This window comes from Dermacentor variabilis, chromosome 3, assembly GCF_050947875.1.
Source record: "Dermacentor variabilis isolate Ectoservices chromosome 3, ASM5094787v1, whole genome shotgun sequence".
NCBI classification, from domain to species: domain Eukaryota; kingdom Metazoa; phylum Arthropoda; class Arachnida; order Ixodida; family Ixodidae; genus Dermacentor; species Dermacentor variabilis.
Genome location: NC_134570.1, coordinates 35,379,669 through 35,623,461, shown reverse-complemented (window position 1 = coordinate 35,623,461; position 243,793 = coordinate 35,379,669). Strand labels below are relative to the sequence as shown.

The 243,793-nt window shown below is 45.1% G+C and overlaps 6 protein-coding genes, 2 long non-coding RNA genes and 1 pseudogene across 10 annotated transcripts in view; 2 read left to right on the top strand and 7 right to left on the bottom strand.

The window, feature by feature from the left end:
- Window positions 1–9,932: 9,932 nt before the first annotated feature.
- Window positions 9,933–65,796, bottom strand: Usp5 (ubiquitin specific protease 5). Of its 2 annotated transcripts, XM_075684769.1 has the most exons (21): window positions 65,613–65,796; window positions 65,095–65,220; window positions 64,964–65,021; window positions 64,180–64,301; window positions 63,999–64,105; window positions 61,107–61,342; window positions 55,787–55,881; window positions 52,290–52,483; window positions 46,165–46,236; window positions 42,045–42,123; window positions 37,524–37,679; window positions 36,268–36,390; window positions 32,722–32,875; window positions 28,683–28,740; window positions 28,462–28,581; window positions 23,847–23,935; window positions 23,604–23,720; window positions 21,279–21,422; window positions 18,384–18,499; window positions 14,829–14,952; window positions 9,933–11,030 (listed from the first exon to the last, which is right to left on the bottom strand). In XM_075684769.1, the coding sequence occupies exons 1-21, from the start codon at window positions 65,718–65,720 to the stop codon at window positions 10,849–10,851; spliced, it is 2,580 nt and encodes an 859-aa protein (XP_075540884.1). In that variant the 5' UTR covers window positions 65,721–65,796; the 3' UTR covers window positions 9,933–10,848. The 2 variants fall into 2 exon arrangements, with proteins under 2 accessions (XP_075540884.1, XP_075540885.1); XM_075684770.1 differs by lacking the exon at window positions 37,524–37,679 and having other exon boundaries at window positions 65,613–65,794.
- Window positions 65,797–67,673: 1,877 nt separating this feature from the next.
- Window positions 67,674–68,360, top strand: LOC142574474 (eukaryotic translation initiation factor 3 subunit G pseudogene; annotated as a pseudogene).
- Window positions 68,361–68,368: 8 nt separating this feature from the next.
- On the top strand, window positions 68,369–75,066 carry LOC142575411 (uncharacterized). Its single transcript, XR_012826639.1, has 2 exons — window positions 68,369–68,598; window positions 70,915–75,066. It is a non-coding gene; the product is annotated as an uncharacterized LOC142575411 (long non-coding RNA).
- A 1,613-nt stretch (window positions 75,067–76,679) lies between these two features.
- LOC142575410 (ubiquitin carboxyl-terminal hydrolase 5-like) lies at window positions 76,680–115,200 on the bottom strand. 2 transcript variants are annotated; one of them, XM_075684768.1, is made up of 17 exons: window positions 115,052–115,200; window positions 112,401–112,472; window positions 110,805–110,924; window positions 110,435–110,541; window positions 108,687–108,922; window positions 107,069–107,163; window positions 106,698–106,891; window positions 102,263–102,334; window positions 100,339–100,420; window positions 99,406–99,528; window positions 98,144–98,297; window positions 94,162–94,219; window positions 93,903–94,025; window positions 89,825–89,913; window positions 88,412–88,525; window positions 80,118–80,198; window positions 76,680–79,387 (listed from the first exon to the last, which is right to left on the bottom strand). In XM_075684768.1, the coding sequence occupies exons 1-17, from the start codon at window positions 115,157–115,159 to the stop codon at window positions 79,149–79,151; spliced, it is 2,067 nt and encodes a 688-aa protein (XP_075540883.1). In that variant the 5' UTR covers window positions 115,160–115,200; the 3' UTR covers window positions 76,680–79,148. The 2 variants fall into 2 exon arrangements, with proteins under 2 accessions (XP_075540883.1, XP_075540882.1); XM_075684767.1 differs by having other exon boundaries at window positions 76,681–79,387; window positions 112,401–112,526.
- A 4,158-nt stretch (window positions 115,201–119,358) lies between these two features.
- Marf (Mitochondrial assembly regulatory factor) lies at window positions 119,359–148,116 on the bottom strand. The gene is made up of 16 exons (XM_075684766.1): window positions 147,976–148,116; window positions 147,427–147,732; window positions 146,303–146,429; window positions 146,019–146,181; window positions 145,731–145,852; window positions 144,813–144,921; window positions 144,128–144,235; window positions 143,818–143,971; window positions 136,826–136,896; window positions 136,604–136,725; window positions 134,971–135,305; window positions 132,282–132,505; window positions 130,080–130,235; window positions 126,555–126,751; window positions 124,224–124,358; window positions 119,359–120,043 (listed from the first exon to the last, which is right to left on the bottom strand). Exons 2-16 carry the CDS (start codon window positions 147,656–147,658, stop codon window positions 119,974–119,976), a joined length of 2,325 nt encoding a protein of 774 aa, XP_075540881.1. The 5' UTR covers window positions 147,659–147,732; window positions 147,976–148,116; the 3' UTR covers window positions 119,359–119,973.
- Window positions 148,117–197,208: 49,092 nt separating this feature from the next.
- Window positions 197,209–202,201, bottom strand: LOC142575408 (transcription factor HES-2-like). The gene is made up of 2 exons (XM_075684765.1): window positions 200,241–202,201; window positions 197,209–199,289 (listed from the first exon to the last, which is right to left on the bottom strand). Exons 1-2 carry the CDS (start codon window positions 200,431–200,433, stop codon window positions 198,826–198,828), a joined length of 657 nt encoding a protein of 218 aa, XP_075540880.1. The 5' UTR covers window positions 200,434–202,201; the 3' UTR covers window positions 197,209–198,825.
- A 7,613-nt stretch (window positions 202,202–209,814) lies between these two features.
- Window positions 209,815–210,603, bottom strand: LOC142575407 (uncharacterized). The gene is made up of 2 exons (XR_012826638.1): window positions 210,543–210,603; window positions 209,815–210,036 (listed from the first exon to the last, which is right to left on the bottom strand). It is a non-coding gene; the product is annotated as an uncharacterized LOC142575407 (long non-coding RNA).
- Window positions 210,604–212,086: 1,483 nt separating this feature from the next.
- LOC142574472 (alpha-amylase 1-like) lies at window positions 212,087–222,010 on the bottom strand. The gene is made up of 7 exons (XM_075683538.1): window positions 220,704–222,010; window positions 219,972–220,141; window positions 218,199–218,388; window positions 216,549–217,212; window positions 215,316–215,694; window positions 212,768–213,089; window positions 212,087–212,212 (listed from the first exon to the last, which is right to left on the bottom strand). Exons 1-7 carry the CDS (start codon window positions 220,941–220,943, stop codon window positions 212,087–212,089), a joined length of 2,091 nt encoding a protein of 696 aa, XP_075539653.1. The 5' UTR covers window positions 220,944–222,010.
- A 6,840-nt stretch (window positions 222,011–228,850) lies between these two features.
- Window positions 228,851–243,793, bottom strand: part of LOC142575400 (neprilysin-1-like) — an 81,572-nt gene continuing 66,629 nt past the window's right edge. The window contains exons 12-22 of the mRNA XM_075684756.1: window positions 242,383–242,605; window positions 241,513–241,611; window positions 241,100–241,174; window positions 240,616–240,719; window positions 240,238–240,296; window positions 240,106–240,157; window positions 237,716–237,783; window positions 237,293–237,423; window positions 234,665–234,730; window positions 233,466–233,638; window positions 228,851–232,946 (exon numbers count right to left, since the gene is read on the bottom strand). Of these exons, the coding sequence (XP_075540871.1) occupies window positions 232,847–232,946; window positions 233,466–233,638; window positions 234,665–234,730; window positions 237,293–237,423; window positions 237,716–237,783; window positions 240,106–240,157; window positions 240,238–240,296; window positions 240,616–240,719; window positions 241,100–241,174; window positions 241,513–241,611; window positions 242,383–242,605 (1,150 nt within the window). The 3' untranslated portion in view covers window positions 228,851–232,846. The remainder of the gene's footprint in view (window positions 232,947–233,465; window positions 233,639–234,664; window positions 234,731–237,292; window positions 237,424–237,715; window positions 237,784–240,105; window positions 240,158–240,237; window positions 240,297–240,615; window positions 240,720–241,099; window positions 241,175–241,512; window positions 241,612–242,382; window positions 242,606–243,793) is intronic.

The following is a 243,793-nucleotide window of genomic DNA, read 5'->3' as shown; positions in this document are numbered from 1 at the left end:
AACGCCTTCTATGTCTAGCACTGCACCTTTCCGTCCCGGAGGTCCTCAAGGGCTCGCGCGTGGTCACGCTGCTCCCAGCCTCCGTGGTTGAAATCGCAGTCGATACCAGACACGACAGGACAAGTCCGCACGTCAGGCGATCCATCAAAGTTATTGCTCCTAGAAAGAATGTCGTTGTCTTGAGGTTGCATGGAACCGAAGAAGGTTGAGGTGCTCCCATTTTTCACTTTCCTAAGGGATGATATTCCGTGTGACAATATGCATGGCGGCTAAATCCAGTGATCCGATGAACATCTGGAAGAGATTGTTGCGTAGCTGTTCGGAGGGACGACGCACGACCTCTGGCCAAGTGGCACTTGTAATCACTGACTGTCCAGCATGATGCCCAACATGACCTTCCTCGTCTGCACGTCAGAGCCCACGTCCTGCATGTGGTCCGCTTCATCCATAACAAGAAAAGTGGTGCATCCGAGGTTGATGACCTTGTTCATGGCTAGGTCGTTGAGCCGGCCAGGAGTTACGACGTCATCTACGCACTTTGTCGGACTCCATCGGTCTGCCCTCGCCGACTGCTTATATAAATGCGTACGGACCCTCGGCAGTTCTTTGCTTCTCGCTCGATTTGCTGGGCAAGTTCGCGTATCGGGGCGAGGGTGAGACAAGTAAGGCCCTTGTTCTGCTCAATTGGAAGAGCCTGGCTGTCGACGTGGACCAAGGCTGCAGGTAAGAGGAATGCCAGAGTCTTGCCTGTACCCTTTTGTGCAATAGAAATCATGTCGTGACATCGATGCAGGATTGGCCAGGTGTTGCTAAAACACCGAGACTGTTTCTTGAAATCGTCTAAGAGTGCTAGGTACTTTGCAAATGCCTCCTCGAATGATGTCAACGGGTCGGACGCTACGCTCGGGGGTGGACGTTCCTGCGCTCCCGGATACTTGGAAACTACATCGTTGTTGGCTGGCCTGAATTCACCTACCTCCTGAGCCGTCACGTATGCAAGCTCGGGATCCTCGGCGTAGAAATTCTTCCCGACTGGTAAAAAATCTGCCCTGGGCATTCTTTTCTCTTTGTCGCTTTTGGCAGGCAGCTTGGCCCATTCAAGCGTAGTCCGTGGCTCCTCCTTGGCAGGATCTTCTTTGGTGACAGAGGACCGTGTGGGCGCCGTACTTGCGTCCACGGTGCTTGCGTCTCTCTCTCTTTGCATGAACAGTCGTGTCAGCGAAGGCATAAACCAGATCTTCTTGCGGAAGTCCTCTTGCGTAGCGGTGGCTGCAGGTCGCCTGTCACTGAAGAGAATCGTATTCTTGCTCTTCGTAACCTTGGTGTTGCCGGCAGCCGTGTTACACGGGCAGATGGTACTGATCGTTGACGTGGACGAACTACGACGTGGGCCTGGCTGGCAATGTTCCGGCCGGCACGTTCGAAAGCAGCACGTGCCCCGACAAGCTCGCGCTGCAGGTCGAGGAAGACGAGAAGGCGAAAAAAATAATTTGGCTCTGAGAACGTTGTTCACAATTCCTTTTAAAAAGACGCAGTGTCGAGTAAAACGTCGGTATTTGGTGTTTATTTTGAAATAACACAAAATGAATAACAAGCTGGTGCGTGTGCTTACAGCTAGCGCCACTCATCCTTTTTTGTGCGCACTGTGACCATAAAGCTTCCTACGAAAACCCCTAAAATTGCCAGCAGGAAATGTGCCGCTTTCTTCGACTACCTATATCGAATTCTCTGGGGCAACGTCAATGCAAATTAATATTCGCAGCCTTTCCGTTTTGGACATCCAGATGTGTTAGTTATGCTAGTTGGTCGCTAGCGCCACGGTTACAGCGTTAAAAGCTAGGCAGTGAACACGATTATAGTAGAAGAAGAAAAGGACGCGGAGGTGCCCGCGGTGTTCGCAAGCGGCCGTGTGTGTAGGTGAAGTCCTAATAAATATTTTATCGCGATAACAATTATACGGACGCTCGAAGCACATTCGCTCCGTTGGCGCCGTGGTAATGGTGCCCCGCTTTCGACGGTTCATGCGTGGCTGGCGCGCGGAGCTTGCAAAACGATGAAACGAAGCGGACGCGTGGTCAACGCTTCTCTCATTTGGCTCGGGGTCACCGTTTTGACTTCCGCTTCTGGCATTAGCGATGCACATTAGCGTTCCTTTCGAGATTCTGTGTGTATGCACTAGTGAACGGACAGTAAACTTCAAGATAACGTTGTCTAATATATCTGTAAATGCTGATTAACACCGACGGCTCTTTCGCCGATGTCATCTTGTGCACGATGCAGGTACGACGCCTCCAACGCCGCTGGCAGCGCTCCTAATCACACCAGCTTTGTGAGCCGTCTGACAGCTGCCAGAGCGCTGTTCCTTTTGCCAAGCAGCAGTTTTTTTTTTTTTTTGCCAAGTTGCAACCGCGTATAGTTATAACACCATCCGACGAGTTCGAGCGCAGCGGTAAACCTTGCTATCGCTACCAGCTAGTTCACTGCTCTACGGACGAAACTGCCATGATAGTTTGGTATTTCCTCCCGTGCGAGAAACTCGTATAAATCGTATGTCTGCATTGATGAATAAAGTGTAAAAGTAGGAAACAAACAAACAAATTCGTGCCGTCGCAGTTACGACACGCAACTGCAACGGGATATTCAACAAAGGAAACTTTGTCCCTTATTTTTTTTTCGAATAGTAATCAATTTTTCTGCGCCAAATAAACAATTTTTTTCCTAAAGAAAGCCAGTCCAAACTGAATTAGTATCGCTGTTCAGACTCTCTCTTAAAGCAGAATGTAGAGCTTAACTAGTTGGTACGCGCACCACACACACAAGCGCCCGAAATCGACTACACTCTTAAAGCAGTTGCACCCTTTGGTTTGTATATTTACCTCACGACGGTAATCGTCATCTGCCCTGCTTGCGTTTCCTTTCTTGAAAACGCTGCGCTCCATACTTTCCTGTCGAGAATGCTGTGTCACGCTGATAACGAGCACGCCGTTCGTGACTTGGAAGTACCGGGCTCGCAGCGTTAAAGAAAGGAAATGCGGGCGACACAGATGGCGACTATCGTTGTGAGGCAAATGTACGCCCCAAAGGGTGCAACTGTTTTAAGAGTGTAATACGCATGGAAGTGCACCCGTGTTGCGAGCCGAGGTTCAGTAACGAGCTCGCAAAGGCGTGTGCGGCGCCGTTGCCGACGTTGCCCGCAGGCCCGGGCAGCGGGCCTCATTGAGTCTCGTCGAGCCTTGCGAGTCTCATTGAGGCATGTATCGCGTATGCGAATGCTATAAGCGCTTTAATAGGACGCCGTTCAGATTCCAGACACTTCCACAGTCCAAGAAAGTCCAGTAGCTGACGTCGCACGTCATGTCACGTGTTTAAGGCGTTCCTCAAAACAGCCTGTGAGGTTGTAAAGTGACTAAAAGTATACAGTAATTTGTCTAAGACTTCGCGACAACGTCACATGCGATATACAATGGCGGGCTGGGAAAACAAATTTGAAAGAAATTGTGCCTAGTGCGAACGGCATTCGGGCGGATGCGTGAAGGCCCGTTCGATCACCGCGCGGCGTACGAATGTTAGGCGCAGTCGTTTCGGCGACTAGTTGTGCTCAATCTACATCGAGTTTGATCTACACAGACTGACTCGAGAACGCTCAACAACGCCCGCCTGATGGGCGCCATGCGTTCAGCACGAATTTAAGCAGATGTGCCGCAGTGCGCATAATAAGAGGTACTGCTTTATGATGAAGCAATTTTCACGTGCAACTGCGGAGACGTTAGCAGTAATTAAGGTATTGAGTTTGATACCTATAATCTTTCTACTGAAATATTCACTTCCTATACTATTGAGTCTTGGAAAATCCCGCCGACAGATCAAACTACTTGTGAACTCTGCTAAACTTCTAGGTTTGTTTTACCTTTTGTGCACTTGTTACTGAAAAACACGAAAATGGAAGTCGTTTTCTGCGACAGCGTGCTTTTGTTTTCACGATAGCTTCCTGGTGAATGCATCATTTCTTTCTTTCTTTTTTTTAGCTTCGCCAACGCGTATTAAGTGACTTGGAGTAAACCGCATACTAGTACATGAGCTGAATATATTATACGAGTAGCGTCAAGGATGTTTCTAACAGCCTGGCAAGAATATTTCCTTCTTCTACAAATACACTTATGCTAACACAAACTTGTCAATGCTCCTAAATTTTGTTTATCGATGCCTGCGCCTGTAAGATCATACCTCTTTAAATTATAGCACAAACAGGCCTTTACATGACAAATCATTGTGATAAATATAGTATTTCTACAGCGGGATAAAATATTTATAAATTTGTCACCAAGCAATAGTGAATTAAAAGAATTGACGGATCCCACGCACTATGAGAATCGATGTAAGCGAAGCTTTATATGCTGTTTGCTTGGAGTGACGATAACTAGCGGTGACGTTGGCCGCGAATGTGTAACTTCCTCAGCGTTTAGTCCAATACAAGAGTGCCGAGTTTATGTTAAACGTTACCTTACGTGCACCACTGCTGTTTGTTTGCATAGTTCACAGAACACACGGGAAGACGCATTTGCTTGAGGCGTTGTTGTACGTCATTGTTCATAATCGCTGAGAAGGTTGAGCATTATCACTTCCTCACATGGCACATCGCATCGTGGCAGAATTATTCAACTGTAATTGGATTGCGTGGCTGTAGGTGATACAATTAATAATTATGATTGTATGTACGCATTGTATACTAACATTCGCGGTCTGCACCATGTTTCACTGCGTAGCGAAGACGCTCCAATTCCACGGAGTTGACAATAAATAACCAAACGCGCTTTGATTGAGTGTCATAGTTTATAAAAATTGAATTTTTTTGTCAGGAGGAAGTTGCAAGCATCGATTTAATAACGAACGCTTTGAGCAAATGGCGAACTTAATATTCCGCAGAGCACGAACAGCGCAAGCAAAACTGCCACAGAAGCGTTTTCTTGAGGAAAACGTTCTGATTTAGCACTCAGTTCCAAGTGATCCCTTGAAGAATCTGCTAAATTAATGATGATGAATTCAGGGGAGACTGACGCTATACGTTTCATTTTCTTACCGCATGCCGCTGCGCTCAAGCTCTAGAAGTAGCTTCACCACACAAACATTGTGTTTGCCACTGTGCACCCTTTACAGGGAGAGCGAACGTTGTAGTGGGAATGGGTCGTCGTTGGACTGGTCGGTGGGCTACAAGTTCGGGAGGGAGGGGGGATAAGAAACACGTTCGTCAGAGCACTCAGAAGTGAGAAGGTTGCAAACTAAGAAATTCAAATGTACTTGTACTTTGTCGCCTGCCTCGACTGAATGAGGGTGATGGTGTGAACGTCTTTAGGAACAAAAGAAAAACTACGCAGATTTCGCGCAATGTGGGGGGATGAATATCACGCGACGCATTTTTCAGGCTGCCCGCTGTGTAGCCTCGTTAGAGATTTCACAGTATTCTACCAGATGCAGTGGCGAGGACAACCGAGAGCGTTTAGGAAAAAATATTTAGGAAAAATAGGTAGAATAGCAGTTTGTAGAAGCAGCCTCCACCTTTTTAGCAGGTGGTCAAATGAAAGAGAGGTTAAAACACAAATCTGCTGTCTCAATTACAAACATTTATAATTGCCGCAGATGGGTAACGTAACAAGCAGTCGGAAAACAAAGACTTGATTGCTGACTGAAATGGATATGCCGGCTGAATAACAAATAATGATAGAACTGTACTAAAGGCTATAGTTAGCCGCAAGCAGCCATACGCTAAACGGAACAAAGGACACTAAAACTCTACCACATTCACAGTACTATTCAAAACGTGGCTCTCCTGCGTCAGCAGATAACTTATAATTGCTACACTAGCACAGAAAACACACAAAAAGAGTTAAGTATTAGCATACTTTGCCATCATGTCATGGCTGCTACAAATTGTCTTTCAAATGGGAAGCTGAATACTACAATATGCAGTTCTCTGAATGAAAACAGACTACTATGTACAATTACTTATTCAGCAATTGGGGCTGTATACAGGGCCATGCCTGTTTTAGAGGCAGTCAAGAAGTCAGGATACTAATAAAAGAAATACAGTATAAACCCGTTGATACACTCTTTAGCGAGACCACAAGAAAAGAATGCATTATCAGGGAAAACATACATACGATTAGACTTACGGCAGCCATACTGATGAGACAATCAGCTACTCACACAAAACCTTCTCTGAAGCTGAATAGGAAGCAAACGTAATATTATCACTGCCTGATTATATCAAAGCTGGTTATCAGTGGCTGGTTGTAGATTGAACATTGCACTTTCTCGGAGCAATAGTAGCCGCGAACCACGCGAAATGAGGTTTGCAAAGCCCATATGGAGCTTGGGTTGAATCTTCGATTACCTTTTTATTGCGATGAAAATTATATGAAGGCTCCAGGCAAATTTCCACTGTCGTCGTGGGCGTCGCCGTGATGTTCAGTATAAATTCCAAATGCGATAATATCGCGGCCGCGCGCCGTATGCTGTATGTGCGAGGGAAACATGCGAGGGTGAACCGAGGATGGTGGCTTAGTGCAGCGGCGTCTTCTGCAGCGCGCAAGGAAGGAAGGAAGGTGGGGACGGTGCGCGCCGACATATCGAGCACGCTAGCTGGAGCGGGACGTGGGCGCGCTAAGTGAGGCGGAAGGAACAGGGGCAGGGTAGCGCGCGTCTCCGCGTCCATTCCGACCGTGGCGCTGCTGAGTGCGGCCGCGCGCGTCCAGTCTTGGAGGCACCCAATCCGCGATGGGTTCGAAAGTTAACCGGCCCGAGATAACTGATGGCTTAGTGCGCGTTGCGTTCTCGCGCGCCTAGTTCGCGTTGCAGTGAGAGGCTGCAAGAAGAGGAATTCGCTTGCCGCTGCTGCTGCTCTTCATCCTGCCAGCGTTCCGACAGCGAGCGTTCGCGGTCATCAAGCGAGATGTGCCCATATTTGCCTGCGCTTGTTAATTTAATTAGTAAGCTAATGTTTACAGCAGTTTTACAGCTTATAAAACTACTAGCCTTACTGCGTATAGCTGTCTAATGATTTGCTGTCGCAATCAACGCTTCGCCTTTCGGCCGAAACTGCGACTTTTTTCTAACACTCATATCAGTTTCCACTCGCCTTGTATATCGAAACAACCGCGCAAGGTATCGGATGTAATGACAGCGTTCGAGAACACGGGTGTGGTGCGACCCATAGTACCTTCGTCCATCTCCTCTTGGCTTGGCTTTCGACTTCGTGAGCCGTGTTCAGATCGGCGACAGGCGACGAGCTGAACACTGCTATGGCGATACCTCTGCGCCGGGCGGCGGGTTCTGCGACGTGGCCGCATTCGGCGGTGATGCGCCGTCGCAGTTTTTGGACGTAACAGGAAAAAGAAATGTAACATGTGGGAACTTAATACTGATGCTCCTAGGAAACCAAACGTCGCTGGTGTTTAAAACCAAAGTGGATGTTACTGACGAAGTTGTCAGTGAAAAAATAGTAAAAATTGACTAGCATAAACGCAGCCATAAGATGGTCCTGTGCGTGGCGACGAACCTAATTACTAAGTGGGCCTCACCGATTAGCTCTAAATGCCTCCATTACCAAATTCGACAACATAGCGTAATTTGATAATGTCCAGAATAGTACCCCTGGTGCGCAGCGGGCTCTCAGGGCTATGCATAGCGCTCCGGGCGGTGCGTCAGTAGTGAAGCGTGACCCAGTGGGAAACTGTAAACGAGTAACCAAATAATATCCACTCATTATTTCGCTATAAACAGCTTTCACGTGATGTCATTTTACACTGCGTTTATCGGAGCTACAATTTCCGCAAATGCGAATTTCGCGTTTCCGTTTCACACAAACCTCAGCCACCGATCGTGGCTGAGGTTTTCCAATTTGCGAGCGCCTAGCGGAAGCCGCGTCAAAACAAAGTAAAACAAGTTAAAAACTGTTTTCCTGAAACCTTTTTTTTTTTTTTTCGTGAGAGCTCGTTACTTTATCAAAGCAAAATTTAAGCAGGCAGGCCACAGTGACGTGTCCGACCATCTGCATTGCCATTGGTACCCCATACTTTCCGCGCGTGCCTTTTCGCAGGGAAGTTCAGCACGCCAAACATTGAAAAATCGCACGCACGAAGGGGTTGCACGACTATAGTGAACCAGAAAATATTTTAGCTCACTATACCCACGACTCATCTGCCACAGCTGCGCATCCGCAAGTGCGAAACCGCAAGCAAATTCGCACCATGCGAAACAGGCTACGGCCAAGGCCATTAGCCGGTCGCGTTCGCCAGCCATGCATAAAGAGCCATGTAACAGAGCTCAGCGATTCAAAGGCGAGCGCGGTGCTGGTAGCTAAGGCCGTATTGCGTGAATTCAGTTGAGCTTTCTGCTTGTACTTTCGCGCTTTCGCCGCTCCGTCCATTTCAAACTTGGTCATTTCCGCTGTTGCCCATGAATTCGAAAACGGCAATCAGTCAGCGTTATCTTGAGCTTGATCGATGCTCACGAATACTAATACGAATACATTAGCAATAAGCTTCGACTGATAGCTCGCGGCTTGCGCCTCAGCGGCGGGGGCGAAATTTCGCTACGTTCACATAGCAAGAGTTTTCTGTGCTTTGCATAATGAGTGCTTCGTACGAATGTGTACTGCGATAAAGCATTTTGCACAAATTGCGTACAGCGGTAAGTACACCGACTGCCTAATAACTAATCATTTACAGAAAAATGTAGCTCGAGCTAAAAACGATGTATCGCAAAGGAGCATACCGAGGGTTGCAATACTGCAGCACACAGGGTTAGACTATATCATTTTGAATTATTTGCGCATGTAGTGCACAGGCATGACGCACCGTGGCTAGCGGTCCAGTTTGGCCTGCATTCACCTGCATTTCTCCCTTTCTCCTTAATACGAGGTACCAGTAGCCCTAGAAATGGCTTCACCACAATAATGCTGTGCTTTCATGATGCACCCTTGACAAGCTGACAGAAAGGGGAAGTGGGAATGTGTTATTGAACCGAAATATGGTCAACACTGTAACAAAGGAGGCTTTAGCTCTGGGTCAACTCCAATTCACCATGTGAATACGTGTGAAACACAGAAATCCTCTCATCATGGAACCACTACACTGACTTTAATGAAACTTGTTGCATTTAAGCTGAATTTAACCAACTGTGGGAAGCATAATCTTGATTTAGAACCTCGTAGCTTTTCTTTTTCTTTATTCTTAAAATTTAAATTATGCAGATCCAATGCACATACAGGAACAGAAATGAAGCTTACATGATGCAATTAATAGCAGTTCATCCTCTGCACCGTATTTTACAGCATAGCAATGACGTGCGTGCCTCACAAGATGCAGTGACCCCCTCCACGCAGACTATGAGATGCCATGTGACCATGGATTGCTCTCTCTGGAATCAGCCCACTCTTTATTGAACTACCTCTGGCATTGGCCCTCTTGGTTCAATGAGGACCTCACCGAGCATATGCGCCCCACCAAGAGAAGGAGCGCATAGGATAGTACTGGCATTAGCCATATTGGCATATGTTTGGCGCATATTTGTTGCAGCGAGGATGCTTGGGTACCGTTTGTTGTTTCACTGCGCAATTTCGTACAGAGAGGAGCCAGCCACTGGCACACCTGTAGGGGCAGTACAGGTATGTAGGCAGATTAGTTGGTGTGCTGCATTATGTGAGCTATTCATTAAGACAGCAGAAGCAACACCAGCAGCAACCATAGCCAGGAAGGATTCACATTGTATGTACCTTATTTATGTGGCTGCCTGTGGTCAACAGGGGGCTATCGCTACTGCAGGCTGCAGGTCAATATGGCAAAAATGATTAATGTCCCATGTTAGCCTGTAGCATGCCTTGATTGGCCTTCCTTGGGTGTTAGGGCCTAGTAGCATGCAAATCATGCACATGCAGAGAAGTGTGCAAACTTTGGTTTATTCAAATGGCAGTCTACCTTACATGATCTCGGATGTTGCAGCAGATCTATAAAGTAATAGTGTGTGCCTCGTTGGTGACCATGGAAAAATGCAACACCATGAAAATCTGTGGTCAATGCTTGAATGTAAACAAACAATGAATATATGAAACCAACAATAAAAATGGCCACACACTAGTGTATGTACAAGTGTAGAAAAGTGTGGGCACATCATTTAATGTCACAAACAAGTGTTGTTCGAAGTGCAACAATTTCTTTTACTTAATTTACACCTGCTTGTTTCTCCATCAGAACTAGATTTTTAAAAGGCACAAGCAGCTCTTTAGCCACATACTGCACACAATACCATAAGCTTTTCGATGTCTAAACACTGTTACATTCTCTCTGTAAGTGTCTTCACACAAAGTTGCTGAAAAGTAGACTTCATAACCAAATGCTCATCACACAGTTAGCAAGAAAAAAAAGCACTCTGCACATGTCACTGCAACAAAACCAAAGTTTCTTCAACATCATTATTACAAAAGAAAATCATCCCTGATGGAACACAAAGCATCATGCAACAACCATTATTTCACTTGGATGGATGTCCTCAGACATCTATGACAATATTCAAGAAAGCTTTTTGTTTATTTTATGAGGCAAATCTACAACATTCAACCATGTAGAAAACATGGTCTCAAAACAACACGGAAAGAAAGAAATGCACAAAAGTAAAGCAGCGTGAAATCAAACCGTAATAAACACAAACACATTTTCGATTCACTGGTCAAGTCCATTGCTTCCAATGACACAGGCAGTGCGGCAGGCCTGCAACTCAAATAACATTGCTTGATGCTGCCACAGATGCTGCAGCAGTGCCCTCGACTCTGGCTCGCTTCGGTGAGGGTCCATCTAGTCATGAGTCAGGCACCCGCCGGTACAGGTACAAGTAGCCGAATTCCTTGGGCGGGTTCTCAGACAGGGCCACTTTGTTGTCATTGAAGATGACCCAACGGCCATCCTTGAAGATGTGGCAGACATAGTGGCCCACCATGGTAGACTCACCCATGTGGCTAATGAATGCCACCAGCTCATAATCTGCAAAGGGTTAACAAGATCCCTCACATAACCTGCAAAGGAAGTTACCAAGTGACACCCATGGCTCCTGGGCATACCGTATTTACATGATTGTGTGTCGACTCGAATGTAAGTCGACCCTCCCATATCGCGTGACAGGAAAAAAGAAAGAGCATACCCGAGGGCGCATCCCATAACGAAAATTTATTAGTAGCTGGCATGGTCACTGGACTACTCGTCTTCACTTGTGCCATCGTCCTCACTAGTGCTGCCATCATCATCGCTGCTACAGTCCCACAGCGCCGAAATTCCACATTTGGCAAACGACTGCACTACGACATCTTGTGGAACAGCAGCCCATGCCGAATGCACCCAACTACACACAGCCGTCAGGGAGGCTCTTTTGACACGTCCAGTTGGCGCAAGTTCACAGTCTTCTGCCGCCAGCCACTCATACTCATGGTGGAGCAGGTCCTTAAAAGGCGAAGATCTGGGCTTGTTTCGTGACCATGTCGCACTTCACTGGCAGGGACCGATCATGCATTTCAACAACGTACCCTGCACGCTTGGCCTACAGCTCCGGAAAGCGTCCAGACTTCGCTCCGTGGAAAATTCTTCGCTTGCCGTCACAAGTGAAAATTCTGCTTTGCTGAAGTCGACACTCTCACACCACCCGTACAGGAACATCGAACAATCTGAATTTTTGTGGAATAATAGAATATGGAATATGGCAGCGCACTTCGAAACCACGACTAAACGCAGAATAAATCTACATGAAGCGTATAGTAGACGCGCTTTGTAGCTATAGCGTACTAGAAATAGAGAAGTGGGTTGAGTGGCGGCACGGAGCATGCTTTCTTGTAAAGCCGAAAACATCGGTGGCACTACGATCGAACTATACATTCCCGTGCAGACGTTCACGATGATAGCAGGAAAGGTTCTCAAATTATGCAGTCCGATCAATGCGATAACATGATTACCATTTCTGGGTTACCATATATAACCGCAGATCTAGAGAGTTCCAAACAACACTGAACTGGAATAACGTAACACTGCTGTAATCTGTTTTTATTGTGATAGAGATTATATGGACACTCCAGATGCATTTCCGCCATCATTTTCGCCACAACCGTGAAGCTGCGTATAAAGTCCAGTGGTGATAACATGGTCGCCGTTTGCCATATGCTGTATACACGAATGAAAACATGCAAGGCTGACCCGACGATGGCAGCTCAATCTCTCACGCAAGGGAGGATAGTGGGGAGGAAGCACGTCGTCTCTCCTGGCACGCAAGGCACAAGAGCGAGGGAGAAGGAGGGGTTCTACTGCGGCTGCTGCTGTGTATGGCGCGGCCTATCTTGAAAGCGATCTGCGATGGGGGACTGAGTGTAAGTGCTGATAGCTTCATGTTTGCTGTGTTTTCGCTGCTTAGTTCACGTTGAAGCAGGGCAGCATGAAGGTAAACATATACGCTGTTACTGCCGCACTTTCTGACAGCAGCGTTTTAAGAGCGAGTTTCCGCGGTCAGTGAGTGAGATGCGTTCATGTTTGCTTGTGCGTGTGTGACATCAGATTTCTTAATTTAGTTATTAAGGTCATGTTTACAACCTTACATTGCCAATAATACTACTATCCTTACTTAGTATAGCTGTCCACTAATTTGTTATCTCAATCGATGCTTCGTCTTTCAGGCGAAACTGTGGGTTTTATTCCAAATCTGCCGTTAGCTCTTTGTTATAGGATAAAATGACTCGGGCTTCGCCCATATGGGCATAAAAAGAGATTGGAATACCGTATTTAGTCGAATCTAGGCCTGCCCCAATTCTAAGCCGACCCCCGAATGTCTGAAGCTAGAAAAAATTAAAAAACTTACGTCCTATGTAGGCTGAACAAGAAAGTGAGAGCATTCACAAAATGAAAACAGCATTTATTTAATATGAACATGCTGAGCTCACTCTACGTCATCATCACTACAAGCCTCGTATGCTTGCGGATGCGTGCAAGCTGGCGTCCGCGCACCCACGCATGTTCAGACTGTGCGGCAAGGCTCGTACGCGTCGAAATGGGGCACGATCTCAGTCAACAAATCCTCGCTGTTATCGCGCACTTGTCTTCCTTATTGCTGTCGTGTCCTTGTTGCGGCAAAAGCAAAAAGCATCTCCCATTGCCCCCTCCAATGACGGACATTTTTCTTATCGATGCTGAAGTCCCGCCCGGCTTGGAACGTTTGGCGATGCCTGTGCGACTAGCACAACTTTTCGTTTGAAAGCAACACTATAGTGGTTACGATAACATCCTGCCGCATGTCAATACGATACAGGTCAAAATGACGTCGCTCGTGTACTTCAGTTGGCTACTGGCGTGGCTAGTAGCAGCTGCGACACTGCCTTTTCTAGACAGCACCAACTATGCACCATACTTATCATATTAAATTACAAACTGGTGCATTTTTTTAATATCTTAGACTAAGTCGACCCTAGAGTTTGGTATAAGATTATTTGAAAAAGAACTATCGGCCTAGATTCGAATAAATGCGGTAGTTTTACGTTAAACCGACCCTAGGTACAGAGACACCCGCCCGCTCAAGTTTCTGCAGAGTGCACCTCCGTTACATCTACTTTGCACGCAGCGGCCTCAGCCTACTTTTCGTTCTTTTGTGACTCAGCTAGGGATCGTCGCACTGCTCGGCCCACCCAACCGTACGCTAGCACACTAGATATGCTGCTCCAACAGCAGCGACAACGGCCGAGAGTTGCCACACGTGCACTGTTTGCTGGCCGGAAGCGCAGAAAAGTCCAGTGTTGTAAGCGTGAAAATTACAAGAAACTGTGCGGGAGATGCCATCACGTGGTATTGCATAATGTGAGCGGCTGCACTCTTTCTCAGAGAATGAATGTGCTCATTGTTCACGGCCACTGCCAGAGCACACATGCCGAAGATGTTCTGGCGCAGTGTTGCGCAATTTTGGTCAATTTTCTGTGTTTGGCGCAGTTTGACGCAAGGATTTGCCTTTGTATCAAAATGGCGCAAATGGCACAGGAGTCCCACCCCTGCATGCTTGTTAATTTAGTTGGTAAGTAAACATTTAAAAGTTCATATGGCCGATAAAACTACTCTCCTTACTTTTCGTATAACTGTCTACTATTTTGCTATCGCAATTGATGCTTTGCCTTTCGGGCAAAACTGCAAATTTTTTTATTTATCGCAACTTTAGTGTGCTGGGAGTAAATCTGTGTTCCAAATGAAAGAAAGTAGTGTTTCTGTATGAAAGAATGATGTGCAAGGTACTGTAAAGGACTTCCTTTTTTTCATTTTAGGTCACGGCAAACAAGTGCGCATTGCAATTGAGGGCAGTACTTTTATTTTTATTTTTTTGTCAAGGAAAACAGGTGCATGTTACACTCTAGAGCACATCAGAATCAAGTAAATACCGTACTTGTGCACTCAACCAAAGTAGTGTTTTTAAAGGCTGCAAGCTAAAGTCAGGCCGACATTTGACTTTGGGGAAGGGGGGGGGGGGGGCTGCACCCTGCATGCTTTCTGACCCTGCCCGTTTTTTGTCTTCTTGATCTATATCAAGAAGACAAAAAATTTTAATCTAAAAGCTATCACATCCCCTCTCTATACCTACACTCATGATGACACTAAGTCTGCCATTAGTGCAGAATTGGCAAGCTCAAAGACTCTCCAGCTGTCACTTTTGCAGTGGACCACGCACATGTAGGAGCTGGAACTGCAGCGAAGTTCACAGCACAGATCACATTTTGTTCAGAATCCAAAAACTACATCAGAATTGTTAGTAACACCACAAGCACTTACTTCCAGGGCCATCTTTGATGTGAGGGCCAGCACTTTCTGTGTCCATGGCAACATCTTGACTTTCTGCCTGAAGTTCATCAGCTCTGCTGAAGATCCAGTCAATGGCCCTTTCGAGATTGTTATCCTAAGGAACACAAAAGTCAAGTTACGCGTGTTCTATGAACAGAAAAATATACGCTGTCAATCTTGAGCATAATTTATTTCCCGATGCTCAGTGCACTTCAAATGCCTCTCATGGAACCTAAATACCTTATATTTTCATGTAAGAGCCGAACCTTTAAAGGACAACTGCAATAAAATTTCGCTTTCACTAAATTTGATAGAAATGGGTAGTATACATTAATGACCCAATCTTGGCAAAGTCACAGGGCTGGTTATTGTAGTTTTCGTGTTAGGAGCCTTTAACTCTTTTGTTACCGCTAGAAATGTGCTCATTTTAGGTGCTTTTATGTTTTAACATATTTCAAAACGTAGTAGTCCATCAGTCTGAAATCAACTGCATGTTTTCGTGTGAGTGAAAAACCCCACACGATGGGAAGGAGTGCTCATAAGAATTTGTGCAAATGCTGTCAAAACGTTCTTGGATAAAAGAAACCCATGGTGGGAAAAATAAAGTTGCACTTGATATTAGTCGAACACAATTATCAAAATAACATGCACTCATGAGCATCTACTGTTGTTTGGGGCATCGTTAAAACAGTCTAGACATCAGACTGTAACATTAGACAACCCGAGGGAAGATTGTGTCTTCACTGCTGCGGTCATTTAAAAATTTTGTTGTCCAGTCGACCAAAGTGCAAATTGCGCATCGTTTTATTGAGGAAGTGCTAGGAGCACTGGAGGCTAGCTTTGATGACATTTCCAGTCAGTTTTACTTTTCCAGACTCCCCAATTTGCCAAAATTTGTCAAATCTGACAAACAGATAAAAGTTCAGTCATCGTTTCACATGGTGCATGATGTTGCTTGTAGAAGAATCCCAATGGAAATGTTTAACAGTGTGTAGAAAAACTGCCAATCAATTGATCGATTTTTATAGGTGTGGTAATGAGATTTAAACAGCACGTAAGCAAACGATGTGTGCACCTGGTGATTGTCGGTAATGGCATAAGACCCAGCACACTGCCTCCATGATTTTTCAGCACACCACGAGCAGCCACTCAGGCTGGCTTGTGTTGCCATGTGCCTGTAGCTACATCACCCACAGAGACCAATCAGAGCATGCAGTTGTCTGAGGATCTCCACGGCAAGCAGGCAAATCCTGGCACCTCACAGCAGCTACAGTATCTACACTAGGCCGCTACGCACAACTGCTGCAGTACATGCTCACACACATGTGCAACAGTCTGGCTGTGCTGTGTGACACAGACCAGCTTGGTCCTGGACCAGCTTCACTGACGAATATGTTAGACAAATCCCAATTGCATATTTTTGAAGCACTATCAATAGCAGGCGTACGTGCGGTCTGCGCTGCTCTGGGCTTATCTCTGAAGTCACTTTGAGGAGCCATGCATTCTGGGTCACGTGTCACTTCCAGTGAGCAGTAATGGCGGTTTTCTTCAGTTTTCATATCAAAAACAGCTATATTTGTGAGCTTTTCGTAACAAGTCCACTCACATTTCCAACATCAAATTTTACGCAGAGGCTCCTTCCTCTGTGCCTACACTACCTTAAACTAAGCTTCTTATGCAGTTCAAAATTTCGTTGCTGTTGGTCTTGAAATTTGGGTCTAAACATCTCAGAAAAGGAATGCGTGTATAGGCCACACCAACTTCATCAGACGAGCGCAGCTCGTCAACCACAATCACAAAGCAGCATCTTTGTCCAGTATCGGCACGGTACACAGATGGATATGAGTTTTCTCTTTTATTGTAATCACAGTTTATAATTTTTGGTGGGAAGCTCATTAACTTAAACGTTGGCGTTGTCATAAGATTATGTTTCCCAGAGGCTCGAGGTTCGTGCCATTGCACTTTCGACTACAATCTTTCGTAGACTACTGCACAAGGCTTTTCATGCATATACTGCCGTTCTTGTGCTGCCTGAAAAGTATGCACGTGTTCGGCTGAAACATTCCATTCACATTTCATGCAAGAACCTGAGGAACGTTGAATGAAAACTTCAAGGCAGAATCTGTTTGGAAATTGTCGATGCAGCTGTCGGTATACAGCTAGTTACATGACAGATTGCAGGCAAAATATTTTTTATACTGCTGCACATGTCTCGGCCTTTAACAGCTCATGCACAGTTGGCTCCCCGTAGTAGCACGTTGTGTGTCATGGTATATATGCTATGTTTAAAATGCAGAAGCAGCAGAACTGATCGATTTTTGGAAATAGATTGTTTCTTTAGTAGGAAGCCTGCATGCAAGTGCTGTTCTAGAATGGTGGCAACACCAAAATTTTAACCGCTGTTCGACACCAAATTTAGCAAGCAGCCACTTTAATTCTCGACCTAGCTATGAGTTGGGGCCCGTTCATGTCTTTCTTTTTGTTACACCTCGACATGTAGCCTTGTCGGCATGCAATTTAAAGTTCTTTAATTTAGTTTTATCTAAAGGTGCGATACACACACACACACACACACATACACCATATTTTCCAGTGTATAAGTAGCATTCTTTTTTCACACTTTCCGCTAGTGCATCTTGTACAACGGTGCAACTTATTATTATATTATTTTGCCTTTTTCTTCCATTTTAGCAGGTCACATTTCCTGACAATTGTATGTCACACATAACAGATAATGTAACAAATTAAAGAGCATGGCGGCGCACACTTAGCATCGCCATTGCTCTTCACTTGCAGTTAACATAAATGGTGTTTTTCAATATGTGCGTTAATAAAGACTGTGCTTACTAGCCTGCCGAGCTAATAAGGTTAATGCGTTGTGTACTTTGGCTAACACCAGTTTATTGAAAAAGTTTGATTACTTTCCCATTGCCAATGGTAGTGGGCAACGTGGCCTGTCTAGCTGGTCTGTCGCCATTTGGTCTCCCACATCATATTTAGACTAGTTTATTGTATGTTTCATCCTCCAAATTAGCACAGAGCGGCAGGTAAGCCTAAGGCTGCCACTACCCTAAAACAAGATTTGCATGCAAGCTTCCTATTCTGTAGTGCCTGGCTGACTTGTTGCATTGTCATTGTTGCATACTGTATGGTTACTCTTGCAACAAAATCATGCGGTGTCACCAAAATGTTTTGAAAGTTCCACTAATTTAGTTGCAGCGAAGTTTGACTACAGCTGCATGACACACTTGGTGTTTCAGAGGCCTCCAAACATGGTGTCAATACACCGAACAAAGAGAAAATACGGACAATAACATAACGAATTTTCAATGTTACTGCAGCCCACCAACAAAGTGATCCACAATCCGTACCAAACAGAAACTATTACTCCCCCATGGACTACATTTGTAGCATAGTTAATGCCCACATGATGAATATCCTAGCGTGTAAGCAGCACTGCTGACGCCTTTCACAAGGCAAGGAGGAAAAATTGCAGCAACAGCCCGCTAAAGTAACGTCTGTTACAGAAGCAATGACCCTTCTCACCGTAGCCTTGAGAGCTTTCAGTGCCTGATCTTTCGAGAAACCCATCGACACAATTGTGGCCAGTGCTTCTGCATTTGCCTGAAATGCACCAGGTTGCACAAAAGGATCGCCGAAGTCTTCAGGTGGCACATAAATGGCAAAAAAGATTTTAAAAAAGAAACATCAGATCACTAAACACAGACAACGCAAATAATGGTTCATGTGAAACGTGACAAGGATAAAGACTCATACTTTCGAGAATAGTTAGACATGAAATATTGCAAGAACCGCTATAGACAGTCCGTTAGTATTGTTACAGCACTCTAAACAATTAACAGAAAGGTTTATCTAAGCTTAACAGTAAGGTTTATATCAGGATGATTGTAATCGCAGCATAAGTACATGCAGGGACAAAATTTTGCACCATCTGCGAGCACGTGCCTGGTGTTGCATATATTAGCAGTTAAACAGGATGAGAATATGCACATGCGTAATGCCATGTCTCAATGCTAGGCACTTGCTTTCTCACAGGACACGAGCGCACGTGCCTGTAGATCTTGCAAAATTTTGCGACCACTTGTAGATGAGGAAGAAGAAATAACAGCCGAGAAAAAGCATTATGACATCTTATTAATGGCACACACATTCTTAGTGCTCTGTCTCAACTATTCTTTCTTCCTTCCCTATGTACTTGCGCTAAGAACATCTTAGTAATACCATACCAAAAGCCTAAATTGTCAGGACTGTGAACTTCTTGTCTCAAGGCTTTTAATTAAAGATACACTAACGAGAAACACTCTGTCATATTATGCAAAGGGGAGCACACAAGCACTAGGAAAGAAGAAGAGAACATGAACAGGAAAGCCACTCACATGCGACTAAAAGTTTACTGAAAAAAGCATTGCCCCATACCAACCCCTTTTCTCAACGTTTGTTTTTGTCTTGCTTTCACAGTCGTGTCGACCATGCTGCCACTGGTATCAAGTTAAGATAGGACGATGTGGACACAGCATTCATCTAGCCACAGTTCTAACACCCAACTTTTTATTTTACATTTTATTTTCTTATAAGTGAATATACCGTATTTACTCGAATCGAATGCACACTTTTTTCCGATAAAATGTGTAAAAAAATTGCACGCGCGTTAGAATCGAGTACAGCCCTAAATCTGCATCACCATATCACCATCGACATTTCAAAATGGCCGCCTCCTACGCGCTTCTAGCCTAGCTGCTGTAGCTTTCTCCATATGCTGTAGTATGTGTGCTTAGGCAATGCTTCCTTTGGCTCAGGTTAGTGCACCATCCATCTTTCCGTTTTCTGCGTTTGCTCTATCAGCGTGGAAGTGCCGACTGCAATGACATGCAGAGTTCATCACGATGCCGCAATTAAAAGGAAAGCGATCACGTGTGCAGAGACGGACGGAAATCAAGCCGCATCATGGGCATTCGGAGTTCCCAAAACTTGCGTGCAGGACCGGCGCAAACAGGAGAGGCATTCTACACCCGCTGCCGCTATATACGGCGCGGCCCCTATTTTAAAGGCGATCTGCGGCTCCGCCGCAGATCACTTTTAAGATAGGGCTGTGCTCTCATCACTTAGTTCGCATCGAAGCGAGAGGCTGCACAAAGGTCAATTCCCTCGCTCCTGCTACTGCATTTCCTCACTCCAGCGTTTAAAGAGTTTCCGCGGTCATTGAGTGAGACGTATTCATGCTTGTGTGTGCATGACACCAAGCTTGTCAATTTAGTTAGTAAGCGAATATTTAAAAGTTTATATGGCCGATAAAACTACTATCCTTTCCTTTCGTATAGCTGTCTACTAATTTGCTACCGTAATCGATGCTTCGCCATTCGCGCGAAACTGCAACTTTTCTTTTTATTTATTGCAACTTTAGTGCACTGGATTTAAATCTTTGTTTCTTCCAAATGAGAGAAAGTTGTATTTCTGTATGAAAGAATGAGGTGTGCACTACTGTAAAGGACTTTTCTTTCTTTAGGTCACAGCAAACGGATGTGCGTTACAATTGAGGGTGTTTTTTCTCCCTTTTTTTTTTGGTCACGAAAAACGGGTGCACGTTACAATCAAGGGCGCGTTAGAATCAAGTTTTACAGCCCGCTGTCAGCCTGTGCACATGGATGCTCAGGGTGGAATATCTTTTGCACCAAGAGCACTAATGTTCTCCATGTTCTCTGCTTCTTTCCTACCACTCTTGTGCACCCCTTTGCACAAGATATGGCACCAAATTGCCCACCAATTTATTATTCCAAAAGCAGTAAACCTGTTTATACTGTAAAGTACTCCATGAAACACTCTATTTTCATGAATTTCACAGTAATGGGCCGATTTTAGGTGATAAAAGGAAAATAAATGTTCACTTTTTATATCTTGCACTGAAACCCCAGCGCCAATATGCGAGTGTGACATCACGGATTGTGGTTTTCACAAGTAAAACATAAGAATTTATTTTTTTTTTTTTTTTTATTTACCACCATGGATTACACAGTATATTCTCATACATGGGCCACTGTGAAGTAAAAGTTCTGAGAACATTCCGGAGTTCATTCTCTGGTGTCTTTACAAAGTAGACCAGCATTTACTGATAAAATAGTTAGCTATACCCAAATAGGTGCCATCAAAATTCATAGCATCACAGTAAGCAGACGCAAAAACTTCACAGCTGTATCGCCATCTGTCATTCTTTTTTCTTTTTTTAACCTTTTCTGCCTTACCAAGCCCCTCTCAGGGTAAGAGTGGCTATTTCTATACTTTAGTAGCACTAACTTCCCAATGCAAATAAATTTTAACTTTAGTGGCCTTTTTAAAGTCCAATAAATCTAACTAGCAAGATTAAGCAAATTTCTCAGTAAACAATTGAAACAAGTTAACGGGAAAGCAAAAGCCGGCACCCTTTACCAGGATCGTCCAAGTGTTCCATGGCCCAATCTGTGGCGGCTTCAATGCCAGAGTTCTGCGTGAAGAACACAGCCTTCTTGCATGCCTCCAAAGGAAAGCCCATGTCAGCAAGTGCAGCTACCAAGGCCTCGTCCAGTTCCAAAGCTGCGGATATGAACATAGTACAGCTGACTTGCATTAATTAAACGCTGACAGGATCAACAAAAATGGCTGAATTATTCGACAGGCTAATTAGGAGGCAGGAGAAAAGTGCCCAAGTGACACAGGTATAATGTGTACCCGATCATAAGGCACACAAAATGTACAAAATGTAATATACCTCCCAATACTGACAATCAGAAATGATAAGAAATGTGTTTGAGTTTATTTCCTCAGAATGAAAATTTGAATGAAAATCACAACGAAAAAAGTAGACGTCGCAAGAAGAAAAAAATGCCAGCAATCACATTTAGACATTTCAGATATGAAAGTGTCCAACTCAAGAGATGAGATAGAATTCGTGGAACTGTCAATACTGATCAACAAGGCGAAAATAAGTGATATTCGAAACTATAACATCAGAAAGACTGAAGAAGCTGTAAAAAATGGACGCAGCCTGAAATCGGTGAGAAAGAAACTTGGCATAGGACAAACCAAGATGCATGCACTGAAAGATAAGCAGGCTAATATCATCAGCAATCTCGAAGATATAGTAAAAAAAGCAGAAGAATTCTATACTGACCTGCACAATACTCAGAGGAGTCAGGATACCTCCATTAGAAACAGTAATGAACAGGATACAGAAACTCCTCCTATAACTAGCGATGAGGTCAGAAGGGCCTTTCAAGACATGAAACGAGGAAGATCGGCAGGAGAATACGGAAGAACAGTCGATTTAATCAAAGATGGAGGAGGCATAATGCTTGGAAAACTGGCAGCTCTTTATACGAAGTGCCTATCGGCTTCAAGGGTCCCAGAAAACTGGAAAAATGCAAACATTACACTAAACCACAAAAAGGGAGATCTTAAAGAATTGAAAAATTATAGGCCCATTAGCTTACTCCCAGTATTATATAAAATATTTACCAATATAATCTCCGTTAGTATAAGGGCAACACTGGACTTTAGACAACCAAAGGAACAGGCTGGCTTCAGGAAGGGATACTCTACAATGTATCACATCCATGTCATTAATCAGGTTATCGAGAAATCCACAGAGTACAATAAGCCTCTCTATATGACTAGAAGGAGTAGTAGAAGTAGAAGCATAGAAGGAGTACACAAGTTATTTGACTGGGAAGGGTTAGGAGTGAGGATCAACAGTGAATATCTCAGCAACCTTTGGTTTGCAGGTGTCATTGTCTTGTTCGGTAACACTGGGGACAAATTAAAAGAAATGAATTGAGGACCTAAACTGAGAAAGTGTAAGAGTGGGGTTAAAATTAATATGTCTGCAGAAGATAAAGATAATGTTCAATTGTCTCGCAAGAGAACAAGAATTCAGGATCGCCAATCAGCCTGTAGAGTCTGTACAGCAGTATGTTTATCTAGGTTACTCAGAAGGGACCCCGATCATGAGATGGAAATTTACAGGGTAAAAATGGGTTGGAGTGCATACAGCAGGCACTACGAAATCCTGATTGGGAGCTTACCCCTACAGTTGAGAACAAAACTGTACCATCACTGCATTCTATCAGTGCTAACATATGGGGCAGGAACGTGGAGGTTAACAGAAGCTCGAGAACAAGTTAAGGACTGCGCAAAGAGCGATGGAACGAGAAATGTTAGGCATAACATTATGAGACAGGAAAAGAGTGGTGTGGATCAGAGAGCAAACAGGAATAGCTGATATTTTAGTTGACATTAAAAAAAATTGAGATGGACAGGCCATGTAACGGATAATGTAGATAACCAGTGGACCATCAGAGTTACAGAATGGGTGCCAAGGGAAGGGAAGCGCACTTGAGGGTCACAGGAAATTAGGTGCGGTGATGAAATTAGGAAATATGCAGGCACAAGTTGGAATCAGCTAGCGCAAGACGGGAGTAATTGGAGATTGCAGGGAGAGGCCACCTTCATCCCGCAGTGGACATGAAACCAGGCCGACGACGACAATGATGGCTTTAGCTATGCCCTCACAAACATGCAAGCTGTAGGTTGCCAGACAACGAATCAAGTTCTGCTAAAGATCCCTATGAATGGTGACTTTAGCGTACCCTTTTCAGAAAATATGTCAACCTATATTCCGGTTTACATAGTAACTTAGCTTTCGAATCTGATTTCCAGTTTCAGATATTGCTAAGAAACTTTCAAACATATGTTTGAAAGATAAAAAACCACACTCACTCTGCGTGGAGCCTTCATTTGTCTGCTTAGGCTCAGGCAACAACTCTTCTCCGGGCTGAACACCATTTCCCCGCAAGAAAGACAGGTCTAGCTGATGAGGCATTAGCATCTCAACATCTGAAGTGAACGAAAGAGGCAAAAGGAAATTTTTCTTTTATTTCATTTATTGAAAAAACATTTAATGCACAAAAGACTTTTTTTTAGTTTGTCATAGACATTGAAGGCACTTTTGTAATCTCATACCTAACTTCTTTGGAATCCAATTTTGACCAAGGGCAAACTTCTTCAGCTGTATCATAAGGTAATCGGGGAATGTGCGCAGTCTGGTGGTCCTGTCAAGAAGACAATGAAATGGCATTTTACCTCAAAGGAAAAAAAAGCCTTGGAGGTTGAGAGACAAAAAAATTATACAGATCCCACGCACTGTGGGAACCAATGTAAGCGAAGCTTTCTGTGTTGTTTTTGCTGACTGATATTTGGCAGTAATGTTGACGGCATACGACAGTCATAAGGTGACGTTAAATATTACTTTGCGTGCACCACTAGTGTTTGTCTACGTAGTACGCAGAACACACAGCGAGACTATTTTTCGAAATGTTGTTGCGCGCCACTGTTCGTACCGTGCGCAGAGGCTAGCACTGTCATAGTCTCACATTGCACACAGCATCGTGGCTGAAGTGTTGATTAGCCAGACGGCTGCTTGCGTACTTTCGTATTGACGCTGTGGTGCTTTAACGCGGTTTTGAGACGGCAAGCGTGGCATCATTTGTCCGCATGGACATGTTCGATCTGGTTTATCTTAAAGCGCAGCTCTTCGGCGCCCGTTCCTGTGTTCCCATGTATGCGAACTACCACAAGCAAAAAGTGGCAAGGCTGTTATTCACCAATTTCACCATGGTGTTGGCTTTACCCATTCTCTCTCTACCTCCTCTCTACCATCCTATCTCCTCTCTGGGTGGCTGTTGCATGTTGAGTACTGCAGTAAGTGCTGCAGCTTCTGCAATGCTTTTGCAAGGGGCTCATATTTAATAATATTCCTTCAGAAAGCATTGTGTTGACCGACCAGAGAGAGAGTTCGAGAGGGCATTGTGGCAACAGCCAGGGAGCTCCAGAGGGCATTGCAGCAATGCCCAGGGCTTTCTCATTGGAAAGGTTCCATAGACTAGGGTGCCTCAATGTCTTCCTCACTTGCCGCACGGAGCAGCGGGCAAGGAGGACATTGAGGCACCCTGTCATAGACACCTCTACCGCACCCCTGCAATGTACATTTATACACATTCTCAACCAGCCCTCAACACAGCCTGCAAGACAGCAACAGCAGCAGCAGCTGTGGAAATGTCAACGGAAGAGGCAAAACTTCACTATAAGTGTTTAGGCTAGCAGAGGCAATCACTTGATGCAGAAAAAGAAGGGTGACATTACAGCTTCCACAACTACTAAGGGCAGGAGAACAGCAGCACATAGTAAACTTTTATAACCATGGGACACACAAAAGTAAAACATACCATGTCGTTAACCAGATGTACTGAGCAAAAAAGAAAATTAAGATTGATTCACTTTCTTTAACCTGCATCTATTTTCATCTGTCCGGATTTGATTGTTGTATTCATATAGGAGGTTGTGGCCAAGTACTGCACCAGGGTGGCCAATCCTGCTCTGGTGAGAGAGTGCGTTACCGGTTCTGGTCACCGGGATCAGGCCGCACTCCAGGCCTGTTTGTGCAATTTTCTCAACACACGGTTTTTTTTTTTTTTGTATTTCCCGGAGGAGAATTGCGCGGCACCGGGATTTGAATCACGGTCCTCTTGCACTGGAGACGGATACTCTACCGTCCCCGCAGGAGTTAAATTAAAAATTGAATTATGGTGTTTTGCGTGAAAAAAAACCACTTTCTGATTATGCACGCCGTAGTGGAGGACTCCGAAAATTTCGACCACCTGGGGGGCCGGACAGGCCGCCATTGGAATCTGAACCTGGCAACGTTTAACGTTAGAACGCTATCTAGTGAGGCGAGTCTAGCAGTGTTATTGGAGGAATTAGAGGGTAGTAAATGGGATATAATAGGGCTCAGTGAGGTTAGGAGGACAAAAGAAGCATATACAGTGCTAAAAAGCGGGCATGTACTGTGTTACCGGGGCTTAGCGGAGAGACGAGAACTAGGAGTCGGATTCCTGATTAATAAGGAAATAGCTGGTAACATACAGGAATTCTATAGCATTAACGAGAGGGTGGCAGGTCTTGTTGTGAAACTTAATAAGAGGTACAAATTGAAGGTGGTACAAGTCTATGCCCCTATATGCAGTCATGATGACCAGGAAGTCGAAAGCTTTTATGAAGACGTGGAATCGGCGATGGGTAAAGTCAAAACAAAATACACTATACTGATGGGCGACTTCAATGCCAGGGTAGGCAAGAAGCAGGCTGGAGACAAGTCAGTGGGGGAATATGGCATAGGCTCTAGGAATAGCAGAGGAGAATTATTAGTAGAGTTTGCAGAACAGAATAATATGCGGATAATGAACACCTTTTTCCGCAAGCGGGTTAGTCGAAAGTGGACGTGGAGGAGCCCGAATGGTGAGACTAGAAATGAAATCGACTTCATACTCTGCGCGAACCCTGGCATCATACAAGATGTAGACGTACTCGGCAAGGTATGCTGCAGTGACCATAGGATGGTAAGAACTCGAATTAGCCTAGACTTGAGGAGGGAACGGAAGAAACTGGTACACAAGAAGCCAATCAATGAGTTAGCGGTAAGAGGGAAACTAGAGGAATTCCGGATCAAGCTACAGAACAGGTATTCGGCTTTAACTCAGGAAGAGGACCTTAGTGTTGAAGCAATGAACGACTATCTCATGGGAACCATTAAGGAGTGCGCAATAGAAGTCGGTGGTAACTCCGTTAGACAGGAAACCAGTAAGCTATCGCAGGAGACGAAAGATCTGATCAAGAAACGCCAATGTATGAAAGCCTCTAACCCTACAGCAAGAATAGAACTGGCAGAACTTTCTAAGTTAATCAACAAGCGTAAGACAGCGGACATCAGGAACTATAATATGGATAGAATTGAACAGGCTCTCAGGAATGGAGGAAGCCTAAAAACAGTGAAGAAGAAACTAGGAATAGGCAAGAATCAGATGTGTGCATTAAGAGACAAAGCCGGCAATATCGTTACTAATATGGATGAGATAGTTCAAGTGGCTGAGGAGTTCTATAGAGATTTATACAGTACCAGTGGCACCCACGACGATAGTGGAAGAGAGAATAGCCTAGAGGAATTCGAAATCCCACAGGTAACGCCAGAAGAAGTAAAGAAAGCCTTAGGAGCTATGCAAAGGGGGAAGGCAGCCGGGGAGGATCAGGTAACAGCAGATTTGTTGAAGGATGGTGGTCAGATTGTTCTAGAGAAACTGGCCACCCTGTATACGCAATGCCTCATAACCTCGAGCGTACCGGAATCTTGGAAGAACGCTAACATAATCCTAATCCATAAGAAAGGGGACGCCAAAGACTTGAAAAATTATAGACCGATCAGCTTACTGTCCGTTGCCTACAAAGTATTTACTAAGGTAATCGCAAATAGAATCAGGAACACCTTAGACTTCTGTCAACCAAAGGACCAGGCAGGATTCCGTAAAGGCTACTCAACAATAGACCATATTCACACTATCAATCAAGTGATAGAGAAATGTGCAGAATATAACCAACCGTTATATAAAGCTTTCATTGATTACGAGAAAGCGTTTGATTCAGTCGAAACCTCAGCAGTCATGGAGGCATTACGGAATCAGGGTGTAGATGAGCCATATGTAAAGATACTGGAAGATATCTATAGCGGCTCCACAGCCACCGTAGTCCTCCACAAAGAAAGCAACAAAATCCCTATAAAGAAAGGCGTCAGACAGGGAGATACGATATCTCCAATGCTATTCACAGCATGTTTACAGGAGGTATTCAGAGGCCTGGAGTGGGAAGAATTGGGGATAAAAGTTGATGGAGAATACCTTAGCAACTTGCGATTCGCTGATGATATTGCCTTGCTTAGTAACTCAGGAGACCAATTGCAATGCATGCTCACTGACCTGGAGAGGCAAAGCAGAAGGGTGGGTCTGAAAATTAATCTGCAGAAAACTAAAGTAATGTTTAACAGGCTCGGAAGAGAACAGCAGTTTACGATAGGTAGCGAAGCACTGGAAGGGGTAAGGGACTACATCTACTTAGGGCAGGTAGTGACCACGGATCCGGATCATGAGACTGAAATAACCAGAAGAATAAGAATGGGCTGGGGTGCGTTTGGCAGGCATTCTCAAATCATGAACAGCAGGTTGCCACTATCCCTCAAAAGGAAAGTGTATAACAGCTGTGTGTTACCAGTACTCACATATGGGGCAGAAACCTGGAGACTTACGAAAAGGGTTCTGCTGAAATTGAGGACGACGCAACGAGCTATGGAAAGAAGAATGATGGGTGTGACGTTAAGGGATAAGAAAAGAGCAGATTGGGTGAGGCAACAAACGCGGGTAAACGACATCTTAGTTGAAATCAAGAAAAAGAAATGGGCATGGGCCGGACATGTAATGAGGAGGGAAGATAACCGATGGTCACTAAGGGTTACGGACTGGATTCCAAGGGAAGGGATGCGTAGCAGGGGGCGGCAGAAAGTTAGGTGGGCGGATGACATTAAGACGTTTGCAGGGACAACATGGCCACAATTAGTACATGACCGGGGTAGTTGGAGAAGTATGGGAGAGGCCTTTGCCCTGCAGTGGGCGTAACTAGGCTGATGATGATGATGGTGATTTTCATCTTTATCATAGAAGATTCAGAGTGCTACCCAGCAGATGAAAAGGGCACTCACTTTTCGGCAGTCACTTTCTTGTTGACAGCTGTGCTGAAGAAATCACTGATCAAGTCAGCACTAGCAAAAGCATCCAGGCAAGCAGAGAGCGGAATCTTTGACCTAACAGGTTCAGTATCTCTGCATGGAAAAACGGTAATAAAAAATGAAGTGAAATATATTTGCATGTTTAACTGCAATGTTTGTAAACTATAAGAGAAATAGCACCAAAAGTTACTCACTTTTTCGCACCATTTTTTAGGCGCTCTTCCTTCTCACTTTCGTAGGCATCCACTTCCTCTGCATGTTTAATCACACAAGAAAAAATAAACAAAACAATCAATGTCGCAAGAAACTAACATTAAAGGGGCTATGGAACCCAACCAAACACAAAGCCACGTTATTGGTCACAGACACTTCAATATACAAGAAAAATTAGAGTTAACCTCAACTAAATTTTCATGGCTCTGAATTCTACATTTCACGCTCCCATGACACAGTACAGTGGCACTCAATAGCAGCAGAGCATTGGTATTAGCAGTTGCCAAGCCTGCTTAGCTTGTTGATGGCATCTCGGAGATCATGGCATCACTTCTATGGTTACAACAGCTTCCATGAGGAGGAAATTGGTAGCTTTAAAGGTAATGTCATAAATTTTTTTCGTAGTAACTCACAATATCGCCGCAAGCCTACATAGCACATTTTAAGCAATCATTATAGTGCGTTATATTGATGTTGGGTGCGTCATCTGAAGCGCACAAAATTGCCGCATCATGACGATGATATCGATGCCACAAAACAAGCTTTCTCGGGGGCATTGCAGGGCCCTTTGAACACATCATAGCACACCTCCACCCTGTTTCCACTGTTCATGTTTGTGGAACGCAGCACACAGAAGTATGTTGTGTGGGACAACACACACACCAAGCCACAGTATGTCAGAACTGTGATAATTACAAGCTCATTAGTGTACTTAGTGCAATAACAATAACAATCTCTTTGGACTTATAGCACTAACATTGGCAGCAGGACAGTATCTGGGTACAGTCGAACCTACTTATAACAATACCAGTTTTAACAATACAGTTAAACCTCGATATAACGACCTTCAATATAACGACATTATTGACATAACTAAGTGTTTAGCTTTTGTAACCTCTTGTCCACAGAACACCATGTAATTTGAACTTCAATATAATGAAGTGTGCTCGTGCACAATTTCAATATAGCGAAATTTCACTTCCACAGCAAGGGAATGCCGAGACAATAAATGGAAACTTCTGTGGATACAGATGGTCAAATAACTGAGTTACAAGCGGCTGCTTGCAAACACACCCCTCTAATTGCGTGCAGCGTGACAAGAGCAACCACTGAAGTGAAACCGCATGATGTTCTATGTTCCTTATAAAGGCCGAGTACGCTAAGATCCTATCACACCCCGCTCACTTTATGCTTTAGGTGCGAGTGAAAGTGTGCAAGGGTGAAAAAGAAAGATGATGGCTTCACGCACAAATGCTGCCTCCCTACGCAAGCAAAAGGAAAGAGGGGAGGAGAGCAAGCTCACGATAACACAATCAAGCGCACACAAGGGGCAGGAGGGGGGGGGGGGGGCAGGAGGAGGCACAGCCGATGTGGCCAGCACTACTATATCAAAGCAAAAATATTGTTATTTCTGCATAACTCTGTGACCTGGTCAACTTGTGGTTTGTCAGGCAAAGTCTGAATTATCGAACAGCGCACAGTAAGTTGTCCAAAATTTCTGTCATCCTAATACATTAAGCCAATGGCAGCGCATGCCCAGCCGCACACCCTGCTTTAGAGGTAATCTGCCACGTACAAAGAGTGGGCGTGCCTAGATGGCATGCCATGATGTAAGCTGTATTCCCAAGCGTTCAGTATTGAAGGTTGCATAATCTCGAGTTTTGGTGACTCGGTAAAGCGAGAGACAGATGAAGCAGCCCCCTGCTGCCGGTGCTTTTCATGATAGCGTCATCCCACTGTGGGCGACATCAGCCGTGGGGGCAGAGGGCACGCGAAAGCGCGGCTGGCTTCGCTTAATTTGTACCGCCTATGTGAAGATATCATCAACGTGGCATGAAACTATCATTCGTCGCCGACTCCCAAATTGATCAAAATGAATTGTTTTCTCATTCAAATTTGCTTTTTTGATTGCCCGACAATTCGGAAAATTCTGCGGCCCCTTTCCACGTAAGAAAAATTTATCTGCAACTGTACTTGTTTGTATAACAGGTCAAATTTTAATACCACGAAATTTCGACATAACGAAGCAAATTGTCCATTTTACCCACTTTGTTACATCGAGATTTAACTGTATATCGGTTATAACGATGACAAGCTGCTGCACCATTAACTTCTGTATGTTTTCTGTGATGAAAAAAAACCGCTTACTACAACGCCCCCATGCCGCATTATTGGTTATAATGAAACCTGGCTGCTAGGTGCCCGTAGCAAAAGGTGATGAAATGCAAAATCCTTGAAAAGAAAAAAGTAAAAGAAATTCGAGACACCGCACGATCGCCCGATACCCCAATGGCTGCCGCGCGCTCATTTTGCAGCCTTCCCCACCTAGCCAACCTCACACGCCTCTCTCCCGTCGCCCTTCCACCCCTCTGAAATATGAATAGACAGCGCCAATTACGCTGCGTTGCTCCCAGATTGCTCGCTGGCCCGGTTGGTTCTTTATTCTATGCTGGCCTCTCATTCTGCGCAGTTCTGCCAATGGATTACATGCTCGTCTTTGTTGGTTGCGTCAAAGTCGATCCTGGTCACGTGGTTTCTCAACCTCGTTTGACTCACCACTGAAACGGAAGATGGCTGATCCACCCGCTGATCATTGGCAATGCACAACATTGCCGGTGAAAAGAAAGCGCACTGCTACAGACTTGGAAACTAAGCACTTCTAACGGATGAGGCTATTGTCATGAACATGCTTGCATTGGATAGTGATGGCGACAGTGAAGCGACGGCAGCGACGACGTGGCAGGGCAGCCTCAACGTTGTCCTCGCAGTAGGGCCTGCAGAAGATTCAGTCCCTCCAGGGCTTCATTTTCACGAGGGACCTTCCACTGCACTACATGGAGCACCTAGACACCTTGGAGAAGGATGTCAGCAATCTTCGTGTAACGCAAGTAAGGCTGACAGGCATGGGGTTTTCTCATACAAGCCAGTCAGAAGTATGTGGCGAGATGCTTGTGATAATCTCACCCCAGCGTTTCTTCTAGATTTCTCAAGCTGACAAGCTGCCACAGCAGCCTTCTCGCATTTTTTAAAAGGCCCCTTTCGGGGCCACCAAAGCGATGCTTCGACGGAGATCGCATGTTACTTGCCGCCAGTAATTCCTCTTTGCAGTTGTTATATAAGTGCCATTCTTGAACACCGACAGCCGCAGCTTGTTACACGCAATCGAAGAGTGAAGGATAGCAGAGTTACAACAGTTAAACAAGTGGACACAATCAGCAGCTGAACGTAGAGAGGTGGTGTGGAGGGGCACTGGCCTCCCTGCCGTTATAGTTTTCTCCCAACAGACAGTTTTAGTATAGCGTACGCTATTCCATTGCGTACGCTAAAAAATAGCGGGTCGTCACTGCGCATGCGCTGAACGCTAAACGAAATAGCGGGTATAGCGGGCGTACGCAACCCAAACGAGTTAGCGTTAGCGTTTTTGCGATGTTTGCGGAGCTTGCGGGAAACATGGCGGCGGTCCCGGCTGCCCACTTCGAATTGAATTTGGCGTTGCTTTTGTAAAATGCACTTCGTTCGTAGCAAATGACTGTGTAAACGGCTTTCGCTTAGTCTCAGGCCGCTTCGACAACAGAGTATTATGGATAACCTCGTGGTATTTTCGAGATCGCTTCTCGTTTCGAACGAGTCGAAGCCTAACGAAAGAAACGTTCGAGATGTCAGCGCCACCTGTCGCTAAAGGCTCGAAATAGCCGCAACGACGGCATATGGCTTCTGAGATCCGAAGATATCGCCGACCAACTAAAATTGTAGAAAACGTGCGCTGCTTAGCGTACGCTATATTATAGCGTATAGCGTACGCTATAGTTGCGGACGCTAAACTAAAACTGTCTAATAACTCTGCCATCCCCCTATTTGATTTTCTTCATGCATCCCAGTTATAACAATTATCAGTTTAACACTGGTTACAACAATGAAATTCTTGTGGCACATGGATATTGTTATAAGTGGGTTCGACTGTATTACATTTTACTGCTTATCTACAACGAACAGGAGTGCAATGAAAAGACTGCAACTCACGCTTATTGGTGGCAGACTCAAGTGGCACCGGCAGTGGGAGCAGCCAGTCTGTGCGCTTAGTGTAGCGCACCTTTCCTGATTCTGTGCACTGGATGCGCTCTTCCACCTCGAACTTGAGACAGTCTGCAGGATTCATCTCATTTCGGCTGTTCCTCTGCAAAATGTGCGCTTATCAATAATGGCTGCTACCCACTAACTGCTGTTCAGAGACAGGATTACCACAAGGCAACTGTGCCACACTGTGGCGACGGTGAAGTACATAAGTAACAAAAGCCTGTTTCTAAAAATTTATCATTTTATTGGGCAACTTGTGCCTGGAAGACAAAACACTTAAAGCACAATGACACCAGCAGGCACAAACGCCTCATCATCGAATCCTGTCTGTAAGGGTCAAGTGAGCTGGCTATTTATGCGTGACTCATCATACATTCCAGAGCAATAGCTGGTGCTCACACCTGTTCAACAATGTGCATCGCTATTCGTGTTGTGGGTGCAATTTGATTAGATCGCTACAGAATCAGCCGCAACAGTCAGGAAAATTCAGATACACGTAGGCGCGTCCTGCGTGGAGCAACAACTTTGTAACAGTAGATAAGACAGCGAGTAAGAGTCATCAGAAAAAGATAAACAATGTATGTGTATCAACTGATAAACTCGCATTAAGGTAGAATGCTTTTAGATGATTACATCTTTTGAACAAATTGCAAAGTCACTTCTCGTTAATTTCTTAGATGAAACCTATATGTGTGCAAACCTTGACTGAACAAAAATAACAAAATTCTCACTACTACATAAGTCAATATATACATAAAGCAGGTGTTCCTTAACATAACTTGTCAGCCTTTTCACCATAATAGCTGCAATTCCTTGGAACTCATAAATAAGGTAATCCATATCATCATTCAGTTCAAATGATGGGCAGTCAAGGAATTTGGCACCTTGAACCAAAAATTGACATGAAGAATGCCACAACAAGAAGTTGAGTAGAAAGCAGAAAAATTTTGCAAGTAACGTCAGGTATTTATGGTTGCTGAAACCCCTGGCTGCGAGCAGGTGGTCCAACAAAACTCGCAAGAGCATCACAGAAAACAGTGGTGATTTTGTCACTGCCATTACAGCTAGCTTTTTTACCACAAACAGCATGCATAAACGGTAGTCGTGTAATAGTGATAGAGTGCCACAAGATCTTAATAGAAGTGGCAAGAACTCTACACTATATCAATAAATCAGCTAGATCTTATCAGTGTTATCACACATTGCCATAACAAGGTGAATATATTGCCATACAACTAATTCATAATAACAAGTCACTCCCATACCTGTTCTAAACAAGAGCACTACCCTGCAATCACAGTACAGTCGCGACCGATACTGTAATTCAGATTCAACCGGAACTGCCTAAAACTCAGAATAATTCAGATTTCAAAATATTGGATTCACAAGAACACATGCAACTTTATCCCACAAGTGGCCAACGAAGCAAGTCAATGCATTGCTATGTGCACATACACTTGCTTGTGATTTGGTAAATCCATATCGCTACAGATAAATGAAATTATTGTCAGTGCATGCACCAATTCTCTGCCCTATGGCAACTTGGCACCAGGTTTGAGCATTGCAAACAAACAAGCGTGGCGCATAGATCACGATAGCAATTGTGTCTGCAAAGCATGAAATCGCTGCGTGACACAAAAACTGTTGAAATTTCAAACAGAAGGCAACGCACCCTTCCTCTCTTGGGAGCCTTGCTTTGAGCAAGAGTGTTAATTAAGGCTGCACACACAAATGCCTCGACGCAAGATGCACTGAATGCAACATCATCAACCATGGCATGCGACTTCATTTAATCATCCAATGCATAACGCACAATGCCGCCATTGGAAGTGCGCAGCCAAACAAAGAAAGAAAGATGAGGAAAACAAGGGAGGCAGATGACATCACATTAACGTTATGCGGCTCCAGCATGGGGGAAAGCACGGAAGGAATGTCACTTGCAGACGCAAGGCAAAGGGGCAGAGTGTGGTGGCAGCCACGCTCACCTCCTAGAGGTATGGTAAAAGGTAACATCTCCTCCAATAATGAACCAATTCAAAAAATTTTGGCAATACGCTCCTTAGACAGTATTTTGCACCTTACAGTGTATAACCAAAATTTGCAATGGTGCCTGGTAAGAGGATTTTTAAGAGGAAAGGAAGCTTTAGCTCGAGGGCTCCTATCTAAATACGTTGGAATGCAAAAACAGTTTTTCTTTGCAACGACCACACCTGAATTTGATGAGGTTTGTTGCATTTAAAAGAAAAAGTTAAAGTCTAGTGACTGCAGGAAGCAATGTAGGCCATGAATATATTTACAAATATTGTTGAAACTTGCAAAATCGAAGAAAAACCCATGTATCACGTTTACAACTCTGCACCCATCAATAAAAGACTATATCAATTTTGTAAACTGCATATCACAATTCTATAAACTGACATCAAATGCAGAAAAGGTTTATGCATCATGTAATATACACCATGTACACAATAAGCTGGTATAGTTTATGTGGATACGAAATGCATTATGTTCAATGGCGGCTGAGTCGGGGCTTTGAATTTAGTACTTTTAGAACGAAACTACTGTGTAAGCGAGTACGATTTAACGAGGTTTTACTGTACCTGGCGGAACAACAGTCCAATATTTTTTGGTTTTGGAGACAAATTTAGTTCTTATATCTATTTGCAGGTCAATTTTACTTCATTAGAACGAGGTTCCAAATACATGTCTCTATAGGGATTTCAAGAGGAATCTCCTATAGCACTTCATTATATGCCTTAATTCGTTCAATCTCATTTCATTATAGTGAGGTTCAAGTATAGGGAAATCGCAGATGACCCTGAGTTAAGGCTTCCTCTACAAAGGTCGACTGCACTCTGATAGTCAAGTGATTGCAAGTTTCTTTGCAAGAATCAATTTCCGGCAATTCCCCCACTTATTCGCTGCCCTCATTGGCACAGACATTGAGGGTGCAGCCGGCACCACTTGAAGCTGCTAGATGATTCTAAGCAACAAGAATTGCAACAAGAATTAATAATAGCAATCAAACAAGTCTCCCAGGACCATGTCCCTAAATAACATGTAAAAAAGAAAAAGCAAACACACATAATGTGCTTCATCAATCACACATATACAGCCTTTGAAAGTTAGCAGCTTAGCGACTACTAGATTGAGTAGGCTTCATTAGTTTCAGTTTCGAGAAGGCACGGGCGATGTGGCCAGCACTATATCAAAGCAAAAATATTGTTATTTCTGCATAATTCTGTGACCTGGTCAACTCGTGGTTTGTCAGGCAAAGTCTGAATTATCAAACAGCGCACTGTAAGTTGTCCAAAATTTCTGTCATCCTAATACATTAAGCCAATGGCAGTGCCTTAAAGCTGTCCAAATAATCGAGAATGTCCGAATCATCAGTTGGAAACTGTAGTATCACAAGCCCAACTTTTTGTATGAGCCAGCCATAGCAGCAAAGAGCTAGGTATGCTAAAAATGCAACAGCAACAAATGACTCACTTCAACCAGCTCAAGGAAGTACGAGAAGAATTCCTGTGCATCCTGCTGTCGCTTAGTTGAGAACTCCGGGTGGTTTCTGCCAACCAGGGTCTTGAACATGAGTGGCTTGATACCTTCCTGTTCCTAAAACAGGCAAGAAAAAAATAGGGGCAGGGACCACATGCCACTAATAAATCCAGGTATCCTACCAGAGCTCTCAACTAAACACCTGTTTGCAAGAAAACAACATTTTTGATAGTCAGTTTAGCCGGAACAGCAATGCGCAATGCACCAAATTAGCTCGGTCTTTCACAACTTGCTCGTTTCACAGTTCTTACATTCAGGCATTGCAGGACGCTCAGTTTGATTTCGCACTCCTGAAAACTGCTTCTTGTAGACACACAAACACTGTCCAGTCAGTATGACGGTAAAATGGGAAAGAATCCCACACATCACCTTCACATTTCACTTTGTCAGCTCAAAGCAAGGACTACACCTCACTTTCTGCAGATGGTTCGAACTTTGTGCAGACACACGACAGGATTCTTGCTCAGCAGCTGCGCATAAACTAGCAAGGCCATGTGCCCCTGGGGAGAGCAGACTGAATGCTGTGCCAAAGATGCAGTGGCGTAGCAACAGGGGGGGCCGGGGGGCCGTGGGCCCCGGGTGCAAGGGGCCAGGGGGGGGGGGGGGGTTATATACATCTGAAGACACACCTCTTTCCGCCTGCTACACCTGAAGAGGGGGGAGGTGACAGAAGACCTATGAGCCCCGGGTGCAAGACGACCTAGCTACGCCATTGCAAAGATGTCTAACAATGCAAAGTTAGGCAGCAGTGTTACAGTCCATAAAGGCAGCCTCCATAAACTGTAAATAAAACCCTTCTCACACAAGCCAATCTGTGACACTAAAAGCAGATGTCAGTTAAGTAACCTCTGTAAAACTAACTGCAACTGGTAAAATAAGCCAAAACCGCTGAACTTCGCACATAATGCGTGCTGTGGCAGAACTGTGATGCTCTAAATGCAGGCAAGCATATAGAGCTAAACGCTTTCACAGCGCTAACTTGAAAAATACAAAACAAAAAAAGCATTGCTGGTGAACGAGCTTATGCAGCCGAAAGCATGCAATTGGCACTTGGGTCCAAGCTCCAAGACCCAAACGTGTGTCGTCAACGAGCCAACCACTAGGCTGTTGACACAAGGCCTCACATGGCTCTCGCAAGTGCCTGTCACCGACGAGTCGACGCACAGCAGAGTGCGGATCATCTCGCTCACCTTACTTTTTCGGCTGGTAGCAGCAGCCAAGAAAGCAGCCAGACGAAAGCAATAGCGTGTCGTAGCAGTTAGGTGCAAGCTTCCCGAAATACCTTCAGACGTGTCAACATAGTCATCCTCTGAGGCGATGCCACCAAAGCGGTTCCAAGGAAGAAGCTGCACCCAGGCGAAAGTGCACCAAAGTGGCTAGGCTTAAAAATTCCCACCAGAAACCCAAGCACAGAGAATCTTCTGCAAGCTTTGAAAGCTCCACAAGAGGCGCAGCGCACAGAGCAAAGACACATGGTCAAAGGTCAACGTACACTACAGCACAGGTCCTTGTCATGTTCTACAACATTTCCACATGCTACCACTTGCCATTTGGTTTGCTAGCATGGCAAAATGGTCAATTTTTCTTGATTGTAATACATAAGTTTAACATAGCCTATCACAAATGCAAAGCTGCGAAGCCCTATTATACAGCATAGACCACTTTTAACGTAAGCCACCGAAGTCGCGAATATCTGCACTGTAAGTGGTACCACACTACAGTCAAATTCCGCGGTAATGAAATCCCAAGGCAACGAAAATTCTCACCGCAATGAAATATTTTCGGATCCCTGGCGAACACCCATAGGAGTCAATGCATTTCCTATCTCGCAACAACGAAGCTTTTTTCTACAGCAATCCCTCATTAGCAAAATTTTCTGAAACGACAGTCCGCAAATAATCTACTCACGTAACACTAATTGTGTCCAGAAACTGCCCAAATGCATTCATTGTGCACTTAAATTGCATGAGCTACCACCAAAGCACACTTGCGTGGCCGCCGCCATTATTGTTTACAATAAAAAAAGAGCCTCGCGACACCTCGTGACAGGCGACAGCAGTGATGAAGATGGTGGTCGTTCGCCCGTTGCAGCAGGTGACTGCGCAGTGTCCGGGCCAAAAATACAATTATTAGTATTTAAATTATACAAATAAAAAAAAAAGACGAACCGTAGGTGACCTCGCAGTGAGCACATTTTATTTAATCCTGTGTGCCATCACTGCACGTGCTAAATGCGAAGCAAAATGCCTGCGTGGCACCGTGGCAGCCAAATCAACATCTACGTACTACACATGAAGGCTCGGATAACCCGGATGACGCTTTATCAGTGGGCTTTGTGTATACCGCCGCACATGGTCGTGTGCTCAGTGTCGTCGGTGCTAGAGCGCGTCAACTGTGTGTCTGTGTGCCAATCGGACCATCTGCTTTGCCAGCCTGCTAAGATGCCGCCTCCAGCCAAGGAGAGGAAATTTATGACACTGCAGGATAAGGCTGCAATTATTGCCCAAGCTGAAAAGGACAGGAAGAAAATGGATATCGCCGAAGAATTTGGAATTCTGTGCAGTTCAATATCCACGATTCTGAAAAACAAGGCCTCCATTCTCGGCGCACTCGGAAATGGTGCGAGTGCAAAGAACAAAACGGTGAGCACTGCGGCATTTCCAGACTTAGAGAAAGCAGTGTTCACATGGTTTTCTGAAAAGTGTGCCAACAAAGTGCCGTTGTCCGGAAGAGTGCTTCAGCAGAAGGCGCTGAACTTCGCGAACATTCTCAGGCATGCTGATTTTAAGGCTAGCCCTGGCTGGTTGAGCCGTTTCAAAGCCCGCCGCAACATAGTGGCCAAAGTCATTTCTGGGGAGGCAGCAGCCGTCGACGCTGTAACAACGTTGTCGTGGCTGCTGACCAACAAAAAAGTATTGGACCAGTACAAGCCCTCAGACATTTAAAACGCAGATGAGACAGCCTTATTCTACGAGATGCTGCCATCGAAGACCCTGGACTTAAAAGGCCAGAAATGCCGCGGGGGGAAACACAGCAAGCGGCGTGTAACAATTTTGTTGTGCACTAACATGGACAGCACAGATAAACAGCCACTGCTTGTAATCGGCAGAAGCAAGAAGCTGCTTCAAGGGAAATTGCCGGCTGCTTCAAGCGATCAGCCAGCAATTACCGCGAACATGTACAATAAGTTTGTATGTGCCAATAGTAACGGCAGTAGCTCATGTTGTGGACACAACAAACGCTCCGAAGTAAATTTGCGGAACATGGCTTAAATAGACAGTGTCGTGGAGTGAAAGTCACATGCGCATCTTCACTTTGCGCTGGCGCACGCTGCGACGGGAGAACACAAAATACACCTGCAGCCTTTAAGAAGTTTTCACTACCCTGCCCGCATCTGAAAAAATTTAACGCCCTTGCACTCTGTGAAGAAGGATAACCAGTGAAGGTGTATTGGGATGACTACATCGACAACTATATTGATTTATATGGTTATTGCTACATTGCTACACAGACAGGTAATGTGATTTTTGATGTCTTTATTTTGTCTCATTCGTTAGCACAGTGACCATAGCTTTGTGGTCACTGTAATACAGTTTAACCCAGCTATATTGAACTCACAACAAAACACCTATCAGTTCAATATAGCGCATAATTTGATATAAGTCTGCTAAATAATTGGATGTCATAAAAGCACATACCATACATAAAATCACTTTATTGACGAAACTAGCTTAGTTTCCCATGACATAGTCCTACATTTTCTTCTGCTTGGGCAATTTCGCTGCCTGCGACGTACGCACTTCTCCACATTGTCTAAGGAGTCAGAGCAGCTGAGGCTGCAACCTTCCGCATTCGCACAGAAGCACCAGACTAGTGCGAGCGCACCAACCACTTCAGAGGATGTGAGCAAAAGACCGTCGTTGCTTTCCTCATTGTGCCCACTTTCACTTGTGTTTGGCACGATGTCGGCAATGTGGTCTTTGTTTTCAGGCTCTCCCGTGGTCACGAAACCATCATCTGAACTCACGAACTCATCCACCATTGATTCGTCAACAGCTTCCAGAAATTCTGACAGCTCGCTCCAAACTTCGGCAACACCGGCAATGGCTTCGTCGCATTCATCAGAATTTACAGTCATCACCGAGCATGTGGAAGCCGGCATGGCTGAAGCAATTTCGGATGAGCTACTTGTACACGGCCATGCATACGCGTCGGGCACCACTGGCACCGGGTCGCAAGTTTGGCCGCTTTAGCCCTGATCTCCCCCTTATTCTTTAAGATCGTGCTGAGAGTGCTCCTCGGAATCTTGCACGATGCGGGGTCATCAGACTTCTCACCACATTCGATCTGATTTACGATTTCGAGCTTCACGGCGAAAGACAAATTCTGCTGCTCCATCACAGCAACACTGCGAGAAAAGGCCCACAAGGCGAATATACAATGAACCAGAAAAGCAGCGAGATAACTCGCACTTTCGCCATCTTGCACAACGAGGGCACAAGAGCCTCTGATTGGCTGTCTGAGCAAGCGCTGCAGGTGGGCCAGGATAATTTTTTGCAGGGGGGTGTTGACGGCTCGTGCACGGCAACACGGTCACAGTAGGGAGAGTGATTGGATGGAGCCTTGGTGGCGGGGAAACCCGGCAGCGCGAGGGAAAGCTAACTTCTGAGGGCACTTTTCCGCCACTTGACGTTCTATATATCGGGAGTCGCTGCCACTTTTGTTCGATGTAGGAGTGATTTTTGCTATATATACTCATTGTAACTATATTGTGTCCAGAAATTGTTCGATATATAGAATCATTCGATGTAAACGAGTGCGATATGGTTGGGTTTGACTGTACACCACAATCGGTTGTACGTACTGCTCTGTTAGACACGTTCTTGCCAACGGTTAGATCAATACACAACCGGTGACGCATGGTCGGCACATTGACGTACATGTAGCACTCAATTCCAAACTGTTCCAACAGGAAAGATACAATCTACTTGCCATCGGGGTGCACTAGGTCGACGTTAAAGTCGACATATGGTGGTTACACTATTGCGTTTCATTATACCTGTCAACGCTCCAACGGGAGCGAAGGAGCGTCGCCATCCCACGTTTTATATATGGACATGAACGTCAAGCGTCATAACATGGTCAATAAGATGATAACATTCAGAGCAACTGCCGCGACTAATAACATCACATGAAAATGGTAATGCACTTTATACATAGATAACATTCAGAGCGACTGGCGCGACTTGTTTTTGTCAATATCTCTGACACATTTTTTTTTCCAGATCCCAGCCACAGACAGCTTAAGCTCACTGTAAAAATCACTGAACAGCCAAAAAGCGCCAGTGAGCTCACATTCAGTGCAAAGTGCACACTGCTGACAAGTGGCTGGAGCAAAGGTTTTTTCCGTCACCTCGGCAACCTCCAGTGCCCAAGAAACCTGAAATCGGCACTCTTTCCTTAGCTAGTGCACTTCACTGAAAAGTGCCCTCTGTGGGATTTTTTGGCAGCAGCATTATAATCGGCATTTCATCTCACATAGCTGCACTATAGGCGTTATGGGTATACCTTGAGTTCTATGAGAGGGTAAACGGGAGTCAAAGACTGCATTACATCTGGTCCTCCACTATAATCGGTTACATTATAAGTGGTCAGTATTGTACTGTGGTACACTAGACAGGCAGTGTTCTGGCACTTTTTTGTTCGCTTACCTTTGGCTCAGACTGGTCAGTGCCTTCACAAGGCGGCTTAGAGTATTCACCCGAGAGAATACCAACTGCCAGCTTTGTCCTGAGGAGCAAAATCAAAGAAGGCATTACAGTGTGCCATGAACAGCCACATTATATGCAGGCACAGCTTCACAAACTGTATGAACCTCTATAAACTAAAGTATTAAACATCATTCTGTACATTTGCAGTTACGGAATACCACAAACATGTGGTATTACCTCCAGAAGCAGATAGAAAATGTTTACGAAGGACTTCTATGAAGAGCATTGTGCATTTGGCCTGCCTTAGATGCGATACATCACTGTACAATATTTATTTGCATTACTGTACAGTATTTCTTTGCACAATGAACACACTCGCATAATAATCGCACTCCATACTTTCTATTTGTGCGGTCTCGAGAATGAACAAACCTGCTGTAGTTTCCTGCTTCACTTGGTCTGGCTGATGATGGCACACGCCATCAAGAGCCACCTCCTTCCAGAAGATTAATGCTTTCCAGCGTGGTGCCAGTGCGACAGCCAATGAAAACGACACGTAGACAATTGTGTCATTAGAAGCGGGTAAACAGGTGAGCCATATGTTAGCCCTATTTTTCAAGTAAACCTTTCTTTGTCCACCTCTTCATGATATATCACGTCGTGGTCATTGTCAGCTATCTTGCCGAGTAAAAGCTGTTGCTATCAGAAGTATGTTCATTCTCGCGAAGTTTCATGTAACTCCGCACCGGACGCGTCGATGTTATGGCCAACAGCGATTATGGCGCTGTGCCAAGCTTCGCACAGTGACAGGAATGCTTTCAGCTATTTACTTTAGCATGTTTGGTGCCAGGTCAGATGGAATTTTGCATAAATAGCATCAGTGAAAGTTATCGCTCGAGAATTTCATCCCTGAATAAATGTTACCTTTGCTCTGCAAGGAAAGTCACCACAGCTAATGACCATTGTGGGATGGGTCCATCTGCGAAATCCTCTACATGTTTCTTACTGTGACGTGCCATTTTGTTTTTACACTGATTCCCACAGTGTGTTGAACAGGCACTTTTTTTTTTCTACTTCGAAGGCAACTTTCCCGCCGATTTCATGTCTGGTGCTGGCTTTTCTGCCTATCTTGCATTCTGACAGGGAAGATGGGCCTTATTTATTTCCACTTAGGCACAGCCACACTTGCAGAAAACTGCACATGGCAAGACATGCCAGCATGGGCACACTTGCAGACGTCTCTGTCGCCACGGGCACATAATAAACTCAGTCTCAGCTGGAATCACTGCTGTTGTGATCGGCAATGCTGAGAAAGGGTGGTAGTGCCTCCTGGCGTTTACCCACATGAATTAGTTGTCCACTTCTTATTGGTCTTCCCAATCGGTGGCAAGCAGCATGCAGCAATAGAAATCGCTCAGAAACCCATTCACTCTGCAACAGAAAAACGTTGCCCCTTGCCTGCTTTTGCAGTGCGCTTTCTGCCACTTACAGCATGCCACGCACATTTTTCACACTAACGTGTATGCATCTTTAAGCAGCCTGCAGCTTTAAGCTAAAGCCCAGGAATGCGTGGCAGAGCATGAGAACTGTGCTGCCAGAAGGCATTTCGCTGTTCATGAAGTCTGTGTGCAATAGTGGTAGAAGCAATACAACAAGTTACTCACTACTAGTAGACAATGGCGCACCTTCCAAGGGCCAAAGACAAGAAAGTTGCCACTGTTTGCAAGTAGTGGACATGTATATTTAGTGCAAATCTAAGTTATCTAATGCATTGTTTTAATCATTACAGTCATATTTGTCACTTATTGGTTTTTTGAAGAAGCCCCATAAAATTTACCACACATGTTAAACTCAACTCCCAGCATTGCTTCACTTTTTGGAATCAAAGTGCATTCATTACACAAGTAAGTATGATACACTTGGAAACAAGTCCATTTAGTGGAACTTTTTCAGGAAAAGGCAACAAGCAATACAGCATATACAAGGCTTTCTTTATATAGCACATTTCACAATATGTAAGCAGTTTCCAAAGCAAACCATCCCACACAATTATTGCCACCCCTTGTATACATCCATTGGTAAAGTGGAACCCCAATCATACGTGAATCAGGCACGTATCCGGGGAGGCCTCCCCACTCACCTGCGCCACCACTCCTCACACACATTCCTAAAGCACCGCCAAATCAACCTTGGGACTTCACAGCTATTTGGAGGTCAACATTTTGCTGCCATTTTCACTCCTTTTGGATGGCGGTAATTATTGGCATCTCCTGGGGTGTGAAGGCCAGTTTACTCATGGATTCGGTGCCCACGTGATTAACTCGAGAAGCAATGAGTTGACGCATCGCTGTTGCTTCGTTAGTTCAACCTTCTTTGTTTAGACTGATCCAGGGACCAGGAAAGGGATTCAGTTCGTAGTCAGCTGGTCTGTATGCTCGTGGAACGAGTTACGGCAGGACACTATGCCAGTTGTGTTTAACTTTTCCTTTTGCTTCATTATTTTCTCGAGCGAAGGCTCGCCGCAACGTTGGCATATCCTCGGAACCACATACGTGTGACATAGGTTATATAAGGTGGAAAATAAAATCATGCGATACAGCGTTCATGATCAAACCCTGTAATAACTGTCAAATCCATGAGCAATATAAATGTCACCCGTTACCTAGTCTGGTTTTTCCCTAATTGTAAAACGCTTTTCATGCAGAATTGGCAACTGGAAACCAGAGTCACAAGGAGTTGAGAAATTAAGCCAATCTACTAAGGGACAGAGCCAAGGCAACAGCCAAACTGGAAGGAAAAATGAAAATTAACAAATTTAACTGTTGCTTGTGAAATTACTTATGGATCAACATCTTTTTATTTAAAAAGGAAGTAGCGAAAACACCGTTTGAAGTGGAGAATGATTCAGTCTGTTTTGAATGACGCTTCTACCGTTATCAGTCTAGCCTCCTGACGTAGCCACTTCTCTGCTATGCTTACATGGGTGCTTCTCTAACCTTCCGCTGTGGGCGCAGTACGTCTAGAACCGCAGCGTCCTGCGCTCTACGCGGTTTTACAGGACTGGTAGCCACGCATTGTTACGCAACCTCCCAAATAACAATACGAGTTGGTTTTGGCACTTAACTTGGTACAGCGGTAAACAAGGGATCCAAAAGAACTGTGATTGTTCTGCAAATATATATTTCTCTGTATTTCTTCCAAAACCAATCCAAAAATATGCTACTAGAAATCTGTTTTACACTTTCGCTCGTCTACTTGTTCTAGGTAGTGTTCTTCCTGCGCTTCTTTCTTGCGTGAGTCCATTTGATGTGGTTCCTTGTTTGTCAAGCAAAGGAGAGGTCTATCTCACAGGCATATACCTGTCAGATAAACCTTATTTCATTTCTCTCTTACAGGTTTACACATTTTTATGGCAACCCTTAGGCATTATTCATATTTACACTAGTAAATATACTCCCCCCCCCCCCTTCACTTGCATAGAAAGGATACCTTGGGTTAGGTTGAAGGCGGGCAGTGGTCTAGCAAAGAGGGGAAACGGAAATGAACAATGAGAAGGCATCAAATGTGAGGACAGGATAGGAAGGAAAAAGAGACTACTACGGAACCCGGAAATAAGACTGAGCTTTCTTTATGTGAAGGGGTGCCTCCTCCTCTTAATGGACAGGAAGGCAGTGCGAGGGAGTTGCTGGAGGCTGGCAGCACTTCTCATGGATCCACCATGGTTTGCTGTTTCGCACAGATCATCGTACGAGACAGAATGTACATCTGAATGTACAATCTTGCATCATATAATCGAGGTTTTCATGGCACTGCCGGGACTGCACTAACTTGTCGTAAAATCCAGGGCATTGCAAAATCTTAGGATGCATAACTGGCACTCCATTGTATGACACAATTTCTCTGTGAATGACATTAAAAGTTACACCCAAAATTTGTTTCATGAAATCTTATAAACGAAATGATAGCTATTCTAAGGAAGTACCATTTACGAACAAAATATTCTCAAAATACACCCATAAGCAATGCCTCTGTCTAAGAAAGGAGGCAGCAAATGCATTAGTAGCTGCCAAATGACAAAGAAGACAACATGCTAGAAGATGAACCTAATAAAACTACTCACATTTGAACTGTAAAATTCTCAGCAGGGTCCGAAGAGGCAGTGTCGAATGTCCGATTTGCATCGTCATAGTACCTAAAATCATAGACAATAAAACATAGTATGCAGCCATGCAGCCAAGAATGTTTTATTAATTACGTACAAGCATTAAGATTTTATGCTTCAGCTCAGGAACATTATGTTCTATCAGGAACATACCACTATTTCACTATCACTTTAAAACCTGTTGCTGGGTTATTCAACACAAGGTGTATTGTCCCAATATGTGTACATCGCGATAAAGAATTAGGATGCCTATGTTAACATAATTTGTTTTCTTATTTGTAATCTGATCGAATTTGTTTTGTCTTACCCCTTATGGTAACAAAGGGCATTGCAACAGCTAAAAACCCAAGTGTAACATGAGAAGTAACTTTAGACCCAGGGGAAGAAGTTTTTATCTGCATATATTACGTACTACAACAAACACCTACCATACTTCAATAATGAATTTTATTAACCCTTTATGAACGAGTGTTGCATACGTGCATTAAAAAAACATTTCTTATCCATGAAGAGTTGTTTTTAGTGCAGAATTTTTGGGCTAAAGTCATCAGATGAACAGTGAATCATAGACAGCAAGCATTCACACTTTGGGCTATGGTTGCGATGACTGACGCAGGTACGTTCATTAATGTCCAGACCCAGCATCTTCTACCGCTACTATCCGACCCAGGAACAGCAACTAGGCATATGACCCGCACCCCTTGCTGGTACAGTCAGGAGCCTATGCAAGAATGGATCACCATAAGAGGAAGCGGAGTGCGCTGCTGGCTGGCATGATAAAAGTCATCAACAACCTCACCTCGTTGATCTCATCTACATCGACAACTGTTGGTGAGCTGCAAGACAGCTTACCATAGACGTTTTACTAATGAAAGAACCAGCTCTACGAGAATTAGATAGCACAATTGAACAATTGGTAGAAGTCGAGTAATTTGTATAGAAGCTAAAAAGCGTGGACAGCTACCAAATATCTTGTATGTTTGGCAAAGTCTAACGTTATCAGACACATGAGCACATGAACGTGACATTAATGCACACATGAACACACATGAACGAGCCAGCTTTGTTGGTTTGCAATAATGCAGCTAAGTCATCAATGACGTGGGAATGCATCTGTGTAAATGGACAACAAATTCCACAAGTATACAACAACTCAGTGAAGAAAGAGAAACAGACATTAACGACAATATTTGGTTAACAGTTCCCAAAACCAAGAAAATACTAGAAGTTCTGTGTTTACCGGAAGATGATATATACAGGTTTGACAGCTCCGAAATTATGCAATTCGTGGCATCCCTGGCAACAACAGAAAGGAATGTATTAAAGACAGCAGCTCAGATTTATGACCTATACGACTTTCTTTCTTCGTTCATAATGAAAGCAAAATTAATTTAACAACAGTTGTGGAAGAAAGAGCTGCATTGGGAGGACCATCTTCCAGCTGAAATTGGCGACTCTTGGGCAAGATGGTGCAATAATCTTCATCTTCTGAATGTGATGCGTGTCCCACGTATAATCACTACTGCAGAACTGTCGCACAAACCAACCTTCTATGTTTTTTCAGATGCTAGCACATTGGCATACGGAGCTGCAGTTTATGCACGAACAGAGGCAGAGAATTCAGGAGTAATAACAAGTCTGGTGATCACGAAATCAAGAGTGGCACTGCTGAAAGAGTTAACGCTTCCGCGATTAGAGCTGTTGGGAGCTCTGACAGCAGCACGAATCATGCAGACTGTGCATAGAGGCTCATCAACACACTACGAAACGCAGTTGTGGTCTGACTCAACAGCTGTTCTTGGGTGGATTAACTCAGACTCTGATAAACGAAATCTTTCGTATCAAACAGGGTAAAGGCAATACAATACGCATGGCAAGTGTCAAACTGGCCTACGTCGTCGTTGGCTACAGCCGGCTGCCGCCCTGCCTGGCTGCCGGCTGTCCAGATAGCGGATCCTGCGCCGTTTCACGCTGAAAGTGAATGGCTATGCCTCCGGTGATGTCACTCCTGCCGTCACTGCAACCAGCGCCGCCAAACAGTACTAAAGGAGCAAGCCGATATCAAGGCCTTGGGATTTGCGGCCACGCGTGGCAAGGGTCAAACTGACCTACATCTTCATTATAGGTATGCATCTCTGCATCAGTTAGGATTTTGGCTGTGAATACTAGTGGCTGCTCATCCCCGTTTTGAATCTCTGAGTGTTGTTCCTGCGGCCTGTGTCATGGGTACCGATGTCAGTACATACCGAGCTCGCATTGGTACCTTTGTTGCGTGCCACCCCTGTGTCGGCATGAGATTCGAACCTATGAGTATATCTTCCGAGTCGTTACGAGTTTCTTTGCCAAGATCGTCTCTTGTGCTTGCCGCTATGGGCTTCGCCCTACTTTTGCTTTGTGCTGGAGATGTCGAGGCTAATCCTGGCCCAAGGAGCTAAAAGCTCGTAAGCTTGACAGAGGTCCTGCCCCCTTTATCAACTTCTGCGATCTGCGATGTGAACAAAGTGCGTCCAGTGCCAGTAGCTTCGTATGTGCTGTGCTTTCAATGTTTAGTTCGCATTCAAGTGAGAGACACGATGAAGGTCAACTCGCTCGGTGCTGCTGCTGCACTTATGTTAATTTGCTATTGCAATCGATGCTTCGCCTTTTGGGCGAAACTGCAACTTTTTTTTTGTTTTTTACTTTGGACATTCGTCACTCGCTCTGCAATGAAGTTGTTAGACATCGCAACGAAAGTTTCGGAAGCGAGGCGTCTCGAATATTAAGTACTTTGGATAAAAAGGATGTTTTTTGGTCAGATTATCAGGCGTCCGTTGTAACAAGAGTCGACTGTATTACATTTTCAAAATTGGTGAAGTGTTGTGTTGGCACACATCTCTAGCAATGGAGCTTCAGCACATAGCAAAGAAGCTGGTGAGAGTTGCAAATCCACAGAACAAATGGCAGAAGCACATTCCCAAGATCCTTGTAACTGCTGTCACAAGTAAAAAGACACCAGATTTGAACAAGTTAACTACCCTATTTGCCTAATTATAACACGCACGAAACTTTTGCAGGCTTAAATAAGAAAATGTACACGAATGTAAGATGCAGCTGGTCATAACATGCACCTGAATGAAACACACCCAATTTAAGAATAAAAATATAGCATGTCCCCATGTTGGCGATCAGAAAAAACAAGATGTGCAGAATTTACCTTCACCTGCCATAGTGCCTTCGGCGGTGCTTTGCTAAGCCTGAGGGCACGGTATCAAATCCCAGCCCTCAATGGTGGGGAAATGAAAAAAAAAAAGTGTACCGTGCATTAGGTGCATGTTAAAGAACCCCAGGCAGCCCCAATTAATCCAGGGTGCCCCACTACAGCATGCCTCATAACTATGTCAGGGTTCTGGTATGTTAAACTCCATAATTTAATTTTTTTAATTTGCCTTCCTAAAAAGGAAAACTTTTTTAATGAGCTTTCATAATGAAAGCAGTGCATTGTCACCATTTGTGCTTCATTAGCTACAGATACCAAGCCTACAGGGTGTTATGTCTCAACACCACAAAGGCAATAATTGAACGTTTGCCACGTGTCAAACCACCACCCCTCCTATCCAGACGTCAACGCAGCGTGGACACTGGCAGTCGAAGGGTCCTACGAAAGGTGCTCACCCCACCATTACCTGGAAACCTGAGCAGAAGATGAAAAGGAGGGAACCACAACAACTAACTGAGAGGCGCAGTTAATTAGACGTTTAACACAAGTCAAATCACCACCCATTTATCAGCACCTGTCCAGAGGTCAACGTCGCATGGGCATCAACTCTTGACAAGTCCCACAAGAGGCCCTCACCCCGCCCTTTACCTGCCAGCCTGAGCAGAGGGTGAAAAGGAGTGAACCACGACAACTGAGAGGCGCAGTTAATTAGACGTTTGCGGCGAGTCAAATCACCGCCCATCCCTCAGCGCTTACCCAGACGCCAATGCAGTGTGGACACAGACTGTTGCAGGGTTCCACGAAAGGCCCTCACCACGCCTTTACCTGGCAGCCTGAGCGAAGAAAAGAAGGGCGGACAACGACGACGAATGGCGTGTCGCCAGTTGCTTTCTTGCCACAGATTCCAAACCAGTCTCTTTGGAGGCGGAGTTACTGCGGGTTATTGCAAGCATGGGCATGGTATCGCAACGGAGTCAATGATAGTGATACATATGCTGCTGCACAGTCTTCAGCTTCTCTAGTCGGCTCACCTAGGGAGGACGACGGTATTAAAAGCGGAGACTTTTCGAGAGTGAGGAAAGAGAGTCCTAATGTGAACTTGGATGTTTAACTTGCTCCTGCATGAAGTAGGCTTCTGTAACTGGAGCCGTGTAACCGAGCTAAATAAGCCCTTTTTCCTGAATTTTCTACAACCTGACATAGGAGTCGATGGGCTTGGTGGATTCCATGCCCTGAACACCACTCCAGCTGCAACAAGGGGCAGTATTCTTGAGCAATCATTTTTAGGCATACTGTATTACTTTTGCGAGACACGGCATCAGACTTGTTGATGTGTGTCTCTGACACCGTTTCTGAGCTGATCGATCGGTCTCAGCAGGGTAACATGCATGTGAATAGAAAAAGATATACCGTAAGTTTGAACTTCTAAAACTGTGCAATGGTTAAATAAAATTTCTCTCTCACAGACAGTCTTACGGACAAGCCCAAGCCAAAGGCCAAAGTCTGATGTATTGCTAGCCACTGTAATGATGACATACCGCAAAAATTGGACCTTTTCACTTCACGTGATATGTTAGGCCCAAAGCACATACACCGATTCTCCAAGGTGCTCCACATCGGCCACAAATGACCAGCAATAAATGCTGTAACCTTATTTTATAGATATCTAGCCTACAAGGTACACTTGTGCAATTATCCTTTACTTCATATTTCCAGCATGAATTAGCTCCGCTCACTCAGCAATTCACAATTTCTGAGACAATGCCTCCAAAAATGCAAGGTAAGGCATTGATGATTTGATACAGCTACCAACTGATAACTTGGACAGCCCAGAGAAAATTTTGGACACCTTACAGCAAGCTGAATTTGAACTCAGTCCTATTCCGCTTCCACAACCACATGTCGATTTAGCCACCAAGCTGACAAAGTCGAGCAGAAAAGTGACATCTCAACACATCTCCGGCGCCTCCTCGAAACCTCCTAACCTAGTCCTAACCTAGTCAATCTGCTCGTTACCAGCCTTAACGACAGCACAAGCCAATGCCAGCTGCTAAGTTCTGAAGGGTAAAGGACTTCCAATCTGTCACACGAGTTCTGCGCATTCAGGTCTATCCCTAGTACCGCTTCAATGCAACCTCTCTCTCTTTAGCTGCATCCAAAGTACCCAAATTTGTTCTAAATACAATTCAGGGAAACTCAAACATTTACAGTGCACTTGTAATAGGTTGAAAACAATATTCTTGTGGCAAGAATTGTGCTAAGTGTGCTTACAGACTGTGTGTCTGTTGCATTTTCTTTTAAATATTTTTCACATTTTCATTCTTCTTTCTCTATGTGAAGCAATGTTTATATTTATAGCTGGCAGCATCTGCAAGACCAAGAAGGTATTAGTATACCTGCGATATGTATTTGTGTATATACCGTCGACCAAAGAAGTTTCTGGACCACTGGATCGGGAAAACCATTGAATTTCTGAGTAGCTGGGATCAGTAGTTAGTAAAACTGTTTATCAGAATGTTGTTCGCATATACTATTAGTGGGTGGAAATGCAAATAGTAACAGGCTGGGTTGTGAGGCTGCGGATATGTTCATCTCTTTCTCAGATCCCATGGTTCGTAAACATTTTTGGTTGACAGTAAATGCTGAACCTTTTTTTTTTTTTTTTTTTTTTTGCAGTAGTTGCATCTGGGCTATGAGAAACATTGCAGTGGAGAGCAATTACTTATGAACACTAAGCATCAATGGTGTACCAAATGTCAGCATACAGAAGGTTTCTTAACTTTGCCCCCACACAATGAAGTCCTAACCAAGTCAATGGTTATCTCACTTGTTAAGCCATGGCTAAACCAAAAGCAACGCCACAGCTGAGAAAAAGGAAGCTTCTCACTTGTGCTGGAACTCCGGGATGCTCAGTACAACCTGAATGACAGAGTTCAAGTAGCAAGAGTTTCCCAAGTTGGCCAGGCCAGTGTAGCCCGGACCGAACAGCGGTGTCAGCTTGCTGCCAGCCTCCTGGATCATCGCCCACTCGCCCTGTCGTTGGTTCAGGTCCATCTCCAGCTCCAGCATCGTCTTTTCCGTCTGTGTTTCACCACAAAAAAATGTTGGCCTCACCTGTCAACTATCACATCTCACCAGCAATTGAACCTCATATAGGCAAGCAGGAATCAAACATGAAATTTAAGAGACAAAGCAGACTACAGTTAAACCTCGATATAATGAAGTCAGCAAAATCAGCAATTTCCTTTCTTATATCAAAATTTCATTATATTGAAATGCGACCTTTCATGCAAATAAGTACAGTCACCAATGGATTTTTCTTGCATGGAAGGGGCCACAAAATTTTCCGACTTATTGAAAAATCAGAAAAAGCACATCTGAATGAGACAAAATTCATTTTATTGAATTTGGCAATTGGCGACAAAAAATACCGTTTCGTGCCCCATCGACGGTACCTTCACATTTGCAGGGGGAAGATACATGCTTTTGCGTCCACTTCGCCCACACGGCTGATAGTGTCGCCTGCGGTAGGACGACGCTATCGCAACAAGCACTGGCAGAGGGGAGCGAGCGCTTTGTCTGCCTCTCAATTCAACGCATCTTCAAAACTCAAGATTACACAACCTCTAGCACTAAACCTGCAGGAAGAAAGCCCACAATGCCACGCCATCTCAGCTCACCCAGTTCTTGCACAAATGGCAGATTATGCTGAAAACAGGGTGCACAGGCTGCGCATACACTCAGTCATGCTGATAGCCGTGTGCAGCGTGTCCGCACTAGAAAAGGGGATGTGCCAACCTGGCCCCCACTCACTCCCTACCCTAGCTTGATCGCATTACCCCGAGCGAGCTCCCCTTCACCACTTTTCCCTCGCATACACTTATCAAGCAACCATCCTTCTCACCTCACCTTCACACACGTTCATTCGCACCTAAGGCATACGTTATACGGGGTGTGACTGGATCTTATGACACCGTGACTTTATACGAAACATGATGCTGCTCCGCTTCAGTGGTTGTTCTCAGTCCGTGGCGCACGATTCGGCAAGTGCGTTCGCAAGCAACTGCATATAATTTAACCATTTGGCCATCTGCATCCATGAAAGTTACCATTTATTGTCTCGGTATTGCCTCACGGCAGCATTGGGACCTCATTATGTTGAAATCGTGTATAAACACACTTGGTTATACTGAGGTTCAAAATACATAGTGTCCTATGGACAAGAAGTTACAAAATGCTGAATACTTTGTTATGTTGAGAATATTGTTATATTGTGGTTTAAGTGTACCTTTTATGCATAATTACTTGAAACTGCAGTGTGGTGTCTTAGTGTAAATACCTGCTAAAAAAAGTTGTAGTTTCGCCCTAAAGGCGAAGCACCAATTGCAATAGCAAATCAAGCGGATCGCAGAGCATGATCGAGCGCTGGACCACGGTACAAAGTGGCACAGTTTCGTTACCTGTACATGTGACTGCATGACCGTGGGAATAAGCAGACGCAGCAGAAGTACATCTCTCTTGCTTCGGTACAAAGTAAAACAAAAAACATGCAGACATTCCGTTTGTGCGTTTTAACACTTCTCTAAACTTCAATTTGTCAATTCAAGCAACAGATCACACAAATAACAGATGCTGCCTTGAACAATTCTCGAAGTCACGTGTCGCCATGAGCATTGTCACACTGCAGACACGAGAACATAGGTGCAGGGACACAAGTATGTCACCGTCCGGCTTGGAGTGCGATTACCACGAGGGAAAGGGAAAACGTCGTTCGGACTGAAATTTCAAACCTTTCCACGGCGCGTAGGAATGTAATTCTTTGCACATTAGCGTGCATTGTTTGCGCTGTGCTTGTCAGCTCAAAATGGCCAGACTTGGTGAGGGGCCCTTTAAAGCCTCACATTATCCCTAATCATTTCAGAGCACTTCCCTCCGGCAAACATGCACAGATCTCTTTTCATGAGAATGAACTCGCTGTCACAACACGAGCCAATGCTCCACACCATGTCTCGAAAATTTGAAATTACGCGACCACCAACAGTAAACACGTGGGAACACAATGCACCTCAAAGCACCAACCGCCTCGGCTCAGCCTTTGCACTTGATGCAAATTACCTCCAAGATACATTGCATGGCCCACATGCAAGACCCGTGTGCAAGGGGGAGAGAAAGCAGATAGGCACGCATTCTTGACCCCACCACATCCTTAAATCTTGCTTCATCCAGTTACCTCTCGTGCACTCCCTCCCTATCAACCTAGCATAGAAGGAATCATGATTCTCCCGAGTGCTACGATCTGCCGCACAACGGCCTTCGCAAGTTGTTTACTAACATGACAAATGGCACAGTGGTGTTTCCTTTCTATGATGCGCTTTGATGCTGTTGTTACTGCTCAAACTTTTTATGCAGAAGGAAGCTTGAAATAATTTTCGCCTCGGTCCCTGCTTTTCTAGTTTTTCGCTACATTTGCTAGCTATACAGGCGCCAACTGCATGTGATATATGGCCGAAAACTTCATTAAATCTAAACTATGTCACAAATTACTTCATTAATTCACGAAAAAAAAGTACCTGGTTTTTAATAGAACTAAGATCGGGAAATTAAAATAGTTTGTTACATCATAAATTTCATCAAATCTAGGTTTCTTATATCGAGGTTTGATTGTATTCGTGTAAATATGAAAGTACAAGGAGGCTTCGCGCATTTTTATTGCATTTAGCTCCACGCATGCGACTACATTGGCCGAGTCTCTTCAGGGCTGTGTGGTCATCCATGGTCACCACGATAGCAGCCTCGAAGTGCATCCAAAACATTTACGGCAAGTACTGGTTTTGTTGTGTTAATGCAAGGTGTACAATGCCCCAAAGTGCGCGGACACCACCGAGGGTAAAATGTGATCCTAGTGCAGCTTGCGCGTTGGCATCAAATTTAACGGCTACATTGGTACAGACTATTACTAGATGCCAGCAAGCACGATGATGTGAAAATAATTAGGATGTGGATGCAGTAGTGAAAAGTACACCTACTCAAATGAAAACACACCTCACGCCATTTAATGCAACATGAAGGAAGTTGAAAGGCCCTCAGGCATGAGAAAATAAGAATTGCAGCTTCCACGCCACTTTCGTGTAAAATACAAGTGAAGATGGCAGATTTTAGCAAATTAAGGCGTTTTAGTCTAGCAGGAATATTTGTTTATTGTATTTATTGTCTTTTCGGTCCATTTAATGACTCTACATTCAGTTAATTCTAACTTTTTCTTGGGTTCCATTAAATATGAATTAAAGAGATTATTCTGCAGTACCAGCCATGACGGCCCGAAAATTCCACTTCACTTGAAAAAAAAGTGTGCGATAAGAAGGAACCATGAGGAGGGCAACTAACCTTTCTCATCTTGGCGATCTCTATGCCAAAGTGCTCAAGGTGCTTGGTGAGGTTGGTATCGATGACCATATCATCCTCATCGTAAGAGTGCACATCTGAAAACAGGAAGCAACACTACAGATCATAACCTGCACAACACTGACATAACATTACAACTTAACCCAGACGACATGGAAACCCCTTTCTTTAAATAGAGATGTCTTGGCAGAACTTCTTGTTTTTCCAGTCTGTAAAGTTATTTGCACCACCTAAATAATGTTTCTGATTCTCCTTTTTCTCTCCTCATATTTGGCAATGTTACCATTAGAACTTCATTTTTTAACATGAACAAATTTCGCATGCTTAGAGCAGCAGTGAAGCTCAGAATTTCATGTTTGAGAAACTCCAGAGTCTGTCCACAAAGAATAATTGAAGGAATGAATGAAAGGAAGCCATGTGCCTCTTGAACAGAGTTACAAGCTATAATAGACTATCAGTCATCCTGCAAACTTTACTCTCGCATATTTTCATGCAGCCTCAATGTATCAATGTGTGACAAGTGATACAATAGAACCTTGTTCATACATATTGTAAAAAACCGCGAGAAGAAACATACTAACCAGGAAAACAAACGATCCGAAGTAACTAAAAAACATGACATCTACGTAATGTGAAGCATTGCGCGGATCATTGTGGCACGAGACGCCAACACGCATCAAGCTGGTGGTGCTCCCGCAGCCCGAGATGTGTTTTGTCACTAAAGCGAAACGTGATGCCCGCATCGCGCCACCTGCAGCAGGGAACGGCAGCACATTTGGATTATCGCCTACTAAAAGCGTGCAGTGTGCTACCAATGGCACTAAGCACCACACGCTATAAAACAGATAGGTGAAAATGCTTATCGCAATAGGTTTGGTGGCAATAGCTGTGAATGCGGCATGCGACGACTCGAGCGGAGATTTGCTGGTACCGGAATAAGAAGCTGTGCGCGGCGTCATTTTGATGTGAGACGGGCAGCTATGTACTGACCTCAATCGCGCGCACCTTGCACCTTTTCTTGTTCACACAGCATCTAGCAGCCGTAAAACTTATATGATTGCAGTCTGCAGCAGGGAACGGCGGCACATTTCGGTTATCGCCTATAAAAAGCGTACGGTACGCTTCCGACGGCACCACATGCTGTGAAACAGATGGGTGAAGGTGCTTGCCACAATAGAATTGACAATGATAGCAGTCAATGCCGTGTGCAACGACCCCAGAGAAGATTTGCTGATACCGAAATGAGAAGCTGAGTAAACAATGGCATTTTAACATGAGACGGGCAGGCGAGTATTGCAGTGAAGCTGCCACGGCGGGCAGCTATATACAGTTCTCGATTGTGCGTGCCTTGCACATTTTCTTGTTTACATGGGATCTAGCGACCAGAAAACGTATCATACGATCGCAGTTTGGCGCCGTACTGAATGTTGGCGACAAAATATTGTGTATTCCAGGGACATACGAACCGGTAAAAAATGAGCGTAGCTCTATTGGGTTATTTTTTTGTGCTCTTGATTGCGAACATTAGCACTAGGAAAACATACGTAACAAGAATGTATCAACAAGGTTCTACTGTGTTGTATTTTTGGGTGTGTAACAGGCACCAAAAATTCAAAACATTTAAGAGTAAAGTTGTGGTGAGGGTTATATGTGAATTTAGCCTTGAGGTGTGGCTTCATGGCAGTCTGGGGTGCACTGCCATGAAACCACACCAAAAGCCAAGGTTCTCCACCATTCAAAGTTTCATTATTTCTTACGGTACGCCACCCTCTTCCTACCCCTGCGTATTGAAGCTTCCTCCTCCCCTCCTTCATGGTCACACATCCTCTTCCTCTTGATGGTTTGCCTGTTTTGTGTTTAGTAGTTGGTGAATAGCGCACGCAGTGCCGCCTACTAGAACTGAAATCACGATAAGCTCCGCTCAACATCCATCCTAGCACAGCAGCAGCTGAAAGAAAAGCTGTATTCAGACGACGAAGCAAATCACGATTTGAGTTCATGGATCACGTATCATGTGATCATATGTCACTCGTGCCCACAATGCTCCTTCGGTTCACGTAAAGAGCTTCGCGATATGGTGGAGAGACAAATCATAGTTAGAATCTTCTGCTCTCTTGCCACTGCCACGCGAGGGCTGCTTTGTCTGCGCTGTCATGCTCTGTCATGTGAATGCTAGCTGCGAAGTGCTTCGATTCATGTGACATGTCTGATTCTCCCACAATCACGTCCATTCTGTGAACCAAGCTATATCAGCATCGCCGATCAGAGGAGAAAGTGGTGCTGGTCAAAGATAAGACGTGGTCAGGTCGTGAATTAATGAATGCATACTGTTTTTGCAAATAATTGAGCATCAATGTATGCAGTTAGTTAAAGCTCGATATAATAAAATTCAATACAAATAAATTATCGGTATAACAAAGTATTTAACTTTTCATAACCTCTTGTCCATAGGACACCATGTATTTAGAACCTCAATATAATGAAGTGTGCTTGTATGCAATTTCAATACAGTCGACGAGCAATAATTTGGACTCCACGGGGAACGTAAATAAGTCTGAACTATCGAATGTCCAAAAAAAAAACTGATGCATCTAAAAAAGATCATTTTATTTATGTTTTAAGGCTCCTGTGCAAGAAATAAGTGGTTGATTCGTTGCTGCACACACTTCCGCTTACGTGGAACAAAGTACGCCAGTGTTTCTGCCAGTTTTGTGCTGTCACTGCCGATGCAAGGACTGCAAAGGCTCGAGTCCATAAGTGAAAGCTCCGGAGCACACGGCACGTCATCATCATCCAAGTTAGAGTTGCTGTTTTACGGTGAGAGAACTTGCTCAATTATTTCAGCATCATTCCGTTTGGCACAAGACAACACCGCACCATAGACGTCTGCGAAGTCTTCCAGTACAACGGCGGTAAAAATAAGCACACCGCAACCTAGCAGATTATCAATGATGTCTGTATTTGAACACGTTGTGGTAGGAGACAGGTTCAGGCTCATCAATTGTGGAGTCATTTGGACTGCGACTCAAGACTCTGAGTCGGACTGTGAGGGCATCATCGGTGCCATTTGACACAGCCTGTAGATAAGTTAACGAGAAGACTTCTTGGAGCCAGCAGAGCGCTGTCTGGAATGCAAACTAAACAAACAGGCAAACAATAATGAAACGTTGTCCGAAAGGCAAACTCAACAAGCAGAATGGCGAGAGCAGGCCATGCGTGGGGTTGCCAGAATAGGATATGATAATTGTGATGTTGATGCGACCTATAAGTCAGGCAGAGCCTCCAAGATCAGCATTTGCAGTTAAATCTCCCAAGCATAGTGCTGCAACCAAAGCAATGCCTCAGGGATTACCGTCTAGCATGTAATCTCAGAAGCCATACATTATTTCTTGCCGAAGTTGTCAGAGGAGATAATGGCGGTGGAGTCAGCGTACACTACAGCCATGGGCGGAGTCCAGATAATGAAATGTAGAGCTGGCAGCTGTCCAAAATATTGGTCATCTTTACAGATTATGTCTATGGGACCACTGGTGGTGCCGCGAAGCTGTCCAAATTACCGAGTATGTACAGATTATTGGTCAGCTACTGTATAACAAAATTTTTCTCCCACCGCAAAGGAATGCCGAGACAATAAATGGAAACTTCTGCAGACACAAACAGTAATCATTGAATTACAAGCAGCTGCTTGAAGATGCGGCTCTCAAATCGTGCTCGGCACCACAAGAGCAACCACTGAAGTGAAGCTGCATCATGTTCCGTATAAAGTCCAAGTGCGATAAGATCGTATCGTGACATGCGCTCTTTGTGCTTTAGGTGTGCGAGTGAAAGTGTGCGAGGATGAGAAAAGAAAGATGGTGGCTTCATGAGTGACGTCTTCCCGCACAAGCGAAGGGAAAGAGCGGGAGGGGACCAAGCTCACGGTAGTGAGATCAAGTGCGCGCGAGGGGCGGGAAGGGGAGGTCGCGACTACGCATGGCTATAACCGTGGCTGAGCGCATACGTAGTCACACACCCTGCTTTAGAGGTAATCTGCCGCATGTGCAAAGAGTGGGCATGCTGAGATGGCGTGGCATCATGTAAGCTGTCTTCCTGCATGTTTAGTATGGGAGGTTATGTAATATCTAGTTTCGGCGACTCGGAGCAAGAGACAGATGAGGCATTTGCTCACCGCAGCTGGCACTTTTCATCGATAGCATCATGCCAGTACAGGCAATGCTATCAGCCGTGGAGGCTGGCTTAATTCGTACCGCCGATATGAAGATATCATCGACGTGGCTGAAAACGTTTCATTCGTCACCAGCTCCCAAATTTATCAAAATGAACTGCTTTCCGATTCAAATTTGCTTTTCTTAATTTCCCATTAGTTCGGAAAATTTAACGGCCCCTTTATTAAAAGAAAAATCGATCGGCCTCTGTAATTATTTGCATAAAAGGTCGAACTTCAATACGAAATTTTAATATGATGGAACAAATTTCCGCAAGCTATCTGCACAATTTTTTTTTCTTTCCGAGCTGTTCTAATCGGGGGTGCTGGTTATATGTGGTGGCGAGTTATGCGCTGAAATATATGGTAAATGGTAATCAAACGAAGCGTAATTTCTCACATTTAATTTGTATAGCTGTACATGCCACAAAGAATATTACATAAATGAATGGGGCAAAAGGAGAGAAGAGAAAGAGAATTAGGCAGTAGCAGATATGCATACAAAACGGCAAAATCAACATTTAAGTCGATGCTGTACTATGAAAGAATGGATGTGAGCAACAGATTATGACATCTAGCTTCATGATTTAGGCGATGCGCTTTTAGATTATAACAATATAACCAACAAAACGTGACATCACAACTGGACTGTTTCCATATGATTGCAGACGGCTACTACAGAAACACAGGTAGCAGACAGCAAGACTCAAGGCCTAATGTACTCAAAGAATGGGAAAATGCAAGAGGAAAACATGACATGAGGCATAAGACGTTGAGCACTTAAAAATATCAATCACATCACCCGCCACTTCTTGCATGAAACATTCAGGAACACAAGATGTTTTTGTAAATCGTGCCATGTTGCTTTGAGCATGCAGCCAACTGAATATCTCTCATTATTATGTTAATCTTCCCCTGTGCTTAGGGTCACTAAATAAATCCCTTAAAAGACAGCCTACTTTATTACTAATAAAAGCAGCGTGCACCCATGAATTTCTTTCACGACATCAGCTTTTATCAATTGAGCCATTTGGTGCATGCTAAGAGTGGCAGATAAAAAAAATAATAAAAATGACAGGCTTTGACATCAGTACTCACCAGCACCCTCTGGTGTGATAGTTCCAAGCTTCACTGCAAGTGGGTAGCCAGTATTTTTAAAGTGTTCAAGCGCATGGTTGTTGCCACCAGTGCCCTCAAAATGCTTTCGGCCACAAAGAATGGCCCCGTCTGTTAGGTTCATCCACAGGTTCTCAGTGAGGTCACACTTTTCGCACTTCCAGCCTGTTGGTGCCACTTTCACACCATTGTCCAACTGCACCAATGTGTCACTGTGTCTGTAGGAATAAACCAAACAAAAAAGAAAGCACAGCTCATTGATAATGTTAACCTCCATTAAGATTAAAACACTGTCCATTAGGATAAAGCTACAGTTGAGGGCCAGCTTAAATTTCTTTATTTAAAAGCAGGAAGAATGGGAAATGCTTTTTGAAGCAAGTGATGAACCATTTTGATTAAAATTTGATGCACAGAGGGAATTCGACTTATTTGGATGTCTAATTATTTTACAAAAATTGGCAAAAATCAGTAAATATTGAAAATTGTTTTGAAGCTAAACATTTCGACAGAATTATCTGTCTGGTTGGGAAAATTGATTAGTGACTCCAAGCAAATAAGCGAATTTATTAGCCCTTTTCGGAGCCCATTTGGCACCTTCTTTAGGAGGTACTCTTCGGAGGTCACGGTGTGCAGCGCTTAAAAGGTCCTTCGTAAAGAAAACAATCCCTGCCCAAACACTCCGCACATATGGTTAACCAGCGAAGCTGAAACGCGCGGCCTCGGCGTTTATCACTGGGTTAATCCCGACAGTTCGTTAAATGACAGCTTGGTAGGCTGCCGCATCCTCATTATACAGTTGCTGCTTGCGCTTGGCTGCACAGACCTGTTCTTGTGCCCGGGCTGCAGCATCGGCAAGGCGTAGACGAGCTCGTTCCTGGTTGTGCTCATGGCACTGCTGATCGAAAGCTGCCTGCTCCTAAGGAGTACGTATGGCGCGTGGCCTACCCATTTCAGAGCCGGAGAGAAACTGCTGCACACATGCTCGGCTGCGACGGAGAGCATCGACGTAACTACTGGCACAGCTAATCCAACACCACCTAGGTAGCACAAGGCCTTTTCACTCTAATCCATGACATCATGTTACCTGGCCCGACTGCCATAGGATCTAATGGGGATGCTCCAGAGTAGGCAACAGTGATTTTGATGCCGCTGCTTTCGTTACGCCAGCCTTGTGAAAGAAAATTTCAGACCAGGTAGCACGACGTCATAGATCAGAGTAAACAGGCATTGTGCTATCTAGGTGGCGTTGGCTAATCGCGTGCCTCTTTCTTTCTCTCTCTCTTTTTTTGGCACGTGCGCATGGGGTTGTGCCGGAGGAGTGTACGGAGTACAGGCGACTAACAGACGGACGGGTGGATGAATTGGCTAGCCATATACAGCTTCGCTGTAAAAAGGAGGGGAGAGTGAGGAAGGTAGAGAAACCCTTGACCAAGAACATTTTTTTGACAGATGGGGAGCGAGAAAGGGCGGGACAGCTGCAGCAGTGCAGGTCGGCTGGGATGACCGATGTTGAGAGTGCTTGATCCATGGGAATGCCATTGAAGTGGGGTGGGGGGGAAGCACAGACGTTTTCGTGTTGGCGACCTAGAGTGGGGATCTACCTGGCTGGGCATCTTCTTTTCGTCACGTCACCAAGGCCATGGATATAACAGAGGGTAGGTTGCCCTTCAAGCCTGGTAGATCCCCACTCTAGGTCAGCAACACCAAAACGTCTGTGCTCCCCTCAGCCCTTGACCCCCTATGCTGGGCGCCGCCGCAGCCATCTCACCCTTTTGCCCTTCCCATCTGTCAAGAAAGGTTCCCGATCAAATGTCTCCCCACCCTCCACACTCTGCCCTCCTCTTACTTACAAAGGACCTCTTAAAAGCTGCACACCGCCACCTCCGAAGAATACCTCCGGAAAAAGGAGCTGAATGGGCTGCGAAATGTTGGGCTAATAAATTCGCTTATTTGGTTGGGGTCACTCTCAAAAGTCCTGAAAAATGTTTACACGCCAAGATGCAGCAATGAAAAAAAAACACAGCACAGCAATATGGCAAGACGGGCTAGTTGGCTGATGTTCATTGTGAAGGATTTCTTGAAGCACAGCATCTGACACACACAATAAGAAACAAAAAAAAAAGAACAAGAGGGAAAGATGCTGTCCTGTCATCTTTTTTCTTTTCTTGTGTTTTCTTTCTTTTCGTGTACATAAGTTGTAGCACTTGAAAAAATCCTTTACGATGAACAGATATTGCAATTTTGTCAACTGCATTTATCAGGACACCCAAAGGAGGCAGACATAATGTAGCATTACTTCACAAGTGATGCAATATATTTATTATCCTCTCCTAAGTATTGTGAAAGTTGTATTCACCAATTTTAAGCACACATCAGAAAGGAAAACAATGTACACCATATAAATCCTGTCCACTTAAGATGTGCTAATGGGTGCAGTACAACTTATTTCATAGCAATAACATATTGTGTAATACAGAAGCTGTGTATAAGAGAGAATGCAGCAATTGACACTCAAAACAGTGCACAGGCACATGCATGCACTCTTCGACTCCATGTAGCAGTGAGCAATATGCAGAGAGATGCTGGAATTTGCCCATCATAGCACAGAACATTAATGCATACTCAGATACGCAACGATAGCACAAGGCACAAACTTGGTAGAGCAACTACTCAACCGTTTAAAACACTTATTTCCCATAACATTTTTAACACATTCACGTAAATATAGCTTTTTGCAAGAAGCATTAACCGATTACCTATTTTGGTAATTTTCCAGGAGGTAATATTTTTGCCCAAGTGTGGTTGTGATATTTTTTTTTTTTTCATATGCCTATGACTAGACTTGGGGTGAGCGCACCAAGGACCTACACTTACTTTGATGGCACCCTCTTCTCTCCATCCCATGTTCCAGCTAAAGCTTCCAACTCATTCACTACACTGGCAGAGTCAGCCGCAAGAACAGCTGTCACGGAAAGTTGCACCTGAAAGGAGGAGGCAAATGAATGCAATTCACATGCACGTGAATAACCAATGAGAAATTGGTAATGAGACATACCACTTCGGGGAGTTGTGTGTTTGGTAGAGGAACCGAGTCAAAGTTTGGAAAAATGACAAGAGAGTTGTGGTATTCATATTCGTACTTCTTGCCCTGGTCAAGAGGAAAACCCCCTTCCACACCTACAGACAAAAGTTGCACACAACTGATGTTAAAAACATACTTATAAATGAGTGCCGATAAGAACCAAAAAAAGTGCTTTTGTTATTGTCTGCACTATTTGTGCCATAAGCTCTGCAAACTTATGTCCCTCACAGTAAGTGAACATCGTGTAAAAATACTCCAATTTGGATCAAATTTATATGGGTAGAATTCTGCCCATGTGAAGCCCACTTTTAGCGAGACCAACTTTATTACCATGAAAAATTTTTCAACGGAAAGGAATGACAGTCCACATGCAACCCCAACAGGCAAATGTTGCAAAATGTCTGCAATACGCTAGTGCTCAACAGTGTTGCCTTTCAAGTGCCTCTTCATGTAGCCTTGAGTAAACCCAAATCATGATCCGATTCTCAGTTTCAAGGCGCTTTGCCATGGAGTAACTTTTAGAGGATTTCTAAAAAAATTAATTTTAGGCGTTTTATGTGCCAAAACAATAAAAACTTCTGGAGAAATGCGCTCTAACATAATACAATTCCAATTCATATTACATGTATGCAAGTATACGCGCTATTCCTGGCGGGGTGAAAGCCGATTACAGTCGAAAAAGCTCACTACTGTGGAAATACAGCGCAGCGACTTATGCAAGCTGCAAAACTAATTCCAGGTAACATGCATTGCTCACCGATCGCCAGCTTCGTAGGAGGCGCAGCCCTCTTGGCAGCCGGCGTGTCATCCGCCACCTGCAGTATGTTTACATCGTGAATAATTGTCGCGAAAGCCTCGATATCACGAAACAAAGCTTGCGCCACACACCTCCTTTTTCACGGTTTTCAGGTGAAGGTAGACAGCGTTCCCAGTTTTTGCGTAACGCCTCTCGACAAACTTCTTGGAAAATCCAAGAAAAGTATTCAGGCACACATAGAGGCCTCCTTCAGATTCCTGAAATAAACGGCAGGATGTCTCGCTGAATGCGTATGGGCCGCTAGATCAGCTCATGACTAATGTTAAGGGCGTAAGGGTGCTGTGCTGGAAGACCATTCGTAACGCAAAATATGCCCGTGCCAAACCATTTAACGAACGCGTTCGCGCCGAAAGCATTCGGAAGGATTTACCAACAAAAAGAAAAGGAAAAAAACGCAACACTCTGGACAATGCACAAGTATTAAGGCAGGAAGATTTAATTAAAGGAACTAATAAAGAGCAGAGGCAATGTCAAACACATCTATGACGGTGGGATCGAACACTTTTATGTTGCGTCTCCGACATTGCCGGCGAGTGTCGGAAGAACGAATGTATCGCTGTAAGGAGACAGCGTTTTAGAGGAAACTTACTGGCGTGTCGAATGAGAAGACGCACTCATCTTTATACACTTTGTCCGCGTGGCCAGGAATTCGGATTCGGGCGAGATGCGGAGCTAGCTTCTCGGCGTACGTTGCCATGTTGGTTACTTCTCTTTCGAACGTGTTGACTGTGTGGATTAGAGAGCAAATTCTAAACGTTCTAAACTTTGGGTTGCCAGACCAAAGAGTAGTCGAGAAAACGGAGTCGAGGTTTAGCGGGTAGCTGTACACCAATCCAATGCCTTTGACCGATCACGTTCTCAAACGTGCTCTCAAATATATCAATTGATCTTGTCTTCCTGCGCTTGGTTATATATTAACCAATCGTATATATATATATATATATATATATATATATATATATATATATATATATATATATATATATATATATATATATAATATTCCTTGTGCATTCAATATTGTTTAACACGGCAATCTTTTTATAGCACTGTGCCTGTTGAAATTTTGTACTTTTTATACCTTTACTGTTTAATATGCCCTCCTTACTTTATGCCCTGTCATAGGGCCTGTAAGGTTCTTTTGAATAATAATAATAATATATTGAGAGATTTCTTTACTCGACGTTTTGGCCGGAAAACTGTTCGAAAAAAAAATTTGTGATTACTGCAGCACCGTTTTTCTCCAATTTCACAGAAATATCGCATTTGCATGGAGTCATTTCGAAGTTTATGCTACCGCAATTCTATGCTTGCAATGCTGTCTCGCAAGTTGGTGAGACCTACGTAAAGACCTACGTGAGACCTACGTAAAGAAAGCGAGTCAGACGCTTGGCGTCTTTGAGTCCCGTCTTTGAGGACCAAATCCTGGCCGTCCAGCGCGCCCGCGATCGGGCCGGCAGACTAAACCTGACAGTCCCGTCGTGGGATATTAGCCGGGTGCGCGTTCTTTCGAGTTTTGCTGATAAAAGTTTATTCACTCACTCACTCATTCAGACGCTTGGCGCATTTTAACGCGATAGCCATGCGATAGCGTTAAAGGGACCCTGGACCACTTTGTATATAATAGGAGAAATACACTTGTAGTTAAAATAGGCCATTCCAGAAATACATTGTGCGAAAAGTACTTCAATGCAGCCTTCGCGATGCTTCCACTCCAAGGAGGTTATATAAAAACTTTTCTTTAACCTCCTTGTTCCGCTCTTGATTTAATGCCTTGCTGTACTGCGACAGTGTTGCCAACTCAGTACGTATTATGCCTAGATTGATACAAAAAAACATAGATTCCGAAAAAGATCCCTATAGTAAAATATTGCTATACAGTGACGACGTTATATGTTTCCCCAGGAAGCACAAGTTGACTACTAGCTAGCTTGATACAGCTTGAGCCGGCCAGAAGCAGCTAGGGCTAGACATTTTCAAGATGTCTAGCACTTGATGTCTCCAAGCCATACACTTCTAGCCATTCTGAAGACAACTCCAGAAAATCACTCCAGAAAATCGCCATGAATGCAGTCTCTAGTTTTGTCATTTTCTTGAAGAGAGAGTGCGCTTCGTTCCTAGTGTCACCGTTTTCTTCCTCGTTCTTTGATATAGCTTCAAGGCAATACAAGACTGCATTGAAATTTTTCAGAATGGCCTTACATGATTCAGCGTGTCTTGACTTTGTAGGTCGTAGGGAGGAGCTTGGGAGGACAGGAGTAGGCGAGCAGGATTTATTTACAGATATTTACATTAGAACAAGGGATACATTCGACAGTCTATCGTGACTCCCAAATGGAGCACGCAAGCCACTTGCGTTCAATTGCGGTTGCTAAGGCAGTTGCTAAGGCGGTTGCTGCGGTTGCTTTGGCTTCTAGATATTCAATATATGCGGTCCGGGCTCTACTACGGTCCCTACTGCTCCCACAGAAACATATGTGATGTTATTTACAAGGTACATCGCCGTAAGGCGCGAGAAAGCTACGATCCGGCTGCTTCACCTACTTTACCGCGACAGCAGCCAGCAAGTTCAACAAACGGCCACAGAGGGCGAAAAAAATCGACCACGTGCCACTGCTAATAAAACAAGCATAGTAGAACCACTCCAGGGATGCCCAAGTTAGTTTCAATATCTCCCGCTATAGGCGCCGTAATAAGCGCAATTTTTTTACAAACTTTCTCCTACAATTGCCTAAGCATTTCTATTACATAAAAAAAGAGTACAAAAGTATCAATGCTAATTATATAGTGTACTTTTTATTAGTAAGTTTATTGATTTTTGTCATTATAAACGCAAATAGCGTTCAACATCATCGACTTTCCACGTGACCTCTGGCCTGGATTTAAAAATTTTACCGGTATTTTTAGTGCATGGAGTTCGTTCTTTAGTCTATTCGAACACCTCAAGGAGGAGGCCAAGCCTGTTGCAGCCGCCGAGGTTGAGGAGAAGGTGAAGTCCGGCAAATACATCCCTCCGAGCATACGAGAGTGTGCTAACCGTCGCGGAGAGTCGATGGCGCAGTCTCGCACCAGGGACGAGGTGACCACTATCCGAGTGACCAACCTGTCTGAAGACGTGCGTAACTCTGACCTATATGAGTTGTTCCGGCCCTTCGGGCAGATTGCCAAGGTCTATCTGGTTAAGCATAAGGTGACTGGACAGTCCAAGGGAGTCGCATTTATCAAATTTGTACATCGCGAAGACGCTGCCCGAGCCATTGCCAATGTCAACAACGGCTTTGGTGATGACAACTTGACCCCCTCCGCGAAATGGGCGAAGTCATCTGGAACTGCTTGAAGACATCAGCAGTAAACGATGAAGTCACCAGGAACTATTAGTTAAAGTAAAGGAATAAAAACGCCATGTGACTGTTTGACTTACTTGTGTTCAAGCGTAAGAGCTTTAGCAGTATTCTGTGCGGATTCAGTTTTGGCTCGTATTCAACTCTGCCAGTTATAGATTGACCAAGACCCTGGCGCATTAATATTTGTCGCACACAGCTAGGTGGACCATCACGCATCGATGTAAAACATAGGTAAGGGGAACAAGTTTTTGGTTCCCGATTGTGTAATGAAAACAAGATATAATGGCTCGTTGTGAGGCTCATTATAAAAGCAAGGCAAAGAGAAAGTTGACATGCCAGTTTGTGCATGGGGACCATCTTTCCCTTTTATAGATCTCCATCTGCCTTGTGAATATCTTTAGCACATATTCGGTTAATAAGTGTATACTTGTCAATTGGCCATCTGCTATAGCCTCCTGTCTAGGTAGGCTGGAAAATTTGGAGAAATGCTTGCATACCATATGGAACATCACCAATGATTCTTTATCTTGAAACATTTTGTGCAGCGTTCATAAACGCCTAGCCAAACAATCACCAAAAAGAAAACTTACCTATGCGTGTGCAACCTTTTCGTAGTTTCCAGACAGCCAATTGTTTTCTTTGACCATTTGTTCCCATGTGTGTATATAAATGTTTCAAACAACAAATGTTCCAGAATAATTGTGTGTCCCTTTCTATGTTGTCTCGTTTTGTACTACGCAGCAGAGTGTTTGTTTCTTCTGAACAAGAGCATTGTTGTTGGAGACATCCTCTGGTCAATGTGTGTTTCATCTCTCTCTTGATCCCAAGACTTTGGTGTCCTTTTTCTTCTTTTTGAGTATTGGTTTCCTTTTAGTTTCATGCCACTTATATTTCACAGAACTGAAAATACCGTTATTCGAAATGTATCTGCAAACATATCGAAACACTTGTGATTCAACCTGTGCCTAAGATTTTAATGTGTAAGGTGTATTAAAACAGGCGGGCTTTAGACATCTGGGTGTTTTATCTTGGTATATCAGTACGGCCATCATGTAGCAGTTCACTTCTTTCATTATTTTTCACAGTGTTTTACATTCAGCATGAATTTTGAAGGACTGGGTGGATGCTTTCCAAGTATGCTAGATATGAAATAGCTTGCTCTCATATTTGGCATTACTGTAGGAAGTTTTTGCATGGAGTGCACATTCTGTAATGACAAACTTCCTGAGTAATTGAAAATTCTTAATCCTCTGCAGCAGTACACGTTTCGTGATCCTGAAGATGCAAAACTGGTGAGACTAAACTTACAATGAAACAAATTAATTGGCACCTGAAGGGGATATTTGCAGCCATGCTTGCATGCTTGTGAGATTTCGCTACAAATTGCTTACAGCTTTGTAACATTGCAGGCATCAGCCTTTGTTTAAGCACGCATTGGATTCATTCAATGTCATGTGCATTACTCTTGTGCATACCAGTACGTAACATCGCGAAGGGCTATGCAGGCTTCGTCAGTCGAGCTCGACCCTTCATGGTTAGAGTTCCAGATACAGTAACTCTATTCATGGTCAGCGAGAAGTGTGAAAGCACCATTGCAAACATGCCTCCATGATTGCAAATAACGTCAGTGCGCATTCTGCAGATAAGTCAGAGCGTCGGCAAACCACAGAACACCTCGTTACATGCCTCATTGCAATGAGGCGTCATGCTGGACGTACTACCGTACTACGTCATGTAACTGGGAAATTATCCTTGAAAGCGATACAGCCAATACAGTTGGTTCTTTATTCTATGATACAGCGTTTGTACATTTATACTGTAGAAGTTAATATCGTTGTCAAGCTTACTAGCTCTTTTTATTTTTTCCACACTGCTCTGGAAACATTTTTCTCTTCCTGTGCAGAGTATCATATCGATGGTCATGTGCACTCCTGCGAAAATTTCTGCCTCCCAATAAAAATTTATCAGTTTGCTTATGTTTTCAATCTACAGTGCAGTCACATAACGACTCAATCTGATGAGTGAGGTGTTTGTGAGGACGGCGACATTCCTTGCCGTAAGAGCTTTAACAGTACTGTTATACTCTCCCTTGGAGCAACAGCATTGGGATACAGCCACAGGAACGTTTGCCTAGCCATTCATAATTTTCTATGTGGCACAAGAAGAATGCCTTGTTAATGGTTCTTAGTTTCCACAATTAATTTACTTCTACTTCAGTTTAGAAAATTCAAAAAGTAAAAGCACAAATCCACAGTTTAAATCTTACTAGTATTATTCAAAATTTAACTCGCTCATGTTTAAGTATATCCTTATATTATGTATTTCAGCAACAATTTTTTGTTAGTATTCCTATCAACGCAAGGCTTACTATAGTATTGATCACTACTTTATCTCATGTATTCACAGTTTATTTTTCATCTTGGATCAAATATTTTTCTTTTTTGTGTTAATTATTAAGTAATTTATTTTAGTTTTTCAACCGTGTCAAAAGGGCACGGCAGCTGGGCTTGCACACAGATGAATAATACACTTGTCTTCCTCGTGCAGTTCATCACCAGCCTGCTGGTGATACTGGCGGGAAACCAACAACAATGTCAACACTTACGAGCCGTCGATGTGCTTCTGCGCCAGAATGACAGTTCTTCGGTGCCTCCGATACCGCAATCTTCTGATGGGTTCCGTGACGTACCATCGTCAACTCCTAGCAGCAGCAACAGTGCAGTCTACCAGTCGTGTTTAGCGGCGCTGTGGGCCACCTGGACTATAAAAGCTGTCGACGAGACATCACAACGCAAAGGGCACGACAGCTGGCCTTGTACACAAATGAATAATCCGCTTGTCTTCCTCGTGAAGGTAAGAAAGCATTTCGGAAAATGCTTTCGTTCTAGCGAGCATTGTCTTGTTGTGCTGCCGTGCCCTGCGGTACTTCTCGATACAGTGTCTGACGTAGTGTACATAACAATCTTGCTATTGCTTGCCGCCGATGTTTAAACTAACCGTGGACCCGATATGGCGGAACTTTCACAACAGCTACAACAGATTGCAGAGGATGTAAAAGCAATAAAAGAAGAACAGTGAACAGCAATCGCCAACAAATTAGAGCGCTTAACTTTCCTTGAAGACAAGCTTTCCTCGTGTACGGAACAGGTAACTAGCTTATAGCAGGTGGTGTCATCTTTGGAACTAAGGCTAGACGACCTCGTGAATCGCTCCAGAAGGTCGAATCTCATAGTCTATGGTATGTCAGAAGAAGAAGATGAAAATAACGAGTCGCTGGAGCACTCTGTGAATAAAAAGGTTGTCAAAGATTCCTTGAAATTGGATGAAGTCGCAATTGAATGCATCCGCAAATTAGGTAGACCTGAAGAAAACAAAACAAGGCCAATAATACTGAAGCTTCTAGATTTCAGGGACAAAGCGAAAACTTTGCAAAATTGTCACAAGCTAAAGGGGACTGCATTTGCCATCAGTGAAGATTTTTCACCCCGCTTTCGCAACATTAGAAGAAACTTATGGAAATACGTCAAACCAGAAAGAAATTCCGGCGATAAAGTCTCTGGTTTATGACAAACTAAAGATAAACGGGGAGCTATGTTTTTGGGACGATGTAAAAAAAGACGTGTGCCCTGTTACACGTGCTTCAAACCATACAAGAAACCAGGACACGGAGGCACGAACCCTATGCCCACGCCGCCAGCAACGTCCCAAATAACTTTCATGAACATAAATGTGCGTAGCATTTTCAACAAGCTTGGTCACCTTGAATCATTACTAGTGGGTTTCAAGCCGGACTTCCTAACCATTACGGAAGCCTGGCTAACAAAAAACATTAACAATCTTGAAATACTTCCCCCGAACTACGCTATAGTTGTAAGGACCGACCGACATGTGTTGGAGGCGTGGCTTTGGTAAAAGATGAAGTCCCTTTCGTTACAGTGCCTGAGGTTGAGGGGGTGGAAGCGATTTTTTCCAAACTGTTTTTCTAGTAGCACTATCATTGTTGGATGCATTTATCTCAGCCCTTGTTCTGATTCAGACATATGTCAATCATTGTGTACTTGCATACATCATGTTAAGGGCACCAGACCAATACTTCTAGGGGACTTCAATCTTCCTGACATCGACTGGAGTACACTGCAACATCATTCACCTTGATCGGAAGTTGTTCTCGATATGATGCTTTCTTTCAGCCTCATGCAGATCATAACAGAACCTACCTGCATACAAGGAACTAGCTCTAACATCTTAGATTTAGTATTCCTGAGCAATCATTTCCCTTATCATGATGCGAATGTAAAAATACTAGAAGGCCTGTCTGACCACAAACTAATAATATGTTCTGTTCCGTTTCATTACACTACACCCTCTTTCCGATCAACCATAACATATCCTGACTACAGCCGAGCTGATGAAACTAGCATACTTGACACATTATCTGAAGAGCTATCATTGTTCCGTCAACTCTCAGATGACACTAATACCGATATGGAAATCCTATGACGCAGGCTTAAAAATATTCTACATTATTGCAGTACTAATTTCGTTCCTACCAAAACTAAAATAACACGAAAGAATAACCCTTGGATTACTCGAACTGTAATTCATGCCAAACGGAAGGCCCAGCAACTGAAAAAACACAACGCCACCCATCAGAAGGAACAGCTGAAAAATTTAACATTAGCCATTAACGATTTAAAATCTAAAATCAAACTAGCTAAAACTTTCTATTCTTCAAATACGCTAACAAATTTTCTAAAAGGTTCTCCCCAAAAGTTCTGGCGTTGCTTAAATCCTAAAGTACATAATGAAAGTCATCCGTCCTAGGAGGAAAATCAAAATACTGCAACCACACTGAATAACTACTTTTGTTCAATTTTCACTACAGACGATGGAAATGCACCTCGTAATATCCCCTGCACCGGCAAAAACTAGGGCCCCTTACTGTGACCGAAGCTGGAGTCTTAAACCTTCTACTAAATTTAGACACTAAAAAAGCACCGGGGCCTGATAACATTTCTAACACATTTCTGCACAGATATGCCGAGTGGATTGCGAAGTTTTTAGTAATATTCTTTAACAAATCCCTGTCATCCTGCACCCTTCCTAAAGAATGGAAAACAGCTAAAATAACACAAATACATAAATCAGGAAGCAAATCAGATCCCTCAAACTTCAGATCAATCTCACTAACCAGCACAATATGCAAGCTACTTGAGCACATTATTTTAAAGCACATAACAACCTGTCTAGAAGATAACCAAATTCTAACACTTTTTCAGCATGGCTTTCGAAAGGGACTTTCTACCGTTACTCAACCAATTGAACTCATGCATGACGTAACCACCTCTATTGATCACCGGAAACAAATTGACCTTATTTTCTTAGACTTTTCGAAAGCTTTCGACCGTGTGTCACATTCAAAACTTACTAGGAAGCTGGAACTAACTTTAGGAACTGGTCCAATTTTAGACTGGTTTGTTGACTACCTCACTAATCATACTCAATTTGTCGAAATTAACGAGAAATCCGTAACAGCTGATGTCACATCAGGTTTACCACAATGAAGCGTCTTAGCCCCAGTGTTATTCCCAATTTTTATAAACGACCTTCCTGCTAGAATATTTAACATTAGACTTTTTGCTGATGACTGTGTGTTATATCAGGAAATTAACTCTGTCACCGACCATATAGCTTTAAATAACACCATAGCAGCAGTAACCAAGTGGATTGGCAGATGACTATTAACGTTAACAAATCTGTTCTATTATCTGTAACTAGGAAGAAACATAGATCGCTCTTTCAGTACACACTAAACAGCATTCCTCTTGCTTCGGTCTGTGAAAACAAATTCTTAGGAATATTACTAACCTCTGACCTCAGATGGGATGCTCACGTTTACAAAGTCATGGCAACTGCACTAAAACGGTTATTTTTCATTAATAGACGCCTCAGACTAGCACCATCTGATATAAAGACACTAGCATTTAAAACATGCCAGACCGGTACTAGAGTATGCAAATGTCGTCTGGTTTCCTTTCACTAACAAGCTGATTAAAAAACTTAATGTTCAGAAAAAGGCGCTCAGATACATTTTTAACAAACATAGGCTGGCAGACTCACCGACAGAACTAATCAAGCAAGCCGGGATGCTAACCCTTCAAAAGAGAGCAAAACTTAAAACCTATGTGCAACTTAAAACCGTGGATGTGCAAGTAGTGCTTGCCTAGTTTAAGCAAGTTCTAGTATATGGTGTCTTTGTTCGGCATGCTCTTTAGGCATGATGCTCGTGTGCTGACAATTTGGCCATGGAGATTGAGGTCCTGGATAATCCAAGTTGTGGTTGAGACAGTGCGCTGTCTTGTTCCCCGGTATGCCTTCGTGGCCAGGTGCCTTAAAACCATTTACCAACTCATAAACAATCAATTAAATCTGGATACCTCACAATACATAACGAAATCTCATGACGAGGTCAAAAAGCTTGCGATCTGTTGAATAAAATGTATTTTTAAAGCAAGAGATTATGCAGACAATTAATGTGTAGTAGTTTCTTTAGTTCTTACTACAGATAAAGAAATACAAAGTGAAAACCTTGTTTATATTTGATCCGCCCTTGTATGCAGCTTCTCTATGAGCTATCCTCTGTAATCCCCTGTCACTTTTTTGTAACATCACATCATTAAAAAGCTCCTTCCCACTCTGTGTCTGTTTTTGCTTGAGTCTGCATTGCCTGGTTGGCAGCATTCTTTGTTAGGCCATTCAGACTTCCCTGCCAGCTGCATCAGTGGCACCACAATAGCATCGTCAATCCTGGCTTGCTTGGGCAAAAGTTCTTCTTAGTTAGCTGAACATTTCAGGAATTGAAGATTTTAGTCAGTTGAAATACATATATGTAATTGAGCATTTCATCTTAATCTTCTGTTCCTGTGAGTGCACAGGCTGGCAAGAAATGTTACTCAGCACTGCTTTGTCTGTGGTTCAGAAACAAGACCATTTATTTTTTTGGTGGTGATGAGTACTAATTTGGTCAATGTCAACTTTTTTTTTTGTACATTTACTATGAAATGTCCAAGGAGGAAACTACCTTTTAAACCATTTTTATTTGTCAAAAGTTAATACGTGGAGTCCGTATTTACTCTCAAACGCATTGTAATTCTTTTCAATCAATGTTAAAGGCCAACTTGAAATAAATGTTTACATTTGACTAAATTATTTATATGAGTAGTATATACACTGGAAGCAATCTTGGCAAAGCCGTAGGGCCGGTAGTTGTATAGTTTTCTTGTTAGCAGCCCTTAAACACCACCTAAGCAGACAACATGTGCACTTGGTGGTTGTTGCCATGAATTAAGTCGTGGTGAGGTTTTTCAGCACACTGCAGACAGCCGCGAATGCCACCTTATCTCATGACAAGGAGCCACGCGTTCTAGGCCATGCATAACTTCTGGTAAATGACAATGGCAGCATTTTCTTCAGCTTTGGTATTAAAAAAGTTTGGCAGAATGTTGCACACCTGTAACATGCGCAAGTGAAAGCCTGCTGCACATGTGGTAATAACGAGCCATAACGAGCCGCAGTGTGCAGTAGGCATATGGTGCTATAGGTCGACCTCCTCAACAACACGTGTTAGCACCTAATGCACTACCTAAAGGTTCTTGCATTTTGTTTCTTTGTTCTTTCATTTGGTTCTTTCCTTTGTTCTTTCGTTTCTTCATTCATATTTGGCCATGGAATTCTTGCTTGCTGACGCGGGTATGAGCCATTCTCCATGACATTTTTTGCATCACAGGGTTCAGACGCCGCTTTTGTTTTTTGTTTTTTTTTGAAGGAGCCATTGCAACCAGCCATTTAAAGCTTTTGACTTAGAATGGCTATTTTTCCAAGCTTTTCATGATGCTTCCACTCTTATTTTAAACATCAAAATTTGCACGGAGGGTCCTCTCTATCTAAACTAGGCTTTTTCCAAAATGTCATTGCTGTTGACCTTTACAGAAAAAAAAAAAGACTAGCCCCAAGCAGGTGCACCCTCAAAAATATAATAAAGCATATTGTTTAGTGTTTTATATAATCTGCAGTTTGTATTCAAAAGAACAACAACAAAAAAGAGCGAAAAAATCAACAAGGCAAGTGTAGCTGCTAGTCCGACCAGATAAATTGTAGTTTTTAGTGGTTCAAATTAAAATGACAAGTAACTTCCTTCAATACTAGACACCTAAAGATACACTGGAGAGTGAATGTTCGCAGAACAAGACAATGCATAATACATGTTGGAAACATCTCTCATGCTACCACAACATTTTGTAATAAGATGTGTTGCATCTGTGAACCTGGCACTGAAGTATGTATGTACAAAGGATCAGCTAAGTGCTGCTAATCAGCAATAGCAATAGGAAATGCTAGAATGACATTTTTTACACATGCTTTCTCGCTTAGTGTACCTCGCAGTTTGAGTAAGGTTCGTCAAATTTGTGTAATTGTGTGCTGTGCTTGTCTCCTTTGACAGCCAACTTCAATATATAAAACAGCCACTTTCAATAAAATAATAAAACAAGGGTGCAAGAGTGTGAAACTTGCTTTCAAGATTCCTAGGAGCAGTTAATCTGTACTGCTATAATTATTGAAAGTGATCTCATAGGTTAAATATGTACACAGACTCTTTACATATTTTACATAGGCAGTAGCAAAAAAATAGACATGCTTAAGTATGGTCCCTTGTTAGAACCTTCAGCGTGGTAATTAAACCATGTTGCTGAAAGCAGAGAGCAGCACAGTAGCATGAAAATCTTGCTTTATAAATTTGTTGTTTATTCATTAAAATAAATTGGTTGTAACATGAATGTGAAAAGTTCATTTTGTCAAATGGCAACTTGTTGCTTTAAAGATCATTGAAATGTGCATTATAGTGAAATTCAGCATCAGTACTGGCACCTCACTTCCCAGACTTATGCAACTTTATTACGAATGCTAAAGCAGTCACAACTTTCATCTGTCCTTAACAACTAAACATCTTTTTGGTTGGTGCCAGGAAATTATGTATTTAGGTGTTCAAACACAATATGCATTGAATGTGCATGCTACTGATTGGACCACATGGGAAGGGTGATGGTTCGGGAGCTCTGTGAGACGATTCCTGATGTCAGCAAGACCTGCATTGACAAAATTTTGACAGAACATTTAGGGTATGCCAATGTTTGTGCAAGGTCGGTCCCGAGAATGCTTACGGAAGACCACAAACGGCAACATGTTGAAGCGGCCCGTGAATTTCTTCAGGCCTGTGAAGCCGATGGCGTGGAATTCTTTAACTCTATTGTCACTGGGTATGAAACCTGTGTCCACTACACAACATCGTAAATGAAACAACAATCCCATCAGTGCAAACATCCAGAGTCTCTGAAGCTGCGGAAGTTCACAAACACTGCCTGCTGGCAAAGTGATGGCGAGAGTCTTTTGGGACAGGAAGGGGTTGTTATTGTGTGAATTCATGCCTGCCGGTACAACAATCAATGCGGAGTGGTACTGTGAGACGTTGCAGAACCTTTGCCACGTGATCAAAACAAGAGGAGAGGCATGCTCACGAAGGGAGTACATTTCCATCAGGACAACCCATGTAACAACGCCCATGTAACAAACGATCCCGTCAACAAATTTGGATGGCATGCTGTCACACATCTACCCTGCAGTCCAGACATAGCCCCAAGTGACTACCACCTCTTGCCTGAATTGAAGAAACACCTGGGTGGGATGCATTTCAGAACTAGAAAGGAGCTGAAAGAAGAGATTTTAAGCTATTTTCACAGCACAGCGGGAGAGTTCTATGAATCAGGCATAAATAAGATGGTTCACCGCATGCAAAAATGCATTGATCTCAACGGCGATTATGTCGAAAAATAGGGGAAAGTCTAAACTTTCCAAAAATGTATTATTCAATGCCAGTAAACATATATTTAATTGTGAAAAATCATTGGGAACCTTATTTTAGGGACAACCCTCGTACATTACATAGTATACACATCTGGGAATTCCAAGCACACTGCACCAAATAAAAAAGGTAACCCTTGCCCCTCCAACTAAATTCCTAAGAATTGCACAGGAGAGCTGCACGACGAGACACCGATCCATAGCTCTGAAAAACGGTAATCATATTCATCAAGGAAGCACTTGACAGCAAACTTGATTCAGCAAAAAACATTGTTGGGACAAAAAAGATTCAGAGCCTAAACTGAGTTCAATAAAATATTTTATTCTCTCTTACAGTGTGCAGGTTAAAGTTATGCATTTGTATGCCTGCTTCAAGAGTAACAGCTGTCAATGAAGTGCAGCAGACAACTTACCCTAGAGTGAACTCTGTTCAGCTGAATTCCTTGGTAAGCTGGGCAGTCAAAAAATATCTCCTTAGTCCCTATAGATTTCATTGTAATCTATTATTGAGCACCCATTAAGCAACAAAACTTCACAGGTCAATCTGCACCTCTGAGTTGTTCAGAGACTCTCTGCATGTTATATTCCATTCATATCACATTTGTGCAGATATGGTACTTCAGTATATTTTCAAAAAGAAACAAACAAAGGAATTCAATATATTACATTACAAAGAATGAATGACGATGCCATCGCTGCTTCACCCAGACAGGTGCATCAACAAAGGACAAGGAAAGGCTACTTTACTAAAGCGCTAAAAATATCTTTATAGACTGTAATATAAAAAACGTCAGCAACTACACCAATCAAACGGCAGTCACTTCTAGTCTGGCAGGAAGTGAAAGGCCCCACTGTGGCCCCACCACCTAGATGACACTAGACGGTGCAGTGTCCATTCTCGGTCGCTTCGGTGAAAGTTCTTCTGCATTGTCAGGAGTTCGGCGGTAAATGTAGAGGTAGCCGAACTCCTTAGGTGGGCGACTGGACACACATACCATGTCGTCATTGAAGATGACCCACTTGCCATCCTTCACTATGTGGCACACGTAGTGGCCCATGAGGGTGGATTGCCCCATGTGGCTGATGAATGCCATGAGCTCGTACTCTGCATTCATGGGCAGAAGAGTATCACTGTGAACAACTGTGATCGAGAACTTGGGTTACAAGTGAACTTGATTTGCTAACATAGCTTGAGACAAGGATGGCTGAAAAATGTACAAGCGCGTTACTAAATATTTGAACTGATGTGAAAAGTAGCAAGGGTGACTGTCTGTGAAGTCTGTGGACACGCACAGATGGGGCAGCTCCTATCCTTTCTATGCGTGGCCTCTGATAGGCAGCTGCAGGTAACTTAAATCCACTTTGATTGGACAAACAAAACAATGTGACTATACATGCGGATGTGCACGCAGCTTTTTTTAATTAATTTGATCTGCTGAATAGTTCAACCAATTGTTGCGCTCTTATGGAGTTGAATTAATGAAAGTTAACCCCTTAACTGCTGATGACGAGAGAACTCGCCATCACAATGAGCATCCTCTGGTGCCGATAACGAGTTAAATTGTAAATTTTTGAAAATTCTTGCATGTGTATTTGCTTGTAATTTGACAAGAAAATAATACACAATGACTTTCGCCAATTTTGTTAGCTCATCAAGAAGCTTTTGGGATTTGTCACAGTAGTTAAGAGGTTAACAGAACAACAACACCGCATCTCGAAAATTAAATTAAAAATTGATTTAAACATGCTTTCTTACACATGCACGAGAAGATGACACTTAATGGTAAAAAGAGTCCTCAACTGCAAAACTAAGAAATCAAAGAACCCACACTTACTCTCTGGTCCATCCCTGATCTGCGAGAGACTGGATGTTTCCATCTCGTTCTCATCAGCGTTCTGCACCTCAGTGCTGACACCTTCAAATATAGATGAAACGATAAAAAGAAAAAATCTTAAATATTTTGTGACTGCACAGCCTTCAAGATAACAATAGTAAACAATGGTCATCAGTGATATCATGTGCATGAGGGAAGCTTGTAGTTGTGTGCAAGTGGTTAGTGTATGAAGGGCTAACACACTTAAGCTGAAAGAACCAATGCTGCTGCAGGCTAATTCTTCAGCTAAAACAAGATTCATACATAAACAATTAGTTGCAGTCTGTTTTCATTACCCAAGTATATACTGATGCTTCAAATCATGAGAGTTCGACTACAGGCTTGTGCAGCTGAGTGCTAGCCTGTAATTCACAATACCAGAGGCACTATTATTGAGGGGAAATATATACATACATTTATGCCATGCTAACATAATGAACTTAAACGAAATGTTGAAGAACTGTGTTGAAGAAGTGTTGAAGCACAGTGAAAAGAAATAAAAGCAGCCAACCCACTGTAAAGAAAGCTCTCAAGCCTGGTTCACACACACATGCCAAAGAGTGTATACCTGGCTTACAATATCACAGAAGTGTTCTACCTGGCATGACCTACTATTGCACAGAAATAAAACCCATTTTGGAAAATACAAGATGGAATGGCAAAGTGAGTTTATTATAATACATTCCATAGGCCGGAGCTTTTGTTTTCAGATTGTCATTGCCTACAAGGTCTCGCCCAGCACTTTGCAGACATGCTGGACAAGGGCCTGGAGAAGAAGAGAGTTGTGGGTTCTGGGAGCGAGCCAGTCATTACAGGATGTGTGTGAAAGATGGAAAGTCCCACAGTGAAAGCAGGTTATGGAATCCGGTGCCCTAGTGAAGTGGTAGATTGTGAGTGGGGTTGTCAGGGAGTGGGTCTTTTGCACACCTGATATACAGGCTTGTTTGCGGGTCACATGCCACGTGGACATGCAAGTAGTGCTCGCCTAGTTTAAGCAAGTTCTAGTATATGGTGTCTTTGTTCGGCATGCTCTTTAGGCATGATGCTCATGTGCTGACAATTTGGCCATGGAGATTGAGGTCCTGGATAATCCAAGTTGTGATTGAGACAGTGCGCTGTCTTGTTCCCCGGTATGCCTTCGTGGCCAGGTATCCATTGGACAACGATTCAGAGCTGCGAGTTTTGTTTAACGTGTTGGCGGAGTGAGTAATGTGTATGAGGAAGTAAGTGTCCTTGTTTGAAGACTCTGTAGGCTGTCTGCTCTTATAAGGATGTCATGCTGGTGCGAGCAAATGGTAATGGCTTCTACGAAAGCCATTATTTCTGCCTTTGTGCTAGAGGGTACATCCAGGTGCAAGTTCGTGTTGTGCCAGCTCTTGCATACCACAGCTGTAAGGCTTACATTTTCTTTATGGCCGGAGTCCGGGTAGTAGATACTGGCATTGAGGTGTCGACTCTTAGGCTTGTTGGTGCAGTATACCTTTCTGCATTCCTTATGGCTGTCGCAGTTCATACGTGCTGGTGCAAGGTCTACAGAAATATTCGGGATATGTTCCCATAGAAGCAGTAGACTTGGCGGTCAGTGGCAGGAGATCTGTACTGATGGCATTGAGTCCCCTGAAGATAGACCTACCTTGAAGGGAAAGCTTTAGGCAGGTTTCCTGTGCATGTTGGACCATCATAGCATGCTCTTCTGTGGTGTTTAACAGTCCAGTGGGTTCTATTAGATGATTTGGTGTGAAGATGGGGACACCAAGGGCCAGGCATGTAAATGTTCTGATTGTTACGTTTTTTTTTCTTGAGCCTTGTTGAATTGCAAATAGGGATACTGGTAGAGGACCCTGGAGTGTATTAGCGTGCTATCATGCGTTTCAATTACGTTACCTTAACTCCTCTATTCCTGTGAGCGATTCTCAGTAGAATGGGTAGTAACTGTAATAGTCGGGACATAACTTTGTTCTTCCAGGCATTACTGTGGCCATCTTGAGGGTAGAAACCTTCAAGAAAATATATATTGTCGCTCAGTTAACCCGTTAGTCTGCGGGTGATACACAGTTGCTGTACAGCGCGTTGTTCCACTCAGCTGCAGAATATCTCGGACCAACTGGGTGGTGAAGGCCTTACCACGGTCTGTGATGAGGACAGCGGGAGCACCATGTCGAAGGACAATATTTTTGACAAAGGAGTTGGCTACATCTGATGCAGTAGCTCGCTGGACGGGCTGAACGGCTTGTGCTTCGCAGTATCGAGTGAGGTAATCAGTGGTGACAACGATCCAACGGTTATCAGCCAAAGACTTGAGAAATGCGCCAAGTAAATCCATCCCGACTTGTTCAAAAGGTGAGCAGGGAGGTCATACAGGCTGAAGCAGACCTGCTGGTCTCAGTGGTGGAACTTTGTGACGCTGGCAGTCTCGGCAAGTTCTGATGTACTGCTTCATGGTTTTTATGAGTTTTTGCCAGTAGTACTTCTGCTTGATCCTTGCCAGAGTATGCGTGAAACCAAGATGCCCGAATGTTGGTTCGTTGTGGCATGCATGTAGAACGTCATTGCGGAGAGGAGCGGGAATAACGAGCAAGAAAACGGTTGCCGTAGGGTGAAAGTTCCTCTTGTATAGGATGTCGCCACGTAGGCAGAAAAATGACAAGTGATGTGCGAACTGCCGTGGGGTTTGTGGGCAGCTTCCTTCGAGGTATTCAATCAAGGGCTGTAGCTCGGAACCTTGGCGTTGCTGCTGAGCTAGGTTTTAAAGACGGAAGGGTGCAAAGAAAACCAGAGCCGTAATCAGTATCTAGTGGTGAGGGTTCAACGGGGGCGCGGGTGAGACAGTCGGCGTCCATGTGTTTCTGGCCAGACTTATAGACGATTGTAACATCAAATTCCTGCAACCGAAGGCTCCATCTTGCGAGATGGCCTGAAGGATCCTCGAGATTCGCCAGCCAGCAGAGAGAGTGGTGGTCGCTGACGAAGCAGAAGGGGCATCCGTACAAATATGGCCGGAACTTCTGGATAGCCCATACGACTGCCAGACATTCCTTTCCAACTGCTGAGTAGGTTTTTTCAGCAGCAGACAACGTTTGGCTGGCATACACAATAATGGTTCAGCACCAGCTTCAAATTGTACGAGTGTCGCTCCCAGAGCAACGTTACTAGCATCAGTATGCACTTCTGTATCAGCCTCCGTGTCAAAGTGAGCAAGGATCGGTGGTGTCTTTAGACGTCGCTGAAGGTCGTGGAAGGCGTCGGATTGGGTGCCGGGCCCCAAACAAATGTGACGTTGTTATTGATGAGTCGTTGCAAAGGTGCGGCAATCTCACAAAAATTGGGCACAAAACGGTGGTAATACGCACAAAGCCCTAAAAATCGGCGGACATTGCGCTTTGTCTTCAGCATCGGGAACAGAGCAACTGCCATGGCTTTGTCAACGTCAAGGCGCACACTGGTGCTGCTGACAATATGACCTAGAAATTTAAGCTCCTCGTAGCCAAAGTGACATTTTTCAGGCTTCAGAGACAGGCTGGTGGTGCGGATGGCTTGAAGAACCACCTCAATCCGCTGGATGTGTTGTTCAAACGTGGTGGAAAAAACAACTGCATCATCTAAGTAGACTAAACATGAGTGCCACTTGAGGTCAGATAAAACTGTGTCCATCATACGTTGAGATGTGACCGGAGCGGAACACAATCCAAAAGGGAGGACCTTAAATTGATAGAGACCGTCGGGTGTTTGTAAACGCCGTTTTTTCCTGGTCCCATTTGTCAACTTCAATCTGCCAGTACCCACTATGCAGATCCATTGAAGAAAAGTAACGGGCATGTCGCAGGCAATCCAAAGAGTCGTCAATCCAAGGAAGTGGGTAAACATCTTTTTTCATGATCTTGATCAGTTTGCGATAATCGACACAAAATCGTAGTGAACCGTCTTTCTTCGTAACTAATACAACAGGTGAAGCCCAAGGACTTGTCGATGGTTGAATGACATCATCGTCTAGCATTTGTTTAACTTGATGAATAGCCTCCTGTTCTCTCTGCGACATGCGATAAGCATGTTGCAGAGAGAACAGGGTGCTATTTGTCATCAAGTTAAACAAATGAGCGTGTCACAGAGAGAACAGGATGCTATTCGTGAACGCAGTGATGATTCTGTATTTGGTTAAAGAAGTCTGTTTGACCTTCGACGTGGTTGCGAAACAGTCGCTAAATGACGATAGCAGTGTAAGGAGCCTCTCCTTTTCGGGTTGGTCTAGCTGTGGGTTGGCGTTGATGTGACTGGTCAAGTCCACATCGCTGGGTTCCGGAATCAAGATTGTTGTTACCGAAGCACAGGTGTTGGACTCGGCCACCGTTTCAAAGTAGGCCATGGTGGTATGCCTAGTAAAGTGCTTGTATTCACCACTGAAGTTGGTAATTATGATCGTGGTTTGCCTATTTTGAAGCTCTACGAGACCTCGTGCGACGCTGACTTCTCGATCTAGGAAAATGGTGAGGTTACCTTCGGCGATGCCTTTTCCTAGTTGGTCTTGGGGGCATTCAACAAGGACAAAGATGCTACTTCGAGGCGGTAATGTCACGCAGTCATCGACCACGTGTAAAGCCGCATGGTGATGTTCATCCTCCACACTTGAATCCGAAGAAACATAGAAAAAGTCACAAACAAGTCATGCAAGTTAATGATCGCCCCATACGCCTGGAGAAAATCCATGCCCAGTATAACCAGTCGAGAACATTTGGGTAGCACAAGGAAAGGCACTACGAAAGATGAAGTAAAAATTGCAAGTCTGGTAGTACATCGTCCAATGGGTGACACGAGGTGTCCTCCAGCCGTAATCAGATGTGGGCTGTCCTACACTGTCAGCACTTTGCGTAGCCAAGTGGCCAGTGATGCACTCATAACTGAGTAATCAGCTCCCATATCGACAAGTGCAGTTACCGGATAACTGTCAATGGAAGCAGTAATAGCAGCAGAAGTTCTTTTGGCAGTTTCGAATGAAGGCGTCAGCGGTTCGTCGCGAGGGGGTGGCGTCGGTGGAGGATATTTGACGGTTTGTATGACAGCGGCCTCACCCCCGGAGGTCGCCGTTTTCAGTTTCCCCAGCGCGGGCTTCCACCGTTGACTCCAGCAAGATCAAAGGCGGGTCGAGCCCAGTTTAGTGGTGCATACCAACGAAGTGATGGCGACCGTGACTGTCTTCGCTGTGGGGCAGGCAGAAGCCGGTTACTTTCTAAGTATTCCTCAATTTCGTGCGGGCGTTCGCCATAGCACGGGCAACGGGCGTCCGGATGGTATCCCCACAGACCAATCCGTCGGTACTGGCAGTCGCGATACATGTGACCACCCTCCCCACAGTGGTAGCACAACGGACTGTTGTCGGGAGCGCACCATACTGTAGACTTGCGCGCGGACCAGGATGAAAGGCTGCTTGCAATTTCACGCGGTGGACTGGACTTGGGAAGCATTGAGGAATCCCAGCAGGCGGCTGCGAGAAACGGCCCATCGACAGTGCGAAAACCCGAAGGGCATCCGCGTACGAGAACATGGGGGGTTCGGTACATGTTGGTGGCGAGGGATGAACCGCTTTGCCGATTTCCTCCAGAATAACGTCCGTAAGAGCCGCGGCACTCAGAGGTGCCGGAGCCGGTGCATAAGACTTCTGCAGTTCTTCTTGAACAATTTGCCGTATTCGTTCGGTAAGGGACTCCCTGTCATTATTTGCAGGTATGTACGAGAGAGCGCGCAGAAATCATGGTGGTTTGGCGTTCATACTGCAAGAGCCGCTGCCGAAGCATATGTTCCATGACTGTTGCCTCATGAATGAATTGAGACTCTGTTGTAGGAGGATTGCGCACGAGGCCCGCGAAAAGCTGTTCTTTTACGCCTCGCATTAACAGACACACCTTCTTGTCTTCTGGCATTAGAGGGTCGGCCCGATGGAACAAATCGCGTAATGTCTTCAACGAACATGGCGATGGTTTCGTTGGGCATTTGGAACCTTGAAGACAGTGCCTGTTCGGCTATTTCTTTCGTTTCGGGGGTGCTGAAGGTATCACAAAGCGGTCGGTAAAACTCCCAGCTGGTAAATGAGGCTTCGTGGTTCTCGTACCATAATCTTGCCACGTCTAAAAGGGAAAAGTAGACATTCTTGAACTTACGGTGATCGTCCCAGTCGTTAAAGGAGGCGACCCGGTCGAAATGGTCCAACCAGTCGTCCTCAAAGGCATCGCCGTGGAACGGGTTAGGCATGCGAGGCGCGTATGACAATGCATGGTACAGCAGCATTTGGGATCCCCTCGGTTTGGCTTGCGGTTGTTGTTGACATCTTCACGGAGCTTGCCAGGGGACTGTATTGTGGTGGAAGACCTTGGAGGCGACGGCTGCTTCGGTGGATTTCTGCCGTCCCCGAGCTTCTGGTTCAGGACCAGTAGACATACGGTGGGTGCGTATTCGGCACCTCCACCAGTTTCTCGCGAGAGGAAAAGGCAAGCAGTACGTCAGTTCCAAGCGAACGGCCATTTACTGTTCGTTTCTGCAGCAGCTACCACGCACACTTTTTCATCCTCGGCTTCTAGAGTAACTAGCGCGTGCGAATATTCACAGCCAAGAAAACGCTCTTGGCTCTGAATATAGGGGCATGGCTTATATGCACTTCTAAGGAATTTCACAGTTCTGTTGCTTTAGTCTTATCAACGTGTGCCTGACTACAACTTCATGTAATGCTGTTCTTAATACAGGCAAATGAATTGCATGCTTTTATCGAAACCATTGACAAAATTCTTGAACATATTAATTGGCTTCCCAGCACAGAACTTTTTGATATCCAATACATTCACCAGTGTTTTCATGACACTTCAAGACACACTATGGCAAAATTGAAGCATCTGTGTTCTATTGCAGGGTCAAACATACAGAAAGTACAAAATAAGAGCAAGCAACAAGAATAGTATTTTGAGTATTAGAGAGAAGTTAACATAGAACTTGTCAGTATACAGTGCATGGCACTGGTTGTCGCTGTCCTCCACCCCATCTCCTTTAGCATTTATTTCGTCTACATAATCATAGTGACACGAGAGACATGCCCATAATGTTAACTTTTTGCAGTAATGTGTCAGACTACTCCTGTCAAACTAAGCTAAGGGTTCTAATCACATGTCAAGAAGTACCCAACATATGTGCTCCTTTGCATGTGCTGGCTTTGTTTCATGCACCACCTTCCAGTAACTTTTTTCAACTACTGTTAATTGCCCTTCGCTGCATCGGCAAACTGGTCCAGTGCTTTTTTATGAAAAAATTTTAGAAAAATTAGCATGCTCCTCTCAAGGTTTGTCTTCCCAGTCTACATTTTCTAAACAGAGCTTGTGGGAATTTAGTTTATCCGAAGATTTTAGTGCTGGGGAAAAATATATTGCACTTTCAAATGACCAGCAAATGTCCTTGGATGAGAGAAGTGAAGATAATTCGGCAGAGACGCTTAAGACTGTTTACCTGTGGGAACGCAAAGGCATTGTATAGTTTGTAGAGCTTGGAACATCATGAATGCACTAATTGCATACATCAACGTGCTTATGAATGCATGCACTTGGCACACCTTTACTTGGCCAGAACCGTGGAGCTGCTATGGCATTGGGGAAGCATGTTCGATTGTCTCACATCCCGGGGGCCCGAGTTCGATCCCCACCCAGCCCACAATGTACCGAATTTTCTTTTAAAGCCGTTAATTTACTTTCATTACAGGAACCTCCCTGAGAAGTTTTCATCAATCTAATTTTTTTACGTGTTTTTACTCTTTGTACTGTTGGCCATTTTTGGTACTATCTCGGTCATGCCGGCACATTTTTGCGTAATGGGTCACATAATGCTTTTGCCTTAATAATGTAATGAGGAGGACCCTAAGGAAAACAGTTTGTGTGGTGATCACCCTCAACATGATGCTTTAGCTGGAGGCTGTACACTGTACAGTAGCATAAGGAATGAAATGGTTTTATGAAAGAAATTGCTTGCAGTGCATTTCTTCACATGAGTGCTTCTTGCTGTATGGTGCTCAAAATGTGTGAAATGGCTCGTGACTGACAACTGCAAAGTGGGTGCGTGGTCATGACTGCAATGAGTAAAGTTAGCACGTCAACTTTTTCACACAAAGCTGAATGCCTGTGGAGCGCAAAAAGCCTAGCAGAGATACAAAAATGTTACTGAATAGAAGAGGGAAGATTATATAAAAGAAATTGATGACTTGAAGTGCAGGACACAAGCATGCAATTTACTTTGAGTGGGTGGTCCAAACTGCTTGATTTCCGGCAACAGCTCTTCCCCAGATTGAAGACCATGTCCTCTCAAGAACTTGAGGTCAAGTTCATCAGGTATGAGAACTTCCACATCTGAAATGCGAGAGAAATTTTTAAAAAGAAAGAAAAAAAAACTCTTACACAGAATAATTAAAGCGCAATGTGTATTCTCCAACATGGTCTTCCAGGACACTTAAAAGTTGCTGACCAATAATTCGGACTTGATGAGGACCGCCAGGGCCTCCGAATATTCTGGAGTTCAAAATACTGAATTCGCCCAAAAATAAGGACTTTATTCCACAAATGGCCAAAATAGTTGTGCCATATTCTCGGAGTGTCACTTTTGGAGATATCAATTTTGTATGACTATAGAGCAAGATGCAGCGGTGTACGGGAGGGATGGCATTTTTGGCACATTGCCAAGCATGCAATTATCACTGTGAGGAGATGCTGCCGCCTGTCAACACAGCCTGTGCTAGTCGCATGAAGTGTCGTGACTATGAAAGTATATCTTTTGAAAGTGGACATTCATGAAGATGGCCTGAGTTTGACAACACGTTGCTGCGCGCACATATGCACACATATTCTGATGTGCGTTTTTTAATGTGTAACTTGGGTTTTGTGTCTATTTTTATTTTGCCACTGTACTCATTTGATGTTCCGTAATGTTTAATGTTCGTTTATGCCTGTGTGTATATCTGCGCGGTTCCGCTGCCTGTCGGGCTCTGCCACTCAAGCCCAATAAGGCTTTGGCAGGGCGGATTTTTGTACATCTTTTAATACTTAGCGCAATAAAGTATTATTATTATTATTATTATTATTAATATTATTATATACTTGCACACACACTCGCTTGCCCTGGGACGAGACATTTCATGGCCGTGATTTTCTCTTTTATGGTATTCCTTTTCACACATTTCGCGTCTCGACAGTGGTCAGAGTGACGCTTTGCACAGCAGCCAGGCATGAACAGTGGATGATAAGAGTGGCATAGAATTGAGCAGAAGGAGTTGCTACAAAATCACAGCCGGTATCTCGACTGAATTGTCATGCCGTCACTGCAGAGAGATAAAGGTACAGTTAATGCATGTGCTGAATTATTGTTAGTGACTGCTAGATAAACTAGGCTCACTAGTTTTGGTTTCATGGAGTACTAATGACAAGGCCAACAACTACGCCAGTGGCGTCTCAAAACGAAAACATTGCTATTTCTGCTCTGTTCAGTGGCCATACTAGAACACAGTCATGCAGTTGTAGTCTGAATTATCACACATCACCCAGTAAGGTGTCCGAAAGTTGAGCTAGTGGTGGTGCCACCGAGCTGTCCGAATAATAAAGCATGTCCAAACAATCGGTTGTTTACTGTATTTGTTGTCTCCGGCAGTTTCATACCTAACTTCATGGGAGTCCCTTGTTCGTCCATAGTAAACTTCTTCAGCTGTATCATCAGGTAGTCAGGAAAGGTTCGCAGCTTGGTTGTTCTGTTAAATGAGTAATAAAATAATTTAATTTGGTGATATCTTTTTAGCATCACAGAAACTCATTCTTTTTCCACTCACATATATTGACTGGAAACTGCCTTAGCATTTGCTTAGAACTTGCTGAATATGCCGTTTTAGGTAAGCAATTTGGACAACACAAATGTGCAATTTTCGAAGCCTTGTCATTCATAGAATTACGCATATCCATGTAAATTTATCTATCTGAAGTGAAGCTTTCATAAAACAGGTAGTTAAATGCCATAAATTTTCTGGTTCCATTCCTGCAACTTTGGCGTAAAGGAAACTGGTGCACGTGCATATGACTCTTGCATACCGATGCTAAGCAATGTGACACACACGGGAATTGTCTCAAAGCGCTAGTTGGGATTGGAGGGATCGAAGTATTCTTGTGATTTTGGCATAATGATTAGAGCATCGGGCTGCTGTGCTGGGGGACCGAGGTATGATACCACCTTTGGGCACATAATTCTTTTTTTTGTAAGTATGAGCTATCAGACAGTACAGCAGCAGCATTCATAGTCTGGAAGTCCAGGAGAGATCGCAAAGTAAGCTTTCATTTATAAGTGAGGAAAATTGTGTCAGCGTGCCTTCAGCATCGCTACACTGCAATGAATCATATACATGTCCAGCATGCCCCATTGCACTGTTAATGGCGATATCGCATGTCCTTGTTTGCTTGCTTTCTCTTCTACTAATTGTATTTCCAGTATACACTGGCACGAAATAAAAATTTGTTGTTAGTCAGTGCTGTGTTTGTCTCGTATTATCATTGTCTCGTTTTTTGTGCTGTTACCTTCAAAGTTCCTAATGCATCAACTATCCCACTTCAACATTCTATACTGCTTATTAATACTAACAACAGCCTTTTCGAAAACCATTCCTAATGCAGTCGAACTTTGCATTCCACAAGAAAAAGCTGTGTTATGCCTGATATTCATTTTAGCATCCTTGCTGATGTGAGTAAAAAATATTCACAAATTCTTACTTTTGTTATATCTGTGTTTGTTATATCCAGCTTTGGCTAATAGAGTCAAAATGCTTTCTTTGTTGCTTGCTGCACATTGTGTAATTTGTTTTTTGTGCAACCACTCATTTTTTAACGCTCTTGTCCACTAAAGTATGTACAGTTAAACCTCAATATAATGAACTTCAATATAACAACATTCTCAATATAAAGAAGTATTTACTTTTCATAACCCCTTGTCCATCGAACACTAGTATTTAGAACCTAAATATAACGACTTGTGCTTGTATGCGATTTCAATATAACGAAATTTCACTGCCACCGCAAAAGAAAGCCGTGACTATAAATTTAAACTTCCGCGGATGCAGATGGTCAAATGATTGAATTACAAGCGGCTGCTTGCAAACGGGGTGCACCTCTAAAATCACGCGCCGAGCGACAAGAGCGACCACGGAAGTGGAGCCGCATCATGTTCCATATAAAGTCCAATGCGATATCCCATCGTGCCCCTGGCACTGTGTGCTTTAGGTGTGAGTGTAAGTGTACGAGGGTGAGACAAGAAAGATGGTGGCTTCACGGGTGCTGCCTTCCCACGCGAGCAAAGGGAAAGAGGGGGATAGGGAGCGAGCTCGCGGTAACGCGATCAAGCGCACACGAAGGGGTAAGTTTGCGCACGTCTTTCTAGTGCGCATTTCAGCCGTGGCTGCGCATGGCTGTAAGCGCGGCTGAGCGCATACGCAGCCGCGCACCCTGCTTTAGAGGTGATCTGCCGCGTGTGCGAGCAGCGGGCGGGCCGAGAAGGCGTGGCATCATGTAAGCTGTCTTTCCGCGCGTTTAGTATTGGAGCGTGCGTAATCTTGAGTTTCGGTGACTGGTTGGAGCGATAGGCAGACTAACCATTCGCTCCCTGCTGCCGATGCATTTCATAATGGCGTTGTCCCGGTGCGGCCGACGCTATTAGCCACGGGGGCGGAGTGCACGCGAATTAAGCGTGGCTGGCTACGCTTAATTCGTACTGCCGATGTGAAGATATCGTCGACATGGCATGAAACCGTATATTCTGTCGCCGACTTCCGAATTCATCAAAATGAATTGTTTTCACATTGAAGTTAGCATTTTTTGATTGCCCGATAATTCGGAAATTCTGCGGCCCCTTGTAAGAAATATCGATCAGCGACTGCACTTATTAGCATAAAGGGTCGAATTTCAATATAACAAAATTTCGATATAACGAAGCAAATTGCCGATTTTACCGACTCCGTTATATTGAGGTTTAACCGTAATATGCAGGTGCCAATCAATTCTGTGTGTACCAAAACATTTACAACACATTTCTTGGAACTTGATTATTGTTAAAATTTATGCCAGCAGAACAAGCTGAAAATAATTTTTTGTGAGCTTCGTTGCATACTGAAATGTGTACTCTGCCACTGTTGAAAAGTATATTAGCCACAGTAAATGACTACTTCATGTGCATAGAATGATTGCAATATGTACAGCAATCTGAAAAATAGCAGAAAAGAATACACTACGCGACTGCACACTGGTACTACCATCAATCACCTCGACGTCCATCTATGAGCGCATTTACAACATGAAAATGTAATATCTCATCCACATTCACTGATATTCTCCGTTCTTTGAATGTGCCATATCTTGTGCACAGTGACTTTTCAACAATTGCTACAGGCAATTGAAATGATGCAGTGGGCAAAACATTGCAGAAACCAAGTAGGCATCTTGTATAGTGCCATAAACACTGTGTAGCAAAACCTTGAAGCCCCGTAATTATAAAAGTTGCCATAAATAATGATAGCAGGAGCCTGCAAGCAATTTTGGAGGAATGGCTACAAGCAGATAAGGAAATTACTAAAGGTGAAACTTTCCAAGAGCTAAGCAGACCCTATATTTGGTGAGATACTGGTGAGAAATCTAAAGGATGTACGGTAAAATCTTGCATGCTATAAAGCAACAAAATGTAAGCTCACATTTATTATTATAACTTCATATTAGAAGGGAGGTCAAAGACAAATGCTAAATAAGTTTAGATTGAGATTATTTTAAAACTCAACTTTAATTAATATTGCGGTAATAGGTTGATTATTAGAAGAAATGGGAAGGTCAAAGTTCTATTTTTTTTATATTTCACACTGAACTCCAGCACAAGTATGTGAGTGAGGCATCACAAATTTCAAACTATTTTTTCATACTAGTGCAGCTGCACCTTAGCAAACATTCTTTAAAGTATCAAAGTTGTTTTTTGCTCATTTAGAATACACTGTAGTCCATCTTTTCCAATAAAATGTTAACTAGACCTAAGAAGACAATCTTCTCATGGTCAGAGTGGCAAAAAAGAGGTGAGGCGTGCAGACAGGACACAAGAGTAGAGAAGTGGACAACACGAACGCCGACTATCAACTGAAGGGAGCACTGAGGCGAAAAAGAAAGAAGACACAAAACTCATCTGTGCAAGCTCAGGAATGGTATGACCATGAGTCAGTCGGGTACATGTAGACCGGCACATGTACCCGACTGACTCGTGGTGATACCATTCCTGAGCTTGCGCAGATAAGTTTTGTGTCTTCTTTCTTTTTCGCCTCAGTGCTCCCTTCAGTTGATAGTCTGCGTTCGTGTTGTCCACTTCTCTACTCTTGTGTCCTGTCTGCACGCCTCACCTCTTTTTTGCATTATGAATCCTTACCAACTAGCTCAGCTTTCTGTCATTCAGAGTTGCTCTTTTGCTGTTACAGAAGGGTAATTCACTAATACAGCTAAACTTACTTTCACTTTAACTGTGTACATGAGCTTCAAAGGTGTGATTGCCTCCACTGTCAAATAACCTTTGCAGTCAGTAAAGACCAGCTGGCTGCAAACACTTGTTGAAGCCCTTTTCTAGAGCTTGTCTGAAAGCAGCCTATCACCAAGTGACCACTGATAATTGAACACATCGATTTATTTCAAGTTGAGAAAGACACTCACACCAAATGTAAGACAGAGTGCTCACTTGCGTGCAGTCACCTTCGTGTTGACAGCTGTACTGTAGAAATCATCTATGGTGTCAACTGTGTTGAAGGCTTCCAGGCATGCTTTAAATGGGATCTTCGGCTTTATGCTTACATCGCCCGTGCTGCACATTGAATAGAACAGGGTGTATGTAAGCATGCAATCGGGTACATGCTTGAGTTCAACTCCTGTAACAGCAACAATGCTCGCATGCACAGCTCTAGATTTCGACTAGAGCGTAAAACCAAGGCAATACTTGCATTTTTGCCCCCATCTTCAAGAGTTCGGTTATCACGGAATTGTGTCGGTCCACGTCACCTGTACATTAATGTACAAAAAAAAAAGAGTGGAGAAAAAAATCAACACCACAAACAAGACGGCAACATTATTATAGCAGAATTGACATTCTGCTTACATTGCCTGCCTTTCTTTTTTAAAGGGCCCCTCACCAGGTCTGGCCATTTTGAGCTGACAAGTGCAGAGCATAAATTTCGTGATAACAATTGTGTCTGCAAAGTATTACATCGCTACGCACCATGGAAAGGTCTGAAATTTCAAACCGAACGCCATTTTCCCCTTAAGCGGCCGCCGCGCTCCAAGCCGGAGGATGACATACTCGTGTGCCTGCGCCTACGTACTGGTGTCCGCAGTGTGACGTCACTCGTGGTGACATGTGACTTCGAGAATTATTCAACATCTGGTATCTGTGCGATCTGTTGCTTGAATTGACGAATTGAAGTTTAGAGAAATAATAAAACACACAAACGAAATGCCTATGTGTTATTTTTTTGTTTTTTTTTGTTTTTTTACTTCGCACCGAAGCAAGAGAGATGTACTTCCACTTCGTCTGCTTGTTCCCGCGGTCGTGCGGTCACATGAGCTGGTACTGAAACTTACATTTTCTACCGTGTTCCAATGCGTGATCACGCTGTGCAATCCGCTTGTTCTGCCTCAGTATTCGTGTAGCACTGAATTGTACCGCTAGTCATATGTTTCCTTGTGCACAGCGCGCAAAATCGTGCACTGCGCGAACGAGCAACAGCTCGCGCGCGATGCCGTCAGCAGAGGTGCGTAGCGGTGAAAAAAGAAGTGCGGAGAAAAAATAATGAAGGCGGGGCCTGTGGCATAAGCGTATGCGATCCTCGAGGTTGGGTATGGGAGAATTCAGGGAAGGAATTTCACTTGCGGAGGCTAGACAGGGCGAGTGGAGAGACCGTCTTGCTTGGCAGTGGAGCCCACCTGCTGAAACCATGGGTTCACGGCACTGAAATATTTCTATCTCGGCTATTAATGAGCCAATTTGAAAAATTTTTGTGGCAGAGCACTCCCTAGAGGACACGTAACAACTTCCAGCGTATAACCAAAATTTGCTGTAGGGCCTGGTGAGGGGCCCTTTAATATAGATTTTAAAAAGATAAGCTGGTGGTAGCTAATGTTGATACACAACTTTAGGTTGATTACTTAAGGAGACAGCCATCTATTGCACTGTAGTAAAACAATCAATTAGTTAATAACAAAGTACTTCCATTTCGGTTTTAATATTATTCACTTTTTGGCATATCTTGTCATCGTGAACCTGAATCAGGGCACTAAATCATATTTCATATTGATTTTGCAGAGCTCCTATGGCTTTCACCAGTTCTTAATATCTATCCACAAGGTGTGCCTCCAAATGCACCAATTTTCCACTTGGTTTTGTCTTGCGGTGCGTGATGGAGATTCACTTGACTGCGTGTCCATCTTATGGCATGTCTAACTTAAACCAGGTGCTTTAGAGATGACAATTTTTTTATTACAGAATTAGGAGACTTGTGAAGAGATTAATTTTGTTGTCAAAAATAGGTAACGGTGGAAATCAATAAAAATGTTTGAATGATAAATTGCCAGTAAGCACATTTAAATATTTTTCACAGACATATGCTGTGATCGGCACTAAGGCTGATCGATGCTTACCATTCCGAATGCGCTATAAAATGCATTGGCATTTCCCTTGTTTCCTCTCGATGCCTTTTTGCTAAGCATTGCAAGATAGAACTATGTGAAACACTGAGATATTTCATGCCTTATCTTTTAGATTCATAGCTGAGAATTGGGGATAGATTTGGGATTCTTACTATGGCGACATGCCTTTACCTCCTTCATTTTGCAAAAGCAGTTGGACATGTTAAATCTTATCAGTTAAAGTGAGCAAAATTTGGGTTAGGTATTTCCTATTAAAGCACGATTAGTGACGTCCACAGTGCCATTGATCTCGGTCAGCAAAAAGGATCATTTTTGTGGATACCCCCATATCTACCAATTCAAATACATGAACACAGTATTGGAAATATGCGAAATTCTGCTAGCTGAAAGCATGCCTTTGTTATACCAACGCCAATTCCTAGCAAACCAACCAACAACCCAAAATGCTTCCGACTTATGTCTGTGACTTCATGTACAGGCAAAACCACTGAAGAAATGGTCCTAGGTCACCTTCACAGGCACTAGGAACAAGAACAATCAGATTTGAGAGTCATAAGCCTGTGTTCTCACATGAACACACAAGTGGCGACCATGCTGATGATCGTCACTTGGGGACTGCACGCTTTCCATGTACAGTCGAACCTCATTATAACGCAAGTCGTATCGGGCACAAAAATACATTCATTATATATTCATTATAAGCACACACACAGATATTGTAGAAAAAAATTTCTAACACACTTATGCAAAAGAAACGCAAGCGGTGTGCCTCCGATGGGCCAGCTAAAGGTCTCCTCCAGATTTTGATGGCCTGTAGGCATCTCTCAGTGCTGATACGATGCAGGGAGGCATCAGCAAATAACATATTTTTCAGTGTATAACCCGTGTCTTCGTATAAATTGCGCCCCCAATTACAACACTAGGTCAGAAAAATATCTGCATGTATGCTCTGCAGAAATAACTGAAAACAACAATGCTCAAATCTTTATACAAACTGCCCCATGGATGCATGACTCTGCCATGTCACATCTTCGGCCAGCAACTCTGTTCCCCACCTCTTCGTCAACACTGGTAATCTTCTGTTATGCTGTAAAGGACTGTTGTCAAGCTCAGCTCTCATCATCTGAGTTCTGGTTTGCTGATGCCAACTGTTAAACCAATGAAAGCACAAAATGGCAGTCCAAAAAGAGGAGGAGAATGAGTGACCACAAAAGAGGGGAGAGGGAGATCTAAACAAAACTTTAGACACATCATGTGAGCACTGCCTTCACTGCCATAAAGCGACACCTCAAGATGAAATTTGCATATAGTTTGCACCCTGACATTACCAGTCCTTCAAGGATTCATCTTATCCCCGATTCTCTTTTCCATGGCCTTGGATAGTGTCACCTCATAGCTGCAAAATATACCCAAACCTAAGGGACAGCACCTACTCAAACATTACACTCTGGGCACATACAGGATCTTCAGGCAACATCGAACACAGACTTCAACATGCCATCAAAGTTATACACTCCCATCTCAAACAAGTCAGTCTTTCCATGTCATTAGAAATATGAGAAATGTTATGGTTGTGAACCAAAGAAGTCACGCAGCAAACCACTACCACAAACCATCCACCTCCAAATTGAGAACAAAACAATTTCAAGATTAAAAGCAATTTGGATTCTTGGATTATAACTCCGAGATAATGGCAAAGCCGACACTTGGATGCATAAAACCAGGCAAGAATTTCATCAAACTAAACTCGCGTGATGTTTACCCACACAAAACAATCTGTGTTACATAGCCAGAAAAGACAGCTCTCCCAAATGCAAACAATGCGGGAATACTAAGGGATTATCCAGATAGTCAACAGGCATTTCAGCCTATACTTATGACACTGCTTAAAAGAGCCCAGACACTTTAGGAGTGGCTGCTTGGCCCAACACCTGCTAATGTGGCTGCATTAATAGAGCTTTGGGCTCACCATACCAGGTGAAATAGACGAATCCCAATTAAGAGTATAGATACCATCAACGTTGCACTTTCACCTCCATTTCTCAATGCCTTTTTACCAGCATCCCAACATCTAGTCACAGAAATCAAACGTTTTCCTCTCTCTCTCTCTCTCTATCTCAGAAATATGTTTCTAAGACAATACAAACACGAGTTTTTCATTTTGATGCTCAGCCATGCTATGTATATGCATTTTATGCACAATGCAGCATAAGAAAAAGCTAGTCTTTACACATTTCTAGAAAGTACTACACTTTATACCATGAAAGACATGGAGCTCACTTTGGTTAATGGCACTCTCCAGAGGCACTGGCAGAGCGAGGCACCAGTCAACACAATGTGTGTAGCGCACTCTCCCTGATGCAGTGCACTCCACACGCTCTTCCACTTCAAACTTGAAGCAGTTCGAAGGGTCCATTTCGTTGCGACTGTTTTTCTGCAAAGTTCACAATTTTTTAGTTCTCCCTCAAAGCTTGTTTCTCCTGTAACAGCATCAATGTACCTGAAGGGTCATTGATACACTTTTTGTGCATGATAAAATGTTCGTAATCGGTGCATGGTGTTACCGTGAACATGTGAGCCAAATATTATTCCACTGTATGCAGCAGGAATTATATAGTGTCTGAGCTAACATTAGCCAAGCTGTTCAATGAAAAAAAGATTAAGAAAACGTGGTGCAAGATAACATTAGAAGACCTATGGTGTTTGGTTGTCTGATGAACAAAGCAGTCTTTTATGCCAGATTATACAGGATATTCCTGCTAACCTTAGGCAGCCTGTTCAATGAAAAAAAAAAAGAAACATGGCACATGATACGATTTTAAGACCTATGGTGTTTGGTCATCTGATGTCGGACGATCAAACACCATAGGTCTTAAAATCGTATCATGTACCATGTTTCTTCTTTTTTCATTGAACAGGTTGCCTGAGGTTAGCTGGAACATCCTGTATAATCTGGTATAGAAGACTGCTTTGCTCTCTCTTACTTTCAAAACACTGCTCTCTTTCTGTTTTAGGCAATCTCACAAATGATGTTACGTGGGTGTGACAGCCCATAGACACCAGCCTTTGGGCACATTCATTCACGCCCTTGCAGAATTTCTCGGAAATTGGAAAGTGGCAGTTAATGCACGATTCCTGTCCTGTCACCACTCCTCTGTTACCCTGTGGCACCTCTTTCAAAAGCTTTTAAAAGGGTTGCTGTATATGCATCATGAAAACAAGAAAAAGATATGAGTGATAAGCAGGGCATTGCTATTGGTTCTTGCTCTGCAAAGAGGAACCGATGAGTTTTAGGAGAATGGGGAAAGTAAACACTGCACTCATTACACCTCTGTTCATATTAAGCCCCTTCAAAAAGTTTGAGATGTAATTTCCTCGAAAGGCACTGTACTCATTACAACATGCTGGTTAAAAAAAGGTGTCTCAGAGCTCCTTTGAAGGTATGAGAGTGAAAGTTCATGCCTGCACAAATGACAGAGCTGAAGACAAACACACAGCTGAACAAAAAACAAAACACAGATGACAGCGAAGGTGTGCCTCACCTCGACAAGTTCCAGCAAGTGCAGGAAAAACTCCTGGGCGTCTTGCTGTCGTCTCGTCGAAAACTCTATGTGGTTCTTGCTCACTGCAGCTTTGAACATTTGCGGCCTGATTCCATGTACCCCCTGAGGATTTTAACAACATAGATGGCTTTAGATGCATTTCTCACAGGAATTACAAAAGCAAATACCATGTCTAAACATTGCTAGCACTAAAGTGGGCTTCCTCTCTCGAATGCAATTATATTTTTGAGACGAAGAACTTTGAACACTTGGTTGGGCTGTGGGCATGTCCCAAGATATATGTTGCAATTTTCTGTGGAGGCATTGAAAAAGGCTTATCAAGTGCTTCAAGACATAGTCTTACGAACACAGCAGTATAATATGATTGATTTGCATCAAGTGCTTCAAGACACAGTCTTAAGAACACAGCAGTATATGATTTGTTTACAACTCATGTTAATGTGAATTAGCAGATTTCAACTACACGTTATTGCATAACATATGTCCACTGGCTCCAAGGTGATGTAGCTAAAGAAATAAAATTTGTATCTACTGCACTGATCTATAGAATTTAAAGCCTTCCCAGGAGCACCCAATATGTTATCTGCATTTCCCTCTAACAGTGAACATCTGCAACTGAGCACTTATAATCGCATTCCTTCTTGCATGTTATGTTTTCGGACTGGGCTCTTTTATGGAGCATTCCAGTGGACAAACAGGAGCACTCTAAAACTGCTCTCAAAGTGCTCTCATGAGGGCTCATGCCAGTTTTGGTGATGTCGCCTAAACCGTGGTGAGACATCACGAGAGCATTTTCCGTGCAGCAGTTTAAGCACACTTGCTCACTAATTGGAAAGCAATTTTACCCACTTAAATAAATGTTTGAAATGATTGTTTGCAAAACAAATTGGAAGGTTTGTCTGTTGAACATACCATAGTGTCCTTTAAGGAGGCGTCACTCTGATTAGGCTTCTTGGAATAGTCGCCAGAAAGAATGCCTACTGCTAACTTCGTCCTAAGATGAGGGAAGAACAAAAACAGACAATATGTTCAGAGTAAGTATCAGACACAATGAAGTTTTACATGCTGTTAATTTCTCCTTACTACATAAAAACAAAGAAAAGGGGCCTATTTTAGGTGGGTGGTGTAAAGACTGCTTAGCAACATTACTATATAGATAATACCCAATTGGCCACAGAATGTGACCTAAATGAACATTGCATGTAAACTATATGGAAATAAAAAGTACCCAAGTTAAACTAAAAAAAGTGAATTTAGTTTCGTAAAGCAGAAATAGCTGCAGCAGTGATATGACCAGGAAGTAAAACTATACTTGACTTGGTAACTTCAAATATTGGGCAAATATACATGTCTGGCATGATTCTAACAGCGCAACTTTTGACAAGGACAGAAATTTTGGTTTTGTTTCCCGGAAAGTATATGGGTAAATCATGACACTTAAGGTGAACACATAGGAGCAGAAGATTGGGACGTTGTTCACTCTCACTCGCTCTTCCATATGCAATGCTGCTACATAGAGTGATGCAACTGGCCCACACAAAACTATTACTGTAAGCTATTTAGGCTGCTCTGAGGCTGGTCATTAATTTTTCTAGGTTTTAAGGACAAAGACCTTCCATTAAAGCAAAAATATTGTGCAGATACCACCTACGATAACTGTCAGTGGAAGTGAATAATGGCATAGTTCCAGAAAGCCATTTGCATTATTAAAGGAAGGGTGTGCTTTAAGGTGTAGATTTGTTGCAGTGAAAATATTGTTTCACTTCATAAGATCATGAAGAACAGAACTGATAACCAGCACATTTGTAACTAGTATAGGGGACTGTACGTAGAAGCCAATTCATTGCACATTGTCTTCAGTGGCGTGAGCACTGACATGGAAGGCAACTGCCATCCTTCCTCTCCTGCAGCCGTCACAGTTGTAGAGGGCGGCAGGAGAAAAAAAGGGTTGTCCTTTACGAGTGCCCCACCACATCATCTAAACCATCAGACATCCCAAAGCTCTCGCGTGACAACGTGTGTGCCTCAAGTAGCTGTAATAGTTGTGCTTGATGGCAAACACAGCCAGCAGCTAGATTGCGCAAGAGCATGTGCCCTTTGCACTGCTACCTTTGTATTGCTGATGAAAGTTCAAACCACCGAGCAAAATGAGCACATGCCAAAGAAGGCTATTTTCTTTAAAATGATATGTCGAAAATGTCATTCACATCAGTAACTGACTTGACAAAAGTCATAGGGTTCTTCCATATATATGTAATTATTCTCTATATGGGGTGTTTCATTCACTACATGTTTACAATCAGACACACTCATAGGGTACCCGCATTAAAACAGCTTTTACAGCGCAGCTGTTAAGGGCTACTTTCCCCACTAACGTGTCCGCATGTAGAAAAAAATCCCAAAGATAGTGCAAAGCCAAACCAACCCGCGGCAGAGGTGATGTAGGCATTAAGCACTCCCCATATGTGGGCCGATTCCGAAGATAGTGAAATACCAGGCCAATTCGGGGTGGAGGTGAAACAGGCATTAAGCAGTTCCCATATGTGGACCGATCCCGAAGTTAGTGCAATGCCGGGCCGACTCGCGGTAGTTTGCCATTAAGGGGTCCACATACACAGCTTCGCTGGTCATCCTTCTTCACAGAGTGGAAGGGCACTGAGTTTTTTCCTGGTCAGTTCATAGCAGTGACCAACAAGAGATTTTTCAACAGTTGGTTCTAGTAAATAATGAACTGTTTAATAAATAATGTGGACTAAGTGTCAGTGCTCAGGCCTTGTTCACTTGTTAACGCTAACATATGATGATCAGCTGGATGCTCTATGCATATAACACTCACATTTGAACAGTGAAATCTTCAGCTGGATCTGGTGGGGCTTGTTCGAAAATCTGATCAGCTTTGTCATAGTACCTAAATTTAAAGAAAGAGCAACATACCATTAAAGGAGTGCCCACAACATGCAGCAATAATTTGCGCAACTTCCTCTGTCTCCCTCACTCACACGATGAAATAAGAGAACGAGAAAGCAGCAGTCAACAAACAAAGATTATCAAGCTTATCGAACTATGTCACAGCAGTCAAAATGAACCATGAGAATTAAGCGTTAAATGAGAATCTGCACAAAAAAAGCAGGTAACTCCAAGCAAAGGTGTTTGTGACAAAAGTGAGAATGAATGTGTAAGCAAACTAATAAACTGCAGGGCTTTTACTTAACACAGTGGTCAAGTGTTTATGCAGGTCTTCTGCTTTTAATACCGTAAATTGAACATTTATAGTTGTTTTGTACTATGTGTTACACAAAAAAAGAATGGATAACACAGGTGAAAACATCAAAAGTGTAATCGTACGCACCTTTATACTTTATGTTGCATCTATTCTTTTTCTGTGTAACACGTATGTAGCACACTATACCTAATGAAAGGTCTTCTGGCTTATGTGACTGAATGCTGGCACATCTGCTAACTTCATCTAAATAAATAAAGTTTAACCTCATTATAATGAAGCCACATCAGACACAAAAACACTTTATAGTTACATCAGATATTTTTTTTAGAAAGCATACATTCTGATATTGGCTAAAGTATTATCAAGGTTTCTATTACTTTATTATATCTGGGGAAAAGACGGGGAATGCGGGAGATGGAAATTCAAGACGATGAGCAAAACGTCCACTGCATCTGCTATCTGCAAGAAGCAGCCACTTGCGTGGAAGAATACGTCGGGGCCTTGAGTGCTCAACGGAGAAATCCGAGCTTCTGAGAATTACACGGGGCAAGAAAAGCAAAGAAAGCCTTAACATACGGCTAAAGGGGCAGCCGATACCGGAAAGCCAACAAATCAGGATCCTTGGAATGTGGGTGCAATCCGACCAGCGCTGCACCCACACGCTGAAAACACTCAAGCAGTCAACAACCCAAGTAGCATGCATGATCACGCGGGTGTCACAAAAGAGATATGGGATGAAAGAAGGCGACACACTTAAGCTGGTTGGCAACCTGGTGGTCAGCAGGGTCGCATACTCACTCCCGTACTTCTACTGCACTGAACAGGAAATAGAAGAAGCGGACACCATTTTACGCAAAGCGTACAAAACAGCACTTCACCTGCCGAACAATACATTGACAGAGAAACTAATGGCACTTGGTTTAAGCAACACCTTCGAAGAACTAAAAGAAGCCCAAAGTATCGCACAGCTCATGAGACTCCAGCAGACCAAAACGGGACGGGAACTGCTAATAAGGCTAGGCTTCATGGAATCAATCAAAGAAACCCAAAGAACGGAGGGGATTCTTGATGAATATCAGAAAACATACACTGTTAGCCCCCTACCCAAAAACATGGACCCAAACCTCCACACAGCGCGAAGGGACGCAAGGGCGAAATACGTCGAAAAGTACCTGGCCACAAAAAACACAACAGTATACACAGATGCTGCAGTATACGCCAAGCAAAAAGGCACAAACATAGTAAAGACGGCTGCGATAGTAATAAGCCAGGACTACAAAGAGATCTGCAGCGCGTCAATGAAGGACTGCTCGGTAACGGAAGCTGAGGAAATAGCTGTAGCTCTAGCGGCAATGGAGGGCTACCGATCCGAAAGGTCTTTAACAATACTCACCGACTCGCAAGCTACGTGTCGGAATTACATTAACGGCAGAATAGGACGCAGAGTGCTTCACATCCTCCGCTCCTGCAGGGCTAACAACAAAGTCAGGCATACAATTTTCTGGGTACCGGGACACGCTGGAATAGAAGGGAACCTAAGGGCGGACAAGGTAGCTCAAGAGCACACAAACCGAGCGGCCACAAGCACCGACCCTGAGGAACCCATACCTGTCAACCAAGCTACTCAGACATACCGAATTACTATAAGGGGGTCCGAATCAAATACCCTCCACCCCACAACAGCCTAAATCAGCATGAAGGAACCTCTTGGAGGAAGCTGCAAACAGGAACATACCCAAATCTAAGCACACTAAGCAAGATGTTTCCCACCCAGTATAGAGACATTTGCCCCTGGTGCGGCGCCAAGCCCACCTTATATCACATTGCATGGGGATGCGTTTACAATCAACAATACCTTCAAATAAAGGACCCGAGTGCAGAGCAGTGGGAGAGGGTGCTCTCCAGCAGCGACCCGAAAGTCCAGCATGGACTAGTAAGGCACGCTCATCGAGTAGCCACTCTCAGTGGTGCCCTGAAATAGGGGCGTTGACCCTGTGCAGATGGGGAAGAAGACCATGAAGACGGCCGACCACATCTGCGACCGCTAATTTCAAACCAATTAGAGCAAATAAAGCTTTTCCTCCTCCTCCTCCTCCTCGAGGGGGTACCCAAAAGTAAGGAGGATTCTTTTACTGAAGTAGGAGGGTAAGTGACATAGTCCTTCTGTGAAGCTTAACCTCCTGATGCCATTGCTTTCTTCCAAGCCTCTGTTCCTTTATGTGTCTATGTTGTGATGGCTGATGTCAAAGAACAATGTTGGCACATCATGTTTTGTTCTTTCTCAGAAATTTTTTTATATCAGCAAACTCATAAATTATATACTTGAACCATAAAGTCAGATAGTCAACAAGTGTATTTACATGGATGTCATCAATGTAGTTGAATCATGCAGTTAGAGGAAAGTGCTACGAGCTGTGGAACTCAGGCAAGTGGCTTGTGCACCACGACATAGCTCCAGCCCACACAGCACTGAGTGTGCAGCATTTTGTGACAAAAATGGAATGACAACGCTACCTTATCTCATCCTCTCTACTCCCCATATCTTGCTCCTTGTAACTTCTTATCTTCAAGACTGAAGCAAGAGCTTAAAGGAAAGCATTTTAAATATGTGGAGGAGGTGAACAAAATGATGAACGTACTGGTCGAGTGCCATGAGCCATTGTTCAAGAGTTTCGAACAATGGCTAAAGTGGTGGGGCAGGTCCATTTATTCCCTGAGAGAGGGCATTAACATTTTGAAATGTTTGAAGAAATATGCAAATTAACCAAAAACAATTGTTGTTTTTAGGTATCCCTTTGTATTTGCTGCACTGTACTGTAATGTACTTGTCTTGCTTAGAAGAAGCTCCTTGATTGTGCTGAACAAAGACAGCCAAGAGTATTTCCTGTGTTCTCTCATCATCATCATCATCATCATCATCATCATCATCATCATCATCATCATCATCATCATCATCCTGTTTTATGTCCACTGCAGGACAAAGGCCTCTCCCTGCTATCTCCCTGTGTTCTCTAACTAATGGAATTGCTGGAGTGTTTGTTTGCAGCCACTCCGTGAGAGAAACCTCAACATGAACCCAGTCAAGGTTGCAGCTTAAAGAAAAACTGAGGATAAGTGCTAAAACAAATAAATTACAGAATATTACTTCAGAATTCCATCTACATTTATTTTGTGAAGAAAAAGAATTACTGGTGAAGATAATGTAGGCTAATTTTCTTCTCTTGTTTTTCCCACACAAATACCAGCTATGATAGTATTAGTGAGACATCACAAATTTTGTATCGTGTTTTCATATCCAGGCAATGTTTCTTAGCAAATGTTGCTGTGCAGGATATTACTTTACACTGAAGTGCAATGTAACCCTTCATCATGGTTAAAGAATGATAATTAGCCTCAAACATATGCACTGTAAAAATCCAGGACCCCCATCTTGGGAATCTCGCAAATAAAGGGAACATACTATCGCCATATATATATATATATATATATATATATATTTGTTCTTTCTGACTTTTCGAGCTAGCAGTGGTGGTAAATATGCTATCTACCAATTTAGAAAATGCCCATAACAATATGCATGTGCTTGCACAAGCCACATTCATTGTGTCTTCTCATTTTCTCTTTTTGGTCAGCTACTACATAAGGATAGCTATGCCTTTGTCATTTATGCCAATGCTTTCTGTGCACTGCAGGAACTGCACAAACAAAACTAAGAAATCCTAAAGTTATACATAAATTCAGTTCTCTACATATGGCTTGCATTGATATTGGCTGTGAAAATTTGTTTATGAGATGAGGGCCTAAGTAGATGCTGAAATGTACCAGTATACTAAATGGAAACGATTTTATGACAACTTTTCCTACACAGCAATGCTTTGCTAGACTTCAATATGTGAGTGATGAGCCCAAAGGCAAAGTATGACAGTGCCATGTAGGAAGGCCGAGTTTGTTTATTTTGGTGTTTGATCGTGCTGCCACGCACTATTTGTCATATCTGAAATGATGGTAATGTTACAAGTAGCCTCAGAATAAACAGTTCAGTACTCACTTCTGCTTGAAGTCTGGGATGCTCATGACGACCTGCATTACGGCATTCATGTAGCAGGAGTTGCCGAGGTTTTCTAGGCCCGTGTAGCCCGGTCCATACAGGCGCTCTAGGTTGTGGCACATTTCCTGGATTACCGCCCACTCTCCTGACTGCTGTGTCATTTCATCCTTCAGTTCACTCGTTGCCTTGTCTGTCTGCATTTCAATGCTACATTAAAGTGTCTCATCCTGCAACCACATCTCTGACTGCATGCAAACAATCCTTGCCACTCGCTCCCATTAAAATCAAACTGCCACAGTGTTCACATCCGCCATGATTTCAGCATGCACAATCTCTAGAGCAACCAGGAACTGTACAAACAGATGACTCACCGTTCGCATCTTGGAAATCTCAATACCAAAATGTTCAAGGTGTTTGGACAGATTGCCATCTATTACCATGCAGTTTTCATCATAGGAGTAGACATCTAAGAAAGCAGTGAAAACAATTAGCAGCACTTGACAGGTCGCATATGCTTAAAAACATAATTAACCAACAAAGAAATGAAGAGAGAAAGAAAGATGATGAATGAGTAAATTTACTTTGGCCACATTGTTTGAGGCCCCAATTCTTGTACATTGTGCACGAGTCATGCACTTTGGCATCTTTCTTGAGCTCCGGGGTAATGGTGCTGCCGTGCTTAAAATCAAAACAACAATAACTTTTTGTCAGGATCTCACTGTTCATTTGTGTTCAAATATGGATTCCTTTGAGATTGCAAACACCACATTTATAGATATTGGCAGGCGCTAGTAATGCTGGAAGCCGAGAATGAAGTATGTGTGGTAGTTGCTGCAGAAATGAACAGTAAATGGCCGTTCGATCACTTGGAAGTGACGGCTTTCCTCTTTCTCTCGCGACAATATATATAAATGGCTGATTGTCTATTGCAACCAGCATTGGCACTCTTCGGGCAAACATCACATTTGCCTGCACTGTCAGTGCACTTCCTAAAGATTTACAAGCAGTGTTCATTAACGTTTTGTTTAAATGAACTGAACTCAGTCTATCCGTATACCAAGTGTTTTTATAGACTATACAAGTTTTTTCTAATTGCCTGTACTGGATAGCACAACCGTAGTCCTTGCGAGCTGAATTACAGGAGGCAGACACTGCTTGCGCGACAGATTGAAATACATAATTGACTAACTATCAAATGTTAAGTAATTAAAATTATTTTATAGCACCTATTGCAGTTCATGAATTGTAGCCACTGAGTTTACAAATTTTGTCTTGAAGGAATTATCATGGTGACACTAGTTTTAAAGTATTCATTCCCAAGGTGCTAGATGAAATACAGTGGCATTTTTATATTTCAATGCATAAAAGAGCATTGTTAAAAAAGGCAAGTGGAGCAGCAGTGAATTTTCACTGAAAATTTGACTAGCACACATCTCAAAACCAACATCATCCTCATAATTAGTTCCCAAGTTAATATGCTAGTAAACTTACTGGCAACAATTCATAAATTTCAATATGTACTGTATGTGGCTCTTCGTGTAATCCAGCACATGGACTAGAATTGTGCTATCTGCCAGAGAAAATTTACCAAAATTTTCTATAGCATCAAAAAGGGAACATCTGGGATTAACAGAGCAATACAATTGGGAAGTGTTCTGCACATGGAAGTCATATGTGGGCTATGTCTACCAGGCATAACTTCCAAGACATGTGGCGCATATGCAGCTGCAGGAAAACGTGAAACAATCAGGTCACATGAGGGAACTTTTGCTATCACCCTGGCCATGTGGCATTATTGAGCATGCTCAAGTGACTGTAGTTTGCGCTCAATGAAGCTTAATTGAATGCTGCTATGCATCTTCAAGTGCACTTGAATTCGGTGCTTCGTCCGTCTATCATGTTTGGGAATTAAGCTTTCCGAGATCAACATCTACAAGAATCAAATTCTCATATGGCAAGAGTACAAAATGAGTAATCATACAAGCTCACCAGCGCTCTCTGATGTAATGGTGCATAGCTTAACCACAAGTGGGTAGCCAGTTTGCTGAAAGTGTTCAAGCGCATGGTTGTAGCCTCCGCTGTCCTTGTACCGCTTTGGACCACAGAGAATAGTGCCATCCGTCAGGTTCAGCCACAGGTTCTCAACAATACAGCACTTCTCGCACCTCCAGCCCCAACGCGGCACCTTTACACCATTATTCAACTGTGTCAATGTGTCGCTGTATCTGTCGAACATAAGAAACACATAGCCAAGCCATGAAAGTAAAGCAGCATTCAGCAACTGCGTACTGCCATAAAGCAAGAGCAGGAAATATTAGGATAACAAACTCTGCCCTCTATTGTCAAAAAGAATACCACATGTCTTGGGTGAATTGGTGCACACTACACACACTGGCACCATCTGAGGGCTGAATAGACGACAACTGACCAATCGCTACTAGAGCACCTGTATTTCTGAATAGTGCCATAAATTAACCATTGTTGCCTCTTCCTCGTCCATTCTGTTCATTAGCTATGGTATTATCAGCTGTTAGGAGTGGAACGCAGTTCCTCTGGTTGTTTTTGCTGCATGTGACACCTGCCCACTATAAAGGGCTTGAGATGTATGCACTAGTGGCAGCCTTCTGATGTGATTGTGGTGTTTACAGCTTTAGCATCACGAGAGCAATAGTATGAGAAAAACTCTTTTGGGAGGAGGTAAGAGAAGTAAGAGGTTGCTTGTACTAGTAGTTTCATTTTTTTTTTTTCAAGGACTTCAATTGCTCTCACCGACATATCCGCTTCAGGCGCTGTTTGCACAATTTCGCACACCAAGATAGTGCATGAAAAGTAAAAGGACTGATCACAATAATATTTCTGATGAGTTACATACATCATGAAACACTTCTGATAACCTGTGCTGAAAGTTTGAATATGTACAGCGCTGTTTTATTGAAACTGGTAGGAAAGTGGATGGTTCGGTGTTTGCTCTTGGTGTCAGCATATGTTGTCATATAGCAGGCTCAGTCTTTTTCACAATGTTTTAAATCAGGCATATTTTTTTAAGTGGCTGTATAGGTGCTTTTTAAGCAATTATAGACATGGGAATAGTTGATGTTCTCATATCTGACATTCCTGTATAGAGCTCTTGCACAAAGTCAAATTTCTGTAAGCTTGACAAAATTCACTGATGAATTCAAAAGTATATCGTAATTGTTTTGCAGCAATATGCGTTTCATGATCTTGAAGATTTAAGAAATGTAGTGAAACAAAATATTTCAAGGACAGAATTGCTTGGTGCTTGAAGGGGATACGAAGCTCAGCAGTGCCTGCAATTCTCTTTGATAAAGTAATCTTGTGGCATAGACAGAAAGCCGAGATTCTGAGCTGGATGTTTGCCATAGTTTCCCTCTGATGTACTATGATCAGCACCTATTCAAACGTGAACAAGTCTGAAAATTCTCCAATGAGTTGTTTCATTTCTAGGGTTCACCTGCCTTGGTAACAGTGGCTTATTTCACTCAAAAAATATGTTTGGGACAACTACATGTTTAGAAATTGGCTACAAGGCGATTCCACATCACGCTTCCATGTAAATACTATGCATAACAAGTATTTTGATCAGTTCTCAGAAAGAAAGCTTTTTTGAAGAAAAATTCATCCTGGTCAGGGATTTATTTCTTTACATTTCAATTTATGCTGATACAGATTCCATGGTCACATGTACACAAAGTAATGTGCCAAGGGCAAATGCTTACTTTGAGACTGGCTTGGGTGCCTCATTCACTGTTCGAACGAATTCTTCATGGTTATAGTCCTCAGTGTCCAGGTCAGAAGTAAGAACAAGTGCAATGGAAAGTTGAACCTAATGGAACGAAACATATGACAACAAGTTCAGGCTTTCACTCTTCAGCTGACACTTTCTCATTGATGTACCATGTATGAAACAGGAACAAAAGCAATATATCACTTTCACTAGTCTAAGGGACCTCAACTGAAAACTATGTCAGATGAAGCATACCACAATACCAGGGTATGTTGTCAGCAGGGCTTGTTGTATATAAGCTCATTTATCTTGTAAAACTTTTGTTTGAATGGTATTCAATCAAGTATCGTGGCACAGCATACCTTTTCTGGGAGGTCTGAGTCAGGCACAGGAATTTCGTCAAAGTCTGGAAGTATAACAAGCGAACTGTAGTGCTCGTATTCATATTTCTTGCCCTGGTCCGAAGAAGCCTTGTCTTGTCTCTGTGGGCCATAATGTGTCAGGATTAAAAAAGTACAAAACTTCAACAATGTTGCATGCTATGATGCATTAAAATATAGTTTAGTGGTTAGCAATATAAATAAAGTCGAGGATAGACTAAGTGTTCATGTATAACTAAAGCAATATTTCAAGTTGCACCTGTGATGGTAACCAGTTAACTGCACCATTAGTGACGCAGTGATTAATCAGATGCTATCTGTAGTGATAATTTCACGCCACAATAAGTCATTTCTTATTCTTTATCGACTAGCAAGCTAGTGACATTTCTTTATCTTGGGACCATCTTAAAACAACAACATCCTACATTTCTACATGCACCAAGTGCGTACAGAAGCTATACCACCATTAGAAAGTGTTCTTAACATTCGTTATTATTACGTAGTGCATCCACAATTGCAATAGCCTACCAACTCCATTTCAGCATTACATCTCCAGTACTACCTACTGTACTGGTGCTGAATTACGGTATTGGTACAGTAGGCATAGTCGTACAGTGGGAATTTGCGCCAGTAGTGTACCAATACTATGTATACTCATTTTATTATATTCTCATCACTGATCATTGACAAGATCTAATATGTAATACCTGTATTCTCTATCTGCTACAGCCATAAAAATAGCAGATGCCATGAATTGATATTATAACTACTCTTGCAAAACACTTTGATAAAACAGTCAATGAGCTTTCAATTATGCTTATGTTTTCTTCACTGCTTTAATGTGTAGTGAATGCCCTTATTCTTTAATGCCATGAAGCCTTGAGCATCAACAAATAGCAGCTGAATTCAGGTGCAACCTTAATGTGTGTTTTCATATCAAAGAAATCTGTTCATTAAACACAGAAATTTATATTTAGCAATCAAACAATAAGCAATTATAACATCAAAGCTCAAGACATGCTTTGCACATGTCTCAACGATATTGTGACACAAGCGGTTTTCAGCCAGTATACATGCAAAACTAAGTCAACCGACTTCATCTTTGTGCATCAGTGATGATGATGATGGTGATAATAATAATAATAAAGTGAAGCATGAAGTTTATAATGTGCCAAGAATACAGAGGAAGGATGCTAATACATCCTGCCTCTATATGCTTGGAGCATTGAATGATTCCTTGAAGCAGCTTCGTGAGGAAAAGGATTGTCAGCAGATATAGCCTAGTACATATTTAATGAAAGCAGCATATGCGTATTATGAAAATTTTTTTATATGACTGTACACTAGAAAAAAAGGGTTTTACTCGCTTGCAATATTGTGTCTATACTCTCAACAATACCAAAAGCTGGCATCAGGCTGAAAACAGCTAAAATATTACTTCAGGAGTTCATTAGCAGTAAGCAATACCTGCATTCAACAGATATCAGTTTCCATTCATAGTAAGATCATGTACATGCTTATGCAAATACATATTTTTTAGTTTAAAAGTAATACAAACAATGTAAGCAGTGCACACACCTCAACTTTCATGGTCTTCAAATGAAGATAGACAGCATTTCCAGTCTTTGTGTAGTGCCACTTGACATGTTTCTGCCCAAATCCAAGAAATGTGTTAAGGCAAACGTAAAGTCCTCCTTTAGACTTCTGAAATAAAGAAATTATATGGTAGAGAACCACTTCTGTCAAGAGTCACTAAGCATTTGTGCGTTAGATAAGTAGAGTATCATATTTCAGTATAGCTATGAACCTCAATGCGGCAGGACTCGTGACATACTGCCAAACCACTTAGGCACCTCCAGCCACTGCATCCATGAGACAGCAAGCAACACTGCATAATTGTTGTGCATATAAAAGGACACAGGGCAAACAGTGTGAGTGAAACTTTAGACTGCAGAATAATGCTTCAAAATATCCATTGCATCAACTTTATCGAGGACATCATAGCTTGCATAGGTGGTAAAATTAACTGTAATAGATGAAAAACAAATGTATGTCGCTGCTCTCTCTCCTCTTTCCACTTATGCATTCACCATTGCCTTGGAATTGCTCCTCATAGATCACATTGGGGATTAGAATAAGAACAGCGCCAGAGACAGGGACAAATGAAGAAACACACAGAGTGTGGTGTATGTCTAAATTTCTTTGTTTATGCCTGTCTCTCATGTTGTTCCTATTTTAAACATGAACTACCAACATGCCCAAGTCTCTATACCCTTGATAGACACATCAGAGAGTTTTAGAGTGTATGGTATTCCAGTAAATACTAGTGGAATGGGCATTTTACCGGATGAGCAGAGCTACAAACGTGAATGTCTGTAACAGTGCAGGTGGCGCATAACTCAACCCGACAAACATAGAACTAATATTGCAGTATATACATAGGACTAATATTGCAGAAACCAAGTGTATTTTACTTCGCTGCTGGTATAAATTTTCGGCAGCAACATGATTACATCACTGCCAAAAATTTACAGAGCAGCGAGGTAGATTACACTATGTTACTGCAATATTAGCTGTGGGTGTGTCTGGTCGAGCTCTGCGCCACCAAGTGGCTGCACTGTGCATGCTGTCATGTTTGCGCCTCCGCTCATCTGGTAAAGTGCCCAGTCGCCTGCATTTACTGGAATACCAGACAAGCTAAAGCTCCGGTAAAGTGTGCAGTCCGCTTGTGTTTACTGGAATACCAGACAAGCTAAAACTGCTTGAAAAGGCCAAATGCTCATTTATCATGCTATTTTGAGCGAAGTGTAAATGACCCCACTGCTATTCAACATGGGTGCTATTGAGGCTCTGCACACTGCTGAAGCTTTAGAATCAGCTGTCTAGCATGTACTTCGGCAGCTCGCGCTTTTACAGCGAAGCTGTATACCTCTACCATTCAATGCATTTGTCGTGTCCGTGGGCAAAAAACTCAACCAATCACAGTGGGAGGCGCGTGCCGCTGGGTTTCTTGCAGCGCCACCAGACGGCGCCCGCCTCAGCGGCGGCGCCGGCCGTGCGGGGATAGAAAAAAAGAGAACAAGAAAGCTCACCTTCGCGCATAGCATTCGCCGCAGCGTTTACGGGGAAAGATTATGGTTGCATAAGCTACAGTTGCCGGGGGGCGGCAACTGTAGCATGCGAAGTAGAGCGTGACGTAAACTGCACTTTCGTATGTAAAAGAAGAACCCACCTAGCAACTGATTTCATTTGTGTTATTATAGCGTACGTAATCTAAACCGTGGATAGCGCTATGGAAAGGCCACATATAGGACTCCCGAAGAGCAGCGTGAACACAATAAGCGGCGACGGGAACAGCAACGGCGTAGTGCTCAGGCTCGGCAGGAACAAGTTCAAGGCTGCGTCAGATATGGTTTATCGGATGAAGTGATACCACAGCTTCACAAGCCAACCAGCAGCGTGGATTGTAACCCATTATGCATACAAGTGCATATGTCACAGCGGTATTCAACCATGTCCGATTTTCAAAAGCTTTGGCAGTTATATACGGGCGTAGCGGCACCCAGATATATCGCATACTGAAATTACAATACCCATAATCGATTGATTGGCTCAATGTAGCAGCCGTGTCCCAAGCCCCGAGTAAAATACGCACGTAGGCAAAGTTCCGACTGGTGTTGCAGAAGTCGTGGAGCGCGGTAGCTGAACTTGGCTTCACAAATTAGCGGCTGGATGTAACTATACCTATTCGATCGTGTTTATTTTTTTTTCTAGTTGTAACAACGTGTCATTATTTCGCATTATTGGCGGCGCCTCCAGGACACCAAAGCGGCAACGGGGACCTCACTGGAACCCGGACTGGTACGTCGGTTCTGCGCGTGCCAGGGGTGAATAAGATCGGCTTTCCGCGATAGCGGACAGCCAATTTTTTATGCGAATGCCCCCTGGCAGCACGCTTCGGCCTCCGCGGCCCCAACCCAGGGGCCGCTCGGCTTCCACCTTTGATTCCCCCGCTACCCCTTGGGTTACACATGTGCCCTCTTGGAGCAGTACCTGTAAAAAATCTATTCTGATGTCGCAACGAGAATTTTCGCAACAAGAAAAGCGGCCCGCTACTTATACGCCACCAGCCAGAACCTTGCCCGCGCGTACAGCCAGCGCCTCAGATTTTTTTTTTTGCTAGGTGGCTTTGATACAGCTGCGCGGACGAAACTTAATCGAGAACTTACCGGTGTGTCGAATGAAAAGACGCACTCATCCCTATAAATCCTCTCCGAATAGCCAGGAGTTCTGATTCTATCAACATGGGCTGCGAGCTTCTCGTAGAAATCGGCCATGGTGTTCGAAATGATCACCTGACAGAATGACGACTGGTCTAGCTGGCTTCGCACGTGCTCATATGCACGTGGACACGTTTCCCGCGTGGCGCGCCGCAAACTTTTACCTTTTTTTCATCAGTGTTCCGACCGTGGGCGGAATGCTGGCTCCCTGTGATGACTGCATAGGAAGCCGTCGTCTCTCCAGGGCCAGATGGCACGCCGCGTGCATGATGCAATGTGGGCTTAGTCCCAGCAAGAACGAAAGTTTACCATTGCTAAAACACGTCACACAGGATATCGTTCATGGACCATTCTAGTACCTAAAACTGTATTGCGAGGCACGAAGAACAAGAAAACGAAATGTGCTATATTTAAAAGCCAACAACAGCACCATCCGAGTCGTCGTCGTTTTTGTGGAGGTAGCCATGGGCTTGCTGCACAGAATTACATGGTAGCAATGCGAGAATTTTTACATATGATTATCTGAAGGCAGAAAATTGCATCTGACTGAGCCACTGTAAAACCCAGCATGTTGTTGTCAGCATGACCTTGAACTCGTGTTTACGAAGGCATTTTAATGCAACTGTGAGTGTTCTAGTTACCTTGTAATCATAGTCGTGCAATAAGGTCCTTTCTGCCACCTGAACGATAAATATTTTAAAACAAAGATGTTAACGTTATTTCTTGTCTATTGCTTAGAATTTAAGAATTGCTGTTATTAGGGCAATGATACTATCGACAGTGTGTGGCATTGTAACAGTCATGTCAGTGAGCCATTTTCAGCCCCCACTGAATTGCCCTTTCCTTACACTATCAATGTGCAAGCCATCAACAAATCAATGTGTAGGCATTGAAGCTAAATGGTGACAGAGAAACGACAGTGCAATAATAGTGCTTTAATCTTGAAATGTGTATAAGCATTCTCCAGCAGGAGGTAGCAATATAGCCAGAATTGTTTCTTTCGGGGAGGCGCTACTATGTGTGCAAAACTAGAGTTACTGTATATGCTACCACAGGTAGCATATACAGTAACTCTATGCAAAACTTGAGAAAGTAGCAGTTAGTAAGGCAAAAACTATAGACCCACTACTACCTAAGGGACTCTTCAGCATAGTTATCTCAAAAACTCGTTACTCCCAGCCAACTGCAAGTCTCTCATAATGCTTTCACATTAAGATCATAGCTTCTGGTCGTATTTAACTGTATTGCTGGCATCAGAGCAGATAACTTCCGTCAATGTCCAAATGTGCAGTTATTCAGATATGACAAAACTATTCAGTGTCATCGATTTCTGTTTTTGCTTTCCGTGTCGAACAGCAGAACTAGAGTCCGCACTATACTAATTGCTACTATACTATACTACTATACTTAAAGGTGGACTGCGAGAGATGTGCACTATATACTCCAACGAAAAGGAATACATAAGGTTTTATGAGAGGCTACCAGAGGTTAAATGACAATTAAGTGGTTCGCAACATTGTTAGAATGCAGTGCCTGCTATAAAATTGTCTCATTGCTTATACAGCTCCAGCTAAAAATTTAACAAATCATGTCTAACTTTTAATATTAAATTTTTATTGCGACAGCAATTATATGGACACCAGGCGCATATTCTGCCATATCACGCGCTTATCATCGCGGTAGGGTCTAATCGAGGCTACGGGAGCTGCCACACTACGCGCCTATCATCGAGGCGACGAGAGTTCCCACTTCTCCGCGACGAATCAAGAATTCGACACGGGAGGGGACTTCAAGAAGCATCCAGCCATCTCCGCGACGAATCAAGAATCAGGAGTCGCTTCCAGCCGCCCAGTCGGTCTGTTGCGCTCTTACAGCTACATGTATGCTATAATCCACAATCTGTAAATATTGTACAAAGTGTTTCGTTTCTTCTTCGTCTGCGGAAAGAGTCCGTCTTGCGTCCTCCACCCCGAAGTCAAAAGCTTTGGCACTTGTATGCGGGTGTAGCGGCACCCAGCTATATCGCATACTGAAACGACAATACCCATAATCGATTGATAAGTGACCGTGTCCCAAGCCCCTAGTAGCATAGGTGCATAGGCAAAGTTCTGACTGGTGTTGCAGAAGCGGCTTGTCAGAACACCAGTCAAAAGTTCTGAATGGTGTTGCATTTCCCATCTGCCGTCGGCGTCGCCGCGAGGTTCCGTATAAAGTCCAAGGGCGATAAAATCCTCGCCGCACGCCGTATGCTGTGCGTGCCAGTGAAAGCGTGCCAGGGTCGGCGATCGCGCACTCAACGGACGGAAGCGGTAGAATCGCTCTAGCAAGCGGGGAGGAAGCGTGCCGCTTTCCGACGTACGCAAGGCTTCGTGGGGAGGGTAAGGAGGGAGAGGGCGCGTTCTACGCCGGCCGGCCGGCGGTCCGCTGTATCATGAAAGCCATCTGCGACGGGCATAGAGTGCGCGCTGCACTGTTTTCGCGACTTCGTTCTCGTTTATGCGAGCGGCTGCACGAAGGTCAATTCGCTCGCTGCTGCTGCCGCGTTTCCTCACTGCAGCGTTTTGACAGCGAGTTTTCGCGGTCATCGAGTGAAATGTGTTCATGTTTGCTTGGGGGCGCGCGATACCACGCGTGTTAATTTATTTAGTATGCCCATGTTTACAATTTTATATGGCCGATAAAACTACCATCCTTACTTCATACAGCCAGCTGTCCACTGATTTGCTATCGCAATCGCTTTTAAGGCGAAACTGATACTTTTTTCTCGAATACTTATCACTTCTGAACGTCCATCACACTTCTATTTACCACAACCATAGATCTGAGGTGCACTTTATTATGTGCACTGCCGAAGACTTTCGTTCCTTTTATTCAACCATTTGCAAGACGACACTAGATCACAACAATGCGAGCCCAAACATAAGGGACAACTGCATCACTAGTTGAATTTTGAGGCTAATAATACAACAGTAGGGAGTATTAGAAACAGCGCACCTAAATATCTTCGTTTACCCAAAGCCTCACGCCCAACTTGCGTTTTTTGTGCACCCGGAGGTTTGCGTGAAGACTGAAGATCTATGAATATCCGAAGACCTCTCACCAAGACCCTGGTTCACAGATGCAAGCATTTTATGGCATAACTGTTGGCTGATGATTGTGTTTTATGGTTCCACTAACATTGCCTTCTGGGGGAAGAAGGGTTTTTTGCTAAGTAGTAGTACTGCCGTATTTACTCGCATAATGAACGCACTCGCGTAATGAACGCGGCCCCCAATTTTCCAATCAGGAAGTGTTTTTTTCTTCTTTTTCTCGCATAATGATCGCACCCTGAACTTGCTGCCGCGAAGTAGGAGACACACGGTACGATTCGGCGTCTGATATGGCGTTCGGCGGATGCTATTGTGTCCGACGCCGAAATGTACCGTGCATCCTACTTTTATTGCGATAGCAATTATGTGGACGTTCCAGGTGCATTTTTGCCGTCGTCGTCGCCGTGCGCCGCATGGTGCAGGTGCGAGTGAAAGCGCGCCAGGGAAGCCGACGATCGCGGCTTAAAGTCCCTCAATAATTATTGAGGGACCTTAGCGATTCAATCTCGCGCGCCGTCTTTCGTCGCGCAAAAGACCCAGGGTTGGGTGGTGGGGAGAGGACGGAAGGCCCGACGACGGCGTTGTACTCTAGCAGCAACTGTGTACAACATAACCGCGCCCGAGGGGCGCCGACGATCGCGGCTCGTTCTGCGTCTCAATCTCCCTGGTACAAGGGAGGAAAGCGGGAAGAAAACACGCCGTCTTCCGTCGCGCGCATGGCGCCGGGGAAGTGCGCGGCATTTTTCTCCGGCAGCAACTGCGCATTGCGCGGCCGCAGCGCGCCTCATCTTCAAAACGATCTGCATCGGGGGCTGAGTCGATGGCGGCTCATATCTATGTGCGTGCTGCGTTCTCGCCGCTCAGTTTGCGTGGAAACGAATGTCTGTAAGTTTATACGGCCGATAAAACTACTATCCTTACTTCGTGTAGCTGTCTACACATTTGCTATCGCAATCGATGGTTCGCATTTTGGGCGAAACTGACTTTTTTAGAGGTGATGAATGCACCCCCGAACTTGGCGCATATATTTCAGGAAAAAAAGTGCGTTCATTATGCGAATTAATACGGTAGTAGAAAAATGATATGATGATGCAGTATTTGGGTTTTGCCTGAAAATGAAGTGTCCTATCTACTACCATGCAGTGATCAAATGCCATAACTTCAAAATGCAGTTTCGTAGAACAGAGATGTGCTTGCCAGCTTTATTTATTGCACATTACAAATCAGCTTGAACAAGAATAAAGTTCCTTGAATCATTTCCGTGCATGCACAGCAAAATACCTACAACAACCAGTCATTCTCCAACAACTGATGCATGCTTTAAAAAAAAAAATGCAATAGGCCTACGAAACACAGATGGCAACAAAGGCAATAGAACTCTTCTTGGCATGCTTAAACAAGAGATGTAGAGTGAAAAATCACAGCCATCCAGTGCAAATAAACTACATAATGCTGGCGTCTGACATAAGTAACTTGCATGCAATATGGGGAAACAAGAAACTTCGAACTTCATTATGAAAGCTGTGTTAATAATGCATTAGATTTGCATACTAATTTTTACAGCAAATTGATGTATTTGTTGCAATCCATTCATAGCCTGACTTCAATAATTCAAACTATATTAACGATAAAATTGTGCAAGGCAAAAAACAAACAGAAGGTGATTTCAAATTGAACATCATGCATGCTTGTCAACATTTCCTTCCCAAAGAAATTCGAAAAGGTTCTTTCGTCAGGGCCAACGGAAGACAAAAGACCAGTGCCAAATGATGTCTCCATACTCTACTGATCATATTGGAGGTATTGTTGTGAGAAGGTCTCCAGTTCGCTCATCAAATAACCAGCCTTGTTCCTGCAATGACAGGAATAACAATCATTTACTCTCGTGTTGTGAAATGGTGTCGTGAAATTTCACAAACAAATTAAAGCATTCTGGTTCCGATGCCTGGCCATACGCTTGTCAATTCAAGAACCATGCGATCTGCTTAATATATACTTCCCAAATATAATGTAAGCATGAGTATAACTATGCAGCGAGGCTAGCCTCTCTTAGGTTTGAAAAACACATTATGTATATTACTACACTGACCTGGCACTGCTACTGCAGCTGTACACAAGGGAATACATAAATTTTTTTTATATTGTCAAATCATTATCTATAACTTGTTCGTTCACTCTGCTATTCACCGCATTTGCTTAGTTCTTCAGCTACAATCTAGCTAAATGGAGGGCAAGTTCTTGTCAAATTCATTTGGGTGCTGCAGGTCAAATGCATGGAACCACTTTTGATTTTTGGTATGTGGGGAAGCTCGCTTGCTGAACACTGCATAGGGCTTAAAGTTGGCAAGAATAATAGCATTCTCCTTGGTGCATGATTCGGTATATAGCATGTATGGTACTGGTCATAGAAATAAGATAGTAATTTGGTGCCCTCATGAGGCAGTGGCAGTGTACATAGAACACATTAAAATGTGCTGTTTCTTCAGCGAATCATCTGAACTTGCATGCTCAGAAGAATTATGCAGAAACAACACTCACAAGCACGGTAGACAGTTGACAAATTGAATGCCACAGTGGCAAACCAAATAGTGAGAATTTACATGGCTTGCCACAATATCTCAGAAGCTATGGCATTGAACTGCTAAGCTCGAAGCTGTGGGTTCAATCCCTGGCCCTAGCAGCTGCATTCCTCTGGGGACGGAATGCAAAAACATTTGTTTACTGTGCATTGGGTGCACATGAAAGAAGCAAAAGTAGTCAAAATTAGACTGAAGTCCCGCACTACGGCGGGCCTCATAACCAGATTGTGGTTTTGGCAGGTAAAACCCCAGAGTCGATTTATTTAAATAAATTACATAAACATATAGAGGAAGCATTTCAAATGCATGGTCCACTGTTCTCCTGCTCTTCTCCTGAGTACTCACATGCTCTCTTGAGTAGTTAACATGCCTATCGTAACTCCTCAACAGGCCTTGCAGCAATGTGAGGCCTGTAGTAAATCATGTAGTATACTCTGTATGCCACCCTATACACGACATGAATGCGACACCATTGACATAAAGCTTAAGGCACAATTTTCACAGAATCAAGCGAATTACTATTCTGTTGCCTGTGACATGTACTATCTCTGTTAGTAACATCTTGCACATATGTTTCGAGTCTGAACACTGAGGTTAGAGTTCTGCGAACTTAACAGAAGTATGCATGTTTGATGCTGCAGTAGGACTGTGTGCCTTAGCAGTTAATTTCACTATACTCTGTTTTATACATAAGAGGCAATGCTGCAGAATCTACGCAAGTACCGCAGCCATAGAGGTCTTATTTCACGCATTTTGCAGTGCGGTTGTTTTTGATCTGCAAAATTTTTATAATGTAACTAATTCACATACTACAACTGCTGCTTGAGGATGCAAGTCTATGTTCAATCACATGTTAGTTATGCCCATCTGTGCTTCTAGTAGGCAACATACTATGTTTTGGTTGCGGTGCAAGTGATGCGCTGTGGTTGCTGGTGGCAGAAACATGTTACTCCACTCGTACGGTGCTAAAAATATTTAGATGCCTGATGCCTTTCATGTAATAAATAGCCATGTTTTGTGACATAGAAGTATGAGACGCAATTTTACTTTGAATTACATGGCAGGTACCTAATATTTTTTATTAATATGCGAGGCACTACTTTTCGGTTGCTGATACAAACAGTGAGAGAAGTCTCTTTAGCTTTTGTAGCGTTGCCTGCTATGTATGAAACAAAGTACAGTAGACTTCTGATAATTAAATTTTTCACTTAATTTGATTCCAGCCAAAGGTACCAGCCAGCGCCCATGCACTTATATAGGCTCAAGCTTGCGTTATTCCGATCCTAAAATTGCCTTTTGCTGCATAATTAGAACTTCACCTGTCAGCATGCATGCACCTCACCCCTATGGTGACTTCAATAGTGACCGCTTTAGTGGCAGCGTCTGTCTCGGCGGAGCTTCGGGGTCAATGAACGTGTTGAGCACACATCATTTCTTGTCAAAGACACTTATATTCAGCCCACCCTACAAAGATTTTCAAGCAATAACCGCAGCTCACAATTGGTTTATTATGGTATTTGCCCAATTATAATGCACACTGTTTTCTTGAAAGAAAATTGGGCTGAAAATTGCCTGCGCAGTGCAGTTGGACACAAAACCACCGTCACACCGTTTGTATGCATTGCCGCATAACACATCTGTACTGCGGCAAAGCTGACTTAAAAGAAAAAGAAAAGAGGTGCGGCGAAGTTAGCTTCAGGAAACCGGCTGCCAACTTTTCTTGCTGAAAAAGTCAGGTGCGCGTTAGGTTTCCACTTCGTTTAGCAGCTTTAATGTCAGTTCTACGTTAGTTTACTACGTTAGACACAGAGAAAGTGGGCGCACGTTTGGTTTAGGGGAGTGTTAGAATCGGGCAAACTCTGCCAAATGATTCAGCAGTGAGTTCTTGCATTTTTTCTGCATGTTATTAAATTCGACTCACCAGATAATTAGATCAATTTCGTTGGTCCCGCCATTATCGGAAGTAGAATTAACTCTAGAATTAACGGAAGTCGACTGCACAGAGTACAATTAAAACAAAGCATTTCTGGTGACAACTCTAGTGCTTTTGACAGCAATACAGCTCACACTCGTTATGACAGACCCACACATAACACACCTTCTGATATAACAGACCATACTTATCACTTAGTCTGGTCTGCCTATATTATTTCTCAACAAATTCTGTTTTGAACAAATTCAGATATGACTGATATTGCTAACAGCATACAAAACATGGGGCAAACTTTGTCTAGATGAAGCACATGCAGTAGTGATGTGTGCGTTGCATTGAATGCAACTTTTCCCGGTCCCTTGTGGAAAGTGCAGAAACACATTCATCTAAATAAGTGAACAAACCAGCAGGAAGCCTTGCACATCAGTACGCCATGCAACGCCCTGCTGGCTAACAGTGACTTTTCGAGATGACCACACAAGTGGCCCACCACCACTCACTGATGTCGGGCTTGGTGCCGAGCCAATGCCGAGGGTTCCACTAGGCCTAGTGTGGCCTGACCCGCTTTGTTTGAAATTCGTAGTGGACAACACTTCAAACACAACTGCCGACGAGTGCAAAATGCATCGTTTTGGGAGCACTTTACCTTCTCATTGTATCAATTTGCACAGAAGAGCAGATAACCTGCTAGTTGCAGCTTCTACAATGCAAAGCGTGTGATGCAGACGAGCTATCTCGCAGTGCAGCAGCAAAATGGTTTACTTTATTCTATTGACTATTATCATGTGCTAGAAACAAATTGTAGCTGATTTTTGTGCCGGCAATGGTGGCGCCGCACTCAGGCGGGCCGGTCATATGGGTAGCTGGCCGCAATGGCAGAAATGTTGCTCAAAACTTTTTTCACCAATAGGAATATCCCTTGTGTGGGGAGACTGCCAATTGTCGACTGCTACGTCTGGAAAAAAGCAATGCGCTGGACGCTGGTGTGTTTGTACAATCACCGTAAATCTGTTGTTTCACCAGCTCACCCTTATAACTCGTGATTTTTTCATTACTTTTGCAATCACCTCTGGGTTGGAATAACCAATCGACAGCGACTTCTGAGAAGTTCAATTCTTTCGTAACATACTGTAACCCTAATTTTGGAAAAACAATTTGAACATTATAAACCTTTCTTATTGGATTATTACGGTCTGTTGTAATGAGTATTGGCTGTGTACTTCATAACAGAAGGTGGACTAACAATATTTGTACAGTCACCTAGAAAAGCTTACAGGACATAGGACGTGCAGAAAAGCTGAATTCCTCAGTGCTGGACTCATAGCCTCAAATTCAATGTTTTAGCATGTAGTAGCCATTCCAACCTACTATAAATCAATTAATTTAGAAGCACCACACCTCAATAGAGCAGAAATTCACATTTGACATGAGACCCATGTACCACAAAATTTTGTGGACGACTGTACATTGAAAGTAGGAGGCATTCTTGAACTTTCACTGAATCAAGCTGTTGACAGTACCTCAATGTTCTGGCATTGGTTGTGGCCTCCTCCATCTTGGCGATCTCCTTGTCCAGCTTCTTGATGTCTGCATCCATATCATTCACCACTTCGTCCACCACATGTCCCAGGCGAGCAAATGTGCTTGACAGTTCCCTGCAAATGCAAGGCAGATTTAGCAGTATATAGTATCTACTACATGCCTGCGACAGATTTGTAGTCAAGCTCAGACAGCATTGCGTCAAGGCTTGCGCATGGCTTGAAGCTACATGACTTTTACAGAAAGAGTACAGCACGTCTTCTGCAGATATGTGCTTATTATGATGTGTGTTCACACTCCACTCCACTATAGTGCAAGCTTCTCTGCAGCAGGAAAGTTTTCATTGCTGCTTCACTTGTGTAGCTATGCTTGCCTTTGCTATCACAGTATGTACTGCAGCAGTTTTTTTATTGGTTTTTTATAATATACTGCTCAATTTGTCTTCATAAGAACTTGCCACTCAAACATGACATGCAATAATTGTAAGGGGAACATCGAAGTACAGTGACAGTGCCAAAAAGGCTACGAAGCACAGTTCTATTTACAGTCGACTCCGCTTATAACTACACCGGTTTTAACAATAATTGGATATAAATGAGCAGCCACAGCACAGAGAACTTTTGGATGTGTTGTGTGGCACAATAAGCCACTTACTACAGTGTTATGCAGTGTTATTGGTTATAACAATTAAATCTGGCGACGGGGAGTCTGCAGCAAAAGGACGGAGGGTGCCGTAGCTGCTCGTTGTTACATTCAGTATTGCTACAACTGGTTATGTTATAAGTGAGTTCGACAACTGTATTCTGTCTATTAAAATGTCTTGATGTCTGTCCCCTCTCTGTTTTTTTCATGTCACCCAGTTATAACGAATTATCGGCTTACCAATGGAATTTTCTTGGCACTTGAACAATGTTGTAGTTAGGTTCAGCTGTATTCCAATGTCCTCAAAAGCATACAGAAGCAAGCAATGAGATCTGCAATCTTTTTGTCGTCATCTGCAAAAGTTGCTCTTTTACAGCAACGGCTAAAGTTACTTTGTGTAGCTTCTGAGGAATCTATTGCAGGCATCCCCACCATGTCTCCTTCGCAGAGCTTGCTGGACAAGAAAGCTGTCGCCACCCATAATCTGATTTTCATGGTTGATCTATGATGTGCAAGCCCTCCTGCCGTTGCTGTTGCCATCTGTGCTGTCATCGTCACTGGCCCCGCTATTGCTGTTTCAAGCAGCATTTGAAGCTTTCATAAAAGTGACCCCCCCAAAATATCTTCCCCTTATCCTCAATGCTAGAGCAAAAATTCTGGCAGAACCCATTTACAATAATTGTCTAAGTTATGCAAGAGCATTCACACAGCACACATGCTTTATTCAACTCCCATTACAGCCACCTGAGTGGAGCATGGTGCAACTGAGTGGTCCATCTATTTGGCTTCATCGCCTTTGTAGCCAAATGCACTGCAGATCTTTGGAGATTTTATGATCCTCTATACGCGAGCCGTGCATGCATGTTGATACTTTGACAGCTCAATGGCGGCGGTGCTCTTTCGCATGTACTCCATGCCCATTCTCAACTGTTGGTGTAGCGTGCTTGCTTACCATGCTGTAGGCCCAGGTTCGATTCCTCATTGGGGCTAGCTTTTTCTTAATTATTTTTATGCAGTCATTGTATCGAGGCAAGATAGGCAGACCAATGTCGGGTAGGGTAGCCAAGGAAATGCTCTTGCATTTAAAAATAAAATGCTGAGCCCATAAGTGTTTCTTACAATTACCTAAAGGCAATACAGACACCTGGTGCTGCTGTATGCACAGGAATACCAGGAAGTGGGCACTTCAGATTTGAATCTTTCTCAGAGAGCCAGGAGACCTCGACGATGCATCTGGCGAACAGCATTTCGCCTGTCACAATGGGTCCTTACTAAAACAGCATGCAAGATGCTGTTTTCTTACATACTTTCATGTGATGAGACAATTTATCAAAATCTGAGGACTCATGCTTGGTTGTAGTTATATCAAACGTGATCAGTACTGCCGGACTGTGTGTCACTTTCAATCGTGAGTTTCTGCTTCACTTGTTGCACTTCATGCAAGTACACACTATGGGCAAACCAATATTTTTTAAATTAATATTTTTTCTAAGAAAGCTTCGTGCCGTCATGACCATTTTTTAGGCCAAGCACATCCATGCTGTCACAGTGCCCATTAGGAAGCTCACATTGACAATGGTGCCAAATTTCCCTTCAGGTAATGTTGAAAGCAGCTCTATGGCTAAAGCCATTGGGGAGGCACTATGGTCGTGCCTTTTCATCATACTTACTGCTGCACTTGATGAGAGCAGTTGGCACTGGTGAGGTCAACGATTAGGCGCAACTTTCGCGTGGCATGCTGCACATACTGGCGCTTGAAGCAACGTTCCTTTGACCGATTGGTCCATGTGAGCCGCTCAAAAAGGTAGAGTGCCCCATACGTCCCCAACGCCACTGCGATCACCTTCCACCCAATGGCACGAACCATCTGCAAAAACAAACCACATGATGTCACATACAGACGCGAGCGAGTCTGGAGACCACTGGTGCCGCAAAATTTTTTTTATGTGGAAGCATTATATGGCTCATGAGGTGGGACATTTGGTGTTTTCAGCATTGGCATGACCATGATGATCCAAAAAGTAGTGAGCCAACTGAGGCAGTTGATTATGTCAATTAAGGCAACATTAATTGACAGGTTCAATTAAACTAGAGTTCATTGTAGCACTCAAACCCACACCCTTTGGTGTTAAGGTAAAGCTAATTAAGGCATAATTAATTAAGGTAGAGTTAATTAAAGGGCCTCTCACCAGGTCTGGCCATTTTCAGCTAACAAGCGCAGAGCATACATTGCGTGATAACGATCATGTCTGCAAATTATTACATCACTACACGCAGCGGAAAGATTTGAAATTTCAAACTGAATGCCGTTTTTTCTTCTCCTCACGGCCGCCACACTCCAAGCTGGAGGATGACGCACTCGTGTGCCTGCGCTACGTACGGGTGTCCGCAATGTGACGTCGCTCGTGGTGACACGTGACTTCAAGAATTAAGACAACATCGGTTATATGTGCGATCTGTTGCTTGAATTAACAAATTGAAATTTGGAGAAATAATAAAACACACAAATGGAATGTCTGCGTGTTTTTTGTTTTACTTCACACCAAAGCAAGAGAGATGTGCTTTCGTGTCGTCTGCTTGTTTCCATGGTTGTGGGGTCACGTGTGCAGGTACCGAAACTATGCCATTTTCTACGGTGTTTCAGCGCATGATCATGCACTGCGGTCCGCTTGTTGTGCCACAGTATTCGTGTAGCAGTGAATTATACCGCTAGTCATGTTTCCTTGTGCACAGTGTGCAAAATTGTGTGCTGTGCGAATGAGACAACAGCTCGCGCGCAACGCTGTTAGCGAAAGTGCGCAGCGCCGAAAAAAACAAAACAAAAAAACACGTGAGGAGAAAAAAAAAATTAAGGCAGAGCTTGTGGCATATGTGCCATGTGATCCTTGAGGTCCGGTGTGGGAGAACGCAGGAAAGGAATTTCACTTGCAGAGGCTGGACGGGGCAAGCGAAAAGAGTGTCTTGTTTGGCAGTGGAGCCCGCCTGCCGAAATCATGGGTTCGTGGCACCGAAATATTTCTATCTCAGCTATTAATGAGCCGATTTGAAAAAATTTTTGTGGCAGAACGCTCCTTAGAGGACACATAACAACTTCCAGCATATAACCAAAATTTGCTATGGGCCCTGGTGAAGGGCCCTTTAAGGCACTCAAACCCACAGTTCAGTGTATAAGCGCGACTGAACGAGGATGTAGAAAGAAACAGATACACAGACAAAGGAAGCGCTGTGTCTGTGCATCTGTTTCTTTCTACGTCCTCGTTCAGTCGCGCTTATACACTCTATCATGGATTCTAACCAACTAGCCCGACAAGGTGTTTTAATAAAACCCAAAATGTTTGTTGGGATTGATGGAGTCAAACCCTCAACCTTTGGTGTTAATTAGGGCGCAGTTAAATTAAGATGACTGAAAGAGATTAGGCAGCACGTGGTGGTCGCAATGCTTTCGCTCACATCCATGTAGGGACAACTAAGTGCACCTTGAATTTTATTTTCTTTGCAGCCTAGGCATGCCGGTTGAAATGAAGTGGTAGAGCTTACATGCACTTACTCAACTGAAGTACTAATTAATGCTTTGAGACAGTTCCACGTTGCACAAGTATGTTAGAATAACTGTACATTTTTGTTGATTCTGTGGTCTCTAGCTCCTGACTGTGTCCTTCCAGCAACAGGTCCCTGCAGCCTCACATGGGATATGGAGGAAATACAAGGATGGCAAAACGGGCAAGTTGGAACTCACCTATGACAGCAGTGTACAGGAGATGATGATACAGAAAGAGAAAAATGGGCAAGCGCTGTCTGACATTTGAAACTTTATTGGAAACAAAATTGGACATATGTAGTATGAACAACCGAGAAGATGCCAGGTTTTGTTTCCAATAAATTATCAGTTGTCACACAGTGCATGGCATTTTTTTCTCTGTGTAGTGATTTCTTGGGTGCTACTATCTTGGCTATGGCAGATGCTATAGTGGAAGGCTCCAAAATATTTTTGACAACCTGGTGTTCTCAGACCTAAGTACATGGCTATTCTTGCATTATGCGCTTATTAGAATGCAGTTGTGGCACCTGCGAATCAAACCCGTGACCTTGTGCTCAGCAGTGGAACAATATAGTGCTTGCATATACAAAGCCTCTGGGCCCTACTGACAGTCACGGAAAGAGAAATATTGTGATTCCGTAAATTGCACCCTGTAAGAGAATTTAAAGCAGACAATACAAACGAGTCATGCAGTTTGTTACTCTAATTATGAGAGTTTTGAGAAAGCATCAGGGACAAAATATTGGTGTAACCTAAAGCAAAATGTCAAATACAGCAAGTTCATACGCTAGAAATGTTGCATTCGCCGCAATTTACAGAGGTGCAATATGTTTATGTTGTGGAGTTGTATTAACTGTGAGCTAGAACCTAATTCTTGGAAAAATGACAATATTCAATATCTCACAATAAAGTGCCTTTATGCCTAAATGAAATGCTACATAATTCAAGATTCCTAGAATCTGACATTCTTCTTCAAGTGCAACAAAAGACCTCGAAACAGGTCCAGCAGTTGCAAGATGAAAGCATTTCTATATGTGCACCACATGTGAGAAAATTCAGAGCCAAGACCAAGCCTACGTTCCACCTCTTGACTCTTCAGAGCATGCTGGCTGCCACAAGCATAGCCACAATTTCATATCTTTTTTGCTCTGCCGTACAGTAGCCTGCCTTTTTTTGACAATCCGTTCTATTTGTCAACTTTTATTGTTCCTACTTTCAAACAAGCAATGACTCTATAGTTATGCCCTGACATTTGCGGTAATGACATTTTAGGCCACCTCAAAAACTGCTGCAGAGCTTCTTGCACACATGAATGTCCAGTTGCTGTGTAGGATGCTCGAAGAAGGAAAGAAGACAATCGCCAACAGCTGCATGCATGTGCACAAATCACAATGATGGCTCTCCGTTGAATAAAACAAAACGTATAGTTCCCTAAGGAGTTCGGACAGAAGCATTCCAGTATGGTAGCTACATGTGGCGATTGGCACAAATATCCTTAGTTCGAACCAAACAATTGTTATGCTTATTATTCAATGGTGCTTGGGAGATTTTTATGTTTCTCCTATAATATATTCAGTTTCCTCGCAGATGTGAACAAACATATGTGCACGGAAGAATCAAATGAGAACTGAAGGACACACAAGACACGAACACTTACACATCCTCCTACTGTTAGCACGCCAAGAGCAGTCTGGGGTGTCGGGGAGACCACAGCCAACTTGTGCACTATGCCCAGATAGTCTGGAGGAGCTGCCGGGAACACTTTGATCTCGTTGCTCGGGGTCTGTGGTGTGCTCAGCTGTGGCCTTGGAATCTGCACATCCAAGGCTGCCATGACGCCGTGCTCCTCATGTAACAGAAGGTATAATTTTCTTTTACCCTTCCTTCACCAGGACCGGATGTTCCAATCGATTTGTTGGGTTTAGTGTCTCAAAGTAACTCTGGGGCTATGGGAGACAGTGTAGTGAAGGGCTCCTAATTAATTTTGACCGTCTTAAAGAAATGAAATTAGATGCTGCATTTTACATGCCAGCCCCATGGTATGATTATATGGGCCAGTTTCTTCCGTTCCCTCCTCAAGTCTAGGCTAATTCGAGTTCTTACCATCCTATGGTCACTGCAGCGCACCTTGCCGAGCACGTCCACATCTTCTATGATGCCAGGGTTAGCGCAGACTATAAAGTCTATTTCATTTCTAGTCTCGCCATTCAGGCTCTTCCACATCCACTTTCGGCTATCCCGCTTGCGGAAGAAGGTATTCATTATCCACATATTATTCTGTTCTGCAAACTTTCCTAATAACTCTCCCCTGCTATTCCTAGAGCCTGTGCCATACTCCCCCACTGACTTGTCTCCGGCCTGCTTCTTGCCCACCCTGGCATTGAAGTCGCTCATCAGTATAGTGCATATTGTTTTGACTTTACCCATTGCCGATTACACGTCTTCATAGAAGCTTTCGACTTCCTGGTCATCATGACTGGATGTAGGGGCATAGACCTGTACGACCTTCAATTTGTACCTCTTATTAAGTTTCACAACGATACCTGCCACCCTCTCGTTAATGCTATAGAATTCCTGTATGTTACCAGCTATATCCTTATTAATCAGGAATCCGACTCCTAGTTCTCGTCTCTCTGCTAAGCCCCGGTAGCACAGGATGTGCCCGCTTTTTAGCACTGTATATGCTTCTTTTGTCCTCCTAACTTCACTGAGATCTATTATATCCTATTTACTGCCCTCTAATTCCTCTAATAGCACTGCTAGACTTGCCTTACTGGATAACATTCTAGCGTTAAACATTGCCAGGTTCAGATTCCAATGGCAGCCTGTCCGGACCCAGGTATTCTTAGCACCCTCTGCTGCATCACAGGTCTGACCGCCGCCGTGGTCAGTTGCTTCGCAGCCGCTGGGGACTGAGGGCCGGGGTTTGATTGCTGTATTCATACAGGAGGTTGTGGCCAAGTACTGCACCAGGGTGGCCACAACCTCCTCCAAGTACTGCACCAGGGTTTCTAAATATTTGTCCTGAAATGTTCTATGACATTAAATTGGCATTCTGCCTAGTTTAGGTACACCTACAACATAGAACATTTGAAAAAAATATGCCTTTGACCATCACAGAGAAACAGCTTTGATGGTCAAAAGCTTGAAAAGTAAAATGTTAATTTCGCTATTACAATTAATGAGACTAGTTAAGACACCCTTATAGGTTGGCTAATGAGAACGCAAGTTTTTCTTTGTATATCACAGCATAATCGTGGCATTATATTTCAATATTTGATATCTGTAGGCAGTGCATATGTATTCGCTAAAGGCACTCTGTGCACAATTGTGCATGTTAAGATAGTGGTGCATCAAAAGCAAAAGCACCAACGAAAACAAGTTACGTTTAAAATGCATCGCAAACATCTTGAAATACTTCGATTGGACTTGAATTGCAACAATGAATAATATGTGTAAGGCATTTTAGTAAAATGGGTTGAACGGTACACATCTGGGTGTTTGCTCTTGCTATCTGTATGTCTCCATGCAGCGGGTTCACAACTTTCATTGTTTTTAACAAATGTTTTACACACCAGACACATTCTCCAAAACACTGGATGGGTGCTTTCCAGTGCTAGACATAAAAAAGTAGTTAATGTTCTCATACGTGACATTCCCGTAGAGAGTTCTCACATGGTGTCAACGATCTGTAAGCTTGACAAAAACTCACTGACGAATTGAAAATCCTTTATCTGTTCCGCAGCAGTATGCTCTTTGTTATGTTGAAGATGTGATGAACGTGGTGAAACAAAATTTTTGATTGAGAAGATTAATTGGCACCTGAAGCAGTGACTTTGCAACACCTTAGCCCACATACCGTGTTCGAGTAGCTGACGCCTGTGGTCGGGTCCACCTTCCGGTGTTGCGTGAAGAACTTAATCATGTTGGCCAGGCCAAATGAAAAGCGAAACTGCAGGTCTTCTTGGAAGTCGCAGCAGAGGCTCTCACAGTTGATCCGGTACAGGACCTCGAAATTGTGCCGCGGCAGAACGTTAAGCATCTGTGGCTGCTGCTCCGACGGTATCAGCGATGACATCCGACCTGGCGCAGGCAAGAAAATGGTGAAGGTGGTATGTAACCGACTGCTACACAGCATGTCAAAAGTGGTCAAATTAATTAAATTCAGAGGTTTTATGCATCAAACCACGATTTGATTATACCATTTTGTAGAAGGGAGACTCTGGATTAACGTTAACCACCCGGGTGGCTCTAACGTGCGCTGAAATCTAAGCACACCAGCTTTTCCTTGCGTTTTGCCTCCATCGAAATATGCACGCCACAGCTGGGAATCAAACCCATGACCTCAAGCTTAGCAGTGCGACACCATAAAATTAAAATTTAATTATGGGGTTTTACGTGCCAAAACCACTTTCTGATTATGAGGCACGCCGTAGTGGAGGACTCAGGAAATTTCGACCACCTGGGGTTCTTTAACGTGCACCTAATCTAAGTACACGGGTGTTTTCGCATTTCGCCCCCATCAAAATGCGGCCGCCGTGGCCGGGATTCGATCCTGCGACCTCGTGCTCAGTAGCCCAACACCATAGCCACTGAGCAACCACGGCGGGTGTGCGACGCCATAGACACGAAGCTATCACGACAGATTCATAAGTGATCAATACAGCCAAACTCCATATATCATGTGCGCTGTTGTTGATGAGGTGGCCCTTAGGTATTTGACTGCTTAGAACAGTAAGCTGTTACAATAAACAATGATTGATGTTGGAACCCTGTTCATTTATGCCCACCAATCTATTCAATATTTTTTTATAGTGCCCTCCAGTTTCCATTTAAAGTACTTCTTTATGCTCTGTAATGCGAAGCCTAAGGTACTGTGGGCAATGGAGCCAGAAGTGCTGGGGATGATACTGGCACAAGCGCAAAGTGGTATAAGACAGTCATGCAAATTGAGAGAAAGGTGTCAAGCAAGAAGAATTGACTGGTTGCATGTGATGCCATTGAACACAAACAAGTTTATATGCTACGGAAATGCAGTGTCAGGACTGCAACTACAAAGCTGTCAAATGTTGATTGCCTTTTCGGCCACCAGAGGATGCAAGCATACAGCAGTTTTCAAGCTGCTCACAAATACTACTCGGTCACATGGGAAGCAGAACTTGCGCAAATAGATACTTTGTGTTTTATGACACTGACAACACATTGCATTAAATATACGCAGGGTGTTACAGCCAACATAAGCCAAGCTGTTGAAAACACCGGTACAAGGTACGATTATGACTCTCAGCCTGAACAAGCCTCGCAGTGAGCACTCTTGTGACCGCTGGTGTGTCACTGTGTACTACCATATATGTAATCACATGCCACCTTTGTGTTTTACATGCTACAAGTAAAGTACGGAACTAATACAATCGTAATTACAGCAGAACAAGGTATGCTAAAAGTTTTAATATGCAATAACAACTTTTCAATTGAGAATCATGCCCTTAATATACAAAAATTAAGAACTTGTTCAATTACCATATACATGCGAGCAAAAAGCACACTCGTTTAAGGATTGAACCAGTGTAAGAGTCACACATCAAACGTGGCAGCACAGATTTTAAAAGTCTGAAGACACTGCACTTGGCATGTGGTGTCTTCAGACATGGCAACAGTGACAGCAATGAGAACTGAACGGGCACCAGGTGCATAGTGCAAATACGTGGACAAACAAATGCGTGATACAAACTGTAGCATTCGCTATTATGTGCGGACTTATGGGCAACAAGCAAAAAATTTACGCATGTTGTAGAAAACGGCACGTCTTTGTGATGTCCTGGGATGCTGCAGGCTGTGTCCACTTCACTCAATTTATGGCTGTGCTGCTGCGTTTTATTCAAAATACCACAGTGCCAGCTGTCAGGCGTTGTTTCATTCACTGATGGTAGTAACCATAGTGTATAAAATGTGGCACCTCCTCACTCATGGAGTAGATTTTAATGAAGAGAAAGGAGGAGAGGTTGGCTTGGAGAGAGGGTCTCTAGCCTGCTACTCCTCACCAGGGCAAGGTGAAGTGGGAGATACAGGGAAAGGTAGGTGGCAAGTGATTACAGTATGGTACAATGAGCTACCATATACATGTTGTCCAATACGCGGATGCACGCTTTAGACTTTAATCGCGCTTGAGGAATGTGGACCCCTCAGATGCAATTTTCTGTTAACCTAAGGGCTTTCTTGGCACAAAACATGCCTTTTGGGATTTCTGGAACGGTACTTTAACAGTCCACACTGACATAACGTTTGCCTTTAGTGTCCCTTTAACAGCTTGGCTAGTGTTGGATGGGATCATCCTGTATATTGTGCCCTGCTTACATACACTACTCTCCCTCCAAGAGTGTGCACGTAATTCAGGCAATGAACATGATCCCATTTGTCAAGTTTTCATTCCTCTAGTTAGGTCGTAGAGCCACTCCCATAGAAAGAAAGATTTCTCATTTATCAATACTTTTTCGCTGCACCACAATGGTAAGGACAAGCACCCAACCCAATCAAACATTGATGCTCACCGGTCATCTCCTTCTGGGCATTCTCGACGGACATCTGCAGGGTAGTTGACAGGCGGGCACGCAGGTTGCATCCAAGGCCACGCTCGACGTAGGCGTGCAGCTCACGCTTGTACACACCCAGCACCAGCGGGTCCGGGTGGAAGGGTCGCTCGAACTCGCCAACCAGCAGCTCCAGCCGGCGGATCTCCTCGCTCAGGGCACCAGCCACCTGCTGCTCCACTTGCTCTACTAGCTGCCCGATGCGCTGCTTCGCCTCCTCCGTCAGTAGCTGCAGCTGCTGCTGCGTGAACTGCAGCCTCTCCCATTGCTCACGCCGAAGGGTCTGCTTTTCTGTCCTGTGTATGGGAGAAAGATGCAGCAGGAAGATGGGCGATGCAGGAAGATGCAGCAGGAATTAGGTACCTATACAGGCGCTGACTAGGAGCTGAATTTTATTGATGAAAGAATGTATACACAGCAACATAGAAGGTGAAAGGGTTATCAAACATGGTATTGCTGACATCTGGCAATATTGGCAGGTCTAAGAACCAGCAGCAACATTTTTTTGAAAAGACACGTATGGCATTAAAAAGAAAGATCATATGATAGTCCAAGAGATCGCAAATTAAGCGGCAGCAAGGTAAGAAAAAGAAATGCAGCAGGTCCAACGAGTTGGAATCTATATAAAGCGAAGCTTGGTGTGAGTGCATAAAAAGTTGAAATATTAGTACACGAATGCACACGTGCATGCACAAGTGCAGGCGCACACAAGTTATTTTAAACATCATTTTGCATGGAGGCTCCTCTATATTTACATTTTAAACTAGGCTTCTTACACAGTCAAAAACTTTGTTGCAATTGGCCTTTCAATCTAAAGTACACGAGTCTTTTCACACTTCACCTCCATTGAAATGCGGATGTTGTGGTTGGGAATTTAAGGTACAGCCTTGTACTCAGTAGCAGAATGCCATAGCCATTAAGACACTGCGGCATATAGAAAGAGTGCGCGTTTATTGACAAAAAGGGATGAGAGGTCGACCTGAAGTGCTACCATAGTAAGTTTTTCTGCCCAGCAACTGCACTCTGGTAAAACAAGACAATGGAATAAAAAAGGGTTGCCGGCAAGGTCGCAAGAAGGTGCAGGCATTTGCAATTTTGCGCAAGGTGACCTCAAAATGCAAGAAAGCGTTTTGTCATAGAAGACAGTAGTCTGTAAATGAAAACATGTGTACTGACAAGCTAAAGCTTTCTACAAGCAGAAAAAAGTAGATTTGGGTAGTAGTGCTGTTGGTACCTCTTACAGTGGCCTCTCATGCAATAACTTTTTCTATAACCACCAGGGTGACATTTTTGTATCTTCTCTTTTTTCAAAAACAATACTTGTTCAACACTAGCACATTGTGGCCATTGCTGTGTAAACAAACTTCCATGCCGCTACGTACTATGCAACAAAGTAGGGTTTCTTGCAACGCTGCCAACAATGCCTTACCGCTGGGGTAATGTGGATGGCTGCCTTTTATATAGATCATTGATTAAAACCAGGGTGCTCAAGAGGTGATTGATGTATAATAATAAGAGGCGCAGCTGATGGACACACAACAAAAAGTGCAGAGTGAACAATGCAGTGATAGATGGCCATCAGCCAGGTTCTCACTTGAGCAATGATGCCTGCTCGTAAACTTTGTCCATGATGGCTCGTAGCTCACTTGTGATCTTCTCCCCTCTTTGTGTGTGCTGCTCAAACTTCGTTTTTACCGCGGACTTGGAAAGACACTCCTAGAAAGAATACAATAAAAAAGCCTTTAGTGACGCATGTGCCAAGCAGTACGCCCCTGACTTCATCAATCGTGAATGAACGTCACAGTAGGTCACTTACCTCAAATTTCCTCTCAAAGTCTTGAAATTCGAAGTACCTCCCTTGGAACCCTTCGGCAAGACCTACGCCCGCTACATGGAAGACAAGACAAGTGATGAGCTCTCTTTGAGCTCTTTTTGTTGCACATTCACGGACAGCTTCCTGCCGCCAATACTGCCAACTGGTCACTCATCACATTAGGCACGAGTAATTCTCTGAGGTACTGAATACTGAGTGAGCTGGTATTACATAATGACAATGAATAGTGCAATAAACAAGGGATGAAAAAGAAACATGACACTGTGCTCGTGTTGTTTCTTTTTTGCCCCCTTGTTTATCACGTTATTTGTCACCAGTAAGTAATTCTCTGAATAGAATTCCTGTTAAGGGAGTCTGCCCAGAGAATTCCTTAAGGTGTTGGCTCAGGCTCTGATGCTCTTACCTAAATACATGAAAGTGGAGAAATAGTCTTGCCTGGCATACCATGCAATGAATTTTATGAGGCTTGCATTTAAAGGAAATTGTAATCTAGTAATTGTAGGCAGCAAATGTTTCACTTGGGCAGCCAATTTTTAATAAAAGTGGTTGGAAATTGCAAAAGTGGAGAAAGAAAAGGAGTTCTAGTAACAAATTTTTTGACTCTGCAACGTGACAATAAATAATAACGTCAATTCTGTAAACTGCACCCATTAACCCTTTGTGGGACAACATATATTTTTTGCAAGAATTATAAAAAATTTTTTATTACACTTGAAAATGAGGTGTACAGAAATGATTCTAAACAAATTTCACAGTTTTATTATGTATAGTTAAAGAAAAAAATGTGGGACGCATTTGTCCCATTGACACTAAATGGGAAAATGAAATGTGGGACGTATTTATCCCATTGACCTACACGGGTGCCACACTAGGTTAGTTCTGACTAACCACTTCATGGAATGGTCCAAAACAGGTCACACAAAGCGGGACTGAGCATGCCTTGCACAAGAAACTTGTTCGCACTTCTTTCCCCCTCGTGGAACACCAACGGCATCTGCGCCTATTTTCCACTTTCACAGGGTTGTGCTCTCTTCCCATGAACCGAACTTCATCCGATACGCCAACCATTTTGTGGCCATTTTTTCTACCCTCCTTGTTCATTCTGAACGGCTTCCTGCTGCCGGTGGTTCTGAATGTCTGGCCATTGATGAGTTCCCGTCCAAGAACCAATCGAAACCATAAGTAGGTCATTGGATTCACAGCATTTACTTGAATGAACGCGTTGACGATGGCTGCATCGAGCAAGAAATAAAATATTCTGTACCAGGACTTTTTGGACCTCCTGTCAGCTCGGTATGCATTGCGCTTTTGGTCAAATTTGTCGACTCCTCCCATCCAAGTGTTGTAGTCGGATATAGCCTTTGGACACTGGACGGAAACCGAAGACCCATTTGCAAGCTTGCGGACAACTTCTTCTGTGTCCTTTGGGTGGTGAAAATTCGATAAAGCATGCACATTTTTTGTGTCACGCCACTGATATGCAACAATGCTTCCTTTTGATCGCCAGATATATTCTCCTTTCTGGAGTTTGTTGTCCATTTTCAATTCATCAGGCAGATCCTTCCTGTTTGTCCGGACTGTACCAACAGCAAGAATTCCTTTCTGTGCAAGGTCCTCCATGAGGCGAGTGGAAGTGAAGAAATTGTCAAAGTAGAGTTGCGTGCCAGGCTCAACGCCTTCTACCAGAGACAATACGACGTACTCTCCAAGTGCTTGGTTGGCAGGACGCTTCGCATTTTTTCCTTCATACACCTGAAACGCAATCAGGTAGCCGGTTTCTGAATCGGCCCGGCACCACACCTTGTAGCCGCGTTTGATGGGCTTCATTGGCATGTATTGCTTCAGAGACGATCTTCCTTTGAATAGGATCATACTCTCATCTATAGCTTGATGAGCCGATGGCGTGTACTCTTTCTGAAAACGTTTGTTCAGAGCATCGATGAGAGGGCGTACTCTTGCCAGCCGGTCATATCCATCTTCGCCTCTTTTTTTTTCTTTCGTGTTGTCACTCAAATGCAGGCAATTCATGATGGATTGGAATCGCTTGAACGACATGACTTTTGAGATTTCTGGTGCATTGAAAAAGTTATCGCTGCTCCAGTAAAGGTACAGCTGATGTCTCGGGTTTACACTCATGAGAATCAGAATGCCGAAGAAAGCCCGAAGCTCATCTAACGTGATCGTTTTCCATTTTCGCCGGTTTTTCTGTTCTGCAAAGCGGTTTGTTTCCTCTACAAGGAGCTGCATTACTTCGTCGTCGAAGTAGAGTGAAAAAGCTTCAATCGGTTTGGATGGCAACTTTTGTGACATCTCAGGATCCCATGTTTTTGGGACTTGCAGAACATGGTCTGGCTCGTCACAACCCCATGTGCCCGGCGTTTCTTCCTCATTTTCCACGATGTTGTCGCACAGGTCTAGCGATCTTTTCCGCCTCTTTGTTTTCTTTTTTGTATAGGTTGCCTTGCGTTTTGCCTGTCTGCTCGTTGACGCAGCCATTCCATCTGCACTGGCATCCTCATCTGTACAATGAGGCGCAAGCTCGGGAATGACATTCTCGTCTGTGCTTTCCCCATCCGAATCATTGGAGTCCGGATCGTCCGATATGCTAAAATAGAGCTCGAGAGCTTCTTCTTGTGATAGAAATCGCTTGCCTGCATTAGAAAGCAACGACAAGTTCTAGATCAAATAATTCGAAAATTACCGCTCAAAATTCTGCCATTAGGCTTAGCAAAATGTGCAACTTTTTTCAGCATGGTATTGAAAATTTGCATTTATCTCATTATATGTAAGCTCAAATCTCAGAAACAAGAGCTGATTTTAATCCAGGGTTGTTTCTCTGAATGCAGAAAAAAGGAATTACTTACCAGGCATGTTGATTTTCTTTTCTGCCGGATCGCATATAGTCGAAAACTTCCAATGCATCAGAAAAAAAGAACGAAGTTTCAAGTTCTGGACTCACTGCCTCATCTAGTGGAGGCTGCTGAAACTATATTTAAAAGAAGTACTGAAACCTCTCAATAGGTGGTAGCACATCACAAGAATGATTCCGGTTTCCTTCTGCTTCGTACGAGCCCTTTAGAGTGGAGCACTATGTGGGACGTATGTGTCCCACTGTCCCACAAAGGGTTAAGGTACTTAAGGTCAACAAACTTGATGTATTGTACACCATTCTGCAAAATTCCAGTAATTTGTGAGTCGGACCTTTACAAAACACTTGTAAGGTCTGTAATGCTTCACGTAAACTGTAATTGATGTAAACTGTAAACTGATATATGAAAATTTTCTGCTTTACATTCTTTCGCAGATGCACTTTATAGAGTTGTGAAGTCTGATTTTTGGTGCAGAGTTATGGATTTGTAAACTTGGTGCTTCAATTTTTTTTCTTTAAGTTAAAGATTTTTGGCAGGTTTCGTAAAATATTTGAGGCCCTAAATCAAAACTCTGCTTGTTAGACTCAGTAAATTCTGCTTTGTATCTAAACTGCAGTAAACTCCACTGAAATCAGTTTAGCAGTTGTCTAATAAAAGCGTGTGTACATTTCACATGTACTATTTGAATAGGGAAATCAAAGCTGGCTCTGAGCTAAAGCTTCCTCTCAAAAATAACTTAAAGTGGTTGGGCACGCATCGAGGCAGAGAACCTAGGAATACCTGAAATGTGTGCAGCTGTGATAGGAGAGAGCACAGAAGGTGAAGAAATAAACACTGCCTCACTAATTCTGATAGATACAGTAATGGTGGACAGCAGATGTAAAAACTGAGTCAAATGTTTATAAAATCTAGATATTTCTTAATTTCTTCAAAGCAAATACCCGGGCCACACGGGCACAGAAAATGACATTAACTTGCTAATGTCTTAAACTTTAATGCGATTCACAGGGTGACACATGGACATGCTTAGTGGCATCAAAGCTTAATGCTATTCGCAACGTAGTGCATTCTCGTAACTCACTTGGCCATCAAATGCGTACTCTCGTTCCCGATGTCTCCACATTCTGATGAGACTAACCGAATACTTAGTCAAGAATAATTAATATATTCTTCACTTTCTTTTAAAAACACCTCTTTGCTCGTGGCATAGTGTGTTCTTATAATTATTGCAACTAGCTTGGCCACCGAATGCGTACTCTCGTTTCCAATGTCTCTGCCATAGCCATGGTGGCCCCATTCTGATGATATTAAACAAATGTGTAGATAAAAACCAATATATTATTCAATTGTCTTAAAAAAAGCCAGGAGAAGCTGTTCAACTGCACGGTGGTGACTCCTTCCTTTGTTGGACTCAGACTGAAGCCTTCGAATTTCTTGACAATGTTTGGCTCGAAGAAGCACATGCACCCCCCCCCCCAACAAACTGGAGCACACATTCAAAGTCTTCAGTATCGCTGCTTGAAATCTTTGAAGCTTCGAGCGCCATTTTTCCAATTTTAATGATTGGCCATTCAGCCAGCTTCGGCTTCAAACAGTTTACGGCTGGGTGCAACAATGACATTCCTGAAGTAAACTACGGAAAATATGCCTACTAATGTTTCTCACGCCATTTCTTAAACATTTGCTCCCTAAATAACTGTTTTTATTGTATTACGATTGGCAAGCAAACTTAACCTTTCACTTCAGCTATCGCCATCGCGACCTTTACTGTCATTAAGTATGTGTTGTAGCAGCGACCGAAATATAATGGCATTAAGAAACTTAAGGTCTTACGCTTTTAATGGCACTAACCTCGCCCTTGCGGCATGGGTATAACACTTCAGCATAATTATTAACAATAGCAAATGAGTCCTATGGAAATCTTCCAAGTAGAGCAAGTTTCACGAAAAAAAAGATGTCATCCACCTGATACCAGCATGAGGCTAAAAGGAAATCCTTTCATGAATAACTTACATTGTTCTAATGGGTACATTTTCTGTCACAGAAGTTGAAGTGAAAGTTACTCTTGCATTAATAAAGAGTATGAAACTAACATTGGATTATAAGCATTCAACCTTCAGCAGCATTACAAAATGGCAGTTTTCTGTTCTCTGCTGCTGTTTGTATTTAAAGCAAAAAGACATACACATTATGCATATCCTGCCTGCTGTAACTCATGCATTTAAGCAGATCCAGGGTGTTCTTTCTTTCTTTATGGATGTCTTAGAATTGTGTTGCTGTATTTTGACATTGTCAACAATGAAGTCAGGAAGGCTCTGGTATGACTGCGCCGAGCCAAGAAATCAACCATGAAGATGCACTTCCCAACTGTTCCACAAAACAAATGGAAAATAAAGCACACTGCAGGCGTCTGGTGTTCCTGTGACTTTTGTGTGTGGATGACGCAAGTAGGAAGAATAGATTTGCACAAGCAAAAATAGCTGGTAGCCTTTGCTGAGTACATTTTATTTGTTTGTGTCAGCCTGGTTCTCGTCTTTTCATGCAGTTAGCTTTTTGAATTCTCATACCAACTGGCAAGAAACCAGATTCTTCTACAATACATATTTCATTAGCAAGTTGATGCGTGCTTATTACAATCAAGGGCAGTGCTTTACTTTTGTTCTCCTGACTAAGAAAACTGGGTGCATATTAGAACAGAAGATGGGTCAAAATATGATAACTGCCGTATAAGTTCGTTCTCCGAGGCTTTTGTGATCTCAGCGTTCCAATCTGGTAAGGAGTGGTACCATTTTATGCTGTGGTTCTGTATTCTGCCTGCTTATATGCGTTATCTATTCAGTAGTTCCTATTATGTGATATAGGTACATTTTCATCTTAACCTTGTTTTTATTTATTAATCCCCACAGGAACGTGTTAGCTATCACTTGGTGATGCTAGGGAGTGTGCAAGTATGGAAGGAAGTGATAAGAAAATAAGAAAGTTGCTGCTTGAAAGTATATAATACGCAATATGGAAAAGTACTGCCTCTCAGGAAAATGTAGCCCAGTGTGCCCTTGCCAACAGACGTGAAGTACTCAATTCTGGATGTTGGCACTGGCCTAATTTTAAAGAATATATGGCCCTCTAGAGCCTCTAGCATCTTCACAATATCAAACAGGGCTAGTCCAACACAAATGATTGCAGCAAAGCCTCAAGTCCTAATGACTGTTCAGGTCATGGCCATAATGGACAACACTTTCTTTTTTTAACGACGACACATTCTCAGAGACCAGAAAAAGACGGACCATTTTGCTGTATTATTTCACTTAGTAGCTGCAAATTCCGCTGTAGTGGTTAAAGGGTTCCTGCAATGCTGTTGGAAAGGTTCCTGGACAACAGGGATAGCAGCATCACAATGTGGCATTTCTGTGCACTTCATGCGATGGACAAGGTGTTGATGTGTGGCAGTATAATTATTGGTTAAAAATGTGCTGTCTTATTTACGTATGTATAATATTCCGAGTACAGCAAAAAAAACTATGGCATTACATTTTACAGTCTTTAATTCAAGTGCAAGGCGTTGTAATAATGGAAACAACGCCATCAACATGCAGAGCATGTGGTGCTCCAACGTGCATCTCACGGAAGCTGCTGCAACCACAAAAGTGACGTCATGGCCTCCGAGACAGGACCGCGCACCAACTGATATCGAAAGCCATGGCCAAGCCATCAGAAAACTGAGCAGGTCTGGCAACCACGGCACACTAACTTCTGATACGTAACTTCGATGCTATGCTGCTATCGGGCACCACAGTTCTATTTCATTGGAGAGTGAAATGCGGCATCATGAGCTACGGAAGTTCAAGACAACGGCAGTTCTCATTTCGCCCGTGCTTTATAGTTTCTGTGGTCTGTAACTGAGGTTTGCGTGTGTTGATTATTCTAATTCCCTTTGCTCTTAGTTCTTTGACATGCTAAGAAGAGTAGGTTAGAGCAAAAATGGTTGCCTTAGAAAAGCATTGCAGGGCCCCTTTTAAGGTATGGAAGACTACAATGCTTAGAAAGGTTCATGTGCAAAGACGAATATACAACAGCACAAGGAGGAAACATGAGTGCCAAGCTCACAATGCTGGGGTAGGCCCTGCTGCTTGCGCAGCCTGGCATTGAGGACCTCCCGCGCTGACACGAAGAACACCCTGTCCTCAGCTTGCTGGCGATTGGCCACTTTCAACTCGTCCACCAAGAATGCAAGGTTTCGCTCCAGGTGTTGTTTCCGTACCTGTGGGGAAAGTGGCATATGTGCAAAGAAAGAATGTAGCGCATTCATGGGCAGTGAAAATAGATAACTTTGACTATGTTTTCTTTTACTTTCCTATACTATACAGTAACTACTAATGTGTAACCAAAGTATGCTAAACATGCCAGTCCTACTTGCCTTCTCAATGATCTCCGGCTCTGACGCTGATGCATCCCAGCGATTGTTAAGGATGAATATGTTTGGCTTCGAAAGGCGCTCGCTGACCTTGTGAAAGAAGTTCTTTTCCTGGAAGCACACCGTAGACAACTTTGGTAGTAGCGTTTCCCTTTCGATATGCACATAAGCATTGTTGCCTGGTAATGCCAGAACAGTGTTCCCATTTTTTCTTCTTGCGAGCATTCTGCCAGAATTAACTAAAAGATCTTGTGAATCTTGTTCAAGATATGCTACAAAAAATTCTAAGATCAAATATTTTTAAAGTCTAGAAGCATCAGTCGCAATGGTAGCAGTGCTACAGATACAAGAAAGACATAGGCAAATGTTTGTGACAATGGCAAAGTGTTTAATGCATACCTTTAGAAAAATGCTCAATGTTTTCTAATACAAAACGTGTATTTGTGTATAATTCAAAATATGATTAAAACTTGCAATTTCTGGTATTATCAGAGGCACTGCTGATTCCGCTGAAATGGAAGATTTTACTAATACAACAGTTAAGAGACTCTAGAATTTGTTAGGTGACTTCGTTGACAAAAAACAAACAAACAAACAAACAAAAAGTTGCAAATGAAATTCATTAGAAGCACTGTCCGAAATATAGTTTTGTCACTTAGAAGTGGATGCTGATTGCCAAACAACTTACAGTAACCATCAAAGTAGACTCAGCGTTCGCCACAAGCACAAACACATCAGCATCCAGGCAGTGCTTGTCAATCCACAAATCAAGATTTGGGGACACATCGATGCCAGGGCTGAAAATAAATAGGGTATACGTCAAAAATTTTCTTATAACATGACTGCATCATATAGAAGCACATGCTGACATCTGCACTCTGAAAACAGTTTACACGCTTTGGGGCATATCTTTGTCCTACAACAATAAATGTCGCCTGTCTTGCTTGCATTTACTTTCTTTAATGCTGTGTGCTTTGTACCTTCCCAGGTTAAGAACGGCATGCGCATTGTTAGCATGACGTAGCATTCCTTATAGAAAAGTAGGGAGCATATGTAAATGCCTCACTGCAAAACAACGAATTTGAGCACAAAATAATCGTACTTGCATTATAGCTACTTCAAGCACAGTTTATAATGTAATACGTTATTAACAGCCTGGCAAAAAAAAACAAAGGTGTGTTATCAAATACAAGCACAACCACTGGACTGAAAGATAATCTTATGTGCACGTAAGGAGGCAGACCGCGATATGGTTTGCCTTTATCAATGAGACAAGGTTAGAATATAATACTGCATCTACAGACCAGAGATTCACAACACTGGGATAGTGTTTTCATTCAACAACTTTCAGGATATTATTTTTAGTGCATGTCAATCAGCCAAACCAGACAAAGCAAGTAAGATGAAATTAATGACACACCACCCCGAGGGCATTATTTTCATGTCGCCTAGTTCTCAAGTGAATTGACAGGACACCCATCATAGACCTCCAGTGAGGCACTGCATGTTGTGTCCCAAAATGCGAGTTTCACCAAAAGTGACTGACTGCGATTATAGCGCCTACCAGCAAAGAGCATACAAATACAAGTGATAGACAGGCTCATACCTGTCGACGAGAACTACATCATCACGCAGAAGATTGCACCTGTCCTTCGGCCAGAAGATCCTCACTAGTGCACTCTCGCCGAGTGATTCAGAGTTTAGTGCATTGGCGAGCTGCAGCACAGACTACAAGAACATAAAAGAATAGCAATTAATGCAAAATAAAGAGCACAGTTTAAGAACAATAGACGAGAAACGACTGTTAACACAAGCTGCCTTTACACGTATCGCCTGAAAAGCAATTCTTGTTACAAAGTTCTGGTGAACTTAAAAACGAAACCCTAGACTGTACCTCTACATTCTTGGGCTCACTGGAGTCCTCAGTCAACAGATATGCTTCAGAGCTGTCTGACCCTTCTACTTGAAGAAAGCAGTTTGTGGTGTGTCCCAAACCACTAGGCAAAATTTTATCTTGTAGCATGGAGTTGATTACTGTGCTCTTCCCATTGCTGGTCCTAAAGAAATGATAGAAATGACCAATGTACTGACTATGCAACAGCAACTAATGTAGGATGTGCAGCATGGAACACAATGTCAAGGTAATGTGAGACTTTTCATAAGTTGAAGAAACATTACCTGCCAAAGAAGACGACCTTCATGTGATCACGTGACAAGACATCTCGAATACCAGTAATCTTGACTTTGAACTTTTCCACCTCAGAACAATCTTCAGCCTTGAATGCTTCCATACCAGAATTGAGGGCTATAAATACGCAGGCAAAATGAAATGGCTCATGAGGATCATGAAAAATGAGGCATGGGCCCAATGTTTCAATGCTCCCAGCCCACTAGTCTAGCGAAAGCGAGTGTAGTGCACTGCAAAGCAAGGAGAGGGACATCATTCTGTAGCAGCCATGTTTTAATGACAATCTTTTGTCATGTAGCCACAGGGATGCAGAACTTGCTCAGACAGGAATGCCATACCTAGAACCTAGCACATATATTCCCTTGTTTCGCCTACTGCTACACCACTCATGCACTCTCTATATAGGCCAAGCTGGCAGAGGTGTAAAACATTGAGTGGGGGCACACGAACTGTCTTTAAATAATAGCGTCAAAGAAAAATCATAGGTGTAACGTTAAAAGACAGGAAGACAGCTGCGTGGATTTGAGAGCAATAGGCGAGTTAGCTGATATTCTAGTTGAGATTAAGAGGAAGAAATGCAGTCGGGCAGAGGTCATGTAATGCGTAGAATTGAAGAATGGGTGGCCAAGGAAAGGAAGTGCAGTCGCATGTAACCGCACCTAAGTGCAGTGATCACACAGGTTAGTATGAATAAATTCCCATGGGTATAAGTGCCCTTTTAACGGGGCTATAAGTGCCAGTGGTTCAAACACTTAACTCGAGTACACTCGCGCTCACTTCAGAGCTTTTGGTGTGAACATGAGAATCGGAGTATATATATATATAAAGACGTCAGTGAGTGTCGCATAATTTTACAGCACTACAGGGTTTGTATTTGAAACCCGAGCCTGCTTCCTAAGGGCTTTCTTTCTTTTTTTGCGATCTTCTATTAAATGAAAAGAAAGTAAGAAACACTGAAGAAATCGCACACTTCTTGAACGCACGGCACGAAAGCAGATAATAAATCTGGGGCACACGCTCGTAATCAGTAAAAGCTCGCTCTCATAAGGAGAGTTGCTAAAGGTCTTGACAGTTGCTAAAGAAACTAGCAAGATTATAGTAAGATAAGGCTCACCTGCAAGAAAGGCGTGGCTTTCTTCCACGTATCCCTGTATTCCCACGAATACATCATTGATTCGCTTCTTGGCCGACACGAATATCTTCAGTGGAGAGATAGTTAGATCCGCGAGTTGCCTTGTGTCTTTAGGTAAGCCTGTCAGTTTGGGCGGTGATCCCGACACCGGCTGGCTGGGGGGACTCGGATCAAGGGGACTCAAGGAAACTGACCGGCTGAGTGAGCCGGACATGGTGCAGTGCAGTTATGCGGGCACAAGCTCGAAGATGTGCGTTTCGCGTAGGTAAACGGATACGTCGGATAGATCTGGAAAGTAAAAACACAATTTATTGTCGGCGAAACACCCACTGCATAATTAGAGCATGGATACAGGTCCATTTGTTTACACGAGATGCATGCAGACGTCCCAAACTCTAAAGGACGTCCTTGCGAGGCACATGTTTACGTTATACGCATGGCACGCGCTGGCGGAACACCTTCACAAGGGAGACTTATGGATGGGCACAAGGTGTAAGAAAATTCATTTCAGAGCAAGCAGGTCAGCCTTACGGGTCATTCAGGATGCATTTAATGTGGAGTTTCCATTCACTAACAAGACGCAGCAAGCATCCATGCTGATATTCTAGGCAAATGGAGCGATGACATGAGTTTCGCAAGCGCCGTCTTACGATGATTATAGAGAAGAAAATAACACGTAGTCTGATGCCATAGCGCTTACAGCGCCATTGGTTCTTTATAAACGGGCGTTAAATCCAAACTGCATGATATGCCTAGAATGTATTGTACAAGTTATAGGAGTTAAAATTTGTTTACATTTAATATACAACCAAACGAGAGAGGACATAGGTGGTGTTTATATTTCCTCGGCGATAGGTGGTGCCCAAAATCTTGGAATTACTATACTTATGGTCTAGCAGTGCGTCGTCCATACATAAAAACCATGGAATTTCTCACCATATTAGTGGGCGAACAATGGGAGAACCGCGGACGCTTCTGCGATGACGCCACCAGCTGAACACTGCGATCGACCTGCGTGCCTAGCGCGCGAAATTTAAACATGTCGCGCAAAAAACTGGATTTATAAACTAAAACACTCTCAAAACACGACTGAAATTCTTATAATCTGCAAATAAATAAATAATACAAACTGTTACGACACATCAATAACACCGTCTATGCTTGCACGTGCACACACACACACACACACACACACACACACACACACACACACACACACACACACACACACACACACACACACACACACACACACACACACACACACACACACACACACACACACACACACACACACACACACACACACACACACACACACACACACACACACACACACACACACACACACACACACAGTACATTTGCATACCCAGCGTGTACATAAAGGATGTGTGAACGCGGCAGGAAAACCACAGCAAGCAAGCGGCGAGCTCCAAACGTATGTGCCTGCATGATCTCCGCGACAACCATAACTGCCAATCCCGGAGGCCCTGTGTTTCACAATTATTTTTCCTCTTGCGAGTAGGCTGTCGTGCTGACTTGCTTGGATAAGTCGCGCGAGCAATCCCCTCAGGTGCAGATCGTGGTGTGCACGGTACCGGAGGTGCCTGTGCCTGACAGTCACGTACAAAGAGCCGTATAGTGGCTGCTAATGAGGCGATATGGAAAATGAGCCGAGAGAAAGGCTTCGAGGTTGTAGAAGTAAACAGGGAAGTGAGAAGGTGTGGTGGTTTTAAACGAGACGGGATCCACTTCAATTACAGGCTGGCATGAGAAGTGGGCTGGCGACTTGTTGGTCGCGCTGTTGCTTATTTACGGGGCCCGCGCGCGCTCAGGGGGCCAGAGTAGGTAGTAATGAAGAAGGTACCCTAGGGGAACTTCAGAAGAGCATCACCGTCGATAACAGAAAAAGGAGGAAAGCAAAACTAAACATGCGGGGCGGCAGAAGAAAGGAAAAGTGGGCAGAGATTGAGGAGCAGTTAAAGAGCGTCCAAATAGGGGTGTATGCGGTTACAGAAACGCACCTTAGAGACTAAGAAGAGACGCCAGTGATTGAGAATTATGTTTGGGAAGGGTGCAACAGGACTAAGTAGGAAAGAAAGGGAGGGGGAGTCGGCATGCTCATCCATCAGGGAGCCAAATGGAAAAGAGTAAATTCACAATGTCAAGAGCATCTTTGGTTATCAGGTACAATGAGTGGGAAAAAAACTTGGCTCGGCATTACTTTTTGGCATTATTTGTGGACCGGAAACAATTGCACAGAGAAGAATAAAGAGATAGTGGAATGCATAAGCGCTGATATTAAGGGTTTCGGGAATGGTGCTGAAATTGCCTTATTAGGTGACATGAATGCCCACATACAGGAGTTAGATGGCTATACCGACAACAACGGGAAGTCCATGCTAGACCTTTGTGAGCAACATAACCTCGTTATCCTGAATACAGGGTCTAAGTGGGAATGGCAGATCACGTGGGAAGTGGGAAACCGGCAATCGACCATTGATTACTGTCTGATGACAGAATGAATTCATGATAAGTTGAGAGAAATGGTAATCTATGAGGAAGAGTTTAGCAGCATAGGGAGTGACCATAAACGCATCATTTTGAAGATGGGACATGTTTTTGGGAAAGAGAGCAATTAGGAGCGCAAAACGGCCTGTCGAAATTTGAACGCTGAACAAATAGCAAATATAGTCACTAGAGTCGAGGAAGAACTTGGCAAATGGCCAGTAAAGAGTGGGAATATGGTGAGCTTCTAAGTGTAATAACGACAGGAATACGGAAAGAGAAACAACTTGTTCGGTGGAAAGGAAAAAAAGAAACCGTAAAGCTGGTGGAACAGGGAGATACGAGAAGCGATCACCGAACGATCGAAAGCATCTCGAGAGCACAGGCAGGCAAAGAAGGCGCAGTTGCCGCAGGATGAAGTAATCCGTAAATGGAAAATATACCGGGAGAAAGAGCATATGGTTCAAATACTGGTGCAAGCAAAATTAAAAGGTGAAAGGGAACGTTGGTTGTCAGTAGTACGTGAGAAAAAGAAGGCCGCACCTAAAATATTTTGGAACCACATAAAATTATTAGGCAGGAAGTCAACAGCAATACAACAGCATATCCTAGACGAATATGAAAGCAGACTGGAAGGAGAAGCGGCAATAAATTACATCCGAAAAGTAACAGCCGAATCTTTCCAAGGCAATGACGAGGTTGTATTTGAAGAAAAAAAGAGCATGAAAGAGACCCAAGTGGAAAAGGAGCTGATGCTGACAAATTTCAACTGGAAGAAAACGGAAGAGAAAATTCCTAAGCGCACACCCACAGGGCTAGACGAGGTTCTCGTTAGGCTGAATAATGAACTAGGACCAAAAAGTAAGGAAGCTCCGGTGAAAGCAGTGGAAAAAAACTTTAAAAGGTAGATGTATACCAGACAGTTGGCGACAAAGTAGAATGAATTTAATTTATAAAGGCAAGGGGGAGAAAGATAGAATTCACTCGTATAGACCATTACATCGGTAATGTACAGGCTAGCAATGCAGACAATCAAATTAAAGCTTCAAGAACGGGCAGAGAATAATGGCATTTTGGGAGAGCTTCAGAATGGCTTCACAATAGGTAGGCGTTTGGATGATAACATGTTTGTCCTTACTCAGTGTATTGAAATATCGAAAGTAGAAAACAGACCGTTGTACGTGGCCTTTTTAGACATTACAGGAGCCTACGACAACGTAGACCGCAACATTTTGTCGGATATACTGGAAGGGGAAGGCTTAGGCGACGATTGTCTGCAGCTTTTGAGAGATTTACCTTGAAAATACCGTTTGCGCTGAATGGGAAGGGATGAGAAGCGAGGAGAAAGTTCATATCAACAAGGAACTGAGGTAGGGGTGCCCTTTATCCCCGCTGGTGTTTATGATGTACATGGTGAGGATGGAGAGGGCTCTAGAAGGAAGTAATATCGGGTTTAATCTCTCATACAAGGAGGCGGGAACAGTAGTAGAGCAGCAGCTCCCAGGTTTATTTCATGCGGACGACATTGTGTTGCTAGCTAACAAGCAAAGTGATTTGCAACGTCTGGCTAATATCTGTGGACAGGAAAGCAACAATTTAGGTATGAAATTTAGTGTTAGAAAATTAGTTGTTATGGTATTCAACGAAAACCGTGAACAGACAGTGCAGATACAGGGCCAGGAAATACCTCGGGTAACATAATATAAATACCTTGGTATATGGATAAACGAAGGCAATAGATGTATGGAAACACAGGAAAAAACAATCACCATGAAGGGGAAGAGAAATTCAGCCATAATGAAGCACAGAGCGCTATGGGGATACAATAGGTACGAGGTCCTCCGAGGTATGTGGAAAGGTGTAATGGTTCCAGGACTTACTTTTGGAGATGCGGTTGTTTGCTTTAAATCACGGGTACAATCAGGACTCGACGGGAACCAAAGGTCAGTGGGTCGCCTCGCATTGGGCGCTCACGGGAAGACTACAAATGAAGCTGTGCAAGGTGATATGGGCTGGACTAGTTTTGAAGTGAGGGAAGCTCGCAGTAAAATTGAGTATGAAGAAGGGCTGAAGAATATAGAAGAAAGTAAATGGGCTGGGGGGGTTTGAGGTATCTGTACAGGATAAACATTGATTCACAGTGGAGGAAAAGAACTAGGAAGCTTACCAGCAAGTATGCGGCCTGCAGGGTGAGCAACACAGCAACAAAGAAGGTCAAGCGGAAAGTCAGAGAGGCTGAAATAATCTCATGGGTGGCGGCAATGTAAAAGAAACCTGCCATGGGTAACTACTTAAGAGGAAAAAACGAAATCAGGAAAGAAACAGTTCATGATAACTCAAAGGGAAGCTCATTACTTTTCGAAGCGAGATCGGGATGCCTTAGAACACGCACCTATAAAGCGAGATATAAGAAGGAAGAAGAAGCATGTGCTTGCTGCGGTAAAGCTAGGAAAACTATGGAGCAGGTTTTATTAGAATGTGAAGACGTCTACCCAGCGGTCGAGTTAGGCAGCACTGGCATCGTTGAAGCCCTTGGGTTTAGCGGGAGCAGTGGTAAAGTAAACATGTCCGCAATAGGTATTAGTAAGAGGAGATTGGAGGATTGGTGAAAGTAGGGAAACGACAAAAGACGGAGACATACAAGAGCACAGTTCGCACTAGGGGATCAGAAAATTTGGGTGTGGTAGTCCATAGTGTTTTCTTCCTTTTTTATTGTTTAACCTAGGTAGGACATTAGATAGTATAATAGCAAGAGCTTGGTGGCCCAACCCACCACCCCGTTCCAAAGGGGACGCTCATAACATCCATCCATTCATCCATCCATCCGTACTCCAGCACACTCGGCCGTCATCGCAAAAAGAGACACGTTTTCCCCGCCGGACGACACACTACCTTATTTCAGTACACCATACTATACTAACAGGTTATATTAACTCTATGCCCAAAATTTGACGGGCTCGGCCTATGATGTGTTTCCGGCTCCCACATGCAACCAGCAAAAGCATAGCGTTCACGATCTACATCTGTTTATTGAGATGATGCCACTAGCCATCATAACTGAGGCGTGGATTTTAGAGAGCCTTCATTGGCCTTCATAAGGTGCTTTACTTATTAAGGCTTCATACTCAGCGGTGGCGCCCTCGTCGCCCCTACCTTAACCCTTCAATCTCGAAAAGTAGTGCCAACCAAATTATTGTATGAAACCATATGGCGCCAACCATAATTCCCCCCTCCTCCACTCCACTCCCGCAGACGGCGCTGCCTAATGCCCCTTAAACTTCGTAAAGTAGTGCCACGCTTTGAACAATGCCGCCTCCTCCTCGCGCGCTCTGGCCGAGGCCGACGCCGCGTCGCTATTGGCCTAATAGCATTACGTGGACCCTCGCGTCATGCATCAGTGCCATTTTTGCTCGAGAAGCGTCTACGGAGAGGCGAGGAGCGAATGTTGGCGCCGTTGTTACGCTCGAGCATTGTAGGCGGCGCCACGGTCGTGGAGGGAACGTGAAATAGAGGAGAAAGGAGGAGTGAAGGCGGAGGAGGAGAGTGTTGCTATTTTACGAAGTGGCGCCGCCTTTATAGTGGCGCCGCCTACGCTGGCCCTGCCGTAGCAGACGACGGCTAACGCTCTACCAGGGGAAATCCGCGGAAAAGTTCGTTCGAGCCCCGCGGAGCAGTTTTTGAAGCGAGATTTTGCTTCGTCAGTAGGTAACTGGCCCTATAATGTCGTGTCGGACATGCGCAAAAAATAGGGAAAAGAACCATTATTTAAGGCATAAAGCGCCTGCACGCTGAGACTTCGTGTTGCTGAAGCATGACGCATGCACACGGTGTGCTCAAACACACGGATAATTACCCCTGTTTCAGGTTTTCACTGCGTGAAACTATAGGTACGTGGCTTCGTAGGTTCATTTACGTACCTGCAGGATACTTTTGTTCGGCCGGTGCGCGAGAGATTCCAACTGTCTGGGGCCAGCAATGCCTACCGACAGGGTCACTTCCGCTCCGCGCCTTTTACAGATGTGTGTAGCTCATGCACCGGTTGTGGCAGCCATGAGCAACGACGTAGACATTATTGATAATTTGAACAACGTGCCAGCACATGAAATAGTTATTTATTACAGTGCAGGTGGTTGGAATTTCATAGCAAGAACGAACTTGATGGGACAACTGCACAGAGGTTCCAAAAATAATTATCGCCACCCTCACCTCTTTAGCCCCAGTAATACTTTGGAAGTGCTCATTTTATATGTGCATACTACGTGCGTCTGTATTGTTTTGCGTTATAGGTTTTCGTAGTGAAGGAGTGTTGCTTTAACTGGAACACTCAAGGCAAACAAGACAGTGAGAAAAATATTTATTCTTGGGTTTTATGTTCCAAAACCATGATCGATCATAAGGCACGCCGTAATGGGGGACTCCGGATTAATTTTGACCAGCTGGGGTTCTTTAACGTGCCCCCAATGCATGGGACATCGGCGTCCTTGCATATCGTCTCCATCGAAATGCGGCCGACGCCGTCGTGATTTGATCCCGCGACCTCCCGCGATCAATTCATCTGCGCGTACTTTTGTCGCACTGGGCCAGCAATGGCGGTCGGAGCGCTCGGCAAATAAAACAAATATATACAAAAGCACATCGCGTGCTTCCACGTGACACAGATTGGCTAATGGAGGAGCGGAGGAAGGTGGGGCGACAGGAGGCGTGGAGGAGGAGACGCCGGGGAGAGCGGGGTGGCGTAAAGATCTAAGAATGACGCTACTTTTGGAAAATTTAGGGGTTTTACCCTACCTACCCCTAACGTTGCCCCTACCGTCTCAAGCAACACGAGCTAATCTCGAAGGCCATGCTTTTGCGTACAGAATGCGGTGAAACAGATTGCAGGCGCTTAAAAAGGACGCCATGGCCGCAGTGTTTCGAATGTGGCAACACTGGGCCAAGTTTGCGCATAAATCACGGAGTCAGCTGTTTCCTGGCGGTCAACTCGTCATCATCTTGGTTGTAAACTCAAGGTTACCTTGCTTTTCATCTTTTCGCTTGTAAGGTAAGTGAGTACTGTGGAAGAACTTTGTACCACTATAATCCGTATTTAATTCCCTTGCTTGCCAGTCGCCACTTAATTGCAACTAGACTAAACTGTAGTTGCAAGTGAAGATAATGTGAGCGCAAGCGTGCGCGCAAGATGAAATGGGAGGGGGTGAGGTTGCGGGGCGACGTTGAGAGCCATTTTTTTTTTTCGATAATGGGATATGATACAGGAAGCAATGTTGCGGCGGTTGCTGCCGTAGGGTCTTATTTGCATCATTGGAATCGTAGCCTGATAGCAGGGACGTAGCTGAGTATTATTTCGGGAGGGACTAGAATTGCAAACAGGTCACGTGCCCCTAAGCCTGGGTATTCTTTTTCAAACCAATGTTAAGGGTGCTAGTACCTTTGTTCAGATTATCCAAGTTTGTTAGCACCCAAAGTTGTTCGTGCCTACTGCGTTGGAAAGCACAATACAATATTTTGGTTAAGGTTGTTTACCACTTCTAGGAATATGGGACTTTTTGAGTTAATTTATTCGGGCGTAATGGCAGTTCTCAAAACTTAGATTTTTAGTGAACACCTCGGTTGTCTTGTAAAAAGAAAAAGAAAAAAAGAGAGAAAAAACAAGATAAAAAAAGGGGAAAAAGAAAGAAAGCCGTCTGTATCGTTTCTTTTCACCAATTTGTATCACCGTAGATGTTGCGCGGTTTCAGGTCGTTTAATCATTCTTTGCGTAAAAGGAACATTGCACTATAGCCTAGCGCATTGGAACGCAGAAGTTGATAAGCGAGTATTCGATCGATAACAAATATTACATTCTGCGTTGGCTTTTCATTTATCGTGAAACGTATGTCCGCGAAATATCTGAGGGTGCATAGCGCGCGAAAATGTGTTCATTTTATTCTTGCGTTTGAAGAAATTTTTCAATATTTTCTGTGATAATTTTTGGTACATAGAAGGCACATTTTATTTTTTGGACTTGGAATACATTTCCCAGATCTGTATTGCTCCGTTTCTACCCTGTCGGAAAAGGGCAAAGGCACTGCCATGCCCCTCCACGGGCTTTTCGTCTGCGTCCTCACCATCACTGTACTTTTGTATAGCGTGATAAGGGAAATAAACGTGCGATGGGAGCAAAAGGGTGGGGGGGTGGGGGGCTGCAAGATCATTTGGCTCCCGCTAATGGAAAGCCCCGTGCACGCTTATGGATGTAGCGAGGTAAGACGTGATAAACGTAGGAAAACCATCGGCGGGGGTAAAAAAAAGCAAACGGAGGACTATTTGACTTCTGAACCAAGCTAGGTAACCGCAGGAAATCAGGGCTAGGAGATGGGGCAAAATGCAGTGAGTTGCAGTCATGGTATTTAGGTAGCGTTCGTTCTTTCGATTCTGCAGAGTGCAGAGCCGGTGAATATAGAGCATCTTTAGCGGTAGTTCAGATCGTTATACGTATGCGCACACTCGTTATATGTGTGCTGTCCGTTGCGTAAGGTTCGAGATCGTAACCATTGACGGTATATGTGATCCAAAATAAATTATTTTTACTCGTCATAGCCAAGAGAGGAACGCGGAAAAAAATGAGGAGGGTGGTGTACAAGCTGAAAGTGGCCGGTGGGAACGGCCCTTGCTTTGTCTTTTTAATGCATTAGCATTCCGGGATCTATCTATCTATCTATCTATCTATCTATCTATCTATCTATCTATCTATCTATCTATCTATCTATCTATCTATCTATCTATCTATCTATCTATCTATCTATCTATCTATCTATCTATCTATCTATCTATCTATCTATCTATCTATCTATCTATCTATCTATCTATCTATCTATCTATCTATCAAGAGTAGCAATGATCCCCAGTATTATGTGATATGTGCCACATTTTACATTGACGAGGGACTTAATGGGCGTGCAGCATCGGCAAAACTGCCACCGTTCGTGGTTCAGCAGCCAATTTCTGCCAGCACAAATAACTGTAACGGCAAGGTACACGGCAAGGTAACGGCAAACTTGCACGGCAAGGTACTCCATCTGTCTCACATTCCATGCGCGATCCAACGTTGAGATTCATTTTCCCTTCCTCCCCTATAGCGGTTCTATGTGCCGCTGACTTTGAGGACTCGCAGGCGCCGAAAAAGGATTTCGCACGCCATTCGCTGTGGCCGGGCGACACTTTCGCACGCTGCACCTTCACGCGTGTCGCTAGCCTTTCTGTGCACAGAACCCATTATTTACATCCCCGACACCGTTTCTAGAGAGCTGTGCATGCGATACAATGTGGCGGAACCGCGGCGCGATAGCACCGTTTCAAACTTGCGACATGCGTGCAAGAGAGAGAGAGAGAGAGAGAGAGAGAGAGAGAGAGAGAGAGAGAGAGAGAGAGAGAGCAATTGTGGAAGAAGTGCTATTTATTCGGGAGCACGGCTATGCACCTTGGGAAAGGGGATGGGAAATAAAAAGGAGAGACATGGTCCTCGCGGTCGCAGAGACAGAAGAGTGCCAAAACCGTTTGAAACCGCATTGGTATCTTTCCTTTTTTTCTTTTTTTTTTTCTTTCTAGTTTCGAAGACTTGGTCGCCTTCTTCCTTTTTCTTTCTTTTCGTATTCAGAGCCAGCGACACGACCTTTCCGCACGGCATACTCGCAGAGGAATTATTACTGGAAAAAAAGCAGCCGAAGAATCAACGGGCACCGAGCGACCGCGACCTGCCCACGCTTGAACGCCTCGTTCGGCCGCGGCCATATCTTACGCACCACTGCAGCGGCGAGGGAGTGGACAGAAGTCACCGCGCGCACACCGTGTGTATGTGTGCGGCTGCGGCAGAGAGAATCGGCGAAGAGGCGAGCAAAGGGCTGAGATTATGCGCCAGAAAGAAACGGCAGTTACGGCAAGGCTGTGTGGGATCAGGCGCACAATGGCGTCGTCTCGACCGGTACACCGCTCGCGTCGGAATGACCGAGACCCCGCACGGGCCAAACACTTCAAAGGGGAGCCGCCGCCGCCGCCGCGAGGTGCGGATGGCGGTCGCGGCGCAGGTATTGAGCGCGATTAGCGACGGTCAGGGACCCCGCTGCTACTGCTGCCGACTGCTGGGCAAGAAGGATATATGGGCTCAAACGCGGGGCACCACCCCAGCGGCGGGATGCTTCCGCAGATCAGCATGTCGGCATGCGTCTTGGCGTTGTCGTGTGTCACCGCTGTGCATCTGGCGCACGTGGTCGTGCCCCGTACCTGCTTCGAGGTTGCACGAACCGGCTATAGTATGTCAGATTTGGGGTTCTGAGCGAAAGTCCGAGACATCTGCCATGAATTTACGTTTCCGCTCGCGACAATGTCCAACACCTTATGTTTTAACTGCGTTTAAGGTATGAACTCTACAAAGTCTAGCCGAGGTGGAGCTAAATCTGGTGGTCGAGTTTGTCTGAGCATACAGGGTTGGAGTCAGCCCGCCTGCATGCGTCAACTAGGGCTGGCTTGAATTGATCGACCAGATTGGCGAAACGCGGTCTGGGTCAAGTCGACTTTTGACTGAACCCGCTCGCCCATGTAACGAAGTTAGCGTGGCTCGAGCGATGGAGGTCCTGCCAACCTCAGCAAGACCGGCGCACCAAGGCAAACAATATATTGAAGAATGCGGGCGAACGATTCGCACAACTTGCTCCGACTGTAATGAGATGGACGCAACTCGCAACGCGTGCCTTACTTGATTTCGGTGTGTACCACGCATGCAAGAATGACCCAGCAATTCATACGAAAGCTGAATGTAACGCCTCGGCTGGACTGCTCCCTCAAAAAACGGACGTGACGAGACATAAGCAGACGCTGCTCGGGCTTCTGGATTCTGCCCTACGGATCGATATCATCCAACGATTCTAGAATGCGAGTCCCGTGGACCGGAATAATGCATAACGATTCTCTTCCCGTTCTTTCCTTTCACGCGCTTCCTCAGTGGTGCGAACAGGGCTCCCGCTACGTTACCACCGGGATGATAAGAAATGCATAGAATCGAGCTAAAGGAATCGTTGCCTCATACGCTTGCTGATTGCGGTTTCTGGCCAAGAGAACGTCCACGTCAGCAACAAACGCTTTTCATTTATTCATATCTGGCTCTGATATATATACACAGTCCTCGTAGCAGCTCGGCTGCGCCACAAAGCATTAGAGCGCGAATGACGTGTGTGCGCATGTGCGAAAGAAATAAAGTAAAATCGCTGTTTACAAGTTAGAGAAGACAGTTTACAGACTTCACCGTGAGTATATTGCAGATTGCAGATGCATGTCCTGAAACTTGGCAATCATCGCTCTAGTCGTGATCGCAAGCGTGTTCCTTGAAGTCATGAAATAGAAAAGGGAATCCCTAGGCTAAATAAATAGAATTTTTTTGAGTTCGCGACCTTCAAGATAACAGACTGGTGGGCTGTTTCGTACTGCATAACTTGGGGTAAAGCGCAAAAATAGCGCGTATAGGATAACAGAAGGGTTAGTAGCGCAGTAGTAGTTAGTAGCGCTGTGTATTCGTTCCCTTCCGTTGTCCTACGTGCTATTTTAGTGCTTTGCCTCAAGTTCGCGAGATATTTTTGATAACTAAGCGTGGGATCGAATCTAGACTGTGCTTGTGCTGTTTAGGACCCTTCAACCACCGGTGCCGCGATAAACTTGAGAAAATACAATCCATGGCAAGACGTTAAGCTTAGGCGTGTTCGGCAGGAATTTCAGTTCGAAGGGATTGTCGCGTTACCAGTCGTTATAGAGAACCGCAGAGCAGTGCGCCGTTTAGTTATTTCTCAGAATATATCACTCGCATATCGGTCTTTCGCATGAGTCTTCTTTTTTGTTTTGTGTGCTTAAATATGTGTTTCCTCACGCATCAACCATTGCAAGAATATAGGGGATAACATTAATTAAATTCTATGGTTTTACGTGTTAAGAAAATGTATGATTATGAGGCACGCCGTATTAATTTTGAGCGCCTGGGTTTCTTTAACGTGCGCGGCGTTGCCCTATCGCTTCAATGCCGGCGGGCCGCCAAATTTACTTCGTCATTCCGTTGGGCCCCTGAAACGGCATTGCGTCGATGGAAGTGGACACGTGGTGCCCAACGGAATGTCGAAGTAAATTTGGCAGACTGCCGGCATTGAAGCGCTAGGCCAACGCCGCGGACAGCAAAGAGATAACGCAAGCTGCTCGCGGGCCGGGCAGGCGGTGACCTCGGCGACGTCACGAAAGGCAGGGGGGCGGCGACATCGACCACACAGGCGCTCTTTTTCCAGCCAGTTTCGGTTTCAAGGAACCTGCCAAGGGGAACTAATTGTTTGCGTACATCCCACATGAAATCCGCTATTCAAATTTTGATCGTTGGGATAGGTAGTGTCGAGGATGGGCCACAAAGCACTCAGTTGCTCTAGCCACCTATTGGTGATAATTAGAAAGTTGATTACCGTAACTTCGATAATTACGCACGTAAGTGCAGCAATTGCTCTGTATCTAGAGGCCGCCAATCTGCACACTCGAATTGTAAACATAACATCACCGTCATTTATATTTTTCTAATTTTAAAAATTTGGTGCAGTTAAAAAAAACACCCTGTATAGCGTTCCTGTTGTTCAAGGCAGCTGTTCGCCGCCTTGTCGTCACGAAGGGCGACTGTCGGAATCTAAAGAGAGAGAGCAAATGATGAAGGAAAGGTAGGGAGGTTAACCAGGACTGAGCTCGGTTGGCTGCCCTACACTGGGGAAAGGGAAAAGGGGACGGAAAGATTAAAAGAAGAAGAGAAAGTCTACTGGGTATATCGTTCGGTCACACAGTCAGGATCACAGACGCTGACTCAATCCAGTAGCCTCCAAATATCGCAGCAGAGCTTTTGTGGCCTTTTGTGGCTGTGAGATTCGCTCGCAGAGGCATGTGCTGCTTCGGTGCCTAGTACCCCACAGTGGCCGGGGGCCCACGACACACGCTTATGCCAGCACTGTGAGCCGTGCGCAGCCTTCTGTTCGTCTCTGCGATAATTGCGCCAATGGGGTCGTTGAGAGGCTCACGTAATACGCGCGCCGCTGCCTGGCTATCTGTGTAAACGTTGATCTGTGTAGTGAGGTGCGGGGGTAACTCATGGCCTTAAACCGGGGCGTCGCGGATCGCTGTTAGTTCAGCCGTCCCACTATAAACTAATTTACACCCTTAAAATTGAATAAGGGTCTGGAATGGTCTTTAACTTAGGAAATTCGCACCCCAAAAGGGGTGCATGGGTTTGACTTACCGGCGCGCCACGCTTCTCGTCTCGGAGGCCATGCACGGACTTCTCGGCAGTGCCACTAGATGGAGCAGCGTGCCCAGAAAGAAGCGCGAGAGAGGAGCCAGGTTTCCGCACGAGGCGTTTCTCTGCGTTAGCACACATAAGCTCGCCATGCGTTTGCGAGGCCACGCGCATGTTTTACATGGCGATGGCGCTAGATGACAGCGAGTACGTGTTCTTAGGGAAGCGCGAAAGAGGAATCTCGCTGTAGTACACGCGTCATACATAACTCGTTTCGGCGGTGACTATATGTTGCGTCGCTATACTGATTCACTGCCAAGTGCATTACTGCCGACGTGTCATCGTTAGCTGGGTTCCGTTGAATTTTCTTAAAAGTGAAGCTTTTCTTTGCGAACTTCGCCGGGATTCGTGACCGTGGGTGCTGCGGCCTGAATGTCCTCTTACCGAATGGGCCAACCAATCACAGCGGAGGACGCGAGCCGCGTGCGCCGCTGGTTTCCTTGCACCACCACTAGATGGCGCTCGCCTCCGCTATCCCCACTATAGCAAAAGGGCGAAGAGATGCCGGGATAAGGAAACATAGGGCATTGTGGGGTACAATAGGTATGAGGTACTGATAGGTATTTGGAAGGGAGTAATAATGCCGGTGCTTTACTTTAAAAATGCGGTCCTTTGCTTAAGGGCAGTAGTTCAGTCGAGACTAGAAGTAAATCAGAGAGCTGTTGGAAGATTAGCACTAGAGCCCACGGGAAAACCACAAACGAAGCAGTACAGGGGGATATGGGCTGGGCATCGTTCGAAGCACGGGAAGCTCAGAGTAAAATCCTATACGAAAAACACCCGAGGAAATTGGACGATGACAAGTGGGCAGCTAAGCTATTTAAATACCTATGCAGCAAGAGCGACTTCGGATTGTCGGCGTCTTTTAGTCATTAGAATTTAAATCCAAGCTAGTTGGTAAGCACCCATTTTACTGTTTGTGCAGCGCTCTCAAAAACTAGGACTATAGAGAGGAATTGCACAAGACATGCGCTGATCGCAACTATCTTTTTCTAATATATACGAAGGCTGGGCACCTGCCGAAACGTAGAAAATAAGTAATCGTTTTTTTTTCGTACGTGCGTCCTCAACCTACAAGTGCCTAAACATACATACATACATACATACATACATACATACATACATACATACATACATACATACATACATACATACATACATACATGTATGTATGTATGTATGTATGTATGTATGTATGTATGTATGTATGTATGTATGTATGTATGTATGTATGTATGTATGTTTGGGCACTTGTAGGTTGAGGACGCACGTACGAAAAAAAAGATGACTTATTTCCTACGTTTCGGCAGGTGTCCGGCATTCGTCAGGGAATACATGACACGGTAAGGCGCTGTGCTCAAATAGGTACATGGCATATGGGGCCCCTCTGCGCGCTTGTCCACTGCCAAGACACAGCTGTAAGATGCTTGCACTTGTGACGAATCAACAGTAGATGTCAAGAAAAGAAAAACCGTGACGAGATGGTTGTAACAGGTTCGCAGAGCGACACTATATACAGCAAAGACAGGGTTTACAGAAAAGTTGACACGTGTTTAAAAAAAAGTGCATGACGAGATGGTTGTAACAGGTTTTCACTGTAAAGTGACTGCACCCCTCATGAGTCACCAATACACATGTCAAACGTGCTAAAAATGCGCAGCGGGACGGATTGGTTGAAACAGCAGGTTCGTACAGCAACAAATGAAACAAAGGCAGGGTATACAAAAGAGCTCCGCAATATATATATATATATATATATATATATATATATATATATATATATATTTAATAAATTAATGGCAATGAAAGGGGATGAAAGAAACAACTTGCCGCAGGTGGGGATGATCCCTCGTCTTCGCATTACGCAAGTTATTTTTTTATCCGCTTTCATTGCCATTAATTTAGCATTTAATTCTTTAATTCAATTAGTCAGTACAAGTGATTTCCCCCTATGTTGTCCTTGGTGTCTTTCTTGGCTTCTCATGATATGATTAATAAAAATCGGGCCCTCGGTTAACCTCCATTTTCTTCTCATTCATTGCATAACGAGTGTCTCGAATCCGGCAACATTGGTGCCTTCAGGTAGCATGTGTGGGTTTATTGACCAGTTGCCTTCACCCAAAAAGATCACGTACTCGTGATGCCTGCGGCAGAAAGGATGTTCCACTTCCGCCACCAGGGTTTGTGAGTGGTGGCGCTGGCTAACACTCCCAGGGTTTATTCTAGTAGTAAAACATAGATGCCGAAGAAAGTGGATGGGAAAATGGCGCCGCGGTAGCTCAATTGGCTAGAGAGAGTATCGCACGCGTAATGCGAAGAACTGGCATATTGTTCCCCACCTGCGGCAAGTTGGTTTTTCATCCGCTTTCATTGCCATTAATTTATCATTTCTCTAATTCAATTAGTCAGTACAAGTAATTTCCCCTATCTTGCCCTTGGTGCCTTATATATTAGAAAAAGATAGTTGCGAGTCAGCGCATGTCCTGTGCAATTCTTCTCTATAGTCCTAGTTTTTGAGAGCGCTGCACAAACAGTAAAATGGGTGCTTACCAACTAGCTTGGATTTAAATTCTAATGACTAAAAGACGCCGACAAACCGAAGTCGTGTGCGAGCAGGCTTACACACAGTACGTTTTCGTGTAGCTTGTGATATGCCGATGGAGGAAGGCTATTAAACAAAACTTGGTTTACATTCAAATCGGTCTTTAATTTTTAGGTTTGCGTTGAAATGAACAGTGTACGCAAGATATAGATATGTAGCAGGTGTCCATAATGGGGCTTTCGGACTATTGACTCGTACAGCAATTACTCCCTTTCATGGTGAAAACACCAGTCGCAAACAAACGCAAAAAGAAAGTTCGTATTGGGCCGGCTCTGTACGCCTAGTCAACTACATGCTTGGGTGGTCATCATCACCGCATTAATCACTGCTCCCATGTGCAGTGACAAATTGATTGATTATGATGTTGATGATGTCCCTGTAATATGGCTCACACTCATTCTGGAATATTGGCCAAGAGTTGAGCACCTGAACTTTTCATCATCACCATCGTTACCCTATTTATGTCCACTGCAGGACCAAGGCCTCTCCCTGCATGCGATCTCCAATTACCCCTGTCCTCCGCCAACCGACTCCAAATAGCACCAGAAAATTTCCTAATTTCGTCACTACATCTAGTCTTTTGCCGTCCTCGATCTACTGCGCTTCCCTTCTCTTGGTACCCATTCTGTTACCCTAATGGTCCAACGGTTATCGGTTATCTAGTCTGCGCATTACATGACCTGCCCAGCGCCATTTTTTTTCTCTTAATGTCTATTAGAATATCGTCTACGCCCGTTTGCTCTCTGATCCAAACTGCTCTCTTTCTGTCTCTTAAAGTTATGCCTAGCATTCTCCGTTTCATCGCTCTTTGCGCGGTCCTTAATTTGTTCTCAAGCTTCTTTGTCAGCCGCCAAGTCTCTGCGCCGTATGTCAGCACCGGTAAAATGCACTGATTGCATACTTTCATTTTCAATGATAACGGTAAGCTCCCATGCAGGAGCTCACGATGTCTGCCGTATGCGACCCAACCCATTTTTATTCTTCTGTGAATTTCTTTCTCATGGTCCGGGTTCCCTGTGATTAGTTGACCTAGGTAAACGTACTCCTCCACAGACTCTAGAGGCTGACCTGCGATCTTGAAATCTTGTTCCCTTGCCAGGTTATTTATCATTATCTTTGTCTTCTGCATATTAATCTTCAGTCCCACTCTTACACTTTCCCTGTTAAGGTCGTCAATCATTTTTTGTAACTCGTCTGCATTGTTGCTGAAAAGAACAATGTCATCGGCAAACCGAAGGTTGTTGAGGTATTCGCCGTCGGTTTTTACTCCTAAGCCTTCCCAGTTTAATAGCGTGAATACTTATTCTAAGCACGCAGTGAATATCATTGGAAAGATTGCGTCTCCTTGTCTGACCACTTTCTTTATAGGTATCTTCCTACTTTTCTTGTGTAGAATTAGGGGGTTGTGGAATCTCTGTAGATATTTTCCAGGGTATTTGCGTAAGCATTCTGTGCTCCCTGATTCCGTAATGCCTCTATGACAGTTGATATCTCTACTGAATCAAACGCCTTTTCGTATTCTATGAAAATCGTATAGAGAGGCTTATTGTATTCTGTGGATTTCTCCATAACCTGATTAATGACATGGAAGTGATCCATTGTAGAGTATCCCTTCCTGAAGCCAACCTGTTCCTTTGGTTGACTAAAGTCCAGTGTTGCCCTTATTCTATTGCAGATTATTTTGGTAAATATTTTATATAATACTGGGAGTAAGCTAATGGGCTTATAATTTTTCAGTTCTTTAACGTCTCTTTTTTTTGTGGATTAGTATAATGTTTGCATTCTTCCAGTTTTCTGGGACCCTTGCAGTCGATAGACACTTCGTATAGAGAGCCGCCAGTTTTCCTAGCATTATGTCTGCTCCACCTTTGATTAAATCGACTGCTATTCTATCCTCTTTTGCTGCTTTTCCCCGCTTCACGCCTTGCAAGGTCTTTCTTACCTCATCTCTAGTTATAGGAGGAGTTTCTATATTGTTCATTATTGTTTCAGTACTCCTGAGTCCTCTGGGTAGTATACATGTCAGTATAGAATTATTCCGCTGCTTTTATTATACCTTCGAGATTGCTGATGATATTACCCTGCTTATCTTTCAGTGCATACATCTTGGTTTGTCCAATGCCAAGTTTCCTTCTCACTGATTTCAGGCTGCGTCCATATTTTACGGCTTCTTCAGTCTTTCTCACGTTAAAATTTCTAATATCACTTATTTTCGCTTTGCTTATCAGTTTTGACAGTTCCGCGAATTCTATCTTATCTCTTGAGTTGGACATTTTCATTCTTTGTTGTTTCTTTATTAAGTCCTTTGTTACTTAGGAGATCTTGCCTACTGGTTGTCTTGATGCCTTGCCTCCCACTTCAATTTCTGCCTCTGAAGCCAGCCTCGTTACGGTTACCTCTATGTCATCATCATCATCATCTCTGTTCTAAGGCTGCATATTTGTTTGCAAGTACCAGCCTAAATTTGTCGGCTTTTACCCTTACTGCATCCAACTTGACCTGTTTTTTCTTGACCAATTTTACTCTTCCTCTGTTCAAATTGAGATGAATCCTAGCCCTCACTAACCTATGATCACTGCACTTTACCCTACCTATCACTTCTACATCTTGCACTATGCTGGGATCGGCAGAAAGTATGAAATCAATTTCATTTCTTTATTGACCATTAGGGCTTTTCCAGGTCCACTTTCTATTGCTACGTTTCCTGAAAAAGGTGTTCATTATTCTCAGCTTATTTCTTTCTACAAATTATACCGAGTTTGCACTTATCTCATCGCTAATTCAACATCTTCATAATACTGATCTACTTCCTCATCGTCGTGACTGGATGTTGGAGCGTAGGCTTTTACATGATATTTAAAGAAACTATAGGTAATGTGCAATTGAGCAATCAAAACAGACTAAGAATTTTCCTAAACAGAACACTCTATAATCGTCAAATATAAATTTATAAAAGTATATTGGAAATGAAAATTCTATTCGTTTTGTTGAATGAATGAAACCACAAATGACATCAAAGACGTTCCTTTGGCTAAAACCAAGTACCGAGGCACCGATAGTTTGTACTGTTTCTCATGTTAAGTTTGCCCCTAGTTTAGGAAACGGAATTTCAAGAAGTCTATTTCTTAGTAATTTATACCGGTGACATATTTAAAAAATGGTATTCTATCAATTCCATTTCTAGGCAGTATTGACACAGGGGCGATATCGCCAGACCAGCCCTGTGTAAATATAGGTTTAATGAGGAGACATGGCAGTGTATTCTGGTGATCGTTACTTCTGGTTGTCTTGATGGATGCCACTGGACTTTCCATGGAAATTTTAGGTGCTGAAATTCGGTGCATGGCGTTATTGTTTCAACGGAATCTACACGAATAGACAATTTTCAATATCTAATCGCTGTTATGTGTGCCACTATTGGAAGAACCGATATTATCTGGCCACTCAGGAATGCTTGCGCTAATGAATCGGTTGCCGTTTCACAGTTCCTCTTCTTCTCTGGGAATTACACGCGCTTTGTGCTCGGAAGCAACGAACTGGCAACTCTACATGGCCCGTGTTTCCCACGAAGCTGACGAGCGTGATCAATCTCTCGAGCTTTGCAGGTGACCGAAATTCTGTTGGTTTCCCGCATGAAGAGGTCTGACGACAGAGGTCACGCGCGCAGTGACTCGGAAACATTGGACAAGAACTGTACGCAATCAGTGGCCGGTGACAGCCTAACCAAGCGATGGAGAGTTCGGAGCGTGATGTTTTAAACGCCTCATCCTCGACATCAAAGGTGTACTAAGCTATCACGGAGCGCTCAACTCATCTGACAACAAACACATAAGCGCGACGCGAACAACGCTTCCCGACGAAAGAAGTCGCCGGCAAAGCCCGAAGGAGCGTATCCGGGTCGCGACGGAGAGCCGCGCTTATCGAAGACTCGCATCGCGCCATCACAGCGGCGAGCGATCAAATCGGAACGGGTTCCTTGACATCTCGCTTTCGTTTCCCGCTGGGACGTCACGAGGGAATAACATTGTCCGACTTGGCCCACGTTCGCGCGCGTGCAAAGGCACCCCCTGCTGCCTGCACTGCCGGTGTCGGCGACAGCGGAAGGCTTTCCGTGTTTGCGGAAAGCCCCCGAGCCGCTCCATGGCGTCTGTCGTCGGGGTGGAGGGAGAACGGCGGCGTTTGTCTTGACGCGTCACCCCTTCCGTGGGCCCAGTCCCTATTAGGAACTGCGCTCTCTCCCGCGCACGCCCCGATGTTGTTATTCGCTCTGTTATTCTACGTTGCTTTCTCGCGCCGATATCTCGCGGCCACCGCCCAGCCTGCGACTGTCGTCCCTCCGGCGGCAGCTTGCTTCTGTAGCGTCGCTTGGCCTCGGTTGCAAGTGACACTTCCCTGTTCCATACACGGGACTCGGCGATGCTATCCAGGCTGTTCGTAGAGGTTCGCGATCCGACTGAACCCTTCAACCACTCGACCTGTGTGTGTATTCTATGTGTCGGGGAAGACTGCCTGCCGCTTGTCCCTCCCCCAGAGGCATGCGCGTCCACCTTTCATACCTGACTCCCCTGTCTCTGCACGCCGTACGGTCACCTCCGCGCTCTCTCAGTGCGTGCATTGAAGACGACGCAGGGCGCACGTGTGTGAGGGGTTTGGGGGAGCGGACCTTCTTCAACTTCTTTCTTCTATATCAATTTTTTTTTGGCTCCTTTTGCAAGATGGCGTCTCGCCGTTTTGGTTGTTGTATGCTTTCTTTTGCGGCGGGTGGCCGACCTACCGAACGCGGAGGGTTGGTTAGGGCTCGCTTATGCCCGCTGACCTGTGGGCTTGGTGGGACCAGGTGCTCTTCCTTTAGAGGCCATAGAGGGACTCGAACACGTTCCGCGCGCGACTTGTCATTCGTGCTTCGTCCGAAAAAAAAAAAAACATTCTTGCTTTCCCCCTTCTAACATCGACCCTTTCTTTTTTTATCCCTTGCTCTCCGTTGCCGAAACGTCTGCATGGACACGAGGTTTTTGACAGGCGACAGCATGAGTGCCACGGGACTGTGCGCTATGCATGTATACGCGACACGAAGGCGAAGAAAAGGAAAACGACGCGGTTCACGAAAGCTTGCCCCATATTTTTTAGCCGTTTATACCCACTGTTCCCGCTCGGAGATTTTCTTCTCCGACGCGCCTTTCACTCGCCCTCCATTATGGGATGTCGTAGCCGGCGCCCGCAGTCCGATTTAGACTTTCGTTCCTTTTTTTTTTTCTTTTACGGGGGCGATTTTTCATTTACGTTACGGTCAGTGCAGATATCGCTCAGTCATACGACTAAGAGGCAAGTAGCAGCAAAAATGGCGGAAAGGGAAGGCGTTGCGAACACCAGGAAAAGCGGGGGGGGGGGGGGGAGAGAACGGCCGAACAGCGTGCTTTTAAAAAATGACCGCCAAAGTGGCCCGATTGTACACGTCCTGGGCGAAAGCGCTACAGTTCGGTTAGACGAAAAGCGCACTAGCTTATACTTTATGAAAGGGGTCAAAAACACAGAAAGAAAAATTCAGGCGTTCCGTCTCGGACCGACCCCTTTAATAACGCAGTTTTTTTTTGGAGTCGGGTGAAAAGGGGGACAAGAAAAGGTGACTAGGCGGGTTAAATGAAGGGCGTGCGGCATCCAGAGTAGTGCAAGGGGTCACAAATCACACCTTACTGGCGCACAGTCTAAGAGCGAAAAAAAGAGAACAGGAAGAGAACAAAACTCACGTTGTTCATCAATAGCTCATTCATGCACAAAAGCTCTCCGTATAGCCTATTGGTAACTGCCCTTATACACGGCCACGTTTCGCGATTTTTCATGCCCTCGTTGCACAAACTCGGCTAGATCGTCAAGGATGTTCAGAAAACGCACGTGTGCATGCATATGTACTACACATATGACGGGGAAGGGTGCAAGTTGATCGACAGCCGTGTCTCATCCGCAGGTGACATGGGAGACACGGAAGCGCTCTGAAAGCTGCTGCTCGTCTTTGCGCTGACGTGGTCAACCAGGTCACCGTGGTTCGACTCCTGAAGGACTGTCCACTGGGTGCCCAGCTCATTACGCTTCTTTTGCGAGCCCGGAGCGAAGCGATGACACTGCCGGACAATCGCTTGCCTTCACCCAGTGGTCCTTTGAGCCGTTGTCCAACGCAGCGGTTCAGGGGGCAATGCACGCATGCGCACTTTGTGGCACGCAGCTGACGTCTACGCTTAGCTATGCAGGGGCGTAATACTGCTGAATGCCAACTCCCCACCCCCTCCCCACCTCCCCGATCTTGGTCAGCGCTGTTCGGGTAGAAGGGAATCGAATTTCGTTAGCTCGAAATCGTACACCTTTAGGGGAGTGAATGTTTGTTCCACTGTCACTCACTCCCCGTGTACAACTAGCTCAGCCCGCGAGCTTGCTTGCCACTTGGCCCGTTCTCTCTGCGGGCTTCGCTTTGACTGTGCAAACCAGGGTTGCTCTGCATTATACGAAGAGGAAAGAAAGGCAAGCGGGGAACAGGTATGCACAGCAGGGCGGGAGTGAGAAACTAGGCCTGCGCCGTACACCCAGCGCGCACGTCTTTTGGGACGTCACTCACAGCCGTCTGCCCGACAACTCACCTACCTTGCAACCCCAACTCCCCATTTTCCTCAAACCCCTTGCGCTGCAGCCACGGGCATGCATGCAGCACGAGACGCAAGTCTTGCCGCCGCCGCCAAACGCGCGCGCCTTTTGACGTGACAGCGACGTTTCGGCTCTCGTTTTCGCTCTTTCTCCTGCCGCTCGCGAAGAAGAAACACGCTCACAATGGGCGCCGAATTCGTAACACAAACGAGACAAAGCGTCGTTGGATAGTCTTTCAACCGCGGTGCGCGCTCGCGGCCATAGAGATGCGCGCGTTTGTATACACGGACACACTTGGCAGCGTGTTTCGCATTGTCGCTAATGCCGCCCAAAAAAGCGCGCGCGCTCCTCGGCGGCGGCCAAATGGAGAACTTGCTTGCATGGGTCGCATCGCGCCGCGTCCAACTCTTCTTTCAGGCAGCGCAGGTTTCTTTTCTTTTCTTTTTTTTTTATTCGCCTGTGTGCACCTTACGGCCACGCCGCCGCTTCCAGAGAGTTTGCAGATATATAGCTCGCTATTCAACCTGCGTTTCACTTGTGTACGCGAAGTGTACTGCGTGGCTGTTTGAAATCATCCTGGAGTCTTGGCGCGTGTTTATATTTGTTTCCTCCTCGCGCTGAGCCCCTCACCTTTCCAGTGCTAGTTCGTTCTTGGTAGGAAAGAAACACTTTTCCTTAAACTGCGCGATGCAGGGAAAAACAGACAAAAAATAACGGAGGAAAGGGAGCGTTGACCCAACGTATTCTGGCGGGGCAACTTCCCTATTTTTATTTTATTTTTAAAGAGACGGTGATGTACAAAATAGGCAGTGGCCAGCCACCCAATTCAAAGTAGTCACGTATTAATAACGCGCCCACACCTTCACACCTTTGCTCAGAGACCGTGTCCCTCCCCGTGTCACGATGTAGAAGAACATCAAGAAAGAATAACGCGAAATGCTCCGCATTCAAGCCCGGCGATGTTCATGTACTGCAGTAACCGGGAGCTTGCCGGAATCGAAAAGAGGGAGGCGTTCGGAACATGCGAGGGAAGAAGGCCGCGCGCACCGCTTGTGCCTTTTGACACGCCGCCGCTGCCAAGTTAGGCGAGATGGATGAGGGGAGATCGTTCGCCCTGTTTGCGTCAGTCGCGAGGCTCTGCACGGAGGACGGAGTACGCAAGACTCTTCGCCGACCCGTCGTCGGAGCCCCTTGGCTCTTAGCCACACCTATCGCTCGCAGCTCGCGTTTTGAGTGAGGCCCGCATGGGCAACCTTACATAACGGGAGGGTGGTGTTTATTTCGCACGACTTTTTTGCGAGAAATCCGGGAACGAAGAAAACGCTCGCGAGTGGGGAGTACGGAACATAGCGGAGAGGGAGGGGGGGGGAGGCAGAATGAAGAGGACTCCAAAACTTCTTGTTCTTCATTGTTGACTGACCTCTCACTTTCGAGAAGGCGAGAGTGTGCTACGGCGTTACGTGTGTATAGTTTTGACTTGCGCCACCTGAAGCGGCGTTCCCTTGAATGAGACTCCGATAGCTTCCGTCTTCCCCCGACACGACAGCCTGTCAGCATGGTGCTGTGTTCGCCGTTCATCGCGCTATAACAGAGTGCGATTCGGCCTGGTCTGTGATTCGCGATGGAGTCGAGGGGGGGAGAGGGAGGGATCAACACTGCAGTAGACGTGTATGAAGTGTACGCACGTATTTACAGAAAGGCAGCGACCGTGTCACCACGTATCTCCTCCCGCGCTTCAACAGAAGCGCCGCGGGTTTCTTTTTTTCTCCGGCGTTTTAAAGACGGGGCGGAAACACGGCTAAATGAGGGTGGAGACGAGAATTGCATTGCTCGGAGATGATGTAACGGCGAGCTGTCCATCATGTTTGTGTAAAGAGAGCGTGCGCGTTGCGCGCGCGTATGGCTATGATGGGCTCGGCTTGGGCACGCCGAGGCTCTCTGAGGCAACTCGACAATCTGTCTTATTCCATCAACGTTGGATGTGGTTACGCATTTACCGACGCAAATACCTTTCGGGACTTTCGCCAGTGTGGCCGACCATTTTCAAATCTATGTGCGCCTTTCAAAGGCAGCTACTTTCTCTCACTTTCTTCCAGTTCGTCCTTCTTTCTTTCCTTTCTATTTATTTATTTTATTATCTTTTTTTTTTTTTGCTACTCCGCCGTCGCTCTCTCCCCACTTCCTTCGCACTACGCAGTGGCAGCTGGTCGAGTTTTTCAGAGTGCTCAACAATCTTGTGCTGAAAATTCGCCTCGACTTGCACACATACAAATACACATTATCGACCTCTGTTTACCTTTCTGTTTACATTGCTTATGGGCAGATAAGTTGTCATTAAAATGCGCCGTGAACCGAAAAAGAAAAAGAAGTCTACTTCACGACAGGCTCCATCACTTGAGCTCCAACACTTGACATTATACGAGTAGACCTTTCCACGTCAGAGAAGCGCGGTACTTTTTTTTTTTCGAAGTGGGAGCGTGTCTCGGTGACCTGGTGGTTCAACCCTCTACAACGGCACGCATACGCCTACAAGCCACAACCCGAACATGGCTTCCACCACGGAGAAGTTTTGTGAACAAGAGAGAGGAAAGTCATAAGGGAAAGGCAGGAAGCTTAACCAGGGAGCCCAATAGGCTAGCCTAAGGGGAAACTGAGACTGAAAAATAAGGAGAAGTGTACACTTTGCACGGGTACACGCGCACACTGAAGCGTATATATATATATATATATATATATATATATATATACGCACGTATATATGCGTATATATACGCATATATACCCGAACATGGCTTCCACCACGGAGAAGTTTTGTGAACAAGAGAGAGGAAAGTCATAAGGGAAAGGCAGGAAGCTTAACCAGGGAGCCCAATAGGCTAGCCTAAGGGGAAACTGAGACTGAAAAATAAGGAGAAGTGTACACTTTGCACGGGTACACGCGCACACTGAAGCGTATATATATATATATATATATATATATATATATATGTGTGTGTGTGTGTGTGTGTGTGTGTGTGTGTGTGTGCTGGCACATCACAAGAATCACAGCAGCGCTTTTGTGGCTTCGGACATCAAAGACGCATGACGCCACGGTCCCAGGGTCTTCTCTTCTGTAAAGTGCCTGTCATCTAACTAAGTGTCCTGAAGCTGTCCGAAGGACAATCCTCTTATCTTGATATTGTGTTGTTTTTGTGAAACACATTTGTAGAGGCCTCGCGTGAAATTATAGTTGACGTTAGACAATAGCTACCGCGTCTCTTCCCTTCATAAGGAATGAATCGATTGATTGATTGTGTTCGATGTCGCAAAGAGCACTGGGACTTAAAGAGAGGTTGTTTTGGAGCGCTCCGGATCTATTTTCGCCATCTAGATCTTTAACTGGCACCAAAGACAGGACATACGAGTGTTTCTCCATTTAGTTCCGATCGGAAGGCATACGCCGGGTTCTGGAATGAAACCTGCAACCTCGTGCTGAGCAGCCGACCGCCATAGGCACTGTACACGACACCGTGCATGATGGATCTGTGAAGACATAAAGGGACATTACAGGCGAGTATTACGCCAACGTGGACTGTTAAAATACCACTCCAGAAACCAACGAGTGCTTCTTTAGGGCCAGGAAAAAGCTTAGTTTAGGAGAAAATTGCACCTGAAGTTTCCGCATACCATTAGCGCAATTCAAACCTCCCGCCCCCGAGCGGGTGAGTGGTGACATTGCATACGCCATCACCGTCCTTTACTGCTGTCGGTGAGCATAACGGCGCCCGACAGACGGCGCTATGGTATTTTTTTTTTCTTCTCTAAGCGCAAACGCGCAGCCATGGGGAAACCGAGCCAAAACAGAGCGTTGGATTTGCCGCTACAGCTGCTCCTCGACAAGTAACGTGGATCGTTCGGGCATCTGCGAGATCACATGTACGTGGCATTTTCTACTACTTGCAGTTTGTGTGAGTTTCGCGAGCCAACAAAACCTACGCTACAGCGAAACTACGCTACAACGAAACTACTGAAACGCGGAAGCGCCGGCGGCGCAGAGTGGAGCGAAAACGAAACGTTTCGGCCACCCGCGTCGTTGTCGAAAGTGATGTCTACGAGTTGTCTAAAACCAAATACAACTGGACAATTAGCATTATATTCCGCTTTATAATGCAAGGAAATGCAATTTTTACTACGAGTTGTTGAGTACTATAGTGACACAATTATATTTAGGAGTGCCTAAGTCACCAGGCTAGTACTTTGTTGTCTAGAGGAGTCTCAAATCGTGTCCTGCATTTACCCCACTTTCTCGTTTACTGAATCTCTGTAGCTCTGTTCTCGATAATATTGACGCCTTTGACAATCTCGAGCATTAATCTGTATCACTTTAGCTTCACCTAGTATTTGCCTTTAGTGTCCGTTATTCAAGCTGTACGAAAGGAAACCTGAAGCTGAATTCACAAAGCTTTTCCGTTCGCAATAGCTCTTTGCCTCCGGTTGGACTCTTTCGCAAATAATACTTGCAGCGTCAGCATGGGCTGGCATTTGTTCTTACGAACAAGCTTAGCGTACAAGTTGTTTGTCAATACGGGCCCTGAATGTTGCAACAACTACAAGCGCGTGTGCACGCGCACGGACGCATGCTGACATTATACAGGAGCACGCACACACTCTTCAACATCTTCAGCTAACAAGACATCCAAGACGCGCATGAAAGTGCACGTTGAGCAGCATATTCAGAGAAAAGAGACCAAAGCTGCAATAGCGGAAACGGATGTGGCGGCTGGTTGCGTTCCCCAATGAAGGTACCGGGTGGGGGAGGGGGGAGAGAGAGAGACAGTTGGGACGAGCGAGCATTAGTGCGCTGGCCGCCAGGCCTACACATGCATTCTCGACGCGCACTGATGCGGTTCCATTTTTGCTGTCCTCGTAACCTTAGCCGCGCCCTGCTCCGCTTGCATAACTGGGCGTATAATCGAATGCCGTAATCTCTCGTTTACCCACATTTTCCTTTCCTTTTCCCCCGCGTCTATTTAGTCGCGTCCTGCGTCTTTTCCCGGTCGCGCGCGTAGCACGGGCCCACTTGAAGAACGGATGTTTCTTCTCTGTCTGTAGATGTGAGGAGTGAGAGAGCGGACGAGTGCCATACTACACAGATTAAAAAAAAAAGTTACAGAAATAAATGAAGAATTGAAGACAAGCTTTGGGGAATGGCCGCGAAGGAAACCACGAGAAATCCCGGCGGCCGCGGGAAGATGCCTCCTGTCGAGCGGGTCGCGTAATATTACGCTCTGTTCATTCCGGGAACAGCGCCGGCAGCGAGGAAGCGCATCAAAACGCTACCACGGGCGCGCGCTCGATTCAGGACTGTCGGGGTGTCGGGTGACATGCCAGCCATTGTGGTGTCTCCTATAAGCTTTGCCTTATACCTCCGCCCCGCATCGTCTCCTCCCGCTCTGCTCTTGCTGCCCCCATGGGCGTCTTCCTCTGGCTCTTCAGAGCGTGTAACTGCACACGTAAGTTAGTGGTCCGAGCACCGGGCTATATACGAAAGAACCGCGCAGAAAAGGAAAGTCTGCAGGAACGCGCGTATGCGGTCGGTCGGTCGGTCGGCTGGAGAAAAGAACAACGCGTCACATACAGTTCTGGCGATCCTTTTTTTTTTTTCTTTCTTTCCGAGATGGCCGCTCCGGAACCGTGATCTGTGGCACTCAGCGGGGAGCAGGTCGTGCTGAGGGACAACTTCGGCAGTTCTCGAAGTTCACTGCTACCACTGCAAAGAAGGAAAGAAAGAATGAAAGAAAGAAAGAAAGAAAGAAAGAAAGAAAGAAAAAAAGAAAGGAGAGGGAGACAGCGAAATTGTGAACAAGCTGGCCTTTTAACAGGCCGTTCACTTCTTCGTCTCCCCTCATCATCGGTTTTTTTTTTCTTTTCGAGAAAGCATCACATGCGTGTTTCCCGGGCTGCGCCCCAAAAGAAGGGACTCGTGCAATAAGAGATTTCAATAAGCCCTCTCTCCTGCTCCCACTGACCTCTGACATAAGGATGAGGTCTCTCCACCCTGCGGTAGACTTAAATTTGCCCACTTCTTACGGAGAGAAACCGGAGACGCTGAGGCAGGAACTTGAGGTTGCGGCGGAGAATGACGTTATGCAAGAGCAAGAGTGCGCCTTGCTCGCTCGCCTGCAGCCGTTCGTGGCCACATCGTGCGTCCAGGAGACAACCGCATTGTAAGCGCATGGGCGGAGAAGGCATTCCTGGACGCAGCGTTTTGCGCACTCAAGAATGTTGTAGTCGTAAGCAGGGGAGGCGTGAAAAGCGCTGCATCGTCGTGAACTCAAATATAAGGAAGGTTTTGAAGACTGTGCCTGAGATGGCAGGATGCGTTTCGAAATTGTTTCGTAAGAGAAATCGTGCACACTTTAAAGGGACACTAATGCGAAACGATAAATCAGTTTAGACTAATAAACCATTGTTTGAGAACATTGCAGGCAGTCATTTCAAAATAACAGTTTGATTATCAGACGAGAAAATGAAGGTCGGTGTATCAGTATTTGAATTTCGCGCCGAAGACCCGACGCCGGTACGTCAGTGTGACGTCAGGGATTCCAAAGTATGTTTTCACATTTGAGCCGCGTTGGCTGAGTGAAGGTTCCCGAAACTTGCTATGTTTATTATTTGGTTCGATTAGAACACAATGTAGTCAATCTGTACCGCCATATAAGTAAGTAGGCCCCAGAATAGGTCATCAAAATCCACAACGTCACAGTGCCCAGGTGCGGGAACTTCAAGGAAGCGTCGCCACCCGTTTTTCGTTCTTGCGCTTTTTCTGGCTTACCAAGCGTCTTATTGGGGTAAGAGTGGTGTTGTTAGTGTCGTAGAAAGGCAATTTACTGATACAGAAGAAATCATTTTTCTCTTTGGTGTCCCTTTAAGTGTTCAAGGTTTTGATTACTGCGTTGACGACGATGATTATGAAGTGTTTGTTCGGAGCAGGACACGATCACCGCTGGGAATCACGATGTAGAAACTAAGGCGAGGCGGATTAGATGAGACTATATGAAGTGCGCGTAGTGCTGCTATTTGCAACGGTGTATAGAGCAATCCTTCGCGAAACACTGGCACAGATAAGTGATACCTCTGTATTGTTCGGCATATATACATTGTTGCCAGCTATCATAAAGAGTACGCTTAATGCTATACTGTCGTTCAGTGAAGTGCGTCCTCTGCCACTCATATTTAAACTCAAAAGAAGTCTGTAAATGAAGCTGCTGTTGGTGTAGCGTTTACGAATTGTGTATCAAACTCCAGTCGCTCTAAAATTTAACACAGTAAGTCGATGTACCCTAGTATTCTAGTGTAGCCACTTTATACACTGTTGGTGTTTTTGAATGCGTTAACATTAGGAGTGTCAAAGTGGAAAAAAGTGTTTGTGCGTGAAGTGTGAGAAGCCAGTCACATGGTAGAGGTAGAAAGGGGATGGGAAAGCTTAGAAGAGCGTGTACGCGTATATGAGAAGAAAGGAAACCCAGGGTGCCGACATTTACTAGTCATATCATAAAAAGCTAGCAAACAACGACACCAAGGACAGTACAGGGGAAATTACCTATACCTGTATATATATATATATATATATATATATATATATATATATATATTGGAGAAGAAGGGTAACCGAGGGGCTCGATTTTGTTAATTGTGACTACATAAGCAAACAGAAAATGAATAAAAAAAAAACACCGGGGAAATTAACTGTATAGCTGAAATTAAAATGTAGAAAATAATGAGGAAAAGGGAAATGAAAGTTGACGAAAAGATAACTTGTCGCCGGTGGGAGCCGAACCCACAACCTCCAGATTAGGTGTACGCTGCAGTACCAATTCTGTTACGGCGACGGCTATCAATCCGTCCACTAACTTGGATCTAGCGCTAGGAGTGTTAGCCAGCGCGCCACTCATCGCCGTGGTGGGCGGATATGAAAGAGAGAGAGAAATAAACTTTATTGTGAGACCAGGCTTCTTGAGCCCAAAGGTGGGTGGCCTCCTCAGTCCAGGTAGCCATGGCTCGCTGCCGCCGCCCGAGCCCTGTTTACCAACCGCAGCTGGCTGTCAGGGCCTTGCGTCACCAGCAGAGCCTCCCACTGGTCTTCCAGTTCTTCTTCTGAATCCGCCTCTTTCTGCATGATATCGCCTGGTGGTGATGATGATGGTGGTACTTCTCGATTATTCTTGCATCCAAGCACCATATGGCGCAAGGTGTTGGGCGTGTCCGGCGGGCAGAACTTGCAGTCTCGCCCGTAGATGCCCGGGTACATGGCGTGCAGCAGTGTTCCGTGTGGGTAGGTTCCAGCCTGTAGTCTTCTCCAGGTTACCGCTTGGTCCCTACTCATCATTTTATGCGCGGGCTGGCAGCGACGCCTCTGCTTCCTGTAGTGCGCCAAGATATCCGAGTACTTCTTGGATATCCGTTCATCATCCTCGTCACAGTCGTTGGTACGTGTTCTCTGCTCGTCGGAGATGGCTCGGCGTGCATGATCTCGAGCCGCGGCGTGCGCCGCCTGGTTCCCCGTGAGAGACTCGTGTCCCGGCGTCCAGAGGATTTGTGCTGCGTCTATCTTGGTGTTGCTCAAGACCTGAAGTGCTGCCTTTCCAATCCTTCCGTTCATATACCTTCTGCATGCTTCTTGCGAGTCCGTCACCACGGTAACCATGGCCTTCTTGCACGTTGCGATGGCCAGGTCTATGCCCACCTCTTCCGCTGTGCTCGCGTCCTTGGCACGTATGGATGTGGCTATAAGTTGTTCGCCGTCTCGTCGACCACGCTGATTGCGAATTGGTCGTTGGTACTGTACGCAGCTGCATCCGTATATCTAACGTTTTCTTCTTTGCTGTTGGTGCGTTCGAGTATGCGCTCGAGCGCCTGTATTCTCGCCTGTCTCCTTTCCTTGTCGTACTCGGGATGCATGTTTCTGGGAATGGTACTTATGTGTAGCTTGTCTCTGATCTCGTGTGGGATACGCTGAGGTAGGTGCCTTTCATCCTCGACTTGGTAGCCCAGATCTTGCAGCAGGGCTCTTCCCGTCTTTGTCAGCTTTAGTCTCTCCAGTTGGTTGACGTTGTGCGCTTCCACGAGCTCTTCCCACGTGTTGTGGACTCCCATTTTGAGTAATTTCACTGTGGACGTCGAGGGGGACAGGCCCAAGGCAATTTTGTATGATTTTCTGATGAGGGCGTTTACTTTGTCTCGTTGACTGTTCTTCATGTCAACGTATGGGGTCCCGTACGTGACGATGCTCGTGAGCAGCGCTTGTATCATTTTCGTGCAGTCTTCTTCCTTGAATCCGTGGCTTTTGCTCGTCACTCTTTTGATAAGGTGGGTTATTTGTTGCACTGTTCTCTGAATTTTTTCCAACTCTGCTCCCCCGGCCCCGTCCTTTTGAATCAAGAGTCCGAAGATGCGGAGCGTCGTAACCTGCGGAATCATGATGACTCCCACCTTTACTACCGGGTCTGGTATCTGCTGCGGTTGTCGGCCTCTTGTGCGCTTTCTTATCACCAAGAGCTCCGATTTTTCAGGTGCGCACGTCAGTCCACATGCTTCCAGGTAGTTTTCCGTAGTGTCAACCGCTTCTTGCAGAGCGTCTTGCTGTTTACCTGTCGACCCTCCCGTAGTCCAGATGGTGAGGTCGTCAGCATATATTGCGTGACCAATCCCTTCTATTTGCTTCAGTTGCTTGGGTAGTGAGCTCATCGCCAGATTGAATAGCATCGGCGAAATGACGGAGCCTTGTGGCGTTCCCTTTCGCGGTATGTCGAATTTCTCAGAGAGTAAGTTGCCTATCCCCACTGTGGCTGTCCGTTCATTCAGAAAAGCTTTGATGTAATTATATACTTTTTCGCCGCAGTTATATACGTTGAGGTGCTGCAGTATGGCTTCGTGTGACACGTTGTCGAAAGCCCCTTTCACGTCAAGTGCGGGGATGTCGCTTTTGCTGTGCGTGTCCAGCTTGTCGATGACTTTTTCCTTGATTTGCAGCAACACGTCTTGCGCGGACAGGTGAGTTCTAAATCCGAACATAGTGTTTGGGACGTGTTCGTTGTCTTCGAGATAGTCGATCATGCGGTTGTGCACCATGTGCTCGCAGAGTTTTCCAGCACACGAGGTTAGGGATATAGGACGAAGGTTCTGCACGTGCGGCTTGTTGGGTTTAGATATCATGGTTACCTCGGCATGTTTCTATTCCGGTGGTACTTTACCGTGTTTCCAGCACTCGTTGATGTATTTTAAGAGCGCGTCTACAGAGGGTCCGTCAAGGTTCCGGAGTGTCTTGTTGTTTATTCTGTCGTACCCCGGCGCCGTGTTGCGGGTGAGCTTGCTCAAGGCCCTCTCGATTTCTGCTTCTCTGAAGGGCCGATCCAGTTCTATATTTGGGTTGCCTCGATACTCGTCGAAGTGCGAATCTACATTTATGTTCCGCTCCGTACCGAGGAACTTCTCCTTCACTTCTTTGATAATGTCTTCCTCTTTCCCCGGGTGGTTGTGTATGAGTCGCTGCACTTTCTGTTTTGCGGCGTTCTTGTTCTCCTTCTTTAATAGGAGAGTCTTGAGCACCGCCCAAGTGCGCTTGCTGCTTAAGGTACCTTGAAGCTTGTTACATGTTTCGCGCCAGTTCTTTCTTTCAAGTTGTTCAGAGTACTCTTGCGTTTCCTTGATCAGCCTAGAGATTTGAATTTTGAGTTTCCGGTTGCACTTGTTACGCTGCCAGCGTTTGGCGAGACCCCTCCGCGCCTCCCACAGGTGGAGTAAGTGCGGGTCGACCACGGGGGTGATTTGCGACAGCTGGATTGTCCTCGTATGCTTCTCGGCTCTTTCCACGGCTCCTCTGTTCCATATTTTTATGTCGTCTATCGTCGCATTAATGGCGCTCTCATCTTTGCGAAAGGCCTGCCAGTCCGTGATCTTGGCCTTTCCGATCTTCATCGTTGCTTTGTGGTGCGGAATGATTGTTTGCACTATGTAATGGTCGCTACCAAGATTCTCGTCCAAGCAGCTCCACTCATACTGATATGAAAGAGAATTTTTTTTGCAGCTTCATCGTCTATTGGCGTTATGTTGAATATATATATATATATATATATATATATATATATATATATATATATATATATATATACAGTGCAACTGATGGTGGTCTGCGCCTGATCCCCGTCAGTTGAACTTCGCTCCTCGAAGAGGTAGGGCGTGTGTCGAGCGAGCTCCGAAGGACACTTTGCAATGTGGTGAACGCAGTTTATATCCCGATCCCGGGCTTCAAAGAGGTACGAAGTGATGCGAACGCATTGCTCTCGTTAATTTTTTTTTAGCGTAAGGATTGAATGGATCCCAACTTACCAGCTGGACCTTGGCTAAGGGTCTAGATGTTTGCGCGCACCTTTTGTATGATTCCTTTTCTGAATAGATGATGATGATATGGTTGAATATCAGTGTCCGTTTTCGAAAATACTAAAGCTCTTGGACGTTCCTGATATGCTCTGGTGTGCACCATGCTGACTGTATTCCAGGTCATGTTCGACGTATTTTGTATAGTAAAACTCGCCCGCCGGGTGTTTCAGTGGAAGCAGCCGTGCCAGGACACAGAAACTGCGTCTCTTCAAACGAATCGGGGACAGAGCGCTTGTTTATGTGTTTGATGAGGGATTAAGAGGCCGCCACCTTCTTTCGGCATCCTTTCTATGCTCCTGGCGAGCCGGGCATCTGGGACACACATCGGGCTCGGGCCCGACAGCACCGGCGTATACATCGGCGGCTGTAAACGTTTATCGACCGTAAAAGAGTTGGAACCCCAAAAGTAGAGGTCCGGGTCGCAAGGAGCGCGCGCAACACGTGACACGGGAGCGCCTCTTTCTTCTTCTTTTTTTTTTGTCACTCTCACGCCGCGACATCTCAAGGCCGTGCGTAATCGGCTAAGATACGATTGCACACGGGGCCGGAAGGCCCGGCCCGGGCGCGTCAAACAAACCGTCTGCTTCTCCAGGCCGTCACAGTCTGTTTGGCTCAGGTGACGTCTGCCGCCGGGCCTCGCGCGCGCAGGTTGACGTCTATCACGAGATTCTACGAGAACGGACGTGAGTAGCTTTCCCGGGGTACGGTGCTTCGAACGTCTACTGAACGTGTATTGAAGCTGCTCTGCAGCCCCATACACTCCGCTCCTGTTCTCCCAGCCGTAGTCGCATGCGAAGAAAGGAGAGGCCACGTATAAAGGGGAATAAAGAGCGAACGATCCCTTGGACGACGCGGGCGTCGTCGCTTTTACGACCAGGCATGCGGGGGCCCCGCCGCAACGCATCACGCCGTTCGCGCAGAGGCTGGCATAGTCCGAGTGTCATTAATGGAGTTTAATAATACGATATCTCTACTCGTAAAGCGCTCGCGCTTATATGGCGATCCGGGGCACGGGCACCCATGACCGCGTGCGCAAGGTATGCGCGATGTTTGCACCTTTTCGAGGTTTGAAATCGAGGGAAGGTGGCAGGGAGGCGTCGCGACCGCACTTTATATACGGTTAACGACGTGCGGCGCGACCTCGCTTCAGGTTCGCGGAAGTCGAGAAGAGAGGTTGAAACATACAAAAATAAAGAGAAAGATGCCGGTCCTCCTAGCCTCCTAACACACACGCACCTCTGAACCGGTGGGCTTGACGGCTATATGGCTCGAGCCTTTCGCTCGAGCGTGTGTGTGTGCGCGCGCACAGAGGCACCGTTAAAAAGCACTCCTTTCGGGCCCCGAACGTATTCTTGATGCGCGCGAGCGGGGAGCGCTGACGTGCGGGTAGTTTTATTCGCGGAAAATGCAAATTCCGTGACGGAAGTTATAAACGCTCCGTAGCGCGAGCCGTGCAACCGCGGCCCGGCGTCTGGAGTGAAGAAGTTTTATGGTACGCCGCGGGCTGACGGGTCGGCTGCCTTTTCGCAGTCCCGGCGCTGGCCGCGAGCGACTGCTGCTGTCCTCATTGTACCGCCTTCCGAGATTCAGTAACGGTTACCGGAATAAAAATGAAACTTTAGGGTTGAGAGAAAGGCTTTAAAGGGTGCTTTAAAGATGCCCCCCTCGCCCCCCCACCCCTCATATCCCGTATACCTTAACTCGATACGCCATGACTCCCGTTTCGAAAAGTCATTTTTTTTTATGCATCCCACAGAGTGGTGCCGTTTATGGGGCGTAAGAAGAAGAAAGGGTTCCTATGAGGCAGGCGCATCGGAACGTCATGGTGCCGTATCTACTAGGCTCTTTTTTTCTCTAGGTCACGTTGAAAAAAAAAAAAAAGAACAAAGGAAATATAGTGAGACAGAGGGGGACTCGCGGGACGTTTCCAAAAAACAGAATCGCATCGTAAGAAAACACGAAAGAAACCCCGTTTCCAAGGAGTTCTGAATGCAGCTCCAGCAAAGCCGACTCACGGGCGGAGCTGCGACAGTAGTGACCGACGCGTGGACGCGCCGCGCTCGCTGGTGCAGTGGAACTCATCCTTTCTAGGTTACGACCACGGTTGACCGGTGCTGACCAGAAGTAGGTCCCACACAGTCATGTAGTGCGGACAGTTCGACACGAGTGCTCACTCCCCATCGTAAACGTATCGGCGAGGGCGTAATAGGCGTATATCGCAGTCAACCGATGCCGCGGCGTTTAATCATAAAACTGGGCAGCTGCCCGCGTGGCTTTTGTGTCACCTCACTGTCTCGCCATATCGCATACAGAGCTCGGGTGCGTCGGGACGCGGGGGGAGAGGGGGAGGACGTTTGGGGAGGTCTATAAAAGACTGGACGAGAAGAAGCACGTGTGCCGCAGGGAAGCGTCCCGCGGCTCCTTATATACGTGGCCGCTTGATGGATTCGCTTCTGCACCGCTCGTAAAATTAACAAGTCCCGCGCCTATTATACGGAAGCACACGTGGTCGCTTTCTTTGTTGCGCGAAACGGGCCGCACATTCTGCCTGTGCGTTGTTTGTTTGTGTATATATATATATACATGTATACGTTAACGAAAGCGCACGCGGGATTCGCACTGCTGCTCCTCGACTCATTGTTCTTTTTTACGGCCAATCCGTTCCTTCTTTCTTTTCCCCACCCCATTGTCGCACGCCACGTGGGCACGTAGCTGGTTTCGAAATCTCAGAGAGCGTCGATTGCGGATCTTACGCTTTTAGCTCCGTTTTATGTCCCCTTCTTCTACGCAGAAAGTGTCCGTATTCCCGCACACTCTAGTAGCGGTATTTTTTTATGAGCTCCTCCCCTTCTTCGGTCGTTTCGTCCGGGGGAAAAAAAGAGACGGGTGATAATAAAATTAGGCTACCGTTTCTTTGCGCGAAACTCTTCAAGGAGGGGAGCGCAACAGAATACAACCGCACGGCTATATGCGTTTGAAGTGAGCACTTCTCCCTCTATCTAGGCTTTTTTCCAGGGTTTCTTCACAAAAAGGACGACTAAAGGGAGTCGATAATAGAAGGAAAGGAAGGACCACATCTGTATGGTTCGCTTTAGCGTTCGTGTTGAGTCCTGTGTCCAAACGAGGTTGAAGTGGTCGGCCACACATACAATAAAGTGATTGACTTCGCGCCCCTATACGGACTTCTCACGCGGCCATCGACTTTTACTGTCTGGCTTTCATTCTCCTTATGGAGTAGCTTTCGCTTGACCAACGGTTGTGTTCTTCCAGTGCACTGTGAGGAAGCCTGTAGCAAAAAAAAAAAAAAAAAGAAGGGATGTAAACGCATCCAGGTTCACTTGGATCATGTCAACCTTCTTGTTGAGGACATCGTGAAATCTCACGCGAGCGCGTGCCGGAGCGCCGAGCTGTGGACACCTGTGGCTTTTTCGCCAACACGGACGGACGCTCTGCTGCGTCGTGACGCGGCAGTTTTTTCGACCGATGTTTCGGCGAAAGTCTTCTTTGTGCTGAGTCAAGCCGCTATATCCATGCGCTAACTATGAAACTGTTGCATCAATGCGTGATTGGCTGAGTTTGATGCGCTGGCTGAAGCAGGGAGGTTGGGCTGTGAGGTGCGCGCTGCGAAGCACTCGTTGCAACTGTGTTGCCCGAGGCAGAAGGGCCATCCGTATACCAGTGTTTTCGTCGGTGGCTACTTTCAAATGATATTGCCACGTGAAATTGAGAACATCTTTCGAGATTTCATTGAGGGAACCGAGTATTATGGGATGGAACACATAATACGGTTGCAAGCAACAGGTACCCGTGACGCGTGTCTTCGGACTTCGCATATGTTAACGTATAGCACGGATATCTATAGTGCATGGCAGCTTAGGGCAGCGTTGTGTCCCTCATTTTATTTTTTTTTGTGGAGCGTTGGTGATGCTGCTGCTGATGATGATCCTCTTTTATGGCTCGCAACCACTATGGGGGATAGGCTAAAAATCGGGCAGCAGGAGGTAGCATAAGGGAATTCTTATTCGAGAAGGAGAAACGCCAAAAAATAAAAAGCAGAAGGATGTATTGGAAAGCTAGACTAGTATTCGAGCGAGAAAGACTAACCGAAGGAAGATTTTAAAAGGGGGTTATAATCAGGCAGAGAATAAATGCAATGTTAATAAAGAAATGTAAGAAACCACTTTCAGTGAAATGAATGCTTATCAGATAGGTGGAATCAAGTGATCATAATTAGCAGGGTACTCGTTTTGTTTCAGTTAAAAACTCAAACACTTCGCAACAAACGTCTCTGTGAATATACCCTTGTGTCGAAGCCCCAAATGATAATATTACGGGTACACTGAATCCCAACGCAATTTTGTAGAGTGGAGGTTCGAGTAATATCTTTCTCTCGTTGGAATATCGTCGGCATGATAAAGAGAAGTGGCCTTGTGATTCAATTTCCTTACATTTGTGGCATAGAAGGGACACAATCAGATCTGCTCTATGTAAATAAAAATGAAATTGCTGGATGCGACAGCGTAGTCTGGTGTATGTAAGTTCCACTTCACTGGGAAGGACACCACTGTTTATCCCAGCAAAAACCGAGATGCTGAAAGTCTGGAGGCGTAATCAGCGGAATTTGTTTCATTCATTTTGTGGGCAAATTTTTCTGTATCTTGATGCAGTGACGTAAGCTGTATCCGGTAAAACAGGAATCCAAGGTAGACTTAAAGATCTTCTGGCTGATAAATCTGGCATTTAGTTTAAGTATAACTCGTGTTGGGCCTGGAACCCACAGTAAGTTATTTTTTATGTAAAGTTATAGGGTTTAAATTTTGGAACACACTTATGATAGCTGCATTCGTTGCCGTGGAAAGCGACGAACATACCGACAGGGAATTTGTAACTACGGCAGCTGATGATTGCTTCGCGGGAAGTTTGCGTAGCGCTAAAACAATCGCCAATACTTCTGCTATGAAAATAGGTGTGTAATCCGAAGTCGAATAGGAAAGGCGTATCTAAGAGAAGAAGAGAAAATGCTTACGTTAGCCTTCTGATCTGACAGTGAAGTATCTGTGGATACTAGATTGCTTGTTTCCAGGTGAAAAAGGTAATCTTGTAATTGGTCATTTAAATGTTGGAATGATATTAGTTTAACATTTGGGGGGAAATATCGTCAAATTCAATCTGAAGGCTTATCTTGTATTAAATTGTTAGGTGAATACGTTGAATTTGCACATTCAGTGGTGTTAGCTGTGCCTGTACGAATACGATCTGAGGGGGGTGTAGTCGCGACCAATAATTATTAAAAACTTACTTGGTTCATTAATGAAAACATACATTGATGTTCCTTGAGAAAAATCGTAAATTTTCAGGTAAGTTTGGACTGCAAGAACCTGAATCTATTTTTTAAACATGGTATTCGCTCTTCCATATACAGAACGGTATTTGCAACACACTTAGGGAATCCAAGGCACAATCGCAGATTTTCCCTTTCCAAGAGAATCAGAGGCAGAATTTTATAAACTGCTGTTGGTACTTCTCTTCAAGGCATTCGCCGCCGTTAGAGAAAGGAGCCATGCTAGCAACTCGAGCTGTTGAGACAACAAGTGGCTCATGATAGTTCTTGAGGGAACCGACGTGGTCTTTGTCGATTCCATGGTGACGGAGATCAGAAGGTCCATCAAACCGGAGAAGAAAAAAAAGGGAGAGGCCCACAGGGTGGCTGAAACAGAGAGCCGGCACTAGATCACCGCGAGAGAAAACAGGTGGCAGAGCGTGGGCGTCATGGGTCCTCTTCTGGCGCTGGTGCTCGGTGGTGGTAAAATGGTTTACCAACTGTCGGAATTCGTCGGTATGTCGGGCAGCTGCCACAGGGCATTTGCGTACACGTTCAAGCATAGGGGCAGTGTATAGGGTAGTGTGATGTCTATGGTATACGATAGGTGATGGCAGTAATGCTTAAAGTAAGAAAAAATCCCCGCGTAGTTTTCTGGATAGCATTGTTACAGGACAACGTAACGAATGACAAAATGAGGTTCCAGTTTGTGTGACCAGCTAGGCGCCGCATACATGGAAAATAAATCACCCAGGGTATGGTTGGAACGCTCGGTGAGGCCATTGGTAAAAAAAAAAAAAAAAAAAACAGAACACGCTCTACGTTATTGAGCAGTTCTAGAGGAGGAATACTGAAGAGGAAACAACGAAGCATCGCGCGTCATGGCACTGTAAAGAGCTGCGGTTTTCAGCGTATCGCATGAGAGGGTCGCATGAGAGGGTCCACAGCGACGATTAACCAGCGGTTACCAGCAGATGTGTAGGGGAAGGGGCTCGTAGAGAGAGAGAGAGAGAGAGAGAGAGAGAGAGAGAGAGAGAGAGAGAGAGAGAGAGAGAGAGAGAGAGAGAGAGGGGTATTTATTATGAGGGGAAAGCTGAGAGGTCGGCTTGAATCAATGTACTGACCTGCTACTCGGCATTAGGGGACGGGGAATGGGTGTAGAAAGAAATTATAGGGAATACCTTGATTTTGAGGATCAAGATGATGGTGAAAATCTTGCATGCTCCAAGACTCTTCACAGTCTCTTGACCAGTCCGCACTCATACAAAAAACTGTTGAGAGCATTCAGACTATCAGGCTAATGACTAGATGTCCACGCGGTCATAGGAAAGGGCGTGGCAGAGAAGCGGCTGCAAAAGACTGACTGAACGGTGACATTGATATTTCCGACATTGGCAGCCCGCCCACTATAGCGGAAAAAGAAGAACTTTCTAGAACATTCCTCCCCAGTAGTAGCAGTGCCAAAGGTGTTCATATGTTCAGAAGATTGGGCCCTCTGAGGGTCGACGTGAAGAACACGCGCAGATTTCGAAACGCAGGATGTGCTATCATTGGGCGCGCATATAGTTGCGAAATAAACAGCTTGTCGACGGAGTGCCCGGCAGGTCGAAAGAGTAGGCGGGTGACAAACGAAGTAGAGGAGGCGGCTGTACAGCGGTATAGCGGTGCAGCTCGGAAGCAATGTTGCCGATCTTCAGAGGAGAGGTGATCCGGGACAAGGGTTGAGACGAAAACAGCTAGGTTCGTCGGGCATGCGAGAACGCGACAGAACATCTGTGTCCAAATTTTTCCAGCTGGAACGGCATTTGACATTGATGCTGAACTATTGAAAGCGAAGTGTCTAACGAGCAAGACGGCTCGACGGATCTTTCACTGTTGAGAGCCAACAAAGGGCGTGGTTGCATGTTATCACGTAAGGACGGAATATCATAAGGACCCGAATGATGGCTAAGCATTCTCAGTGACACTGTAGTTGGTCTCCGCCTCGGTCAGCGTACGGCTGGCATATGCCAAGAGCATATTCAGGGTAACCAAGTTCTCGTTCCAAGCCAAAACTGCGCCGAAGCCGATGCCTTTGGCGTCTTTGCAGATAGATAGATAGATAGATAGATAGATAGATAGATAGATAGATAGATAGATAGATAGATAGATAGATAGATAGATAGATAGATAGATAGATAGATAGATAGATAGATAGATAGATGAAAAGGAAAGGCAGGGTTGTTAACCAGATATTAGTCTCCGATTTGCTACCCTACACTGGGGTTGGGAGATTGGGGTACGCAGGATGTGGGGCGAAGTTACAGGAACGCATCGTCGCAGGCTATAGGTACCACGACTACAGGTTGCTTGAAGCGCCCAGAAGTTGCGTGAACGGGCAAATAATGCATGCACAGTGGCGAAGTTGCAAATAAGGCACCGAAAGTACGAACAATTAAAGGCAGACGAAATATACGAAGGTATGGTTGTCGGCCGGGCAGAGTCAGCAACGGCGCCGAGTTTCGCAGGGTTACTTCTATGCCAGGTTTAAACGCAACGTGTTTAACTATATATGGTCATTTGCCGAGCGGCAAAGTTCCATTTGTTCAAGCTCATTCGCCGGCCAGCATTGATTAAGCACGTCAGTGCTTGCCTTATGTGGTCAAGATGTGTCCTGAAATAGGCAGAACACGACAATATCGTCTAGGTAATATAGACGCTAAACTCTTCAAGCCACGCAGAACGCATACATCATTCGTTCAAATGTGACTGGTGCTTCGTAAATATGAAGCGGCATCAAGTTGAACTCATAAAGTATGTCAAGGGCAACAAACGCGGGTTGGCTCACTTAGACCATAGGCAACTGCTATATCCGGCTCACAAGTCAAGTGGCGAGAAGAATTCAGACTTTCGCAAGCAAACAAGAGCGTCGGGAACTGCTGGTGCTGGGGGGTTCCATTGTCGTGGTCTTATTAAGGCGGCGAAAGTCAACACAAGCGAAGAAAGCCATCTTCCTTTTTAAAAGGAACCACTGGAGAGGCCTACGGAATGTGAGAAGGCATGATACTTTACCAAGCGTTCCGTCGACATGCTCCGTAATCATGTAAAGTAGATAGATATCCTTCATAATTGCAATCATCATCATCATCATCCTCATCATCATCATCATGTCATCGGGGCAGAACTTGCCTGGAAACTCAAAAGCGTTCGCTTCCAGTTCCGTTAATATTAACGCGAGTGTTAAGGGCTTGTCAATAGTTTTGAGCGCAAAGAAACGCACGACACGAGACAAGGCACGAGAAAATTAAGGCACACCGGACACAGCGCTAATAATTGTTGGTAGCGCTGTGTCCTGTGGGCCTTCTCTCGTGCCTTTTCTCGTGTCGTGCGTTTCTTTGCGCTGACAACTATTAACATGCAATACCAACTAGCCGACCGGTCTGTTTTGTTGACCGTTAAGGGCCTCGTGTCGCAGAAAATCCGGCGTCGACGTCGGTGGCGTTGTCCGTTAGAAAAAAAAATAATCTGTATGTATTTAGGTACATGTAATGCCACACCTTGTAATATGACATGAGGTATAGGCGGTTTATGTTGCCACACCATTCTATCACTTAAGTTGCTCATACCTTGTCTCGACAAAGTTGCTCCTCAGAATTTTGAGAATGACAGCCCACAAACAGATGTCATGAAACAAAACACCGACAGCGCATGCATTTAATGTTAAATCTTTTCAGACCTAAATATTAAAAGTGCGAAGCAATAACATAAACCTGAAAATGTAATTTTTTCTGGCGAGGCTGTGCACTACGTCTGGGATCGGTCCACGAAGAAGGGCGCGTTTCCACTAGAAAGCGCGTCTTCGTGCATGTCGTTCGCCCACAACGTTTCCCGTTAAACATTACAGTTACATAAGCTGCAGTTGGCAAGAAGAGTGAGAAGCAGTCAGGCCTTTTTGAATGCTACCGTGCTCCACTCTTAAAGGCGAAGCTCAAGCGTCCTCCAAGTTTTTTTTGCCAGCAATAGCACCGTCGTCGCACTGTCATCGTCGTTGCGGTCGTCAACGGGCTAGGTATACGGCAGTATCTGATGTTACGGTTTTCCTCCGCGTGGTTACCTACCGTCTTTTTTTTTTCGTTCTCCACGCGGTCATTGATTTATTGACCACTCGTCATCACGTCTGTGAAGTTCATTGTCACGAAGAAGATACCGATTCGGCGCTCATTCTCCTTCCCTGCCAAACGAGACTTGTGCGACTTCCGGTGCCGCGCCTCCTCACTCTGATATATGTAGGCCAAACAGCCGGACTGTGAAAGAAGGAATAGAAAGAAAGAAAGAAAGAAAGAAAGAAAGAAAGAAAGAAAGAAAGAAAGGAAGAAAGAAAGAAAGAAAGAATCTTCAGCGCAAGAGTGTGCAGAACACGTGCAGGTGGCAGTAGCACGCGCTCGTTTTCGCACGCTCCGTGTGCAGACCACGTGCCCGAGAGAGTGAAGCGAGGGCTTGGCCGATAAAGTGAATGGACGAACGGACCTAGACAAACAAAAGCACTGACCTCAGCATCGCGAGGACAACTTTTCGCTCCCCCTATAGCGCCACTTTGATCCATCTCTACGCTTCTCACCACAGACGCACACCCGCATGCCGACACGCAAAGGACGCAAGCGGTGAAAGCGAAGACTCGATCCCGCACGAACAAACAACGCACCCTCGCTGGGTTGCTCGTCCATGTAGTTACATAGCCGTCCTTCCCACGCGTGCCCTAGAAAGAAAGAAGAAAAAAAAACATTGGAGAGAGGTAGTGGGGGGAGCACGTGTAACAATGGTTTCGCGAAAGACGATCCGAGCGGTCAAGCGAAACCGCTGCAGGTGTGCCCTGTTTGTCCGGCTCGCGGCAGGGGCGATCGAGAGAGCTGCGGCTTCCTTCCATGCAAACAAAACAGAGCTACCGTGGAGTCCGTAGGCTCGACAGCGAGTGTAATTCCTGTGTTTGCAAACAGAATTTCGTTCGGGACAGTGTGGTCTCATAAAGAATGGCGTTGCTGATGTCCAGAGTGGCAGGGTACTACCTATGGCAATGTACTCCTGTTTCCGCAAAGTGAACGGGTTTAGAACGCAACAGCTGTATTTTGTAACAAAAGATTCCTCTTTTCATTATTTCATAACTATGTAGCGTCCAGTCGCCTACCCTGGACAGTAGCACTGACCGCGCAAATGTCGAAGTGCCGGAAAGGATGCAAAATAGAATGAACAGGCACAAAATATAGTCACAGATTTCATAGTTGGCATACGTTTGATCCGCATCTTGAGAAGCCACTTGGCGACTCTCGACCAGGCTCGGCGAGCCGCAAAAGCTAGTGGGGCCCTGGAATAGGGGCTTCACCCATAGACATCCCTCTGATTTATGTTGCAATAAAGTTGCTCTTCATCTTTAGAAAGGACGAACCGTTCTCCGGCCTTGCGCGCGACGCTTCTGCCATTTTCGAGAATCTATATCTGCTTCGGCACTTCGATGCCATTAGACGACGCTGCTAACGGGCCCGGACTTATAATCGCAATGATAGATGGCGCTGCAGAATCGTGATTTATCGCTTCCAGGAACGCTTAGAGAGCTCAATGAACTTGAAACGTGAGGATGAATCGAAAGGAACAGACGGCATGTCTGCTGCGGCACACAGGACGGCACATTCTTCCTTTAGGACACACAAAGCAACGGCAACGTATAAGCCCGACTGCGGCCACAAGTCACGAAACGTGTGAAACATTTATAGGAGCCAAGCTCAGCGCCCTTCTGTGTTCTTCGCGCATGAAGACGGGGAGTGGACTGCGATGCCAGTGCTGCGCGCCTCCTCCTGAATACATTGCGCGGGTTAAGCGAAAGAACCCAGACACAGTGTCGGGGGCTGGGGGGGGGGGGGCGGAGTAGTACGACGAGTGGTCAATCCTTTGAGCAGCGCTCGCACGTTTTTCTCCACCTCGCTTTAAGAGGAAAGCGTCGGCTGGGACAAAGTTCGTGCTTGCGGATTGTTCTGGCACCCTTCCGGATTAGCCGGCCCATACAGTGGATTATCCGCTCCGGCGTGAATCAACCGGGCAGGTCCTAAATCAACAACAGACCGCCTACGCCACAGTGCCGAAAGTCAAAACATGACGCGAAATTCTTATTTCTTTTCTTCCTACGCGAGTCTCACCGATGCAGGAAGGTCAGTTCCAAAAGCCCCTTGCCTTATAACGTCCCTGCGGATAGCTCCGTTTTTCAAGTCGGCTTAAAATCCATCCCACACCGAAGCGGAGAGGCGGCGTATATATCGGGACGAAACGAAACGTAAGAAAGGGTTCCACCCTTCCGTGTTCTCTTGGCATCCGAGCAAACTTGGCGCCTCCTTCGGTGAAAGAAAGGGGCAGGGTAGCCTTCCCTGCCTGCCCTTCGCTTTCTGCGGGGGAGTAGCTTCGCCGTCCAATGTTTGCCCACGATCCCGCTCGGCCTCGGGTCGGAACGACGGTCACCCAGCGTGCGGCGTGCCTTTCTTCGCGCGTCGCTAATCCGTCCTTTGGCCGCGGCACCGGCGGAACTGGCCGTGGCCGCGCGTCGAAACGGCCGAAGCCGCTCGTTCGCGTGTGCGCACATCTGTTGACCGAAGCCGCTGCGAGAGACGGATGGCCGCACCTGCAAGTCACGCGCGCGCTTCGTTTTCTTCAGGAACGAGTCGGCAACAAAGGCTGACGGCAACAGCAGTTGGCGCCTCTACGCGGACACCACCGGGGTGCCTGTTTGGCGGGTAAACTTTTCCCATAAGGAACTTCGCTCGCTGGTGCCAGTTGGCGCGACGTCGTTTAACGAACAATGTAGCGTTGAAGAGAAAAAAATGCGGTCGGAGACAGCGGATACGGAACTTGACGAGAGGATAGACTAATGATGTGCTATTAGGATTGGCTGACGCCTTTTCGTGCGAACTGCTTTTGCTTGGGAGCTATCGATTATGTGCAGAATGGCTCGCAAGAACTGGTTTTAATAACGTTACTGACGGTGGTTGGCCAATGAAGAACAGTTATTACGAAAGGAAAGCTTAGTGAATTCGGCTCCTTAAGCTCGTATTCACAAAACAGTGCGTATGATAGAGATGTTCGCAAGATCAAACGTACAACAACCGCTATTATGAAATAATTTAGCGAAGAAGGCCGTCGGTTAATCGAAAGAACAGTTATTCCAAACTAAGGACGCCGTTAATGCAGCCCATAGTTTTCAATTTAAGTTAGTTGAAATAAAGCGGATGCCGTGGTCATTTGAAGCCATGTCTCGAATTCACGCACACTATAGAACAGTTCGTAATAACAGCCGCAAACAGATCGTTACAGCCAACATATCGCTACAGTCGGCGGCGAGCCACCGAAGATAACTTCTTACGAATGAAAATCTTCCCGAGTTCGACTCCATACTCACGTGTCAACTATATAAAAGCGCCGGGCTAATGGTCGGTCTTTTTCCTATCGTATCGGCGGTCATCACAACCACCATCCGCGAAAACTTAGGGACCATGACTGTCTGCCGTTACTTGCCGCCGTAGCTTAGTGGCTATGGAGTTCTGCTGCCGGGGCACGAGGTCGCGGGCTCGACTTCCGGCCACACCGGCTGCATTCCGACGGAAACGGAATGCAAGAGAAAACACTCCTTTTGTTAGTCTTAATACACATTAAATAACTCCAGGTGGTTCAAATGTATTAGGAGCACATACGGCATCTCTCACATCTCGTGTGTTTGTTCGAGACGTTAGGCACCACAGTTTAATTTTTATTCTTATACTGAGTACGAGGTTGAGGAGTAGGATACCGGTCACGGCTGCCGCTGATTCTAGCGGGGTTACTGTAATGCGAAAAACGCGCCCGTGTTCAGTGGGCGTTGAAGGGTCCGTGTTACCAACGTTATTTCTGGCACCCCCACACTACAACGGCTACTATGTTGGCCCACTCGTTGTCGATGGCAAATTTAATGGCCAAGCGTACGAGGATAAAATGCGAGACACGTATAAGAGGCAGTTTCTTGAATTAGCTTAGTATTCTGAACACCGTATTGCCAGTTCATAACGATGATGCACGTGAATATAGCTTGCACGTAATACTTACTTGGTTTTGATTACAGGTGTTCAAATAGGGCAATTTCCAAACCGATTACGAACATTCGAGAAAGAACTGCTTTCGGATTTCGAATATTTCTAAAGAGAGTGAAATGTAAAGTTTGTGTGGAAACGGTACGGTAAAAAAAGAAAGAAAAAGAAAGAAAAGGATTGTATTTATTATTTTATACTTGCATGTAATGTCATTCGCTACTTGACGCCCGTTCAGCTGAGGAGCTATGATACGAAAAACAACTGGTTTAAGCTGTCTGGTGCGCCATGACCAATAGCAGTAATGGATAACGCGTCACCATATGCACGTACAACGTTGTGTTCGTTGAAGGAGACTGGTGCGATACTACAGCGTAACACTGCTTTAAAGTGAAACAATAAGTTGATTTGCCTGAATCAAGACAATAAATTCCTATATGGGCAACCTTGAAGCAAGACTTTCTTACTGAGTGGTTGAAAATCATTGAGCAGATGTTGTTTCACCGTGCGTTTCGTTCAGGAACCATGGGTCTGAATTCACGAAGCTTCTCGTTCATAAGGGTCCTTTGCAATTCGCTGGCCCTCTTTGCTAATAATATGTCCAGCATCGGGAGTGACTGAAATTTTCTCTTACGAATAAAACTATCGTAAGAGGTTTTTGTGAATAAGGGCCCTGGTGCCTCCGCGCGCAACAACACCCTGCTCACCTGCGGCATAATTTTGGGTAGTGAATCCTCGATTCGAGTACAAATCGTATAGGAAAAGCTATTCAATTCGAGCTCCGTAATTTTGTATATTCCACATTCGTAGTTCTCAACTTACCGATAAATATTTTATTAGACAGATCCATGTGTCGTCTTTCCTCGTACTTTCTCTTTCGCCGTGGCACTGCCTTCAAATATGAATCGACTAGACTGCGAAAACAGTCCTTATTTATCCTCAATCGCATGTATTTGGTGCGTCTAGAGTAAAAAAAAAAAGTCACCAGTTGAAACGATTGATCACTAAACAGGGGTAGAATTCGCAAAGCTTTTCGTTCCTAAGAGCTATCTTCCATTGGCTGGCCGTCGCCGTTACTAATAAGATCTTAAACATCACGATTAGCTGGTAGCTGCTCTTAAAGAATAGTTCTAGCGTAAGATTTCTTTTTTGTGAGTACGGGCCGAGATCATAACGAGCCGGGACACGAGCCTGGCCCATCATGAACTGATCTTTTGTAAGAAACGTTTTGTTAATGCGACCGATGACTCTCCACAGTGCTTTCTCGTTGCATTTCTCATAAATCTCGAACACACACTTCAACAAGTTATTTGAAGCAGATACATCACGTCGCAATAAAACGCGAAGAAGAAATAAAGGAATGCATATCACGCTTGACTACTTGAAAATAAGATGTCTGAACATGACCTAGCCGGAAGGGGATAGCACTCCGGGGCTGACTCTTCCGGACATTGTCACATAGCTCCATATTGTCGAATTAGCCATATTGGCAGCTTTGATTGGTCCAGAGGGCTGCTACGGACTCTCTGATTGGCTCAAGACGCCGTCATTACAGAATTCGAAAAAAATATGGCGGAATCTGACGGTGGTCCCCAATAGCATCCTGGCTGGAAAACTAAGCTTGCTTTGTGAATTTATCACCTCAGTGTCATACACAACTGCGAACGTGGAAACGGTCATTCGACTTGTATTTTGTTTTCTCATGTTCGCGTTTCATTCTGACTTGTGTATACCTTCTTCTTTAGAGTTTCAGTTACGCATGTCGCAGAGTTGTAGAAGCTCTTATAACATGACGGGATAAAACATGCACTTTGTACCAAACTCTGCTGTTGACAGAAAGAAATAAGGTAGACGATGCCAAGGATTTCAACTCAACATTTATTGTCATTGCTTCATCAGGTGACAGTTTACTTACTTCACGTAGTGCTCGCTCTGCGGCAGTCATAGGTTAACAGCGCATCTCAAGCCTCTTTAACATGCACATATTTTTCAGTGCGCTTAGTGCATAACATATCTGACTATATCACGTGGGCTGACACACTCTCTAAACATATCTGGATGAAATTATCCTGAACAAGAAGTCTTGTTCCTTTATTATTTACATATTTACACATCAACGCGTTTAACACGCAGTGTCGTCCCAGTAGGGACGTTAATAAATACGGATGCAAAAAATCACGCAACGCATCACTAAGTTCAGCAAGTGACCCATCGCAACAGACACGTGATCAACAACAGGAAGCCTATTAATATGCATATCGTTAAAGAAATAAAGGCACCTGACTCCGACTTCTGTTTGCCAGATGATTGGATCCGTATTTCCTTTGCGTCAGCAGCTCAAAAGCTTGCACAGACATCACGACAAGTAAATTCTAATCTTAGCGGCTATGGCTACCTTCGCGTGAAATCTTACGCATAATGTAGCGCTTAAGAACGAAGATAATTTTAATGGCCTTTATAAGTTAAACAACTTCTTACTTCAGTTCTTTGGTATATAGCGAAAAGATTTCGATCTCTGACATTTCAAGCCACTTAGACTTTGCAAAAAGCAAGGGTGCAACAACTATCTAGGTCCAATAGCGTATGAGCGTTTTTTAGGCGATAAATGAATGTTAGATATAAAATATCAGCACTGTCGGCCCTTGTGGTCTCGTTGGTTTAGCCGAATTGCTTAGGTATAGAGGTAGCACGACAAACTCGTGGGATGCGTTGTACGCAGGTATCCGCACCTTCCCACTCGCTAAACTGCTTGTTAACTAAAAGCCACACTTTCCTTCTTTACTTTTGATTACAGTGCCCTGAACTATTAATAAAGAAATACTGCATCAATTGTATAGCACGTAGGTATGTTAACCTTGTCGGCATAACTTGTTTCATAATAGTGTAGTACAGAATACTTTCTATGACTGCTCTAGTTGTGGCATTTCACTCGTCCTCAGAACAGCTCCTGATTTTGATCAGGTACATCAGGAGGAGGAGGAAATAAAGAGAGAAGGCAGTGATGTCAACCAGAAGTGCGTTTGGTTGGCTACCTTACTTTGGGGGACGGGGAAAAGGGCGAATACATCAGGAGGGATACACAAGACAAGTACTCATCGGATTTTCCCGACAAGCAGAATATCGTGATGCTTTCACATTACTTTGAACAGCTTTCAATCTCCGTCTAGAAAAAAAAGGCTTGATAATAATGATACATCTAAACTTTATGCTATACGATCTCCCGTTTTAGAATGTCAACGAGCGATTGTAGCGCTGACCATGGTCATATACAGGTCGGTGTTGTGCGGTCCTGTTTTAGCGGTATATGGATGTCCTGTTATTGAATCACTGTTCTGTTGGAAGAATGCGTATCTGTACGAAGGAAACGTTCCGTTCAGCGCTTCTACGCGGATTGACAGAATTCGATAACAGCGTAACCAAACGGGAATTTCATTTGTTCTCGATCAGCAGGCGTTCTCGAGCGGCACACAGTCTCTGTCTCGTGCAGCTACCACGGCCTCCACATGGGCTCGTTCGAGCCGTCGGGGTCCAGCCGCTCGTCCCTGTGCAGGCGGTAGTCGCGAGGTTCGTCCTGACAACCGGAGCGCACGAATGGCTCGGCGTCCAGAGAGGCCGCGTCGCCGTAGTCCGAAGACGACGACTCCTCTTCGCTGGCGTCGCTCACGGAGCCAGCCTCGTAACGGTAATCGAGGAGCCTTGCGGGACTCCCGACTCCCGATCGCAGGTCCGGCGCGTCGCCGTTGGTCGACGAGACGGCCTCGTCCGCGTAGGCCGGCTGCACGCCGGTTCCGCCCGTGCTGGCCGCTAGGTGGTGCAGCCTGGACTGCAGGTGGGTGAGCAGGGTGTCCCGCAGCTGCGGCTCCATGGCGCTCGCGTACCGGGACACCTCGAAGACGCAGTGCCGGTAACCTTCGTGGAACCGCTGCGTGCGCTCGGCTTCTTCGTGGGAATCTGCAAAGCAATGGGTGTTGGGCATGTGGCAGTAGGCTTTCTGTAGTTATTTACGCAGGCATGCAAAGTGACGCAAGAAATTAAGTAAGGCGGTGCGTCAGCGCAGAGAAGGAACGTGTAACATTCCTTCTCTGCGGTGTTATAAAGGGGTTTAAAGAGGTTATGCCGAGATATTGGCGTATTTTATACCAGTCGAGAAGTTCGAGGCTGACAGGACAGAAATATATAAGTAAAAGAGTGTGACAGTGCACGCGCTCCCAGTGATAAGCGCAAGTGTGGAGCGCGCATGCGCCCTTATCTCATATGGTTTCTCGCTTACCATTTCCCTCTTTGCTTTGATATATATATATATATATATATATATATATATATATATATATATATTGTAATTGTGCTTTTGAACGATTATGAGAATAAAGATTTCCAATATCAAAAGTGAGCAGAGGCTAGAATTGCACTCTGTTCGCTATCCGCAGTGCGTGAAAAGCACTCGGCGATGTTAGTTAAAAATAGTGAATAGAGAAGTGAGAGCGCATTGTCAGAAGGAACATGAAATAAAGCCGGTGATGGAGATAAAACTCTGTCGCTATTTCACCAGACGAAAAAGAGCCGAAAGCAATTGACTGTCTCGACGCGGTTCGTATGTAATTATGATAAGCGCTAAAGATAAAAAAAAATCACACAAAAAGGACATAGAGACGAAAGGTATGAAAGCTGGAGTTCACGAATACCTTCGAGAACATTACTGGATAGCAGGTGGTATCGAGCTAGATGGTAACGAAGGGGCCGGTCACTGAGAACCAGTTCGTAAGAAAAAAGAAGGAAAAGCTTTTCGAATTATACGGTTCTCGTTGCTAATGAGTTTGGCAGTACCCCTGCTTGCATCATGTTCTTTCTCTTCACGACCTGCCAGCTTACACGGATGGCGAGAGGAAAGATGCCATTGCTTACCACCTTCGATGTGGAACTGCCGCTGGCGGAGGAACTTGACGGTCATCTCGAGGATGTCGGCCTTCTCGATGCGTTGCGACCGGGAGCTCTGCTTCTCAAAGGTGCCGCCGTCGTTGGCCATTAGGAACCGCTTCAGCTCCAAGAGGCAGTTGTTGATGCGAGCTCTGCGACGTTTCTCCATCAAGGGCTTCATCACCTAGCCGGAATGATTGAGAGAGAGAGAGAAAGATGCTGACTTTAACGAGAAGCTGTGGGTGTCTGCCTGGCGTACTACTCCAGGTGTCGGGTGAGAAATGATATTGTTGCAGACAATCGTCACAGAGAAATGATATTGTTACGCACAATCATCACAGAAACACCTTGCGGCACCAAATGCTAGCAGATTAGACCAATATATCGAGGCTGTAGTTCTTCGGTCAGAAACAAGGAAATAGAAATTGCCTAACAAGAGGTTATTACAGGCCTTTGTGCCTATTCGCGAACGGCTTGCGGTATAGCTGAACGGAAGTCGAACTAGTTTATTTTCGTAACAATTCGCTGAGCACACCTCAACAGTTTCTTTATCGGTTGCGCTACAACGTAACCCAGTGTTCAGTGTAGTGACTGTGGTTTCAAGTTCTGCAGTCGACCAGCATTTCAGCGAGAATCCACTGGTCTCACTCTTTAGCGTAAGTTGGCTTGTGTACATCCCCACTGTGCTTATGGGAGGTCTTTGACGAGTGGTCGAATTAAGTCGTAACAAAAATAACTAACAGTTTGAGGTGTTCAAGAACGGGCACCAAAGTTATGCATGAAGTATTTATCACCAGGGTTGTTAGGTACCTCATCATACAAGATTGCAGCAAACTCCAAATGAACGGTGTGGTCCGCTAAAAATATTTCTGTAGATATTTAGTAGCGTTTTCAACAAATAATATTCAGCCTGAAAGAACTTGTGACGTTGCTTTCTAGAGGATTTGATTTTTGCGGCCTGCAAAGCACTTTGTGTTTGGATGTGTGTGCGTTTGTGTCATGTTTTCAAAGCAACAATCGTAGCCAATAATCCGCAATTTTCATACGCGCTTGTCTCATCTTTATATTATTTAGTTCAACCTTTATCTTACATTACTTTCCTTCCGTATAACATGAAATGTCAATCAAAACTCTTATGCTCATACCTCCCTTTTTGCATACAACTTATTCCTCTACTACAGAAGAGACACTGCATTCTGACGAAGCGCATTCAAGGGCTAAGCAATGAGTTTTCAAGGAGTCTTCGTGGTATACTTGACAAACACAGCAGCTAAGGGCCTCTCACCTTTCTTCTGAGGAACGCCGTCGACTGTTGGTGGCACGTAGGCGACTGCATGATGACTTGGGTCGGGTCGTAAGCGTCTTCGCAATACGTCGGTCGAAGCTTCGTCAACAGCGCGGCATGTCTCGAAAACGGGAAGGACCAGAAGAACAACAACTCTCCAGGCCCGTAGGCCTAGCACGTAAGTCAAGCGAAGCGAGCGAGCTCACACAGGTTCTAGCGTCTTCGAAGGCAGTACACAAGTCCGCTCAGGCGCCCCTCCAGGGACAGTCCGAAACTCCGAAGCACGCGTGCGACGTGGCGCTGGGTCGGACGGGAGAGGAACCGCTGCCGTTTTGATTACGGAGAACTCGCGTTCTAACGCCGTCCCGAGTGAGCAGCTTTCTTTTCAAGGCACACGAAGACGTGGCGAGAAGGAAACAGGCGACATTGTTCATCGTTTTTCCCTTTTTATTTCCTTTTTTTGGTCACCATAGGTAGGGGGCAAGGGTCCTGCCGAAGGAAGGGACACCGCGCATGCCTCCCCGGCGTTATGTGGACACCCCCTTCTTGTGACCCTCCCCACAAGACCCCCGCCAATACTTCTACGCTCGCTCTGCGCACAAGAACCCGCTTCTCCTTGTTACGTGGGGGGAAGGGGGAGAAAGGAGGACCCCCCCCCCTTTTGGGGAAGATACCCCCCCGCTCCCAGTCCCGCCCACCGTAACCCTCCTGTTTTTGTGCTCGTTTCCTTTTGCTCTCTTCACCGTACCGTAGCTACGGTTTTCCTTTCTGCGCCCCGTGCCCAGTACCCTTCTCAATGTTGCCTCCCTTCTCCCCTCTTTTCTTATCGTTGTCGCTGTCGACGCGTTTTGTTGTTTGTCTATTAATCGCGCCCGCTTCTCCTCGTCCGGACCCCCGCTCCTCTTTTCTCGCGTCGCTAAGGAGCGTTTAGCAAGTGGTGTGTAGTACCCGCTGACTCTCCAGGTGACGAAATAATGGTGACTCCTTCCCAGCAGGCGCAATGCACGCGACGCGTGTGCTCGCTCGCTGCGTAACCGCTGAAAGGTTCTTGCGCACGGGGGCGGTGTCCACGCGGGCTGCTCGGTTGCGGCCGCAAAAGGCCGGCGAGCACACACTGGTGGCCGCGGGCAGTGGTCCACGAAAAGACATTGTACGTTCGGTAGGAGGGATGACGCAGGAGCGCTCCATACCGACGCCCTTGCGGTGAGACCGCGTAGGCGTACAAAACCTGCGGAAAGAAAAAATGACTTTTCCGCTAATGGACGAAGTTCAAAAGGAGACCCCTTTCGGTACGAGGTTCTTGTGCTGTAACGCACCATGATTCTCACAAAATAGCTTCACGAGGGCAGAAAGAAAGCGTGTGCTTTAGTGCAAGTTTGGTGCGAAGATGTTATGGCGCCAAATATGCGAGATAGGTCAATATACAGACATCATAGTGGCGCCACATTCATCCGCCGCGCTTCCGACCACCTGCCAACATTATGTCGAGAGTGAATGCGTCACCAGCTTGAACGCCCTTGAACGCCCTGCTATAGTGGAGAAGGAGGTGGACGAAGAACAAAGGCAGTGTTCGGGCGACCATGTTTGTCTGCGTCTGCAACCTCCTGCTCGCGTCACACTAGTCGACAGGATAAAGACCTGCCAGCCACTTCATCGGCTTCACATCATCATGCAAGTTCCCAACACCACGGCGTGAATCCAGAGCGCACAGCTCCACCACCGACACCGACCAGTATCATGACCGCATCACCGCAAGTCTTGGTCATACTCAAGTACACCGGATCAGCGGACGATGGGCCCGTGGAAGATTGGTTCCGCCTATTTGTGTTCCACGCATCCGCTGCATCATGGTCGCAATGGGATATGGTCGCAAATTTCAACGATTACGTCACCGGTGCGGCATTTCGCTTCTAACTCACGCACATACTTGAAAACAGTGAACCATAGAATAAAATCAAAGACGAAATGATCAGCCAATTTAATGTTTACGACCCCTCCATTATCCATGAGCTGCAGACATTTCAACTGGGTCGTCGCAGTCACACACAGTTTCGACGTAGCGATCATCATCATTCCGAAACAAAGCCCCATATTACCAGATCCTCGGCGAATTTTTCTTGTCATGATGTTCCCACGAAGAAGACGCGCAATCGCACGTTTAGCATGAACTTGACATTCCCAATAAAAGAAAAGGCACTGCGTACTAAACGATCGGCACGCCTATTCGCTCCTTCGAAATCCAACATTGAACCAGGTTTGACCTCCATACATGAGTCAACAGTATCTACGTCTTCAGCTGCAGCGCTGATGTCGTTCGTCGTTGAAGCTTATGACGGATTCTACCGCTCGTCTCAAATGCACGGGCCACTACGTACTTTCAAGTCACACGACTCTTGCACGAACATTAGGCCACAGTGCAAGATTGAGCACGATGCCACGGCATCGCAGGCAGACGAACTTTCTTCGAGAGAATATGAGCGCTCAATCACCATGAATTCGAAACAGCATGGACACTAACTTCTGTATCAGCAACAAAAATCGAGAAAATAACACCCCAGTCAGTTGTTCTCGTGAAACGAAGCCAAATTGCTTGCTGCCAAGACGAAACCAGAATACGAGTACCAGCACCAACGCATGTAACTTTCAAGGTGAAGACAATTTGGAACAACGTACATGGAACCAGATTCCCGTAAACACTGTATCCATCAGCGATAATTTCTCGTTTCGTGATGCCTTAACCAACATTACTTGCCAGAATGCGGTTTTACGTATTTGGATATCTTGTCCTTTTTTTGTAATAGCTTTTGTAATTGCTCATTGTACTGCTACTAAATTATTTGTCAAATTGTATTTTTATGTTGTATTTTTTTTCTTGTAATACTTACTGTTTTGAATTTACGTGTTACCCAGTCCCCTCTGTAAAACCTCCACAGGCCTTGAGGGTATAATAAATGAAATGAAACGAAATATAGAGATCAAGGTGCTCCGCGACTCTCAAGTCTTCTGCGTACTACAACTCAACAAGCCGCTGCCACTTCAGTAGCTTCGCACGTGCCGAGCAGCATCGCACGCTGTCAAATGACAAAAGCCTGCATACTGAATGACGTCGCAGCAGTCTCGGAAGAGTCTTTCAAGAAGCCTGGCACGCTACACTCGCCCCCAGGCAAGTCCCACAACAAGGAACGACGTACAAGCTACCTATTCATCTCCACGTCAATTTGCGCACGCAATCAAAGGCATATTCAAATAGATAAGCTGCATCAACAACTGTCGCAACAACATAACAAAGATCAACATCAACAACATCAAGAACAGTTGCAACATCAGTGCGCAAGGCAACTAAACCCGACTTGAACGCAACGAATACGACGTTTTGCAAGAAAGAAACGTTGTCGAACACACCTTCAGCACCACCTATCAGGACTGCTCCCTCGCCAAGGATTCTTGCGACAACGCTGTGCACAAGGACCAAAAAGACACAGACGTTTTCTAGACGTACCAGACCAACAGAGACGCCGCCTTAATGACCCAGTCCGCCGTAGGTTAGAGCAGGAGACACAACGTGTCTCCAAGTCGCAACGGCACCTGAGTTCCCACGGCTTCCTTGCGTCCAAATCTTCCTTCATAGAGGCATGCATATGTCTTCGGGAGTGCAACAGCCAGCCTCGGCCACTTGAGCACTGGTGGACGTCACCGGACTGCCAGACTGACATCGTTCATATGTGAGGACATTATGACGGTATCAACTGCCCTTGTACCTACGACTCTCTCAGCGGGAGGGGAAAGCGTATGATGAATCGCACAATACGTACGGTACGGTGCAATAGTGGAGAAGGAGGTAGAAGAATACAGGCAGTGTTCGGGCGACCATGTCTGTCTCCGTCCGCAACCTCCTGCTTGTGCGCGCACACACACACACGCGCGCACACACACACACACACACACACACACACACACACAGACACACACACACACACACACACACACACACACACACACACACACACACACACACACACACACACACACACACACACACACACACACACACACACACACACACACACACACACACACACGCACGCACGCACACACACACACACACACACACACACACACAGGCACGCACGCACACGCACACACACGCGCGCACACGCGCACACACACACACACACACACACACACACACACACACACACACACACACACACACACACACACACACACACACACACACACACACACACACACACACTGTGCCCACGCTGCTCCCGTGGTCGAAGGCGCTTCGATCAAGACCTTACGGAGGTGCAAACACATTGCAAGAAAAAAATCGGTTTTCATAACTGTGTGTGTGTGTGTGTGTGTGTGTGTGTGTGTGTAAAGTCGCGTTCAATATGAGCTGCGACACGCTGACCGTGGAAGAAGAAGTGGCCCCAAGGCTGCATAGCGGCGGCGACAAACGAAAAGCTCAGAAAACTGAATACTGATCAAATTACTGATATTTATGAAACCAATTTTTTTTTCTTGCAATGTGTTTGCACCTCCGTAAGGTCTTGATCGAAGCTCCTTCGACCACGGGCGCAGCGTGTTGCAACTCGCATGGAACGCGACTGCGCCCAAATTTGCTTACACTTCGACGAAATCAGTTGGCGCTCACCCAACTTCAGTCACGAATACGCAGTTTATTTGAATACAAATATGAATTTTTAAAGGTTTTTCTTTTGTTTTGGATGCAAAAAGTTCTTGAGCGAAGGCTTTCGTGCGAGCCACGCGCTGGCTTCACAACGAACTCGGCAAAAGGCGGTGCGCGTGCTCGATGTGCACGGTTTAAAACAAAACTCCTTTCAATTCAACTTGGCATGGATTCAATTTGGCATGGTACATCGTCCCCCCACTGTGGGGGTGGCTTCAAAACAAGGCGGCTTAAGCTGCCGTATACAGTCGCGATTGTCATGTGTTTCCTCGCCGGCATACTTCTGGCGTTTCAGCGTAGGAACGCGGGTATATCGACACAATTGCGATACTTGAAGACGCTTATAAGTCAACAAATGTACCATTGTATAGGACGACTGCGCAGTGATCATTGTATACGAAAAGCGCTCTCCGTGTACTAGAAACGACGTGCCGTGTACCGGGAAATACAGCTGCGTCTTATACTGATGAACCATCCGACGCCTCGAATTCATGAGACCGTGAAAACAGCTATAGATTTCCAACTTTTCCCTACTCGTAACAATACGGCGATACAGTGAAAGAACGCTCGCGCTTCGGATTTCAGCATGCATTCGGTCGATGGTAGAACTGTACAACAACGACGAGCAAAGGGATGAAACACTTTCGACTGGCTGAACAGGAGCGCGCGACAGTTTCAGATTCGCGCAAGCTTCTGCTTCAAGAACTGGAGGAAGTGTTCACGCGCGACGTGACACAAATGCACGTGCATGCGCCTCGGAATTCGCTTCTCGCTTTCGTCTCGCGGGCGTATCTTCCACTGTCTGAACGCGCCATTCCGCTTCGTCGATCCTCTTCTGTCGCGCTGGCGAACCGGCAACGGGTAAACAGACTGAGGGAACCACGACACTCTGGCGCTGCGTACACGTGCGAATGGCCTCGCCAGTCGTGGTCCGCGCAGTCTTCTGAGAGAGAGAGAGACCATCGCTAAAAGGAGCGAAGCGAATGCAACCTTCCGCCGCATTAGATCGGGTTTCTGGGCCGGCATTCGATGCGGTCAGTTCGCGCGGGTACGTGTGGCGTGAAACTTCGTTTATCCCGGTGTGGGAATGAGAAAAGGTTCGCGCGTTGCGCGCAAGAAAGGTTCCTCCTACAGCCACGAACCGGACGGGACCCAAACGAAAAAAGAAGAACGCCGAGCTGGAACCGCAAAAGGAGGTGTTTCGGGAGTGCAGAGAAGGCAGAAAGGGTCCGGCCGTTGCCAGAAGGTAACGCAACAGCCTCGGTCGAACCAAAGGGTGTTCGGGCGTCGCTCGCTCGCCCGCCCGCCCCCTTTCTGCTGTCAAAATATTTCAGGGCGCCGCCGTGACGCCGACGCTTCCATTCAGTGAAGTCGTTCGAGCGGACATCTTCACCGCGCAGCGGGGGCGACCGCCTCCGCGTTTACATAACAAACGGGAAAGATATCTTCGCGCGCACCCCGCGTGCTCGGGAGACGAACGGGATAAAACCGTCGTGCCTCTCTCCGTCGATGCCCCTGACCCGCAACTCGCGCCCGGGCCATGCCGCGTCCCACCTACCCTCGCGCTGCTTTCTGCGTGCCGGCCGTTTTCGTGTTCTGCGGTTCGCCTCGGAGCGCGGCGAGCAATGGTGGTATATGCGGCTTGGTGTCGTGAATTGCCCTTGCAGTGTATCCAACTGAGATCGGAGTGACCTCGAAGCGATCGTGCCCGAAAGAGGAGTCACCCCGTGTAGCGGCGGCATGTTTTCTCGAGTCCTTTGTTATTGCTTAATGGCGCTCTCAACGAAGGATGGGGGCGGTAATATGCAAATTTTCGTTTTCGAAACGCCCGTCGGTTTAGCTGATATGCCCACGTAGTGCATGGTGGCAGTGTATTTCCAAATTTATTTTGGTTCCGAAGGTTAAGTCGGCTCCGTTATAGGCTTACCGTCCCGGATTGCGATGACCTTGCTTAATTCGAATATTTTCCTTTTTTTCTGGCATGCCATTCTGATATTCGCCACATATCGGTTCGGGGCTCGACGGTGCGCTTCGCTTGCTACTCGTGTTTCTGTGCTTGCGTGAGCGAATATTAGCGTTCAACGGTTCTCTGCTGATATATTGCTGGCTTATCAGTCGTCTGTTTAGGAAGCAGAAGAAAGGTAAAATTCAGGGTATAAACTGGCCACCCGCATCGGTAGTTTCTACCCACTGTGCTTTAAGTTGGAGACAAGGACAAAGTGTCCACATACTTAGAGGTTAGAAACAGCTAGAGGAGTTTTCGTTCCTTCAAAATTACAAATACATTTCACTGTCGCCACGGAGCAGTGATAATGATAAACCGTGTAAACACTTAACAACCCACGACAACGCCGCTGAATGCAATTGGAAGTTACATATCACAGTAACTTCTGTGAAGCTCTCGGTCTATACATTTAGCCGACGAATTGAAAGTGACGCAATGAATCTCAAATGCCGATAAGAGCGATGCGTCTCGTTCTTTTCGATCTCGTCTATATCGACGCCATATCGCGGAAAGATATATGTCCCTAGAAGGGATGCCCAACGAGTCGAGCTAATTAAAGCGCAAACACAGCTGCCGGATTAAAATCGGGAGCCGAGTTCCATGTTTCGCACGGGGCGAACGCACGCACGCACGCTGCGGCATTTGGCGGCTTCCTTCCGCATGCATGGCTTCATAACTGGGACACCTCGTCCCGTACAGCTCCCGCAGGAAACAGTGCGGTGCCCACAATGGGCGCTCAGCGCGGAAGGAAAACCACCAGCTTCCTTCACATCGGGACGTCCTGCTCCGGTCGGGGCTCCGCGCAAAGCGTTCCGAGACCCTCAAGACCGCGGGTGGACCGCAGCCCTCGGGTTCGAGTCATTCAAGGCGTTTAATCCCCTTCACGGGCCTCGCATTCAGAGAGCTTTCATCGCCGCCCGCCGCTTTCTTCATATTCGCGAACGATTTGTGACGCGATACAAATGAGCAGAGGAAGCAGCCGCATAGGTTGCTATACGCGAGACAGGAGCGAAAAGAGGAATAAAAAAATTATAAAACTAGAAAACGCATAACACGTACGGCAGGACACCTCGACACCCTCGTCTGCGTCCTTTGGATGCCGCCCGCCCGGAAACAAACACTTCATGACCCTGACCGACGTCACGCGGGGTGACGGAATTTAAGCACGTAGACGCATGCGAGCCCGCGGAGAGCCCGAAACCTTGAAGAAGGCGAGACAACAACGCCGGATCGAGGGTAGAATAGACTGGGGGCAGCTAAGGTGTTGTGTAAACTCTTCGATCAAAACAACGCGACTTATGCCTTCTCGTATATTCCTTCCACCATCTCCGATCGATCCAGGCCTTTAGCCTAAACTATATCCCCCGCAAGGCCTCGCCGCAAGCTCCCTCCCTCCCAGCTGCCCTCATCGTACGCTGCCTTCTCCCCTACTTTGGTGGCCCTCTTCAGGAGGGTTTCGCGCATGGACTCAAAAACTAAACGGTCTTGTCCGGCCCGGTGGCCGAGGTCGGCCGGTGTTTTCCGCGCGCACACACACGCGCACACGCGGGAAGAAGAACGAGCCGGGTCAAGGAGGTGTTTGGGTGTCGGCACGGTGCGTTTATTTTGGGGTCGAAGACTCGAGATGTGGACACAGCAAACTGAGCTGTGTCGTGCTTTTTTTTCGTCCGTCTTTTTTTGTTTGTTTTTCACGACTAAGGTGTGCGATACTATGCGGGAACCGAGAAGGCCAAGTACAAGGTCGCTTATCAAAGCCCGTTCTTCTCATTCACGGACTGTGCTTGCCCGCCGCAGAGACCTGGAAGAGAGTTTGGGAGAAAGATGTGGTTACGTGTTGGACAGCTTTATTAGAGTTGACCGTGTCCGTTCAGATAACAGTGTGTTCGTCTGTACGGCTGCGCAAGTGGAGAGCTTATTTTTTGATCAATTAGAGGCGTTTGTATTCTGTCGTTTAGGTGTTCTGATTCTCCTCTTGGCTCTCTCGAAAAAAAAGAAAGAAAAAGAAACTCTGGCCTCACCGGCTGTGTAGTCTAGAAGTGCCCGTTTGTTCTGGTTTACACGCACATTGAAAACTAGAACACAAAGTGCAGTAGAACTGGGAATGGCAACTGCTCTTGAGGCGGTTGCCCTTTGACTACATCCTGCATCTGACTATATATCCTCTGGTCACTGAGAGACCAGAGTCACTTGCCTGCGATCAGAGGCATGCCAATAACTCGCAACTATCTATCAGTAGCTGAGGTCAGTTACATGATAAAAACACGTGATTTAAGTTATGGGATTCATTATGATAGGCGTACTTACGCATTTTCGTGACCGGGGCTTCTGCGCCGACTAGAAGTAATCAGGGAAGACTCTCTCCTGTGAATAAAAGACCGGTTGCGTTCTGAATAAATTGTAACCTCCTGCCGCAGCTCTTCACATTCTCTGCAACAACTCTGAACGCGAACTGGCGCACGTTCATAGACAGGGCAGCCTCTGCCTTCGAGCACTGCTGCCCAATGCTCTATACCATTGAGCCACGATGGCACGCATGCTTCTCTCGTACCAAAGTCGCCTTTTGAAACGGCTGGCGCGAGCGTCACGTGATAGTTTATCCTATTCTTCCCTAGTGACAGCTAGCGCTTTAGAGACACTGTGTCTCAAACGTTTTTTATGCCACGCGATGATACCCCCAAACTCGGTGAAGCCCACCTATAATGCTATCGCATTAAAGTGACATCAGACGCACATACATTAACGCGCTATACCCTTCGCAGTTAGACGACAGGGTTTCTGAGGAGCTTGTGAATGACAAACAATTGGTTTCAATTAGCTGGAGCACCATGGTAACGACAACAATGAAACAGGGGAACGACATTCTGGCAGATACACGTGCGGTGTTGTGTTCGCCCTAAAGGAGAGCAGCCTTATACTGCAGCACTGCACGTGGTTTGAAGGGTTTTAAGCGTGGTGAGACCACCCATATAATGAACAGGAACAAACTCCTATATAGGCTGCCTAAAGACCAGCCATTCTGTTGAATGACTATAGAAATTACAGAGAAGAAGTTAGCTGCCCCGTGTATTCGTTAAGAAACTGGTGCCCATTTGCCACAACCGCAGATATCATGCCGCGTAATCATTCGAAACAGTCCGCGCATCTATCGCTCTGCCTCTCTCGAGAGTAGAATAAGTGTTTCTATCCTTTATGCATGCGAGAGAAGCGAATACTCGACAACTTCGAATAGTGAATTTTCAAACCAAATCAAATCAAATCGAATGGCAGGAACTATTCGATTCGTATTTGAAATTTCGGATATTTGCCCACTCATAATTTTTAGATAAGGTCTGTATGATAGTTGATGTTCTACAAGTCACCTGTATACAATATATGTATTATAAGTGCATATGAGGCTACTAGCCTATAGACAGTCCATACGACACCATGTGCACCTACGAACGCACATACCTATCGCTCTGCAGTTATGTAATACAGAAGGAATATATATATATATATATATATATATATATATATATATATATATATATATATATATAGAGAGAGAGAGAGAGAGAGAGAGAGAGAGAGAGAGAGCGAAAGCAGATTGTAAGCTGTTCGTAGATACTCTACAAGCAGCCTAAATATTTTTAATGAACGAAGGTTTACCGAATTTTCCCGCAGAATAAACTACGAAATGTTCTCCGCATGACCTGCGAGATAAATCTACGCTCATAGATGCCTTTGTTTGTGCGTACTTCATTTAACTTTCTGCGCGTTGCCCTTACGTGTATCACGTTTTCTTGCACACGTCATGCGAGCGGCCAAAGTCGTTCCCCGAAGAAGCGTCGTACTAACTGCCTTGAGTCCTACTGAAAGCTTACAAACGCAAAGTTGTGCGCTACGTGCACACTTTGTGGCGGAGGTCCTCGCGGCTTTCTATGGAAGAACGTTTTCGAAAGTTCGCGTCCGAGGCCGAATTCAGAACCCATCCACTGCAGCAAATCCGCATAAATTTCAGGCCACTACATCATGTTTAAGTGTTCAGGTCAGGTGGTCAGGAGTTTGTTGTGCCTTACACGCATATATGGTCACCTTCGTCATCAGGTATAGCTCACTCTCTCGGACAACGCGACCATAGCCCTTTGTCAAACGTTACGAAACCACTGATTGCGTGAGCCGGTCATCGCTCTCTGTGCACTCGGATCTGCGTGCGACACCATTTGCTGCAAAGGCCGATGTTCTTCGCCGCACCGAGCGTAGTGGCGCCTGACAATGTTGCACCCGTGACCCACAAGAAGGCTCGGCAACAGGGTTGTCGCCTCTCGTAGAGTGGCTTCTAATGTTCTGACATTGACTGTATCGTATGCCTAGAATATAAAGTCTTAACCTTGTTCCATGAAGGTTCCAGTAAATTGAATACATATCACAACATATTCCGCTGAACTTGTGGAGCGTATTAAGAGTGTAGCGATTACCCTGGAATTGCCGTTGTGGCCGGTAAAGCGTAGAACACCGCGTGTGAAACACAGTGCGGTGGCACCACTCGCCTGTATCTGTATGGCGACGGCGGGCACCTCGGCTGACGCGTCAACGCTCAGCTCGGCGAAACCGTCCTGACGCACGCGCACCACGTGGCCCGAGCAAGTGCGCGCGTCGTGGCGGGAGCCGCTCAGCACGTCGCAGTAGTAACCTGCCGGCAGGGTGGTGTTGAACAGGCCGCGCGCCACGGAACGGCCGTTGTTGACGAGCACGAAACCGCGGCGGAGGCGCGCGAACGCCACGGCGTCTTCGTCGTCGTCCCACCAGTTGACGGCGGCCGCGGCGGCCACCGAGTTGCGGAAGCGCACCATATTGCGAATGGGCAGCCACCTGAAACACACGGTTTTTTAGTGTAGTGTGCGGAGAAGTAAGCGCCGCAAAATTTGACACACAACGAAATTAGAGCATACGTGCCACGCTACGGGTCACTCTACATATCACTGAGTGGTGTGTATATGGCATGCAGGCTCATTGGCAACACATTACTAAATGTTTGTCGGAATTAGAGCATACGTGCTACGCTACCTGTCACTCTACATGTCACTGAGTGGTGTGTATTTGGCATGCAGGCTCAGTGGCAACACTTTACTAAATGTTTGCGTGGGGAGGAAGATTGGTTGGCGGTGCGCGACGAAACAGTCGTAATGTGCAAACCAATGTCGTCGGAATACTAATTACGTGTCCTCTCTTCGTGCGTTCTGCCCCATCTTCAACGGGACTGCAAACTACTATAGAATCAAGGAAATGTTCGGAGACAGTTGCCCTTTCTGATGGGTCACTCATCACTAAGTGTGTAGTCCTCCACTGATGAAGCACGCTTGTGCTTCGGAGCTCGCGACACTGTCATGTTGCTTTCTGATTGACCCGAGCTGCTGGTGGAGCTGACAAAATACCTTTCCACAGATACGACCGTCCCTCGTGGCTTCCTCTCGTGTGCCCATTGTGCTTAGCGGTAAGCCAGCGCTCGTGTGTCATGTGCAACTGCCGTTTCTTATGCTATTTCCACCAAATATCAAATGTAGTGTCTCTGGTAATCACTGATCATTATTTGATATGCTGTATAGCGCTTGCCTCGTCATGTGGGAGTTCCTGACTTCCTGGCTTGTGGCACCGTGCATGCTTTTGCTCCAGTTAATATTTCCCTCATAATGTTGAATGTATTAGACAGCCTAGTAGTAAATGTTGTAACTTATAGCAGTTATCACCGTAATTCCTCGCAGAATACTGGGAAACTTAATAGCTCCCGAGTGAGCCACCTTTCGAGTGCGCAGTCAAGTGTCTCCGTATCGCTGCTCGAAACTAGAGCGAGCCGCAGCATGGAATCTCAGCCACGACGCTTCGGAATGCGGCTAGAGCTTGGCGTCAGCGTTTTCATCACGCGAAGCGCGCACGCAGCGCGAGCGTGCATAGTAAAAATGCCGAGCCGTCTCAGCGTTTCACAGCATCGCTCCGAGGTTCACGTTCCTGGGACTGGAAAGCGCTCGCAGCGCAATGCGGAACGCAAGGTCCGGACCGAGTGCATGTACACATACCAAAGAAACGTGAACGTCGGATATGGATTCTGTACAATCCGCGTCGCAGGACAGCTGCCCCAAAGTGGCGTCAGAACTGGGTTGGCCAACCGATTCCAAGACCGAGAAGCACTTGGGGCTCCCTCGGGACTGAAATTTGGGCTGCGCATTCTTATATTTTTGTTTACTATATATGCGTAGCTTGAATGTCCCACATTGCGTGCATGCGTGTGATCATTTCTTGCTCGATCGTGGCAGACTGCGTATATTACGATGCAAGAGAGTGACTTCGTTCTAGTATATGAGGCACTTCCTGAGCGTGTTACACAACTCTCTGCACCGGAGCGCCCGCACTGTCGTACTCGTCTGAGCAAATGCTAGAGTGACGAAGCTGCTCAGTGCGGGAAACTATACGTGTAACTTTATTTGCTCAACATTGCGCGACTATGCGCAGCTTTAGTTGAGTGAAAGTATGCGTAACATTAGAATACAATGACCAGGAGAAAGCACTGCAGTCATTGCAGCTAGGTTTATCCTGCGTTCGCACCTCATCCTCGAAACGCTAGTGTAGGTCAAATTTGCTGCTTCTAAATTTTATTTCTGCAGCGTCCCAATGCTGTTTCTGATGAGTAGCTCCCTCTTCGCCTTATCATTTAATCATTAGTTTCTCAATTGGCGCGGGCTTGCTTTGCAAAGAAGGAAGACGGAGAAACGAAGAGAAAGTCAAACTTTCACAACACAAAACGAAGAACACTACATGCGACTGCGAGCTGTGCTGGAATTCCTTGAGGTCCTGGGGCAGTTAACTATAAGAATTGTACCACATCACTGTGGTCATCTCGTTGGCATAAGGTCGCCGTTTGAAAATCACAAATCAGTGCGTATATGTCGTAGTAAACCAGGTCGAGAAACCCTTCATGAGCTCGGAACTAGAGTTAGGTAGAGATGAGCGTTTCAAGAAAAAGCGACTCATTAAGCGCCTCATTGCACTTGCCCGCGGCAGGGTGTGAAAGGCGAAGAAATGAGCAAACAATGGGAGTGGCACCTGTGTTCGCATATCCAGCCGTTGTAGCACTCGAAGTTCTCCTTCATGAGCACTGGCTTGGTGTTGAACATGTGGTCGAAGGGCGGTCCCAGCACCTTGGGCGGCACGTACGTGTCGAACTTTCTGTCGAGCGCGTAGCTGCTCATCACTCGCGGCACGCCATGCGGCTGCGCCAGCATGAGCACGGTGGCCAGAACGTGTCGCTTACGGTCCTGGTACGAAACCACGTCGCCCACAGCGTCGGCCACGTCTACGCCGCGCTGCGTCTCGTGGTTGTCCACGTAAATCACCTGGGCAGCATGACCGGCATCTTGTGCTTCCATGATGAAGGGTCGCAGATCCTTTAGCTGCCTTCCTCGCACCTTATGCAGGGCGTTGGCTGCGGCATGCGAGACAGTTCGTAACAGCTGTACGCCTGTATTTCATGTTCTTTACGTGAAGAGCTGGAGCAAACTCCATGCACATTGAATAGGCTGCCACCCCCTTTTAAGATGGGCAACAATCACAACTGTAACATATTGAAACTTATCAACAAGCTCGAAACAGTATTCTTGAACATCGCTTTTGATGAACCCGACTTAGAGGTCACGGGTTCCAAACAAAAGTTTCATCCGCTGAAATGGCAGTGGAAAATGCCTTAACTCTCTGGGATTACAGGACCGAACTGCAGTGTTTACGTTTGTGTGTGCTGGTGCTTCGCCTTTACCACAGTTGTCTGATTTTACATCTATCATTAGGCTCGAATTCACCACTCGCATCTTCGAAATACTGTTGGTAAACGAACTAGTCTGCAGTGAAGTTTCAGAGGAAGGAGAACTCGGAGTATGTTCCGCAAGCATCGCGCATCACAACTGCGATATTTGTGCAAATAACACTTGAAGCAGGTTTTCCACGAAGATCCCTCAAAACTCACCTCAGAAATGTAATCTATGAATGAATGAATGGAATTTATTGATAGGAAAGACAGAGACGTCGACCTGAGCCAGTGCGCTCTAGTCTGCTACTCTGCACTATAACATATTAAATACTCAGGGAGGGCATAAAATATGCAAACAAATGGGCATTAGAGTGAAAAGATAAGCGTTTTCATTTATGAAGGCTGCTCGGCCATTACAATGCGCCTTTTAGCGAAATATTGCGAACAGTTGTTGCTACTTCATCAACCGAAGGCAAGAGGAAGACTTGTAAGTCATCTGATCGCATCGTCACTTTGTGCATTCTAAGTATGCTCACCGTACGTCGTAAAGGACGTGGCATTCGTGACAGCTCCTATCCTTTCGTACTCCTTCGTCCAGGGCAGGTTGAGTATCGACATCTCGTGATAAATGAACGGGCCATCAAAATGCGAAGCAAACCGCGGAGGGGTAACTGTTTCACCACCCTGGTGCACTGTCGTGTCTCGCTTTCTCACGTTCGAGGAAGTGTGTGCGGGCACCATTGTCCTTTCTGCAGTCATGCCAGGAGTATCCGAGGGTGGATCAGAGGGGGAATTCGATGAAATATCCATAGGAGTGTCTGAAGGAGTCTCCGAGGGAGTATTTGAGGGAGTTTCTGAGGGAGTGTCCGAAGGAGCGTCTGAGGGAGTCTCCGAGGGTGCTTCGGAAGGAGTCTCTGAGGGAGCCTCCGGAAGTGTTTCCGACGCACTCTCTGACAGGGTTTCCTTCAAGCTATCTGAGGCAGCTTCAGCCTCATAGAACTCCATCTTCTCCCCGTCCGGTTCCTTCAGTCGGCTGTAAATGACCTCCAGGTCTTCCGGCCACATGTAGTCTGCACCGTCGATCCTGAAGCCGCTCACGCCAAGCAAGAGTAGCTGCTTGAGGTAGTCAGTGATTTTGGAGCGGACTCCTTCAAGCCTGTGGTTCAGGTCTGCGCGATCACGGAACTTGCAGTTGCGCACCTGAAAAAAATGTGAAGGCGAAGTAGAAAACTAAGCCATTGCTTGAGTTAATCCTTCTGAGGCGGCAGCTGCGCATAATCAGTGTTGGAGGAGGGCGGGGGCATGGCACACGTAAAAAAAACTTCTGCTTCAACTTTGACATAGAACGCATTGGCTTATGGGTAGCAGATGGGGGAGTCGCTTGTTCATGTCCCTCCACATTTTCCTTCTCCTCAAGCTGGCTGAATCAGGTAGCTACACTAAAGAGTTTTACTCTCTTACTGAATATATTTGCTAGCTATCTGTATTGTAGGCTAGTGCTCCTTTAATCTCCTTTTATCTACATTTGAAGGAAAATGGACACCTATTCATACTTCAAAAAATTAATAGCCCGTATCATTCTTTGAGCAGTTACACTCAACATGACCAAGGAATTATCTAAAAGCCAAGTGCTGAGTCGTGCAGGAATTCTTTTAACTTTATCGCAATTATTTGTGAAATTTCTCAAATTGTGGTCATCTCACAGAGGAACTAGCTGTTGCTGAATTTATATCGTAGATAAATGAAAAAGAAAGAAAACAAAAGCGGATAGCAGTTGTTCGTATGTAATTGCTCTGCAATGTAATTTGCGTCTGTGTGCTGCTTGCATTGCGATGTTTACAAGCAAAACTACTGTTATAACTGACTTGTAAACAAAACGTGTACGAAGATTCCTCATTTGAGTCAAATAAATCATGTGGAAGTCAAACTATTTAGACGATTAACTGGGTTAGTGGTCCTTCTAATAATATTCAAAGCGATTGTCAAAAGACCTTACACGAAAATAAGTAGACGCTTGCGCGAATTCCCAGAAACATCAAGCGGAATGAGTGAGCGTCAGTAAGAAAGCACTGTAGTGTACCTGACATGAATACGTGTGACGAATTAAAACCCCTCGCGTTAAGTGAATTTGCGTGCATGTGTACACTACTTCACGTCTTGTATTCAGGTCCCACTGTTGAGCGTACCTGTACTTCGTTGAAGTAGTCCTCAACCATGCCGCTGGCGGTGCCGCAGTCGGCGTGCGAGTGGAAGTCGCTGGCGCTGTACGGGACGCCGTCATAGGCGAAGATGTCCGAGTTGAACTCGGTTCCGTCGTAACCATGTCCCTTGCCGATGTTTGAGGTCATGTGGTTCAGCACCACGTCCACGAATACCCTGTCACAATGATCGTATCTACATTGTACAATAGTCTTGTCATCAGCTTGTTGGCTGTTCATGCCGAAGGAGGGTCACGGACGCAACAGAAAGGAGAGGACAGCAAAGCCCTACGAAATGACAGCAACCGCCAGTCGAAGTTTACTCTGCACAACGACCCGTCACAAACTAATCAATGAAGCGCGACAACAGACACATACAGAAAAAGAAGGAAAGCAGAGAACGCAAGTACTTTGTGATTTGCTTCCGTGGCGTCCGTTGTCACCTTTTATGTATTTTAAGTATGCACCAACTGTGTTCTCATCAAGTACTCTTTAAAAAAAGTAATTTATCTGCGAATCGTTTAAGAGGAGTTTGCGAGTTGCATCTATATTGTGGAATGCAATGATATCCGAGAAAGGCAATGCCGAGCAATGCAATGTGTTCAGTTGAACTTATCGGCTCAAGATAGCGTGATATTTGATCATTCCCTCAGTTCAGACCCAAGTGTTGATGAGGCGCTGCGGAGAGTGGATACGTTTGAGACATTTGGAAGCCTTTGAAGATTGGCCAGAATAGTCGCCGTGAGATATGTGGGCGCACTGCTGGCGTGAAGTTGTCCTATACCCCACTCCATGAATATGCACGCCTACGACTTATGTTCATCCCTACGCTTCGGTCGAGAAGACCTGATCTCAGAACTTTGTCGTGACATTCCCTGTATTCTTTGAAGATACGTGTTCCCATTCTTTAAAAAAATACAGGTGTTTATGTTACAACTTGGCGTGCGTAATGTGATAGGATTATGGGGATCTGCCATTCAGTGATTGTCCGTTGACATCCACCTGAACTTTCTCCTACTCCGATGGTCATCCGTGAGCTATTAGACCTCATACGTGAGCTATTACACTGATTATATCTGCTCATGGTGACTCAATCATATATGTTTCCACTACAGTGGTTATTACGCCCTACAGTCAGTAGTCCATTAGCAACGCGACAGCACAACCGCAGCTCAATGGTTAAGGCTCGTGAATGAAAGCACACACTTATTTTGTTATTCTTGGTGTCTGTGTCACTTACATCGCTTGACATATATCATGCACTAGTATCAGAATCCCTCACCCTTCCCTACCCATTGCCTCAATTCATTTAAGTAAACCTCCTTCGGGATGAGCCTCTGAGAGTTGTGCATCATCACGGATGAAAGCCGATGATTGCCCTGCACGATGCTGTCGCATTAAAAACGATAACAAAAACAAAACAAAACAAAAAACGACCACCTAAGGTACGTTCTTTGAAGGGATAAATAATTCACTCTGGCTTAATTTAAACCTTCTACAATGTACAGCTGCGCAGAGTATTCAATCGGACAATTAATCTGGCTTACCTCTACGCCTTTCATCTAATTTCTCTCTCTCTCTATCTCTCTCTCTGTCTCTCTGTTAAGCGGTTTTTGTTCGTGATTCCATGCTCATTGCTACTAGGTGTTCTTTGCTGGAAGCTGCTCACATTTGAAGCAAATAGGAAAATAAAATGTGGTCCATTCACGTCATCCGGCCACTCGTGCATGCAGTTGTTTGGCAACAAACACTCTGGCATACCTTACGTGGCTCTCGTTACACCTGCGCACCATGTCGGCGAACTCTTGCAGGTCGCCGCTGGGCGATGCGATGTGGTAGCTGACGGGCTCGTAGCGCTCGTACCAGGACCTCACGCTCACTCCGCCAGGGGTCGTGTAGAGCAACACGGCGTTCTCGCTTGGCGGGGACACCTGACAGCGGTCACATAATTCCATAGACCGAATCACTAGATCTCCGAAAACAGGCAAAGTTGATACGTTACTGCGGCTCTTATACGCGGGCATAGTGTGTGAAACGAAATGTTACGAAACTTTTGTAAACAAAGCAGCTGTCCTGTTTGGGCTGGTAATTAATACATTTTACCGCCTTAGGCAGTATAATAAATCCGTTTTGCAGAGTTGCGGAACATTCTTCAGTACGAAGTTGATAGCAAACTTGATACTTCAATTTCTGCATTATGCTTTCCAATCTGGAGTAATTTTTTAAAAATAAGGAAAACTAATGAAAATAGCTTCTGATCGACGATCACTAGAATTTGATGGCTTCTTTCAAATCAACGAATGTTTTTCAAATCAGTCGGAACAGTTTCATAATGAGAACATTCCTGCTTATGATGTACCGAAATCTGAGCTGATCTCGAGACAAAGCTTCCCCATTAACAGAATGGTTTCTTTCATTTACCGACCCGGATATTTCGTTCAATGCACGCAAAGCTGTCCTCCCGCTAAATGCGTGCAATACACTTTTACGTACCTGCACTGCTCCGTAGCCGAACGGACCGAGAAAATCGACGCACTCCTGGGCGACGTCGGGCCAGGCCCATTCGAAAAGCTCCACTATTGTAGTGCGGTCGCCCAAAAAACCCGGGTCTTGAAAGCGGCGCTCAGCAGCGCACAGTGCATTACGCGACAGGCAACAACCTATCACCACCAACCACGCCGTAATCCATTGTCTTGACAATGCCGTCGGCCTGTACCACTTTAACGGAGGCATGTCTTCTTTGGCACGTGTTCAAACGGATTCGCACAACAGTATAACGACGAGAAGTGAAAAACTGCAGGAGGATGCGTTGTTTGCGAAGCGGGATGCACCTCCAGTTGAAGTGACGAACAGCACTCCAGAACACGCAGACGTCGGCACTCTGCGTTTATGCCAACGTGTTCAAGCAGAACCGCACAAAAGTGCTTCGCCGTAGCGCATCTTTGGGTAAGTTTTCGTTCGCTTAAAGAAGTTAAGGCGCGCGTTAATCAAACAGTGGTTGTCAATGTGCTTGCACGACATGTTTCCTTCATCTTAACGCTGCTGAACACGCTGCGTGATTTTGCTTAGAAGCGCAGATCAAACATACAGCGTGCGCACGCAACATGCCACATAGCTTCACACGCTTGCGAATAGCCGTTCAAGGCATAACCACTCGGTGTGATATTTAAATAGAGCGAGCGCCTCCGGGAACCAATTTCTTCGCCAAGCGTGGCGCCGACGAATCCCCTCCTACGTTGCCTGCAGTTCACTCCGGCGCTACTACGTCCTCGACACTGCACTGTACAACAGGCACGGATACCACGTGTATACTCTTCCACACAATGTCGTTGTGTTAGAAGTAGCGTGGGTTCAGGTCGCGTTCAGTTCCCCCTCGGAGCAACGTCGACACGTTGCCGGCGTTTCCGCCCCAATACACACGGCTGGCAAAGGGGACTGCAAAAAGCAGGTCAGGCAACGAAATGTCTTCGAAGCCCGTTCAGTATGCCGTCGGTCAGAAGAGGTGTTTCTCTCACTCGGATCACACAGGAGGCCGTCGTCAAGCACGCGAGTGGTTCATCCGTCGCAGGGGCGTCGTGTGTACGTTGCACCCACCTCGGAAAAAGCTCACAGATGCCCAAGCACAGGCCGCACACTCGCGATAACGAATAAATAAGATGGCCGCGGCGCGCGCTATATCATCTCAGTGGACTGACGCCGCCGCCGATTTATCTTATCGGACGTGTATATACGCACATCGCCAGGTATGGCAGAGGTGTGAGGAGAGAGGCGTACAGGGGCCCTCGGTTGGGCCGGCACGCGTCAACTCGGTGTTGTGCGAGCATCGACGCCGCCGCCGCCGCCAGCCGTCGCCGAAGAAAGGCCGGAAGCTCGGCCGTCCTTCGGCGGCGTGCCGTTTTTTGACGCTCCCGTTGCCACAGCGAAGGACGACGTGCTCGAAATATGTGCCGACACGTATGCATGCTTGGGGTCGCAGGAAACATCAATCGCACCGTGCGGTTCCGTTTATTTCCTTACGTCTTCGTGTATGCAGGAGTCCGGAGGGCGAAAGCTGAATTCGTTTGGCACTGACTGGGCCTCGAGGGCGACGAAGTTCCACAGATAGGGGTGATTGCAGCTGAAGTTCGGCTGATTGCTTTAAAAGATATTAAGACTATATCATCTTCATGCCCGAAGACAGCTTTGGGTGCAGATTGGAATACCGCACATACAAGGCGCACAGACTAAACCCTTCACTGCAACTCGGACCTCCGGCCGGACTGCACCGACGCGAAGCTTCTCTTCTGTTTCGGTTGTGGCTTGGAGTTGCCTTCACGAATGCCTACGCAGCACTAATGGGAATGGCTGATAGTCCTGCATATGACGTTTGCCGATGCGAGGAGAACACTGACCACTTATTCTGCCACTGTCCTCAATTTCAAGCACAAAGACACGTCTTTGTCCAACACATTGAGGAAATTAGATGATCGTCCTCTGAGTGAACAGACAGTACTAAAGCACCATCTCCACCGATCATCGGCTCAATAGACAGCGAAGGCACTTTTGCGCTTTCTCAGAACGTGTGGTTTGCGCGAGCCGCTTTAACTCAAGTACTGTCCGTGCACGTCTCTCTCCCTTCTCTCTCTTCCCCTTCTCCCTTTTCTCAGCGTAGGGTAGCCAACCAGACTCTTGATTGGTTAACGTCCCTGCCTTGCTTATATACCCCTCTGTCTCCCTTTTGTAGCTTTGCAGGTCGGTTCCTTTACATCAGCCGGCTTGTTACGAACGTTAAACAAACAATTTTCTTTGCATGACTAACATGGTTAGATTAAAAAGACTGCATCTCCAATACGTGAAGAAAGTAACTTTCTCAGCACGTTTGCAGTACTAGAAAAAAAAAAGCTCTTCATTTCTTAAGCACAGACCATGATACGTTTTTCAGTAAGATGGATGTTAACATGGCATCTTACTTTAATGCCAGCTCGAGGTATCTAAAACACCCTTAACTAGTGCTTTTGGTTGTCTGTGACGACAGAATGGCCAATGTCACTGAATCAGTGTCAATTTTTCGCGATAGCTGACGTTAAGAGAGAGAGAGAGAGAGAGAGAGAGAGAGAGAGAGAGAGAGAGAGAGATAGAGAGAGAGAGAGAGAGAGAGAGAGGAAAGGCAGGTAGGTTAACCGGAGGCCAGATTCCGGTTTGCTACTCTGCACTGGGGTGGAAGAAATAGGTCTGTAACGACGGCAAAGAGCAGGAGGAAAAAAAGAACAAGCAACAGAAAAAGGCGTTCCAATCACAGGCGTTCACAGAGGCCGGTCGATCTCAAGAAGTGCAGTAACGCTTGCACGGCCTTCTGATGCGATGTTAAGTCGCGTCGATGTTTCAAAATTTCTTCGACAGAGGCTGGTCGTCCAACTGGTTCAGCACGACAGAAAGCGATTATCTCTGCACACTGTGCTGCGGGCACCGGCAAAGAATATGACAAATTGTTTCCACGTCGTCGCAATCGCCACATGCTGTGGACGTCGGCCATGCTTATGCGGAACCCGTAGGCATTAGTAAACGCGACGCCCAACCAGAGCCTACACAAAAGGGCCGCGTTTCTTCGGAGAGGTCTTGGTGTAAGTCGGAGGCTTAAGGTTGGATCCAGGGTGTATAAACGGGCGTGCATAAAATGTGGTTCATTCCACTCTGATGTACGGTGCATTGGCGTGCAAGTAGGCGGAGTATCCTTGCAGCATCTCTCCTAGACAGCGGAATCGATAGGCGGTTGTCTTCTACATGAGCGGAACGAGCAGGTTGATTACCACGTTCATTGCTAATGATACCACAGTGACTTGGTAGCCACTGAAAAATTATTTCATGTCCTTTCTCAGTAAGGTGGTCCCTCTGTGATTTCGAATACCAACTTTTCATGCGGACCGCGCGGTAAGGTTGCCAATAAACACTCTAGCGCCGTCTTCGAGTCGCAGAAAATCTACCATTTGATTGTTGGTTCCTCATTAACAAAGTGTAGTGCGACTCGAAGCGCTGCAAGTTCTGCTGCCGTCGATGTTATCAAGTGAGATTTTTTTAACTTGATAGCGGTGGCTTTTCCTGGAATGACGAGAGCTGCGGTAGAGCTTGTAGCAGCCTCAACGAGGCAACGCACCGAAAGATGGGACCGGGCTACCGCCGACGCTGTCCGCGTTCCGTCCACGTTTCCCCGCGTTCATGCCGACCGCGCCCAGTCAAAGCCACCTAGAAGCTAGGTAGCTTTGGCCCAGTGCCCGTAACTACGGCCAGCGTCTCTGACCACGGTTCGGCAAGTTTAGACTATGGAAGGAGAGTTGGACTCGCTCGTCGTGTAGCGTCGCAAGTCGGTGCCTTTCCCATCGCGCGACGTTTCTGATACAAGTTCCTGCTGTAGGTCTGTGTTTACTTGTGTTTATGGGATTGCATCTAGTAAACAGATGCACGCGACATATACAAGCTCTTCGGCAGGACGGAGCCATCGATGTATATGTGGGCGTAATACCAGTACTTCTCATTAAATAGGAGTAAGGTAAGCTGTTTAAGGGCTGGTGATGACATATCTGCTTTTTTCCCGGAAGTCAGGTATTGTCAGGTTGGTCTTTGGTCGAATGAGGCGCGGAGGTGGAGTCGAAGGTCTCGCGGCAGGTGTGAAGAAAGGTGGTATAGCCTCACGATGTGCTGATACCGTTCAGCGGAACGAGGCACGTGGTCTCTCTGCAGGTAGAGAGGCTAGATGCTGGCAAGGAGTGCGGGCAAGGTGCCTTATACGTGCATTCTTAGTGCTTCAAATGCGATGTGGGTCTTGGCGACGTTCTCTCTGGAAATTGCAATAGCTGCCCTCGTTGACGCATTTCGAGGAAGACCTGGACAAATCCGGAGCGCCTCAGCCTGAATACTTTGAATAGTACGCAGGCTAGTTTTACTTGCGTTAGTCAATGCTGGCAAGGTGTACCACAAAAAGCCTAGAGAAAGTAACCTATATAGCTGCAGCATAGCGCTTGTGGACATTCTCCGTGTCTTTCCAGCGAAGAACTTCAGAAGGTGACAGATGCCTGTCAACCTCTTCTTCATGTACGATGCATGGGGGCTCCAAGAAAAATTTCTGCCGATTATGACACCCAAGGATTTGTAAGACCCTACAAATGGCATCGTCTGTCCATTGATTAATACCCTGTAGTGCGTCATGGGCTTATGCATAAATCCCACAAGTGCACATTTATCCGAAGAAATCTCCAGGCCTTGATTGTGGAAGTAGAGTGTATACTCCGAGTGGCAGCTTTTTGGAGCCTTGCGCGCAGCTGTAAGCGTGTCACTCCGGACGCCCAAACGCATATATTGTCCGCGTTCATTGATAATTTAACTGTGTTTGGAAGGTGACGAAGGAGACCAATAAGCGTGAGGTTAAGCAACGTAGGGCTTAGTACCTCGCCCCGGGGGACGCCACAGTAGGTGTAATATGTAGGAATGTGGCCGTCCTCGGTGCTCACAAAGAACGACCGCATAGAGCGGTAGCTATGGATCAATTGAAACATCCGACCACCGAGGCCTACCTCTTCGAGAGCAGCGAGGATGGCTCCCTGTGTAACGTTGTAGTACGCCCCCTTTGACGTCGAGGAACAAAGAAGCGCAGAGACGTTTACTTCCTTTTTGGTGCTGAACGTAGGTAAACAGGTCGACGACGTTATCAATCAATGAGCGGCCACGTCGGATGCCTGCCATGGCATCTGTGTAGACGTTGTAGTTTTCCAAGTACCACTCCATGCGTCCGAGGATCATCCTCTCAATCACTTTGCCCACACAGCTTGCCAATGCAGTCGGACGATACGATGAAAGCTCCAACGCAGACTTGCCAGGCTTCAGTAGCGGAACTACACGACTAGTCTTCCAACTTGTGGGAAGTGTGCTAGTTAACGAGGATTCATTATACATTTCAAGCAGAAGATTCCTCGCCCGCTCACCTGCAGATGACACAGAGCTCTGTAAGGAATTCCGTCAGGTCCTGGTGAAGACGTACGTTCTATAATTCTATATCAAATTCAGTGAAGTTCGAAGAGCACATTAGAGTATGCGTATTGTATTTCACAGTGCTCTTGATTGTGTCTTCCAAATTATGTAGTAAATTAATCTGACAGAGGTCTTCCATAACAGTTTGGAATTTGGGCCAGTCGACTCTTTGTATTGTATTACTTGAGTTGGAAGAGGACAGTCTTCTGATCTTGACATACGTGGGAATATGGTCACTCCCGGGCGTTTCCAATGCCCGTAAACCACACAGTACGCCTGAGGAGACTTCGTGAGACTAAGAGCAAGTCAAGACAGCAGCTGTATGTGGAGCCGGTAGAAATCTAGGACTTCCGTCATTTAAACGCCAGAGTTCGCTTCCGGAAGCGAAAGATGACAAGTCTCTGCCTTTCTCGTTGAATTTCGTACTTCCCCCAGAGTGTATGATGAGCGTCGAAGTCCCCTGGTGATAATACATGGAGCAGGAGACGTTGACAGGATGTCTCGTAATCTTTTGTAATCAAATTTACTTGATGGTGATACGTAGGCACCCACAACACAACAGTAACGGTGTTTTTTCTTCTTTACTTTTAAGCATACGTATTGGTTATCGTCTTGAGGCGGTGCGGGCTGATGAATGTAAGTGAGGTCACGGCGAATAAACACCATAACCTTGCGGTTTTCACGAAAAGTTGGCGACGTAAATGATTTATAGCAGGGTAGCCTGATTGAATTCGATAAGTTCGGCTCGCAGATGATGATGAAGGGAAACTTGCTGGCGTACACGAATCGTCGGAAATCGTCGATTCGCGATCGGAGTCCCAGGGGATCGCACTTGAAAACTGCTGTTTTTCGGACCTCCTCCCGAAAAGATAGCTGCTGGAAAGCCATGGTTTACTCAAGGGCTGCCAGCACCGGACTTCCACTCCACTTCTGGCTGACGTTGTGTGCATGTTGCTCAGCAAAACGCGAAGGGCACTCATTAAGGATCGCAGTAGCGGTACCACTTGCTGATCTGCCTTTCGCACCTCATCTGATGGAGCAGCTTGCTTTACTGGATGCGGCACCTGCTGTTGCTCTTCTATAGGTCGTGCACTTAGAAGTGATGGCCATTGGTTTGAAGAGGGACGTTTCGTAGTTTTCTGCCGTCCAGCATCAACGTTTGCTGCGCTGGGAACTGCAGGTGACATCGTTACTTCTAGAGGTGACGCATTTTTCGAAGCAGTCACACTCCTACGTGAGGACCGTCTACGATGACGTCGTCTATTTTGCACTGTTCCAGCGGCGTCCTTGTGGGTTGAATTGTTGCTAACCATTTGTTTGAGCACACGAAATTCTTTCCTAATCTTCAGGCAGTCTTTGGAAGAAGCACTATGAGCTCCTTGACAGTCAGAGCACTTCAATACAGTCGCACTACAGTTTTGTTCTGAGTGGAGCTCGGCGCATCGGGGACACATGGCAGAATTTGTGCAAACGCCCTTCACATGGCCGATTCTCTGGCAATTGAAACATTGCAGCGGTTTTGGAAGAAACGGTCGAACCGGGTGGCGCAAATGGGCAACCTTCACGTATGGGGGAAGGCTGTCACCCTTGAATGTTATTTTCACACAAGGTGTCTCACAAGGACGACCGGCGTGCACAATAACATTTCGCTCACTCGCTGGTTTTATGTGCACCGGAAGGTCGGCATCGGGGATCTCAGTGTCAGTGTCATGAATGACCGCTGCGATGGTGGTACCGTCCGCTGGGACAATGAATCGAACCCTTATGTTGCCCAGCTGCGTTACACGCTGCAGAGGGCTCAGCGCACTCGGGGTCATCACGTCGATGGCGAAGATGTTTTTCCGTGTGTTTAGTCTCACGTCATTGATCTCGTCTGGAAAAGTGTTCTCAAGAAACAAGGTCAGTGCTTGACTGTTGAGAACGCGCAGATCGTCAGCCGAGTTCCGTGGCACAAGCAGGATGGTATGAGGCCATCGTTGAAGCACATTTTTTTTACGGTGAGCGAACTTAACACTGAAGGTGCATTGACGATCCTTCGCTTGGCTTTGCGCGGTGCAAGATAGGTTCAAAACCGTCTTGCGATGACTCGTCAGCTGATCCGGGGTGCAGCTCAGTGTCAGCGTTGCAGCTAGGTGTATTTTCTCGCTTCCTCGAAGCGATTCCCGCTGATGAAGCGGAACCGGACGGGGCCTCGGGATGTTGCACGTACATCCCCGTGAGAGGTGCTGAAAAGTCCTGAAAGTCCTGAAAAGCAGAGAGACGGGCAGCTTGTATTCCACAGAAGATGTGCTTCTTCTGGCGGCAAAAATACGCTTGAACTTATATACTGTTCAGATGAATGCAGTATACTCGCACAAGAATGTGGTTTACTTGACATGTTCACGCGATCTATGGTCTTTGAGCCCTCATACTTGCTGAATATTCTTAAATACAGTCTCCTCTTCACTGACGTAAAATTAGGGAGACCTCAGTGAAATGTTCAAACTAACGCGTTGCCACATGTTTGTCACTGCAGGAGGGAAGAAGCAGTCGCCAACGTCCGAATAGCTGGACAGCTTGAATGCAGGAGGTCACGGCCACTTCTCACTGGACGATGGCCGGAGAAAGAAGCGGCTATTTGCAAGAGCACGTACCAACAGAAAGAACCAACAAATCAAACGCTTTATTTTCACGTGAAGAAGGTAACAGGTATACAAAAAAACAGGGTTTCCTTAACAAATCTTTCAGCACGTGTTGTAGAGCGAACGGATGACTGTAGGTGTGCCTTCCACAGGTGCACAGGTAATGATTGCAGTATACAACGATGACTGTTTTACATATGTATGACTGTTGGAATGACTCCCTCGTTCATCTCGCACTGCGCGGTAACTATAGCCTCGCTCTGTGCGCTGTTATGTAGCATATGACGTCAAATATAAGGGGGGGGGGGAGAAGGGAAGTATAAGTGACATCGATGTGTACAGTGCGGGAATTCGAAGTTTTAAAAACCCCTCAACGCCGACATTCTGATGCTGTTGAAACGAATGAAGTAAATGCTGCTCAAATAATGGGTGATATGATGACTTTTATGCAAGTTAAGCAAGCATATGTCGCGTCTGCAAGCGTCTGAAAAGAGCATTCGACACAAGAAATGCCATCAGGAGTGCTTTTCTGGCATCGATCTGTGCCAGTAACAAACACGCAATTTCATTGTGATGAGCGTAAAAGGAACGAGGCGAAGAATGCATCCGCAAACTTTAAAGCATTTGAACAATAAAAAATAATAAATATGAAGAGAAGGAACTAGCGGGAATGAATTGTGTGGTTTCTAACGTTGCTGTTTTCGTGGTGTGAAGACGTGCATAAACTAGTAGCTTAATTCTTTTCTCTTTTCAAAGATGGACAGACTAACAGCGTGTATAATAACATATACGAGCTTGACTGATATTTAAATAACAAAAACAAAGAGATGGTTTAATGACGACAACAGCAACAAGAACAGAGTGATCGCAACTATTTTGGCATCAAAAATAAGCAAACTGCCTTGCAAATTTGACGAGGTGACTGCACGAAAACACAACAAATAGGAAATAAAGCGAGAGAGGAAAACAAGAAATGTACTATTATGAGGTGACATTAAAAAACTATGTAAAAATGCAAGTTACCTGACCTCCGGGATTGTGACCGCCGAATTTGCGTGCTTTCAGTTCTCGGAGGTCATGCACGTCAGGATAACAAAAATGTCTGACGAATAGGCAATGGCGGCCGCAAACATTGGCCAGTAATGAAACCAACGGTGTTTAACAATGCACATCAGCCAACAACATTCTTTTTTTTACATGTAAGTGTCAACATTTTTCTTGCTTTCATTTTTACATTTTGTAACAAAAAAAAAGATCACCGATATGGTCATACAGAACAGTGCATAAAGCACACAAGCACGCTGTAGTCGGTGTCGTAAAAGACAGCTTTTAAGAGAGTGATCTCACAGCAGACGGTGATATGCGTCATACATGAACGGTCTGGAGTGTAGCCTCTGCACTGTTGATTTTTGCTGTAGTTGGAAAAAGGAAACGTTAGGTTAAGCTAAATGGCAGAACACGCTTCTAGAAGTTTCTTCCTAGTAGCTTCTGGTGGTGTCTTGCCCATCGTTTCCCCCCAATATAAAATAATAAATAAACGAATTTCTCTTGCGTTCCTGAGTCAATAGCGTTCAGCCTGTCAATATTGACGCAATTTTCGTGCTCGAAATGGTCCTCAATAACGTGAAGATGATGTGATGTCTGCGATTCCACCAATAGTTAATGAGTGCCGTGGTTTGGGGTTCTAAATCCAAGGGAAAAAATTTGACACCTACATTCTAAAAGCTAGCAAAAGCCCTTTCCACCAAAGGTATGCAAAGCCAATTTTGTAGGAGCAATTTTAAAGCCTAGGGCTGGTTTTACATATTTCTTTGTGTACCATTGTGTGGCCAGACATACACAAAGATTCTGCATTGCGTTTTCTTTGAACACGAGAAACAACCTTGAAATACTGGTATAATGCAAATGAGTATTCTCATTTGCTGTTCAGTAGCGGTTCACAACAAGGTCGCCTTGAAATAACCCAATAATAATACACACGATGTAATTTTTTTCTTTGAATGAATGCTGAAAAGTGTATAAGGGCAAAGCTTGACAATAAATCAATGCTATGAACAATGCGTTCCCTTCTGTCTCGCTTTTGAAGTATACACAACTCACCCTAACGGACTAGGTGTATTACGATGGCAGAAGTGTCGAAAGGATATCGCAACAACAAAACATTTTTTTTACATAATAAGGGAAATGGCGTTCAGACTTACGTTACCAACAGCAACGCCGACTCATGCTAATATGAGAAAATAAATATTGAATGAAAAAAAAAAGACAAGCACTAAAAGTAGCTTAACCGTCTGAAGGCTCACCGGCATCAAGCTTCGTCTTCCGACACGAACTTTTCTTCGGAATGTTTATCTTCTAATCGTGATTTGTAGGTAACCTGCCTATGGGCAGCTTATTTTCACACTTTCTACGTTTTAATAAAGATGTGAGGTATCATTGGCACCTTTACGAGATTTATATTCACTTGCCGTTTAAGAAAAGGGTCGACAAAATGACTAATCAGGCAACGGAATTGAATTGCCAACAATCAAGCTCAGAAATTGGAGTTGTGAACAAGAAGTGACGAGCGCATGTATGCCATCCTCTCTTACTACTATAGTGTGTGTACAGGGAAGTTTATCCTTGTGTGTGTTCACATATGTCCGTGACAGTAAGTCCGGAAACTGTCTTGTTATGCGGCGCCTTGCACATTCGGCCACATGGGGACCCATGACCTGTTTAATATCCACTGCTCTGTTTGAATAAATAAGCGGATGAGACATGAGCGCTGCCTTCTAATATGCATTTGGGCCGCCAAGATGGCGGTCCTGACGTAGTCGATGCAAGTGATTCACGGGCGCTTTTCACCACTTGAAGTCGTCATGATGGGTGTGTGGCTACGCACTCGTAGTATGGTAAGATTTATAAAAATGCGCATTTTAACACTGAAGGGTAACACTGTGCTGATAAGGGCATAAACGACGCCTGGCGGTGATTTTACGCATGAGGTGTTCCTCGTGACAAGTAAACAAAACATCAAAACCTGCACGTTTGTTACAATTACTTGAGGCAGTCGCCGGTAACGGTTGCCTCTGAATACGAAAATATGCAACCTTATAAAGGATACCGCGACGAGAATGTATGGGCCGGTAAATGGGGAACGGATCCGAGTGAGATCTGGAACAGCTCCTTGTTCGACCGCAAAACCCCCGCTTCCAACTGTATATACTGCCACATACCATGCAGCGCTTCGTAATGCTGTAGCTGGCGTCAGGAATTCAAGAGAGTGGACGTTCAAAGATATGCGCAAGGAAGATTAGTCATTAGCAGGCCTGTGTCTTGATTACTGTACCGTACGTCGGGTACATACATGCTCCAGAACGTGCCTCAAAGGAAATATGGCGGGACTTACGCCTGTGCTGATGCAAGCAAAAGTGACGGCACCTCAAAAACAATGACGTGCGCGAGCTGGGCTGTGGAAGTACTGAGCGGAATTTATGCGAATTCGCTGGTACAAGCTTGGTCAAAAGACAAGGTTAAACATATAGCACGTCGATAGTCCGTGCGTGAACCCACTTTTATTACTTTTAGTCCTTTCTGCACAAGCCTATCCACACTTATCGCAATTCCCTCTTTGTTCGCAAGCATGAAGTTTGTTTTCCGTGGCTGGCCGACCGATGGGCGGAGGTGAATCGGAAACCGTTACTACTTGAAGAGAGATTTGTTAACTCTGCCCCTGATTGGCTGAAGCCAGCTAGAGCTTTCATAACGCTGCATGGTCCTGGCGAGGCAGGGCGTAACTTTTATTGCGATGATGTGAGGACTCGGCAAGCGATCAGTGTGGGCAAGTGTGTGTGGGAAGGCTTCGACAGCTGTAGACTTGAGGACAGAACTTCCGCAGGACGTATCCTTGTCGCGATGGCGCCGGTCAGGAACGCGATGAGCGTCCACGAAATAAGCCCCGACGGAAAAGTTCTGTTTGCAGTGATGAAACATCCGCCGATTTCGGCCCCGTCCGTGTGCGTAATGCTGTTTTTTCTACCAGACGACGCATTTCTTCGTTGGGTTCATGGGACTGTCCGGTTTGCAGTGGTAGGCCTTGGCGAAGTCAACGGAATTGGACACCACGCCGACAACCCTGCGTGAACGAGAGGCGAAAGAGAAAATGTAGCGTCATAGGCGCCAAGAGACCTTCGGCGGCAGAAAAAAGCAGAATGGCTTCTACGATTACCGCGTTTTCGCCAATCCCTTCATCCTACAATCCCTATTCATATATTCAGAAAGCGTCTAGAATGTTAATAAGGGCGATCGATCTTACTTCTCTCTGTACCTTTTCTCTTTGCATAAGTATAGACGGCCTATAGCATTAGAGAAAAAGTAACAACAATTCACGAGTGGCACAGTGGCTTCTCAGTGCGCGGTTCTTGGTCGCAGCTGAAGCCACAAGAAAAAAGATCCAGCGAGCGCAAACGGCTCGCAAGGACGAACGGTAAAACCAATGTCTAAAAACAGAGGAAAAGCAAAAAAAAAGGAAAGTCGAAAGGCACGTTGCTACGTTGTTTTTGAATGGTTGGCCGGAACTGTGTTGCCTTCTAAGCTCTTATAAGTCAGTGCAAGTAGGCAAACACCACTGCCGAAAAGGACCGTCGCGTTATACCTGAAGCGTCCTGGACTGTGGTTTCCGGTGCGGATGGTATTGACGGCGTGCTCTGGCCTCGTGGTGCCACACCAGATCTGGGCGTAAGTGAGAAAGAAGAGCTGGTCGTGTGTCAGGTTCAGGCCCGGCAGGTGCGGCTCGGGACCCCAGCGCTTCACGCTGCTCTTGTACGCCTGGACAGCAAGCAGAGTACGTTGCTCAGCGCGAGCGGTACTAAGAGTTATGTGGGAAACACAATAGCGCAGCCAGATTTTCGACGTTGTGAACAGTGGGGAGAAAGAGATAGAGAGATAGATACACACACACACACAGAGAGAGAGAGAGAGATAATACAAAGAGAAGAAGGTAGGGAGGTCAACTGATAACGCGTCTGGTTGACTAACCTACGCGGGAACGCAGGCTTCGACGTTGTAAGCAGTGTGGAGAGAGAGATAGAGAGATAGATACAGAGAGAGAGAGAGAGAGAGAGTACAAAGAGAAGAAGGCAGGGAGGTTAGTTGGCAACGCGTCTGGTCCTACCCTACGCAGGAGAAAGGGTAGGAGGGCATAAGACAGATGACAGAGAATAAGAGAAAGTTCTGTGGTGAACCGCAGCGTAAACAGTGATCGCATAGGGAAAAGAAGAAGGCATTTCGAAGTGTCGGCAATATCCTTGTCCACTACTTGCAGTATGCAGGGCGCTGCGTCATCGCATTTGTTACTCGTACTGGTTGGGGTGTCAGCGATGCGCTACTGGGCACTCTTTTACATATTCGCACCGTCTGCTATGTGTGTTGAGGCGCGTACTTGTGCTGAAAGCGTAATATTGCGCTCGTAAATTGTCATATAGGTATTTCTGGCTGCCTGGTACTTCTGAATTACTGCGTGTACTTATAGTGGAAGTGTCCTTACCTGCTTTTCAGCTACTTATGCGGTGGTAAGATGCTGGATAGATTTATGAGAACGGACATCTCCGCTTGCGGCAAGCGTCGATAAGAACAATTGGAAAGGCTAATAGTTTTACTTTCGCACGTACGTCTTAATTTTCTGTTTTACATCTACATACGCTACATCTCTTACAAAATGTTACTGTGAAAGTTTTTATGCTACAGGTTAGTCTGTTTCACTTTGTCTTGTGGTATTAATACAAATAAAATTCTACGAATGCCACCATCATGCTACCTATTAAATGAATAAAGAGAGAGAAGACAACTGCTTACTTTGAACGCTTGCTTGACGCCTCCATTGTCAGCGATGTTTTCACCTTGGGTGTTGACACCGTTGACCTGAACATAATGCACCAAATTGGTAAGTCACATCACCTTGATCCCAGTTGCTCTCACTGAGAACTCGCTATTCTACTAGGTCATTTTTTTAAAAGAAAGCACGAAACCTTCTTTATTAGCGGTTTGCTTCGCAGCTCCAGGATATTTTCAGCTGGTTTCCTATCTTCCCTTTCATTGCGGATTATTCCATGTCCGTGATCCGCAGCTTCCAACACGTTGCAAATGGACTACACTCCCACCAAGCCCTTGTATGGGCTTTTTTTGTTTGTACCCCATCTCTTATTTCTCCTGAATGGCAATGTTGAGTTTTGAACGAAAATTAAGTTTGAGTTGATCTAAAGACATTGGAGTCTTCGTATACAAAGCGTAAAGCCGCCGTTGATACTTTTTCCCAGCTTGAAGTACCATCCGAGCATAATCACAGCAAAGTGCGTGGGAAATTAAAAAGAAAAAAAAAAGTAGAGGAGTAGATACAACCGTTGCTCTCCGGCCCCGGCGGCCGCATTTCCATGGGGGGAAATGCGAAAACATCCGTGTACTAGATTAAGGTGTACGTTAAAGAACCCCAGGTGGTCCAAATGTCCGGAGTCCCCTACTACTACGAGCCTCATAATCAGAAAGTGGTTTTGGCACGTAAAGCCCTATAATTTATTTAAATAGTTTTAAGCGTTACTCTCTTGAATAGCGTTCTCTCTATCTTCAAAGAAACGGGAATTATGAACACTGCTTTAGTTATTCAATATGAAATGATATCGCCAACGAGAATGATTGATCTACTGATCGATTGGAAGAATTCAATTAACATCCAAAAGGAAGTCGGGGGCAGTACGATACGACGTGGTAGAGGACTGCGGAATAATTTTGGCCATCCGGGTATTTTTACCGTGCACGCAGTGCTTGGTAGAGAAGTGCGCATACCGTGACCACCGGAATGCGGTCGCTGCAGCCGCAAATTGAGTTCGATACTTCGTTCTCTGCAGAACATCATTAATCACGAAGCCGCGGAGACTGGCCGGCCGCTGAGGCCGCATCTCGATGGCGGTGAAATGCAAGAACTCCCGTGTACTACGCACTGGGCGCATGTTAAAAAAAAAGCAGGTGATCAAAATTATTCCGACGTCCCCCACTACGGCGTGCCTCATAATCATATCGTTGTTTTGGTACCTAAAACCCCAGGATTTACCTTTCTCTTTCTTTCTGTCTTTTTTTTTTAAGCCGCGACGGTGGGTCCTAAACAACATGAGGGGATGCAGTTAAAGGAAGATATATTTGCATAAGGGGCACGAGTTATTTCAGAAGCCAAGTAAACAACATCATGGCGAAGGATACAATTATTCTAGTTTTCGGGCTTCGTCAAGAGGTCCGAGCGAGGATCCGCCTGCATTATCACCAGGTTCGGCCGGTCGTGAACGGTGGGTAATAAGAAATGAATAGAATCGTGAAAAAGGGATCGCTACATTATAATTTATACCGACTCAGGATTACATCGTAATACTCCGATATATACCGATTCATACTAATTCATACAATAAGAATAATAAAAAAAACATCATTGCGTGATCCGACGATAACTTCCTCAGTCAGAGGGACGTCTGAATGGACGTAATGCCTTCTTTGCTTGTAAAATTTATATAGTCTTTCTTTGCAATAATGACAAAGTGATATTATTATTCTCTAGGTTTTAAATAAGCTGAATCCTCCACTTATCTACAAAACTTTGGACTTCTTTATGCGTTTTTGGACTACTTCAAGTAGTTGTACTTATTTATGCAACCCTACATGTTTATCTTCTGTGGCTTGCTATCCGACTATATTCTGCGGCTTCCTATCTGATTATCTCCTGTGGTTTCCTGGACACAAGCACAGAACTTTTTTTTTATTGACATGATATAACAGCAGAGGTTGGTGCCTTTAGATGGCATCGGCTACTCCTCGTCGTTTGGCAAGGAAAAATGTTATCTCAAAACTTGCAACAAAATGGAGCACAGAAGAATCACAAAAGCACTCAGTCAACAATATCACAAAGTTCTGTACACGAGTCCAGGCACTCACAGCAGGGGATCACATATTCATTCGCATATGTAAACACATGTGCTTCGTATTGTTCAAGAACAGATAAACAAGTTCAGTTTCACAGACGAGTGCACAAACCGTAAGTATACCCATACATAACATGCTCCATAAACTTTTTACAAACTTGCAAGCACAGACTTACAGTACGTCATACTTGTATCTTCCAGCGGACACTAAAATTTAATAAATAGACAAAGTTTTCTAGGAAAACATTTGTCGTGCGACAAATATTAGACGATGGCACCTGAAGACGCCAACATCTCACATGAAGGTATGTCATTAAAAAGACGCCAAACAAGGATGTCTCAGACGTGGCCAGCGTGTCTGAGGCACCTCACCCTGGCTCTGTCTTCTATATATTTCATTTTTTTTATCCCAGCATGGCTTTCACGTAGACTTTGCATCAGCCTGACCACCTCGACTCGACTTAGTAAAGGATGCTGTACACAAAGTCACATTGTCACAGCCCATATGAAGGTTGTCACTTACGGCCATGTTGACTTCAGGCAATACGTATCTGCTGTACTGATCAATCATGCACTGCGCCTTGGAGTGGAACAAGTTGAGCGCCTCAGGTTTCCACCACTGCTTCAGGTTGCCATGTTGGTCGAACTGACGTCCTGAAATAAGTACCATGGCACGTGTGCTCATGAAATGAGGGCTACACAAACAGCTTCAACGAAATTATCGACAGAAATGTTCCGGATTGAAAACCGCCAGGTATACTTAATACGGAGCATGCCATTTAAAGCCGATCTCGAGAACATGACTGGGTGCTATTGGCAAATGAATCCGCTTCTATAGTGATTCAGATACCTAAGAAGCGAAGGCTATCAAATTCCTGCCTAAAGTTCTTCAGACAAGAAAAACAAGACATTTCTGTCGCGGCAAGTAAAGCCTTTGCGTACGCACCTTTGTCGTCGAAGCCATGGGTTATCTCGTGCCCGATGACGACGCCGATGCCGCCATAATTGACAGACCTTCAAATAAGACATTAGGTTAACAATACATGACTAACGCTACATTTCTCAGTCCTTTAACAGTACCACAGGTCCACTGAATGTGCAATGTTGCGTGAGCGTAACAACGTGCCACCGATCTTAGACTGGCTTCGTGAACTCTACATCCTCTATGTAAGCGTAGTGCTCTGCCGGAGTTAGCATCGTTAGTAGTCCCTGTGATCTGCGCCCGCAGTTAGAACATGCCCATCTGATGTGCTCAGAATGCTTGCGGCTTCTTGACGAATGCGCAGTACGGGAAGAGCAGTCTGCTCACTTAAGAACCGGCAAAAGGTGCTCCCTATTCAGGAAGCCAGGACACTACCGTTCTTGAACTGTTCTGTATGTAAAACGCAGAAACAACGTGACTGTAAGCGCACTAGCGCCACAGTGTGCTGAGGCCCTATGACGTAAAACTATTCCAATATGTTTTTATTCCAATCTCCTGACGTCAAATTTACGTAACTGCCGACGCAAGCATCGGGCAGTGACACGCAGCATTGCCTGAACAGCCCAATCAAACGCTGTCCTCGTTTATAGGAGGTCACTTTTGTTTGCTTTCCAAATGAATAACATTGCCTACATTGAACGGTTTTTCTTATCTAATTGGCTGACAACAGGCGAGGTGCACGCTCAAGTGGAGAGGGTTTCGATGGGGCCGAGCCAGCGCACTGAAGAAAGATAACCGGATGAGGAGGGACATGCTGCCGTCTGCGATTGGTCCGCTTTCCCTTGCTTAGCTCGCGGTGGCTGGTCGAAAATCGCGACGGCATGCAACGGAAGGTTAAGATTGCCTCTAAGACGGATCCTCAGCAAAGAAGAGTTGGCAGAGCGATGTCGTGTACGTGCCGGTAGGGCTTGATAACGCTATACGACCACGCAGAAAGTTTCTTACACGCAAACAAACCCATGATCTCCGGCGCGTGCGAGTAGAAGGGTTGAAATTTAGGCCAGTTGGTACATACTTGAACGAAAAAACCAGTCAAAAACACAAAGGACACCACAAAGTCGTTGTGGTGTGAACCTCTCCTCTTGTCCTTTGTGTTTTTGACTGGTTCTTTCGTTCAAGGTGCGAGTAGCCAGTGCCTGGGCGATCGTCGGCAGCCATCTTCTATTCCTTTCGGAAAGGGGCAGTCTCCGGCTATTGAGAAAAAAATCCAGTTTTTTTCGGCGTATTAATGCATCTTTGACGCGTGTACGTCACTTTGACGCAATGAGTTTTCGAGGTTTTGTGACGTCGAGTTACAGACAGGTGCAGTGGGTGCAGCCTGAAGCCTTTTGACCAACAGCAGTGGGTTAATGGCGAAAAGGCGTCGAATCAAAAATAATTATTTTTCTTTTGTTCGGTTGAACAAATCAGTGTGTACACGCCATGTCGGATTGGTAGCTATCCCGGTTTTTTTTTTGACGTCGCGTGACAGACAGGCCAAGTGGGGGTGGTCCAAAGAAGATCAATCACGGAGAGCTGATTGCAGAATTGGAATATAAAAGTTTGGAATAGCTATACGCTGTAGCGCCCCTGTATACGTACGCAGGATGAACTCGACGTATCACGTCTTTATATTGTGAACACATTGCAGAAAAGTAGCACTAAATCAACCATCACTTGAATGAAGGCTTCAGTCTCTGTGCCGAGAAAGAGCCCATATATTTTCGTTTCTCTCGAATGAACTTCAATATGAGAGAGCTTGAGGAACACTGAAACTTGTCTGCCGGAAGTTTTACGGCATATCGAGATTCGCCTAGTTCTGTACAAATGCGCCCAACATTTTCCCGTTTTCCGCAGCTCATAGGAAGGTAGCGCGACAGAGTTGCTCGGATACTTCTTAAACCGCTTCACCGAACGATCATCTTCATGAGTGTGGAATCCAAGACATCCTGAGCTGCAAGCCCGACAGCCATTGTGCAGCACTAAGTCATTTTGGGTGTAAGAATGTTGACTGTGTGTGCCCACAGTTTTTATGCTTTCAGAAATTCGTTGCTTTATAGCAATCAGATTATTTAGTATCTCTAAGCTGAAAATTTCAAAAAATTCAATTAATAAGCAAGCGCTATACCTATATTATTAACAATTACGCTAAGGAACACACATTGCATGGGATCGCTCAGTTTCGGACTAATTAATAAACGAGAATTCTTTTGTTGCTTTTTTGCTGCACCTCACGAAGTGCGAACTCACCAGCTAGTTTTTCGTCTGCCCTTATTCGTTCCTCGTGAACAATATGAGGCAGGTGATGACGCTGTTCTTATATTCGCCGTAATATTTTCGAGATTGGCAGGAAGTAAAGAAAAAAGTGTTCGTACTTGGGATAGTGCTGGTGGTACAGAGGAGGCTGCAGCACTCCGGCCGGAAAACCTGCGCAGATAACACATCGACATGGCGATGTTGTCAAAGCTGTTGTCAAAGAGCACTTGTGCAAAGTGTAATAGGCTTACTGATGAAGTTCTTCGATCTCGTGTAGAACGCGTTGACGACGGCGGGGTAAGTGATCCACCTAAAAAGAGAATTAGACACGAAAAACTCTTTTACCGCGCAAGCACATTAGTATGGCATGCAACGATAACAGAGATATTAAGATTTAAAAAAAGAAATTAAGGAAAGTGTATATTATTGTCGGAACGAAGAATGTCATTTTTTCAGTTTTTGTGAATTCGTTTATGCTATTATTTGCCGTTTGATGAAGTATACTTCACTTAAAGCGAACAGAAAAAAGAAATCACACGGGGCTCTAAATCTTGGGCTTATGTTTTTAGGCCATAGGATTAGAAAATTTATGCATCACTGCTGAGGTTTTATAATTTCAACGTACTTACTCGTTTTTGTCCACGTCGTTCCTGAGCTTCATTTCGATCTTCAGTGCGCTGTGGCGAAGGCTCTTGATGATGTTCTCAAAGTATGTGTCGGGTCTGAACTCTACCTGAGACAATAATATCATCGTGAGACGAACTTTAATTCCAATATATTTTTTTGCGAAGAGTGGCCGGAAGTGCCTGGAGATATGCTTCATTGAAATTTGATTGCAAATGCTTTTCAAGCCGTGACATAATGAAAATATGGCAATTGTTACGGCTAGAAATGAACCATCCAGTAATGGGAATATAAAGTCAGCAAAATATGCTTGGACGTCGCCGAACAGGCAGTTGATATTAAAGCGCTGGGTACTAAAATCCAGTGTAATTTGGGAAACGTAATAAACAAGCATGATACAGTCCCTATTCAGTATTTACGCACGTGACGGAAGAGACTAGTATGGTCACAAATGTGAGGAGCAATGCTCTCGGGCATCAATGTGCTTACCTCGTATTCTTTGTCCAGTTCTTGCGGGGCTGATATGTACTCAGGGTATCCTATCTTCTGAGTCATAAGCTCGGCCTGCAATTCACGCGTAAAGACGTCGGCATGTAATGCGAGTTTCGCGAAGAATAAGTCGTCTGCGTCTGTAAGCTGCAAAATTATATTTGTTTGAGTTTTTTGCCACCATTCATTTCTATAAACCGGACAATGCAGCTTTCGTGGCGTAATCATCACAGAGGTAGGTTTATGAGTTGCTTTTGTGGTAAAAGATGATTTTGCTATAATCTGACTGAGCTGCACCGGAAGGTCGTAGCATGTTTGCCAAAAAAATGTATTTTGCAAATTATTTCAGGGCTCAGGTAAAAAAAAAAGAAATGAGAAAGAAGAGAACAGAAAAGAAAGAAGAAAGGGCGAACCTTTTCTCTGGCCACTTCCCTGGTTTCGTTGTCCATCCAGTCAACATTCATTAGAATTTCCAAGAAGGCCTCCTTGATGTCGTTGATCATTTCCTCGGCCTTGGGTAGTAGGGAGGAAGGGTGGAAAGGAAATGCGAAATTATTCTTGGAAACATAAGTTCTCTGATGTCATTTTGCAAAATCTAGGCATAACCAGGGAAAACAAACATTCTGAGAAATTCTGACCCGGCTCCTGACTTCGTACAGTAATTATGATGTTTGCATCGCAAGCCCATAATGGGATAGATTTAATTACTGTATGAAGAACACCAGTATGAATGTTCTTCGCGTCAATGTGAAGAGCCCATAGATCATCGCGATAATTGGATGTGTGCAGGGTGGCCAATCGGAACTACCTCTGAGTAGCCTCCCTGCCTTTCTATGCATAATTTCTCTCTCTCTCTCTGGATGCGTTTTGAGGACATTCACTTCACGAGTTTCTTACGTCAAAGAAGCCAACAATACGTTACTGAGGAAAAGGGTTCTTGGTACACAATTATTTATCTGAACCTTTGGCGACAGCACGAAAAAAGGAATCGAGACATTAGGCAATTGGTGTTGTTGGTTCTATAGGACTGTAACAGTGCGAAAAAAAAGTACTAACTAAAAACAGAGCAGTACACCAGACAGTGCAGTGCCTCACTCTGTCTGTCATGCCGCGTTTTCTCATTCTTTCTTTTCCTTTCTTCCTTTTTATTTCTTTTTGAGCTGTACTCGTGCGAAACGAGTAAGCCCAACATCTACAGCTCTAGTAACTGGTTTAACCGATAAGGGGGTGAGGATTTTTCGTGGGGTGGATTAGAGCGGGAAGACGACTGTTCGGTGGAGCACCTTCTTTTTGCTCTTGTCGTTGAAGTGCCGCCGCACGAAGAGAGCCCCGACGGCCATGCCCATCTTCTTGTTGACCAGGAGCGTGCAGCTTTTCCAACGCGGGGGCGTCGACTGGGTGCCGTAGATGGCGCCGTAGTACTCCTGTTGCTTGTCCACGAACCGCTTGTCCAAGCTGCCCACCAGCTTCGAGACGAAGCGCCACAGGATGTAGTTAGCCACCACCCTGCGGAAAAACGCAGCGCGCCACGAGGATTCCGCTCAGCAGACGTGGCAGATGGGCGGATAAACTAGCCTTGCCGTGATTTTGTAACGATGCCTTCTGCTCGATCCTATCCCACTCTTATCATCCACTGTTCAGGGCCGGCTGATCCCGCTGATAACAAGGGTGGGGCGTCGATATGACAAAGCGCGAGAAGCACGAAGAGGAATAGCATCGGGAGAGTCCTCGGCACAAATCTCTCTTTGTAAGTAACACGGAAGCTTCCTTTCGCTCGTTTCTATCCATCTCTAATGATCCATCGTTCACGGCTGCTATATCTCGGAGATAAAGTAGGTACAGCGGGGACCAAGTGGACCACTTAGGAAGAGCGAAAGGAAATACCATTGGAATGGAATCGTAATATTATTTCGGCCACGGATTCACCGCACTTCTTTGTACACATATCATAAAACGTACTCATATGACCACTATGACCAAGTTCGCCTGCGTGATCGTTTGAACACGCTTGGCAGACATCCTCTCACCTTGAGCACAGTGCTTGGACCTTGGTCATACCCTAAGAAATAGAGCCGTACCGTTCGCGATTTTTTAGTGGAGAGTAATCTTATGGAGTGCCTACAAGTGACATGACTGTTTTTGTTACTCTTGTGTAATTTGTTAACAAAACCTCGTTTCATGTTGCTTGTGAAGCACACAAGCAACTGAAACGTGAATGTGTTTCTCCGCAAAGTTCGGGAATTTGTATATCGAAACTGGTGTCGTCCTGAGAATCCGTTCCAAGTGGATCCGTCTTGCGAAGTCCACTGCTAGAATTTGTAAATTGCAATTCGGATTATAAGATAAATAGCTTAAAAGTTAATTAGTTAACTTGTGCTAGTTAGTCGATTTTGCATTTCAATTTTTTATGCGAGTAGTGTCCACCGCATCGAGTAGACCGGCTCGTAAACTAGGATTGAGCTATCTGCCACAGGCAACGTTTACAAAATTATGAAAGTGTTCGCTGAAACATCATATATATATATATATATATATATATATATATATATATATATATATATATATATATATATATATATATATATATATATATGCATCCTTTTGACAAGCCTACTTTAAATGTGTCATATACCTGTAGTCTGTGAAGCTCCAACGTCTCATTTACACGCACGCGAATAAGACGAATATAAATAT

Coding starts and splice junctions, on each gene's coding strand:
- LOC142575410 (XM_075684767.1), bottom strand. CDS start 115,159: ATGGCCGATTTCTACGAGAAGCTCGCAGCCCATGTTGATAGAATCAGA. Junction 88,526..89,824: donor AGGGACTCCCATGAAGTTAG/GTATGAAACTGC, acceptor CTCGCATTTCAG/ATGTGGAAGTTCTCATACCT. Junction 80,199..88,411: donor GTTTGGACCACCCACTCAAA/GTAAATTGCATG, acceptor CTATATTTGAAG/GTGTCAGCACTGAGGTGCAG.
- Usp5 (XM_075684769.1), bottom strand. CDS start 65,720: ATGGCAACGTACGCCGAGAAGCTAGCTCCGCATCTCGCCCGAATCCGA. Junction 65,221..65,612: donor TCTTCTCATTCGACACGCCA/GTAAGTTTCCTC, acceptor CGTTTATTTCAG/GAATCTGAAGGAGGCCTCTA. Junction 55,882..61,106: donor TATCACACCAGAGGGTGCTG/GTGAGTACTGAT, acceptor TCCTGTTTTCAG/ATGTGCACTCTTACGATGAG.
- Marf (XM_075684766.1), bottom strand. CDS start 147,658: ATGTCCGGCTCACTCAGCCGGTCAGTTTCCTTGAGTCCCCTTGATCCG. Junction 135,306..136,603: donor GAGCAGGCATCATTGCTCAA/GTGAGAACCTGG, acceptor TCCCATACACAG/GACAGAAAAGCAGACCCTTC. Junction 126,752..130,079: donor TGCTAACAGTAGGAGGATGT/GTAAGTGTTCGT, acceptor TTGTTTTTGCAG/ATGGTTCGTGCCATTGGGTG.
- LOC142575408 (XM_075684765.1), bottom strand. CDS start 200,433: ATGAAGCCCTTGATGGAGAAACGTCGCAGAGCTCGCATCAACAACTGC. Junction 199,290..200,240: donor GCAGTTCCACATCGAAGGTG/GTAAGCAATGGC, acceptor ATTGCTTTGCAG/ATTCCCACGAAGAAGCCGAG.
- LOC142574472 (XM_075683538.1), bottom strand. CDS start 220,943: ATGCCTCCGTTAAAGTGGTACAGGCCGACGGCATTGTCAAGACAATGG. Junction 215,695..216,548: donor CACGTCCTTTACGACGTACG/GTGAGCATACTT, acceptor CGCATGCCGCAG/CCAACGCCCTGCATAAGGTG. Junction 213,090..215,315: donor GGCTGGATATGCGAACACAG/GTGCCACTCCCA, acceptor CGTGTGTTTCAG/GTGGCTGCCCATTCGCAATA.